Source organism: Apteryx mantelli, chromosome 17 (genome assembly GCF_036417845.1).
Source record: "Apteryx mantelli isolate bAptMan1 chromosome 17, bAptMan1.hap1, whole genome shotgun sequence".
Taxonomy (NCBI): domain Eukaryota; kingdom Metazoa; phylum Chordata; class Aves; order Apterygiformes; family Apterygidae; genus Apteryx; species Apteryx mantelli.
The window spans coordinates 4199924-4473056 of NC_089994.1; the positions used below are offsets into that span (position 1 = coordinate 4199924).

Here is a 273133-nt window from a genome sequence, read left to right on the forward strand (position 1 = left end):
GATTCTGGGTCACTCTGGCTCTCCCCACGCCCTCCCATTTCCCAGCGGTGTCCGGATTTCAGAGCCAGGATCTCACTACATTACAAATCTGCTGGACCTGCTTGGCCCCGTCTCCCAGAAGAAGCAGGGGAAAAGGGACAAGAGGGACCTGCCTCCCCAGTAGGATGGCTGGGCCAGGTGCCCCCTCCTCAGGCTGCCGAAAGCAGCCAGCTGTGTTCAGTGAAGAGGAGGAAGAGGAGGAGGAGACTTCCTGGCTCTGCTGAGCCATGCTGCTTGCCCGTGGCAAGCACACGTGTAGCTTGACACTACCACTCTGCTCTGTGCTGATATCCAGGGCAGCTCCCAAGGAGCACAACACTTTCATAAGCAGTGACATCATGCTCACCGAGTTTTGGGGTTCTTGCATGCTCCTCCCAGGGTGCCCCATGCCAGAGGGCTTGAGAGGTGCCCAGGTCCCAGGCAGGGGACAATCTCTTCTGGTTCCCTGGGGCTGTGGGGGGAAAGCAGGGGGCTGCACCCATTTCTGCAGCTAGAGGAGGGAGTCAAGCAGCAGGGCTCTTTCTTCTTCCTCCTCCTCTCCTTCCTGGGGATTATGTCCTCGCTGGGGGAAGAGAGCTCCAGGACTGAATCTCCATTGTGTCTCTCCACCACGTGGCATGTGAGAAAGCAAACTTGCTGGTATTGTCTGTCTGCCTGTCTCTAGGCACCGGTCTGTCCGCTCGTGCTGTTTACGGAGGTGTGGGGTTTCCAGCCTCTGGCAGAATGCGTGCTGCAGGTGGCTGAAGCACATTGTGGAACTAGGGCACCCCGACTAACACGCAGGCCAGGCCGTCCATGGAGGAGCTGTTTTGCTGACCAAGTTGCTACTGATGTGTGTCTTGTGTCTTGCTATGCCAGGCGCCTCTGTGCTGCCCCGCACTGCAAATGTTAAGCAACCACTGGCGAGTCATTTGGGGGCTCAACCAGCATGGTGTGGACACCATAGGAAGCCCTGAACTCCTCCTGTGGCAGCTCCCACAAGGTTGCCGGGTCCTCTTGGGGCAACTCACAGCCATTAATCCACCTTGCCTGCTCCCCCAGGAAGGACAGGACAGAGAAACACCAGCAGTCCCCAGTGCTGCTGGAATTAAACAGCTCGGGGATGGACTGCAGTGCTGCACAGCAACCAGCACTGCATGACATGGCTCCAGGCACGAGGCCAGCAAGAACACTGTGTCCACTGGGAACACAGAGGAATTTGAGGCGGATGCTGGAACAGAGCTGGCATTTGCTCAGGACAGTCCCTGGGGTTACAGCCTATTCCCTGACAGTGGGCCTGGGCAGACTTGAGTGCTTGAGAATGATCTAGACTTTGGTTTGAGCATCTCCACTGATTATGGGGCTGCCGAACCTGGGACAAAGAGCTGGCACCTCCTCTTCCTGCTTTGTGTTGGTGTTCCCAGGCCTATGGTGACACATGTGACTGGGCCAAGGACATGGTCCCTGTCCCGGCTGTATGGCTGCAGCTGCTGGAATAACATTAGAGATACTCTGCAGCCTCACTCCCTGTGGTGCTGGCTCCTGAACTTTCCATGGAGCTGTGTCCCCCCATGGCCAGAGCTCCTGGGCTGCACAGCTTCCTCCCACAGCCTGGCCAGGCACCCACATGACCTCCAAATGTCACTTCTCTGCCTTCCCTCCTCCCTCTGAGGTGCCACATCACCCCCAAAGCATGTGGAGCACTGACCCACAGGGTCTTATCCTGCTGTGCTTTGCACCCAGAGCTGCTGTGGGAGCCAGGGCCCAAGGAGACCACAGCTCTGCCAGGTTTGCAATCACCTCAGTTCTGCAGCATTCTGCAGCACTTACAAGAGTGGGACAATCTGCACGTCATCCAGGTGCAAGAGTGAGCCATGTCCAAGAAAGGAAAGGTTTGGAAAAAGGACAAGAGGGTTCAAGGAAGATACCACTCCTAATTGCTTATCTCTAAAAAGCAGGCTCCAGATGCTCACAAACATGTCAGTCCTTTCTGGGGACTTCCCAGAAGACCCTCTGTTCAAAGCAGCCATCTGTGCTGCCTGTCTCCAAGGGCCTTGCCTTTCAAATAGGATTTCTGGCTGCTGGGATGTTAAGGGGAAGACAAGGAATCAGTTTTTTCAAACTAACCTTAAAAATTTGGCTTCATTCACATGCTGGGTGTAGAGACTAGACAACTATTTTTCTTACAGGGATGGGTTTGGGGAAGGTCACTTCCTTGGGGTCACATGGATTGGAAGAGAAATTCAAAGATGCCACACTGTGCCAAAGTGTGCAAAGCTAAAGAGCCCTGGTCAGAGGAAACCAAACCACCCTGGACTCCCCAAGTCCTCACTGCAGCCTTGTACCAAGGTGAACAAATAGCCTGTATCAGGGCGATAAACTGTTTGTGTGGAGAAAGCTGCAGCTCCAAGCCCAGGGCTGCTATCCCTGTGGGTCTCTTGGCCGGTGAGCACCACGGCTGAGCCCTGCTGCCAGAGAGCACCTTCTCTCACAGGCAGGCTGGCTCACAGGGCAGGGTCCGCAGCCATGCAGAGAGGTGGGTTTTCAGGACTGGCAGAATCACAAGGATGTTTCCTGAACCTGTCTCAACTAATGGTGCCAGGATGGGCACAAGCATCCCCCCTACGCTGTCCAGATATGAGGTTTCTTATTGGGGCAGATCCACAGTAAGCAGAAGGGAGACGACCTCCATTAGCACTAGAGCCTAGAGAAGAATGCCTCTCCTCCCGTCTGTGCCCTGCTACATGGAAAGGGAAAGTTCCCATGCGGGCTCGGATCATGGGCTCACTGAAAGCCAGAGGTGGGCAGGACATCCGGAGGGCTCTAGTCCATCCCCCTGCTCTGAGCAGGGTTATCTTCAAACTAAAGCAGGCTGCTCAGGGCCTTGTCCAGTTGAATTCTGAAAATGTCCAAGGACAGGGATCTCCCACCTCTCTGGTCTCTGTCCCAGGGCTGCACCTCTCAGGAAGATTTTTTTCCTTACATCCAACAGTAATTTCCCAAGTTGCGTCTCATACCTGTTGTCTCTCATCCTTTCACAGAGTACCTCTGAGGTCCATCTTCTTTATACCTCCCTTTAGGTGCTGGATGACTGCATTAGATCGTCCTACGGCATCAGCCTCTTCTTGTATGACCTGTGCTCCAGACCTGACCAGCTTCATCACTTCCGCTGGACCTGCTCCAGTTTATTGACATCCCTCCTCTGCTGGGGCAGGGGGGGGAGGCAACCATAACTGCACCTGGATCACTGCACCTGGAAGCAAACCACACCTCAGCAACAAACACCCCAGAGCCCTGTTATAGCCCTGCTGCATCTCCCTTTCCTGGGCAGGGCGGACTAGGCTGGGGGTAGTAACAGCTTTCAAGTCCCCAGGTTGTCCTGTCTGCTCTCACAGAGAGGGAATGGGCTGTCCTTTCCCTCCTAGAGCCAAAAAAAATGCAGCCCCTCAATCCCTCACATGCAACTTCTTCTCCAGGAACTGCTCTCTCCTCTGTGCAGCACCTGCCTGGTGCTCTGAGCTGGTTTGCAGCAGGGTGATGGATTTGAGGTATGAAATTCCCAGGTCTGAAGGACTCCAGCCAGTGCAGAGAGCTACAGGCCCCTCTTGGCAACATGGCCTCAAGCAGCACAGCACACACTTCTGCTCCACGCCCTCGCTGGTCTCAGACCTCCTCTTCATGGGTCCAGAGGCTCACCTGGAGCAGTCTGAAGCCTGACTGCAACTCTGTGGAGATACCCATGTACCAGAGGCACAAGAGGACCTTCCACAGTAAATGGCAAGCCCAGGCTCACTGGATACAGAGGTCTCCTGTGGGTGCAGATCACAGCAGAGGAAAGGGTTCCCCTGGGAACGTTGCTTTCCTGTCCCAGGAAGCTGGGCATGTTTATTGTGCCTTCTTGAGCAAACACCTATATGGAAACGTTTGTATGGCAAAAAAGCCATCCTCAACAGATCACTCCACCACATGGCTTCTCTTCTGAGACTTGGGAGGAGGTGACAAAACTGCTTCTATTAAAAGAGAGAGGCCACGGGCACATGCACATGTGAACAAGCAGGAAGCCCATGCAATTGTCCCCTTGTTGTTGCCCTGTTCAATTGTTCACTGTGCTCTCATGGGCCTCCAGCACCATGGAAACAGCATCATAGGCACTAATACCGATTTGTCCCAAGAAATCTGAAAGCCCATCATGTTACAGGAAACCTGTAAGAGTCCAGTCCTGGTATTCACTAATGAGCCAAATCATGCGCTGATAAAGGGTTCTCGGATGCCATGTGCCCTCCACGTGACTGTATATGGCACAAGGTTTGGCTCTGTGTCACACCTTCTGGCTTCTGTCAACTTGCTAGTTGTCAGTGGCTGATTCATATTCCAGCAAGGATTATCATGTCCTTATGGACTGGTACAATGAACCTTGCTGTACTGCTGTCTGATGACAACTATGATTGTTTTCAGGTTTATTCCCTCATGGCAGTACTTGTACCAGCCACAGGCTCTTCCATCTCTTTCATTCTGTAAAATTTTTCAAGACCAGGGTCTTTTTTGATCATACTTTTTATTTACATTCATTTCATTCTCCACTGGGACAGTCATGAGGAATTAGGAGAACTTGGTGAAATATTTCTGAGCTTGTGCATATTCTTCCAACCATTCCTTCACCAGGACCCACTCTTTCATTCTTTTCCACAACATGAGCTGTACCCCCTGGCGTTATCTGAATTTTGCAGGGTAGATACTGTGGGTAGATAATGTTTTTTGGCAACGCGCTCTCTTCTGTGTGCAAAACATCAAATGTTTTCCTACTTCTAATAAATCTTCTCTCGTTACTGTTCTTTTCCATTATTTTTATAGCTATTTCATAGACTTTTCTCTGATGCATAGCTAACTTGACATCCTTCTTCTATTCCCTTCTTACTCTACACAAAATAAATATGAAAGTTGTGGGTTGTAGACCATCTGTGCAGGGAACTGTAGTCTTATGCTAATGTTGGCTTTGTAACTTCTTTTCTGGTCTAGACAGCTTATATAAGAAAGATCCAAACAGCTGCCTGGTCAGGAGTCCTCCCTGTCCAGTTGTGACTCTGCCAAGTCTTGCACTGGACTCTTAATCCTTGTCGGTATGTCTAGTCTGTTGCAGTCAGGCTGAGTTATGTTGCACTAAAATGCCCTGTCCATATACAAAAAGGCTGGTAGAACTTCCTTCGGCATTTCATAAGTGGTCTTAAATTCATGGTGGAGATGGGAGATGAATTTATCCACAGCAAAGCCGATACGAACAGATCTGTATCCCACCACAAATGCTGCATGCAGTGCTCCTGCCAGCACCCCACGCTGCTCTGCTGGCTCCCTGGGTCCTATGATGTACTTTTCTAACCTTTTCTTCACTGGAGGTCATTCTTTTAAGTCCCAATTTCATCTGCTAACTCAGAGTCATCTGTTGTTTCAGCTCATGTGCAGGTCACAAAGCTGTGCTGTGCTCCTTGCGATTCAGTTACAGCACCCTGATCCAATAGGGGATCCTGAGCTTTAGTGATTGCTAAGCTCTTGCTCTGGTTAAATGGGCTGCAGACAACTCAAATACAATACAGTCACCCAAATCCTTCACTGCTACTGTGCCAAACGTGACTGCATCTTTGCTGCCAGTGCCCCCATTGCACCACAGTCCCTCTGACTGAGCCAGTGTCCTGGACACTGAATGCAGGGTATGTCCAGTAGACCCTGAGCCTGGCAGCATCATGCAATGCTTGGATGCCACCCAGCTGGACCCCTCTCCAAGCCAAGTGTGGAAGGAATTGCTTCTAGGCACCTGGGGATGTTCAGTCCCACTCTTGGTCTGGCCTTTTTTGTGCCTCAGGGGCTCTTCACTCTCCCAATGCTCAGCATAAAGTCTGTGCCCATAAGGTTAGCAGTTCTTTGCTCTTTTTTACTGTACCATGGGGATAGAGGAACAGCTTCCTCCTTGTCCCCATGGTGCCCTGCAGTTTCTTCTGCTTCCCTCCTCTGCCCCTCTCACACTCCAAAACAACAGGAGTGAGACCTTTAGCGAGAGAGGAGACTGTTACCTACAAAAAAACCTACAGTAAACCTCCTTTAAAGAAGATACTGGAGGTGACTTTGAAGTTGTTTTATTTATTTTTCCCCCATCCAAAGCACAAGGATAGAAGGGTTTCCAAGCCATTGATCAAAGGAGCTATGAATTTCACTGCAGAAACACCAGTTCTTCCCCAGTGCCAGATATCTCATTCCATGCTTCAAAGCTGATGGACTTTTGCTAGGCATATTTCTAGTTCTACCTGAAAAAGCCATTGGGACTTCACAGTGTTCATTGTTTTGAATGCTGGAGCTTGCTCTCCCTTGAGGAGTTTTGCTGTCTTGACATCCCCACAGACAGCCCCTGAACATTAGCCATGCTTTATGGCAAATGCCCTGTACAACCCAGCTAGAAATATGTGATCTACAGCTATCACCTACCACAATACAATTCCAACTCTCTGCTCATAGATAGGATGGCATACACAGTAATCTCAGAACAGCCTTTCCCAAGAATACAGATGTTTCCTACAAGCTGTGGACGCATTTCAGGTAGGAGGGTGTCCCTTGTACTGTGTCTGGTCTCTCAGAAGCTGCTCCACCAGCCGTTCTGATCGCTCCCAAAGTGTGCTCCACTCCTGTCCCTACTCCTTGCTCCAGCAGGTGTGACGCAGGACACAAAAAACAGCTGTCACAAGATGAAGCTGCTCCTGATCCACTCTCAGCATCAGGCATCCTTCATTTACCTTTCAGTCACGTGCATTCCTATTATATCCTGCAAATCAGCAGGCTGTTGTTACAAGACTCTTTCTTTTCTCCCAGTATCAGTTAAAATGTTTCCTGGCCCCAGGGGCCAGAGGGTAAATCGAGCCTAACAGAATGATGAAGAATGGGGAGTTCATTGAGACTATACAGTGGTGCAAAATCTCCAGCTGAAACTGAAATTCTTCAGATGCTCATGCTGTGAAATTTTCTACCCACTCCAGATAAACACAGTGGATACTTCCAGACTGGTCTCTTAGGAGGCAGCAGCACCACAGAACAAAAACTGCTCTGCACTTTGGGTCCTGCTGAAAGCAAAAAAGTAGGCATCTAGTCCCACCAACTACCACATATGATTAAAGACACCATCAGTCCAGGCCTCCTTAACAACTAAACACTATGCCTAGCCTGGTGACCCAGTGAAGGCCATAGCCTCTCAGTGGCAGCATGAACCTGCAGCTGACCCTAAACTCATTAACTGCACCTCAGTAGCAGACTAGGATGGTGAACTTTGAGCTGAGCATGCTTCTCCATGCTGGACAGAGGTCCCACCAATGCACTGCACCCCATTGATTCTGTTCCTGAATTAATTACTTGGCCTCTAGTTCCTGCATCTTTCTCCTTCTTATTTTAGGGACACGCTTGTTCAAAAAGGTATTCGGTTCATGTCTATCAGTTATTGGCACTCCTGGAAGTGCAGGAATAGCCATCCTTCACTTGTCTGTGTGCCCAGAAGCTGGTGTCTGCCCATTCCAACAACCACTGCTTGACAGTCTGACATCAGCTCTGCCACAGGCATGGGAAAAGCAAGAAGGGAACCAGTTCCTTCCTTGCTCAGATGTGAGCCCTGCAAAGGTAAGACTCTGACTGTCTTCAATACAGGCTTGCACCCCTCTCTGCCTGACACATCTCTGGACAATGAAATAGGCACACAGCAGAGCCCTGGGTGCAGGTAAGACATTGCTCCACATTAGGAACTCTACAGCATGCCGGAAACCCTTCCAGCACTAGAAAACCAGTGACACCTTTGCCAAACCAGAGGGAAGGTAAGTCCCTCTACAGACTGTGCTCGGCTTTGGAGAGCCTCAAGGAGGAGCTCATAGGGGCATGCCACAGCCTTTAGACTGCCTGATCCCCACCACCCTTCAGCCTCCTGGTGTTGCTTGAACCCTGAGAACAAGTAGCACATCTTGCAAGGTGACCTTGTTCCTGGCAAGGGTCCCCTCTCTGCACAGCCAATGCAGCTGGAACAGGGAAGCTTGTCTCTCACCCCTTAACTGTCCAATCCTGTTCCCACAAACAATCTTCTCATCTTCCACTTTCTCAGTGGAAAAGACTGTCAGATCAAGAGCTATTTTTGAGGATTAACCAAGGATAAATTCTCTTTTCTCCCCCTTGCTATTACAGAGCTTGGATTAAGGCCCCAGTTACATGTAAACAGACTGTAGAGTGGAGGGAAGGCCTTGTCATGTCCAGAGCATGAATTGTGTAGTCGGCAAAGCAGCAAATCTCTGAAAGTGGGGGAAGGAAGTTCTGTCTTAAAGCAAAATATTTAGATTCTGGGGAATATTGGCCAATTACAATATTTTTCTTCAAATAAAACATTTGTAAGAACACAGAAATAAATATTTGAGAATGTAATATACCAAAGCCCTGAGTCATTTCTGATGCAAAAGTTTTCTCCCATTTTTCAAGCAGCTTCCCCATTTAGGGTTTGGAATTGGGATGACTTCTGGTGGCACTGAGGTGCAATGACAGGTCCTGTGGCACGTATCCCTGCTGCATGGAAATGCTGTAGCTTCTTCTGGCAAGGGGCATCTTCTAGTTTGAGCTGAATGCCTAGGTATGCCAAGGAGACACAGTTCTGTGAGTGAAGGAAATTGCCTATAACATAGATCATGCACAGATGGGCAGAGCCAGAGGTGCACCCAGCTAACCCTTCTCAGCTGTTTAGCATGGCCCATAGATTGCTACTGAGTCTTTAAGGACAGAGACAGGGGAAAGGAATAAGGTAATTCAACTGTTATCATCATAGTTCCTCTCCCTGCAGCACTGCCAGGTGTGCTCCAGTGATGACCAGTTCAGAGTACACTTATGGGCCTAAGGAGGCACCACATACTGCAGCTTCCATGGGTGCAAATGTAGGGGGAAAAAAGAGAAAAGGCTTTCTCTTCTCTTCCTCTTCTTTTCTCACATCTTCTTTTCCTCTCTGCTGCTGGCACTGCTCTGTTTCATAAGTCCAGCATGCCTGCAAGCTCAGCTTCAGATCCTTCTTGATGTAGAGTTTAGCGCCTTTCCCTGCAGGACAGGTGATACCATGCCACGCACAGTCCCTGGGCCTATTTGCCACAGGGTCTGAATACTGTGTCTTGTCAGAGCAAACTTTGCCTTCTTCTTTCACTGTGCACAGCTGATTTCCTGCTTTCTGGGAGTTGTGATGACTGTGAAAATGATGCACAAGGTTCTCACAGTTACACATATTATCATTATTATCTGCATGCACGGTGCTTGGCCTTGCATGGGACACAAAATACCCTCATTTCTGATCAGCTTCCAGTCTCAACTGATAGAATGTAGAGACTGAGGCCAAGCAGGAAACAAGTTAAAGATGATGTATGGCACAAAGGGTACCAGGCAGAAGACAAAAAGAGAATGCTCAGAGATAGGTAAGAAGACAAAAAGACTGGTAAGGGTTCAAGGGAAAAGAAAAGAAATCGGGAAGACAGGGAGGAGAAAGCTATTGACCTCTCCCAGCAGTTAACTGGCCAGCTTATAAAATGAAGACCTCTCTGCTACAGCCTAGGGAAAATAAGAGCTATGCAGAACAACAGACCGTATGATCAGAGAACATCTCTCTCCAGGAAATACATTTCATATATTGCTCTTCAAAAAGAAGTTAGTGTAAAAACAAAGGGATTGGACATGTGCAGGTGGTGTCTCAGCTTGCTGAAATGAGCTCCCAAGATTGGCTGGGGCTGTGATGAGATTTACTGCCTTAATTAAAAAAGGCACTTCCAGCAGTAGCTCTTGGAAAAAAGGCCTATAGGCAGTTTACCCTGGGAGGTGGGAGAAGAGGGCATTTCTTGATGTTCCTCAAGTCATTTCTTACTAAAGACTCTGCAGGCTGATATGGATACATATGAGGTTCCTTAGAAGGTTCTTTCTGAGATTCAGATGAACCGAGATGATAATTCAAGCCACATTTACTGCAGACATTGTTAGGGAGATTGCTCAGTCTGTCCTCCACCCAACCAAGGTGTAGAACTGCTAGCATTAGGGAGAGCACCCCCATCCCCCTCACTGCAGAAGCAAGGAAGACCCACTGGTATGGTCAGAACAGATTTACTGTCCTGCTCCTGGCTGCACTGATGAGGCACTCCCCAAGCATCCCCGACCACGTGGTTTGCTTTGCCTTATAGTTCCTTTTCCCCTTCCCATTTAAACAACTCACCCCCATTTTTCTCTTTCCCCATAGGCCCAAGTTTTGCTGATTTTACAGTCTTATTCAGTAATTGCAGCCTTGGTCAGCGATCCCATTAAGCCAGCACCCGCTCTCACTACCCTCAGGCACTCTCCATCCAAGGGACATCTGACACTCCCCTCTCACCCCTTTTGTCTGGTTGCTTCTCCCTTTATTAGGTTAGCCCCAGGTCAGGGTTGGCCAGCCACTTTTGCATGTCCATTGTCTGCTCTGTCTGGCAGTTTCTCACACTGTTACCCCCTCAGTATAACCTCAGGCCAGGGCTGGCCATCTGCCTGCACCTTCACAGAAATGTCATTAATGCTGGTATTCTCCTATACATTTCAACTGCTGTCCTGGCTGCTGCAGCATCTGAGCTGATTTTGATGTATTGAGCAAGCATGGTGACATCTCCATACTTCCTGCAAATTAGACACTGATGGTATTACAGGGCTGCTGAGGTCACACTACCACACGGGAGATCCAACTGTGTTGGCAAAACCTTTCCTAAGCCATGACTGCTTTCTCTTAATGACAGTAACTTTGTCTGGAAGAAAGATCTGAGCAACAAGAACAAATAACTTCAGGGTGAAGTTGCTGGGGAAAAAAAAGCCATGCCCCACAGCTTTGTTTTCCTTTGACTCCTGATGCTACATTCTGCTTGCTGGTACGGTGTTCTTGTGCCTCACACCACCTCTCGCTTCATGCTTGTAATTCTCATCATACTCACTGGCTTCGCATTAACCTTCACACAGTTACATGCCAGAGAAGATGCTGTGTCTCCATACAACTCCTTCAGTCCTCTCTCCCACCAATGCAGCTGAACCCACTTTGTGTCTTCAGTGATGTCAACTTCATACAATGCAGAAGGGCAGTTTGGGGTTCCGATGTACATTTTACTTTGATTTCAAGCTATGAGAACAATAGCAGTAGGACAGAGCTTGCCAAACCTTGTCTGCCTACATCTAAAGTTAGGGGGGATGAATGCCTTCAGAGGTGACAAAGGACATTTCACACATTGCAATATTCTCAGCACACAGAATGGTAGTTATCTATTGACAGTCATCACTGAGAGATGTTTTAATGAGAAGAACCTGTAGAGCCTCCCCAAACATATTCTGTATCAGATGTGGTCATGTGGCTGTTCAACTCTTCATTCACAGCACAGCTCGGTCTAGTTGGATGCTATTTCTAAGTGCAACTAACACTTGAGGTTTCACTGAACTTTTCACTACACAATCATGTTTTCAGTTGCTTATAAGTTTGCCAAATTGAAATCACTTGAACTGTCCATATTAGGCATGTCTGTCAGGGTGATTTTAAATGACAATTTAAATCAAATGAAAAACCACAGGTTACATAGTCCACACATTTCAAATAACGAGATAGGGAAAAATATCTTTATTTACTCATGAACAAAAGAAATTCCACTTATTAGTCACTTTGTTAAGAAGCCTGCGTACCTTTTCATTTTGGTAAAGGCCACTAAATATTTCCAGTAATCACAACTTGGAAAGAGGGAAGCCTCAGACTCAGGATGGGGGAGCCTGACAGGTATCGTACTGGAGAGTCCTCACTGTCCAATAGTTCTGCTGAACGCTTCCCGTTTCTCACTTCAGGATGTCTCCCTGCTCTCGTCTATTCCTCCCCTTTCCATTCTTCTGCCAACTATCTCTATTTACAAACTCATTTCTGACAGCCAGTGTCTCACTGATAATAGTACCTAGTATTTTCCAAATTGGGTGAACAAAATCACACATTTAAATCAGTGGTGTGACTTTTCTGGGAGATAAGCAAGAGAGAGAATGACATTTGGCACTATGGAAAAGGTCTTTGGACTTTTCTTTCAGTGCTTTGATACATACTGAGGTACTTATATTCGAATATTTTGGTCGGCATATCTCATATGAGCAGTTCACTGACTGCTCATTAAGTCAGACTGTTCCAAAGAAAAGACATGCAGAGACTAGATCTCTCAACACAGGAGAAAAAGACAATACTGCCATGAAGAGAGGTTTCACACCACGTTTCATTTGAATTAGTCAACAAATTGCTCTGCTACCTGACATGAATGATGGAACAACTGGGTAGACATGTGACGAGCGAGTGACAACATGCCTATGAATAAAAGGAACAGGTCTACCCCAGGCCACATATGGCAGAACTCCTTGCTAGAAAGAACTAGGAAGAAAAACACTTGCTTTTTCTAAATTCTTGATTTCATGGCTTGCATCCAAACAGATCCTGAGATTCAACTCATGCCCTGGAAAAGGCAGAATGATTTGATGAATAATGCAGCTCCTTTCTATGAGTAAGTAAGACAGGCAGGCTCTATTTAAAGAAGAATACTTTATGCTGTACTGAGGGAGTTGCATACTACATAAGATCAAGATGTCCAAACCCAGCTCTGTGTAAGAAACTCAGCTACAGGTTAAAGAAGAGCAGCAAGGCTTGTCTCAAGCACCATAAATGTACAGGCTGGACAAGTTCACCATTCTGTAAGTCACTTATCAGGATGGTTATATGCACCATAGCAAAGTTTGTTGTCTCCCACTGCAACAAGGGCCTCTCAAGAATGATTCTATTGCCTATGGTATTTTATTTTATACCACATCTGTGGAAGAGACAAAGTAATGGAAGAAGCTAGACTCATTCTATCTGTTCATGTAGGATGGCTGCAAAGAACCACTCACCGAATAGGAGCTCACGAAACCAGTGCTGATGGCACCTCAGTTTCTGCACAGACTGAATTCCTTCAAATTTTGGATCTTTAGCTCAGATTATTATCTGAGACACAGGAAAAGCAGCCATCCTGTTTTAAAGTCCATTTCAGAAGGAGAATCTGATATGCTTTTCCAATGGGCAATTCAAGTATTAGCAAAATAATTCTGGCCTTTGCGATTCCTGTATTCTGCCTGTGGTTCAGAGGGGGACAAGATTTACGCAGCCTGCAAGAAGGATAGCCCAACTTTCCTCAATCACTTTGAAATTCAAGATGAATCAAAGGCACAGAAATCAGATAAGAGCGTTTATGACTTTACGTTCCCTCTCTATTAATCTATTTTAGCAAACATGAACACATTCATCAGCTTTTCCTCAACGATTTCACAGGGCCTTCATCAACAACAGGAGCTGCCAGCTGCAGGAAAGTTAAACAGCAGTTGAAGTCTAAATGCAACTATTTTGTAGGCCAGAAGCTGATAGTCTCCAGGCTGGATCTCGACTGTAGAATGACTCCATTCAGCTGCGTAGCCGCGCTCGAGGGATCACTGCCGCAGCCCCGCGCGCAGCCCACACGACCGGGCAGACACGGGCTCCTCGGGGGCTTGCTGCACCACCCTCGTGCTGCGGTCAGGCCGCACGCCGGGCGCCGCGGCCATGTCAGCGCTACAGAGCGACAAGCGAAGGAGAAGCCTCTCTTGGCCTGCGCTGATGTTTGCGCCCGAGATTTATCACCAACTTAAAATTCGATGAGCTCGGCTCGCTGCAGCTATCTTCGCTAGCAGGTGAGACGCCACCGCGCTGCTTTGCTGCGGAAGAGAAGCACGGGGCGGGCGCAGGGCGGGGGCCGCCTGCTCCCCACCGGGCCCGGCCGCTGCCACGGGGCTGCCGGGATGTTTTTCCCCCATTTGGATAGAGCGGTGGCAAAACGCCACGCGGGCTCAGCATCGCTCCTGGGCCGGGGCCGGCCGCTACCCCCACCCGCGCGCGGCAGCGGCGACATCAGACCAGATCGGACCGGATCGGACCGGATCAGACCGGACCTCCCCGCGGGAGGGGTGCACGCCTCCCCCGCTCCCGGCCCCCTCCCGCCAGGCCGATTCCCGGGCGCGGCCGCCACAGGCCCCGGCCCCGCCCGCGCCTCCCGGGGGGGGGAGGGGGGGAAGGGGCTGCGCGCGCCGCCCGCCGCACTCACCCGCCGCCGCCCGCGCCCCTCGCCCGCCGAGCACGCCCGTCACGCGGCGCGCTGAGGCCGCGCCGGCCCCCGCCATGGCTCCCTCGTCACGCGCCGCGCCCTGCCCAATGGGCGGCGGGCGCGCAGGCCCCGCCCCGCGGGGCGGGGGCGGCCGGCGGGCGGGGGCGGCGGGGCGCGCGAGCGCGGCGCAGACAAAGCGGGGCCCGGCAGGGGCGGGGGCGCCGCCGGCAGCCGCAGCCCGGGGGGCGCGGCGCGGCGCGGCGCGGCGCATGGCGTTGGCCTCCCGCCGGGGGCGGTGACCGGCCGCCGCCGCGCGGGGGGGGGAGCTGGGCGGGCGGGGAGCTCTCGAGGGCGCACGCGGAGCGCGGTGGCCGCCGCCGCCATGGCCTTTGCTAATTACAGCAGCCTGAACCGGGCGCAGCTCACCTTCGAGTACCTGCACACGAACTCGTGAGTACCGGGCCGCGCCGCCGGCCGCCCGCCCGCCTCGCGCGGGGCCGCGGCGGCGCCGGGCACGTCCACAGCGGGGGGCGGCGCCGCCGCGGCCTGCGCTGCCGCCCGGCGCCTCCCGCTGGGCAGGGCCGCGCCCGGCGAGGCGAGGTGCCGCGGGGCCGCGCCGGGCCGCGCCGCCGGCAGGTGAGTATGGAGCCGCCTCCCGCCGGGGCCTCGGAACCTCCCGGCGGCCTGCGCTGGCTCCGCCGTCAGGGCCCGCCGCGGCCCAGCTGCCCCCGAAGCAGGGCTGTGCGGGGGCTCTGGGCGGCCCGGCAAGGCCCAGGCCCGGCCCCGGCAGGCGCCGCGGGGCGGGGAAGGGGCGCAGCCGCTAGCTCCACGCCTGCCTTCGGCTGCACCGCTCCCTGGGAAGCCCTCGTGCTTCAGCCGGCCGTGATGGCCGCCCTCCTTCCACGGCATCCCGGGTCACTCGTGCCCCCGTATCTTGTGTGAGCGTGCCTTGAGCCAGAGCATTAACTTCTGCTGCTGGTCAGTTTTGGAAGCTGCTGTCGGTGCTGCGTGACACCAGAATCCATCAAAACGGGATCTCCTCAGAAGAGATGAAGTTTCGGCTGCTTTAGACGGGGTTACTTCGAAATGCACGTCTAGGCTGTGGAAGTGCCACCAGGAAGCGCTGCTTAGCCAAGTTAAGCACCCGCCTGAGACCTGCCTATTACAAATGACCTTTCTACCTGCCATATACAAAAGAGTTTAAGAAAGGAGCCTCTTCATACAGAACAGCACCCTGAAGGAACAGCATGAACCATGTTTGATGTCTCTTCGTTTCCATCAACTGGGGAGCAGCGACTGGCATGAGATTCTCCTTAATGCTTTGTAGAAGATTTGGCCCTTACTTTCATCATGAATAGAAGAAGAAAAAGCACTGGCTTTTCCCCCCCCCCCCCACATATGATTTCTTTTGTACAAAGGCAAGCTTAGAATGAGGGACCTCAGTGGCCTGCAGCAGGCTAAAGGCTTCAGATAGACAGAGCAGTGTACAACTTAATTTCCAAGTAGATCTGACAGTGTTTTTGTTGGCAGTGCAAAGTGTGGCTGCAAGAGCCACTAGTCTGCCAAATCTCATATTGTTACTTATGTCAAGAGCATTATACTCAGTCTCTTTCCACCATGAGGAAAGCCAAGTTTTTACACAAGAAAAGAAAGATAATAACAGCCTGGTGTCACCTATGGGTCTGTTATCCTGTGGCTTCACTCCCTGGTTTGGCCTGTAGCAGTTGCATACGAAGGCGCAGGCTGGTGTCTGAAGATAATGGGCGATACTGAGTCGCTGGTACTATCCCTAACTTGCTAAAATGTTCCTGTCCAGATGTGCAAAGCAAACACTCTTATGGATTGAAAAAACAACTGTATGGCAAAACTCTGTCGAAAGATTGCGTGTGTCTGCAGACCACTGGAATTCTGACTGTGCTCGTAAGAAGATAATTAAAGACTGTGCTGCGAAAAATTCTTTCATACCTTTTGTGACTACTGTAGTTGCTTCCCTAAAGTGTTAAAATTACTTTATGCTGCTACCATACTTTTTAGTCATCTTAGGCTGTGGATTTAGCAAAGCATAACTGCATTATAAATTTCTTCGGAAGAGCTGGAAGCTAATAGAGTATGAATAAGCCAGTGCCAGGGCTTTTGATCCACTATGAGTGAAGAGCTTTTTGAGATTACAGGGACCAGTATGTAAGCTTCCCTAAGAACAACAGTGATGGAAAAGAATGGAAACAATGGAGATACTTTTTAAAAGTTTGTGTGACAGGGAGAGAAACAACCACCCCACAGGATTTCTGATACTGGAGATGCTTGTTTTTTTCAGACAATGTTCTCTTGCAATGGTACGCTGAGGAAAGTAGTACCATCTCAGTCAGATTTCACTTCAATAATAAAGGTGTTCTTGCAGTCATGGAGTTAAAGTTCTTTAAGTTGTAATTAATCATCAGTCATCTAGCTGTTGAGCTGTGGAATGAAGCCCTGATTTATTTTTGCTCCACATTTAGGCTTTCTCAAAGCAAAGAAAAGTTTTAATGTATTCAACACTGACTAAAATCCGAAGTGCTTTTCAGAAGTCAGTTTACATGGTCCCTGAACTTCAGGACTTGCAGCTGATCTTTAGAATAGCTTCTTAATACTTCCATACCAGATGGCAAATTTCAAAGTGTATGCTTAAATGACTTCAATTACTTTTTTTTAATATACCACTGATATTCTTCCAAGTGCTTTTCTGAGACTTCAGTAGTTGAGCTGTGAAAGTCCTTTGAGATCTTACAGTGAAAATATCCATGCATAAGCACATGAAAATTATCGGTGCATTCTTTTTATGGCAGCTTCTCAAAGCTGCCTGCCTGCACAGAGGTTGGCGGTCTTCCTTAAAAATTACATGCTGCTACTTTAAAACACTTCCAAAGCCATTTACTGAGATTAGTACAAGCAATGCATCTGAGCCCAACTGACATGGGTTTTTTTGTATTTTGAGTATTTTTAATGCATAAACAAAGGAACATATTAAAATTTGAGCACCTGAAGTTGTCTTTTAACAGTGGTGCATAGGGAGGAGTTAACTTGTGATTGAACTTAAGGTTCTTTCTGTAATCGGAATTGTCCTGTTAAACACAGCTGGAGTGGAAGAATTTCACTTAAATGGAAAGACTTCAAAGTAACTGAACAGTGACCTTGGGAAATAACGATGATAACTAACTCCTGACTCCCAAACGCTGGCCCAAGCTCTCCCATTTCTTCTGTGGATGTTTTCTGTTCTGGCCCGAAAAGTTAAAGTACAATTATGAGAGAAGAGCTCTTATTTCTGACATGGATGCCAAACCCTCAGCTTAAGTATTTTCCCAGATGTGGCCTCCTTTAGAACAAAAATAAAGTCTTATGTCTTTCATTAGTAATTAGGTACTTGTCTGACTACGTAGGATTAGGAGTCCGACGGGGTTCAAACAGAGGGTGATCCTCTAAGAACTGCTCACGAAATAAGCTTTTTTGGGAGGAGGGGAAGGATATTACTCTCAGTGGATTGTGAAGATGTTTGAAATCAATCATGTTCTCTGGAGTCATCTGACTTGACCTCTTGCAACCAGAACTTGAATAAATACATTGTCAGCATTAGACTTCTACGTTCTGTTTTTCCTTGTTGAGTTTGGACTCCTGCACAGAGCTGTCTTGAATGAAAGATGATAAAAGGAGAAGTTTCCCAGGCCAATCCATCTGTGCCAAGATGAGCTGTCACTGAGGCTACAGAGTTTAATAATGCTCTTTTCTTTTCCCCCCTCATGTTTCATTCCAGCAGTCATATAATCAGTAACGGTTATATTCCAAGTGCTCTGATTGCTTGAGGTTAATATTACCTCTGATGCCAGTCTAGCTCACACTTAAGGATTTCCAGGTTGTGTGCAAGCTCTGGTGGACTCCGTTTTGCCGACAGCTTAGCTCGTGCTTTTGAAACTTACCTTGCATGTAAAATAATCCCAAGTGTTTTTTGGAGGGCTGGGTTGAGGGGGGATTGTCACTGGCTGATCATGATATGTGTTAAGTGTTTCAGGTATCTCTGATAGATAGTAAGGTGAAATCATGGTTTTTGTTTATAACTGAACAGATTAAATCAGGCCAACCACTTCATGCAACTTCTAGTTTGATGTTGACTAGATAATTTGGGACATTTTAGGTTAGGTGTTGAGGTTAATATTTTTATACAATGTATTTGTGGTGTGTTTAAATCTAGTAGTGGTAAATAGCTGGACTTGATTTCTCTTGCTTTTAGCAAGGTGTTACTTTGCCTATGTCAGCACAAGGGATTCCAGTTTTGGTAGCTGTTCAAGTTGAGTATTGTGCCATGCTACGTAGAAATAACTTGATTTTGTTCCAGTATCTTTCCGTAGACATTCTTATTCGTATCTTATTTGCATCTTTTCCTTAATTTGAAGCATTCTTTAAATTGTAGAGCAAAAGTTGCTAATGAAGTACAGGCACTGGTGCTAACACATCTTTTTGCTTGCGGCTTTTTCTGACATGCATTACTTTCTAAATAAACTTCTGGGATGTTGAATTATGGAGTTGAATAGGTGTTCCTGAACTAGAGGGAGTGCTTGAGATCTGTGCCCAGGAAATTGTGCACAAATGAAAGAATATCAGCTTTGAGCTTCTGTGAAAGCTTTTCTGGCTCTTCTGATTAGGAAGATGATAGTCTTCAAAACACCGTTCACCCTCAGTCTCTTGCCTCTGCTGTGTCAGCAAGTGGAAGCTTACAGAGATGGAAAGCTCCATGCTCATAATTACAGTGATAACTTTGAAAGTTGACTTGTTGCATTTCAGATGAGAGCTACATTAATGAGTTAGGGTTCATGATGTTGAAGATGGATATGAAAGTTCATTTGGTAATTATTGGCATTGTGGACAGCTGTATGTTTTACATATGGCAAGTACCTTTATATCTGTTCTTCTAAAGCTGAAAGTCTGAATTGAATGACCTTCTATTTCAACTATTGGCCCTTTTGTGAGTAGTAATAGAGGCAAGTTTTATGAGAAGTGGTTTCACACCAGCTGAAGCAGATAGGTAGAACAACAACTTCTGAGCGTTCAGTCCCTTGATAAGTGTTCTGGAGGAGCAGCAAATTCCCTAAAAATTCCCAATTGATCAAATTACTGGATTCAGTAAGAATAACTGTTTCCCCAGATCCTGCAGTTAATATGGGGATGGATGTGGTCCATCTGCATTTGAAATAATTGTTAGATTTTGAATCTATGCCAACAAGTTGGATGTACGATAGGGATCTTGCAATGATGTTGAGGGACAACTTCTTAAATCATTTTATTAGCTCTTTTAGACTTCCATACCATGTATCTCCTTTCAAGGTTAAGGCACATAACTAACGGCTTTTTGATGAGTGTTGCTTATGAAAGATAACATTTAAGAGGCTGGAAACTAACCATAGTTTTTGAGATTGTAGTAAACTGGGATCAATGAATGTAGCCTTGAGTTTGGAAAATGATGTGATACAGTGGTAACAGAAGATTATCTTTGTGGATTAGGAATGTGTGCAGCTACTGGGGACGTCTCCCAGCTTCAGGAAATTTCAGGAATAGCTTTTGAAATGTGAATATGTTCTTCGGAGAGATGGACCTTGCATGTAATCCTCATCTGTGCATGTTTTACGTATATGCAGTGTTTAGTTGTCACTAAGAGATGTGGCAATATGATGAGTAATTATGGGTTTATATGAATTGTTGACTGGTTCATAGGCTTCCGGTCAATAATTTTCTTAATGCCTGTTAATGAGGCTCTTGTTTACCACAGGGTGTTTCCCAGTCCACAGAGAGTAGCAGGTTAGTTGAATCTAACTGCACACTGGGCAGCCTTTCTGCTGAGGGTCTGCTGCCGGTGGATAGGAAAATACTCATTTCTAGCCTTGGGTCCGTGGCTGGCTATGGTATTACAGATATATAATTCGATTTGTTTAAAATACATTTGAGATTATTGTTTATTTAAAGGTCTTTCTCTCTCAGCATCAAGGTAACTTTGCTATTTCTGTGTTTTGTTTCAGAACTACTCATGAGTTCTTGTTTGGTGCCCTTGCTGAACTTGTAGATAATGCCAGGTATGTCTCCGAGAGTGCTTAATTCCCAAAGTAAATTCAGTTGTAGTGTCCAGAACAAGTCTGTCTTTTGGGGAAATTCTTGAGCAATCTTCACTTCTAGTAAGCTTTAAGAAAAATAAAAAATAAAAAAATTCATTGTAGTTGAGTATGAATGTTTCAGTTGATCCTCTTGCAATACCCAGACCTGCCCCCTAAAAAAAATAGATTCATGACAACCTGAGTTTGAACAAATCATAGAATAATTCAGGTTGGAGGAGGAAAGGTTGGTTAGAAGACACAACATGGATTCAAGGATAAAGTGCAAGTCCAGTTTTTACTTTTTTTTGTTTAAAGGTTTTGGTAAAATAGTAATTACTGGAGTTGGGAATAGAAGATACTTACGTAACCTTGGCTCTTAGTATCAAGGATGGCGATAGGGTGAAAAGAACAAAATCAGAAACGAGGTGTTGAAAATCAGAGGAAGAATAGGTAGAGCAGTTGTGACACCTGAGAGGTCACGCTTGGAAATCACAGGTTTTCTGCCACATTTCTAACGTTTCATTCCAAAATTCAGATTATAGCTACATCCCAAACCTTGCATATTTATCCCTTGAACTTCAAAAAATACTCTGGTTTGACATTATGGAAATATTTTGAGATAATTTTCTGTCAAGTAATGATGATAAAGGAGCCAGAAAGAACCGAAGTTATCTGGGAAGGTGTTTAAATAAAATACTTCTAAACAAACCAGTTTGGAGTCAAGACCAAGGCACATCATGGAAGAGAATAGAACTGCACCCTGCAGACCAGCAAACCAAGGATATGTGTTGGTCTCTGTTGTACTAAAAAGGTTGGGTCTGAGGAGAGGGATTAACTTGATCTAGTGCTGTATGGGCTGCCTTTTCAAACACAGAGGAGGATGCAAAGTTGTATGAAGGCCTTTCTTTACATGATCTCATAACGGCTCAGTTTACTATAGCAATCTTGAATGTATTCAGATGGGGTTTTATGCAGGAGCTTCTAAACTTTTCAGAATCATCCTGATGGAAAAAATGTAGGTAGTGTTTGTTTCATACAGGAGGAAGGTCAGTAAATGTGTGCTTATTTGATGTTTTTTTTCTCAGTATAACTTCTGTTAAATCAAAATGCCAGTGATGTTCACTGTAACTAGTGTTAACTGTGTGTGCAACAACGTTTTATGATGAAGTTTGGATTCAAATAGACAAAAATTAGCAATGTGTTGTCTTTTAACTTGTCTGTTAGTGCTGACTGGCAGCACCTTTGTGGATTTTGATATGTGCAGTCAGTTCCTCTTTGAGATTATTACTTACAAGTGCCTGGCTTTTGGCTTCATTTTTATTTGACATTTGAATGCTGACTGTGTTTTTATTACTTTGTAGAGATGCAGATGCCACAAGAATAGACATTTATACTGGTAGGTCACTCTTGCTGCTTCCTTACATGTCAGCAGTTAAGTCAGTAGTAACAACTCAGATTTAGGCTGCAAAATGTGTGTTTGCACCTGGTAGAATAAGACTACGGGCGTTTAAGTCCATTAGTATTTGTTCTGTGCTCCAGTGTGTGGCCTTCAAAAAGTAGCGCTCTTCGGAATAACTCGGGCACGATATTACAGAGTCACATAGTACTTATATCAGTCTTAAGCTGAGGTCGGATGAACACCAAAATGAATGATTGTTTATACTGGGGGTTAAAGAAGCATGATTTTACAGCACGCTTTGCGGCATGTACTTACAAGTTAAAGTGCAGGAGAAATTCTTAGTCATTCTGTAATAAAAATCTAGTGCCCTTTTTATTGTTCATGGATAATTTGAGTAAAACTGTTGGCTATTGGAGCTTAGCTATATTAGGTTTGGAAAAGTCCTGTTTCTTGTGCTACTCCGGTTACGAAAACTGTTTAATTTGATTCTATTTTATGGAACTTTTAGCTTTTGTACGTGGGAGTATTGACTAGCTTTTCTCTTGCAGAACGACGAGAGGATCTGCGAGGTGGATTCATGCTGTGTTTTCTGGATGATGGAACGGGAATGGATTCAAGTAAGTGACAGGAAGTTACGTTTGCATTTTCAACTGAAGTGCCATGTTATGGCTTAAGCTGAATTGATGACTTGGTTCTGTTGAAAAGGGGGAATTCCATGCAGGGATACATGTTTCTGTCTCTTTGCACTGGCTCTTTTAAGCCTTATCATATATAAAACTAATCATCTCCTCTGTCACAGAAAACTAATCTGACCAAAAAAAAAAAAAAAAAGTAGTATTTTGCTGCATCATAGAGTTGAGTCAGCCTGACTATTCAAATAACATGAATCCCTTTCATGAACAGATTATACGTGTTATCCTGCCTTGTTGCTGTTGAGTCTCATTGGTCTTTTTCCATGCTGGACTTCCTGATTTTGTCTGGCAACTTATAAAAGCAGGAAAGGGTCTAGAGAAGCAATAGGCCACATTTGGGTGCTCTGCCTGATAGCTCCTGATTGTCAGATTGAATGTCAGCTTCTCAACTAAAATAAGTAAAAGTTGTAAGTGATGAGCATTTCTAAAAGTTAGGCATGTGTGTCAAATTACTCACACCAGAATTACATTTAGAACTTGATGCATTGACTCTCTTAATGGTTGTTTGACCTGAAGTTCAAAATACATTTGTACTCAGGCTGCAGTATTTCTGTCTTTGTAGTACAGAGTCATAAGCTCTCAAAAGATCTGAGATTCAGTAATGTCATAGTACAGATTTTTTTTTGAAAAAGCTTAGCATTCCCATAGTGGAACGTTAGAATCGCAGTGCTGGTCCGAAAGTTTGGCTTTTTCATAGGGGACTAAATGAGTCAAAGAGAAAACCACACAGCACGGATCTCATGCCACGCATCTTAGATTGGCATTTCCCATATTGTGAATGGTCCCTGTTGAGGGTACTTAGGCTTGAGAAGTTTTACTTATTGCTTGGGCTCTTAAGGTGCTGCATAAGTTGAATGACTCAAAAGCCAATTGTAGTTTGAAGAAATTTAATAACTGATTTAGAAAGTGATTCGTAATTGTATTCTTAAAGGATTGAAGCAAATAAGTCTTTAACTTGCATTTTATCCCAGTCCTTGGTCCTTAAACTATATCTTGAAGATTGGAAGCTTAAAAGTGCCTTTCATTTTAGTGAATGCAACTAATTAAGTACTAAAGTCTTGGTTACTTTTATTAGCTCCTGTATTTCTTTAAATATTGTCTGTCCAAGGCTTGCTACAGTGAAGAGCAGCTGTTTAAATATTATTGGGATTCTAGCACATTTTTAAGAATGTGTACATGCCGCTGTGTTGATCCATCAATAACTAGCTCTGTTCATTCATTTCCCCCTGAGATAACTGGTTCGTTTCTGTATCTGTTACGGTACCAAAGATTTCAGAGCTTCTCCCCCTTTTCCCCTGTCCCAAGGGAAGCTGGACCTGAAATGATCTTGGATTAGGCTGGTTTTCCCCAGCCCGACTTCCCCTAATTTCTTTGTAATAAAATATTTTGGCTCTGAGATCTTTTTGAGGATGTTGTCATTAATTCTACTGCAAATAGCCCCTCTAATGCAAATCTAGCAGATAAACCTATGGAGAAGGCAAGGAGAGTGAAGTAAAGGACTGTTTTTCATGCTCAGATTGATACCTTCTTTGGTGTACTCTCAACTAGAGAACTTGGAAATAGAGGGTTCTTCTCAAAGAGTGAAAGTGTTCCCCAGGAGAGACAGTCGGGAGACAAACAGCTCTCTCCACCAGCTCTTCATCCCTAGCTGTTTGATGTTTCTTCTTAGGAATGCCTCCTTTTTTTGTCTGAGCCCTTGATTCCTTTTCCCGAGCTTTGAAGCTCAATCTGCCATCTTTAGTGAATTCCTTTGAATTATTTTTTTTCTTGTCTGTTTGGTATAGATCACATCAAACCACTTTCTGTTGCCAGGGAGTTTGTTTTTTAAGTCTAGTAACTGTGAGACACGATAAAACCAAAACAGTGCGACTAAAATAGTCCACTCGCTTTTATTAAGTGAAACTCCCTCTAGAGCCTTACCATGATAAAGCTGGGGGAAAAAAATCACTTGTACGAAAAAGTTTCATTTGTACATTGGTTCTTGACAGTAGGTAAAGATTAAGCCTGTCCCAAAGACAGAAAGCCTGGTGCAGCGAAACTCATTTACTCTTCAGTAGGTCCCTCTTGCAGAGGTCATTTATGTCCCTCTGTCAATAAAAAAGAATGTTTTGGGGCTGTTTTGGGACTGCCAGCATTGAGTGATAAACCATATGTTCACCTTTTCTGAGAGAAAGGAAATGCTTCGGACAAGTGCTCTTTTCCATTTTTAGGCTTTTTCATGCTTTTTAAAAATAATTGTTGATACAGCTTTTCACAAGGACAACAAGTAAAGTCTCTTTAGCTAAAGGACAATGGTAACAGGCTCTTCTTAGAATATCCTCTATTCCCCTGTCTGACCAGACTTATATAAGACTAATACAAGAATAATAAATTAAAAAAAAATCTTCTCTAGATCTCCAGATATGAGATAACCTTCTAATGTTTTCTTTGGCTGGGCTGAAAATACCATAGTAATCTGAAGTCCTGAGAGACTAGGTCAGGGAAGAAATATTCCCATCCAATCAAAAGTTGTTTTTCAAATTCGTTATAGACCTTCGTTATAAACATAGTGAATTAAAATAGCCGGGTGCTTTTAAAGCTGTTCTCTTGTGTTTTCGTCTTGTGATTTGTGGCTTTCCATGTGAATGTCGTTCGAATAGAAAATGACGTTCTAAAGTGCAACTCAGTGATTTCTTATCAGAGCAAGTGTTGCTACTAAACAGCGCATATTATTGGAAAAGCTCCTTGCTGTACTAGTGAACCTGAATAAGCCTCCTGTATGCTTAAATTCAGTTTGTTTGCTGGTTCAACCTCCTGGTAGTTGGTGGGACTAGAATAGTAAGTGATGTTCACAGCTTGCATGTGCATTTGCGGGCTGGGATTGTTGTTAGCCTTCCTGTTTGAAGGAGTGTTCCTGCTAAAGAACTTCGTGTTCCCTTGTCTCGGGAATTGCATTTCATTTTTCCCAGTAAGTTCTGCGGTGAAATGATTGCTATCTGTTGGGGGAAGGGAGGGGAATTGTCTTACAGATGATGTTACGAAGGCTTTATCCTTTAAACAATAGAAAGGCTTGAACTAGAAATGGCAGACCATCAGCTCAAAAGCTGTCACATCCTATCTTTTTGTCCTGTGCTAATAAAATACTCTGTTTACTTGCTGCAGTACTAGTGAGTACTGCCTTTATACCCGTAACTACACAACTGTCAGTACTCCAGGGATCTGTTGGTAAAATTAGCTTTTGTTTTACCAGCGCATTAATTAGCTGTAGCGCTCGGTTCAACTCCACGACAAAAAAGTAGTCAGTTTATCCTGCATTCACGACCTTTTTTTATAGTACTGACTTATGCTATATACTAGCATTTTCAGACCTATCATGTTAGCAGTAGAATCAGAGCTGCACTTGTTCTAGACAATGTTTTTTGGTTTTGGTTTATGAGCACATTTATAATTGTGGTGGACTCAACAGGTGGTGTTGTGTAAATTTTTTGTAAAAAGACATCTTTGTGCACTTCAGATACAAGAATAATACAAAAAAAATCTTATCTAGATCTCCAGATCTTTGTCAGCCTGGTGGCATCTGTATAAAGCCTCTGATAATATGACTGCCATTAAATAATGTAGTTTTTATAGAGCTGTACGGTAGAGCTTCATGATGAGGCTTTGGCTTGGGCTTACAGCCTCTTCCATGGTATATTCTTTCTGTGCTACTCATAATCCTGAATAAATTCATCCAAAAGATGTGTGTGTGTGTATATATTGCAGCAAACTTTGTTTTCGCTTCCTGTCTTTCATTCCAGGTGAAGCTGCCAGCGTGATTCAATTTGGTAAATCAGCCAAGCGATCGCCAGAGTCAACTCAAATTGGGCAGTATGGGAACGGCTTGAAATCGTAGGTATAACAAAAGCCAGCCTCCTGAAATCATGAAGGTTTGAGTTGAGAGAGTAAATGTAATTTTTTCTTGGAGGTACTTATTTTCCAGAATAACACATGCAGATAAAATCAAAATACATATAAAGAGCTACTAGCCTGTTAAGGGATGCTAGATACTGTGTTTTGATAGACATAAACTATATGAACATCATCTTTATTTCTTCAGTGTCAGAGAAGGCTGTCCAAAGCCTGTGGCAGTATTTTTCCATGATATTTAGATGATGCAGAGGTTAAACATCAGAGCTGGAAAAAATTATTAAAGAGCAGGAGGAAAAAAAGCTTAATATGCCTATAGTAGAGCATGGTGGTGATGCAGCATCTCACTAGGAGAGTTTTCTGGTGCAAGTCTTAAACCTTTTCTTTTTTATATCAGAGAATTGCAATGGAGAAGAGGACTGTGGCGAGAAGAATAAGAGGGGTGGGATTAAGTGGCAGAGAAACAGAAGCAGGAAGAAAATCTTAATGGTTGGTGGGGGCTAGCTAAGAAAGAGAGGTCTTTGCTGTAGTAACCTAATGTCTTTAGTAGAGGGCTGCCATAGCAGAGTCCAGTTGGCTGTTTTGGCTTGGGTCTTCTGGTTTGTGCTGCTGGTCTCTTTGTGGCTTGATGATGTATATTCATCCCACTGTGAGAAATCTGTGGAGTTCTGTTGATATGTGGGGGGGGAGAAAATATGGAATTGCGAGATATCAGTCCAGCTGCAGTGCAGGACAGATCCTGCCTATGCACTTCCATGACACATCTGTGGCCATTCTTAATCTTGAGCGAAGGACATCTATGTTCAGCCAGGTAATGTAGACTGAAGCAAATATATGTGAAAGGTGAGGTTTGGTATCAAATTAAGCTAATCTACAGAGAACTAAACTGGCAGAACACTAATCCTTCTTTTGATCCAGTATTAATTTTTTTTTCTGTTACGGTTTGTGAATAATTTCTGGTGTTATTGGAGGAGTTTGGGTGATAGGGTAACAGAGGAAGAGGGGAAGGCACTATTGGGGTTAGGAGAGTTGGGGAGGAAGATGCAACTGTTCCTTTTAGTGACAACTAGCTGTTGAGTTGCTTTAGCTGAAAAGTCAAAGTTTGCCTTTCAAGTTAGACATTAGGAAATAAATTCTGTCTCCCTCAAACTAGTTTGCTGATATTCATTCTGTGTACAGTGAAATAAACTGCATATTCACTTTCTCAATGCACTTGTGTTTGTACTGATATATTGGAAGGCTATTATCACATCTTACCATAGTTGTCTTTTTTTAGATTAAAAAAAAACCATTCTTTTGAACTTACCTCATAGTTTGAGTCTTTATACTTCTGTATCTTTTCGTTATGAGTAGTGTTAAATGTTTTAGGGAACGATTTTACAGAACTCTTGATCGTATGAAAATGTCTGGATTTTAGATGCCCTTTTGTAAGGAACAAGTTGTTTAGGGCAAAATGATACTTGCTTTTTCTGTCTCATCTGATTTTAACATTTCATAACTGAACATAATGGGAGGAAACCATGGGTACCTCAGTCTTCGTAGTGTACGTCAAAGAAACAAACCCTAAAACACCTTCTAAATAGTGTTGTGCATCAGATGTAACATTAGTCTGAAATTTGTCTCTAGGGGTTCCATGCGGATTGGGAAGGATTTTATCCTGTTCACAAAGAAGGACAACACCATGACTTGCCTCTTCCTGTCACGGACATTTCATGAGGAAGAAGGCATTGATGAGGTTTGCACATACTTTGTTGTAATGAGAGAAAATGGTGAACGCTCCCTCATCTGAACTTCTCTCAGCTCTCAGAGAAGAGTGTGTCAACGTTGGTTTCAACTGTGGTGTTACATGTATGGTTTTCTCTTGGTGATACACTTGTATGGGGTACGCAAAGTCGTGAAAGACTTTTGCCTTTTGATTTTAGTTCTGTTTGAAAGGTCTCTCTAAACTACTGCAAGTTTGTAGGGCTTGCTGTAATGACTTAATGTTGCTCATCCTGAGTTCAGGACGTGTCAAGACTTCTTGCATTCTCCTCCTCCGACAAAGTTTGTTTTGAGATGTATTTAAATGTATTGTTTCAGTTTGAATTTCTCTAGAGAACCAAAGGTGGTGGTTGAAGTTACTACCCATAGGTCTGAAATTCCCTACATGTCTATTCTTTCACATCTTTTCAGACATTGTTGTGCTGTATCCAAACTCTGAACATGAAAGTATTTTTGTGCTTAAGCATGAGAATTTTGCAGGCACAGCTAATAATTAAAAGTCTTGAATTTACGCTGGGTTAGTGTCCAACAAAAGCATTTGCCATTGTGATGGTGGAAAAAACTCTACAAAGGAACTGTTGAGGGAGAGGTATTAGTGGCCAGCTAATGGCTGAAACAAGTTGGGAACAGTGATGTAGATCCCATAATGGTTCTGGAACCAGAAATTATGGCTCAGCCCGGATCTTAAAAGAAGGAGGAGACTCATTCTCCTTGTTCAGCTACTACAATATCTAATTCTGTCTCTTTGTTTGTTTGTTTGTTTGTTTGTTCCAAGCTACAGAAAACACCAAAAACCTTTTTAAAAACCTATGCAAATTATAAAAAGAGCAAAATCAGGACAAATATGAGTGGAGGATACATGAGTTCAGGAGAACAGTTAAGCATAGAGGTTGATGTTTGAAGAAGCAAAGTTTGTGGGTTTTTTTCTAGTATTATGAAAGTTGTTACAAGAGGGAAAAAGACATAGTTGAGTGTGTGAGCAGCCAAATAGGGTCGTGACAGTGATTAATTTGGGAGTTCTTGTACTGAAGCAATACCAAAATCTACTTCTGCTTTCCTCTCTCTGTTAAGGTGATACTCCGCAGGGTAATAACAACACAGATAATGCTCTCCTGCTGCTTGGTCTTCCTCTGTGCTTCATTCTGCATTCTTACTATTCTGTGAACATCATAGCTGTTTAAGCTACACCATCTTCATGAAGTTTAATATAGAGTTTTAGTCTACATTTGTTCTTGGTGACTTTGTAGTCTCTTTAAGGCCTTTTAAGAGAAAATTGTGCAGCTGTAATTCTGTCCTGATATTTTGAAGAGCCACGCTGTTGGAGAGGCTGGGCATGAGAACTCGAGGATTTCCAGTAATTAAGCATTTCACTGACAAGGGTGACTGTGAGCAAAACTACTGCTTTTTGTTCACATAGCATACCTGAATCGAGTTGGTAATGATGAGTACAGTTCCTGTGATTTGTTTCTAGCTCCAAAAAAAAAAAAATCAATAATTAGTCATCTGCTCAGCTTGAGGAAAAAGACTGAATGAACTATGGAGACCCAAACTTAAAAAAAAACAAACAAAAATACGCCAGAAATCTTTGTGCTGCATAGCTGAATCATGACACTGGGTTTATCGATAAAGGAATAGGAAGCTTGTCCTTGCTGAACTTATTTGAATATATGGAGAAGTCAGAATTCCATCAGTTTGTCCTATCTCACCTGTATGAGAGTTACAGTAGCATTTTTAAATCTTTGAAAGATATTAAGGTGGAAACCTAGTCCTTGTAGCTGAGGGAAGCACAGCTTTAGCTGGTGTAAACTGGCTTAATTTCACAGACTTGGAGAGAATTAAAGCAGCTGAGTCCCTGGCTAACCAAGGTGATGTGGAGAATTATCAAATTCCATTTAGAACCAATTTTTGTAGGGATTAGATGCTGTTTAGGGTCAATAGCATACAGATACAGTTTATCTAAGACTAGATGTTGTAGAAAGGTAACTGAGAGGTTGGAAAAGAAGGATCCTTGAGCATTTTACAAACATGCAAACCACTGAAAAATTAGGAAAGACACTTGCAATACCTAAGGGGCCATCAGAAGGAATATGTTCATTTAGACATGAGCCACAGAGGTGGCTGACTCAGGTAGGTAAGTCTAAATTGCTCTTGTTATAATCTGATCTGCAGGTCATTGTCCCCTTGCCCACCTGGAACACACAGAGCGGAGAGCCTGTGACTGACAACGTGGAGAAGTTTGCTATTGAGACTGAGCTAATTTACAAGTATTCCCCTTTCAAATCAGAACAGGAAGTGATGGAGCAGTTTAACAAGATCCATGGAGAAAAAGGTAAGAATGTGTGGTGCTTTTCATGGGCAAAGGATTTGACTGTTGGATGGGGCTCACCTGATAAACTTTATTGCTTGCTCAGGCACCCTGGTGATCATCTTTAACCTCAAACTAATGGATAATGGAGAGCCAGAGCTGGATGTGACTTCTGACCTCCGAGATATTCAGATGGCAGAAACACCCCCAGAGGGAACGTAAGTAGAGCTGATATTACAGGTGTTGGGATTCTGATCAAATTATATTTAGGGTTTGCTGGGTAGATCATGTTTGCTTATGTTTTTTAGAAGCTTCTTTTTCTGGGTGTGAATTGGAGAATTTAGAAGTTCTTTATTTTTTGGAATTCATGGTTGTAAACAGCTCACGGACATTATGGTTGTGCTCTTGGTGGGAATTTCTGCATTGGCTTGTCTCAGCCTAGTCAAAGCAGCAAACACAATGCCCTTCTTTAGCTATTGTAAAACAGAGGGAGGGGAGCCCTAAGCTACAGAACTAATTTTCTAGACTCATCAAAGAAGCATGTGCCAGAATGACAGCCTGTTGTGGGTCTGTCCCCTTCTTTAACCACAAAACAGAACATCAGTTTAATGCAGGTGACAAAATCTGAGATGCTGTGCAGGTCAAGTTCAGTGAATGAATGGCACTGTTGAATACAGGTGTTATGTCCAGTCGAGTGTATTAACTCCTTTTCGGAGCACAAATAGCTCCTTGACTTTCTTTGAGAGGAGGGAGAAGGATGTGCTCAGAGGGGAGCCAGAGGAGCAGAGGACTCTGTTTAGGCAGAGCTGAGTGTTTGCTTAGCTCATCAGGGAAGAATTCTGGTATGAGCCTTCTGGAAACTTTGTTCACTTGCAGCCTGAAAAGAAAAGGAAAAACTGGGCTAAACCAACCAAATGATTAATTAAATCCCAGAGCTCCATTTGGCCTACTTAGAGAAATTTACCTTTTTTTGTGCGATTACGTGCTCTTTCCTTAAATTGCTTCTTTCCTACAGAAATAGTTTCAAACGCCATATACCTACCTATTTCTGTGTGTAATGGCTTGATGTTATTGAGTACAAAGGTGCAACTAACTCCTTGGGGACCTTTGGGGATCAAATGTGCTTCTCAGTTTCTTTAAGGCACGCTGGTGAGTTCTTATGATCACCGCTGATAACTAGAAGGAGCTCCTTCCCCCTGACCTTGTGATGCTATTTCTGTGTTTGATCTGTGCAATTTCTGTTGGAGCACACTCTTACCCTTCAGTTAGTCACGAGAATGTGCTAGGAAGCTGGCACTTATTTAGTGCTAAGTGGTTCAGTTTATAGATTTGACATGCTATTTGGTAAGGTATGCTTTTTTTATCCAGCTGTACCCAAACATCCTTTTCAAGCTGCAGTAATATGCACATAGAAATATTTTGTCACCGTATTTAAAATACGCAATTAAAAATCTCTGTGGAAGACAAGTGAAGAAGTGAAAGAAAAGCCACACTTAATCTACCTGCAGGGTGATTAAAATAAAGGCCTTTTCTTTTACATAGCTCTCTTGCTGAGATCTGGCATATCTTGGCATATCTTGAAGTAGCTGCTTACCTTTCTTCAGATTGTGCCCTTACTTCTGCTGATATTAAAGGGAGCCTCATGCTAAAAGCTCAGATGGTAACATGTAAAGTTGAACAAGGCGAATCCTGCCATAGGTGTCTAAAATAAGTCCAAGGACCGTGACAATTGGCATCGGAGGTGTTTGGGGCTGGGGAGTATTTCTGTTGATCAGCTGGAACCTGGGCAGCAGTTCTTGGGAGCTGAGAATCTTGCAGGTTTTGTCGATAGAGAAGCTCATTCATTTGGTCTGGATAGAGGAGGAGGCTCTGTTGTGAAAGTAGTTTATCAGGGCTCCTCTTAATTGGAAAGGATTGAAGGGAAAAAATGTGAAATGAAGGAGAAAGGGAATTCAGACTCAAGGAGACAGAAAGATGAAGTCTCTAAGGAGAGATTACTCAAGGGATGAACTGATGTCGTCACTTCTGGGCTACGTGGACCCAGCTGGGAAAGTAGGTGTTCTGGTAATCCTAACAGGGAATGTTGAACAAATGGCCTGGTTTCTGTAAGCCTTCCTTTCTTGCAGAAAGCCTGAGCGTCGCTCCTTCCGTGCCTATGCTGCTGTGCTTTACATTGATCCCAGGATGAGGATCTTCATAAATGGACACAAAGTACAAACCAAGAGGCTTTCATGCTGCCTCTACAAGCCAAGGTAGGTGTTGTGACCCAAAGTCTGCACATGTACGTGAGACTCTTCAATGTTTCCTTACAGAAAAGTGTTAGTGTTTTGCTCTCTAGGTATATCCTGTGTAACTCCCTGTTAAAGCTACAGAAACAGATAGCAGGAGAATGGGATGTGGTGTTGCATGGGAAAGGGGGTAGATAATGGAAAATCTAACGCTTTTGAAAATCACACCCATAACCTGTGGAATTTGGCTCCCTTTGAAAGCAAACACACGGTGAAGATACTGGTTGTTCAAAATGCCACGCCGTACAAAGCTGTTGGATAACTTTTTTATGTAGGACAGAGAAATTCATATGGTGGATGCTAGAATTATTATGGAAATGAAAACAGATTGAGCACTTTGATGCAGTTTGCTTTGAAAATTATTTTTTTGTATAGCTGATTTAGGTTTGAACAGAGATTGGGAAAGACCCTTCCCTGTCTTCCTTTTAAATTCCCTTAAACATAGCAAATTTGCAAATGAGCTGAGGTATGCTCTCAGTTGGTTTAATAGGTACTAAAAAAGGTTATAAGGTTGAGAAGGGGAAAAGGGAAAGTATATTTATGCCTGTTTCAGGGAATAGTGTCCTTCTGTCCCTAGGAGCATATAGATTTAATTCTGGGTAGCTTAACATGATTTGTCTTAATAGAATACTACTAATAATATAGAATATTTTAGGGATTCTTTTAATCAAGCATTTTGGACTGTATTGGACATACTGAACAATATGGGCCCAGTATCAGTCTGCGAGGTGGGACTTGTTACTGACCACAATCTAATGTCAAGCCACCAATTACTATCCTTTGAGCCTGGCCAATTTTCAGCTTGCATAATGGTCTACCAAGCTCATACTTCTTCAGCTTCTTAAATGAGAATGTAGAAAATAGTATCAGAAGCCTTACTGAAGGCAAGGGAGTTTACATCCACAGCTCTCCCCTTGTTGACCTGGCCAGTCATTTCATTGTGGAAGGCAGTTAGATTGGTCCAGCATGATTTGTCCCTGATAAATTCTAATTTCCTGGGTAGGGAATCTCTTGTGCTCTTGAGTTTCTGCCTGCAGTTTACCTATGTGTGAATGCCACATCTGCCCCATGCTGCTTTATCCTATGCCACAGTCCAAAAAAGTACTAGAGAGGAAGAGCAGAGGAGGAGGGCACAGGCTTTTACCTCATCAGAGACCAGCTTCTGAGATTCGAAGACAGGACTTCGTCACTGCCTGGTTGTTGCCTGCATTGTCATGATAATATAACATGTACTGGGTCACACCAGAGGTTCATCTGTCTCAGTTCCTTCTCTCTGAAAGTGGTCAGTAGTAGATGCCTGGGGAGGAGTATAAGACTTTTGGTTCTGTCTTATACCTTATAGCTGTTTTCTATTGAAAAGAGACTTGTCTTTTTAGGTGATTTAGACAGCAGTTGTTCATGGTCCCTGTCACCAATTCTGGATCTGCTTTTCATTGTTTCTGGAGAATAGCACCTTGCTGTTGGACAGCTGTAAAGTGATTTACATTTAGAGTGCCTGAAACTCCCACTCCTGCAGCTCAGAAGCAAAGACTGCGAACAAGGCTGAGGAAGACAGTGTAGGGCTTTGCGGGCATGGGGCAAACATCATAACCTTACAGGGTTCTTCTGGAAAAGTGTGCAGACAGTTTCCTTTCAATTTCCTACTCCTTATGCAAGATGTGGATACCAGAAGATGCATGGTCATTGGGATAAGTCCAGTACCTTCACTGTTGGTTCTGAGAACCGGTATGGCCCTTCTGGTAGTTGCCTACCTTGTGCCATAGACGACTTGTGAAGACTCAATCTTTTACCTTCAGATGCATGAGCAGAGATTATTCTCCCTTGGGTGTCTCCTTCCTGAGGACTTATTGCAGGGAAAATGGCAAATCAGTCCATTCTGAGGACAAAGCTGTTATTTTTATTTTTTTGCAGCTATTCATGATCTTTTAGATTTTTTCTGAACCTGATGAGAAGGGTTGCTTATGCCCTGGATCTTCCCTTTAGAGTTGAAGCCAGAGCTCATGCATCCCCATTTACATCTACTTGCTGGGTTTTGAGTACTCTGCCATTTAATACTACTATCCTGAACTGACATAAGGACTCTTTTTTTTTTTTTTTTTTTTTTTTTTTTTAGTGGGAGGCAGGGGGGCACTGACGGGTACAGCAGTCAGCTTGTCCCTCTGCCCTTTGGTCTGCTTTTGAGATCTGTTCAAGAGAATTGTCTTTAGGAGGTGGTAGCTCCTGTCATCTTTTGTCTCTTGAACAGGATACTTATTTTCCTATTGCCATCTGTCCTTTTTGGAAGCTACCTTTTTGTGGGTAGTAGAGTCAACTGTTAATACAACCCGCTTAGGGTTGTACTCCTATGTAGGAACTGTCACTCCCAGTTAGGTGGGAGTGGGGAGTATCCATCCATGTCATGGAAGCAGTGGTTTCTCTTTTCAGCTGAGCTCTGGTTCTCTTCCATCCTTAAAAATATTAGAGAATTCGCTGGATCTGACATTAGTACCTTGCTACCTTTCTGGAACCTTTAACTTCCTGGTATCAGGGGCAAGCTAATTTTGTGCCAGATTGTTCACAAGAGTTTACAGGTGTGATGCTGGAGTGTCTCCCTCTCTGGAAGCTGCTTTTGCATTTTGAAGGATTGCTTTCCTCTGCTTCTTCCCCCAGTAACTGTGTGAACTTTAGCAGTGCAGGCTGTGCAGCTGAATGTAGTCAGGCTATTTTGCATGTCACCCTTTATGCTATTTTCAGGTAGATAATTGAATGGTCAGAGATCTTAGCGGACATTCAGTGTTGGTGATTGCAGCAGTGCTGTATGCTGTTTTGCTTTCCTTGGCTGTTGCTGTGATTTTACTGAACGAGTTGCAAGAGTTTCCCTTTAAGAGGGCATGCTAAGGCAATTGTAATGAAAGTCTTGAAGATGGGGGAATACATCACATCATGCACTAGTCTTGTCTGTCAGGCAAGATAAACAAGACAAGATGTATCTTGTTTACATATTCATTTGCTAGATATGCTTTTCCAAACCACTTGAATATGGGCTTTCCTGGCTGTGATGACTTTGGCACTGGAAAAGAACATGAAACAGTAATGACTGGATTATTCCTTTTTTCTTGAGAAGTGGTCAGTCTCTGGGACAGTATTTCCAGAAGCAGATCTATGTACTAGTGGTCTCTTTGTTTAGCTTACCGAGTTATTAAACACTCTTGCAGACAGATGAAGCTGGTACTGACAACTGGCTTGCATATGGGGGCTTGGCGTGATATCGCACATTAGCTTTCTGTATTACCCTGCAATTGCCCTCTCTGCATTTTGGTGAAAAGGAGGTGTTGTCTGCTCGTAAGACAGAAGTTCAGTCGCTTTGCTGCCTCAAAAGTCGGGCATGTTGAGACCTTTCATCTTCACTTTGTTTCTCCTGTTTGTTCTCAGGAAAGTAAGGCAGGACATAGATGAGGTAATTTAGTTGTGCCAACATGTTGAAAGCAGTTCTTGTTTTCAGGACATGTTCAGTCTGTTGGCCCAGGTAGCTTAAATCACCCTTAGGTGGATTTGAGGAGATTGCACCACCCAAAAACTGAGTCATCTTCTCCTAACATGGTTGTTGCATGGTTCTTGGAAGAATTAGTGCCTGTCTGCCTTTTTTGCAGTAAGAAGGTCCTTATAAATAGCAGAAAATAAGTTGCACAGATATACAACTTTTATGCACTAGATTGCACAAATTGTGCATTAGATGAACAAATGTAATCAACTCGACTATTTATGATGTGAATTTTCTGAATTTAAGAATAAAGGTTTTCTGTTAATGAGGCTATTTGATGTCTGTATCTACATCTGCATATGGCTGCCCATAGAAACATACCTAACTCCTTTTTCATCTAGGCAGCATGATTACTTATGGGTCTTGATGGATTATCGGCCATTTGGAGGGATCTTGTCTCTTATTGGAACCTAAATGTGGTTCCTGCTACATTAATGAGTCGGTCAGTTAAGCCTTATGTCCTTATATGCTTCCCCATCTCTGTAAAAACAACATTTCTAGTGATGTTCGCTTTGGCTAAGTGCTGGAGAGGTTTGATCCCTTAAGCTTTCTTTCTTCTATAAAGCTTTTTGGGATGGAATTTTCCTCTAGGTACCTCCAAACACTGGTATCTAAAGTGGCTTAAGTTCCTGCAGGTTCTGATCATCCTTGTTGTCTCCTCTTCTCCAATTACGTGTGTCCACATAGCGGTGACGTACTCATGGACTTCTGCCTCTTTTACGAGGCTGCCTCTTTCACTCTGAAATAATTATAGTTAGCTTGTGATCTGTATTTGATATGATCTAATGAGATCAAACAAGCCACTGCAACTCCAGCACACTTTTCAAGGTTGTAAGCCAATTGTGTAGCATATGAAAATTTTCTGAAACTTTAGAACTGAAACTTGAAGCTCTGTTCAGACCTTTGCTAAATGTTATGCCACTTTGAGGCTTCCAAATGGGATGCAATTCTTGACAAATCAATTCTCTGCTTAGTTTTCTCTTAAGATCTGTTCTTCTTAGAGGTAACCTTGCAAGATTGAGAGGTGCTGCTTGGAGACATGCACTGTGAGACTACACATTTGAACAGTCATTTGAAGGAGAAAGGAAGGGTTATTTATCTGTAATGGGAGGTTTTTGAGAAGCTTTCCATGTATTTTCACTCTGCCTTTCCACTTTTAAAGAATTTGTTCCTCTTAACCTTGGGATTTTCTACAGGGACATGGGATATGTCGTACCCCACCAGAGTACATTGAAAAGTGGGGGGACTGTGGTTGCTGTTATTGCTAAAGCATCTCTGACTTGAAAGTTTTGGCTAAGCGCTTCCCAGTATACTCGGTTACTCATACCTAAACCTTGTTCTCCATTTATTGAATCTTTTGAGAAGAGTAGAGTAGCATGTGGAGACCCTGTTCTCTAATAGGATGATCAAATCATGGTGTGACCTGACTGCTGAGGTTGCTGATTAATAAGTTTTGATCATCACAGGATGTACAAATATACTTCAAACCGTTTCAAGACCCGTGCGGAGCAAGAGGTGAAGAAAGCAGAGCACATGGCAAGGATAGGTGAGTCTTTGGGGTATGCATGCATCCTGCTTTTACTGTAGAGAAGAAAGGACAGAAAGAGACTACATTGCTGATACGACCTGAAATTGCTTGCTTTTGTGATCACTATGATTGCTCAGGAAATTCATTTTTACAGTGATTCCAGATGAACCAGTCTTACTTCAATGCAATGGGAGAAACTTGGATCATTCCCTAAGACCACTTCCTCCGAGGAACAGATGTACAGAATAATCCTACAGCTTTCTCCCTCTGTTCTATCTGAAGCCTTACTAAGCTGCCTTCTTGTTAGCCCATAGTTCTGCCCTCGTCTTTTGCATATCATTAGCTTCTTCGTTCTGTTCTCTTTCTGTTCCTTCCCTGTTGAGGCAGTCACTCAAAACTAGATTTTTATTTTATCAGTTAATGTAAAGTGATTGTTCTAGGTGTACAAGGACATCCTGTTTTTTCACTTCGAGGCGTACTTTTTGTCTGTCCAGTCTTACCTTCCTCTCAAGTTTCGTAGTCTTCAGGAGAAAACCCAGTTTGACATTATTGGATATTTAGCATGTAGGTATTACATAAGCATATAAATGCAACATACAACTTTGTTAAACTTGCATAAATTTAACATATAAAGCAGCCTCCCCCATTCCTGATGGAGAAATTCCATAGCGAAGGAAGAGTCTTGAAGTTGAAAGACATGTTGACCATTCTTTCTGATAAGTTTCATAAATGATGTTGCTGAGACATGTGCCTTTCCTCCCTGTGTAAGAACTGCTTTAGGTGCGCACACGTGTGCATTCAGATTAGATGTGAATAACTTTCAGGAAGTTTCTAGGGCCACATTCAACCTGTGCAAAGTCATAAAGGGTAGTGTGTTTGTGACCCTGCCCAAAGCAGTAGAACAAAACTGTATAAACTGCTGTGTCCCCTCTTCTTCCTTCATGAAGTACAACCTAATATGGTAGATTTGAAACTATGGCATTTAAGCCATTTATCCTTTGCCTCCGTTCTTATACTCCTTGGTTTTTTTGTTTGTTTTTTTTAAAAGATTGAGTCCTATAGCCAAAGTAGGTGTTCAGTACATTTGTATTCTCTTCAAGAAAGCGTAAATAGCATGGTTCAAAACGGTCTCTGAGGCCTTCATGATGTTTAAAAGGTGAGCTTTCATGTCTTGACATTGAAGAATACTGCCATTCAGTGCCCTGGTACCAAGAACGGATATCCTTGACACTGAAACTTAAACTCAGCATTAGCACCAAAGCTAGCTTACTACCTCCAGCAGTGGAAGTGGGTGCTGAACAAAGGGCTGTGAACATGGAGGTGAAAACTCAAGGCAGACTTCAGGCTGTTTTCTGCAAGGGTTGATTACATAAAGCCTCCAGGTCTAAAATATTCTTGTGTCATTAACCCCAGCTTCAGTGGCACAGATCTCAGTTCTTTGCTTCTAGGGAAATTAGTTTCATCTGTAATAAAGTGTATTTAATATACAAAGTACTGCTTTTCTGCTGTTGGTAGAGAATATTTATTTCTTCTTATCACTAGCATATGTTTCCCTGAGTACACACACCACTCTCATGAGGGATCTTCACCAGAGAAAGATTTGCAGTTTTCTCTTCCACTAGAGAAACGAGAGATGCATCATGAGAAATGATGTTTGTCAGCTGAGCTAACCACAGTTCCACAATGTGCTGTGGCTGTCTGTTAGGGATGCATTGGAATCCTTCATACTATAGATTTTCAGTCACTCCATCCATAGACACTTCTGGCCTTACCCATTGGAATACCAGGAAAGACTAGATTTAAATGGGCAGGGTAACGTTCCGTATTCTTATCAGAAGATTTTTTTTTTGTCACTTGACAGTGTTCTTCATACCAGAGTCTGGCAGTTTTGTTTCATTTCAGGAGCTCTGCTAAAGGATCCATAAGACTCTGGAAATAGCTTATGAGGCTATTGAAAGAGAACTGATGATAGTTGAAAGGTGACTACAGAACAAGAGAAATGTATGGGCAGCTATGACTGTCAGTGACATGGCTGGTAGGTCTATGGTTACTGCAGAGGCTGTACGCAAAACAAAATGGCTTTAGGAATTGGTATTCCAAAAGAGCCACGACTTATGAGTGAAGACTTGGCACGCATATATTCCCTGGGAACTGACATCCTGCCTCATGTGATAAGCTGTACCATCCAAAGCCCTAAGTGAGCAAATGGACCTATTCAGCCGTTCCAGGACATAAGTACTGTGCCTGGGCAAGATAGCTACAAAAAGCCATCATCTTCTGCCTGCTGCATATCGCTGAAGTGAGGCTGAATACTGTATTCAGGCATCTAGGTGTTGCTGTTGCCTAGTTTCAAGAAATTCTCTTGCAAAGTTTAAAAAGCGAACAAACGAAAAAGGTGGAGAGGGAGTTATGTAGGTGTCCGTTACTGAAAGCCCCTTACAGCTCTGTTCCACACTCGATATTAGTCCAGAGTATTTCAATGTGTCCACTGATTTGCCGTTGGTATGCCATGTCTGTTATCCACTTGTAGCTAGAACCAGAATTCTTGTCCTCCTCTGTTTATTGTCCAGCTTAGGAGCTGTGTTTTTGCCTGCAAGGATCTCAACACTCAGATTTTTACTTGAGTCATTCCCTACCAAACATGTCTTCTCGGCTGTCATTACTTTATTGGAACATTACTTTATTGCCCCTTAAGGGCAGACCTCACTGTCTTTTCTTCCCTTTGGACACAGTTGCACTCATTCCAGCAACTCCTACCATACCAGCTTTAATTTAAATGGACCAAATTTTTTAAGCTGTCTTCAAACTCTTCAATTTAAATGTTAAGCTAAGCCGTCTCTTCAGAAGATTAAGTTGGTCATACAGTGCAATTCTGCTGTTACTTGCCTGGCAAGCTGCTGTGAAACTCAGCGGATGGTTTTGTGGGAGCTGATGCAACAAAACTCAAATGTAATAATACTGCATAGAAGGAGAAGGTGATTTTTATTTTAATAGTCTAAATACATTCACTGTACCTATTTGCCTTCCCATATGTGCAGACAACAAAAATGTGTCCACAAGTAATCCTGGCCACAGCATTCCAAACAACAGATGCCAGTTATCAAATCCCCACTAGATCATCCAGACTCTTTTTAATTGCTAAACATATGCTGGTTTTTGGAGAGATGTTTTGTACTCTAGGAGCCAATTGCTATTGTGGTATGATCCTTTGCTTCATCTTACCTCATCCTCTGTAGACCCTTAGGCAAGGTTGCTGCTCCCCTGTTTTGTTTCCTTGTTTCGGATGTCTTACAGCTAAAATCTGTCCTCCTGTTGGGAGAACAGGGAGAGAAATGGCTCACAGGATGTGGCTGTAACATTACTGCCACCTTCCTGTAACTGGGGTGCAGGCCTGCTGCTTTAATCCATTTTCCCTGGGGACATTCTTGAGTGACTGTTAAGTGGTATGAGATTGGTGTGTACCGCTTGTCAGGCAATCTTTTTGGTAGCCTGGAAGAGAAATGAGAAGGGGAATTTCTCTAAGTGGTAAACCTGAAGGTCAGAATTAGTGGTAGGTTTTCAGAGCACTATGTGCTATTTTATGCGTAGCACAAATTTGGCTTTCTTCAGACAAAAAGAAGTGATTATCAAAGATAAAAGTACTTCTCAGAGTAGTCCCTTTCCATCATCTATGCAAGTAAGCTACCTCTTTGTACCTCCTTTTCAAGTCTGAACTCGGTCTTCATTTTGTGGCAGTGTGAGAGTTTTTCTCTCTGCTTTCATACTTCTGTGCAGACCAGACAGGGCCACTTGCATCCTTACCGTTTCCAGTTCCTCACTATTTTTCTTACGGATCCTTCCTTAAACCTGCTTTTACAGAGTTTAAGGAAGTTAGAGGTTGCCAGTGTTGATGGCAACCTCTGATCAAGTTTAAGGTGCCATGTTAACGGTCTCCTCTCTCATATGTAAGGTTTTATTTTGTACCTTCTTGTGTTACCTTTGTCATCTCTCCCTTGTCTGTGTACATCTAGCAAAGGCTCTCTCTGGAAATCTGTTAGCTCAAGTGAATGCCTGATAGTATGCTGTCTCTTCTGAATGCTTAATACAGTTTTTTTCCTTGTGTTTCAGCGGAGGAGAAGGCTCGAGAGGCAGAGAGTAAAGCCCGTGCACTAGAACTGCGCCTAGGAGGGGATCTCACGCGGGAGTCCAGGGTGAGGCTTCTGCCTTTCCAGCAGGTTGAATTTTAAGCACTGGGGGAAGGTTCATAACTATGGTTTCGGAGTGGAGAGCTGTGCTGTTCAGTTGCTTTTAGCGCTGCAATATGTAGGTGAAGCAGGTGCTCCTGTTGGAGATAAGTTTCAGCAGTGTTCAGTCCTAGGCAATTCCATGGTCTTATGACCACAGGACATACATAAATTGGTGTGCGTGTTTTCCAACCCGAGTGAGAAGCATGCTGGCGTTGCAATGCTTACAACTTTCAATATGTATCTAATGGAAAATCAGTCCTTTGACAGTGTTTGAGTTCTACTGTGAAGATACTTTAGTTGATGTCATTCTCTGAAGAAGCAGCATGGGGAATGTGAAGTATTTGAATAGAAGTAAAACTGGATAATTTTTGTCAGTTCCCTCTTAAGGCCATTGCACTTTGCTCCTGAGCTTTCCCAAACTGTTGCTGGAACTTTTGAGATTTTTTTTTTGCTTGTTTTCTTTTTCTTTCCTTCTGAATGGTACCCTGTGAAGCCAGAGCTTGTGTGGTGATGCTACAGGCTCTTGAAAGGTGGGTAAGGTGGGCTTGGCTTAGACCTAGCCAGTAGCTGGAAGGCAAGAAGGATTTCGGGACATGCTGGTTCGAACAAGTGACATTTGTTTAAAATCACTTTACTGTTTAGTGAGATGTAATGAAAAAACAGTGTTTGAATGTTTTGGCTCCATCACTCTACCCTGTGGTTTCTATTGAATAGGTATTTTCTTCCAATCAACTGTACAGTTGTTTAAATGACCTAGCAACAGGTGCTGCCCTAAATGTAAAGGAGTGCTAATTATTGCCCTTCAGTTAGTGAATTCTTTACATTTAAAACCCTTCTGTGATCTTCCAGAAGGGGGAAAAATATAGAAGTGGTTTAATTTTAGTATCTGTTTGCAGGTGACATTACGTCAAGTCCAAAACTCTGCAATCACCATGCGCAGGGAGGCTGATGTCAAGAAAAGGATCAAGGATGCAAAGCAGCGGTGAGTACAAGGCAACTGAAAGCTCTTGCTTTCCCAAGCTGGTCACTCCACATGCTCAGATGTTTCTCCTACTTTGCTTTGTGTGGTAGGGTGAGCAGTTCTGCTCACCAGTTTAACCAAGGGGTTTCTGAGTTTGCTCTTCTGGTTGCTTTTGCTAGACCCCTGTTATTTGCTGAATGAAGTCTTTGAGTTTTGCCTGTTTTTTTGTAGACACTTACCAGTTTTCCCCAACAGCTTTTTTCATTCTTTTGCTTAATCTGTTTTTCATCTATGGATAAGATTCAGGGAGGCAAACAGATGTTAGCAAACTGCAGTGAAATGGCTTTTAGAGTTGCAGAAATGGTTTTCTAGAAACTTGTTAAATTCTGTTATAGGCCATGCCATGAAATCAAAAGAAATAATTGTAACCAGAGTTAAATTACAACAAAGTTTGCTATTCATATACTCACAGGAATATTTCACTTTGTATGCAGGTTTTCTGCAGACTTGTCGTATGCATTTCATAGCTTGAAACTCAATCTCTTAAATGCTGAGTCTGAGAAAAATTGGGATTTGTATATACATTTGTATATACTTATCCCACCTAGTTTGTTTTGCATGCTAATTTACATGCATTCATAGGTCAGAACTATTCCAGACTCGTTGCTAGAGATAGATCTAATGCATCTTAAGTTCAGGAAAAAACAAACAGAAAAACAGCTTGAACTCAAAAGTGATAGAGATATGACTTGGAGAATGCAGAAGCATGTTCTTCTTCATAAAGGGTGCACATCTTTGCATGAAATTCAAGGCCCTACATCCTTCTCCAGAAGTTAGAAAATTAGAATTAAACCCTTGCCTGAGGTAGGAATGAAGGGTCTACTGTTTTGCCACAGCTGCTTGCACCCTCAAATCGCACAAGTTGTCCGCCTCAATCAGATGAGACCAAAGTGATATTTTGCAGCCCTGTTTGTCTATTGATAGTCTTCAAAATACCTCTTAGCAAATGTTTAGGTTTAAAGTTATTGAAAGCTGCTGTTCCAGGTGTCTTCCTAATAACTTATTTTAGATTGTTATCTAAAGAATAATCTCTCTATGAGTCTATAGCTGCTTATAAAATGAGTGATCAGGTAGTGGTTAGGTGAGCATGCTTTCTGCTAGCAAAACAGGCATTCTGTCTGATGTCTGTTATCAAAAAAGTTGATGTAAACCAGCACATCAATTGTGTTATACTGAACGTGTCTTGTAAACCAGTACAGCAGGACTGATGTACTAGTTTGTCTCTTTTCCACACATTGCTATCTCCTCCACATATAATTTAAAAATCTACAGAAACACCTATCAACTTTGCTTTCAGATGAGGTGAATCTCATATTACAGTAAAGTAGGAGAGAGATTGTCTGCCTCTTGTTTTGGGGCTTTTTAGCCCCAAAAGCCTCATGTTGTTCTGTTTTGGGGCCCTTCCAGTTGTAGAAAGGAACTTTAAAACTAAAGGAAGTTGTGTTAAAGGATTACATGTACATTTAGGTAGGTAAGAAAATGACTTTATGAAAACAAAAAATGGACATGAAATGAAAGTATCCCAGGGATTGATTTTGAGATGCTTGAACATTAAGACAGACTTCCATCTTATAACTGCAGATTCTTATATAGTGATTGTGAATACACAATTCCATTTCTCTTAATATCTGATATGTGCAGTAGACAGTCAACAGATCGTTTTAAAGAATTCCAAGTATCTCCAATTAATCATTTAAAGAGAGGTCAAATTCCAAATTGGGATAAAGCACATAAGTGTTGAAGATTTTGATGAGAAATACAAATAGGAAGTCAAAAATAAGGGTCAATGGCATAGACTATGCCTTGTAATTATTAGAAGTTTTGGGCTTATGTTTGCTGCCTTCAGCCTAAAATAGAAGAATCTCATTGTGAAAAATGCTCAACAGGGATTTAAGGGAAGCTAAGGAACCTGCATAATTTAGTCTGTTACAGAGCAATAGTTCTGTTTATAAAATACAACTTTTTAATATCACAGAGATCTAAGTCTAGAGACTTAGAAACCTTGTTAAGGTTTTCTACATTACAGGAGATACAATTCCTGGTAATCAAAGATGCAGGTCCAGAAATTCATATATGCTCACAAGCATAACTGAGGCCAACTTTTGTTAATCAGCTATGGAACAGAAAAGGTAGAAGTCATGCAAATTGCTAGCCTGCTATTTTGAGGGAAAAAAACCTCTGCTTCACTTGTGTGTTGCAGTCCCCCAGCTTTTGGAACTTGGTGAAATAGTATTACAAAACTTGCAATTATGAGAACTTCCCCAGAATCTAAATATTGAGACTGTAGGTTTATATCAAAATCTTAATTTCTGTGGTTTATGTAGCGTAGAGGTGCACATCTAGAAAATACTAACCCAAATAATTTATGCCTCGCATTGGAGAGCATAAATCTGTACCTAACAGTGCTTTTATAAAACTCTAGTCAAATATAATTTTTTGAAAAAGTAGATCTGAAATAAAACCAGAATCCATTTATGAAAGAGGAAATGTATCCAGATCAACAGTTAGCTGAACAGATAGACTGTCTAGCCTGAATTGGTGTCTGCATTGTGTCTCTGAAGCTCTGTTTGCTTTCTTCCAGGGCACTGAAGGAACCCAAAGAACTGAATTTTATCTTTGGTGTGAATATTGAGCAGCGTGAATTGGATGGCATGTTCATTTATAATTGCAGTCGACTGATAAAGATGTATGAGAAGGTGGGCCCACAGCTGGAGGGTGGCATGTGAGTTTTTGGAGATTTTTTAGCAATCTCTTTGTTTAAGCCTAACATTTTCCTATATGTAACTTAGGCTGTGCAATAACTTTTTTCTGTGAGGAATGTAATCATTCTTCATGAACTTGAGGCTTCAGTCATTTTGTCAGCCTTTATCGGAAAGGTTTAGATTCTGACAAATAAAATATATTTAAATATTTCCCTATATTTCACATGTTTCACAAAAAAGATAGTTCTCTATCAAGATGTTGGTCATACCTGCAGCAGTATGAGGCTTTTGTGCTCAATACTGGTAATTTGGGTCTGAACACTTCCTCCATGGGTTAGCAAATGAATTCCAGTAGCAATACTACCTCATTCTAGGGACAGGGCACATAGGTCTTGAAAGCAAAAATTTATTTGTAGTCAATCTAGAAAAGGAGATATTTGACCCCATCTTACTTTTTTCAGAATGCCAGCTCAAATCTGAGTGGTTTAGCAAGCTCATAAATCAAAAATAGTACTGCTGCAGGAATGGATGAATGGATGTGTGTAATCTGCTGTTTCAATATTGCTTCTCTGGACAATGACCTGGCAGTTTAATGATGTTAGTAACTGTACATCTTCTTTCAGGGCATGTGGTGGAGTGGTAGGTGTGGTGGATGTGCCCTATTTGGTTCTGGAGCCAACCCATAATAAACAAGACTTTGCTGATGCCAAAGAGTATCGACACTTGTTGAAGGCCATGGGAGAGCACTTGGCTCAGTATTGGAAGGATGTTGCTATAGGTAATGAAGCTTTTTTATTGCCTTCACAGTTACTAGGGGCTGGAAGGGAAAACTTTGGCAGCTGGAAGGGTATTAAGGGAGAGGGCAGCCAAGAGTGAAGGTGATTATTTTTTGTGGTTATGGCTCCATAATGAATGGGGAATTGTTCATTTGTTTTGCAGCCCAGAGGGGTATCATCAAGTTCTGGGATGAATTTGGTTATTTGTCAGCGAACTGGAACCAGCCTCCATCTAGTGAACTACGCTACAAACGCCGAAGAGCCATGGAAATTCCTACCACAATTCAGTGTGGTGCGTCTGACCAGGCAGATGGCTGCAATTAGGAGGCTGGTCTTTACTGAGGAGGGAGGGAGCTACTGGCTGGAGTGTGGGGTAAAGCTAATGGGTAGGAGACTTCTGAGATGAGCTTCTCAGCCATTGTCCTCATAGAGGGCTTCTCTCCTGTTGTAAGTTCCCTTTGCCTGCATCTGATGGTACGCTCAGACATCTTGACATAAGGTTCCTCTCCTCTACGGTTTATTATTCATGATGTTCTTTTACAGAACTGGAACTGACCAAAGCCACTCATCCCTAAAGTAAAATAGATCTAAAACTTCCATGTAGGCAGTGGAGGGAAAGTGTAACTTGTATTCTGATGAACTGGGCTACTGAGCAACACTAGATGTGAGCACAGAAGGGAATCATTTACAGTCATCTTTCAAATGTAATGTGAGTTCTCTTTTTCACACCTCTAAATGTCTCTGGCTAAGCTCTTACTCCAGCCGGGAGAAGGGAGGTCCCAGTGCAACCACTTTGAGTTGGTAGAGAGCTGCCAAACTCCCATGACCCAATTTGCCCCACAGGGCTTGGATGAGGACGTAGCAAGGAATGTGAGGCTAGTCTTTTGGAAATGGTCAGTCTTTTGTCAGGCTCTCCTGCCTTGACTGTTTCCTCAGCCCCTTCCAAGTTCCTCCCAAATAGGAGGAACTTTCCTGTCATTCCTCAAGTTTTCTTCTGTTGACATCTACCAGGACCTGTAAAGTCCTTCCAGAGCCTGAATTGAGAACACTTGCATTTTATAGGCAAAACTTGATTTTTACATGGTTGCTTTTCTCGTTGTCAAGCAATGCTCTCCAAGCCAAATCTGTGTGTTTTCCTGGTTTGTCTGAAATCTATTGGATCATTATCTAAGTTTTAGTGGACAAATCTCTGACTTGTGTATTGATACCAGTAAGGGACAGCCTGACTCCTGAGATGAGCAGCGTTCTTGGAACTGGCTGTTCTCTTTTGGTTTGAACTCTACATGCTGTGTAGCTGTCAGTGCAGCAGTGAGTGTGGAGTCCTCTAGTATCAGTTGATAGACACCAAGCTTCACTGGTTCTTGTTAGGGTTGCCTTGTTTCCCAGATTTGAGGTCCTCCTCAAGGTGCTTTGGGAGCGTGGAGCAGGAATGGACTTCATGTATCCTGTGGCTATGTCTCACTTTCTACTTTTTTTTGTCACTAGTCCTGTTGTCATTAGATATACTTTGGAAATTAATGTCATCCATGAGTGCTAAATGGACTTGATGAGTGCCATAGAAAAATTCTGATTTTATGACTTAAGCTATATTTCTGACTTGCATAGTGTTTCTCTAACAGATGTATGTCTGAAATGGCGGACTCTCCCATTCCAGCTGAGTTCAGTGGAGAAGAATTATCCTGATAGTTGGGTGTGCTCTATGAACCCTGATCCTGAACAAGACAGGTAAGAGTGGGTTAATATAAAGAGTTTTCTGTAGTGTGCCTTATCTGTGTTTTTTGGTCATTCTTTTAGGATAATTTAAGGGGATAGGTAAAAATTCTATACCTGTAGACTAAACTGTTCCCACAGTCTGTGAATGAGTAGTGGTGACATACATATTTTGAACTGACATACTCAACAGGATGGACAGAGTAAATTAAGTTTCTTTATGTTTGTTTGGGGGGGGGTTGTTTGTGTTTTTCCACTGCCACTGGAAATATGATTGCAGCCTCGCTTTATCCATGCTAACTTTAATGTAGGTAGTATAGATAGCAATTGAAGAATAGTCATAAGTACAGGCTGGGAACGGTATGTATTCAGTGCTCAGTGGAGTCTTTATTGCTACTGTTGCTCCAACTCATTAAACACAAAAACTTGTACTGCGGTAACACCTCTGAGTTGCAGGGAGCCCAACAAAGACATTTTGTACAGCTGAGGGAGCAGCACATCGATTCATATACCAAAGGCAGGTTTCACAATTATAAAATTTAGGTAGAATCTACTGATTTATTTGAGGAACATGATTGCTCTAGGCTCCTCTTTTCTCTCTGTGGAGAGAGATACTGGCAGAATTTCATTCATATCTTCGTTGAATAAAGAAAGAAGCTGATCAAGCCATAATTTAGGTGCCTTGGCTCAGTGCTTAAAGACAAAAGGAATGAATCCAGGTGGTAACTTCTAATTGGAATCAAAAACTTAATGTCCATGGACAAAAAGGTTAGTAAAGTTGTGTTAATGCTGATATTTGGAAAGTACTGATTTTCTAACTTCTTCCTTTTGGCACATCTCATTTGAATGATAACTGGTGATAATTTTCCTGTTGCTCCCTGTTCTCATGCTTTGGTGTGTAACTAGAAAGAGTATTGTTGTGCTGATGATATCATTAGAACTAAACTATATATACACTAAGAAAAGACTTTTAGAAATTTTTTGTTTTGTAATACCTTTGGAGATTTGAAAATTTGGAGAGGATATTCTGCAACTCAGGTATTCTTTACTGAACTGTGGAGTTGAAACTGATGCTTGCAAAGTGTATACACTCTTGGTATCATAACCAAATTCTCCTTTTGGGAAGATGAGTAGGTGCAGATAAGACTTCTCAGAGAGATGATCTAAATTTTTGTTGATTTCTGCTTCTCTGAAAGGGGAATCTTAGGATTCTCCCTTTGGGAGAATAAATAGCTCAAGAATATTTTGTATTGATTAGGCTGACATGCACTTTCTAATAGCGAGTGTACTTGTGTCCTTTCACATGAGATAGAAAGTTTTCCTTTGTTGTATCTATAGAGGTTATGCTAGAGTTCCTCTGGCTCAGTGCCAGAAAAAAGCAGCGCATGCTTGCAGTCACTGTATTTCTGAATTTCTCTCGGAACTGAAGTGCTCTGCTGTCTGAGGTTTCTTGCTACTTCTTTGCATCCTGGATTTGGAGACCTTCACTGCTGCGTTATGACCTTGTGCCCCACCTGGCCTATTCCAGGCATTTATCCTGCCATGGAAGTACAATGGAAGGAGGACCAAGGACTTGAGAAGCATCACTGTTGCTAGTTCTTCACAAGGGGGGGCTCGAGCTTGCATACCATGAGGATTGCTACCTCTACGTAGACGATGGTGATCATCCTCTAACTGGCTTGGTCTAAGTCAGATCACTTTCCCACAGCCTTTGCACCTCCCCGAGGACCCATAATACAGGTCTTTCTTGGGGCAGGCTAGAAATTGGTCCTTGGTACGACAATGCAGGTGAATTCTTACCCGCCTTCTCTGCATTGTGCTGTTAAACTGCAGACTTCCTGGACCCATGTGATATCTGCAGAATCTCATCAGCCAGGTCAGTGATGAAGCACTGTCAGACTACATCTTCAGACTTTCTCCTGGCATCAGAAGACTTTCTTGGCATTGTCTCCCTGCAGGGTGTCCACTGCTGGTACTGAGCTGTTCCCCACCTTCATTTAAGCAAGCCAGTCTGATGTGTCCACCTAAACTTCAGTTTCTGCTAGTGGCACTGAACTGCTTTTCAAACCTCTTTAGTATGGCTTCTCTGGAGCATTGTCATGGGTACTTGGGAGTGGATGCCCTTCTCCATGTAGCTTTCATGTAAAGCAGTGAGCTGTCAATGTACTTATCCCGTTACTTTGTCAGATACCACAGTCTATATTGGGGTTAGTACTAAGCCGCACCATTGCTCACTTTGTCACAGAGGAAGCATGTGTGTGTCAGACTTCAGTGTCAGGCTCTTCCTCCTCCTCTTTTCTATCTAAGGTCCAGTTGGGTCCCAGAGGGCATCTGGACTTGTGGCTGAAGCAGCTGCTGAAGGGTCAGGCAAAGCTCCTTGAGCATCACCAAAGTCATGGTGCTAGTTGTAGGCTACTCCAATTGCAAAGATAGCTGCTTTGTTCCTGACCACGCTTCCTGGCTGGTTAGAGGTCTTTCTGAGATGGGTTCTCTGGTTGCATTGATACATTGATGCACATGATAGTCTACCTCTAGTGATGCAGTCTCTTTTGAATGTCATGAGTAGTCTAATTGCTGCCTGTCCGCAGAATTTACGGGGTCTTTCAAAATTTCTTCTGCTGTAAAAGATATCTTTAATTACATTTTCACCTTCAATTCATGCAATGGCATAAGTGACTGCAGAACTGCCTTTCCCTATTGGAGAATTTTCATATGATGCCACGTGATCAGCTTTGTCTTTGGGAATTGCAGCTTTCCTGTCGTGCAATCAGCTTGCAGTGATGACAGATGCTTCTTTAAGAGAGGGAGTAACTACTCCATTAAAAACTCCCTTGCAGTGGTTCAGCTGAGAACAAGCTGATGGAGAAACCGCCACTTGTATTCCTTTCCACTGACAAAGCTGATCACAGTGGATGTGTATTTTGCAGACTGGGGGATCCCTTCAGGTGGCAGGTTCAGGATCACATATCTTTGTAAAATCATCTCTCATCAGCTTCTTGGACATGATCCACAAGGCAAGCAGGATCTTCCCTTTTTCTTTAAGGCTCACTCACCCTTGCAGGTAATCATTGACAGCTTAGCCCCAAGGTAGAGTAAAAGGCCACTGGATCTCTTTGGCTTTGCCTTCTCAGACCTGTTGTCTCAGTCCTTACACACTGCATTCCTATCTAACATCATCTCTACATGGATGGGCCTTTGCCCTGAAAGGGATGATCTTGACATGTCTGTCCATGACTCAGTTCTGTGATGCGAGATGAATCTTGGAATCCCCCTCAGTTTCCTTTTTTTCACTTGGAGACATTCCTGATGGCCATCTGTTCAACTACAAGTTTGAAGGTGATGCCAGTCCTCATAACTCAGCCTCCAAATACTGTTGTCTTCAGACCTCTGTGCACTCACCTTAAGGTGGTATTGGAATTCTGTCCTAGCGAGCAGATAATCCTCCCACTGCCCCTTAGCTTCATTTTTTTGACTGAAAGTATAATTTGCGTGTTGTCAATTCATGCTTGTTTTATTTTGGAGGTCCTCATGCTTCCGGCTTATCTTTCAGATTGGATCTTCATGCAGAAGCAGCAAAAGGTTCTTTTCTCCATGCAGTGACTGTTAATCAGCACTTGTGATAGAGTGGACTCTCACCACCTCTAGAGCCCAGATGGCTTTGGTAGCAGTATGGTGCAAAGCTGTGATTTTGGACAATTGCCGTGTCACTGTGGCACTCCCCCTGTACCATCCAAGGCTGATGCAGGTTTTGGAAGGACAACGGTGTAATCACGCTGATGCAACTCAGGCAATTAGTGGCAGGGTAGCTGCTTAAAGTAAATAATCGTTCGAGTCAGCCCATGCGTATGCGCTTAAAGATTGTTATTAAGGAGTGTCCTTTGAGACATGAAGTCCACATTTTCATTTATCTCCTACCTGCCTTTTTCCTTCTCTCTCAAGGTCTCTTCCAGGTAGGATTCTGCATCTGATAGGACCTGAGATAGTAGGATAATTATCACTATTTTGTATGCCATAAGCAGAACAGGAGGGGAACAACAAATACCCCTTTAGGTATATTGCAAAGGAAAATGTTATGGCCTTAGGAGGAAGGATGCATGTGCATTTTCTGTTGGAATGTACACATAAACAACATGTCTTAATTACAAGTTGCTAGTAATAAGCTTTTCTTTCTAAATAAAAGGAAAATCAACACAAATAGGATATTTTGACATAAGTTGGTTGGAAGAAAAATTTTTGTGGAATTCCTGAATTTAGAAGCAGAAGAGAAAGCCAGTCATAACACTTCACAAGCTTTGTTTAGTGGTCTCTGGGCTCTGAATTGGTAATTCCTAGTGTTAATGGCTTGGTTTTTAATGGCTAAGCTTTTGATAGTTATATCCTGAGGTTGTGAGTCTGAATGTGTGTGTGTTTCCCAAGGAGAAAACATCCATCTTTGAGATCGTGGCTAGTGCAGAAAGGAAAAGAGTTTTGCTGCTACATTCAGGATGGGACTTGAGGACAGTGCTGTGTGTGCGAGACTTTCCAGATTCTTCTGTCTTTGCTGAGGTTGTCTTGTATTCTTTTGGTGCTAGATGTGAAGCTGCAGAGCAGAAGCAGAAAGTGCCACTGGGAACTCTGAAGAAGGACTCAAAGTCACAGGAAGAAAAGCAGAAGCAACTGACAGAGAAAATCCGCCAGCAGCAGGAAAAGCTGGAAGCTTTGCAGGTGAATCTGGAGGCTTCCAGTGGAGCTTTGAGGGACCTCCTAATACAAACAGATGATGCTGAGTAATGTCTTCTCAGCCTCCAACACCATGTGTGCTGTGTGGCATTCATGGGGTAGGGGTGGGTTTAATACCAGGAAACAAGCATCTCAGCTTGCACTTCGTCTCCTGTTTGGAAGATGAGAGTGACTCCTGATGCCCGGGTGAAAGGATGTCTCTTGCAGCACGGCAGAACACACCTTTAAGTCTTGATTTTAAACTGGAAATCTGTTTGAGAGGTTGGGTTCAGGCAAGTACGGACAGCTTTTAAAGATAACCTTTCTGATTGTTTTTTAGAAAACCACTCCAATTCGATCTCAAGCTGACTTAAAGAAACTGCCTCTGGAGGTGACTACACGGCCTGCAGGAGAGGTAAATGCTAGAGCTGTGATACCACTGTAGTCTTTTTACTTTTCTGTGCTGTTCTTAGCTGTAATGCAAAACTGAGCCTGACTCTTCCATCTTTGCTCTCTCCTGTGCCCACATTTGTTTCAAAACACCCAGTCACTGACCAGACCTCAGCGCCCACGATCTCCTCCTTTACCTGATGTAATTAAAAATGCTCCCAGCAGACCACCACCATCCAAGCCTCTTCCAAAGTCCACCAGTCAGCAGAAAAAGAGTTCTCCAGCTCAGCCAACTGTTAGCACTCCCAAAGTGGCAAGCGTGCTTTCCAAGGAGGAGGCCAGTACTTCCAAGACACACCAGCACACTGTGACAGCTGGAAAGTCCAACAGCACTTTAAGAACTCTTGCCAAACAGGCTACAGCAGCGAAGCCACCCTCTGCTGTCCTGCAGAGTCCCAAGTGCCCACGTGAGACACCTAGTCCAAAAACTGCAAAGGTGCCAGTACTAAAGAAATCTGTTGCTGTCAAATGTACACAGGTGAGACTCCATGGGATGAAAACTGTCAGCTCGTTACTTACTATTCTGCATAGCCCATCCTGCCCTGTCACATGGGATCTGCACTGTATTCCTTGTGTGGGACAAGATCTTTTTTTGTTTTTTTGTTTTTTGTTTTTTTACTCTATCATAATGCCATTCTACACTCCTCATGAAAACCTGTTTCATCCCTTTCCTGTGAGACCAGACTGGTTCCCCAGACACAAACATAATGTTGGGGTAGTGGAAGTGAATATTTGTATTGTCATGTGACACACACCAAAACCTTTAAAAAACGACTAAGTTCTCAACTGAAGATATTGGATGCTGAGCACTTTTTTACTTGACTGAAGGAAATTTTGGTTGTTGGCATACCTGAATCACAGCTACGGTTTGTTTGTTTCCAGCAGGCCTCCACCACCCGGAAGAGGACTTTAAATACTACAGAAGATGGGTCTGAGGAGGAAGTGGAGCAGAAGAAGGAGAAGACAAAACGAGGCAAATTTGTGGTAGTGAAAGAGGAGAAGAAGGATTCTAGTGAAGTAGTGGTAGAGGTGAGAACTGCAGGGTTTCCCCAGCAGAAGGTATTTGTCAAGCATTCATAATCTTACTGGGGAAAAAAACTAATCTGAGCTCTCTCTGCCCATAGCTCACAGACAGTGCAGGGGAAGAAGAGCTAGCAGAACTGAAGAAAGCTCAGAAAGGTGAGAAATGAACCCTTGAACTCCCCTCCAGTATCTAGGATGATGGAAAGGAGCTGTTGCAGAACTAGAGTCACCAGCTAAACATGTGATTTCATTAATGACGTTTTAACTTAAGAATTAGTGTAAAATTGGGTCCCAGACCCTGAAACGACTCTAATTCACATGAAACAAAATCATTTGGCTAAGCCCCTTGATGTAACAGGAAGCAATCGCAGCATGGCAGGATCTGTAATGAAGGCTGCATTATATTAATTAGGGTGGTCTTTGGCTGCATAGTGTAGTCTCATGCTTCTGTAACACAAATCATGCTCACCCTTTCTGACTGGACTGTGGAGCTTCATTAGCAGAGAAATGCTGAGGGCTGTATTTAGACCTGCAGCACTGCTGTGAAAGAAGAAGGGTTGAGAGACCCCTAGGAAAGATTATAGCTAAGATGCTGTTGCATCTTCTGCTAGAGCAGTTCATTTAGTTTCTGCAGCTTATTCCAAGAACATATCTGGCAAGTGATCCACTAGGAGTGCATAGCAAATTGTCCTAGTCTACAAGCCTGAAAAGTGCATGTCAGACAGCCTGCAGTACATCAGAAACCCTCTGTCTGAAAATGGCATATTGTTTCATAGCTTATTAGTGTCCTAATTGTGAAAAAGTGCGAGTTGTGACAGCAGTGTTTTTATGGTTCATACCCCATGTGAAGGATTTGTCATAGGTTTAGGTTCGCTCCCAGCTGAGGGTGCCGTCTTCTCTAAAGATTATGCAGAATCCAAATGTTTGTAAACACTTTTAATGTCTTCCTCCTTTCAGATAAAGGGCTGCATGTGGAAGTGCGTGTGAACAAGGAGTGGTTCACAGGCCGTGTGACAGCTGTGGAAATGGGCAAGAATGCAGTACGCTGGAAGGTGAAGTTTGATTATGTTCCTACAGACACCACACCGAGAGATCGCTGGTAACTATCTTTAGCTACTGGCTTTTGGAAACTTATTTTACTTTCAGGAGGAAGACCCTGTTTTACTTTCACAGATGTTGAAGACCAATCTGTTGCTGTCATGTTAGAGAGCGCGTACTCAGGACCATCCTGCTGCTTTGTAGTGAATGGACCCTACAGGTTCAATATGGTCTGCCTATCACCTTGACAGTTCCTGTGGAGGGAAATACTGTGTAATCTAGAGGTCTTTTAGGGTGATGGCTGTGTAAAGATTTTGATGAAGCTATTAACAGGATTTCAGGTAAGGCTAACATAGAAAAGGGTATGTGACTTCCCCTTGATTTTTTTTTTTTTTTTCCAGGGTAGAGAAGGGCAGTGAGGATGTGAGGTTGATGAAGCCTCCCTCTCCAGAGTACCAGACTCCAGACACGCAGCAGGAAGAGGAGGTTATTGCGGCTGAACCTTCTACCTCAGACTGTGTCAGAATTGAGCCAGACACCACTGGTCCCAGCAGCAGCCAAGAAACAGTAGACTTACTAGTTCAGATCCTTCGGTGGGTTCACAGTGGTTCTTGTAAGCTGCTGCCATCTGACTTAGTCTTTAAACAGATCTTTTAAACTCAGGTTCTGGCTGTGTTTTCTTTCCTACATAGGAATTGTTTGCGGTACTTCTTACCTCCAAATTTTCCCATCTCCAAGAAGGAGCTGAGTTCCATGAGCTCTGAAGAGTTGATGGCGTTTCCCTTGGTGAGTTCAGTATGCCTATAAAAAGGTGGGTTTTGCGTCCCCATTCCCCATTCCATTCTTGGTGCGAATGTGCATCCTGTGGATGCAAGATTGCACTCTTTTGAAAGGTTACTTGGGTCCTTAGCAGACCAGCGTAGCTGAGAAAATGTGAGGAGAGGTATGAAGTTGCCTTCATTCTTCCAACAGTTGCTGTCTGATGCAGACTTCTTTAGCTTACAGCTGTGTGAGAAAGGTGTTGGTTGTTACTATCCTAATTTCTTGTCCATTGCTGTTAACCTTTTAAAGAAGAGAGTCTAGGTTAGAGGCTTTTAGAAGTGGGATGTAGGCACGTCTATTCATTTTGCCCCCAGCCTTAATAATGTAACTTACTGAGAGGCAATCTCAAAAATGGGAGAAAGAACAGAGGAACCAACCCCACCTCGTACTTTTCCAGATGACCAAGCTGACATGATAAAGGCAAAACACGAAGTGGCGTAGTGCCCGTCTGTGATTCAACATACGTCCTATGGCAGGCTGATATGCAGAGAAGTGGTACTTGATTCTCTGAGCTGTCTCTTCTGACGTATGGACAAACAGCAAAGGAATAGCTTTGCAAGAGGTGTCTGCGGGTGACAAATGCCACCAGGGACTGCTTATTTGGTAGTCATCGAAGTATCCTACTCCCTCCTTCCCCATGTATATATTGCAGTGTCTCTTCCTCTTTTCTCTCCATTAATTTGGTTAGTCCACTTTGAGGTCATGCTGCTTTCACATAGCATGTTGCCTTGTCTTGCGGAGTTTACTGTGAATTTGGCAGATGTTCTTACCTCATGGGAAGCTGTGCTGTTTGTGGTGGTCTGTACTAAGGGAGTTAACTGCATGCTGAAGCTGTCCAGCTCTTTCTACAGTGTAATTATGCTTTTAGACTATTTAAAGTATGCTACATCTTTAATCTAAATGTAATCATTTTTTGTTGCAGCTCTAGTCTTTGAGGAATAAGAAAACCTATATGGTTTTTTTTGCTTTCTACAGTAGGCAAATCAGAAATGTAGGTGTGAAATGGTGACTAATGCAGCCAGGGAAAGCAGAGGAATAGTGTTAGGCATGTGCAGTTCAGTCACAGTATGCAGAAGCTAGATTCTTCTAGAAGGTGCATGTGCTGGAGTTTCCCTTTACACTTGGTGCTTTTTTCTAATATATTGTCTCTTGCTTTTTGTCTTCTACAGAAAGAATATTTCAAACAATATGAAGTAGGTCTGCAGAACCTGTGCAATTCATATCAGACGCGTGCCGATGCCCGGGCCAAAGCCTGCGAAGAAAACCTCCGCAACTCGGAGAAAAAGCTGAAGGAGACAGAAGAGAAACTGCAGAAGCTGAGGACTAACATTGTGGCACTGTTGCAGAAAGTGCAGGAGGTGGGTGAGAAAGAGGTGCTAAACCAGAACAGCCTCAACACTAGCATCCTTCACCACCACACTGAGACCAATTTGGACACTTGAGATGTCTTAGTCCAGAATTTGACTGCACTTGAGCTCTTTCTCAGTTCAATGCAACTTGGGCACAGACCATCAGAAGTAGCTAAGCGCCTAACTGCTATGATTGCCTACCTTTGGGGATCTAGGCCTTGGTGTTCCTGATGAGTATTAATTTTCATAGCTGATTTTTTTTTTTCATGGCATGTACTTTAAGTGTGCCGTTTTTCTTTGTTTTTTGCTTTACTTTGTGAAACGTGGGAGTGCAGGAGAAATTTCCTGGGCATAGGCAGTTTTCTGCAGGTGGTGTTGAAGAGTTATGGAGGGAATTTCTGCCACACTACTTGAAACAAAATTAAGACCACCCAAAGGAAAAGTTCAAAGCAGATGGAAGCAGTTGTTCACTATTGGGAAAATGTGTGTTGTAGCTCAAAAAATACTAACCTGGCCCTGATCAGCACAGTATGTTCATTACTTGAATGTATTGCTTGAGCATCAAGTGGATGAATGGTTTCCAGGCACTGTGTCCGCCAGTCAAGCTCTGACAAAGGAAAGCTGGTAGTGCTTTCACAGCAGATGCATGCAGTGATAAAATTTCACTCCTGGGGAGTGCTGGAAGTCAGGACCTAAAGGCTGATCGTGACTGATATTGCAGAGGATTCTGTGCTGCCGTATGGGAAGGATTTCCATTTTTTCCGTTCTTACATTGTCCTTCAAGATTCACTTTTTCACTGGTGTTTCTTGTGCCTTTGATTTCAGGACATTGATATTAATACAGATGATGAGCTAGATGCATATATCGAGGACCTAATCACCAAAGGAGACTGAGCAGCCCCATCACAGACCCTGGAGAAACGCAGAGGAGTTGGTTGCTGTGAGCAGAGATGTGGATTCCCGCAGCGGAGGACTGTGGCAGCCAATGAGAGGGGAGGGTTTTTAGACTGTAATTATATTGTGTTGGTGTACAACTTGTTCTTGTGACTATACATGAAGAAGACATTTGTGCTGTTGGCAGGAACGTTTTTAACATTGTAGTTCTTCAAATCTCTTCCTTCTGTTTATAAATATTTATTTTTAAAAGAAATGGGAACTGTGCCTGGTATGACAGGAGGGTTGCTGAGTGTTGTTAGTGAGGTAAAAGTGTGAGTACACTTTTTGCATCTGGGGTATATTGATATGCTAAACCCAGAAGATCAGAACATCCTGCCTCATAGATTGTCTCAAGGAAGAATCTGACAACTTAAAAGTACTGAGGCCTTGAGTGATGGAACAGGAGGTCAGGACGTGGGCTTTTGAGATACCAACCTTGGGCTAGAGAAAGCCAAGTCAGGAATTTGAGCTACACAGAGGAGATCAAAACATTTTCTGTGTGGGCATGAGGGGATGGATGGGATGAAATCTTGAGGGTTCTGACAAAGCTGGGGGGAAATAGTGTTAGTGTAATGAAATTCCTGAACATCAGGTTTCTGTAAGCGGGTGGAGTGATTCAAGATGTTAACGTTTCTCTGAGGGCAAGGATCGTTTTTAAGGAGTCTGGCCTGCTAGACTGCTAGCAATGAGTTGTGATCATCATAGAGAGAAAGAGTTGGAGTTCAAATTCTTTTCTAGCAGTCTCCTTATTGCACATTTTTGCTGCTGTTTCTTTGAGGCATAATTTGCAAGGACAGAAGAACTCCTTGACTAGCTGAAAATAAAGTGACCGTCTGTTCTAACGTCACTCCTTCAGGTTTGTGTTGCTTTGCTCAACTTGCTCTTCCCAGGTAATTTTGATTAGAGCACAAGGATTTGGAGCCTTTAGAGCCCTGCATCACTGAATTGCATCTGGCCTTGGGTCAGCAACAAGGACACCTCCTTTCCATTTTCCTCCCAGTTGGAGGCTGTACTCCAGCTCCTAGCAGACCACTTGAAGCAAAGATAACTCAGTTTGAGTGCATCAGTTAGCTCTCTTCTCAGTAAGATTGTCTGCTAGGACGTAATGTCCGTGAACTAAGTGTTCAGAAAACCCAAATCCTCCACAGCCCAATGGTCTGAAGAAACACTGTGTGACCAAGATGTGCCCACCCTTAGGAACACAAAATGGACCATTGGGGTTCTTTTGATGACAGTCAAATGTGTAACAGATGTTCTGCAGATAATCCCAAATTAAACATCTATTGCGCAGAACACCTCAAGCACTAAAGGTTTGTTATAGTACTGAAAAACTCCTAAGTTCTACATACCACAGGAAAAGAGCAGAAAAGAGGGAAGACACTTATTACCTGTGTTCCAGGTCCTTGTAATAGAACAGAATTTAAGGCTTGATTGCTTTCATTTAGGACATGAGCCTTAATATCCTACGATGCATGAAGGTAAGAAGTCCTGACCCCCTTCCTCCCCCCAGTACACTTTCCTGGACAGAGTAGCAGTGTTACTCAAATGAAGGAGCAGTCACCACCAGCCTTCTCAAGTTCCTTACTAATATTAAAGGCATTCTTTAACTGTGATTGCATGCTGGTGCTTCAGAGGAGAATGATCCCTCTCTAGAAGCTGAATCATGTATCAAGTTGAGAAGAAATGTTTTCCCTTTCCAGGTGACCAGCAGAAATTCTGAAGAACCAGATTTAATTAAAATACAGTTCAAAGATGGTGCAACTCCAGGAGTATACAATTCGGAGAAAATAGTTCTTCTAACAAATTTCTTGAGCTTCCCGAAACTGATCCCCTACTCCTGCTCTCCTATTAGAAAGGTGTTAGAATTTCGTTCCCTTGTTCCCTGGAAACTTCCAGTTTCCAGTTTTTAACTACTTTATGGCATTTTATTTCTTTGAACTTGTATCAGATATTTTTAACTGACTTGCATTTCTTCTCTGGAATTACTTTCATCAGTACAATTGATGTGTAATTGTCCCCTCTCAATTTCCATTTTGCTAGGAAAAGCAAGCCAGGAAATTTTAACTGCTAATAAAATAAGGTTTCATTCTCAGTCTTCCTGGTAGTCCTTCTCTGCATCTGTTTCAATTTGAATTTTTGTAACCTTGGTAACTAGACCTATTCATAACATTTTTAACTGAGGTTTTACTAATGCCTAAAAAAAATATCATAGGAACAAAAGGACCTCTGGAGGTCATTTAACAGCCTTCTGTTCCAAACAAGGCTCACTTTAAAGCTGGAATCAGGTTGCTCAGGGCCTTCTCCAGCCAAGCTTTGAAAACCTTTAAGGAGGGAGATTGCACCACCTTTCTGCATGCGCACTCCAGTATGTGATTACTTGAGTGCGAAGGATTCTTTCTTTGTGTACAAGAATGTCCCTTTTTGCAGTCTTGGAGGCCATTACAGCTGCCAGTTGACAGTATCTTGCCTGATGCATCCTAGGCAGCTTGACCTTCATGCTCCAGTTCAGTGGTTGATATCACATGGTACCCAGTCCCCTCAGTCCTTCTCTCTGCTTCCAGATAAGTCTTTCTTAAAGCAGAAAGACTTATTAGTACATGAGTTACAAATTGTACAATGTTCTCCTTTTTCCATGTTTACTTCATAAGACTGCCAGTCCTTCCTTGATGCCCATTTTGGTAGTCAGTTCTAGAAATTCTTCCACCAGCCATGACCTAGATGCTTCATAGCATATGCATGTATATCAGTAAGGTTGCTAGTTCAGCTATCTAAAAATGAGGCAGGAAGGTGGGAGTTTTGTGGTGGTGGTGTTTAACTTGGTCTTTTGGGTCTTGTTCCTGGTCAGCTTTGTCTCAGTCTCAAAGCAGCAGAAGGAAAAAAATGAATGCAACATCTAAAGGAGCTGCTTTACAAAGGCAGTGTTGTGTTGGCGGTGGTGCTTTGTCTTCAAAAACTTCCCAACCCGTGCAAGTGCCAGGAAGGGCTTTGTATAAGCTCTGTCTAGCAGCAGCGCAAGTCCCTGTGAGCAGGGAGGGTGGCTCTTGGAGTGCTAAAGGAAAAAGCAAATGGGTCGGCTGCCTATTTTCCCCTTCAGCAGTGCTGCACGGTATTGCAGCCCCTCTCTCCCCTTATCTGAGCTTTTTTACAGGGCTTTCCAGCAGACTATCTTCAAACCAACCTGCTGTAGCTCATGGCATGGGGGAGCTTGGCACAGTCAGCAGAACTAATCCTCTTTGTTGCTTCCCTTGCTAAAGCATCCGGCTTACTTCACAACCTGAAGTTGCTGTCGGTGATCCTCCATCTTGTAAAAATAAACCAAGTTTATCTTGCAGTGTGAGACGAGCACACCTGAGCTCATTGAAATCAGCCTGTCTCAGAGTGCTGTGGACACAGTCCTATGTGTGCAGTTCACAGAATCACAGAATGGTTGAGGTTGGAAGGGACCTCTGGAGATCATCTAGTCCAACCCCCCTGCTCAAGCAGGGTCACCTAGAGCATGTTGCCCGGGATCCTGTGCAGATGGCTTTTGAATATCTCCAAGAATGGAGACTCCACAACCTCTCTGGGCCTGTTCCAGTGCTCTGTCACCCTCACAGGAAAGAGTTTTTTCCTCATGTTCAGATGGAACTTCCTGTGTTTCAGTTTGTGCCCGTTGCCTCACGTCCTATCGCTGGGCACCACTGAGAAGAGTCTGGCCCCATCCTCTTGACACCCTCCCTTCACATATTTAAATGCATTGATAAGATCCCCCCTCAGTCTTCTCTTCTCCAGGCTGAAGAGTCCCAGCTCTCTCAGCCTTTCCTCAAAAGAGAGATGCTCCAGTCCCTTCTTCATCTTAGTAGCCCTTTGTTGGACTCACTCCAGTGGCTCCATGTCTTTCTTGTATTGGGGAGCCCAGAACTGGACCCAGCACTCCAGATGTGGCCTCACCAGGGCTGAGTAGAGGGGGAGGATCACCTCCCTCGACCTGCTGGCAATGCTCTGCCTACTGCAACCCAGGATACCCTTGGCCTTCTTGGCCACAAGGGCACATTGCTGGCTCATGGTCAGCTTGTTATTCACCAGGACTCCCAGGTCTTTCTCTGCAGAGCTGCTTTCCAGCAGGTCAGCCCCCAGCCTGTACTGGTGCATGGGGTTATTCCTCCCTAGGTGAAGGACTTTGCACTTCCATTTATTGAACTTCATGAGGTTCCTCTCTGACCATCTCTCCAGCCCGTCCAGGTCCCTCTGAATGGCAGCACAACCCTCTGGGGTATCAGCCACTCCTCCCAGTTTTGTATCATCAGCAAATCTGCTGAGGGTGCACTCTGTGCCTTCATCCAGGTCATTAATGAATAAGCTGAACAATATTGGACCCAATATTGAGCCCTGGGGTACACCACTAGTTGCTGGCCTCCAACTAGACTTTGTGCCGCTGATCACAACCCTCTGAGCTCAGCCATTCAGCCAGTTCTCAATCCACCTGTCCGCTCATCTAGCTCACACTTCCTGAGCTTGCCTATGCAGATGTTATGGGAGACAGTGTCAAAAACCTTACTGAAGTCAGGGTAGACAACATCTGCTGTTCTTCATCATCTTTGGAAGCTCATCTACTGCTACCATTCCCTAAGTGGAGACTTTAAACTCCCTGTCATAGGCATCAGGTACACAGTTTATGGCACCAGGATCAGCACTTCCCTTTTTGTTTGCAAGTGGTACACGGGGCTCACAGCAGGAACCAGCTGGGCTTTGGGGCACAGCTTGCTTTCAGCTACCTGACAGGGCTATTCTCCCTGACTGAGCGGGGCATACTCAGTCTCCTCTTCTGCTCTATCTGCTGCTCCTTTACTGGAACAAGTGGTAATCTCGGGTGTCCCACAGGAAATTTCTCTGTCAGGGTAGTCTTCCTGGTTTCTCTAGGCCAAAGGTTTCTTGATCTACTCTTCTGAATAGACAGTTATTTTGAAAACCCTCCAAGCAGCATCTGTATTTATTCATGGTCTCAGAAACCTGGCCATATGTGGCTTGCACTTGGCAGGAGAGTGGGATGAGACCAGCCAGGCAGGCACCTCATGGATGTTCTTGCTATGTCCTCCCTCACCAGCAAAGCTGTACCTGCACAGTGGTAGCGGGGGAGACCCTCCTCTGAGCCTGCACTGGATGCCTGGGGCATCTCCATGACCTCAAGAACATTAGCTGAGGGGATGCTCCAAGCAACTCCTTTGACACCTGGCAGAAGTCACTGAGGACTCCAGGGACCTGCCACATTGGTAGAATGAGGAGCTAGATTCAGGGGGACCTGCTCAGTTTTATCCCCTGAGAAGTATCAGGGGCTGCACATTCAGGGTGCATGTGTGGAAACCAAGCACTCTGGGCAGCTCTACATCCCTCAGAAGTCCCCTCTCCTCCCCCTTGGGCTGCAGCCTCCTGAGCAGAGCAAATTGCACCACCACTGTCCCCCAAGCTACCAGCAGCCCCCCTGCCTCATGTAGGCAGCAGGTTGCCACCACCATGACTGCCCCAGAAGAGGGGAAGGCTGAGGATATTATTAGGGCCCTTCTAAGGCTGGTGTTGTTACTGAGCCCTTTTTGAGCAAAGTAGCTGTGCCCTTGGAGGGATCTGTCTAGCTGTATAAGCATATGAGAAGCAAAGTGCTGGGGAGCCATTGCTCTCCACCAGGAGGAGAAGGCCTGATGCTCAATGCCATGGGCATCTGCGACTGGAAAAACCAGAAGTCCTGGCTAGGGCTTCAAGAAGGGTGGGTTGGTGCCAGTCAGGGAGGGCATTTGCATAGTAGATTGAGCCCACAGCCCTCAGTTTCCATATCTCATCCTTTCAGAGAGGAGTCAAGAGGCAAGTCAGAGCTAATGGGGGTGGCCCTGCGGCTGGAGGAAACGAGCAGCTTTCGAAGTTGGGGCCACCCTGAGCAAGCCATGACGGCACTGCAAGCTGGGCTGCTGCAGGCAGGACCTTGGGCTGCAAGGCCTTGCCTCGACCTAGGGCTGGGTGCCGGAGCTGCCCCATGGTGTGTGGCTCTGTGCGTGGGTGATGTGAACGGGCTCTGGCCTTCATGGGAACCCAACCGTGCTGCCCAAACGGCTGCTGGGGAATCGGAGCGGCAGGGAGCTGCCGGGATTCAGCAAGGACTTTGATGCTGCGGAGAGGGTTTGCTGGGGTCAGTGCCACCAGCGTGGCTCCCGCTGCCTGGGGCCATGTCCGATGCCAGGACACGTGGCCGCACTTTTGCTTGCAAGGGGAAGCTCAGGCAGCTGTGGCGCAGCGGTGCTGGGGTCCTCCTGCCTTCCTCACCCAGCGCCCCTCCGGCACCGGGGCAGTTCCCGTTCTGCCTTTCTCCATGGCGGCCGGACCCACCAGGCAGAGAGGAAGCTGCCGGGCTCAGGGCGCTGCCCCCGGCTCCGGAAGTGCCTCATTGTCCCCGCGGGGGCTGCCAGCGCCTGGGAACATGGGGGCACGCGCAGAGGTGTCGACCCCTTTGCGCTGCCCTGTCTCCAGGGAAACAGCGGGTGGAAGGAGAGGCATCCCCAGCCGGTGCCAGGGCAGCCCTGGCCTGCCCCAGCCTTTGTCGGCGCCGTGGCATTTGTTCGGGAGATGAGCGGAGAGTCTTCCTTTTCCTGCCAGCCGCCAGCTCCCGCTGCAGCTGCCTGGAAGCGGCTCCCCTTGCGATGAAAGGGTCAGCTGGCATCTCCCCCAGGAAGGAGTGAAGGGAGCCACTGAGCACCGGAGCGAGCCCCCAGCCAAGGAGCCGCGGGGTCCCGGGCTGCCAACGCGCCGCGGCTGCGTGCACACAGGGGCCCTTGTCAGAGGGCTGAGAGCGGCTGGCAGCTTCTCGCCCGCGCCGGGGGGCTGCTGGCAGGAACCGCAGGAGCTGGGCATCCTTCGCCCAGTCCAGCTGCTCCAGCCTGCCGCGGCAAGGGAGAGAGGAGCCTCGCTGCTGCCACGGAGGAGCGTCACCGGTGCTGGCGCAGTGTCACCCGCACCGGCCGCGGATCCCGCACCTGGGACCTCCCTGTGTCCTCGCCCGGCTCCTCCCTGCACTGCTTCCCTCGCCGCTCGGCTCCTCTCTTGCTTCTGCCCCTCCTGAGCGCCACAGCTCTGTCTGCCCTGTGCAAGTCCCAAACCCTCCCGCACGTGAGCCAAGAGCCAGCCAGACCAGTCTGTGTTGGTTTTTTTTTAACTCTTCCTCCATCCTAGAGCACCCGATTGCAAACACGGGAGGTTTCTTGCAGCCTCCCTCACCCCCCCCCCATTCATTCGGCTCCCTCGCGGAGCGCAACGGCACAGCCGTGTCCCTGCAGGGTGCTGGGGCAGACGCAGCAGCCGGGTGGCCAGAGAGGGCTTTTCCCAGGATGCTGTCGAGTATCCCACATACAAAGCTGCGCGCGCGTGTGTGTGTGTGTGTGCGTGGAGGGGAAGCAGCCCCGTTAGTGCAGGTGACCCCCCTCTCCCTCGCCCAGCCGCCCTGAGGCGCCACGTGTGCATCGGGACTCAGCTCCAGCTCGCTCTTTCCGGCTCCTGCTTCCGCCTCGCTCTCATCACACATACTGGCGCATTTGCCTGCGTCGGGAGGATGAACTCGTCTCCTCTTTTGCAACGCTTCCCCCCCACCAAGGAAAGCGGTGCTCAGTGCCAGGGCCCACTGGTTCCTGGGCTCCCCACGGTGGGGGGGGGCCCTTCCTCAAGGCCTCTTGTTAATGGGATTCAAATTCCCTCCCAAACGGTCCGAAGCTGCACCCTGCCGGCTGCTCAGCCTCTGGCACCTCACAGCAGAGCCTTGGGGCATCACTTCCCTGTGCCAAAAGCTGCAGGGACACAGTTCTGAGCTCGCCCGTGACCAGAGCGCGTGATGACAGCCTGGGACAAGGCTACCGGGTGGCCAAGGGACCTGCTTCGGCTTCATCCCTACCTGGGGGCAAGGCACCACTGACCTCAGGCCTCCAAACCAGAGGGAAGGTGAACGGGAGCACGTGGCATCCTGCTGCCCGGCGCTGTAACCACGCGCCCGGGCTCCGGGGCAGCCCGCAGGCAGCTGGTGCTGTGGCGGGGGGGGTGGATGGTACTTGCAGCCTGTGTTATGCCGCCTTGATGTTGTGTCCAGATGCCCTGTGACAAGAGGGCCGGAGGAGCTCCTGCCGATGCCTGTGGTTCCTGGGACTCCTGTGTGCCTGCTGGGCGCGGGGCTCTGAGGAGGACAACACGTCACCCCAAGGGACAGGGCAGGTCTCGCTCTGGTTTGGGCTCCCAGCTGTCCCAGCTCCCTAAACGGCACTGCCAGTGGCTGTAGCCTCTGAGCAGCTCGGCCCGCAGCAACAGCCCAGGACAACTGGACTCCATGGAAAGGCTTTTCCTGCTGGCAAAGGAGCAACTGGTTTGTGGCTTTCCGGGAGTGAAACCTCATCGCAGCCCGCAGCACTACATGCTTGTGCTTACAGCAGCGTCGGAAGAGTCTCCTCCACCAAACGTGAGCTTTGCAAAGTGCCCGTGCTGCCCGCAGGACGTCAGCTCAGCTGGCAGAGACACCCAGGCCCCGTCTCCCCTTGGGGCGCAGCGAAACACAGCCCCTCGCTTCTCAGCGCCCGGGAAGCCAGGCAGGGGCAAAGGCCCCCCAGCCTGGGAAGCGCACGGCAGGGGCCCCCGCAGCAGGGCAGGTCCAGCCCAGGGGCGCCGGGGGGCCTCGCGGCACCGGCCGGCCTGGAGCTCGCCGGCCGCAGGGCTGGCTCCTCCGGGGTGTCGCGGTCCCCGAGCTTTGGGCAGGGCAGCGGGGGCACCGGGCCCCGACGGCTCACGCTGCCTCGCTTCGGGAGCCCCGCGGGCGCTGCGGGCAGGGCGGGCGGAGGGGCGGCCGGGGCGGCGCGGAGCCGGGCCGGGGGCGCCGCCCGCCCCCCCCGGGCGGAGCCGGACGAAGAAGCGAGCAGGCTCCGGCCGCGGAAAGGGCGTTTATTGCGGGGCGGCGGGGCCGCGGCGGCTACACCTTGGTGCCGGCCGAGGGCACCTCGGAGCGCTGCGTGGCGCCGCTGAGCGTGGAGGCGGCGGCGGGCGGGCGGCGCGGCCCGCGCAGCCCCAGCAGCAGGCGGCACTGGGCGCGGAAGCGGCCGTCGAGGAAGGCGTAGAGCAGCGGGTTGAGGCAGCTGTTGAGGTAGGCGAGGCAGGTGGCGTAGGGGTGCAGGCGGGAGATGAGGCCGAGCAGCGCGCACGGCAGCTCCAGCAGCCCGGCGGCGGCCAGCACGAAGAGGCTCTTGAGCAGGTGGAAGGGCAGCCAGCAGCCGGCGAAGACGGCCACGAGCGCGGCGATGAGGCGCAGCAGGCGCCGCCGCGCCGCCGCCTCGGCGCGCCGCGGGCGCAGGTGGCGGCGCACGGCGGCGCCCACGCAGCAGTAGCAGACGGCCATGAGGAGGAGCGGCGCGGCGAAGCCCAGCGCCGTGGTGCCCAGGCTGAGCGCCGCCGCCCGCGCCGCCGCGCCGCCCGCCGCGCCGCCCAGCTCCAGGTCGCAGAGCGTGCGGTTGCGCGGCCCGCGCCGCGCCTCGCGCAGCAGCAGCGCCGGCAGCGCCGCCGCCGCCGCCGCCGCCCAGAGCGCCGCCAGCGGGCCCAGCGCGGCGGCGGCGGCGGCGGCGGCGGCGGGGCGGCGGCGGGGCGCGGCGCGGGGCGGCGGCGGCGGCGCGGCGCGGGCCACGGCGCGGTAGCGCTCGGCGCTGAGGCCGCCCAGGCAGAAGGCGGAGGCGAACATGTTGAGCAGCACCAGGTAGCTGCTGAGCTTGCAGAGCGCCGCGCCGAAGGGCCAGTGGAAGCGCAGCGCCGTGTAGGCGGCCCACAGCGGCAGCGTCGCCACGAAGGCCAGGTCGGCCAGCGCCAGGTTGCCGATGTAGGCGTCGGCGGAGCGGCGCTTGGCCCGCGGGCCGCGCCACACCGTCAGCAGCACCAGCCCGTTGCCCGAGAGCCCCAGCACGAAGACGAGCATGTAGAGCGCGGGCAGCAGCGAGAAGGACGCCTCCCAGTCCGCCTGCCACTCGCACGCCTCGCCCGTCTCGTTGCCCTCCTCGCCGTAGTAGTAGTCCGCCTCCGCGCCCGCGTACTCCATGGCGCCGCGCCGCCCCCGCCGCCGCCGCCCGCCGCGACCCTATAAAGGAGCCGCCCGCCGCCGCCGCCCCCCGGACGGCCCTGCACCGCCCCGGCGCCGCCCCCGCCGCGACCCCCGCGCGACGAGGCTGCCCCGCCGCTCCGCCCCGCCGCGACCCCCTGCACCGCCCCGGCGCCGCCCCCGCCGCGACCCCCGTGCGACGAGACTGCCCCGCCGCTCCGCCCCGCCGCGACTCCCCCGTGTGACGGGGCTGCCCCGCCGCTCCGCCCCGCCGCGACCCCCCTGCACCGCCCCGGCGCCGCCCCCGCCGCGACCCCCCTGCACCGGGGCTGCCCCGCTGCTCCGCCCCGCCGTGACCCCCCCTGCACCGGGACTGTCCCGCTGCTCCGCCGTGACCCCCCCCGGGTTCCGGCACTGTCCCGCCGCTCCGCCCCGCCGTGAGCCCCCTGCACCGGGGCTGCCCCGCCGCTCCGCCCCGCCGCGACCCCCTGCACCGGCACTGCCCCACGACACCGCCGCCCCCCGCCCCGTCCCTCCCCGCGCATCGAGGCTGGACCGACGGCCCCTGCCCCAACCGCAACCCCGGGGCGAGCTGCCCCCCTCAGCCCGCACACGGCAAGTGGGTCCCGCCGGCTCCCCGGTGCCCGAGCCGGAGCCCTCCGGGACCTCCGGGCAGGGAGAAGGTCCCTTCGCCTGCCAGACCCCCGACTTCGCCCTGCTGGGGGCGAGGGGGCAGCAACGGTGTGGGTGTGCGCGGAGGGGATTTTGGTAAAATAATGCACAGTGCCTCAGTGCCCAGGTGTACCCCGTCTGTCTGTCTGTCTGCGGGGGATGTGGGGTTGCCAACCCCTCTGGCACACGGACTGGCTTCTTGCTGCCGTGCTTCAAGCCAGCAGTTTTTGTAACGTTGTCTCCCGCGGTGCAGAAACCCCCCTAAATGTGGCGCAAAGCGTTTTCATCCTCGGTGGTTTCCTGCCCTCTTTCAGCGCAGGCTTGAGCGAGACTTTGCGCCGACTGTGCAGCTCCCGGTGCTCCACAGGTGAGGCTCGTGCTCGGCATCCACCTTTCCTCCGCTGCGCCAACCTCCGCAGCCCGGCAGTGCCGGGGTGCGCAGCTGGGGACTGCGCCCGCTGCGCGCCCTCACCCCTCCAGCTGTGCCAAGGCTTCGAAACAGGCAGGATTGTAGTCGGGAGCCCCAGAGCCAGCAGCATCTGCAAGGTCTCCGGAAGCAAATTCTCTATCCGCTGGGCTGTTTTGCTACACATCGCGGTCTGTCTTTCAGGGCTGGCTTTCTTTTTTTCTTTCCTCCTCCCAGACGCCCGATAAAAACATCCTTGTTTGAGGAGAGCCTTGCAGAAGACACTTCCCCTGTGTTGGTCCCAAGGTGGCATGGGGCCAGCTGCAGAGCTGCCAGGAGCAGGGAGGGAGTGCTGGGCTGTCGTGGGATGCTTGCTCGCGGCAGAGGTTTGTCCCTGCTGTCTTTGGGAATGAGAATGCAGCCCAGGATACCATTGGCCTTCTTGGCCACAAGGGCACATTGCTGCCTCATGGTTATCTTGGTGTCCACCAGCACTCGCAGGTCCTTCTCCGCAGAAGGAGGCAAAAGGGGATCACAACGGATCTCCCCTTGCCTCCTGTGTCCATGCAGGGGTGGGAGGTGCGGCAGTGTTTCTTGCTGTCAGTGAAGGCAACTGTGTCTTGGAGTCAGGGCTGAAGTGCTGCAAAGTGTATTTGCCCAGTGGCCTGTCCTTGAGGACCAGCTGCAGCACTTGCTTAGGTCATAATCCCAGATCCACTCTCCAGGGTATCACAGCACCTTCCCTTGGTGACCCCAGCACCCGGCTGGGACAGTTTTGTGCCTGGATATGCCCAGAATGTCCTGACGTCCCCTAGAGCAAGTCCCTTGCAAACAGGTTGGTCCTTGCATCAAAGCAGCTGCCCAAGCTCCAAGTGCTCGCTGAGGGGGGCAGCCTGTGGCCCCCCCCACGTGCCAGGCTCCTTTGGCTCTGCTGCCTTTCTCCCTCCTACCTGACAGACTCCCTCCACTTATTGTACTTCTTTTCCTTTACTGTCTTCAGAAAGCCCCTGCATTTCGCAACAGCGGAAAGAAACTCTGGCTTTTTATTCCCACCCATCTCCAAATCCCCACCTTGCTTACCGCAGTGCTTCCCTTGCCCGCTCTCCTGTGCCCGGAGCAGACAGTCCCCGCAGGAGGGGAAGGAGGTGGTGATGTTCAAAGATCTGCTGTGGAGAAGTGATGCAAGGGCCCAGAGCAGGGCATCCCAGCAGACCTGGTGCAGAAAGGGACACTGAATGTGGACAGCGCGAGTACCAGGGCTGCTGCATCAGGACAGACTCAGCATTGCCAGGGCCATTGCAGCCAGGGGACACTGGAGCTGCCAGGGACACTGTCCTGGAGGAGCTCGCAGTGCGGCTGGCGCCAGTGTGATTTTTCATGAGAAAACAAATGGGGATTTTTGGTTCCCTCGGTTTGCTCAGCTCTGGCCTTGGCTGATCCCAGCACGTGGGTGCAGAGCACTGTGGTCTCTTGGATGGGGCCTGGCTCTTCCCTGGCTTCTGTGCCTGCTGTGACAGCATCGTCCAGCTCCTGGGCGGAGCGCTGGAGAGGGTTGGCTGGTCTGAGACAGGACAGCCTGCAGCAGCAGGGCATCATGTCACGACCCCCAGCTGCTGGGTGGCAGCTCTGGCGAGTCGCACGGAGCAGCCCCAGACTGCAGGGCAAGGCTGGGGAGGCACCTAGCACCACTCCCACCTCGTTGTCTCCAGACCAGGAGGCCATGCACAAGGCCATCTCCCATCCCTAGATTCAAGTATATGATGTTTGGTCTCTCCTTCCTGTGGCTTCAGTGCCATGCTGCAGTGCTGGCCTCAGTCCCCAGTCCCTAAGGCGGAAAAGAGAGTTCAGAGCTGAGGGATAGTAGAGGAGAGCAGGGAGGGGAAAACCATGGCTTAAACCATGCCAAAAACTGGTGGAACCCAGCAGCCGCTTGTAGAGGAGTTAAGAACTGAGTCATCGGAAAGCCATGGGATGACTTGTGCAACATGAGTTTCCAAAGGGTTCTGGTGTTAAATCACACTGGTGAGTGCACGGAGCGTGCACATCACAGGAACTGCCCCCCCCCCCCCCCCCCCCCCCCGTGGTCCATCTCAGAGTGTATCATCCCGGTGTCACTCCTGGCAGGAGCAGCCAGGCATCCTACTGAGCTGGTGGGCACGGCATGGGGACAGCTCTCAGCTGGATGGAGCTGGGAGCAAGGACACAGTGACCTTGGCCCAAAATGCCAAGCAGTGGTGCCCCCAAAGGGGCACAACCTGCACCAAATTCAGGGGAGATGGCCCCAGCACTGGTGTCTACAGCTCCCAGCCTGCACGTACCCCAGAGCAGGGAGGATGCTCTCCTTATGGGACTGTGGAGCAGCAGAACCAGGAGGGCTTGTTACTAGTGACTGCCTTTTTAACATCATTCCCCATGTCCTCAGGGCCGGGATAGATTGGGCTAAGAGGACTAGGAAGTGCTGCAGGGAACGCAGGTGCCCGCAGCAGAGCTGTGCAGCAAGACCGGAAAGATGCCTGGCACAACCGCAGCAAACAGCTACAGCCACATCCAGCGACTGTGCCCAGACTTACCCGGTGGCTCAGGGATGGAGACGCAGAGGGCTGCTTTTGGTCTCCTGTGCCCAGAACAGGCGAGTGAAGGGAGCAGCCCCCCTCTCTACGGGCATGAGCTGCAACCTCTTGTCCCCTGAGACCCAGTTTGTGTTTCAGTCCAAATCCGTGCTTGGAGCAAATCGGGTTGAGTGCAAGAGGCTTTTCCACACAGAGCAATCCACACAGGGCAGGAGGCAGCAGTTCTCCAGGCCTGCGATGGTGTCAGTGTAAGAGCAGGGGATTTGACGCACAAAATGTCGAAATGCCCTGGCCATGGCTTAAAAAAGGTCAATATTTTATTATAATTTGCAATGCTGAAAGTGGCTCCCAGTAAAAAGACCAGGCCACTGTCAGAAGGTCCTCGCTCTGGGCCCTTGCATCACCTCTCCACAGCAGATCTTTGAACATCACCACCTCCTTCCCCTCCTGCCAACCTGCCAGGCACCTGCGTTGTCCCCAACAGCCCAAGACTGGGTGCTTTCCCTTCAAAGCAGGTTTGAGCACAGCACAGGGCCAGGGTGAGAAAGGAGGTGAGGATGAGGAGAGCCATGCTATTAACCCTTTGCACCCTGCATCTTCTCTGTGGTCAGCAGCCTGTGCTGGCTTCCCAGGTTGCCTCTGCCAGGCCAGCTAGCACTCAGCCATGGTGCTAAGCGCTCTGGAGGAGCAGATGCCATCCCTCTGCACCCAAATTCAGACAGGCCGGTTTGCATCCTAATGAGAGGCCTGGGAAAAAAAAAAAAAGAAGAAGAATTCAACTCAGAAGGTGGCAGCAAGAGGAAAATACCACTTTATAGAGAAGGATCAGAGTTATCTTGGTGCCAGACCTTCTGCAGCTATTTACAGGAGCAAAGAAGAACAGTTTCATTGACAGATGGGAGGGAGGCAGCTTCCCGTTGCCCCATACTGCTTAGGATGGGCATGGCCAAGACATGATGCTGCACAGAGGAAGAACGGGGACTGGGATGCTGCATGTCAGGGACCAGGGGCTGGAGCAGATGGGGAGCTGAAGTCTGGCGGGAAACAATTCCTGGAAGTTCTGGTTTATATACAGAGCATCATGCCAAGGGACAACAAGCATGGTGGGCTCAGCGCACCAGGGATCAGCTCTGTGCCTGGCCCTAGCAGGAAGCAATCATGGGAAGGAGACGTGCTTGTCCCTTGTCCCCATCCTGAGGGGAAAGACGACTACAGGAGAGTGGCTCCTGCCGGTTGGGTGCTGGGGGTGCCAACTGGCACTGCATAACGACAAGCTCTTTGATGTTGTCCCACAAGGAATTAGGATCTCTTTCTCCAGGCTGGTCTCAGGGAACGAACTTTGTGCCTTGCTTTCCCTAACTGTTATCCTGGGGGTTCTGGCCCAGCTTTGTACCAGGAAAACAGGAGCAAGGAGGGTTGATACCATTGGAAATTTGGCTAGTGTCCAGACTATGTACTGCCTGGTACCCCATAGCCTGGGACAGCATAGCTGACTCTGTGCTGCCTGCTGGCCTAAGACCTACGTCTGGATGGATCTGGGAAGAAGCCAAAGTTCTCCCGCTCTTTGCTCATGCTGAAGGCTGGGTTTCTCAGGCTCAGAGAAGAGCAGCATGTTCCTGACATTTCCCATGTTCTTTGTTTTCTTGTCTTTGCTCAAGGACTGAGATGCCTCTGGGATGCTGCGGGTATCCAGAGCCAAGAGGCTGGTCGGACCCAGGAATGCACCTCTGCTAATCCTGTAACTTCCTCTTGCAGCAGAGAGCCAAAAAGCACTGGAGGATTTAAACTGAGGTCCTTTCCCAGAGGTGCTGCTAAGGCTGCGGCCACAATGTGCAGATGCACGAGCAGTTTTTCTTCCCTTTCCAACATCCCTGCGTTCGTATCTGGACTGTTCTGTAGGAAGTCAGCTGCAGAGGGCCTGATCTGCCATGAGGTGGCATATCCCACAGTCTCATACGCTCCCAGTCCTGCAGCATCACTAGTAAAGACTTGTAGCTTTATCCACCACTTAGCCCGGGAGACCAAGCCTGTTAGAAGCGAGGAGGAGTTTTAATATTCCAGCCTTTAGGCAACCCTGAGCTCTGTAAATCGAGCCAGGGTGGTATCATCTGGAAAAAGAGTCCCAGAGGAGTCAAGGTCCATTTTTTTGCTAGTAATCAAAGTGGAAGAAATGATGACCTCCTTTCCCAGGGCTTCTTTGATTCTGTGGGGCAGATGCTGCTACAGAGACAGGTTTGTTAGCTTCATAAGCAAATATACAGGCAGCACAGTTAGTTAGAACCTGGGGGCAGTTGCCTGCAAACAGCGTGAGAACGGTTTTCAAATCATAAGATCAGAAGGAAAATGGTATTAATTTGGTTCCTGGTTTATAAGCCAGCAACAGGGCACAGTTACAGACTTTTTAAACCATATAGAGAGAAATTCTCTAAAAGTAAAAGCCAAAATATTCCTGGGGTTTGAGGAACAAGGACATCAGATGTTGTATTACTCGCCTACCAAAAAGGCTGGCAGTGCTGGGTTGTTCAAAGGTATCTGCCATGGTTGAGGGTCTCTGTTCCGATCTGAGCTGAGTTGTAATACCAAGTTCTCTGAAGACAAAATTCACCCCTTTCATGCCTGGCCCGGAGAGGATTGCAAACCTGCCCACCTAGTGCTAACCAAATGCTGGCAGGGAGCTGTTACCAGCAGCTCTGAGGAACCAGAGCCGGTGATGCCGATCAGAGCATTTCTCAGTTCCATGAAAAGCGTGCTGGCTCCCAACCCAGTTTTAATAACACTGATACTGTCAATCGCTAACTGAGCACCGAACAATCCTGGTAATACGCTTTCTATTTTCTTTTTGATTACCTTACTGGCTCTGCTTTAACATAATCTACCAGTGGGGTCTAGACGTGGGAGTCCACGGGGCTGGGGTGAGAGCCAGCCCTCCGCTCACCACAGCTTGCAGTGGCACTTGCTGCTACCCAGCGGCTGCTGGTCCTTCAGCAGCTCTCCTGGATGCAGGAGATGAGCATCCTCTTGTTTCCGGCTTTCAAAATGAGCACCCAGGGCTGCGTGATGATGCTTGGCCTACCTGCACCAGTAAAAAGCTCAAAAAATGTGGTGTATCCCTCCCACATTTGCACAGCCTTGATTCTGAAACAGTGATGGTGACTTCAACCTCTGCATGAATTTTTCGACACTGTTTATCGTGCAAATTGGAAGCAGAAAGACCAGGTTACCTTCTGGGAGCACGGCCAAATCCAAACAACAGCAAAATCCAGCAGGCATGCTGGAGAGAGCAGGACCGCAGGTCCCGCAGCAGCGCAGAGCAATGGTCTGGAGCTGGAGCAACTGGCTGTCGGTTCATGCAGCCACACTCGCGTGTGCGCCGCAGGCCTGGGGGAACGGGCAGGTCCCGCTGTGCACGCTGCCGGCTTTTCAGAGACACAGCAAAATCATATGCCGTCACAAAACTTCCAGGGGGGTTTCAGCTGCGAGTCTGAGGGAAGCAATTTTGGGGCTGCTTGCTTGGCCAAAGCCGGCTGATTAGGTCTCCCCCAGGAGAAGGAAAAGGGGTAGGTGGGCAGATGGAGTGGGATGCTGCCGAGGGCCAGGGCGCCAGAGGCTGGGGAGTGATCTGGGAGTCCCTTGGCTCTGGCAGTGATTGTGTCCATGACTAAGACACTGATGCAAAGTGACTGAGCAGATTCTCATGATTTCAGCGCTCTCTAGAGGCATAAAATACCAGCGAGGATTAGGCTCCAGACTGCCTCCCCCTCTGCTGCAAAGCCTGCTCCAGTACTTGGCTGCACGCATGGAAGATTTTGCCTTTTGCTCAGCACCGCCGGCAGTTCTCGCCCCTGAAGCTGGGCTTGGCAGACAGCCTACATCAGGGCTAGCCCCACTCTCAGGGACAGCAGATCCCACTACAGGAATGTTTTTGCAATTGCTTTTGCACTGGAAATGAAGCAATTCCAGAGCATTTTCCTGCTGCCGCTCCAGTCCTTGCAATGTCTGGAGCTGTTTCTGCTCAAAGTCTCTGTTTGACTCTATTAATCACACAGTTTTCACCCTTAAGCTTTAGTTGTAGAAATCTAACTTGCACTGTGCCAAAATTGAAAGGAAGCTTGATATCGGTTCAACCAACATGGGAACAGGAGCCAGGGTGGATCAGGTGGCTTAAATGTGACAGGCAGATGCAGCAAACCAGCAGCAGTGCTGGTGCGGGCCATGCGTCACGCTGCTCCTCCCGCCACTGCCACCGCTTTCCGTTTCAGCCCCCCGTGGTGCTGGATGATATCGCTGTCTACTTTTCCAAAGGGGAACGGGAAGAGTTGGCAGAGTGGCGGAAGGAGCTGTACTGGAACGTGATGAAGGACAATTACGTGGCTTTGTATTCCCTCGGTAAACTCGCCCCATCATGGCTCCTGGGGGACCGGGATGAGCTGGGGCTCTGGTTTTCTCCGTGCTGGTTGGGTCTCAGCCCAGCTTCCTCCATCCGTGTGATCTGTGATCCAAAACCAAACTCTCTCTTGACCTAAACACTTATGAAGTGTATGAAAATAATTACCATTCTTATTTATTGTCCCCAATTAAAATTAAATTTCTGCTCTCGGTATTTATCTGGGAACAAGTAGGAGGAAGTTCATTTCCCATAATCCGAGATGGGTCTAATGCCTGTGTCTCCATCAGGGGTAATCTTTATCGAAAACAGAGAAACCTGGTGGGCTCAGCTGACCTTTTTTAGCCACCTCCTTTAGGACATGCCGAATCACACCCCAGAAACGTGTTTTCCTCACTGATCCTAGAGGGAGCCTGGCGCCTGGCTCTGAAGTCATGATCCTCTTCGGGGATGTCTGTGCTGAGCGAACGGAACCACCAGTTAGTGCTGCTGGAACTGGTGTTCTCCTGCCAGTGGGGACCAAGTGAGGGAAAGTGGCTCCGAGTGCGAAAGCAGTGATGGGCAGGTCACTGCAGGGGACTCGTGTGCCGGTAGATGTACTTGAAGCCACTGCAGTTAAGCTGGGAATTCTGATAGAATCATAGTCATCTTTTTAATTTTCCTCAGTTTATTAGCCAGGTGTTGGCAGGATACTTGAAGCATTATACAAAAAATTGTTAACATCTTTTGCTTTTCCTGTTTTTTATCAAGGCTTGTGCTCAGACTTCAAGTTGCACTTAAGTTTGTATTGGATAAACTTTGTTGCCTGCGCTCCAGAGATAATGCTGGCTTTGGTAATAGTTGAACGGGAATCTTTTGTAGAGCTGAAAACAGAAACCCCATGGTTTCTGATTTTCAGATTTTCCTAGCCCGTTCCTGGCAGTACCCAAGGGCACTATAGATTTCATGGAGCCTTGTCAGGACATTACTTTCAGAGAAAGTATTCATTCCTGTTTCTGGAAAAATACGTCAGCATGATTTTCTTGCACAGTTGGCAGTTGATCTGAAATTGTTATTTTCTTTGACAGGCCATGCTGCCATTAAACCTTATATCTCAGATTGAGCAAGGAGAAGAACCATGTGTCCAGGGACACTGGAACGTGAGGGAAGAACTGCTTGTCCTTACGTGAGTAGTGAGGTCTCAGTGGTAGGGACTGTCTTTTGATTATGCATTTGTGTAGTCCTTGTGCAGGAGCCCACAGCCAGTGTAAGAGTAATGAATAATAGATGTATGTGTGTGTAAGGGAGCTACATTCACCCCAGTTTCATGTAGGTCCATTAAGAAGCTAAAAGGCCCTGCTTTGAGACAAGGGGGTTGGACCAGAGGTCCCTTCCAACCTAAACCATTGTATGATTCTGTGTCATCTTGCTCTGATAGACATCAGCTCTCCGTTTCTGCTCTTGCTGACTCTGTACAGGGACCCTGGGCCTCTGTCCAGCTACCTCCTAAATATTCAGATATTACAGCAAGATTGTTATCTTCCTTTCTCTTCTCTGAGAGTCTAAGAAATATGGTGCCCCAGAGCAAGTAACTTCCCAGGATTTGGCTTGATTTTTAAGGATTCTTCTATGCTGTGTGGTCGAAAAGCATTCTTTCATGGACCGCTTAATCTGTGAAGTCCCCAGGACTGATCATTCCAAAGAGGGCTTCACCTGATCATACGTGTTGATAAGCTAGGCTAGAGATGTCCACACCAGTTGATTGATGTGGTTTTGTAATCTCTTCGTCCTTCCTCCCAGAAGAATAGTAGAGAACATAGAACCTTCTGTGTTCACTGGGGTCTGAGACCTTTTCTGGGTGAATCCCCCAATGAATGGAGTTTGTGTCCCATTCCTTTCCCACAGAAAAATGGGTCACATCTTCGGTGATGTCTGGTCTGAGATGTGCAGATGTATCTTTAAACTTTTCCTGTATTTAGGAGATGACCTCTTTGGAACACCAGGTAGATTTTCAGAGTTGCACAGAGAATTGGAAATATATCTCTACATGCACCAAAATCTCTGAAAGGTGAATACTCTATTTTCATTTCCATACAGATTTGTCAGCTGCGGCCACTGCCCTGAATATTCCAGCAATGTCCTTTTCACTTGGCCTTTCTCCTCCACCAGCCTCATCAGATCCCTCCCCTCTCAACAGGTACAAATATCTTGCAAGTAAGCAGATAGCTGCATCTGCCAGCAGCCTAGAGAAAGGCATGGGCAACATCTTACAGGAGATGAGGACAGCAAGACTCCAGCTGGCCAGCACAGCAGACTCGCTGTTGGCTTTGTCCTCAGCCTTTCTCCCCTCCTCAGGGCATCAAACAAACCCTCAGGAGTTATCCTCAAAACAGGCTTGTTTCTTTGGAGACCTCTCCTGCCTTTTCCCACACAAAGATACAGAGTACGATGAGAAAGCTGGAATGTGAAACGGTGCGTGTCTTGGGACTGCTGGCCTGGGCATACCATTGGTTACCTTCTAGCACACTGACTGTCTGTCCCCTTCTCCATTTCTAACAGGTTTTTATTTCAAACAGTATTAGTTGTGTGCGGTGGTGTGTGTTCAGCCCATCTGGTTTCACTGAAATGTATCTGGAATTTTTCTTATAAATTTGTTAACTGGGAGTGAGAGTATGTACCACAGAATCATGTAGGTGGGAAGGGACCTGTGGAGCTCTGCATCCAGCCTCCTGCTCGAAGAAAGTTCAGCTGGAGGAGGGCAAAAGAGAACCCACCATATACATGGAGCTAAGAACTTATTGACAGTACAATTAATATTTTGACAGTCTAATCAAAATACAACAGTTATTAGTTAAAATAATATTAACAATCATTCCAATGACTACAGAAAAGCCTCATGAATAATTCCTTAAAAATTGTTATACAAGAAAACTTTATAATATCTCTCTTTTTCTCTGGTGCTGTGCTCAACCCTACGATATCATTCTGGTCCTCAGCATGGCAGCACCAGGCTTCCTCGAGAAGAGCGAGGGGGGATTTACAAGAAGTTATCGGTATCCAGGGTCTTTGCTGGGAGGAGTTTGGTGTTCATGGTGCTGGGAGTTCTTTCTTCCTCAGTCTTGGGTCTTCTTGGGGCTAATTTCTGGGGTTATTTTTAGGTCTCTTTGTTGCTATCTGCTTCCTTCTCTTTGGCTCCTGGCTGCAGTTTGAGTGGCACCACAAGCTTCCCCAGACTCATTTGCCTTAAAGGGCTCTTGTTTGCCAGGTGGTGACTGCCTGGGTTTATCAGACCGTTATCAAACATGGCATTCCCAGAGCTTCAATTCAAATAGAATAAGCAACAGTCCCTTGATGGCTAGACAGTTGTTAAAACAAGATAAAAACAGCTCAGACCAAAGCAAGCACAGACAAGTCCTGAGACTCTGCACTAGTGGGTCACTACAAAGCCTATGGCCTTCAACTCGAAATGGCCAAAATCGTGCTTTTGGGCGCACCATCTGCAAGGCCTTTATTTGTAGTTGTTTCTGGATGCCAGCTGAGACCTGCTGGCGGGTTGCTGTTGAGCTGTGGAGCTCAACCTTCACTGTAGCAATACAGGTCTTCTGTGCATGGTTCCCTCCTCGTGGTCTTGCTGATTGAACATCTCTGTGTTTCAAACAGCCTTTGCTGTGTACGCTCCCCCGGGGCGCAGCTTCCCTCTGCCAGCTCTCCATGGACTGCACAGTGTACCTTCACAGCTGCTCGTCCTTGCCGTGTCGTGAAGGTCACCACCTTCCCTGAGAGAGCTGTGTGTCAGCGCTGTAGTAAGTCTAGGCATCTGCTCCTTTCAGTGCCCATCTGGGTGATGTGCTGGGCTCCCTCCGTTCATTTGCCAGGTGGCAGGAGCAGTGGGGGGCTGTGTCACTGTGACTGCTTTGTGGCTGCCCTGCGCTGCTCAACAGACAAGGCTGAAGTCCTTTCTGCTCTTCTTGAGGGCCTCCAGGCCTGCTACAGAGTCTGGACCACCCCACCTAGAGCACTTGACTTGGCCTTACTCTGCTGCTGGCTGCAGTTTGGGGTGAGCAGTGGGTTTTCTCAGCTAAAAACCCACCAGGATTAAAGGCTGGATGTTGCAGGAGGTCTGCCCCATTTGCCCTGGGGAGATGCAGACTGCATCTAGGGGGGAATCCTGCAGGGATCCCACCTCTGAGTGCCGAGGAGCTGTGAAGAGACTCAGATGTCAATGCTCCTAGCAAGCACTGCGCCAACCCCCAGATGTCACCTCCCTCCCACCACTGGGAGACAAGCCAGGTGTCCAGGCTCCCATCATCTCCTTCCCCTGTGAATTCCCTTGCTGGGGACAGGACCGCAGCATCACTGGCACCACCCTGAGGGCCCTGCTGTCTGCCAAAAGAAACCGAAAGAACCAAGAAGTCAGAGGCACAAGGACAGGGAAACATGGGGAGAGGAGAGATACGGAGATATGAAGGTAAGGGGACACAGGGAATGGGTGATACAAAGCTATGGGGGACAGGGTCCACAGGACTCTCGGCCTTTGGGGGAGGTTTCTCTCCTTGGGAAGTTGTCTTGTGCCCCTGCCTCACTTCTGGGAGAGCAATGAGCTCTGGGTTGAGCTGGAGGAGCCAGAGGGAAACATCTGCTGCTGGCTGGGGGTAAGGACCTGTTCCCATGCAGGAGCAGCACCCTGTGGAGTCCCTGTCATGCTTGTGTTCACTCTGTGTGTGTGTGTGTGTGTGTGTGTGTGTGTGTGTGTATATATATGTGCATGTTTGGTTATGTTTGCATCTATCATCAGTGAATGTGATGAACGGTTAAGAGTTTGCTGACTTCAAGCCTGACCCAGGCTTTTCTTTCCTATGCTTTTCAAATATTGCCAATATTTGAGCTGCAGCGTCTGGCTGCCTTTGAAGGCAGCTCTTGCTGAACGAAGCGGGGCTTTTGTTCCATTCCTTTCCTTGCCGCCTGATGGTGTGAGGAGTCCTGATGCCCTGTGCCGTGGAGCGCAATCGTTCTTCCCCTCTTTTGAAAGCAGAAGAAGCACCCTAGAAGGACACTGCAGTGGATGAATGTGCCACAAAGCAGCTACTGTCAAAGGAAATGAAAAAAATAAAGTCCAGATTGAGTACAAGAAAGTGTTCATCGCTTTCTGGGGCTTCTTTGTTCTTCCCTGCCAGAGTGAAAAGACCAAACAGGCAGCCTGGTGCAGCTTTCAGGGTTTATTCCAATGCTGGACAGTCCTTGGATCTTACTCACTTGAGGGACGTTTGCTCAGATTTTACTTCATCAAGTATTTTTTAGACAGTATAGAGGAGGGAGGGGAAAACTGCTGGTGTATGTAGGTCTTTTCCCAAGCTTTCCAACATATCCCATCCTGCCCCTTTATGTCTCAGGAGCTGGCAGAGCCCAAAGCATCATCCCCACTCTCTGAAAAGTCACTGGTCGGTTTGTCTGTCTAAAAACCCTTTGTATTGCTCCTTTTTTTCTCTTCTGTTTTTAGGGCATCCAAGTAACAAGACTGGGGCCGTTCCATGTAGCTAACAATGAGATCCATCTTGCAGACGATGACATTTTCACCACTCAGAGACCCGTGTTTTCTGTGTCCAAGCTTGTTCCTCAGGCTCACAAGCTGAAGCCTGCCAACGTTGATATTCCTGGTAAGAAGACAGATTAAAACCTTTGCTTCCCCTTGCAACATTTTTTGGAGTGTGCACTCATTGCTGTTTACAAGGGACTGAGAGAAGTTTAGAGTTCCTCCAAAGAGGAAGAAGTTCAGCTTGACCAAAACAATCACTACTGTATGGTAGGAAAAAAATAGCACCTGAAGGTCTCAGCTGAATTCAGGCCCCAGGGGGCTGGGTGCCACGCTTTTCCTCCATAAGAAATACTCCTGGAGGGGCTTTAAAATCAAAAGAGGCCAAAGGAAAGCAGGGGTTGTTGCTTCCCTCTCTCCCTCTGGGCAGGGTGTCCTTTTGCTGCTGTTGCTGCGATGGGCTAGCTGTACTGATCAGCCCTTCCCCGGGTGCCTGGAGCCCCACTGGCACGAAAGGGCTTTGCTGTCCCAGGGTGGGCCCTCACCCTGCTGCCCATGATGGCCATGCTGTGTCCCAGAGATCATCGCCACAGCCCGACGCCCATCCATAGCTGCCCACTGTGGTCCTGTCCTTCAGCCTGAGATTTCGGGACTCTTGATGTATGAAAGCGAATAAACCTGAAGCCCTCATTACCTCCAAGGGCTAAACAGTTTGCCCGCAGAGATGACAGAAGGCTCTAGCACAGCCCTTGATCCTAGCTCTGTCTCTTCCTTGTCTTGTCATCAGGTTTCCTGGGCCAGGGTCTTTTCTCCAGCTTTTATTTGAGTTGGTCCCAAACCAGGACCCTGAACAGCTGCTTTTACACCTCAGCTCTTTGGCACTCCCAGGTCTTATGCGCTGTAAAGGACCAAGAAGGGTTGTGTTTCTCTGGCCCTCCCTCCAAGCTGCAAGGTTGTCCAACAAGATGCACCTGCTCATAATGGTTGTCTGTTATTGCAAGGGCTGGAGTCACTGCGCTGAACCATGTGCCGCCTACCGAAGACCTCTGCAGCATGAAGGGCTGCACTTCGGCCATGCTTAACCCCCTGCTTTTGTCATGAGCCAAAGGGGACATATCTTCTGTAGGGATCCAGGAAAATGTAGTTAGTCTGGTGTAGAGAAATACAGGCCTGGTAGGACAGCAGAGGAGCGGAGACGTGACACAGAGGACTACGGGCATGGGTTGGCATGGGATGGGGCGCAGGCTGGCACTGAGACCCATGGCCATAAACAACTCACTGACAGTCAGTTAAAAAAAAATGCAGACCTGGAGCTGGGCAAAACTAGTTTTAGGGGCAACAAAGAGAACAAAGAAATAGTATCTAACGTACATAAAGGGAGCCGTATAGAATAAACACAGGCGTAAGGGGAGCTGCAGACCAAGGAAGAAGGAGGAAGGTGTAAAAGCATGTTAGCAAACAAGCAAGGGCCCATGGCACAGGTAGATGGGGTCCTCCAGGTGTACCAGGGCTCGTGGCACAGGCAGACGGGGCCTCCCAGGTGTACCAGGGGTCCATGGCACAGGCAGACGGGGCCCTCCAGGTGCACCAGGGCCCGTGGCACAGATAGATGGTGTTATAGGTAAACGTGACAAATCGTAACGACCACTCTAACTGGGTTGCATTAATTCCAATTTAATAAAATAATTGAGCAAGTCACAAGTAAGCAAAACAGCGCTGGGCGGCCAGGGAGTCTCTGCTCCACCAACGGCGCGCAAAATTCCCCCACTCACAGTCTCCTTCTATGCGGCTCTAGTTCCGGGTATACGTGGCACTTCCTGTAACTTCTGCGGTTGCGCCGACTGTTGCTAGGGGGTCTTCTTCAGCCCTCTGGTGGTCGTGGGGATGAAGGCTGGAGTCTTCCTCGGCGTTGTGAGTGATGACCTTCAGGTCGTGTGCACACATTTCACAATACAGTTGTGCAATACCGCCATCTTAGGTGATCTAAACTAACCTTGCAGTTTTGCTAGCTCAGTGGAATCATCTCGGGTGGGGGACATGTTCTCCTTACAGGATGTTGTAGTTTAGCCCGTACTTAGCGCCTAGTTTCATCGTACAGTCACTTCCCGAGTCGATGTAACAAATTAGCACATATCACAATCCCCCCTTTCTGTTTTGGTCCCTTTTAATTTGTTCATCAAATCGGACAACAGTCTCTTGTGCTAGGGAGAGCATAGGGTTATGCTTACTATCGCCTTCACTTAGTTGTTCATATTGACTTCATATCAATAGCAGGTGTGCAGCTTCAAGTCTGCCCTTTGTTAAGTTAATTATTTTATTTACTATACATGGTCCAAAGGTCAACACAAGTACTAACAAAGCCAATGGACCCACGATTGTAGACAATAGGGTTGTTAGCCAGGGAGAATGACCGAACCATGATTCATACCACCTTGCTGGGCTTCTCTTTCCTTTTTACGTCTTTCAAGGCCTTCTCTCAGTTTCGCCATAGTATCCCTGACAACTCCTGTATGATCCACGTAAAAACAACATTCTTCTCCTAGGGCTGCACACAATCCTCCCTGTTGCAAAAATAAGAGGTCCATCCCTCTTCTGTTCTGTAACACTACTTCTGATAGCAATGTCAACGACTTTTCTAAGGCTGTAATGGATTTTTCTATTCGTTCCAAGTCCTCATCTACAGCTGCCTGTAGGGTGCTAAGGCTTTGCTGTTGCTTCACTAGGGAGGAAATTCCAGTTCCCGCTCCCACTGCCCCAAGACCTAGTAAGGTGGCTATAGTAATTGCAGTAAATGGTTCTCTTTTTACTCGAACCGGGTGAGGGGTGTCCCAATGGTCATACATCACATTTTCTGGATGGTACAAGATTTTTGGAACTATTTCTACTTGTATGCAATACTCTCAGGACTCATTAAGTACCCTTAAGGAGACACAAGGAGTCAGGCCTGTTTTTGAGCATATCCATCTAGTTCCTTTGGTGGGAATAACCCATCCATTTTTAGGGGTGTGGTTTTGCAATGACATAGATCCACACAGCTTTTTCTTTGATTTGGGCACTTTGCCAATACACATTCCTATTCCTGTAACTTGTTCCATGGTCAATCCCTTCTTCTTATCTTCCCATTGACAATGTGAGGCGGAATCATCGCTTAAGGTATATGTCATATTTATTCCTATTGCTTCATAAAAAGGGGGTCTTATGTCATAGCATAGCCAGCAATGGGCAGTTATATTAGGTTTTGTGGCATTTAGTACTTTGTAGGTTGCTTGCACAACCTTCCATAGGGGATTATCTACATTATCTGTAGTTTCACTTTCTGGGATTATAACAGTGCTATTCAGGGCGGAGTAATTCATGGGAATACTTGTTGAATTAATGATTGTGCCCGTTGGTTTGATTCTTGATTTTTACTCCCTTAATAATTAGATTAGGCCCTATTGCTTGAGGAGTAGGTCACACACTTTCTTTCTTTATGAAAATTAATCCACCTCTATCGGTCCCAGTCTCCCAGTACCGGACTCCCCAGGTCTTTCCCAAAAACCATCCTGGATCTTCCGGACGGGTGATATTTATCATTAAATATTTACAAGTTCCCGGGGGGGTATAGTGGGGACTTCCCCGATACCCCAGCTGGAAATCCTCTTTAGGGGGGGTACACCCAGAAGGCCCCCATTTTACTGATAAAAACTTATCTGATCCTGCTCCTGGAGTCCAATCAGAGGCTATAGTTTCACATCCCCAATAAGCACAATAATAAGAGTTTGGGTAGTTACAGTATCCTCGCCCAGGATTAGAACTAGGGCAAAAGTAAAACCCTTTTCCGTGCTCCTTTCGACTCAAACATGGCTCAATGGGTACCAATTCACACAAGGTAGGTGTGAATGTAGGGTTCCCGGGTACAGTTTGTACTTGGATCACTTTTTGATCTTCCCATCTTATTAATGACCATTTAAAGGGTTGGTGTACATTATGTTCCCCTTTGATTTGTCTTCCTAATAAGCCTAGCACAGTCATCTTCCAGAGGAGTAGCAGACCCATGGTTTGGTTAACGGATATTTTACGAACTCTTAATGCCTTGGAGGGGCGACCCGTGATGCCAAGTGTCTCTGGGACTTTGAAGAGTCTGGGTCTTATAACTTTAGGTATTCCTGCTTAGGAGGTGGCTTGTCGGCCTCGATCCCCACAGTTTCTATACATCTCTGTCTCCTCTGCCTACTCTTTTGCTCAGAGCAGCAGGGTGTACCGTCTTCTCGACAGCAGCCGTATTCTTCAGGGGAACCTCCTTTATGAGCTTTTCTGATTTTAAAGGCTTCCCAGTTCTCAAGAGTGACACTCAACATACGGCACAGTCCACCTACAATTGGTGTTTTCAATTTTAGCCTTATGTGATCAGGGTGGTTGGTGTGGGTACAACCTTTCTCAGGTTGTACTCCTTTAGCAAAGGCTTCCCACCATTCTACCGATCCTTTCTTAAGATCCTTTGATGTCAAATAGGTCAAGTTGTCATAACAAGGGCGGCAAATGCCGCTAGGGAGGTACCCGTACTAACAATGAGTCCACTACTTCTCTTTACAAACCCTACATTCATAACACACAAAGGGATAACAAATACAATGTGGGGTTTTACAAAATGTGGTCTCACTTATCGAGGTTTCTAGGTTTCTTCTTAAAGGTTACTTTTAAATTGTCCGGGTTTCCAAAGGCTTCCCACGATGATTCTGAGATCGGTCCTTTAATTCTGCTGGCATGTGTCCATCCTCGCTCTGCGGTACGAATAGCAGTGTCTGTGGTAAGCAAGACAAGAAAAGGTCCCTCCCAGTGGGGAGTCAAGGACGAGTCTTTCCTGGTTTTAATTAAAACCTTGTCTCCAGGGTTAACTCGGTGAATGGCTACATCTAGTGGAGGTCTCTGTACTATTAGTCCTTTCTTTATCAATTCTTGTCTTCTCTTCATAAGCTCTGTAATATATTTCTGTAATAATCTCTCTTCTACTTTAGGATGTTCTTTTGGTATTTCTAAATCGTATGGCATCCCATATAACATTTCAAAAGGGGAGACTCCTGTGTCAGTTCTGGGCTGAGTTCGTATATTCAACAAAGCTAAAGGTAAACACTTGACCCAATTCATCTGGGTTTCCATCATTAGCTTCGTTAACTGTTTTTTTATTTCCCCATTCATCCTTTCTACCTTTCCCGAACTTTGAGGATGCCAAGGAGTGTGATACTCCCACTTGATTCCTAAAGGATCTAATGTTTCTTTAATGACTTTGGATGTGAAATGTGGTCCCCTGTCTGAGTCTATGACTAATACATTCCCATACCAGGGTATAATATTTTCTAACAATATCTTGGCTACCGATTTCGCAGTTGCTCGGGCTACGGGAAAAGCTTCTACAAAGTAAGTTAAACGATCTACTATAACTAATAGGTATTTATACCTGCCCACTTTTGGGAGTTCTGTAAAGTCAACCTGTATTTTCTCAAACGGCCTCCTGGCTATTGATCGTCCCCCTGGGACCTTTTCTCTGAGGTGCTGCTTGTTAACCTTCTGACAGGTCAAACATTCTCCCACTAGTCTTTTTGCTATATCATATATTCCAATGCACATATACTTGGTCCCAAACTGGTCTACTAATGCTTGCACTCCCCAATGAGTCTGTCGGTGGAATTCTTTCATGATTCTCCAAGCCACACCTTTGGATACAATTTCTCTATCATCGGGCAGCACCCATTTACCTTCTTTTCTATGGCTCCTATTTGTCGTAACTTATCAATTTCCTGTTTAGTAAAACTCATCCTGGTATCTAGCTTATCTTGGCCCTCTTTTCCTTCAGACAATAGGTGTAAAGCTGCCTTTTTTGCTTCTTCATCTGCTAGATTATTTCCCCTTATGTGGTAAGATGTGCCTTTTTGATGGCCCCTAACGTGTACTACTGCAATTCTCCGGGGTCCCCGCAAAGCTTCTAAAGTTTTTTTTACTCACTCTCTTCTAAGCTAAAGGGCTCCTTTGAATTCACATATATGTTTAGGGCCTGACATATCCAATTTTCAAAAGACCCGTATATTGGCCAATAAAGGTGGTCTCTTCTAATCTGCTTCCCACCCCATACTTGCATGCAGTAATGTACCATTTTCTCTCGACTTTTGCCTTTCCTGGAGGGCCAATCGTCCCAATGCTTAATCATTAATCCTAAAGGGCTATCAGGCGGTATATCTGGTAACCGTACTGTAAAGCCCTCTATGGGATCAGAAGACTTGCTCTTTTTCTGTCCCATCTTCCGGAGCACACACACACACACACGCTCAACCGCTCCCCTAGGTTGTGGCCCACGCCCTCGCGGGCAATGGGAACCGCACTACTGTAGGGTCCGCACTCGCTTCGTCCCCTGGGGACGTCTCACTCAGACGTGCTCCGGGGATCCCACCCCAACCGAACGGAACCACTTACCAATACTTTACTCAATCCTGAGTCTTCGTTCAGATCTTCGTGCACAAAGTTTACGGGGTACTGCAGTTCTTTTGCTTACTTGTCCAATTTAGGGTTCGGAAGTACAGGTTGTGGTAGGGGAACTACCCACTCAAGGGCCATCCGAAGATGGGGCGCCTCCCCTGAGTCAGAGTCCCGAACCAGGGAAACCTGCATCCGAGTCACGGCACCAAATTGTTATAGGTAAACGTGACAAATCGTAACGACCACTCTAACTGGGTTGCATTAATTCCAATTTAATAAAATAATTGAGCAAGTCACAAGTAAGCAAAACAGTGCTGGGCGGCCGGGGAGTCTCTGCTCCACCAATGGCGCGTAAAATTCCCCCACTCACAGTCTCCTTCTATGCGGCTCTAGTTCCGGGTATACGTGGCACTTCCTGTAACTTCTGCGGTTGCACCGACTGTTGCTAGGGGGTCTTCTTCAGCCCTCTGGTGGTCGTGGGGATGAAGGCTGGAGTCTTCCTCGGCGTTGTGAGTGATGACCTTCAGGTCGTGTGCACACATTTCACAATACAGTTGTGCAATACCGCCATCTTAGGTGATCTAAACTGACCTTGCAGTTTCGCTAGCTCAGTGGAATCATCTCGGGTGGGGGACATGTTCTCCTTACAGGATGTTGTAGTTTAGCCCGTACTTAGCGCCTAGTTTCATCGTACAGTCACTTCCCGAGTTGATGTAACAAATTAGCACATATCACAGATGGGGCCCCCCAGGTGTACCAGGGCCCGTGGCACAGGCAGACAGGGTCCTCCAGGTGCACCAGGGCCTGTGGCACAGGCAGCATGTCCCTGCTGCTCACAGTCGCATCGGTCACTCATGTAACGTCGGCTCCATGTCCCCTTTCCCACCAGGAGGCCATTGCGCAGCTGCTTTCTTCCCCCACACACACCGCCGCCCCTCCCCCTCCCCCCGCGGCGGCGGCGGCGGCGGCGGCGGCGGCGGCGGCGGCGGCGGCGGCGGCGGCGGCGGCGGCGGCGCAGGCGCAGGCGCAGTGCGGCGCGCGGGGCCGCCCCCGAGGCAAGGGCGGGAAGCGGCGGCGGGCGCCGCGCCTGAGGGCGGCGGGGGGAGGGGCATCCGGCCGCCCGGGCAGGCGGGAAGACGGGGGGGGGGGGGCGTTTTGGGGGAAGACCGGTCGCTCCTTCGAGCTGCGCCCGCGGAGGGGAGCCCCGGTTGACAGCACCGCGCCGTCCCCGTCCGGTCACGGTTTCGGTCGGGGGTGCGAGACCGTCTGGGGCCTTGCCTTGCCTTGCTGCCCGCCGGCGGGGCGAGGAGCACGGAAAGCGTCGAGTGTTTTGGTAGTTTTACAGAGCAGCGCCGTAAAGGCGGTGTAACCGTCAGCTCGGTGAGAGATTGTCCTCTCGTCCTGCCCCAAAATACCCTTGTTTTTTAGAATTAACAATTAAATGATTTTCCGGTTGCTTCTTAGCGTAGCGGATGCTGGTGGGAGATCTGTTCTCTTGATAGTGCAGCAGTAGATCACCGCAGTTAATTATATGTGCTTTTCAGGTCAGCTTGTACTTCTTGAACCAGGTTGTAGGATACATGCAATGATACTTTGTCTGGTTTTAGTAATTTAACCACTGAGAACGTTCATTCGTTCTTTGCAGTGTTGCTGCCTGTAGCATTCCCAGATGGGAGTCAAGTTCCAGGATACAGATACAATCATGCAAATCTCTGGAGGAAAATTTGCCTGTAGTCACCTTTTTTCTTGCACTATGGCAGAACGAGATGTGACAGTGAGATCTGGTTAAAGGTTTTAATAATTTACCTTTAATTCTCTTGCTTCCCTAGGCAGGCATTCAGAGGGGAAAAAAAAAAAGATGTCATTAAAACCATTTACATATCCGCTGCCTGAAACAAGGTTTCTTCATGCGGGCAGACTTGTGTATAAATTTAAAATCCGGTATGGCAACTTCAACAGGTAAGCGTGTTAGAGCTGAAAAGTCAACCTGCAGTTTGATGACCACGTATAATCCCTTGGAGTTAATGTAAGCGTTCAACCATTTCCAAAGATCAGATTTGCGAAAAACGGGCTACTTTTGCCTGGAGCTTCAGACTCAAAATGTGTACTTTAGCTATTTCCTAAGCTGGCTACTGTTAGTGTGCCTTTCACTGGCCCTGCGGTCATGCATTCAAGTGTGTGCACATAAGCAGTCCTTGGAAGCTGTCGCTGGCTCCTGTCCGTAGGGTTTTTTTCAACTTGTCCGTGTGCTTTCTCTCAAGCTTCCCTTTCCACTGCCACCTCTATTTTGAACATGCCTGTGACAAAGAACCTGTCCTGATGTTTTGAAGCAACGGCATGCTTCTCCTGCAGCTAGAGAGGCTGAGAAGGACTTTTCTGATAACTGCTTCTCTCAGTTAGCAGAAGAGACTCTAGCTGCAAGCCTGTGAAATGAAAGCAAAGGGAAAGTATTTTACGCTATCAGTGTTTCGGCTGCTGCTGGCATGCAAGGAAGGAAGAGAAAGCAAAAGGCTTTTGGGGGTGAAAAGGTAATGAGTAGGTGAGTTGTGGGAGGCAGCAGTTGTGTGGTGAGCCTCAGACAGGAAATTATGGTTAGCAGACAGCAAAGTAAAGCACAGGGTGCCAATTTAGTCTGGTCAGATGGGGAAGATGTAACAGAAGTGCAGAGAATGATCTTTTAGAGGTGAAAGAAAATATTTTCCCCGAGGGTGTGATCCTGGAGGAATCTGCTTGTACCTGCTAGTCAGATGTGCAGAGATGATGAGCGAGTGCTTTTGTGCATGGGCAATACCTTGACCAGCAAAATCAACAAGCTTTGGAGCTTTGAATTTGAGAGGAGACTCAGATTCCCCAAAGCTGTGGGCTCCAGTAATCGGTTTAGTTTAAACTACTTAGACAAAAGGAGTCAGGCATTTGGAAATCCTCATAAACTGTTGAGATTAAATCTCTTTTCGGATGATGGCAAACTGATGCAGGTTGAGGTCTCTGAGTCAGCAGTATCCCTGCATCAACGGAAGAGAGCAGTACTGTGCTGTCGTGAAAACCATGTTTGATGCCATGGAGAATGCAGCACGGCTAAGATGCCATAAGCAATGATTCCCTCAAGCGTCTCCCTGTGGAGTGGTTTTATTAATGTTAGTGTATTTCCTTGGGCAATCAGATGTGCACAGACATTGCCAGAGTCCAGGTTTACTGAGGAAGTAATTTGTTAACCCCAGAAGAATTAAAGAGAACATGCTATGATTATCGTGTCAATTAGACTGTCCCTAGGCCTGCATTGAATCTCATGCAGCGTTTGTCTGCTTTTTCCCTTGTAGAAGTAGGAATGCTCTTTGAAAATTTATAGTATGACTGTGTTTTGGGATGCATTAAAACTTGATTATTACTTTGGCTTTGCCTTTCAAAATTTTGTTGGAATAATATCAGATCCAGGAGGATTACTCTTTTCGTTGCTTTGTTTTCCGTGGTGATTTTGGTGAGGAAGATGTGTTATCTGTACTGTGGCATAGCGTAGTGTTCAGAAGATCCCTGAAATGTTGCTCTTGCCTGTGAATAATCCCTTTCCATCAGTGTCAGCCCCTTAGCAGGCACTGCCTGTAGTGTACATAGGTCTTTCAGTGTGTTTTTGAACAACCTGAAGGTGTTTGACCTCATGATGGAAAGCACAGCGCTACAATTTTTGAGTTTGGCAACCTGTCGTTTCCCCTGCATGTTTGAGGGTTTGTGTGCATTGCAGCATCAGTTCTCACAATCTACGGTTATACAAACAGGAACAGGAAATGTGAATTTTGCAGCAGATTTCACATTTTGTTACAACTGCTGGAATTGGCAGTGAGCTCATCAAATCAGTTCTTCACACTGACGTGGTCAAATATAGCAAAAGCAACTCCTTATACAGTGTGGGGCAGTGCTGTCCCAGCCTGTAAACGCCTCTCCATGAGCAGAACTACTGTAGTGTTACTGTAAAACAATACTTGACTTGCTGCTTCTTTTAGAAACTTTACATTAAATGTCCCAGATGTGGATACTAACTTGCAATGTATTGACTGTACATTCGGACTGCATGACACACTGATTTCTCCGGCAGTTTGTGTTGCGCATCGTAGCTGTAGTCTGCAGATCTTCAGCTCGTAACGTCAAAGATGACGTAGCCAATAAGGTGGTGCGGCTTCAGTCTTTCTTACTACGTGTGTCTTTTATCCAGAATGCAAAATAAGGTTTTGGCAATTGCAAGTTGTTACTCATCACATTCATTAAGCGATGTAAGTTTGTTAATCTTCTCTTTTTGAGTGATGTGGTGTACAGTTATAAAGTGGAGTTACCTTAACTCTGGCATCCAGCCCTTGCATGGAGGTTGAACACAATATGCAGTTTGTAGATAAATTAATTCGTCTTGGTTACTAGAAAGCTGCTATTTCTCTGCTTTATTGTTGTTAGCTTCCCTTTCTCTTTTGGACCATAAAGAACTGATCATGGAGCATAATATCTGCATTCCAAAGGAAGCTGTAGGCATATCAGGCTGTTACTTATGCTTTTGGCTCTCCCAGCAGTTAGCAACTGGGGGAGGCAGTATGTAATATCACAAAGCACCAGCAGATCTAGTTTTAGGTTTTGAAGTATAAATTCAATGGCAGTCTTAGGAGTCTGAGAAATATGAAGTTGCAGAAGCTGCTATGAAGAGAGAAGGCAGAAGGGAGAAGTGTAAGAGTGTGTCAGGTTTTTAATCTCTTTATGAAGAATAAAAAACACTTTTAGGGGCCCCAGAATTCTCCTCAATGATTGGTAAGCGGGTGGTGCCCATCATATGCGCTGAATAAGGCAGAGGTCCCTTAGGAGAAAGAAGTTGTGCATTATCATGCAGTTCGGTATCAAACTGAAAGCACATGCAGAGTAGGCAGAATTCTTGTTGTAAATGCAGTTTGAATTCTCACATTACCTGATTTGGAAGTTTTCAACTTTGCAACTTCAGTTTTCTTCTACTAGAATTTTAATGGTAACTTAAGCAATAAAGGCCAGATGCCCACTCGGGATCGTATTGAACGTGTATGAAATAGGCATTCGGTGACTGGCATTTGCCTTGGGGTCTTGGAAGTTTGTGATCCCCAGTATGTATGACAGGAGTCTTGTGGGCAACAGGATCACCAAGGGCTTTGTCTGTGCCTTAGGTTCATTCATGTCCTTCCCCCAGATGTCCCTTCCCTTTTAAAGATTCAGAGAGTGAGGCATCTCCAGCTTTTCCTCAGGTTAGTGCTGGAAATGAGATGGAAAACGCTGCCAAACTGCAAAAATCACTGTTTTGGGGATCAGCTCAAAGTTCCTGCCAGGCGGCAAACTAAGTATGGGAGTCTCAGGACCAGAAACCTGCAAATGTCCTCTTGTACTTTTGTACTGACCAATGCAACAAGCAACTGGAGCTCACTACATCTGCAGGCCGCTTTATTCTTCAATCAGACTTCTCATTTGCAGGCTCAGCTCATAATCACATTTCAGCTTATTTACTTATTTCCAAATAAGTACTTATTTACTTAGTTATTACTTACTTATTTCTAAATCACTACTATGTGATCGTTTACTTTTTAGTGGGCTCTAATTATTTTTTAGACTTATCTCTCACTCATCTATGCAATGAGAATGTTTCCCTGTTGATGATGTTTTGTTGTTGTTTAAACCTCTTGCAGTGCTTGTAGCTCTGTTGCTCTTTGATTGAGGTAGGGGCTAACTCTCTCTGTTTGTTTTGCAGTGCTGATGATCTCGATAATACTGAAAGTACTGTCAAGGAGTTGGAGGTAGGATATGAAGCAGATCCATGGTGTTTTAGCTGATTGTTAAGCTGAATAAATCTTTTGTTCTATATGGGATAGAGGACATTCTGTTAAATAAAACATGTTAAATGAGAGTAATGGGGAACTTGCTTGAAGAGTATGAGGGTGAAAAAAAATCACTTAATTAAGAAATGAAAATTTTCATCAAAACACAGAATTAGCCGTGAAAAGGAGAACACTACTTTTATTTGAAATATTTTTTTTAAAGCGCCAACGAATGTAAATCTGGAGAAATGAAAATTGTAGCATACTTCAAGGTCATGTGGAGGGAGTGGGGAGAAGAAGGGGAAGAAGACAAGCAAAGTCTTGTGTATCTATAAGCTAGCTATTTCATGATTCATGCAAACTGTAAAGTTGCTTTAAAGTTTTCCCAAGCCTGGAAACTGTACTTCGCAGTAGAATTGCAGATATATTATTAATATTCTTCCCTCATTTCTTTTTTTGGCATTTGCAGGAAGCAATTCGAGTAATTCTTGGAAATCTTGATGATTTGCATCCATTTTCTACGGAACACTTCACTATCTTTCCTTGTATCCTTTCTTACTCGTAAAATGAAAAATTCAATGAATTGTAGCTGTTCAGCATTGCTTAATTCCGTATTCATATTTAGCAGTGTACGGATCTTTGGCTAGAGTACACCACCTTTGAGCTTTACAGTTTTACATTCGCTGAGGAGCCACCTCAGTACTTATCTTCGCTAAAGAACTGATTTAAAAGAGTGTTTTGCAGTGTCCAAGTCAGATTTAGTCAGAGAAAACAGAAGTCAAAGAGTATATATGAAGTCACAGTAAACCCACCTAAAGCAATAATAAACAAACCTAGCACATTGTTCAAAAATGTTAATAAAACGTAAAACATTCCTTATAGACTCAACAACTTTGGCCCACTAGTAGAGAAGATTGCAATAGTTTTCTTGTAGGGTACGTTAGGATTAAATCACATGCATGAGCTTCTGAGGATGGATTGCATGTGTGAGGCCCTCTTCAGTCTGCACGGGAAGATGTTTGAGCTGGACCTGGAGAGAACAGTGCAGTGCTCTCATGAGAGGAAGGGTTCTTATGTTGCCTAGATAAAATGTCTAGTATAAAAATTGTTTCTTGAGCAGAAACAAATGTAATTATATGCTTACACACCTACTTAGGTGGCTGGGAGAAGCAAAAACCACCTTAGAAAGTGCGGAGAGGTGGCTGAGCTGATAGACAAGCTTTTGAACGCACGAAGCCCATAAGCTTGTCGTACAGTTATCCTGGTCACATCTTTGATGTGGTCTTTGAAGTCTAGAAACAAAAGCGAAGCAAGTCTCTTCAACCCAGTATTTGCCTTATTTTGCTTGCCCTCCCTTATTCCTTTGGGACCACTCATCAGATTTTTCCCTTCCTCCCTAAACTTTACAGAGGCATTTAGCAGCTGTCAGTTCTATCTTTTATCCAAATATAGCTGTGTAAAAGCCTTGTGCCGTCATTCAGCGTAGGTATGTAGAATTTAATATTAGAGTATTCAAATGTACAGGTTTTGCTGAGTGTTGTTTCCTGAGGATTTCCATTTGGGTATGTAAGTGCTGAGGAATTTGTTTGGATTGTTCTAACTAGCAGTTTTACTAAAGGCCCTTTCTCCTTTTAGATGGTCTTTCATCAGAAGGCATCAAGGGCCCAGCTAGCCTTCATTTCTTTCTTACAGCTTGAGCAACATGACAGAATTTAGGCATGTCTGCTGCATAGTTCACAGCTGACTTAAATCAACAATAATTTAATTAAATTGAAACCATTGATTAATGTTTCTATTGTAGTTGCTGTAGTTTAGTTTTAAGAGTTAAAAAATGTTGCTGTCCTGAGGCTCTTGTTTAAGATAAAATAAACAAGTTGGCTGAATGAAAAGCCTTTTCAGTCCTGAGGTGTGTCAGTTTGTATCCTGGACTTTCCATTCCAGTTTTGGAAGACTGAACTGTTGCCATGCTTTGTATAAGCAGGCAAGAATGAGATCATCTTCTTTCTCTGTCAGAAGTTGGTACATATGGTAACAGCTTATTCCTGTTACTGCCAGAAGGTCAAAGTAGTCAAGAGCCAGAATCAGACAGGAAGTACCCAAACGGAATGTAAATTGTTTGTCTTCGGGTGCAGAAACCTTGTTGTTGAGCCATTTTTGTCAGCATGAGATGAAAGAATACGTTTTTTTCTCAGAGGATGAGTAAGCCATGATTTTCAGTTATTCACGTTCCTACTTCCTGGGTATGTGAACCGATATAAGGTCTTTCACCGTTTTGGGGTTTTTTGTTTTTTTTTTTAGATCTCCAGAGTTTTGGACAGCTGAGACAAGGTGATGACTGAATAACAAATTATTGCCTGATAGATCTCAACCACACAACCATTTGAATAGCTCTTTTGATGCAGCTTCCTGTAACCAAGTCAAATCTGATGGACATCACCCAGTAGTGGTGACACTTTATGTACTTTAAATCTCCATCTTTACAAATGTGATCATTTGTAGGCTGGCTCTTAAGAATTGCTTCTAAGAGTCTAAGTGGCAGTGTTCACTAGTTGGGCTTTATAACAGCCTCTGCATCCTCTGAAAGGGTCTTGCTCCAATAATTTAGACTACTTAGGACCTTAAAAGCAGTCTGATTCAAGTTTTTCTTTCACTGTGAAGGGTCCCTCCTCTTCCCTTTAAATCACTGTTGTGCCTTTAGAGATCCACTTCTAAGCTTTGGCAACATGTTCTTGAGCTCATCTCTTTATTAAAATGGCTTTTGTGGCTGTCACACTGAGTGCAGTGTGGTATTAGACCTTGTTAGTATGGTCAACTTGTGCTAAATTCTGTAAAAATAATGCAGTCCTCAGACTTTCTCAGCCTTTAGGTAAGATTGTCTCATATTTTTGTTGGAACATGTACTATCACCTTCTGGTATTGTTTGTATGCCTCATTTGACAGTTGGGAAAGTTCAGCTGCATATTTGAGGTACATGAAGGGCATCTTTTGGTAATCTTACTGGAACACAAATCTTTCTCAAGTCACCCAGGCTTTTGAAGCAACATAATAGGGGTCACAGAGGGTAGGTCTTCTCTTCCAGGATCTAAGGTCTGTAGAGAAATCTTCTGTGTCTTAGATAAAGAATTCCAGCCTTCGCTGTTGGATCACTAAAGCTCAGGTAGCTTTGCCTGCATGCTTGAGGACTATTTGTTTCTCACATTTGTATTTCTAGAACTTAGAAGTCTGTCCACATGCTTGACCAGCAGTGGGCCCTGATTAAAGCTGCAAGCTCAAAGGCCTAGTTTGATAGAGTTGTCCTACAACCTGTTTACGTGTAGGACTCCTAGGCATAGCATAACTTTTAGTTAATCACCAGCCATGGGGGTCCTTGAAGCAAAACTCAAAAGAGCAATTTCGTATCTTACAGGAACTGATTTTGTAAATATTTCATTGAAGCAAATCTTGTACTCCATCTTCTCTCCTCAGGATGTTAGTTTCTACTAGTTAGACTAAATTGACTGAAAATGGTCGTTTTACCTGGTTAGATGTATGTAAGGAGACTGCTGTCCAGAACCATACCTTTTTGCAAGCATTAGTTCATAGGTGTCAGAGCTGCACCCACACGAAGGAACCTGTGGCTGTTATAATGTCAATTATCTTTTTCCTCACAGTTTGAACTATGATATAAGTGTAATGATGCTACTCCTGTAAACCCCGTTCCACTTCAATTTTTAAGAAGTAGTCAGTTTTCAATAAGCAATGCCAATAAAGTTTTATTCATAGAATTGGAAAAGCCTGGCATGTTGTTGCCTGAGGGAGGATGTCTGGACTGGAGCCAAATAAGGGTAAGGAAATACAACACATCTTTAATACAGGCTAGTGATGGAAGAGTATCACCTGAACAAGCTTTTTTTTCTAATGTGTTTCTAGTGTTTTTTCACAAAGCTAATGCCCACAGTTTGTATTTAGTCCATTATACAGATGTTTAGCATGGTATGGTTTTTGAAGCCTTGCAAGAAGACGTTCTTAGGACTCCTGTTCCTTTGAAATGTTAGTGCTACATTTTTAAGCCTTAACATCATTCTCAGATTTAAGTAAATGGGAGAGAGTATCAAAAATGAGATTCAAACATGGGAATGTACATCTTCTGCCGTATCCCTACATTTGCACTATGTATCTAGAACTCAATTCATTTCAGCAAAACGTATCTTTTGGTAAGTCTGTATGGTTATTTCTGGATAAACTCTGGAAACAAACTAGTATATTGCAGCATGGTGTCATTATTGCTCCCGGAAAAGAAAACAGTTTTCCGCTCTGAAGTAAGTTTTGTCACTGAAGTCATTTTGCTGCTGCCTTCCAGATACTATTCTCCACGTAGCTAATGTTTACCAGCTTAGTTTCTAGGCATCTGGCCAGGAAGTCTTCTAAGAGCAGCAGCACCTGCAACAAGACAGATGTCTCTGCAGCTCTTGCCTGTGACAGACTCAGAGTATAAATACTTCTGTCTTCACTAATGGTTTCGTTCAGCCGTTTTGTCAGACCAGAAAGCTTAGGAAGCTGCCTCTAGCTTTCACCTTCCCATAATAGCACTGCTCCAATTATTACTGCAGTCTGTTTTTCTCATTCCTGTCATCACTGCCTGATTTTAAAAAAGCAAGTATCTTAGCTTTTTGCTATCTTCGGGACTCCCAGATGATGAAACAGAGGCTAAAACTTCTACAGTGAAGTTCCATCTTACCCCCAGAAGGGCTGAGGACATATTTAAAAAGCCCTGTGAGGCTGAAGGTCCTTTTGTAAAGAGCCTTGGCAACTGTAAAGGACAACTACACTGTTGAACAAAGGCTTCTGGTCTTTCCCATTCCTAAAGGACAGGAACCACATGCCCTGTCTCAGGTTCATTGGAACCATCAACAGCCACAGTATAATGCATTTTGAAGGCTCAAAGGAACAATTATGAAGCCACATGAATAACCTTTCTGGCTCAGCCGGAAGAGCCATCTAGCCAGTATTCAGTCTTTAAGCATGGTTAGTAACAGTTGCTTTGGGAGCATAGAGCACATCCTCGTGCATAGAAGGATACTTTTTCCAGCTTCCCGGCTTCCAATGTTAGAAAGGCTTCCTGAGTCAGAGGTTCTCTCTATTTGTGCTGCTCTTCCATGAAGTTACGAAGTTGCTTTTGAAACATGCTTGCCCATTTTGCAACACCAGCATCATATACAATAGATTTCTGGATGTATCGTGCGAACAAACTCTGCTGTTTATTTTACACTTGCTGCTAGGTCATTGAATTTGATGTCCCTTTGCTCTTATTTGAGAAGCAATAGTAAATAAGAATTCACATTCCTTTTCTGTGTGCCCATCTTGAATTCACATCCTGTAGCTTCTCGGTCATGCTTTATTCCAAATTGAAAAGTTCAAGGCTGTTAAACATCCTTGAACAGAAGCTTTTCAACACCTTGAGCTTATGTATTGCTCTTCTCTTTATCTTAATCTACTATATCTTTGGGTTAGGGGGAGCAGAACTGCACGCAATGTGGCTGTACCATAGATTTGAAGGAGAGCATAACAACATGTTCTCTTTTGTTCTGCATTGCTTTTCTAAAACTTCCTGACTTTCTATTTGCCTTTTCAACCACTGCTGAGTATTCAACTGGTATATGAAGCATGTATGGAGCAATACCCAGTGATTCCAACTTTCATTCCTTAATGCCAGCAGCTAGGTTGGAGCCAGTATGTGTGCATGTGGAACACATTTTTTCCTTCCTTGTGTTTCCTTGATTTATGACTGCTTAATAGATATTATAATCTTCTTTCCTGTATAAAATGTAATTTCTTACCAGTAACTTTTTAGTCTCACCCACTTGCTTGTGTTGTAGCATCTCCTACTGTACGTATCATGTTTTGATGTAAAAACATCTAAACATGGAGAATTCACTCACTTCCCTGCAGACCTTGCTACAATATTTAATTGACCTTCCCAGATATTTATACAGTATTTCTGTTCCAAAACGGAACAGTACCCTGTGACACATTGCTATATCTTTTAATATAAGCCTGCAGCTCCTTCAAGAAAAGCAATTGTCCCCATTCCATCAATATGTGGTTTTTACAGGCAAGAATTCTAATTCTGAAAGAATTATATTTACTCTTTTTTCAGTTTCAACTTACCATATGCAAATCCAGCATTGTTTCTAAATATAAAATTTTATTTCTAAATCTTATTCTCTGAAATTGAGGTGAGGTGCAAAAATGTGCTATTAAGTTGCTAAAGAATCCCCATCCTAAATATTCACCAAATTTTATAATTTACATTAAAATTTTATAATTTTACTTTATAATTACAGGTAAAGAAGTACACAAGGGAAGTTACAAGCTTGTAAGTTGTGTATTTTTTTAAGCTGCATTCTAAATAGTCTGGAGAAGCAGAATATATGTGGATATTTCAGATCAGAGACAAAAATTTCAAGACAGGCTATGCTATGGCTCTCATATTTCTAGGTATCATTTCAGTCAGGTGATTAAACAGGCACTGAATTCTCACCTATACCCATTCAAGTTGCATAAAGTCTTTCTTTTAGTTACAGTGGACTTTGAATGAGGTCCTGCCTCAGGGCCTGAGGGCCCTGCTGCCTTCAGTTGAATTGACGGGCTTCAGTTCTCTACAAGGCTGACCTGTCCTGTTAAATGGTTTCGTCTTCTTGAGAGTCTGTATGGGGTCGATATTTCTGAGTTGTTAAGTTCCTTCCTAAATACTGTGTATGTCGTAAACAATCGGGTTAAGCTTATTTGGAAATTTTTCGTTTAATGAGAGCTCAGGGTAGGTGTGTTTCCAATGAGGGTAAGTGTCTGAAGATGGAGTTAGGAACTTTTGAAATTCCCACAAAGAAAATCCCACTATCTCCATTAGCATTACATCCCTGCTAAAATCAAGACCTTCCTCTAAAGATGGATCAAGAATCATGTCCTGTAAAGTAATACTATTTGGTTATCACCTTTGAGCATAATTCTCTGCATGGCCTCTCAGTGCTTATCTTCTATTTGAATAAAGAATCTAATATTTTATACATTGATCATTTTTTGGTTTTCATTATATAGACATCAACAGTTTTGCTCAATACAAATGTTTATTAACTCTGGAATTTGTTACAAAATAGAAAAGTTCTTCAAAAGTCAGAACCAAATTTTACCAATACCAAGTCTACTGTGTTTTGAAGGTCAAGGAAAGAAATAAAATGTCAAAAAGTACTGAAATAGAAGGAGCAGTGAAGAGGAGAAGAGTAGAAGATGAAGCAGAGACTCCATACCCAGAGTCAGATGTGGACAGGTCAGTTGACTAGAAAATATTACTCCAGAGCATGTATCACTGTTTTTAATCTCATGAACTTTCCTCATATTTCATTATTGTGTAATTCTTTGCCCCATTCTCCCTTCTCTTCCAGACATGCCAGAGTTTAAGCAGTATTGCCCATATTTGGAGAAAAGTTATTATATACCTTCAGCTTCCTGTGCCATCAGATAGGGGATATAAGTCTTCCTGTTTAACTCCTTGTGCTAATATTATGTATAGGATCACAGGGAGTGGGGAACTACTGTGTCTTGTGGAGATAAACTGTAAAACAGCTGAAAACAAGAAGCTGTGCAAAATAATATATTGACCCACGCACCATATTTATGCTCTAAAATATAGTGCTTTATTTCATACAGTTCAACATTTGTTGGGGGGGGTTAATTATTGTCTGTTTTGGCTGTGTTTGTAATCTAGATATTTTGGGTACTTAATATTTACAAATACATGACGGGCAATCCCAGATCCAGGATTGTGATCTACAATGTTTATGCACACCTTTCTCATCCCCTGGTGGTTTGCCAACCATGTCAGGTCATCTCTCTTGTTTCCTTATATTCAAACCAACTCTCTATTTTGTGCAGAGATTATAATAGGTGAATACTGAAGCTAATTCTTTTCCTGTTCGTACCAATGTAGTACTTTCATTTATTTTGCCCATCTATTTCAAGAGTAAGTCATGATAAAAAGTGTTGGAAAGGCATGAAGAATGAGATCAGGATCTAGAATATTTTCTAATTTCCTTGAGCCAACTTCTCTCTTAATCCTGTATTTTGCCCCAGTAGCACTATTCCAGAAAAGCATTAAAACAAATCTTCGTTTTTAAAGTGTATTCTTTATTTCCAAATTAAATTGGTGAGGCATCAACATTGGTCATTTCTCTGTCAGACTGAAGAGCTCATTCAGTCTGAGCGCTTCCTCTCTAGGAAGGTGTCTTATGTCTTATCGAGACCACTACTTCCCCAGGTTTGATCATAGCTAAAAGGCAGGAAAGGAAAAATGACGATTTGTTAGCTGACAGCTTGAGATTCGTGTTTTGTGGGAGAAAATATGATATGTGCCTTAAAAAAAATTAGAAAAATAAAAGATTTCTAAGATGAGAACCCACAGAGTAGTTCAGACCAATGGTCCATCTAGCCCAGTCTTCTCCATCTAGCATTTACCAGAAGTGACTATCTAGGAAGAAGTAAAAACAGGACAAACATATATGATGCCCCTGAGCACTCATCCAATGTCTGATTATTTTCAGCTTGGAGGATTTGCTGAGGTTAATGTGGTTTGTCCAGTGAATAACCCTCCCAGGATCTCTTTTCCTATATGCATTTGTCCAGTCTCCTTTTGCAGCTATGTCCATTTTTTACAACTTTTTAAAAGATCTTTGAACTTTTTTGTGAAGGAGTTCCACTGGTCAACTTCTGCTGGAATGAAAAATCACCTTTATTCATTTTGAGTGTAGCTCCCATTAATTTAATTGGCTGGTGGTCTGGTTCTTGTGCTGGGAGAGACAGTGAATGGTCAGTCCCTCTCCACTCTCTCCTTGCCACTGATTTTTTTAAACATCTCTCATATTCTCCCTAATACCTTGTTTTTTCCTGCCTGTCAACTCTTATTTTACTGCTCTGTCACTCGGTCTTGTAAGGTCCTTCTGTGGTTCTTTGCTATCTGCCTTCTCTTTATGTGAGTAACTTTGTAGGATTTTGCAAGCTTTCTCAACTCACTGTTCATCCCCTTTTCAATGTCATTTAACATTTTTGTTCCCTTTAACTGCTTGTTTGTTTTAGTAAAAAAGCAGAAATCTAAAGCCTGGTGTAAGTACACTTTTTTTAATGAGAATTTGAAACAGGAGTCACAAATATATATTAAGGGTATATATCTTGTTGGCTAGAGGTCCTAAAAATCTATAAATATTTATTGTAGTTGTTTAAATATTGCTTCCTTCTTGTGATTTTTTGTAAATTCAGTTCTCATTTATCTGACTTATTTTTAGAACAGGAGCTGGGTGTGTTCACAGCATGAGTAAAGCAAAGCATGGATTTGAAATGGTAAGTTACAGAAGATTCGGAGAGGCACAACAACATGTGTTTAATTCTAGATTCTTAAAATGGCATAAAAATGCCTTCAGATAATTTTCTTTCCCTTTTCACCTGCATTTGTGATAGAGACATTCTTGATTCTGGCTCATCAAAATGACTCAAGTGATGAGTTTTACAGCAGGACTGCACAGGCTTTTCCGGTCTCAAGCTAAGAACGCTAGGGGGAAACTTAGCCCCTCAGATACGGACCTGAAAGATCCCCTGCCTTGTCTTCAAGACTCCAATACTGCTATCTCAGGTTCAGGCTTTGTAGAAGCGTCTCCTGTTGGGCCCTTTGTCTGTGCCCCTTCATACCGAATTCTGCCACCAGCCTCCAGTGAATGCTGACCTTGAGACTGAAGTCGGTGTCAGTACTTACCCCTTACCAGCAACATCCTTGCTGAGGGCAAATGCCTCTGCAGGTGTCTACTTCTTCTGATCCCATGTTACCACCTTGCTGGCCTCTTTCCCTCTCCAGCTGTTACGAGAGCACCTTTTCAGAGGAAGCAAACCCCTTTCTCATGGGATTGTCCAAGAAGGAGGTTGCCTGGTAGTACCAAAGAAACACCTACTTCCACCATTCCTTGGGAGGTGAACACTTGTATCACATACCTGGATTTCTGTGTGTTTCTGCGTGAGAAGATAACGCCCCCGTTTCAGGAACCTTTTGGAGCTCTCCAGAACTGGCTGGGCCTTAAACAAATATCTTCTGCCGGCTTGCTTGAAATCTCAAACAGCTGGGGAATGCAGCCTGCTTGCCCTTGTAGCACTGGTTTAAAAGGGTTGGTCCCAGCATAATCTCTGTGCAGCGATTCATTGCATATGCAATTGTCTGCAATTTCAAGTACTAGTTGCGTGGTTGTCTTCAGCCTGCACGGATAAACCCCTATATTGAGAGAGCCCCCCCTCCCTTTCATAATCCTAAGACTTTCTTTCAGAAGTGGAGGTTTTGACAAGTTTGGTCATTTGTTGTCTTTTTCAAGATGGGAGACTGCCTGGTAACTTTTTAGGAATATTCAGTACAGAATAACTTCTCTAAAACAAGCAGGTTTGGTGGTTTCTTAAGACCTTATTGCATTTTTCTCAGATCACCTTTGCAGTGTTAGTAGCAGGTCTCTACGCTCTGTCCTTTCTGGCTTCTTTCCTCAGGTGCTCCAAACACTGCTGGTGGGAGAAGAGTCATTGTCTGAAAGCTGCTCTTTGCCCCACGCTTTGATATAATCACTGTCCCAAGAATGCCCCCAGTCCTCGTACCGTGCCAGGGGTCTATAACAACAGCTTGTTGCACGCTGGGGGCTTTCTAGCCTACTTCCTGGAGCTCTAGCTGCCAGTGGAGACAGAGCAGTGTCTTTCTTTTGGTATAGAGGTGACAGAACATGGAGAATATATAAGTATATTTTTCTCCATCATGAGGATACATTGGAGGGTTGCTGGAATGACATGGTGCTAAGGCAGTTATCCAGGGAGCTGGTGACTTTGGAGGTGTTGGAATGAACGAAGGTCCAGCCTACACGTTCTTCCATTTACAGAGTGCATCAGGAGAAGTGGAACAAAGTCTGGGCACCTTCTTCTGGTCACGTTTGAAAGAAAAGTGGCAGGTGATCAGCCTGTCACTGAAGATAGGTTTATAGATTATTTAATCATTTGAGACTAAACTGTAAAGGAGATCTCAGGCCATCTAAAGATGGGAATTTTGCATGAACCTGAGTTTAGTATAAGAAGCTTTATTTTAGGTCTGTGAATTCCCTGAGGAGGGAGGGGTAGAAATATATTGCTGAAGAAAGTAGCAGTAAAAAGATCACAGAATGAGAGAGTACACCTTGCATTTTAATTCTTTAAGCAAGCAAACAAAAATCTCTTGCAAAATGCAATTTTAAATTATATAACACATTTCTTGCTTTGCTTTTCCTTTCAGAATTACTCCAAAGAAATTCAGGGTGAGTATAGTCCAGCATCCCTTATCATGGGCTGTAACCATAAGAATTCATGTGAGTAAGAAATTCTTGGATTATTTCTTACCTATTGTATTTGAATTGGTCATATGAAATCAAAAGCTGCAAGGACTACATTGGGATCAGTTTTCCTTAAAAAAAAGGTTTGGTATTCTCCGGCATGTCAGAGTAGGAATCTCAACCACAGTAACGCAGTAAGCCACAATGATTTGGGCTAAGAATCTCATCCGGCATAACAAATTCCCACCCTCAGAGCTAGGCTAGATAGCTCTTCACAGCACTGGACTGTTAGATGGGAGTTTACCTCACAACCTGTATTCGTTGTGATTGCCTTAAAACTTCCCAGGCGTTGTGTCAGTCTGAGCTTGGACACATCACTTGTTCTCAGGGTCTGTCACTGGGTATTCATGGAGCATGGAGGGAGTGAGCTTATGTCTTTTTTTCTTGCTGCCGTTTATTACAGGGGAACCTGTGAAATGTAACAGTGAAAAAAATACAGAAACCAGTCAGGCTGAAGGTGAAATGCAGCTACCACAGCAAATGGATCAAATCAGAAACAAAGGAAATACGGAGTTAAAAGGAAGAGGCTTCTCGGAGTTCTGGAGAAGGTACTAGTACACAGCTATGAGCAGATGCAGTCCTTGCTTAATGCTGCCTTATAGTGCATTATTTGCTTTCTCTTAGTTAAGACTGAAAATCGCTTGTGTCATCTTCTCTTTCTTATTTGCTGAATTTTGAAGGAAAACTATTTCTGCTGGTTTGTGGAGTATGTTTACGTAGCACACTTTAGGGCAGAGTAGATACACTTAAGCAAACTTTAAATGAACTAGCTTGGGTGTGAGATGAAGCTTCAGCTGTGGTAGCAGGGAGTGTCATGTGAGCTAATTCACTCTCCTGAGAAGCCACTTGTCCTGGCTAGATTATGTCTGGTTCTGGGCAGCTCAGGTGATTCTACGTTACCTTGAAGAGTAGATATGTCTTTTGCTATGTGTAAACCAAAGTCTCCCAAGTTAAAGATTCACTGATGTCCTTTCTTATTGTGGTGAGGCACACATTCCTAATAAATGTTCCATTCTCAGCTGTCTTTGGGGAAAAAACCCTTAGGGGAGAGATGCTGGTTCATCACATCCCTATGGCTTTTATCACATAAAGAATGCCATCAGGATTAGAATGGGTGGAATACAGAAGCACTCTACTGAGCTTTGGATCAAAAGTTTCTCTCAAACCATGTCTTCTAAAATGTCCCTAATTGCAGGCTCTGATAGGCTGCAACACTGCCAACTATGTCCTTTGACGGTAGGAGTTGGGAGTATCACATGTGCTTCTTGTGAGGTTATTTAATCCCTGGAGGGTTACATTGCGCATGACAGACTTAACACTCTCCAGGCCATAGTTATGGACTCTTTGCCCTCTTCCTTCTCAGGAAGTTCATGCAGATTTTATGTTGTGACATGTGAGGCAAATTACAGAGAAGGTAAACTGAGGAGAAATATCATGCCATTGAAGAGGCCATTTCATACCATCAACACCATTTCAAGCAGGTGGCTATAGGAACTTTTAGGACTCAGCCTGCCATATATTAGATTACCTGTAAATTTCTAGAGACAATAATTGAAAAATCCTCTTTAGAATGATCTGTAATATAACAGTGGATGACGGAAGCGTGCATTGAAAACCTCACACGCATTTGTTTGTTAAGAATATACAGAGCTGCTCCTAGGAAGAAGTAGGGAAGACCACAGCCTTTTTCCATATAGAGATTTCTAACAGCATTTTTCTAAAATCTTGTGAATCTTCCAGAAGAAATCATTGCTTTTAAAGATAAGGCTTTTAGTGTCTCAATCATGCTTGCATTTCTGCTGATGCATCGTTTAGATATGTTAAGTAAAAGTTCCTTTGCAATCAGATGGTCTTTGCCCTATTCACTATTTAGGAATTGCTTTTCTGAGATGTGTAACGCACAAGCACTAGTTTTTGAAAAGAGCTTGATGGGGATACTCAGTTCACGTTCTCTTTTCATTCTCCCCCTATCTTATTCCTATGCACTGTAATGTGACACTGTCCATAAAGTAAAACTCCTAATGTGTGGGGATATGCAGAAATTTAAATTGCAGTAAAGGTCTTTATTTCACCAGCCACCTGACTTTCCTGCCCTCCCAAAAGGAGATGCTGCTACTGAAGAAACTGTACCACCACTCACAGTCTCAGTCTCAGGATGGTATCTCTTGCCTCCGTCCATTCTGAATTGATGGCATTGGTTTGGGACTTGCAAGCTGCAGGAGATCCACTTGCATATCCTTATTTAGCGTCTCCAAGGAAGTGCACTAGATTTCTGGCAGTATGACTTGCTATCATTATGGTCACCTTAAAAAGGGAGGAAAAATGCATATGCATGCTTCAGTGACTGAATTAGCAAACGGAGAGCTTTGCTCATCCAGTCATATGATTTTCAAGGATCACCTCCTCCAAGCTCAGAAATAGTCCAGCCTAACAAGCAGGAAATCAAGCAAAGCTGGCAGGAGGACTGCATGGATGCACAAGGAGCTCCTGACTAAACTCAAACAGAAAAAGGAAGTGTACAAGAGGTGGAAGCAGGGACGGGTGACCCAGGAGGAATGAAGAGACACTGTCCTAGCATCTGTGGTTAGGAAAGCTGAAGCCCACCTGGAGTTGAATCTGGTGAGGGATGTGAAGGGCAACAAGAAGGGCTTCTACAAAATCAAAAGAAAGACGAGGGAAAACATGGGCCCCCTGCTATATGGAGCAAGGGACCTGGTGACAAAGGGCATGGAAAAGGTCGAGGGACTCAATGCTTTCTTCACCGTGGCCTTTACTGGTAAGATTTGCTTTCAGGAATCCGAGGCCCCTGAGACCAGAGGAGAAGTTTGGATCAATGAAGACTCACCCTTTGTGGAGGAAGATCAGGTTAGGGAGCATTTAAAGAAACTGGACATACCCAAGTCCATGGGCCCTGATGGCTGATGTGATTGTGAAGTGACTGGAGGAGGTTCCAGAGGACTGGAAGAAAGCAAATGTCACTCCTGTCCTCAAGAAGGGCAAGAAGAAGGATCTGGGGAACTACAGGCCAGTCAGCCTCCCCTCGATCCCTGGGGAGGTGATGGAGCAGCTGATCCTGGAAGCCATTTCCAGGCACACGATGGACAAGAAGGTGATTGGGAGTAGTCAGCATGGATTTACAAAGGGGAAATCATGCCTGACCGACTGATAGCCTTCTACGATGGAATGACTGTCTAGGTAGATGAGGGGAGAGCAGTGGAAGTTGTCTACCTTGACTTCAGTAAGGCTTTTTACGCTGTCTCCCATTACTTCCTCATAGAGATGCTGATGAAGTATGGAATAGATGAGCAGACACTGAGGTGGACTGCAAACTGGCTGAATGTCTGAGTTCATGGGGTTGTGATCAGTGGTACAAAGTCTAGTTGGAGGCCACTAACTAGCGGTGAGCCTCAGGGGTCAATATTGGGTCCAGTATTCTGCAGCTTCTTCATTAATGATCTGGATGAAGGCACAGAGTGCACCCTCAGCAAGTCTGCTGATGAAACAAAACTGGGAGGAGTGGCTGATACCCCAGAGAGCTGTGCTGCCATTCAGAGGGACCTGGACAGGCTGGAGAAATGGGCAGACAGGAATGCTGGAAGTTCAACAAAGGGAAATGCAAAGTCCTACACCTTGAGAAGAATAACTCTATGGACAGCCTGGAGGCCAAGTGACTGGAAAGCAGCCTGACAGAAAAGGACATGGCAGTCCTTGAGCCAGCAATGCGCCATCATGGCCAAGAAGGCCAGTGGTGTCCTGGGCTGCATTAGGAAGAACGTTTCCAGCAGGTCAAGGGAGGTGATCCTTGTCCTCTACTCAGCACTGGTGAGGCCACATCTGGAGTGCTGGGTCCAGTTATAGGCTCCATAGCACAATACTGCACATACTGGAGCAAGACTAATGCAGGGCCACAAGGATGATTAAGGGATTGGAGAACCTCACATACCAGAACAGCTGGGACTGTTTAGCCTGGAGAAGAGAAGGCTCGAGGAGGACCTCATCATCACCTGATGAAAAGAAGATGAAGCCAGACTCTTCTCAGTGGTCCTCAGTGAAAGGATGAAAGACATTGGGCACAAAATACAGTAATTTCCATTTAAACATAAGAAAAAGCTTTTTTATTGTGAGGGTGGTTGAACATTGGAACAGGTTGCCCAGAGAGGTTGTAGAGGATCTCATCCATGGAGATACTCAAAACCTGAGTGGGAGTCACTGGAGTAGATGGTCTCCAGTTGTCCCTTCCAGCCTCAACTATTCTGTGATTTTGTGATTCTTGATACTCAAAATAATGTTCTCCTTCAGACAAATAGGAAGAATAGAATTAATAGCCCAGACACACTTTATCAAGCACATGCAGCATCAGACATACATTTCCCTAAGAATTTGCCCAAATAGATTTGATCTCATGGATTCTGGGACATCCCACCGCTGGTCTCCTGCCTCACCTCCTCTGCAAGTAGACCAGTCTGAAATAGTTGCATGTGATACCACGCAAATATTTAAAGAGGACATTTTTTCAAATCCTTCCGTTATTAAATTGGCAGACAATCCCAATTCAAACCTGCAATTAGGTATGCCAATTCCGACCCCAGATTGCCATGGCCTTAGCAATATCTGTTTCCATCTTAAACTTAGGAATACATTTGGATTGACCAGGACCAATAAAACGCTGTTGCATATGCACATTCTTAAATTCGGGGAAATTGTTGCACTTGCCAAGTGTTTCTTACCAGTGATTCAAGTACTGTGCTGAAGGGGCCCCAAATCAGCTAAGAAACTTCAGCTGACAGTGCCATCTCTTTCTGTAGAGTGAGTACCCCAAAGAGCTTATGATTCAGAAGCTAGGCTTTGTTGGGTTCATAAGCTTTATTTGACTTCTAGGCTTTCTTAGGAGAACATGCACACACACACGCACGAACACACACAGTTTGGAGGAGGCACATTTGTAAAGAGATTAAACTCAGACTTCCCAGGTGAGACATTAAAATAGGTTTGAAAACAAATCTATCCACCATACAACTGTCGTCTTTCCTCCCATCTTACTCCTTGGTCTAGCAATTTTCACTTGTTTCCAAGGCAAAGATCAAATTCCATGCCTTCCTCCATGTCTCTAGAACATGACCCTTTCTTCTGAGATTTATCTCCAGGTCTGCTCCCTGCTTCTCTTAGGTATCGCTTCTGCTGATGATTCCTGCTCGCCCTTTCTCACAGGCTTTCTGTCTGCTCAGTTCCTCTCTAGGAATAAATACTCGCGTCCACCTTCTGATGTCAGGCTTGCCTCTTCTTCAAAACAAATCTTTGCTAACCAAAACCAAAAGGCAAACTTTTAAGGTTGCCTGTTAACATTGTTGCAAAAAGTTAACATACTGTTAATATGTGTATACGCTTAGCAGAATATCATATTCTACCTTCCCTTCCAGGAATACCTGCTTTTTTCCCCCCATTCACTTATCACTGGGTTTGCAAAGGACTTGAAGCCGGTGGGGGTTAGCAACTTTGGCCTTTGTAGCTTTGACTCCAAAAGACACCATTTTTAACAGAAATTAAAGCAGCCGTACAAAACATTGCTGGACACTGCTGACTAAAAGAGTGCGCTCAAGCATGTAGAGGCTGCGTACCGCAAGAGCAGTCAGTTCACTGGACAACACAGTTCGAACAACTACAGTAACTGTTTGAGAAGTAGCAGTTTGGTTTGGAAGAAATAAATATTTATATTAACTGTAATGTATGCCGATCTATAACTATTAAGACTAGACCATTGTAGCATGAGTTATTCTTTAGGTTTCCTCTCTTAATTTTTTTCTATCTTATTTTATGCTGGGAGTTGTGTCATTCGGGGGGACAAAAATAACCTTGTTATTACACTTCTTAGAAAAATATTTTAAGTATAACGTACTCTTTTGTTTTTGTTTCCCCAGCATATTCTTTTCTCCATTGCAGCATCTTTTTGGTGGAAATAACTGACCCTTGAAGTATTAATTGTTGTGGAAAGGTAAACTTGTAGTGTGAACGTCAGGTGGTGGTGTTTCTTTTGTAATTCAGCTTTTCACATTGCATTTAATAGCTGAGACAAGCAATTTACTTTGTTTACATTTTCAAATTAACGTACTGAAGATGTTGGGTTAGAAATAGTATGGTTTTTGCCTTCACAAACTTGAGTTTTTTGGAAAAAGAGTAAAAAGTGTTGCAACTTTGATCTTTAAATGTGATAAATGGAATTTACATTTTAAAACCATTATATGAGATTCTAATAAAACAAACATCAACTTGGAAGAGTGTTTTCTTTTTACTCAGCCTTACGCAGTCTGAAACTACTCTTTCCATCCAAGAAGTAAATGTTTCTAGTATTAGATGTATTTCTATACTGTGCTTCACAGAACTGAAGTGGTCAGAAAGGTGAATATACTTTGAATTATATTTTTCCACTGCTCTACAACTTGTGCAGTTATTTATACCTACCCAACAGCCTAAGACATCATTATGCATATATCATTACATTTACAATTAAAAATTAGGCCAGTTACTGTTTTTTTTTCTTGAGAAAATACTGAGCTTAGTGCAGGAATTACTAAATGAATATGCATGGCTTACATATGTAGTGGGATGAGGCTGGAAGTTAACATTTCAGAAGTGCCTAGTACATGCTCAGGCAGCTTTCTGCCATCACGTTAGCGTGTTTATCATAAACCATCGTTCTCCAACCATCTCCTGAGGTGAGGCACCATATACAAGTACGCGCACAATGCTTTAGCTCTGGTTATGTGAAAAAGGTGGTTTCCTAGTTTTCCTGAAGTTCTCACGTGCAGCTGCGTAAAAAAGGGCCTTTGGGAAAAGGGGGAAGGACTAGAAGGTTGCCTGTGACCTGCCACCCCCAATAGCAGTGACACCTCTATAAAACTCTGTGGTCTTCATTTTCAGGTTGATGTTACGGGGTTCTTCGCGGAGAGGACCATTCCGGTTGATAAAATTATCTTTTCTCTTTTGTTCATTCGCCGGCACCGGTAATGAGCAGCAGGAGTCAGATTTCTTCGTCGCTACGTTTTTATTGCTAGCGATAAGGTGCCTCTTGGCTGGGAGCGCAAGAAGGACCTGGAGCAGCTTTTTGTTACAACTTTTAAGCGAAGGTGAGTCGTTACACATTCGACACCTTAGTTTACGGAACCAACCAGCTCCATCCACGACTCTTGGTTCTGCCGGTCCCCCGGCCGTGTTACAGCACGAGGTGGTTGCGTGCCGGCCTTAAGCGGTCTTATCTTGCAATTATTCGTGAGCTGATTTTGCCCCTCTGCCGGTGTCACCTTTGAACGTTTGTACCGCTGGCTGGATTAAACCCCTTTCCTAGCAGTTCTTCAACGTCGTACGAAAAAAAGCAGGGTCAAGGTCGGAGAAGGGGTTCTGCTTGCAGGGCACCGGCACCTTGCCTGCTCTTTCTGCGAAGTGGGGTATAGCGGAAGTTTTCCCTAACACAGGATCTGCCCCAGGATCCTGCCTTGAGATCGTGGCCCAGGACCAGTCCTGGGATCTGCCCGGGATCCTGCCCTGGGACTAGCACCAGGATCCAGCCCCAGGATCTTCACCAGGATCCTGCCTTGGGATCCTGCCCCAGGAGCTGATCCAGCACATGCCATGGGACTTGCGCCAGGATCCTGCCCCAGGATCTGCACTGGGATCCTGACCCAATGCCTGTACCAGGATCTGCCTGGGACCTGCCCTGGGATCTGTCCTGGGATCCTGTACCAAGACCTGCACTAGGATCTTGCCTCAGGATCCTGCACCAGGACATGCTCTGGATTCTTTCACTGGGATCTTGCACTGGGATCTGTTCGGGGACCTGCCTGGGGATCTTGCCCTAGGATCTGCAGTGGGATCCTGACCCTGGATGCTGTATCAAGACCTGCACCAGGATGCTGCCCTGGAGTCCTGCCCCAGGACCTGCTCTGGGATCTGCCCCGGGATCTGCCCTGGGATCTGCATGGGGACCCGTCCCAGGCTGCTGTACTGAGATCCTGTTGTGGAATCCTGCCCTGGGACAAGCCCCAGGATCCTGCCCCGGGACTGGCACCAGGATCCAGTCCTGCAATCCTGCCCCAGGATCTACACCAGGATCTGCACTGGAATCCTGACCCGGAACCTGACCCAAGACCAGGCCTGGGACTTGTCCTGGGATCCTGCACCAAGACCTGCACTAGGATCCTGCCCCGAGATCTTGCACTGGCACCTGCCCTGGGATCCTGTCCTGGGATCTGCCCTGGGATCTGCAACGGGATCCTGCCTGGGGATCCTGTACCAAGACCTACACTGGGATCCTGCTGCAGAATCCTGCCCTGGGTCCTGTCCCAGGATCCTGCCGTGGAATCCTGCCCCAGGATCTGTCCCAGGATCCTGCCCTGGGATCCTGTACCGGGACATGCGCTGGCATCCTGCCCCAGGATCTGCCCCAAGATGTACCCCAAGCTGCTGCCCTGGGACCTTCCCAGGGATTCTGCTCCAGGATCCTTCCCTGGGATCCTGAAGTGGGATCTGCACTGGGCTCTTTCCCTGGAATCCTGCCCTGGGAAACCACCCTGGGACCTGCCCCAGGACGTCCCTGATGCCAGGCCTCCGAGGGACCCAGGTGTCCCAGCAGTGGCGCCCGTTGGGGTGTCGCAGCTCCGGCCAGCGGCTCTATGGGGTGCGAAGGCCGTGGCCTCGGCTCCCTGCCACCTGCCGCGCGGTGGCACTTGCCCCAAGCGATGGCCCTCGCCTTGACACCCGAGAGCGCTGCCGGTGACGGGGGGAGCCCACCCCGGAGGAGCCTGTGCCACCAGCCCCTTCCCGGCAGGGAGCTTCACCTCCTCCCCATGCACGGACACTGCCATGGTCGGGGCCAAGGCCACCTTGCGGAGACACTTCCCTACCAGGGGGCGGGGGAGCTTGGAGCACGGGGACAGGCAGCTGGTGTTGAGGGCCCCGGACACCTGGGACCTTGGCGGAACAGGGCCTTGGACGCCTGGGTGCCCGGACGCCTGGGTCCCCGGGGGGAGCAGGGTGTGAGTGACCAATCAGGGTTAACGAGGTGGCAACTGCATGGTCTGCCAGCGGCAGCGCTAGAACAAGGAGCTGGAGAAAGGGGAGCTTGCCCAGCTCCTAAGGGATAGGTAGACCCCAATTTGGGATTGGTGGAGCGGGGCAGGCTGCGGGGGCAGATGAGCGTCCCTGCCAAGGAGAAGCTCCTGCAAAGAAACAAGCGGTTTCAGCAGTCGGCGTTAACGGTGAATTTAGCACTTCCCCAGGTGTAGGGGCTAAATTAATATCGTCCAGTGGCCATACCATATGGCCCTGGTTGTTATTGGGCACCATGAGTCTTCTGGGAATGGAACAGAGCAACAGGGTATTACAGGAAAAACGTGCACCATGTAACAGCCCAGTATGGCCTGTTTAAAATATATATATATATATATATATATATATATATATATATATAGTTTTTCCTGGGACGGTGGAAGGGACTACTGAACCACCAGCTCCACAAGAGCGACTCTAGGAACAGCTCTCAGTGGGGATCCCATCTGTGGGAGGCTGCAAGTCTAAGCGACAAACTCCCACGGGAAGTCCCATAGATGAGGGGTTCACGTCAGGAGCTGCACAAATTCCTGTTGAAAGGTCCTCTCAATGCAACTGCACGACGGGTGAGAGCCTGTGATTACGGCCCCCAAATTAATGATGAGCAATGCACGTTTGGACCTGACTGACGTGCACGCTCGTGCACGGAACAAGACTTGTGCTGCTGATAGTGCCCTTCTCTGTGACTGGTGGCTGCAAAATCATAGAGCAATAGGACACCAAATAAAAGAGAGATTCTTCAAAGTCTGTGAGGTGGAATTGGTCCTGGAACAGAAATGTTTTTTGTTGTTGAACGTTGATGTCTTTGATGTTGAAACCTTAGCAAATACATGGTCAGTCTTGGGAGAAACCAAAGCTGGTGTAACCAGAATGACTGCAAGGGGTTCAGCGACACTCAGAGCAACCTTCCATGAGCTAGACGGCTTTCTCCCGGTCACCAGCACCACAGTCACTCAACATCTGTCTGCAGCTGGAAAATGCTTAGAAGAAAGAGAAGTGGAAATGACATAGGCTAATAATGACCTGATTCGGTAGCAAAAGTAGAAACCAGTCTTACGGAACAACATTGGTATGACATCTTTAAAGGCTGGTCACCAGAAGCCACCGATGTACTGCAACTAATGCTACATCCCGTGCTCCTACCATTCATAGTCACTGTCTTGTCATTTGTCCTTCACCTGATGAATGGCTTGAGCTCGTGGCGCAGGACCAGGGATCGTTCAATGCGGGTCCGAGCCAAGCGGTGGGGTGTGACCGACCCATAAAGTCCTACAAGGAGAGAAGGCTCAGAGGAGCCAGGCAAGGAGAGGTGCCCGCCAAGCTCAGGCCTAACCTGGGCGGTGGGTGACCACAGCTGTTGCCCGGGAAGCTGACTTCATCATAGCGCCAAGGGGAGCGGAAGGTGGCCTTGGCTTTAGAGGAACAGCTCTGGTGGAAAGTGGATCAGCAGCCTTCCCCCAACACACCCCGGCTGAGCAGATCCACAGGGATAAATGCTTCTCCCTGAGGTCATCCGAGGAGCGTGGCTGTCTGCCCACCTTAGCCAGAGCAGCAGGGGGGAAAGCGTATAGGTGGTTCAACCCAACATAGAGTTTAAAGCTCAACAACCAACAAAAGAAGGTTGAAGCCAGCAAGGGGCTGGAGCTGCCTTCAACCTTCAACCCACGTCCACCTTCCCGGCGCCTGGGGACGCCCAGCGTCACGGCGGTGAGTGTGCGCTCCGGACGGGTAACGGGGGTCTCCGAGGGGCTGGGATTGAGCTGCACATCGCGCTCGCTGTATTGCACACGGGTGACTTGCGCTCGCAGTGTGATTGAACCCCATCAGTGTTGCTGTTGAGCCTTATGCCCTCCGTGTGTGGCCTGTCTGAAAGACCCTGCTCGGAGGGTGTTGGACGGGGACACGGGCCCCGGACGCCTGGGCCCCGGGGGGGGCGCGGGCGCCCCCTGGCGGCGGCGGGGACCGGGCGCTGCCTGGCACGGGTCTGCCCTGACGTCACGCGGCCTCCGTGCGCATGCGTGAGAGGAGCCCCGGGGGGGGGGGAAATGTGCAACGGGCACTAGGACCATGCGGTGACTCCTGGCATGGGATCCTGCCCCGGGATCTGCACTGAGGGGCAATGGGGCAGGAGGGGACATTGGGGCAGGAGGGGGCAATGGGGCACGAGGGGCTATGGGGCATGAGGGTGCTCATGCCAGGCTTTCCGGGCTCATATGTGCTCTGCTGGCTCTGTGGGGTCATATAGGTTCATTCTGGGATCTCCGGGCTTGTACGAGGTTGTGCCAGGCACTACGGGCTCGAATGGGCCCATGCTGAGGTCTCCGGATTTGGGCAGTCTAATGCCGGGCTCTGTGGGCTCGTATGGACCCGCACTGGGCTCTATGGGATCATACACACCTGTGCTGGGCTCTGCGAGCTCGAACAGGTCAGTTTCGGGCTTTACAGTCTCATATGGGTTTGTGCCAGGCTCTGCAGGCTCGTACTGGCCCATGCCAGGCTCTATGGGTTCAGACGGGCTCGTGCTGGATTCTCCAGGCTCCTACGGGCCTGTGCCAGGTTGTATGGGCTTGAGCCAGGCTCTATAGGTTCTGCGGACTCGTGACAGACCCTACAGGGTTGCATGGGCCCGTGCTGGACTCTGTGGGCTTGTACAGGTCATGCTCAGCTCTCCGGGCTTGTATGGACTCATGTCAGGCTCTGCAGCCTTGTACGGGTTCATGATGGGCTCTACAGGCTCGTATGAGCCTGTGCCTGGCCCTGGGGGCTCGTACAGGCTTGTGCTGGGCTCACATGGGCTCATAGAGACCAACACAGACCTGTATGAGACCGTAGAGGCCAGCAAAGGCCCATACGATCCTGTAAAGCTCATCACGAGCCCATACGAGCCTGGAGACCCCGGCACGAGCCCGTATGAGCCTGCAGAGACTGGCACGAGCCCGTAGAGCCTGGCATAGGCCCATACGAACCTGTAGAGCCTGGCACTAGCCCCTTCAAGCCCACAGAGAGAGGCACGAGCCCGTAGAGCACGGTACATGCTGGGCTCTACAGGCTCAAATAGGCCTGTGTCTGGTTGAGTCCCTGGGATAGCAAGGCCCCGGACTCCTGGGCCCCTGGGGCCCCGCTCCCAGGCCGGAGCCCTTCCCCATCTCTTTGCCCCGTGGGTGTGGCCTGTGCGAGCTCCGCCCCCCGAGGCAGTGACCAATCAGCAGCGCCACCCCCTGCGGGGTGAGGATGTGTAATCAGGCTGCGGCAGAGTGGGGCATCGCGGCCATTGAAGCTCCGCCTCCTCCGCCTGGCTCCGCTGATTGGCTGTTGCCATGCGACCGGGGTGAACGGCCCCTGCCCTGCTCGAGCCCCGCGGCCGCGGCCTTGGCCCCTCCCCGCAGGCAGCCAATGGGGCCGGCCCTGGTGGCGGAGTCCAGCTTCGGGGTCGCCCGGCTGGCGCGGGTGGGCGTGGCCGAGGCCGGCCCAGCACGGCGGCCAATCAGAGCCCCCACTGCCGAGGGATGAATGGGGAGGGGGTGTGGCCGGCGCGGAGCCGGGGCGCGGGGCCCCGCCCCCGGCGGCGGCGCGGGACGATGGCGGCGGCGCGGGCGGCCGGGAGCGCGGCGCGGCGGCTGCGGGCGGGCGGCGCGGCGCGGTGAGCGGCGGCACCGGCACCAGCCTCCGTCCCGGGCGCCGGCGTCCGGACTCGTCCCTTCAGCAACGGCCTCTGTCCCCTCATCCCCTTGTCCCCATCCCCTGTCCCCTCATCCCCCTTGTCTCCCGTCCTCTTATCCCCCCATCCCCATATCCCCCTGTCCCCTTGTCCCCCTTGTCCCCCATCCCCCCTTCCCCCATCTCATTGTCCCCCTGTCCTCTTGTCCCCCCCATCTCCTGTCCCTTCATCCCCTTGTCCCGCCATCCCCCATCCCCCTTTCCCCCGTCTCACTGTCCCCCGTCCCCCTTGTCCCCCATCCCCTTGTCCACCCATCCGCTGTCCCCTCATCTCCTTGTCCCCGTGTCCCTCCATCCCCCCGTCCCCTCGTCCTCCCATCCCGGCCCTCCTCCCCTGCCGCCACCCCCTCCCCGCCCCGTCCCCTCCATCCCTCCCCACCTCCCCCAAACCCCCCATGCGGGGCAGCCCCGCGCTGGCTCCCCACCGCAGCCCCACGTCCCCACGCAGGGACACGCTCGCGGCCCCGGCCGGGCCTGGCAGCGCCCCGCGCCCCCGAGGGGGGTTGTTTACCCGGGCGCCGCGGTTAATGCGTTACCAGCCGCCGCGCCGCGGGCCAAGGTCCGGCCGCCGCCGCCGCCGCCGCGGCGCCCGTCGCCCCCCCCCCCCCCCCCCGAGGAGGCCGGCGCGGGGCGAAGGCGCCGCCGGGGCCACGTGCGCCGCGGCGAGGCGCGGGGGAGCCGCTCGGGGCGCCTCGTGTCCCCCCCCCCCGCCCCGGGCGAGGCGGGGGCGGGCGGTGACGGCGGCGTCCCGCAGGGGCTACGCGGGCACGGCCGAGGGCAGCTGGCTGCGCTCGCTCTTCGTGCACAAGGTGGATCCCCGCAAGGACGCGCACTCCAACCTCCTGGCCAAGAAGGAGACCAGCAACCTCTACAAGATCCAGTGTGAGCGGCGCCGGGGGGGGGGGGGCGCAGATGGCGCCCTTCGTTTGGCCGCCCGGCCCGTTTCTGCGCCCGGCCAGGTGCCCCGGCGGCTGCTCTCACCCTCTCGCCCTCTCTCCCGCAGTCCACAACGTGAAGCCCGAGTGCCTGGACGCCTACAACAGCCTGACGTGAGCCCCCCACCAACACCCCCACCCCGGGGGGGGGGGCCACCCAAGGGGGCTGCCGCGGCCGGCGCGGGGCTGGGAAAGCTCCTTCCGAGCCACTCCGAGAGCCCCTGGCATGTTCCCCGCTCCGGGTCTCGGTTTTCCTCCCTGCGAAATGGGCGCAAGGGAGCTCTCCGCGGGGACGAGGCCGGGCGGCGTCGGGGCGCCTCCCTCCCCCATCCCGCCCCCCCGCCCCGGGGCGCGCGGGTGCCCTGCGAGCCGCCGTGTGCCCCCCGCAGGGAGGAGGCGCTGCCCAAGCTGCACGCGGACGCCGACTACCCCTGCGCCCTGGTGGGCAGCTGGAACACGTGGTACGGCGAGCAGGACCAGGCCGGTGAGCGCCGCGGGGCGAGGAGGCGGGGGGGGGGCGCGATTTTGGGGGGAGAAAGCGGCAAAACGGAGACGCCGCGCCCTGGTGCCACCCGGTCGCGGGTGCCCGGGCTCGGTGGCACCCCGCGGGCACCCTTGTCCTTGCAGTGCACCTCTGGCGCTTCTCCGGCGGGTACCCGGCGCTCACCGAGTGCATGAACAAGCTGAAGCAGAACCAGGTAGCGCGCGGGGCGGGGGGCTGCCGGCGGCGGTGGCAGCGGCGTTGTCCCCCCCCCCGGGTGTCCCCACGGCCAGCCGGGCTCCCCGCAGGAGTACGTGGCCTTCCAGCGCGAGCGCAGCCGCCTTCTGCTCGCCCGCCGCAACCAGCTGCTGCTCGAGTTCAGCTTCTGGAACGAGCCCCTGCCCCGGCGCGGCCCCCACGTCTACGAGCTGAGGACCTACAAACTCAAGGCGAGTGTGGCCCCACCTGGCGCCGGGAGGGGGGCTGGGGGGGGGCACCTGCCCGCTCAAGCATTGCCGGTTTGCTCTTCCCTTTCCAGCCGGGGACCATGATCGAGTGGGGCAATAACTGGTAAGGAGCTGCCCCGGTCCCTGCCTCAGTTTCCCCCCCACACCCCTGCTCCCTGCCTCCGTTCCTCCCCTGCTCCCTGCCTCCGTTTCCCCCTTGCTCCCTGCCTCAGTTCCCCCCCCACCCCAATCCCTGCCTCCATTTCTCCCTTGCTCCCTGCCTCCGTTTCCCCAACACACCCCAGTCCCTGCCTCCATTTCCCCCCCCGCAATCCTGCGAGCTCCCCTCTGCTCCCTGGTTCCCCCATGCAACCCCTGGGGCCATGGATGGATGAGGAGGAGGAGGAGAGGAAGAGGGGGTGGAAGGCCCCTGGCCCCCCCCAGCAGCTCTCTTTCCCCCCCCCCCTCGGCCAGGGCTCGGGCCATCAAGTACCGGCAGGAGAACCAGGAGGCCGTGGGCGGCTTCTTCTCCCAGATCGGCGAGCTCTACGTGGTGCATCACCTCTGGGGTGAGTGGGCGCCGGGGCCACCCGTGGGTGCCGGGTGCCCCCGCGCCGCCGTGCGACCCCCCCGTCCCCGCCATGTCCCCCCCCCGCTCCCGTCCCTGCAGCCTACCGGGACCTGCAGTCGCGCGAGGAGACGAGGAACGCGGCGTGGCGCAAGAGCGGCTGGGACGAGAACGTCTACTACACGGGTGAGCGGGGCGGCGGGGGCACCCACGGGTGCTTGGCCTTGGGGGGGGGCGCCCACGGTGACGCTCCCCCCCCCCCCCCGACCCCGCCGGCTTTGCAGTGCCGCTGATCCGCAGCATGGAGTCGCGCATCATGATCCCCCTGCGCATCTCGCCCCTGCAGTGAGCCGGCGCCCGGGCACCGCGTCACCTCCCGTCCCCCTCGTCCCCATGGTCCCCCCGGGGCGTGCCGGGGTCCCCGCGGGGTGCCTGGCTCCCCTCCTCCCTGGAGCACCCATGGGTGACCCCGCGGGGCTGGGAGCTGGGGACACCCTACAGTGGGGTGGGAGCCGGGGATGCCCCATGGGGGACTGGAGCTGGGGGACACCCCATGGGGACGGGCCCTGGGGATACCCCGTGGGGGGATGGAGCTGGGGGACACCACGTGGGGATGGAGCTGGGGGACACCCCATGGGGACGGGCCCTGGGGACACCCCACGGGGGATGGGAGCTGGGGACGCCCCATGGGGGACCGGAGCTGGGGGCCACCCCATGGGGACAAGCCCTGGGGACACCCCGCAGGGGGATGGAGCTGGGGGACACCCCGTGGGGACGGGCCCTGGGGACACCCCACAGGGGACCGGAGCTGGGGACACCCCATGGGGACAGGAGCCAGGGTCACCCCATCGGGTGCTCCCCCCCGCCCTGCACCGGGATCTCCCCCCTGTGGGTGTCCCCGGCACCCGCCTCTGCCCCCAGGGGGGGAGCACCCGTCCCCTCATGGGGACAGCGGTGGCAAGAGGTGACGGCGGTGGCCGTGAGCGGCCGGTCCTCTGCTCCCGCCGCTGCCGGGAGCCCCAAGTTCGTTGGAGGACGGTGTTAACGAGCGCTAATGAGCCCCGGGGTCGTGCCAGGCCCCGCGGCTGCACCCATTAAACGTTCGATGCGCCCGTGGGTGGCCCTGTCTGCGAGCGGGGGGGCCGGGGCGCGTCCGGGGGGGGCAGCGGTGACGGGTCCCCCATGCCCATGGGTGCCCCCCAAAGCCAATGGGAGCCACCATGCCCAAGGGTGTCCCCCCCCCACAAAGGCGCCCCCCCCATGCCCATGGGTGCCCCCCCCATTGCTAATGGGGCCCCCCACCCCAGGGAGCCCCCCCGATGCCCATAGGTGCCCCCCAATGCCATTGGGGACCCCCCCCATGCCCAAGGGTGCCTTCCCTCACCAAGGACCCCCCATACACCAAGGGGTGCCCCCCAAAGCCAAAGGGGACCCCCACCCCAAGAAGTCCCCCCCATGCCCATGGGTGCCCCCAGTGCAATAGGGACCCCCACCCTAGGGGCTGCCATGCCCAAGGGTGCCTGCACTCCCCCACCAAGGGCCCCCCCCATACACCAAGGGGTGCCACCCAATGCCAAGGGGGACCCCCACCCCAAGGAACCCCCCATGCTCAAGGGGGGGCCCCATGCGCCACGCCGCCCCATGCCTGTGGGTGCCCCCCATGCACCATAGTGCCCCCCCAAGCCCATGGGTGCCCCACATACACCAAGGTCCCCCTAAGCCAATGGGTGCCCCCCACGCACCACAGCCCCCCCCAAGCCCATGGGTGCCCCCCGTACCACACGTCCCCCCCCCCCATGCTGGTGGATGCCCCCCCAATGCCAATGGGGGCCCCCATGCCCAAGGGTGTCCCCCATACACCATGGCCCCCCCAAACCCATGGGTGCCCCCCGTACACTGCAGCCCCCCCATGCCCACGGGTGCCCCTCCACACCAAGGGGACCCCCCCGTGTCTAAGGGGCTCCCCCTGCACCAGGGGGCTCCCACTGGGGCCCCCCCACGCCCTCGGGTGCACCCAAGGGGCCCGGACACCCGAGAGCCGCCACCCTGCGGCCGGGGGGGGAGGGGGGCTGTGGCCCCGCCCCTCGCGCAGGCCCCGCCCCTGCCCGCGCTCCTCCCGGAGGGAGGCGCCCGCTGGAGGGCGCCTCTGGCAGCTGCCGCTCTGCGCCGCGCTCGTCTGCTCCGTGACGTCACATCCGGGCGGCGCTGAGGCGGGCTGCCCGGTGAGCGCGGGGGGCCGCGCCGGGGCCGGGAGCGCCGGGGCCGAGCGCGGCCGCGAGGGTCTGCGGGGCGGCGGCGGCGGGAGGGGGCTCCGCCGCGGGGGGCTGGGGCCGAGGCGGAGGCGGCGAGCGGGGCCTGGCCGCGGGGTGCTGGGGGGGCCGGGGAGGCCTCGGGGCCCGGGGCGCTTGGGGGAGGCCGGGGGGGGCCCGAGGGCGACCGAGGGCCTGGTGGGTTGGGGGCTGGGGGGGGGGGGGGAGGCTCCGGGGCTCAGCGATGGGGGGTGCGGGAGAGCTGGGGCAGGGGGGAGGCCCTGGTGCCTGGTGGGTTGGGGGGCCGGTGGGGGCCAGGGGCAGAGCCTGGTGCCCGCTGCGCTGGGGGGCCGGGGCGGGGGGAGGCCCCGGGTGCCCCTGCCCCCGCGTGGGCGGGTGGGCGCTCACTTGCCTCTCCGTCCCCCCCCGGGCAGCGCCATGTCGTCGGACTCCAGCAAGAAGAGGAAGCCCAAAGTGATCCGCACCGACGGGGGCCCGCAGGAGGGCAAGCGGGGCAAGGCTGATGCCGACCAGGTGGGGCGCCCCCCCCCCCCCGGCCTCTCCCGACCCCCCCGGCGCGCGTGGGGGAGCTGCCTGCGGTCGCAGGGTGCTCCTGTCCTGCCGCGTTACGAGGGGCTGGGGTCAAAACTTCCCTTTTTTGGCCTCACTCTACTGCTCGGGCAGCTCAAATGGGGTCAGAACGAGCCAAATCTGAACATCTCTGTAACTCCCGCGCTTGATTTCTGAGCTGGTTTCCCCCTCCTTGAGGAAACACGATACCTGGGAGTCAAATGTTGCCTTTTGGGACATAACAGAGGCGAGTGTGAGGCTGTCGGGTCCCTGAGGGATTTGCAAGTTGCCTCAAAATATTCCCACAAAGATCAGAATAACTTAGGTTCAGCCAAAGTGGGATTTAAATTTGAAGAAGCAGGTGCGCAGCCTCGGTAGCAATAGAGATGTGCTGGCGCAGGACAGATACCTGTTTTAATTTACAGCGACTATATAAGAGGCCTGAACTTTCCAGGCGTTTGTGCCCCGGGCTGTTAAACGAGTCGCTCTCCCGTGCGCGAGCCTCCTCGCGCGTGGGACGACCAGGCTGGAGCAGTGCTCGAGACCCGGCGCTTTGCCTCCCGGGGCGCTTCAGGAGGCTTTTTTTTCGCCTTGCAGGATGCTCGGTACTACAGCGAGGAGGGCGAGGTGGATCTGCGCGACCCCATCAAAGACTATGAGCTCTACAAAGAGACTTGCCAGGAGCTGCAGAGACTCATGGCAGAGATCCAGGAGCTGAAGAGCAAAGGCGTCAAGGACAATGTAAGCAGAAGCCGCGGCGCTTCGTTTTCTGCGTGTGCTTTTCCGTGATGTTTTTCCTTGACCTGAGAGGAGCCGGAGCGGAAGCCGTGTGGCATTCTAGGGAGAATTAGGAAAATGGGACGTTCTCTGTTAAATGAAATAAAATAAGCTGTAGCTGAGGCATTTGGTCTTTGACCAAGGGGCAGTTGCCCAGGCCAAGGTTCCTCTCTTCGAGGCACGTCAGAGCCCTGCTGCGAGGGGTGTCGAGACGCGTGAGGCGAGGCGGCCGCGGGCGCCGCTCTTGTCCCGTGCCTCCAACGCCCCTCTCCCGCCGTTCAGGCTTCCGAGATAGACGAGCGGCGCATTCAGAGCTGCGTCCACTTCATGACCCTCAAGAAACTCAACCGCTTGGCTCACATCCGGCTGAAGAAAGGAAGAGATCAGACCCACGAGGTAGGGAGCGGGCTGGAACGACGGTAATAAAGCTCCCTCTCCGGCTCGCCCCGGGGCGCTTCCCAGTGCCCTGTGCCAAGGAGAGCAGTGTCGCGGTCCCGTATCGCCCCTTGCGCGCGCAGCTCTGCCTCGTGCCGTCGGGATCACCGGCCACGTTTGTCTTCCAGGCAAAGCAGAAGGTGGACGCGTATCACCTGCAGCTCCAGAACCTGCTCTACGAGGTGATGCACCTGCAGAAAGAGATCACCAAGTGCCTGGAGTTCAAGTGAGTCCGGCCAGGGCGGAGCGACCGGGTCCGAAACGGGGAGAGGTTTCGAGGGGTTGGGATCTCCTGTCGCGTTGTCTCAGCCTGTTGCTGGAGGAAGGCGTCTCCGTGACGGGAACGACCCTGTTCAGATCCATTTCCCTCCCCTGCTGCGGCATGTTGTGGTTTTCCTCGCTGCGGTTGTGGTCGTTTGCGTGGCAGCGTAAAGCCAGGACCCGGGACATCGCCGCTGACCGCTCTGCTGCGAGCGCGGTCGAGTTCAGCCCTGCGCGGGCGTTCGCCGCCCTTCCCTGATCCCATCTTTCCGTCCCCGCAGATCGAAACACGAGGAGATCGAGCTGGTGAGCCTGGAGGAGTTCTACAGGGAGGCTCCGCCGGAAATCAGCAGGCCGGCGATCACCCTGGCCGAGCCCCACCAGCAGACCCTCGCCCGCCTCGACTGGGAGCTGGAGCAGCGCAAGCGGTGGGTGCGGCGGGCGCCGCGCCGTCACCTCTGCCGCGCCGCAGGGCCGCGCTCCCTGCCGGCTCTGCAGCTCAAACGCCGGCGTAAAGGTGTTAACACCCGCTTGAAATAGTTAGTATGGAACAAGGGAGAGATTTATTGGGTAACCAAGCCCTCGTCGTGGAGGTTTACTCCGCGGGGAGAGTTGGGCTTGGTGGGATACTCGATCCTGTTTTACAGATGTCTCGATCTGCCTCGATCCAGCAGCCACTTTGGCAAGACGTGACTTGCAGGGCAGAGCAATCGCCGCGTGGGCTGCGGTGCCGTGGCGCAAGGGTCAGACTTGGCGAGCTGCCGCGCAATCCCGCGCCCGGCTCGGCGGCCCAGCCTCGCGCCGCTGCGGCTGCCGCGCGCCCGTGCTCCTGCCGCTCGCCACAGTGGGGAGCTGCCCGCGCGGGAGGGCAGGTGGCTCAGCTGCTCCAGCGGCTCTTGCTTTACGCGAGCAGCAAACGCGACGCAATTTTTCTGATTTGACAGCAGCTAGCAGCTTTTTTAGCCAGCTAGTGCCGGCTTTCTGGAAAGAGCAACCTAAACCTGCAAATGGACGCTGCGTGAGCAGCGCGATTAAACACAGCAGCTCACTGTGGGCGCTTTCTGATGGTTTGGGAGTTGTTGGTGTCCACTTGCGACTTGTGCTGGTGGCTGAAAGTCGGGCTTCGACACTGCTTTGTGTAGGAGGCTGTGGGGATGTGCTGACCCAACGTTGGGTCTTAACAGCTCTGTAGCCAGTGACCAAGTCTTGCCAGTGCCTTGAACCTTCCCTCTCGCAAGGTTGACTTGCAGAAGCAGTTGATGTGATGGGAAGTAAGCAAATGTGACGGTGGTAAAAGGTGGAAAAGGCTCTTGGGGTCAGCAGGAGTCCACGGGGCTCCTGCTGGCAGCAGAGGCCGGCGCGGGAGCAGATCTGCTGAGGAAAGACCTGGCTGCTCTCCCTTCTCAGAGCACAACGCTGGGCTGAGCTTCGAGTTGCTCTTCCCGTTTGTTTTCCTGCTCTAATAAGTTCCTCTCTGTCCCTGTTTGCCCTTGGCCTTGGGAGAGCTCCTTGTCTGTCAGTGTCTGAGCTCCCCTGGTTCCTGCAGCAACGTTTCGGGTCAGGAGAGCTGGGGCCAAGGAAGGCCCCATCCGGCAGCAGAACTTGCTCCGTGACAGCGATGTGCGGTGGTAACCCATCTCCCATCCCCAGGTTGGCGGAGAAATACAAGGAGTGTCTGGCCAACAAGGAGAAGATCCTGAAGGAGATTGAGGTGAAGAAGGAATATCTGAGCAGCCTCCAGCCCCGACTCAACAGCATTATGCAGGTAACGACCGAGCCCTGCGGGACGGGGAGCTGGGCCGTGGGTGCTAGCTGGAGTCGTGTCGGAGTTGTTGCGGGGCGCTCTGAGTGCGCAGGCTGTGGCTCCTTCGGAAGTGTCCAAGCTGCTCCCCATGCTTTGCCTTTCCTTCAGTCTCCTTGTCTGCGCGGCTGTTCCTGCGGAGCCGCAGCTCGAGGGCTGGTTAAATGGGCCTCTCCTCGGAGGCCGATACGCAGCTCCAGCCCCTCGTGGCTGCCGTGGAGGGGCAGAGCAGGAGAAGGAACTGGGTTAGACTCGGATCCAAACGTTTTCCAGCAGAGGAGAGCAGCAAGCGCTCCCCTGGGAGGGGCTCGCCATAGCCGTGGCTTGTGTTAAAACGCCACGCGGCCGGTCCTGTGCTGCCTTCCAGCCTCCCACGTGCCACCTTGGGGTACCTGAACGAGTGGGTGAGGAGGGCAGCCCTGATCCCAGCCACCCACGTTATCCCTGTTCTCCCTCCAGGCCTCCCTGCCTGTCCAGGAGTATCTCTTCATGCCCTTCGACCAGGCGCACAAGCAGTACGAGATAGCTCGGCACCTACCGCCGCCGCTCTACGTCCTCTTCGTCCAAGCCAGCGCCTACGGGCAGGCCTGCGGTGAGCGCTGCGGGCGCCTCGCTCTCCGTGGCGCCGCGGGAGGCTGCGGCGAGGCAGGGGGGGCGCGCGGGGGGGTGGATCTCGCAGCCGCACACCGAAAACGCTGCTTTTGGGAGGCTCTCGGAGGTCCGTTTTGTCCTGCCTGCCCTACTGGCAGGTGAGGAACCGCTTGGAAAACTCACTGCCTGCCTCTGCCCCGGGTCGCCGCAGTCCTCGAGGCCAGCAGGGACGTCGCTGTGGTGACACTGGTGGGCTGGCACCCCACGGGGTGGGTGACAGCAGCACGACGGCTCTGTCCCCCTTTGCACCCCTCTCCTGGCCCTTGCCAGCAGCTCACCCGAAAGCCTCCGTCCCCTGGGACGATTTTGCGGGTCTGAAGCCTCCGGGTCGCCTCCGCTGCCTGCTCCCTCGGGTTCCCTCTGCCGTGGGGCTCTGTCTCACAGAGCCACCTTGCTTCTGCCACTGCCGCGGAGTCTCCCGTGGTGGCAGTGCAGCCGGCTGGGCCGCGGGAAGGTTAAATTTGGGTGCTCAGCAGTAATCGAGTGAGCTGCTGCGGTCGGGCCTCCAGCCTCCCGCCTCTCGTAGCGGCAGACGGCGCTCCCCGTAGCTCCTGTTCCTGCTTTTCCCACACAGAAATACGGTTCATGGGTTTGGTTTTCTTTCTTTTGTAGATAAGAAGCTTGTCGTGGCCATCGAAGGGAGCGTCGAAGAAGCCAAAGCCCTGTACAAGCCGCCCGAGGACTCGCAGGGTGAGTTGGGTGCCATAGGGGGGGAGGTCCCTGAGCAGCGGGTCGCGTCCCTGCCTGTCTGCGTCCCGCTAGGGCCTTGCTTTGGAGGGGACGCCGCCTCCCTGGCGTGGGGAGCTGCGGTCTTGGATGGAGCCGGGCTCGGTGGTCCTGCTCCGGGTGGGAGAGCCGCCTTGCCACGGTGCTGAGCCGGATCACGGAGCCCCTGCGCGGGGCGCTCGCTTATGGCCCTCTCTTTGCGCAGATGACGAGAGCGATTCGGACGCAGAGGAGGAGCAGACCACGGTAAGGGACAGCACCGGTCCCTCGGGTCCTCTCTGAGCGCCGCACAGGCAGGCGAAATCTGCGCCCGCTACCGGCGAGGTGCTGGGGGAGATGGGCCCGAGCGGGTCTGGGAACCGCTCTTCCCTTGCTGCCGCTGGGGCTCCTTCGCCCGCCCCGTGGGGGCATCAAGACACCAAAAAAAAGTCCGGAAAAAATGAAATACGAGCCCTCCGACAGGCGGTTTTCGAAAGCGGTGGGTTCAGGAACCGTCTTGCCTTTGTGCTGGGTCTCGCATCCCGGGGCGCTGCCAGGGCTGGTGGGACACCAACGCCCGTGCTGAGCCCCCGGGAGCTGACGGCTCCGCTCGGCTCGCCCTAGAAGCGGCGCAGGCCCACGCTGGGCGTGCAGCTGGACGACAAGCGCAAGGAGATGCTCAAGCGCCACCCGCTCTCCGTCACCGTCGACCTGAAATGCAAAGGTGAGCGAGCGTGGCAGAGAGCACCCAAAGGTGCGGGGCTGGCCGGCGGGTTGGGGAGCGACGCGGGGGCAGCTTGGCCCTCGGTGAGAGCGGCGGGTGCAGGCAGGCCGCGTTGGTGCCTGGTAGCTGCCGACGGGGCAGTGTTAGAGGCGTCTCCGTGTTGCCTCTTGGCCCTGTTTACTGCAAGGGCAGCAGAAGAGCACAGACATCCCCCTCCCCAGGGAGCGCTGAGCCCCGAGCGCTTGGAGCTGCGGAGAACAGCCCTGTTGCCTCCTTCTCTTGGCACAGATGAGAACGTGCTTCACCTGACCTTCTACTACCTGATGAACCTCAACGTCATGACGGTGAAAACCAAGGTGACCACCGCTGTCGAGCTGACGACGCCCATCAGCGCCGGGTGAGGAGAGCTCCATGGGCGCAGAGCCCGCACTCGGTCGCGGTCCGTGTGCCGAGCCCGGAGCTCGTCGCGAAAGCCCTGGCGTCCTGCTGGGCTCCGTGGGGTCCTGCCGGGCTCCAAAGTGACCCGTTGGCAGAGCAACGTGGAGCTGGGAGCAGCCTCTCCTGCTTGGCCCATTAATCCGCGTCTCGCAGCCGAAACGCCTCCCTCCCTCGCACAGCCTTTGCCAGCTGCTCGGCACCTCGCCTTGTCTCGAGGGCGGGCGATGCAGCTGCCTCCCTGCGAGGCCCCTCGAGCCCGATTTGTGTGAGGGCTGGCTGAAACGGCGGCTCCGGAACCTGCCTGGGGCACTCGGATGAGCCGGGAGGTCACCAGGGCTCTGCCCCGGGGCAGACACAAGCGCCTGAGAGGGGGAGGCAGGTGAGGTTGGCCTGGGGCACCTGCAAGCCAGCTGCGCTGGAGGGGCAGCCTCGCGCCGGGGCGAGACCCCCGCCATGCTCTGCCTATGCCGGATCTGTGTTTTCTGCACACCCGGACTGTCATCAGTAAGTTTCAGAGTTAATGCACTGAACTTAATCGCACCGTTAATCACATTGAAGACCGTGAGCAGCTCCCTGGGAACATGGTGCCTTGTGATTTCTAACTTCTTTACAGCCAGGAAGGAGACGGATCTCTTTCCGGCCTATTTGTGGAGCATAATCTGGTTTTCCGGGCTCGGAGCCTGTTTGTAGTCGCTATAGAGAGACGCAGAGGCTAATGAATGATTAACCTCCTCCCCCCTTCTCCTGCCAGAGACCTGCTGTCCCCAGATTCCCTCCTGAGCTGCCTGTACCCGGGAGACCACGGGAAGAAAACGCCGAACCCAGCCAACCAGTTCCAGTTCGATAAAGTGGGGTGCGTAAGCCCCAACTCTGCCTGTGCGGCCTCGGCCTGGCCGCCGGCGCGACCGCCCCGTTCGCGGGCCTGGCTCGTCCCTCCGCGGTGGCACTGAGGGCTCGGAGCCGGCGGCACCCTGAGCCGGGCTCTCGGCTGCTCCTCTCCAGAACGAGTTGGGTGGCTGTTAGGTGGCCGTCTGGGCTGCTGGGGCATCGGGGGAGAGCGGCCCTGGCGTCGCCGCGGTCACGGCTGGGATTAACCCTTCCTCTCCGCTCCTGCAGCATCGTGACCTTGAGCGATTACGTGACGGAGCTGGGGCATCCCTACGTGTGGGTGCAGAAGCTGGGCGGCCTGCATTTCCCCAAGGACCAGCCTCAGGCATGTCGCACGGCTTCCCCTTCCCTTCTCTCCCCTTCCACCCGCCGGGGGGGTTGGCCTGGGTTTCTGGAGGCGCTGGGGACAGCGGTGTCCCCCCCGCCGCACCCCGGTGCTGGCTGCTTCCAAACCGTCAGAGCCCAACAAGCACCCTTGGCTCCCTGCGATGAGGTCGGGCTGCTGCGTTTTGCCTCCCGCGTGCGACGGTCCGAGCCCTGTCGCGTTTACCGGCACGAAGCGGCTCGTTAAGGGCGGCGACGCGAGCGTGCGCCCGTCCCCCTGGGCGGGAGGGAGGTCCCCGGTGCCACGCGGGGCCCGCTGGGTGACGGCCCCTCCTGCCCGCAGCACATGGTCACCGCAGACAACTCGCTGAGCGCGAGCCACATGGAGATGACAGTGAAGCTGCTGCGGACGAGGCTGCAGTCACGCCTGGCTCTCCACAAGCAGTTTGCGTCACTGGGTGAGTGTTCGGCGCCTAGTGACGATGTCAGAGGGACGACGCTGTCCCCAGGTCCTGGTTTCGCTGCCACCCAGAGCATCCCCGGCCACGGGCCGCGCGTCGTCCCCGGCCCTCGCCTGCTCAGGCAGCCCCGTCCTCCGTTTCAGAGCACGGCGTCGTGCCGGTGTCCAGCGAGTGCCAGCACCTCTTCCCTTCCAAGATCGTCTCGCGCCTGGTGAAGTGGGCTGCCATCCCCTACGAGGATTACGCGGTGGGTGCCGTGCGCGGGGCCCTTTCCCTCCCGCTCCGCGCCGGGGCTCGATGCCGGCAGCCGCTCACTCCTGCTGCCCCTCGCAGGAGCTGCCCTACACCAGGGACGTGCTGGAGGCCGGCCTGGCTGAGGACACCCACCTCTACTACATGGCGCTGATCGAACGGGGAACGGGTAGGTGCCTTTCCTTGCCCCGGCAGCTCCTAATTCCCAGCAGCTGCCTGCGTTACTCCCAGGGCAGCTTTTGCCGCTCCCAGCGTGGGCCAGGCCTGCTTGGACACCAGAGAGGGGCTCGCGAGTGCCGGTGGCCGTGCCCGAGAGATGCAGGACATGGCAGGGAAGCAGCACCCAGTCTAGCTTCCGATTTGCGAGCATGGCCTCCGACCGTCCTCCATGCCACCTTCCCGGCCAGTCCCTGCCTTGCCGGCTGTCTTAACGGGAACCCCCCAAGGGCAGAGGTGCCGTGGGCCGCGCGTGACGTTTCTGCCCTGCCCGGCTCAGCCAAGCTGCAGGCCGCCGTGGTGCTCAACCCTGGCTACTCCACGCTGCCGCCCATCTTCAGCCTCTGCCTCAACTGGAAAGGGGAGCGGACCAGCAGCAACGACGACAACATTCGGGTGAGCCGCCGGGGCGGGAGAGGAGTCTGGAGAGCCGCTGGGTTTCGTTTCCAGCGGTTTTGTGGCCGTAGCGAGGCAGCTGCCGAGGCTGGGGATCGTGCGAGCCCTGCGGGGTGGATCCGGTCTTGGGAGGGAAAAGCGGAGCCAGGCCTGCGCCGTGCTGATCCCTCTGCCCGTGCCAGGCCATGGAGAGCGAGGTCAACGTGAGCTACAAGGAGCTGTGGGGGCCCAAACCCGGCTACCAGCTCCTCACCAACCAGCTGCAGCGCCTCTGCATGGTGCTCGACGTCTACCTGGAGACGGAGTCGCACGACACCAGCGTGGAGGGGCCCAAGGAGTTCCCCCAGGAGAAGATGTGTCTGCGCCTCGTCAGGTGAGAGCCGGCACCCTGGGGGACGCCGGGGTGCTGGCTGCCGGCCCTCCTTGCAGGCGGCAGGGAGCTGGGTGGGGGCGAGGGTGCCGGCGGGAGTCCCTGGAGCTCAGCCCTGCCTGAGCCGGTGCTGCAGCTCCGTCCTGCTGCCAAGCCAGTGTTGCTCAAAACGGGAAAGGTGCCCGTGGGTGATGCGCTCCCTTCTGTCTCCTCTCGTAGGGGGCCCACCCGCATGAAGCCGTTCAAGTTTAACTACCCGCAGGGTTTCTTCAGTCATCGCTGACCTCCGCGGGCTCTCCTGCCTGGGCACCGCTCCGGGTCTGGGCCTCATCCGGGCCGAGGGAGCAGGAGCGGGCGCGTCCTGCCCTTTCAGTTGCTTTCCCAAGGTTTGGTTTGGGGTTTTGTATCCAAAGGGATTAAATTCTGGACTGAAGGAAAAAAGCGCGTACGTGCCGTGTGTGCAGCCGGCCTGGGCTGCGATGGGGGTACCCGCGAGGGCTGGAGGCGGCTCTCCCAAGGGTGTGACGCCCTTTTCATTGCATCTGTGGCTGTCACTGGGGTGCCATCGCTGTCCCTGTCAAGGCTGCCTGGACTTTCTCATCCCTGGGCTGGAAAGCTTCGCTGTGCGGCAGGGGAGGATCCCTGTGCCAATGCGCTCCCACTGAGCAGGGCTGGCTGTGCTGCGCTCCAGCACCGAGGGGAGGATGCGTGTGAGGCTGCGGCGCTCTGTCCCCAGCCCTGTCCCCCAGGGCTCTTGGCTCACGCAGGTTTGCTGTGTCCCTCGAGCCCTGCCGGCCCTGTGCGCCTCCCTCGCCACCGCGGCTCCTCCGTAACACTGAGCTGAGAGGCTAAAAATAGCCCCGAGCCCGCACTGCAGCCAGCGCCTGTTCTCGTCTCCCCTGGGCGCCTGCCAGCTGCCTTTGGCCCAAAGAGCCCAAACCGGCCCAAAAGGGCGAGGGGAGCCTTGGTTCCCCCAGCGCCGTCTCCGCTGCGCTGTGGGGGATCACTCCAGCCGGAGCTTGGCCCTGCTCCTGCTGGCACAGGGGGCCAAGCACCACCCTGCCGGGGCGAAGGTGAGTCCCGGCTTGCTGCACCAGGGTTTTGCAGGGTGCTTGCCAGGGTCCCAGAGCCCCCTCAGGGCCCTTCCTGGGCGTCCCTGCTGCAGCCTCCAGTGCTGTGGCTCTTGGCTGAGCCGCAATAGCTTAGTCCCCCCTCCCAAGGTCATCGTCCCTCCTGGCTTGCCACGTTTGAGCCAAAGTCGGTGTCCCCACCGCAAGCTTGCAGACCCTTCTCCCCTTCCCACACCAGTGCTGCATCTGCTCCAGGCCGGCCCCACGGTCGCTGCGCTGCTGCAGTGCAGGGCTGCGCTGCAGCGCTCGGGTTAAACCAGGCCCTAACGGCCCCCCTGGGAGCCCCGTTTTAAATAGAGATGGAAGAAAAAGCCGCTACGAGCCCTCGCAGGGTGGGGGGCTGGGGGCTGGCCCCGTTCCCAGCCCCTGTGGGGAGCGTGCAGGCAAGCCGCTGGCCCACGAGCTGGGGCTCTCGCCTGGCTTTGCCAACTCCCTGGGCCACGGGCAGGGCCTGGGGCTTGGCCGCCTTCCCTGGGAGGCAATTGGGGTTGGTTCCCGGTGCCGTTTAATTCTGGAGAGCCCCCGTCACCCCTTGGGCTCTCCACATCTTGGGCTCTTGCCCAGGGATGGGGCTGCCTGCATTAGCTACTCCCAGCCCGGGGGCCTGCATGGCACCGCAGCGGGAGACAGTCCGGAGCTCTGCTATGCCCCGACGGCACAGCTGGTGGGGGGTTACAGGCCTCCGTGGCAGGACTTTGCTCCCCCGTAGGGCTGCTGTGCTGAGATCGCCTTTCTTGCTTGTGGTCCAACCCCTCTGGACCCCTCTTAGGGCACGCGGCCACCCTTCCCCATTGCCTCCCGCCCCAGCAACCAGGACAGCGAGAGCCCAGGCTATTTCTGTAAGCACTTTATTTGGTTATTGCACATAAGCAACTGAGAGTGGACTTGAGTCTCCTCGTGCGCATCGTGTTTCAGTGAGTATTTCGACGCTGTGCCTAACCTGGTCCACCCAAGCCAGCCCCAGCCTGCGTCACCGCGCAGAAAGGACAGTTTCCCCCGGAGGGGGAAAAGGCCATTAGGGCTCCGCTAGCCTTCGGCACGTGGCCCAGGCACCCAGAGCTGCGCGGCGCACCTGTCTGTCGATTGCACATACGTTAAATAAATGCACTTATTGGAGAAGGGCAGCCGGGTCCCATCGGGGCCGGTCCCGTCGTTATAATTCAAGTGTTAAATGTGGCGCTCGGCGTGTATCACATTCGGCTACAGAAGCGATCGTAACATACCCCCAGAGGAGGGCAGCTAGGGGCTGTGTCTCTCACACAAACATATTGCTAAGGCCGGGCTTGGTGGGCGATGCCTCCACCTGCCCTCGGCCCTTGGAGAGCAGCGGAGCTACTCCCGGGGCCAAGGTGCTCCCGGTGCCCGTGGGGCCAGGGCTCTGCTCACTTCTCGCTCTTCTTGCCCGGGGCAGGCACCAGCTCTGGGGCTTTGCCCTCCTTGGCATCCGCGCTGGCCACTTTCTCAGCCTTGACAGGCTCTTTACTGGCTTTGGGCTCATCTTTGGGTTTAGCTTCAACTTTGGGTTTCTCCTCTGGCTCCTTTTTGGGCTCCGCTTTCGCCGCCTTTGGTTCCTCCTTCTTCTCCTCGGCCTTTGGCTTCTCAGCCGCTTTGCCAGGCTCCTGCGGAGGCTTTGGCTGAGCCTCCTTCTCAGCCTTCCCTTCCTCCATGGGTTTGGTGGGCTCCTTCCCCGGCACAGCAGCCACCTTCTCTTTGGGCTTCTCCTCTGCCTTGTCCAAGACAGCCTTGGGGGCCTCCTCTTTCCTGCCTTCCTCAGCTCGGGGCTTGGAGGGAGCCTTCTCCTCCTTGGGCTGCTCTTCTTTCATGGGGGCTTTTGACTCCTTCGGAGGGGAGGGAACGGGCTCCTTGGCCGGGGTTGCTTCCTTCACTGGAGACTTGGCCTCCTCCTTCACAGGAGATTTGACCTTTTCTGGGGACTTGGCAGCTGGGATCTTGGCCTCCTCCTTTGAGGGGGTCGCAGGTTTCTCTGGGGACTTGACGGCTGGGATCTTGGCCTCCTCCTTTGAGGGGGTCGCAGGTTTCTCTGGGGACTTGATGGCTGGGATCTTGGCCTCCTCCTTTGAGGGGGTCGCGGGTTTCTCTGGGGACTTGATGGCTGGGATCTTGGCCTCTTCCTTTGAGGGGGTCGCGGGTTTCTCTGGGGACTTGATGGCTGGGATCTTGGCCTCTTCCTTTGAGGGGGTCACGGGTTTCTCTGGGGACTTGATGGCCGGGATCTTGGCCTCTTCCTTTGAGGGGGTCGCGGGTTTCTCTGGGGACTTGATGGCCGGGATCTTGGCCTCCTCCTTTGAGGGGGTTGCAGGTTTCTCTGGGGACTTGATGGCCGGGATCTTGGCCTCTTCCTTTGAGGGGGTTGCAGGTTTCTCTGGGGACTTGATGGCCGGGATCTTGGCCTCTTCCTTTGAGGGGGTTGCAGGTTTCTCTGGGGACTTGATGGCCGGGATCTTGGCCTCTTCCTTTGAGGGGGTTGCAGGTTTCTCGGGGGATTTCACAGTTGGGGTCTTGGCCTCTTCCTTTGAAGGGGTTGCAGGTTTCTCGGGGGATTTGACAGCCGGGATTTTGGCCTCCTCCTTTGAAGGGGTTGCAGGTTTCTCAGGGGATTTGATAGCTGGGATCTTGGCCTCCTCCTTTGAGGGGGTTGCAGGTTTCTCAGGGGATTTGATAGCCGGGCTCTTGGCCTCCTCCTTTGTGGGGGACTCTGCTTTCTCTGGGGACTTCACAGCTGGGGATTTAGCCTCCTCTTTTGCAGGAGACTTGGCCTCCTCTTCTTTACCCTCTGCTTTAGCTTTCTCCTCTTCTTCCTTCTCCTCTTCAGCCTCCTTCTCAGCTTCTTCCTCCTCTGTGACCTCCTCAGTCACCTGGATTTCCTCTGTCTGCTCTTCCACAATCACTGTCTCCTTCTCTGATTTTTCCACCACCTTGACTTTCTCCTCACTCTTCACCTTGATGCTGGTGGTGATGCTGGGAGCCTTGGGGGCCACCTCTGGGAAGGAGAGCATCCCAAAGCCAGTCTCGATCCGATATTCCTCCCCTTCCAAGAGCTTTCTGCCAGGAAGAGACCAGAGCAGGAAAGTCAGTGAATGCCTCTCACCCAGCTCTCACCTCCTTCCATGACCAAGGGCCCCAGCAGGAGCTGCCAACCATGTCCTGCATCTTCATCGGCCTCGTTGCCCTGCTCCTATGGGCAGCATTGCCTCCCCTTGCACAGCAGGGCCCCGGGTGTTAGCAAGGATCAGACAAGGCCATTTCTGGGCAAGGGACCAAAATGATCCTGACAGACATCATGGCTGAGAGTCCCCACCTCCCCCTTGCCAACTCTGTACCTATAGGCAGCGATTTCAATGTCCAAGGCCATTTTGACGTTGAGCAGATCCTGGTACTCCCGGAGCTGGGCCGCCATCTCCCACTTGCTGTTTCTCAGCTCGCTGTCAAGCTGCTGGATGGTCTCCTGCAGCAGATGGAGCAGCCAGTGACACACAGGTCCCCAAGCAAAGCGCACAGGGCCTGCCCTGCTCCTCATGCTGCTCCCCAGGAGCCTAGTGGCCCAGGATGGAGCCTCCACAACCTATTCCCGTGTTCAACCACCCTCACAGGCAAGAGGTGGTTTCTTGTGTTCGGTTTGTGCCCATTGCCTCTCATCCTGCCATTGGACACCACTGAGAGGAGTCAGGCCCTGTCCTCTTGATACCCTCCCGTCAGCTATTTATACATATTTTTCGGTTTTTATACACATTTTTCAGTTTGTCTGGTTCCCTTGGGGGACCTGGCTCCCTGCTGTCCAGCAGGAGCCCTGTGTGATCTCAGAGGTGCATAGCAATGAGCTGAGCCCCGTGGGAGCACCCTTCAGCAGGGGCCAGCCTCCATCCGTGGATACATTTTTAGGTTCTGGATGTGTCTCGTGGCCACCCCAGCCACCAATTCCTGCGCTGGTGCTGACAGGGATGGAGCATCGCTCTGGGGGCAGTGTTTCAGTCCACTGCCACCACCGCATGGTGGTGCCCAGAGCAAGCCCTCTGTGCTGTAGTTCCCATCTTTTGGATACAGCCTGCACTCTAAGCAAGTGCCAATGGCATTTGTGAGCAGCATTGAGGCAGCTCAAAGACAGGCAGACACGTGAGTGACAACCCCATTGCGGGTGATGGACACATCAGTCTGGATGCAACCTCAGGCTCTAGGTACCCTGTCAGCAGGAGCTGGGAAAGGACTGCAGCAGGCACAACTGCCACGTATTTGCTTCTGGCCATCATCATCTTCTCTGGGACCAATACCCATACCGCCCTCCCTGGCAGCCAGATGGTCCCTCACTATGAAGCTACAGGTATGGGACCTCATCCCTAGCACTGCATTACCTGGTAGGAGAGGACATCTGCATGATGGCGCTCCTCCGAGTCCTGCCTCTGCTTCTCCAGTGACTCCTGGGTCCCTTTGAGGGCATCGAGCTCAGTGGTCTTGGACTGGAGCTGACGGCGGTACTCGCTGATCTCCTCCTGGGCCGAGCGGATGGCATCCGTGTTCACCTTGGTGAATTCGGAGAGCTTGTCCAGCCTCACTGCAATGAGGCAAAGGAAAAGCTGCAGCAAGTGAGGGAGGGAGGCTGCACTGTCCCCTTCTGGGGCAACCGAGGTGGCTGCTGACCCCCAAAACCCCTGAGCCTGCAAATCTTCTGTGCGCACATTCTCCGCAGTACTAAGCCCTGCCAGGGGCTCCCTGGGGCACTGCGCAGCTGGCCCTCATTCAGGCTGTGCTAGCGGGGTGCTGGGGAGAGGATGGTGCCTGGGCAGGACAGACAGGACAGCTCTTTTGTCCAGTCTGGATTTTTTTTCCTCAGTGCAAACCTACCGCAGTAGGGTCTTCCCCTTGAGCTCCTGCTGCAAACTCACCGACCTACAGACCTGCTTGCTCACTCCAGCTCTGAGAGTGGTGGGGATGGCAGCCCCAGGCTTCCCCCCCCCCCTTGCCACACTCGGTGCCCAGGGGCAAGCCAGCCACACCGTCCTTGAGCGGGCAGCTGGAGGGTAAGGAGGGCTCTGCTGCCCGCCAGCCCTGCACCCCTCACCGCAACCAGCTGCCGGGTGCGTGTCCCGCAGGGGGTTGCCGCAGTGCCCTGAGGCCACCCCGAGGGACGGAGGCCAGTGCCCGCCACTCCCAGCTGCTGGGCACCGGCAGCCTCAGCCCCGCGGGGGCGCTGGCCCCAGAGCAGGCTGCTGAGCCCCGTCCAGCACTCCCATGGGTGCTGAGCCTGCTTTGCCCAGGATGCCTTCCCCCCCCCCCCCACGAGGACTCCCATGGGTGCTGACCACCCCCCCCCACCACCACCACCCCGAGGACTCCCGTGGGTGCTGATGCCCGCCAGGCGCTCTCCAGGGTGCTGAAACAGGGACTCCCCGGGGTGCTGACGGGGCCGCTCTCCAGGGTGCTGAAGCAGGGACTCCCCGGAGTGCCGAGACCACCCCGCCGCTCTCCAGGGTGCTGACCGCTTCCCCGCACTCCCGGGGTGCTGAGCCGCTCGGCTCAGTACCGTAGTGCCCCGCCCAGCAGCGCAGCAAGGACGCTCCCTGCCCCCCGGAAGGATGCGGCACCCCCCCCCCAACACTGCGCTATAATCCCCTCCCTGCAGCGCACCGCAAATACTCCCGAGCTGGCCAAACTCCAGGGGAGAGAGACCAGTACGATCTCCCCCAAGCCCGCAGCATTATCCCGGCACCCAAAAGCCCCGCGGGGTGCAGTGGTCATGCTGCCCTCTCCAAAAAGCAGCGCGGGGTGGGGGGGGGGGAAGAGGGGTGTCCACCCTGCAAAATAGCAGGGGTGCTGGGGTCGGTGGGTGGGGTTACCGTAACGCCCTGTCGCAGCGCACTGCATGGGGCGGGGGGGGGGGGGGAGTCCATGCACAGGTCCGCGGTGCGGATACTGTAACGCCCTCCCGAAGCGCACCACCCAGGGGGGTTACCGTAACGCCCTCCTGAAGCGCACTGCACGAGGGGGGTCCATGAACCCGCCAGCGGTGGGGTTACCGCAACGCCCTCCCGGAGCGCAGGCCCGGGGGGTCCCTGCGTGCAGAGGGGCGGGTGGGGGGTGGGGGGAGCGCCGCGGCGGCGCTGCGCACCCGCGGAGCGGGATCCGCACCCGTGGGGGGGGGGGGAGCTCACCGCGGAACCAGTCCTCGGTCTGCAGCGTGCTGCGCGCCGTCGTGCCCTCCAGCTGGGCGCGCAGGTCGCGGAGCGCCGCGCTGAGGTCGGGCCCGGCGGCAGGAGCGGGCGGCGACTCGAGGCGGGCGCCGCGCAGCAGCGCGCCCAGCTCGGCTTCGTGCTGCCGCCGCAGCAGCGCCGCCTCCTCGCGCAGGGCGCGGGCGCGCTCGGCCAGCGGCCCCCGGGCCCGCTCCGCCTGCGCGGAGCGCTGCGCCAGCCCGCGGGCCGCCGCCTCCAGCTCGCCGCGCTGCCGCGCCTCCTCGTCGAGGCGCGCCCGCAGCGCCGCCGCCTCCTGCGCCAGGCGCGCCCGCTCCAGCCGCAGCTGGCCCTGCTCGGCGCCCAGGCGCAGCACGGCGGCGCGCAGGTCGCGCAGCTCCCGCGAGTACAGCTCGCCCATGGCGGCGCGACCCGCCTGCTGCTGCCGCAGCGCCGCCGCCTCGGCCGCCAGCGCCCGGTTGCGCTGCTCCAGCGCCCGCACCCGCTCGATGTAGCCGGCGAAGCGGTCGTTGAGCGCCTGCAGCAGCTCCTTCTCGTTGCGCGCCCGCGGCTCGCCGTTCAGCGAGTCGAGGCTCTCGGTGGAGGAGGCGGCCGCGCTGCCGCCGCCCCGCGCTCGGCCCGGCCCCGATGCGGGTGCCGGCGCCGACCACGAGTGGAAGCCGCTGGAGGCGGCGGAGCGCGGGGCGGCGCGGCCCGGCGGCGCCGGGGCGCCCAGCAGTGTCTCCAGCAGCAGACTCATCGCGGCCGCCTCACTGCGGCACCGCTGCCGCCGCCGCCCCTTTATAGGGCCCGGCGCCGCCCCGGCCCGCCCCGGCCCCGCACAGCCAGCGCCACCGGCACCGGCACCGGCACCGGCACCGCCCCGTGGGCGCGGGGGGCCCCACTGCCCGCCCCGGCGGGAGAGCGGGACCGCGGGTGGGAGAACGGGACCCTGGGGAGGAAAGTGGGAGCCCGGGAGGGAGAGCGGGACCCTCGGGAAGGGAGTGGGGACCCCCAGGGGACATTGGGGACACTCCAGGCAGAGAGCAGGATCCCCGGGAAGGGATGGGGTTCACCCGGAGCGGAGTGGGACCCCCCAGGCAGGGAATAGGGACCCCTGGGGAGAGCGGGGTCCCCCTGGGCAGAGAGTAGGATCCCCGGAGACAGAGAGCAAGGCCCCCGGGAAGGCAGTGGGGGCCCCTCAGTGGCAGAAGGGATCCCCGGGGACACAGTGGGAACCCCCTGGAGGACAGTGGAGATGCCCAGGAGAGGCAGAGGGAGTGGGAGTAGGTCTCTCCTCCCAGGGAAGGGACCACAGGGACCCCCCTTAGAGGAAGGGGAAGTGGAGATACCCTGGGGGGAACAAAGTGGGACCCCCGGGAAGGGGGGGGGGGGAGAGCAGAGACGTCCCCTCTCAAGGGTAAGAGGCTGGGACCTTTCGCTCCTCAGTGGGGCAGGGGATGCTCCCCGGGATCCCCAAACCCTCCGCTCTGCAGCAGGGCTGGGAACATTCCTGCCTGGTCCCCAGAGCCACCGGCTGCTCTGAGGCTGCAGCAGCCAGAGTTGGGGAGCAGGCAGGAGGGAGCAGGCAAACGGAGCCCCAGCTCGGGGCACTTCCTGGCAGCTGGCTGGCAGCCCAGCGGCAGGGCCACACGCTGGGCTGATGACTTGCAAACTCACTGCACCTGCATGCCGCATGGCGTGGAGGCAGGGAGGGGTTACCAGACGACGTGGGCAGTGCATGGGGGGGAAGCAGGGCAGCATCACCCCCCCCAGACTCCTTTGTCAGTCCCTGCCTGCAGGTGTTGTCTGCCTGTCCCTCTGCTCGTCGGTCTGTCCCACACACTGCACTGCCCCAAGGACTGGCACCACGGGCACCCTGACTTTGGGCTGATGCCGTTCCCCGTGCAGGGACAAGGCCTGTCGCTGGTCCCTGACACTACAGGGGCATTCGGGCTGGCTCTGCCCCGCCAAAGGCAGCGGGCAGCGAGTGCGGAGCTGCTCCCCGCAACCCCAACACCCTGCGAAGGGCCCAGCGAGGTCCCGGCGGTGAAACCCCAGGGCGGGGAGAGGGGCAGAGCGGTGGAGGTGCTGGCAGTGCAGGGGGGGGAGACCCCGCTCCCCCCTGCCTCCCTGCCCTGGGACGGGTGCTGAGCCCCATCGGCCTCCCAGGACACACGAGCTGGTGGCCTTTGGGGGTCGAGAGCACGCAGGGAGGAGGTGACACGGGGGAGATGTGGGGCCGTGGGGTCCCCTCCTCCCTCGCTGGGGCAGCGGGGAGGGCGCAGCCTCGGGGGCCACAGCGGCAGCCCAGCCAGTCAGCACACGGGTACAGCCCAGCCAATCAGCACAGCGAATCAGTACACCGATACCGCCCAGCCAATCAGCACACGGGTACAGCCCAGCCAATCAGCACAGCGAATCAGTGCACTGATACCGCCCAGCCAATCAGCACACGGGTACAGCCCAGCCAATCAGCACAGCGAATCAGTACACCGATACCGCCCAGCCAATCAGCACACAGGTACAGCCCGCACCCAGCACCCACCTACAGCCCCCACCAAACAGGCACACACAACTCACACTCAGCAGGTACGTACAATGCACACCCAACAGGCACCTACAGCCTACAACCAACCTGCACCTACACCGCACACCCAACACACACCTACACCCCACACCAAACAGGCACTCACAACCCACACTCAGTAGGTACATACGACCCACAACCAACAGGCACACAGAGTCTACACCCAACAGGTACATACAGACCACACTCAACAAGTACATACAACCCACACCAAACAGGCACACACAATCCACACTCAGTAGGTACATACAACCCACATCTAACAGGCACACACAGTCCACACCTGACAGGTATGTACAGACCACACTCAACAAGAACATACAACCCACACCCAACATGCACCTACGATTCACACCCAACAGGCACCTACAGCCTACAACCAACAGGCACCTACAGCCCACACGGGAGCCCCCCTTGGGGCCTGCCCAGAGGGGAGTCTGTTTTCTCCCATCTCCCCCCTCCCCGTTTGCAACGGGAACCGTCAGCACCGACCGCCGGGGCGGCAGGCGGGGAGCAGGGTATACAGGGGGTGCAGAGCCCCTTCCCGGTGACAGGGGGTTTCAGCGGGATCGGAGCCCCACTGGCGAGGAGGCAGCTCCACGCGGGAGCGGCGATTTGATTCCTCCTGTCCTCGCGAATTCGCCCGCGTGGGGGGCACCATCCCCTCCACCACCTCCCCACCCGCAGCTGGTGTGGGCGGCCCGGGGCGGACGGCGGGCAGCCCGGGTGCACCGGCAGCCTGCGGCGGTGGTGGCGGCGTTGCCGCGGGGCCTCCCGCCGCTGCCGCCTCCAGCCCCAGCGGCCCCGTGCAAACGCTTCGCTGCTCAGCAGGGGGGGTTTTTGGGGGGGGGGTTGTGGGGGGGGGGAAGCAGCCCTGCAGCAGCGCATCGCCCTGAAACGTGAGGCTGCGGCGGGAGCGGGTGTTCAAGGAAGAGCCGGGGGGGGGGGGAGAGGTGCCGCAGCGCCCGGCCGGCGCGGCGCCTTGGCAAGAGCCGGTACCGCGGTTAAGGCGCAGCGGCGACACGTCGGGGACCAAAGCGCTCGGTAACGGCCAAAAAGCCGCAACCGCTTAAGGGTGGAAATAGCTGCTGGGTTTGTCACCCGATCGGGCAGCGAAAAGCTCCGCGCTCGGCCGGGCGCGGCGGCGCCTGCTGACTCAGGCGGCGGCGGCGGCGGCGGCCCCCGCTCTCCCCCGGCGCCGCCGCAGCGAGCCCGCCCCGCTCGCCCGCTCCCTTCGCCCTGCCGGTGCCCGGGCCCGGCCTCCCCCCCCCCCCCGCCGGGTGCTTTGCAACCCCCCCCCAAAAAAGTGGCCAGCTAGTCCCAGGCATGACACCCCCCCCCCCCCCCCACACACACACACGGAGCCGTGGCGGCGGCGGTAACGCCTCGATGCCTGTCGCCGAGGGGCCCCCCGGCGACCTTGCACGGTCACCCGGGCGGGGGGAAGAGCCGCCAGCGCTGTGGGAAGCGGGAATTTCCGTGGCGGCAGCACCTCGCCGCCGCGGCCGGCGACCTTTCCTCGGGGGCTGCCGGGCCGCTGCCCCGCATTGCGTTTTATCCCGGGAAAGCGGCTTGGCGGCGGCCGAGCGCCGCTGCCTGCTGGCAGGGACTTTATCCTGCAGCTTTTCCTCTTCCCCCAACTGGCTCTCGCACAGCTCGCTGCTCGGCAGCCCGGCAGAGACCCAGCAAACTCGCTCCACCCGGGAGGCTGGCAGCAGCGGCGGGCGCCCGCAGCCCTCCCGCGTGGGCGCAGAGCAGCGTCGCCAGCTCGATTATTTTTTTTTCCCAGATAAAGTGTTTCGGGAGGCGGCTGGGAGCGTCCGCGGCTGCCGCACTGTGCCGCCGCCTCGCCGTGCCCGGCTGGCTGCGCCTTGGGTGAAGCGAGTTGGCTGGGTCTCTGCGGGCCGTGAAACGTTGCTCTGTTTCGTGGTGGTTTTCTGCTTCTCCGCGGACGGTTTGGCCCCTCCGGGGCTGGTTCGACCGCGGAGCCTCTCGGTCAGGGCCGCCCGGGCAGCGGCGGTGGGAGCGGACGCCTCGCCGGCCCCCCGCGCCCCCGGTCCCAGCCCGGGGCGGCCGAAACGGCGCCGCTGCTCCGGCCCGGCCCCAGCTCAGCAAGCTGCGCCCGCGGCACCCGCAGGGACCGGGCACGCGGCAGCCAGCGCCTCGGCTGTGCGTGTCACGTCGTGTCACGTCACACCATGTCATGACACACCACATCATGTCATGTCACATCATGCTGCATCATGTCACATCACTCCACGTCATGCCACGTCATGCCATGTCATGTCACACCACATCATGCCACATCATGTCACGTCATGTCATGTCACACCACCTCATGACACGTCATGTCATGTCTCGTCACATCACATCATGCCACACCATGTCATGACACACCACATCATGTCATGTCACATCATGCTGCATCATGTCACATCACTCCACATCATGCCACATCATGCCACATCATGTCGTGTCACACCACATCATCTCATGTCATGCCACGTCATGTCATGCCACATCATGTCATGTCAGGTCGTGCCATGTCACGTCACACCACATCATGTCACATCATGCCACGTCATGCCACGTCTTGTCACATCAGACCATTGCATGTCACATCATGCCACGTCATGCCACATCATGTCACATCACACCATGGCATGTCACATCATGCCACATCACGTCACATCATGTTGCACATGTCACAACATGTCAGGTCAGGTCATGTCATGCCATGTCATGCCACACCACATATGTCACATCATACCACATCATGTCATGCCATGTCATGCCACATCACACCACATCATGTCACATCATGCCACGTCATGCCATGTCATGTCACATCACACCATGACATGTCACATCATGCCACATCATGTTGCACTATGCAATGTCGTGCCATGTCATGTCATGTCATGTCACACCACGTCACGCCATGCCACGTCATGCCACGCCACACGGGGACCGCCTGGGGGGCCAGCGAGGAGGCCCGGCAGTGGTGTTTGCCATGCGGGGAGGCCCCGGGCGTGCAGGCCCCCGCCCAGGTGGGGGGATCCGGAGGTTCCCGAGCTGCTTTTGACGTCCTCGGGCCCCATTTCGGGGGTTTCCCAGGACAGCTGCTGTGGCCTCCTCGTAGCCCGATGGGTGACAGTGACGTGGGGTGGCACGGGGACCCCTGCGGCGGGGACCGATGGGCAGCGCCGGGTGCCGCCCACTCAAGGCCTGGCTGACGGCAGGTCGCGGGGGGGTGGCCGTGGTGTCCCGGGGGCCATTCGGGTGCCCCCCACGCCGGGTGCCCCGGGTGTCCCCGCCGGCCGCCCCCGTGTCACCTGGCCGGCGGCGCTCGGGGCCGATGGTTCCGCAGCCCCGGCGGGGAGGGAGCTCGGGGAGGGGCCTGGAGCCGCCGTGTCCCCGCGTCCCCGCGTCCCCGCGCGGGCTCGGCGCGGCCCCGCCCCGCTGGCCCCGCCCCCTCCGGCCGCGGCCCCGCCCATGGCCGCGGCCCCGCCCCTCCCCGCCCACGGCCCCGCCCCGCGCCCCGGAAGCGCTGCCCCGCTCCGCGCTCACTTCCGCTGGGCCGGTGGCAGCGGGCGGCGGCGGGAGCGCGGCGGGAGGTAGGGCCGGGCCGGGCCGGGCCGGGGGCGCTGGGTCAGGGCCGCCGCCGCCGCCGTAGTGCGGAGCGGCTGCCCGCGGGGGCCGGTGCCCGGCCGTGCCCGGGGGCGGTGGCGGCCGCTGCTGCTGCTCCCGCTCCCGGCCCCGCTCCGCTCGCTTCCCTCGCCGGGCCGCCTCCTGCCGCGGGCCGGGCGCCGCTCGGGCCCCCTTCGACACCCCCCCACACCGGGGCCGGGCCCCCTTCAACACCCCCCCCCCCACCAGGGCCGGGCCCCCTTCGACACCCCCCCCCACCAGGGCCGGGCCCCCTTCGACACCCCCCCCCACCGGGGCCGGGCCCCCCTTCACCATCCCCCCCACCGGGGCCGGGCCCCCTTCGACACCCCCCCCCCCACCGGGGCCGGGCCCCCCTTCACCATCACCCCCACCGGGGCCGGGCCCCCTTCAACACCCCCCCCCGGGGCCTTGTCCCCCCTCTTCTTGGGGGGGGTCTCGAGATGACGTGGCGGGGGCATAACTCTTCTTGTGGCTTCAGTTTTTCCGGGTGCTGCCGGGCGAGGGGCCGTGGGCGCTGCTCTCCCGGCCCCCCTCCGCGGGGAGGCCGCAGCAGGCTGCTGAGGGGCAACTTTGGGGGCCGGGGGGGTCGAAAGCTCGCGTCGTTCCTTGCCTCGCTGCCCTCGGGGGACGTTTTGGGGAGTCCAGTGCCGGCAACAGGTCCCAGCCCGGCTGACGTGCCCCTACCTGGCGTGTTCCCAGAGTGTCTGCCGGGAAGCGCGCGGCTTATTTTCAGGAGAACGGGTGTAAAAGAGGGAAACTCATCCCCACTTCCTTCGCGGGCGCTGCTTTGGGTGGAGGAGAAAACACTTCCCGAGGCTGCCGAACTCTGCCGGGAGGCTGCTGAAATCCAGAAGGGTCCTGGGGGCTGGGGCAGAGACGCTTTTGGGAAGTGAAAGTCGCATGTGATGCGCTCGGTGCTATTAATTCCTGTTTTTCTCGACCTCGTTCAGAGAGCTGCTTCTTCAGCTCGGCGCCGAATCCGCCCCGGCCTGGTCGCCGCCCGCGTAGCGGCATCCGCCAAAGCGCGGCGAAATGTCGTACGAATTTGGAGAAATTGGTGTCGAACTCCGCAAAAACGCTGTGTAAACGGGGAAGCCGAGCGGCGGATCAGGCAGGGACACGCTGCGGCCGATATCGTGCGGTTGCCGATCCCTGCACGGGGGATTTCTGAAAAAAAAAAAAACAAACCCTGAAAACTTAGAAAAGGGAATCGTGAAACAGCTTGTGCCTAAAGGAAACTTGCTGTGGACTTTCCTTCTCTTCCTTCCTCTCTGCGCTTGCTTTATGTCCCGTGGAGGCTGCAAGAGTCGCGAAGTCTCTTTTTGGGAATCTTTATTAACGTGCTGCGGGGAACAGTCTAGTCTTGTAGTTAAACACAGTTTTCGGCCCTTTGGGGCAGGGAGTTTGAGACGGCGAGTTGCGTTTTAACAAAACTTCTTTAGAGGAGGGTGGAAAAAAACTTCTATTTTCCAGGTGTTGGCAGATGTAGCCGGTATCGGTTGCAATTCGTTTTGTCCCTTTCCTCGTAAGAGAAATTCAGGAAAGGGCCTGAGTTGCTGAGTAACCAGAGTGGCAAGAGAAGGAACACGCTGACCGTCAATCCGCTGGGTTCAGGAGCATCGTCTGCGCCCAGCGCCGGCCTCGATCAGCCTGTCGCGGAGTTCTGGTCCTGCTGCGTAAAGCGTGGGATGATCCGTGATGCTTCCACCAGCTTTTCCGAGTGAAAGGCCGGAGCTGGGGATGCTGTGTAAACGGGAAAAGCTCCTGAGCTTTTTACTCCTTCCCTCTGCGAGCTACCGGGTCTCGCAGACCCTCAGGGGTTCGACGGCGCGTGCGCAGGAGGCCAAAATCTGCCCTGGAAGTGCAGCCGTGTCGGGGCGGCTGTTTAACGGCAGCCGTGCGCAGCCCGAGCCAGGAGATCCCGGCTTTTCCAGAGCGCAGGGAAACATGAGAACGGGGAAAGCGGAGCGCTGAGCTCGGTGCGGGGACGTGCCAAGCTGAGAGCCTGCGCTTCAGCGTGCCGCAGGATCGAGCGTGAGCCGGTGGGCAAGGTCCAGCTCAAACTGCGCCGGTCCTTGCTTAGGGAAAATACCTTCCGCCCTCCCGAGCGTCCCAGGGACCTGCGGGAGCCTTCGCCGCTTTGTGCCAGCTGTGGCGAGCGGAGCTCGGATGGCTTCGGAGTTCAGCGCTGGGGAGGTGAGCTGTGCCCGCGCCAGGTCCGGAGGGCAGAATACGCCGCCCAACCCAATTTTGGGGGGTTTCGAAACCAGGGGTTTCGCTGATCCATCCTCTCCCGCCTTCCTGCGCTTTTTCGGAGCTGTGAGCGGGGCAGCAGCGAGGGAGTGCCCGTGTTGCTGGCTCTTGGGAGTTGTCTTCTCCCGATAACCTTGAGCTGAGCGTCTTCCGTGGTTTTAGTCTCCTGCTTGTTTTCTAGATTAGCTGTTTTCCTGCCAGCTTGCGCTTGGGCTCTTACCCGTTCCTCTTTGCTTGTCCCTCTGCTTCGGATGCTAACGGATATCTCCGGGGCCGCGCGCTTAGGCGGCGTCAGCACGGCTACGTCTCCCTGCCGTTGCTTTTTTCTCTCCCTTCCAGCCCGTCTCGTGAGATCGGTCTCACGAGATCGTTTCGAAGACGCGCTCCGGGAGCAGCAGATCCCGCAACCTGCGGTGAGCTGGTGAGCTCCCGGGCTGAGCTACGGGGAGCTGCGTTTGCGGAGCCCGTAGGAAGAGCAGCAGAGCTTCCCCCCCTACCCCTTTTCGGGCAACGGGTCTCTCCGTTCAAAGTTGACGAACTTGCTTGTTGGCGGGGAGGAGTACGAACGGTATCGACGCTTGCGTGTCCCGTCTCCGCTCTGATGGCGGAGGAATCGCCCAGTTCACATGGAAATCGGGGCGCTGCCTCTCGTTTTTCTGTTTGAAAAGTGACTTGTTGTGGTACCAGATCTCGATGATTCTTGTTCCTGGCCTGGTTTGCTTCTCATTCAGAAGCAAATCCTGAAGTTTCTCCTTTTGGAAGTCTTTTGATTTCCCTCCTCCCATCCACAGCTTATTCTTTATGGAGAAGAAACATCCTTCCTTGGCTGCGATATTCTTTTCCTTCCTTGCATGTGAGGGCTTGGAAGGCTAAGCAGAGCCAGGGTTTAGCCTAAAAACATGAAGTCCCACTTCCTAGCGAGATGACCGCGTACGAGTTCTGTTCCCGGGCTAGCAAAAAGTTTCGGAAAACACAAACCTGATGCTGCAGGAGGTAACCGAGGCTCGGCTCTTCCCAGGTGTTTCGGGGGAATGGTTTTAACATGCCGCTTCCACCGTCCCATCCTCTGCTTTGAGCGTTTCCTCCATTGACTAACGCTATGAGAGCGTAGCGGGGGAAGCTAAAGTATCTGCGGGTTGCAAATAGTGGTTTTTTTTCTTCCGCTCTAAGAGGAAACTAGTAGCGCCGGTGAAAACTTGCTTGACATCAGTTTTTTGCCTCAAACCGCGCTGGCGGCGCATGTCTCCCAGAGAGCGGCACCGTGCCCGAGGAAGGCGGCAGCTGAAACGTGCTGCGTGACGGCTCTGCGAGCAGGCGACCGGCTGCGCTGCTGCGGGACAGCTCTGCCGGAGCCGCGCGGCGGCCGTCCCTTCCTCGAGGCTGCTCTCGTGGCAGCGGCTCGCTGGGTATCCGTTGGGCGTCCCGATAAGAGGTAAGAGCTCGGCACCTGCCGGCCTTGGGGAGCTTCCTCCTTGACGGTCTCCGGTCGGCTTCTGGGTAGGGAAAAGCTTCTTGTGCTGCTGAGCGCCCGGTGTGCCGTCCGTGGAGCTGCTCGGGGCTTCTCATCGGCTTCCTAAATGCCGGTCCGCGCTCTTCCCTGACGTTGGAACTGCATGATTTTCTGCTAGATGAGGGCTGGAGGTACCAAGAAATACAGGTTTGGGAGGAACGTGCTGGCCCACGGCTACGTAGCAGGGTGGGATTTGTCTCTTGTAGGAGCCCGGGACGTTAGACCCGTCCTCGGCAGCGCCGGGGCTGCCGGCAGCTCCCTTGCAAACGGGCTTTGGCCCCAGGCAGCCCAGAGCAGGCAGAAAAAACGTCGGCAGTGAGCATGTGGCTTTGTGCCGCTACGAAGACTTGGCCTTAGAACCAATCCGAGGTGTCCTAACGGTACGTCGGGGAGCTCCGAGTGCTCTCGTGGGCCCGTTTCGGTTATTGGATTCTTAGTTACAGACCCAAGCACCTGCGAGAAGAGAGACCAAGGTGCGAGCTGCTCCGTGGCCCGTGGGAACGCGTTCCCTGGAGCGTCTCACGTGCCCTCCTTAAAGCTCGCGCCCGGCAGCGGTCTCAGACGCTCCCCGAGGGCCGAGCTCCGGTGAAATCACCGTCATCGGGGTTGTCCGAAGGGCCGTCGCATCCCAGCCCTGCAAAGCAGCCCTGCCTCGGGCTCCGACGTGTTCCCTTCCTTGCAGGAAGACGAGCTCGGCAGCGAGGCAGGGAAAGCTGCCGCGGCAAAGCTTGGCGGCCGCTGCTCTTCGCCCGAGTATTCGCGTCGGGTATTAAATCCGGGGAAAGCGGCTCTGAACCTGCCTCAGGCTGCCTAGAGCAGGGAGAAGCGGCACAACCGCGGTCGCCTCCTGCCCCGCTGTGCGCTTCGAAGCGAAGGCGGTGGGCTCCAGGGGTTGTCCTGCAGACTATGCCGGCTTTTATCCTGATTTTTTTTTTTTTCTTTTTATCCCATCTGGGAGCTGATGCCTGGCTCTGGCTCCTCCAGGTTGGATGGGGAACCTGGGCAACACGGCATCTCCGGCCGCTTCTCGCATGCTAACGCCGGCTGGCTGCGTTAGGGTTTCTCCGCTCCTAAAGCTGCTCGGTTGTGCTTTAAAACCAAGCTGTTTGCAAGCTCTTGCTTAGGCGTGTTTGGCTTTGCTCCCTGGGTTTCGGCTCCTCCAAAACTGCAAGGCCCTTCTCGGGTTTCACGGATGCTTCTCTGGTTGGTTTTTTTCCTGCTGTGGAAGGAAAAGATGGGTGAAATAGCCATAAAAGATGAATCTGCAACCTCTCCCGGCTGACCTTTAAAAGGGCTATCGACTGCACGCACATCCAACACCCTCAGCGCGCCGGGCCGTAAATCTGCCCCAAACCGTCTGGTTTGTATAATCTAGCCTAAAGCGCTGGATGGGAGTCTCGCGCCCTTTTAATTTAAAGGAGCAGTGCTTGAGGAAAAGGCTCGTTTTGGTCTTGCCAACGTGTTTAACGGGGAGCTGGAAGCTTTGTGCTCTTCTCGGCCGCAGCGTCCTTAAGGCTTGTAGCGGCGGCTCCCCCGGCATTGGGCCGATCATCAGATTTTGCTGCGTTCCTCTTTTCTTCCAAGACCCGTTTCCCGTGTAGGACGTCGGATGCAGGGGAGGGTTCGGTGTGAATTCTCACTAGAAAAGTGTTTCTCGGGCTAGGAGACGTGACCGCGGAGGGTGGTCGGCAGGCCTCGGCAGCAGGCACGCGCGCTTCCCGGCTCCGCAAGGATCCGGAGTAAAGCTGCAGAAGATGAAGCTCGCAAAGCGAGCGGTGGCGTTGCGAGAAGCGAGCCTGGCATCTCGGCTGAGCAGGGGTGAAGGCTGGCGTGCGAGCGGCTGATTTTCTCCTCCTCTTCCTCCTCCTCCTTCTCCTCCTCAGCATCCCCGCTGGCAAAACAGCCAGTTTGCCGCTCGTCGGCAGCGTGCCCGCACCGCGCTAACCCTCTCGTGGGGAAAAGGGCGCCTTCGACAGCGCCGGGGGCTAAGCGGCTTCCTTCCCCGGATGAACGCGGGCAGCTTGGCTTGTTTTCTCGAAGGGCCTCGAGATACCTGCGCCTTGAGCTGAAAGTAAGTGGGGTGGCGCTGATTTGGGGGGGCCTCCGTCGAGGTGGTCCAGCAGCGGCGCCGAGGAAGTCGCTCCGTCGCTTACCCCAGCTTTCGGGGAGGGAGCGGTGTGTTTTAATGAGGTCGCCCACCCGCTCCTGGGAAGGCTGCGAGCGCCCTGCGGCGCAAACCTCGCGCTCGTCTCCCCGTGTGGCTTTTGCCGTGAGAGTTCGAGTTATTTTCCCTCCCTCCCCGCCACCCCTTGTTTTCCTTCTTCGACCTTTCTCCGCCACAGCGACATCAGCGGAAGAGTGAGGAAATTACCCGGCTCTAAACCTCTCTTGTCTGCCTCTCCTCCCAGAGACGTGCTGCTAGCTGGAGACCACGATGACGGACTCGAAGTACTTCACCACCACGAAGAAAGGTAACTGCCCCTCTTGCTCTGCTTGTCCTCGCGTTGCTCTCCATGCTCCCTCCTTCCAGCTGGCGTGGGAGGCTCAGAGGCAGCGCAACTCTTTCCTTAAATATAAAGGTGCAAGAAGATGCCGATTAAAAGCACGCAGATGATGCTGAGGGTCGTCCGTGCTTGCACGGCACGGCGATGCCGGCGCGGACGCCCGGCCCGCTCGCTCGCTGGGCGCGCGGCGGTGGCGGTTCACAGCCGGCTTTCCGCCCACGTGCCCAACTGTGCTTGGCTCGGGCGGCCGCGTGGTTGAGGCACCTCGTCGCCCAGACTCGCCGGCCGGCGCGTGAACCCAGACGAGCCTTTTAACGACGCCGTGATCCGCTTTAGCGCCTCAGGGACGCCGGCTGGTGCAGCTGGCAGCCCAGCTGCGGACGCGGCCCCTTCCTTAGCTTCCCCGGGCAGAGCAATTTGGGGAAGGGAGCCCCGTCCAGGCACGAAGCTGTCGGCGCGGGGAGGGCTGAGCCGGGCGGCTCTGCGAGGACAGACGGCCGTGGGCCGGGTCTGGAGCGCGCTGGTGGCACCGCTGCAGCAAGGAGCTGGGCTGGGGAGCTGCTGCCGCGCAAGAAGCGGAGCTGGGGGTGACCGTGGCTTGACCTCTTTAGAGGAACTGGTCGCAAAACGCGGCAGCTTTTGCTGCTGCAGGGACCTGCAGAAATCCAGGCTGCGCGGAGTCGCTGCAGGTAGGGGAGCGAGTCCCGACAGCCGCGAGTGGGGCGAGTGGTTCGGTGTCTGCTGCAGTAATCACTCGAGAGCAGGAGGGTTCAGGTGGGCTCTAGAGCCAAAACTGCTCACAAAAGAAGCCCTCTGTCCCCTGCCTGGGGCATGGGACACTCGTGCTCGTTACTCCTGGAGTGCCCTTTACCTGGCACGTTGCCCTGAGGGCCCATCTGGCAGCAGGAACCTTCTGTTGTGATGTCTCCTTGCTGAGGAGAAGTTGAATCTTGTTGGAAAAGGTAGGGCACGTCTGTCCTTGCTGCTCTCCGTTGCACAGAGCTCTGCTAGGGTGATGTCCTGGGTCTCGTGGGACTTCTTGGCTGTCTTTCCCTCCCTTTGGAGGACTGGGTGATGCCTCTGCTACTGAAATCCCTGTCCATAAAGACCTCTGAGGTCCTCATGGGGCTGGAGAGCAAGCAGAAGCCACAGGGAAGCGTCAGCACGTTCTCCTCTCCCTTTGGGTGCAGGTGTTTCCATTTCTGCGGGTAAAAGCTGAGGCCCCCAGAGTCGCCCTGGTTGTTGGAGGGAAGTTTGTGAAGTTAAATTGTACCTTCTGCCCCCTGACGCCAGTCGCGGCGGCTGTGAGACCCCAGAGCCCTGCTTGGGGGTGCTCCTGGCGTCGGGCTCTCGTCCCACGCGCTCGGCGGCGCATCCCGGGAGCACACACCTGCCCACGTCCGCCCGGCTCACCGGCCCCGCCGGCAGGAGACACCAGCCCTGGCTGCGTCAGCAGTCTCCCAGCTGCTCGCACCACCTGGCCGCGGCCACCCTGAGGCACCCGGGGTGGCGAGGTGGGAGCCCCCCGTGCGCAGAGGGTGGGAGTTGCGACCAGCACCCAGAGGGCAGGTCGTGACATGGGACGGTCGCTCCATCCCGTGCCGAAGCCACCCAGCTGCCTAGGAGCTAACCCCGAACTTCCCTCTTTCCTCCAGGGGAGATATTTGAGCTGAAGGCGGAATTGAACAGCGACAAGAAGGAGAAGAAGAAAGAGGCCGTGAAGAAGGTGATAGCGTCGATGACTGTTGGCAAAGATGTCAGGTGTGTTGTAGAGTTGCCCGTGCCGCGGTTGTGTTGGGAGCACCCAGGCCAAGCCAAGCTGTGCAGATGGGTTGACAGCTTGCCAGGGCGCCGCTCCGGATACGTGCCGAGCGAGTAGAGTGCAGCGGCTTACGGAAACGGCAGGTCCTGGTGCACAACGCGCTCTGAAGAGCCAAGCAGCAAAGCTAGACAGGGAGCAGATGGAAACCCCAGAGCCCCCAGTCTGAAGCCCCCATTTCGGGGAGGGCGGGCCCGTGCTGCCTCCCAGCAGCCTGCGTGCTGGCTCTTGGGCCGGGACCGAGCGAGCTCGTGGCCACCACTGTACCTGCTGCTGTGCCACAAAAACATTTTGTTTAAGAGCAGCAGCCTGGTGGGTTGATGCTCGCCTGGCTCCAGTAGTAATCTGGCTAAAAGAGGATCGGCTCGGCTGCCAGATAAATTTGTTGGGATTATTGCCGCTTCCTTCGACTGTTACCTTGCGATAAAAACAAGCAAAAACCTCTCGGAGCCTTTTTGGCAGAGGATTGATGTCTGTCACAGTGTCAATAACCCTTTTGAGGAGAGTGCAGTCCAAAAGATTAGGCAGCTTCTTTTTCCTCTTCTCCTTTATCGGTCTGGCCGAGGCGCAGATGGCCCCCTCCCTCCCTGCACCTCCCCTTCCCCACGCTGCTGCTGATGACACCGAGCATGAACGTTTTGCTTTTAACGGTGCGTTTGAGGGTAGGTGGAGCAAAATTGTGATCTGGGCCCTATATTTGGAAAATCGAAGCAGATAAGTGATGTATCCCATCCCCTGCTCCCGGGGCGCTTATGGAGGTAGGTAAAGCACTGCTTTGGGGTTCCAAAGGGGGAAACTCCGGGCTGGGGTGAGAGCAAAGGTGGGCGCTGGCTCTGCCTGCAGAGAGTCTGTCCTGCAGCTCTGGCTTACGGGTCCCCTGGAGCTGACCTGTAAGTAATGGCTGGTTTTGTGGTGGCAAAGAAGCTTCCAGGGAAAAGAGAGACATCTGTCAGTGCGTGATAACTTCTTGGTTAACCCTCTGACCGTGGCTGCTTGTCCTGAGGTGGTTGAGTAGTCTAATTGGTCTGTCCTTATCTTCCACTGTGAAATAGCTTATCTGGCATCTGCAGCTTTGAAGTTGTTAATTCTCACTCACTGGGGTCAGGTTTAGACAGGGAAAGACCCCAAACTCTGTACAGGCAGCATTACGGCTCTGCAGCTCCCTTCTGGCTTTCCAGAGCGTCCTCCCTGATGCAAAGCTCACCTTGGGAAGTGGGGCTATTCGTTATACTGGGCCCTTAGCATTAAATTTTCTGAGACGGTAGCATGTGGTGTGACTGCTCAGCAGCTCGCAGCAGGCGAGATTTAATGTCCACAAAAGCATAAGGCTATTTTGGTGGGACCGTGCGCAAGGAGAGAACATGCAGAAGGAATATCTCATCTCTCATGTGCTCTTGCAGCAATGCAGACAGTGGAGACTTTTGCAGCATCCATTGATGGCTGGTTAATGTTGCACCTTCTCCCAAACCAAGTGGAAACTCACACCCGGAGCTGGGATACAGCAGAGCTATGTGGGAATGGTCTGGGAGAGCCCAAATGCTGTCCACTGGGAACTGTTTTGAGTTGATACGGATCCATGAAGAAAAACCCAGTGGGGGGATGGCTTATTTAGCCAAATCTATAAAGTAACTGCATAGCAGGCTCAGCTTATGGGAGGACCCAGGGCTTCTTGGCTCTAGGAATATGTTGAGCCCCTTGTAAGGGTGTAGAAGTGGAAGGTGATCACGTAGGTGGTAACGTCTCCTTCCCCTGGCTCAGCAGCATGGCTGTATTCATGGCAATGCTTTGTATTTCAGTGCTCTCTTCCCGGATGTGGTGAACTGCATGCAGACGGACAACCTAGAGCTGAAGAAGCTGGTCTACCTCTACCTGATGAACTACGCCAAGAGCCAGCCAGATATGGCTATCATGGCAGTCAACACATTTGTGAAGGTGAGAGGGGAAGGCTATGTGCCCTAGAGCTGTGTGTCTGCAATGGGATCAGGTCAGCCTGCCACATGCATCGTTTCCGAAACCACTCAGCTGCCGTCTCCTTCAAGGATTCAGAGCTTCTCTTCTAGGAGAAAAGGGAGTTGGGGGTCTCCTTGCCTTAGGCCTGGAGTCCTTTCATTTCTCCTTCAAAGAACTTAGTTCTGAACTGGAGAGGTGTCCTTCATCTGGAGAAATCCTTGCCCTGAGTTTGCCCTCTGTTTTCTGCCTTCCCCTGGGTTTTCACTGGAGGCCACCGCACTAAAATGCCGCTTACCCAGCTGCAAAGAACTGAGTGTGGGCAGGTTTCCAAGTCTCCTTGCTCTGTAGTAGGGGCTCCCTTAGCACTAAATAAGAGAACAAATTTGGCCGGTAGTGCAGAAGAAAAGCCTTTTCTTGGCAGTAGTACTGTACCACTTGCTCTGTCAGTGGTAGCTTCTGTTGTGGGAAGCTCCTGTGAGCCTCCATGAATTAATATCACGTGAACTTACTCACTAAAGTCTTCACAGCCAAGAAGGCCCTTGTGAGCTTCCTCTAGGAATTAGATACTGAAGAGCATGTTTGTTAGGATCCAAGATGTGGCCAGATCATTTTGTTGAAAGGCTTGGTGGGCTTTAGGGGAAATTTTGACTTTTTAAGGGAGGAAAAAAAAAAAACCCACCAATAAACATTGTAGATGCATTTCCCAGGTCAGGTGGTTTTGCAGCTTGGCACATGAACTTGAATTCTTGGTGTAAGCGATGAAGACATCTGATTCCTGGAGGTGTATTTGGAGTAAGAAATGGTGGTGTTAAAACTCTGTGCGCTCTAGATTTCAGAAGAACAGATCTAACCTCTCTCCTGTGTTGAGACACTCTTGGACTTCTTGTTCTTGAAGGATGAGTGTTAAAATCTCTAGACTTCAGGTACCCAAATAAGAATTTAGGTCCTGAAGCCACCACTGAAGTCTGTGATTCAAGGACAAGTGGCCTTGGATATCTGACCTCCTTTTCTAATCCATGTAGGACTGTGAGGATCCAAACCCTCTGATCCGGGCTCTGGCTGTGCGGACCATGGGCTGCATCCGGGTGGACAAGATAACGGAGTATCTCTGTGAGCCCCTGCGGAAGTGTCTGAAAGATGAGGACCCTTACGTGCGCAAGACAGCAGCTGTCTGTGTGGCAAAGCTCCACGACATCAATGCCCAGCTGGTGGAGGACCAAGGCTTCCTAGATACCCTTAAGGACCTCATCTCGGACTCCAACCCCATGGTGATTGCTTTTTGCCTTCCTCATCGTCTCTTCTCATCCCGATGGCAATAAATGCCTTCCCTCATTCATTCGTTCATCTCTGCATGCTCTTTCCCTTGCCTGTCTTTCAGTTCTTCGCTGTCTTTTGGTGCTTAATGGACTGTGTAGTGACGGCTGTTGCTGAGGGCTGCAGGTTGTGTTCCTTGTCCTGTAATTCCCCTCTCCCAGCCACTCCTAAATGTAATGGTTTTGACCCCTTTGCGGTCTGTTCCTCTTGGCTGTGCTGCATTAGCCAGAGCAGGGGACAGCAGCGGAGGGAAGCTGATGCCTGGCTCTGATGGCTGGGGATGCTGCGTGTCCCGCTCCCTGCGCTGGAGGGCAAAGTGACAAGACAACAGCAGTCAACCTGGGGACAGGGATGCTCCTTGGCTTCTCACTTTGTGGGTGCGGGGAGCCTGGGGCTGCTGGGGGGAAGGCAGTGAGGTGGTGACAGTAGCCTGGGGTCAAGCAGGTGGAGCAGCTCCTGCGCCTCTCACAAGTGAGAGGCCAGGAAAAAAGCAACACCCAGGAGAAGCAGCAGGTAATGACAGGAACCCGCTGCTGTCCTCACTGTCCAGAACAGCCACAGGGACCCCTGTGCTGAGATAGGAGGAGCGAAAGGTCTTTGGATTTGTCTGTGCAAAGAGTTGAGCAAGAGTTGCCAAAGTGCAGCCCTTTGGCTGCTGCTGTTCATCTGTTCATCGCCGACTTCCCGTAGAGCTGCTCTCTAGGAGATGAATCATGGTCACGGGGAGTTGTGTGATGGCTCCATTATGAAACTGGAGGAGTTAAAATACTGCTTTAGCTTCCTCTGAGGTCCTCCAAAGCTTGCTGGGCAGAAGCAAACGTGGTTCCTTCTCACCAGCCGGCACCAAAGTCCAGCAGCGCTTTGTGTGCATGCAGGTGTGGACAAGCTTGCCTGGCCTGCAAGTACAGACACATCCCTTGCGAGCTCGTGTCAGTGCTTGGAGTCCACAGCAGGGTTTCAAACCCTGCTCGAAGCTGGGGAGCAGCAGCACAGTCAGATCTGCACTAGGCAGCAGCTGGAGGTGACTGCATTTCCTCAGAAATGCTATTCCTAGTCCACCGCTGTTGAAGTGGACAGTGTCACCTCTGCCTTTGAGCACTGTTATTGTCCCCCATCATTCCTAAATACCCTGACAGATTTCCAAGCGTGGGACATGTCAGATTGACCTAAAGATTTTGTTTTTCTTAGACTCTTTATCCAGGGTTGCTTGGAGCTGATTGGAGCATAACTGTGCCATCAGAAATCAGTTTATCCCACTGTTCTCTCTGTCACCAGTCTGTTTCTGTCAGCGGTGGAAAGGATGAGCTTTGGGCAGAGGCTTTTACCCCTGGAGCTGCCCAGCATAAGAACGTCTCTTGGGTTGTGCTTGCTGTGGTGTGGCTGGCTTTAGGACTGGGCTCTGCCCAGGTCTCCTGCCTGCTCTTCCCGTTAGGCCATGTGTCCAGCCCCATGGTCTGCAGCAGCTGGGCCTCATTTTCCGAGTCCTGCAAATCTCTTCTTGTTGTGGAGAACCAGTGGGCTGCTTTCTCCTCCAGGTCCATGAGGGGATTTTAAAGCCTGCTTCGTGCAGGGTTTCTCTTCCTCCCCCTTCCTTTGCTGCTCTTCAGATCTTCTCACCCTGCTGGGCAAGCGTAGCAGATGAGCCTGGGAGCTGCAGCAGAGAGCGATGGGTCTCTGCAGAGCAGCTGTGGGGAGGGGGTTCCTTCGCGCTGGGCATGGGGCCAAGGCTGCCTCCTGCTGAACGTGTGCTCCACCTTGGAGACGATGTGGTGTGGGTGGTGGGGCTGTGCGGGCGGTAATTGCTCATCTCTGTGCAGCGTGCTACCACGGAACAGCTGCTGGGGAGCAGAAACTGGTGCCCAGATGTCACTGAGATGAGAGTGTATCCGAGTGGGGCGCTGATATCAAGGACACAGCGCGTCTGCTTGCCCCAGCTTTCCTCCAGGATGTTGAACTGCTCTTTTTTGTCACGTAACACATGTCTGGTCCCCTCTGGCAGGTAGTGGCCAATGCAGTTGCGGCGCTCTCGGAAATAGCAGAGTCTCATCCAAGCAGTAACCTCCTGGACCTAAACCCCCAGTCCATCAACAAGCTGCTCACAGCCTTGAACGAATGCACCGAGTGGGGCCAGATCTTCATCCTGGACTGTCTGGCAAACTACATGCCTAAGGATGACCGGGAAGCCCAAAGGTGAGGGAGGCTCTGGATACTGTTGAGATTGGTGCTTCCAGGACCAGGGCTGGCTGGAGCAGGGTCTGGAAAGGGAGGGGAACAGACGGGTGTTGCCTAAAAGGGCCACTTGCTTCCGGTGCCAGATCCTGACGTACCTTTATGCTTCCTTCTAAACCGCTCCTTAACTTTGGCTTTCTGCTCCAGGAGGTGGAACGACAGGCATCTGCTGGGCAGTGTGCTTTGGGACACTAACCCCACGAGCAGGCACAGCCACCTGGGGACTGTTGCAGTCACCTAGGGACTGCTGTCCCCTTGCTGGCACAAGGAGCACACTTTTCTAGCTGCCTTAAAATGTGATCTTGCAAGGAAGAACAGGCCAGACACTAGGGATCTCCAAAAGAGAATTGCTGGAATTGGGTTTTGAGGAGGCTGGGAAATAACCATCATCAGAGGAGTTTAAGAGCTGGTTAAACATCTCTTGGGAAGATATTAGGTGGTGGGCACCTGCTCTGCTGTAAACTCTACCAGTGCCTCATTCTTGGGTGTTATTAGCAGCAATATTTTACCTTGAGTAGGAAAACTAGCTTTGATCGTCATCTTTCCCTTCATGTCCCCCCCTAATGTCTCCAGCATTTGTGAGCGGGTGACGCCTCGGCTGTCCCATGCCAACTCTGCAGTGGTGCTCTCAGCGGTGAAGGTGCTGATGAAGTTCATGGAGATGCTGTCGAAGGACCTGGATTATTACGGCACGCTGCTGAAGAAGCTGGCCCCACCGCTGGTCACCCTGCTCTCCGCAGAGCCGGAGCTGCAGTACGTGGCTCTCCGCAACATCAACCTCATCGTGCAGAAGAGGTGAGAGCCCCAGCGTGACAAGAGGGGTGGCCCAGCTGTGGCTTTATCTCTTTTTCTAGCATGGGTGCTGTTTCCTGTTGCTGCAAACCTTCTGGTGACTGTGGTGGTGTCAGGGCTTGGTTGACACAGTCCTTCATATGTATTTTATCTCTTCTCTAGTATTAAAAGTCAAGGCCTGGGCCTAGAGAATCAGGAGAGGGACTGCGCAGGGAGCAAAGGGTGGAATGGTGAATAGCTGAGACTTTGGTTTCGGCGTTACATGTCTAGCGAGGAATTTTGTGAAAAAGGGTTTATTTCTCTGCAGTCGTCCTCTTCAAACGAGCAAGTACTGAAAGGTCCTTTTGTCCCTTTGCTGATCTAAAATTGCCGGTGTCCAGGAGGTGTGTGAGGCCCTACATATCTGCACAGAACAGACGTAGCCAGCTGGAGAGCCGCGCTCCGCAGTGAAAGCCGCAGTCAGATGATTTGCTGTCCTACCAGTTAGCACGGTTGTTGTCTATTAAAAATAGCAGCAACTTCTGGGAGAAGTGGAAAGCAATTAGTGTCCCTGCGAGCGGGAACATGAAAGGCAGGCTGGCTCCTTGGAATTGGACGAAGCCTGTCCCTTTCCGAGCTTAGAGAGAGCATACTTTGGTGCGAAAGGCCTGGCCTAACCCTGGGGAATCTGGGTTCACATCCCCGCAGCCCCAAGACATCCCTCATGACCTTGGCAAGACAGTTGTCCCCTGTTGTCTCGCATCTGTTCTTTGTTTGCAGCAAGGTTGTGCTCTGTTCCCTGTGCATCAGCAAAGGGGAGCCGAGGGAGCACTTCCTGGGGGAATAATCACAGCGTCTCGGATTGCTTGACATTGAACAAGCCCCAGAAACCTTTTTGTGCCTGCGACCGAGGAGCCTTGTCCTCCCGGCCTGGCGCTGTGGCTGCTCCCCTGCGTTGCTCGCTCTTGGGCTCGATGCTTCCCCAGCGTGTGTCCTCTGCCGTGCGCTCAGGCCTTCGTCAGCCCGTCTCCAGCCTCTGCCGGGGAACGATGATTCATGCTCGTAGCTGGCTAATGGAGTAATCAGATTGCAGGGACTTTGCTGGCTGCAGGGGTCAGGCGTCTGGATCCCCATCCATCTCCTGCGTGCTCAGCACTGTGCAACCGGCATGCAGCTTTCTGGAGAGGAGAGTGCGCTTTCTGCTCGGCTTTTCCTGCTGATTGTGCCTAGAATAAGACATTGAATGTGGGAGCAGTGCTCAGGTTTTGCAGACAGTTTTGTCTCAAGAGGAATCATTTGATATTGGTGTCTGTGACCCAAAAGCTCTGCAAAAATCCATGGCTTCCGGAGGCTTTTTGCTGTTGCTTTCTGCGGTCAAAGGGAAGGAGTTTATGGGTGTTCCTTAATTACTGCCCCTTGTCGTCCTCCAGGCCTGAAATCCTGAAACATGAGATGAAGGTGTTCTTTGTGAAGTACAACGACCCCATCTACGTCAAACTGGAGAAACTGGACATCATGATCCGCTTGGCTTCCCAGGCCAACATTGCCCAGGTTGGAGATCTGTGTGCTACACCAGCTGGGCTGGGTGGGCACCAAGGAGGGCACACAGGATGGGCTGGTCCCAGGAAGGCATGGTGTTTCCCTGGTAAAACCTTAGTGCCAGAACTGACGGAAAGACCTGGCTGGTGAGCTTGGTGCCTTCAGCAGGGCCGGCTCTCCTGGATGTGACATTGTCCTGGGCCAAGTGGTGTTGGATCCTCCGTGGTAAGGAAGAAGCCAGTGTTGGGTCATGGAGGACAGGTCACAGGACAGGTCCTTTCCCAGCAGTGTTTGTGGAGGCAGCACAAATGCTGTTTCTGCCTCTTGCCTCCTCACCAATGCCCAGCTCTGGGAATGACAACAGCAACCCAGACTTCCCTCCTTGCGTGGCCAGCGCAGAAGTTCTGCTTGTTCTTGCACCCTATTCACGTCTGCTTCCTCACTGCTCATCCCCTGCTCAGTGCCGTGAGCTCTGTGCCCTCCCGGGCATGAGATGCAGTGGGCATTGGTGAGGGAGGGGTCTCTGGGGGGGTTACTCCCACCCAGGTTATCAAGCAAGATTTGAACTGGTGCTTAAAGGCACTGAATTAAATTCTTGATCTGAACATAACCTGCAGCTTTGCAGAACATTACGGGGAGCAGCTGTACCACCTAGTCTGCTACGGTCACTGGCCTGTGGTGCTGTGAGCCGGGCTTTTGGGGAGCGCATTGTTGTGCTTTCCTTTCGATCCATAGATCAGAGACTTTTCTCGGACCGGTGCTCTCACCGTCTTGTCTTCTCTGGCAGGTGCTTGCCGAGCTGAAGGAGTACGCCACGGAGGTGGATGTGGACTTCGTAAGGAAGGCGGTTCGAGCCATCGGCCGCTGTGCCATCAAGGTCGAGGTGAGGGATGGGATGTATCAGCTGGCCTGAAGGGGAGCAGAGTTGGCTGCAGAGCTCGGGCTTAGTTTGGGAAAGGTCTGAGCTGGCTGTGGGGAGCAGCAGGCAACCTCCGCACGCTGTCCACGAGCGCTGACTCTGCTGCTGCTGATGGCAGCTGTGGCTGAGCAAGGCCACCCATGGCGGTCGCTCTCCAGCCAGCGTGAATGAGTTGGGGGCCTGGCTGGGGCCTTCGTGGGCCTGGGGATAAACCACGGTTGTTTCGTGAAGGGTATTACAGTGCGGATAAGGGATACGGGGGAGTTTCTTCCCCTTGCCATTTGCCACAGGAGCTTTTTTAGGATCCCTGCGCACACCGTGTTCAGTTGCAGACCTAGCTGCTTGCAACAGACTGGACCGACAAATGTGTGCTTAACGTGTTAATGAAGCAGATTATACAAGTGTCGTGTTTGGAGACCGCAGGAGTCCTGGGAGCGAGTTAATCCCTTACCAAAGGGGGTGGCGAGGGGTGGGGGTGGGGGTTGCATCCACTCGGAGGTAATTTGGAGGAAGGGATTATTAAAAACCTTTCTGAAATTCCTGGCTGTGCTTTGCTGTGGCTCCGCGTGGCCGGGGAAAGGCATGCTTAGACACAAGGTCAGGTGGGTTTGAGCCAGCTGATTTTACATTGGGTTAATGCAGAGCATCCGAAATTGCATGACAAAAACAGCTTAACAGCAGCAAGGCGGCCGGCCGTTGGAGAGATGGAGGAGGAGACACGCTAGAGCTAACGTGGTCTTTGTGACTCCCACCAGGGAGCTGAGCTGGCCCAACTCGCTGCCGCTAGACCAATCCCTCCGGTCTGCAGTGAAGCCAGCGTCTTCCAGCAGGATTTATTGCTGTCGTGTTCTCCTTAGCTCTGCTTTTCCGTTTCTGTTAACCCTGAGGAGTGTGGCTGTAAAGATCGAAGCTAAGGCAAGGTTTAGGAGTCTCCACTTTCAGGAAGTCAGGGAGAGACTCTGAGCCACCCAGCGCCCTTGGGGCAGTCGTGCATTAAAGACAGCAGAGAATATTTTGCCACTTTTAACGGCTTGAAAGAGGAGAGGTATGAACAGGCTCCTTTCTGCCTGGCACGTGCATTGAGCTTGTCTGCCCTTTTTGAAAGGGGTGTGAGACCTAGGACGAGTGCTTAGCTCTGGGTGCCTTTCGGGAGAGGAGGCTGGTGACCTGCAGCAAGCCGAGGCCTGGGCACGCTGCTGCGTTCCTGCACCCCTTGGTCCAAAACGCGTCCTTCGGGCGCGGAGAGCGAGCTACGCTGGAGGGTAGCAGAGGTACTTGGAGCGTGCAGGAGGGATGAGGTGACCCAGGCCCAGCTTTGAGGAGCAGGAATGGGAGGCCGCGCTTGCGCATCCTCCGTTCGCTTTTGTGTTAGGTTTGGGGGAAGTACAGGGGGGCAAAATGCAGCAAGGAAGGGATGTGTGGAGGCGGCAGAAGTTTCAAAGTGCCACCGTCTGACTGAATCCCTCCAACAGCAATCGGCTGAGCGCTGCGTCAGCACCCTGCTGGACCTCATCCAGACCAAAGTCAACTACGTGGTGCAGGAGGCCATTGTCGTCATCAAGGACATCTTCCGCAAGTATCCCAACAAGTACGTGGCTCAGGACGTGGGGCGAACGCTCCCTGTGCTGGACCAGCTTCTCTTTGTACCCCTCTGTGTTAATGGGGCCCTGGAGAGGTCCAGCATCTGGGGGGAGGGCTGGGCTGTTGCTCCCTCCTGGTGTGAGAGCCCATGGTGAAGCTGCCTGGAGCCCAGAATTGCATCGAGGTATGGAGGAAATAAATTATGCTTCTTTTCCTGGCTGCCCATGTCCTTGCAGGGCAGGGAGAGGACATGTGCAAAACCCAAACCTGCCTTGCTTCAGTGAAGGTGGTTTTATGGGTTTTTTTTGCCAGTCTAAGTTGTGCTAATGAGTTAATGTGTCTCCAAGCATTAACCTGGGGGCAGGAAAGCCTTCCACAGCCTAGACAATGTCCTGAGTCCTGATGGCAGACCCAGAACTCGAGACCTGGACAGACAGAAGCTGCCAGAGACTTTGAGGCCCCTCACATTGGCATTAACCATCTCTGGCTCATAATTCAGCGATCCTGGTGGTAGCGAGTACAGACATCAGTGCAAGGACTGTGGAGCCACCTGAGATGGGGGTAGAATAGTCTCACGTGGCTTCTGGGGAGGAAGTTAAACGGGTTTTTGATTGCAATAGCTCCAAAATCCTCCTGTCTAACATGCGAGGATAGCAGGAGAGGGGAGAATTCAGACCGATCCGTAACGAGTGGGCGACTGTCATGTCCAGGAAGTAACGAGCTAATAGCAATAATAATTACTAATGAGCAGAATTAGTAATGAACGGGAAGTTGGCGCTAATGTCCAGCAACTCAGGGCTGCTGCAGAGCTGGAGAGAGGATGGAGACCAGATGAGTGGGGCTGAGAACTCAGTTCTGCAGAGGCTGGTGAGCAGGGGCACGTGCCCCACGTGTGTGGGGGCTTGCGAAGGTTCAGCCAGGGATTCAGAGGGTTCTCCCTGCAGCGCTGGGGAGAGGGGAATGCCCAGGGTCAGCCAGCTGTAGGATTCCTCACCAAGAGCAGCACAAGCGAGCTGGGAGTGCTGGTGCCCTCAGCGATGCCCTGGTTCACAGGTTTTCAGACGTATCTTGGAGTTAGAGAGCCCCAGCTGGGCTCCTTCCGCTTGTTTGGTGAACGTGTGTCCTGTTCTTGAAGGTACGAGAGCGTGATCGCCACCCTGTGCGAGAACCTGGACTCCTTGGATGAGCCCGAGGCCCGGGCTGCCATGATCTGGATTGTGGGGGAGTACGCCGAGCGGATTGACAACGCGGATGAGCTCCTGGAGAGCTTCCTGGAGGGGTTCCACGATGAGAGCACCCAGGTACAGCAGGGTGGGGGGCACAGCTCCACTGTCAGCGCTGGCGACAAATCCCTGGAGATGCAGCTCCTCCAGGTGAGGGGAGGCCTGATCTGTTGGTAGGACTGGCTGCAGGGAGCTGAGCTGCACTCTGGGTGAATCAGGGGTTTGGTCCTTCAAAGCTGTTCTTGTGTCACCTTGGCTAAGGCAGTGACCTAGCCCAAAACGAGGGGCTTCCCGCCTCTCCTATGGCCGAGCGATAGCTGAGAATGTGTTTGTGTCCCTGAGGTTTTTTTCATGGTTTCACTTCTCAACAAAGCTTGTGCTAATGCGATTTGAAGGAAGCAATTTGCTCCAGCAGGTTCAGGAAAGTGGTTTCTTGCAGGCTCTCAGGCAGCAGTGTCCTGCATTGGTCCTGGGTATAGACCATACCCATTTGCCCCATGAAATACCACATTGGTGGTGTCTCAAGCATCTTCCCTTCTTAAAAGTTGGAAGGGACCAACTGTCTCTTGGTCCATTCCTCTGTGCCAGGACAGAAGCAGCCCTTTGGGGCTGGAAAATCAAGTCACACTGCTGAAACGAGCTGATATGGAGTTCAGCTCGCACTTCCTGAGCAGGCGGCCTCCGCTAGAAGCCACCAGCGGTCGCAGGGCTGGCAGAGGGACATGTGTCTGTCCCTTTTGCTGGCACAGCTGAGGCCGGTCGTAGTTCAGAAGGAGATTGCTTCAGTCTGCGAGGAACTGGAGCGTGTGTCTGGGGAGCAAGAGTGGAGCTGCACCTCTTCCCTCTGTCCTCTCCATCGCAGAAGGTGCAGGAAGGGAACTTGTCAGCTTGTCGGGGACCACTTCTAGGCTGGGTGAAGACACCGGCCTGGGTGCGTAGCTTCTGCTGCTACCTCAATTGTTGCATCTTTGAGGTGGGACAAGTGGCTTCATTGGCTTTCATTTGGAAATTCTGGGGGTGTCACCTATGGAAGTTTCCCACAACCTGCTGTATAAAATACCGCGAAATTAGGTCATAGCCAAGCGAACAGGGGAAGGTCTGGAATAACAGAGCTGCTGATCCCATCCGTGCTGCCTCAGGTCTAAAGGGGCCGTCGGAGGTGAATGGTTGCTGTTTGTCTTTCTGTAACTCAAAGGATGCTCTGACCTTCATCTCCTTCGGACCACGTAACCCGGTCCCACGATCTCACCCAGCGACCTCTCTGTCAGCCTGCCTCTCTGACAGGCTGAGAGCGCGGTAATGGGCTTGAAACAGCCTTCAGGCCTGGCTGGGAATCGCCCAGGATGCTCTGAGAGTTGCTGCTCCTGCTTGACAGGTCATTGTGTATCAGATCTCTTGAAAGGCAGTTGGGATTATGTCCCAGCAGTGCGTACAGGGAAAACTCGTGTGTTTTTTACACCAAAGCCATGCGAGATGTCTGTCCGTTTCTCCCTCACCTTGCTTTTCTGCCCCCAGGTTCAGCTGCAGCTGCTGACGGCTATCGTGAAGCTGTTTCTGAAGAAGCCCACGGAGACGCAGGAGCTGGTGCAGCAGGTGCTGAGCCTGGCTACTCAGGTGTGTATCCCGCTCGGGCGGAGAGCTTCCCGCGGGGCTTTGCCGTCACTTCCAAAGCAATGGGGATGTCGTGGTAACGCAGGGCGCCCACAGCGGGAGGGAAGTGACAGCATTAGATGGCTTAGTTGTGGAAATGCCGGCAGTCAAACCGGAGCCTGCTGCAGCACGAGGTATCGTCGTGCGCTGTTTCCCCGCTAACGCCAGTGTAACAACACAGGTGCCTGCGCAGCCTCTGTAGAGCAGAGGTACAACACAGGCCATAACTTCCCTCTCCACAGTCCCTCTAATGCTCCAGCAAGATTTAGACGGGGACAAGATATTTGTGACCCCAAGACGCTCTGAATTGCTCCGTGGTAGCTGCAGCTTCCCTTGCCTGCTTGCTTCGGCACTAACCGCCGTGCTTCCCTCAGGACTCGGACAACCCGGACCTGCGAGACCGTGGCTACATCTACTGGCGCCTGCTCTCCACCGACCCGGTGGCTGCCAAGGAAGTGGTGCTGGCGGAGAAGCCCCTCATTTCGGAGGAGACGGACCTGATAGAGCCCACGCTGCTGGACGAGCTCATCTGCTACATCGGGACGCTGGCCTCCGTCTACCACAAGCCTCCCAGCGCCTTTGTGGAGGGCAGCCGAGGCGTTGTGCACAAGAGCTTGCCTCCTCGAACGGGCTCGTGAGTGTCTCTCTGCTTGCTTCCGTCTGTCCCCCTCCTCCCCAGGCTGTCTTTCCACCCTGCGTTGAGTTTGTGAGGAGCTGGGCAACTCGGGCCTTGCTCAGCCAAGAGGGACGACTTCTCCTTGCTGGGCATCGTGTCTCGATCGTGGTGCCACCCGTGCTCGGGTATTACGGCCTGCCAGCAAGGCTCCTTGCAGGGGGCTCTCCTCTGTGGCTCGCTGTCTCCCCAAGGAAAGTCCCCCTGTAGCGTCAGGGTTGGTATGGGTTAAATGCCGTCCTTACAAGCCTGATGGAGCAATCTCGGATTTAAGTGGAAGGTGAATCTCAACGAGAGGATTTTGAAGTATTGGGATCGCTGCTGGGACAGGACATATTTGCGAGCGTTCATTGCAAAGCACGGCTGGGCAAATCGCATCCATCCCACCTCCAGCAGGGCCTGTTGGCTCAGCTGGAGCTTTTCAGCATCATGCATTTCACCCTCCTCTCCCCTGTCCTTCCCTCTAGGAGCGAGAGCGCGGAGAGCCCCGACACAGCCCCCTCGGGGGTCCAGGCGCCGGAGCAGCCGGCCGTCATCCCCACTCAGGGCGACCTTCTGGGTGACCTGCTGAACCTGGACCTGGGCCCCCCGGTGAGCGGGCCCCCCATGGCCACCTCCTCCGTGCAGATGGGCGCTGTGGACCTCCTCGGAGGCGGCTTGGACAGCCTGGTAGGTCACGGCTCGGCGTGATCCTGCCCCAGTGAGTGCCATCACCTGGGCGGGCTCGATCCCAGGCTGCCCTAGCGGCGTCGTGCCGGGTTCGATGTAGGCTCCTGTACGGAGCGACTGGGGCTGAGACTGGCCTGTCCCTGCAGAGACACCAGGGCAAGTCCTCTCCTTTTACAGCTAGTGAAGGGAGAGAGGTTCTCCATGACCTCCGTCGTCTCATCCTGAGAGAGGTGGCTGGAGCAGGGCAGGGATTAGCGCTCCGCGGTGCCTTTTACTCTCAATCACCCAAAGGACGTCTCTGCTGCTCTGGCGTAGACACTGCCAGTGCCTGCAGCATGGAGATACTTCTGTTTCTGGGTTCCCCTCTGAACCCTAATCCGTACAGCTGCCTCAAATTGGGATGTGCTGCAGGCCTGGGCTGAGATACGCCTGCTCCCGGCCCGCAGGAAGTGTTTAATGGGCGTCTCCTGTGCCGGGAGAGCTGGAGCTGGCAGCTTGTCGTCCTGGAAAAGCAGTGGAGTGAGACGCAGCCCCCACAGGCCCCGCTCCCCAGCCCGAGAGTGCCGGAGCGGGGACTGGCTTTGCACGGCACAGCAGGCTCCTGTGCCACCCTGGGGCCGTGGCCCCGGTTAACCATCCGGCGAGAGGGTGACTGTCACCAGTACTGGAGGGCTGCAGGGCGCCTGCCAGCAGGGGATGGCCCTAGATCTCGGCCTCGAACTATGGAGCAGTTTGTCCCGGGTCCAGGTGTGTGGTCATGGGTGAGGAGGAGCGGAAATCCAGTCCTCGACCTGGTGTCGGTGATGGTACCGGCTCCCCAAAGGACCGGCGAGTTTGGAGCACCTCCAGCTCTCCCAAAAGCAGACAGAGATCCCCCGCGGGGAGGCAGCCGCTGCCTCTTGCTGCCTCTGCTGGTTCACAGCTCTCCCGCATGCTGCCCCGGTGCTTCGCCGGGCTCGCGGAGCGGGTGCCGAGCTGGTTGTGAGCACGCGGACGAGAGGAGATCCCCATTCCTGGGCGCACTGAGACCACTGCTGCGAGCTGGCGCGGTCTTGTCCTGCGTGGTCTCATCCCGCGTGCTGGCTCCAGGGACCTGCCTGGGCCGTGCCGGCTCCAGAGGGGCAGAGCCGCCAACAGACGGACGGATGGGCTGACAGGACCGCTGGACTAACGTCTCTTCCCTCCTCCTCTTCTCTTGTCTCCCTGGTTTCTTTTGTCTCTTCTCTCCCGGCTTGCGTCTCTGCATGTGGCCGGCTCTTCTCTCCGCCTTGCCTGCTTCCGCTTGGAGATGGGGGACGAGTCGGAAGGGGTATGGATCAGCCTTTTCTTAGCTCTCTAGGGCGTCCCCGGCCACGGTGCCCGTGCCGGCCCTCCCTCTGCCCCGTCTCCCCTTGGCCATCTGAGCCTCCTGCCAGGCGCCGAAGCGGCACCTCCGGCCAGCCTGGTGCAGGCACCTTGTGCCCATGGTGCCCCAGGGACTCCTGAGCTTCCCGCAGGGGACAGCCGATCCCCCCGATCCGCTTCCAGCACGCGAGGGCCCAACGGTCCCAGATGCCTTGGGAGAGGCAGAGAGCTGCTGTACGCTGCCGGGATCCGGCGACCTCCCTGTGGCTTTTTGGTCCCTGCCTCTCTCTCTGTCTCTCTGGCTCTTGGTTTGTGTGCCTGAAGCTTAGCTTAAATGCTGGGAAAAGCAGTGTGACACAGGCTAAACTGGGAGATCCCCCTGTGATGCAGAGCGCCAGGATCCGCTGGACGGTCTGGAGCAGCCCTAGCGAGCCCGGCCCCTCGCTTGCGTGTTTAGAAAGCGCCCTGGAGAGGGCTTTTGGGGGGACCCCTTCCCCGGGCGCGCTGGCTCCCTGCCTCGGCTCGCGGTGACGTCTCCGTTTCTCGTCTCTTGCAGCTGAGGAGCGATGTGGGAGGCAGCCCTGCCGTGAGTGTGCCCTTCCCCGTCCGTCCCGCTCTGCCTCCTCCTCCTCCTCCTCCTCCTCCTCCTTGCTCCCCTCCCCTCCGCAGGGCTCCCATAATTCGCTCCCTTGTCTCCCGCAGATGGGTGGTGGTGGCAGCGGTGGTGGCAGCTTCGCAGCGCCCAGCACCGCGGCGCCCGCCAACCTGGCGGCGCCCCTCGGCAGCGGCCTGGGAGACCTCTTTGACCTCACCGGGGGAGTGGGCACCCTGCCGGGATCCTACGTGGCGCCCAAAACGGTGAGCGGGGCCGGGGCCGAACCCGAGCCGCTGGCTTTAACCTGCTGCCGAAGGTCGGAGCTGGGGCGTTGAGGAGGGTGGAGAGCCCCAGCTCCCCACGCAGCAGGGCTTTCCTGGGAGGAGGTGGGAAACGAGCCCGCTGTGCCTAGCGTGGCGGGCAAGAGTGGCGAGGGTGGTCATCTGCAGGCGGAGAGGACGTGGGAGCGCTGGCTGCGCTGGCAGATCTTGCCCAGACCCAGCGTGGCGTGGGGGTGCGAGGCAGAGACCACGTCCGCCCCTGTGGTGCTCAAGCTATAAACGCAGCCGAGAGCGGGAATTTGTCAGGTCAGATCTCTGCTGGCCCAGTTTTTTGGCAGCTCCTGGAGGAGCAAGGTCCTTTGGGACCGCTCTAACTTCCAGAGGCGGCACGGATGGGAAGGCAGAACCGTACAGCCCCTCTCGCCTGCTGTGCCTTCCGGGGCCTTGCACGTGCCTGGAGCGAGAGCCACCAATGGGCTTGGGATGTGGCTGCCCAAGCAGCGGTCTTGGTTGGGATGGGAGCGATAGATCCTCTGCCGTCTACCTGTGTCCCATCTGCTCTGCCTGCTGGAGTCGGCATCCTCATGGTGCTTGCTCTGAAATCCCTGGGTGTCTGTAGCAGCGAAACGCTCCTGGATTTCCAAATATCTGAGTGCCGGAGCGCTGTGAACATGTTGCTTAGTTCAGCTCCTCTGCAACATGTCCGGCAGGGTTTGCTTTGTGTTTTGGATCGGATCAAAATCACATGGATTTCTTGTGTCCTTAATGCAGGTCTGGCTCCCTGCCATGAAGGCCAAGGGGCTGGAGATCTCCGGCACGTTCAGCCGCCAGGTGGGCTCTATCTCCATGGACCTCGTGCTGACAAATAAAGCCCTGCAGGTCATGTCCGACTTTGCCATCCAGTTCAACCGCAACAGGTAAGGTCCCTCCCGCGTCCTGTCCCAGCACAAAACTGGCCCCTGCTCAGCTCTGGGATCTGCCAAGCTGTTTGCAGAGCTTTGGCCACCGTAGAGGCATGGTGGCCTCAGGGTGGCCATGGCAAAGCCTGGGAGCACCCAGCAGAGCCAGCTGCTCTTTCAAGAAAGTCTGTTGGGAATGAGCACAAGACTTGAGGCCTGGAGAGCCCGACTCTGCGCACTATGAGCAGAGGAGGCTGCCGAGCAGCGCAGGACACGCGGTGTTTCTCGGCGAGGACAGCAGAACGTTGCTGCCTGCCGTGGGGCAGCAGCAGCTGGTGAAGGCGCTGCCTGACACCTTCCGCGCTCGGCTGCGGAGCCGGGGCGTGCGCAGAGGGCTGGGAGGAAGGGACTGGGGAATGGCGATAGCTGCCAGCCGGTAGGGCCGGGAAGAGCCTCACGTGATGATCCTTCTCTTGCTGATGGCTGTGGTGGTGATGATCAAACCGGAGCCTCTAAGAAGTTGACTGAAGAGGCCGTTCCTCTGGGGGGGTCTGGCTGCTGCCCGCCAGCCTGGGCTGTCCCGTTACGTTATCCGGCTTTTTGCTCAACTGCCTGATGCTTCCTTTTTACTCAGAGGAGCCCAGGCGAGGGATTGAGCCCAGGGATCCGAAGGGAAAGGTGCAGGAACACTAAAATTCAGCGCGAGTCTGCACGGGGCGAAGGAGTCGCACTTTGTGGCTACCCCAAGGCGGGAGCCAGTTGGGCCCTGGGCTCTTTCTCGCAGCTGGAGGATGACTGCGTGGCAAAAAAACGGGTTTTCCTCCCCGCCACCCCCTGCCCTGACCCGCCGGCTCTCGTTGGGTGTCCTCACAGCTTTGGCCTGGCGCCGGCAGCTCCTCTCCAGGTGCACGCGCCTCTCGCCCCCAACCAGTCGGTGGAGATCTCCCTTCCCCTGAACACAGTCGGCTCCGTCATGAAGATGGACCCCCTGAACAACCTCCAGGTGGGGAACGCCCCGGGGTGTCTCCTCCCGGGCCCGGAAGCCACTTGGGGAGGTTTGGGGTGGTGCGGGCTGGGCGAGAGGGGTGTCTCAGAGCTGCGTGTGCTCCCTTCTCCGAGCTGAGCTCTGCAGGGAGCTGGGAGGGGAAGCAAATGAAGTGGAGCTGGGAGGATTCGTGACAGCAGGAAGCCAGCGAGAGGAAACGCTCAGCTCATCATCTTTTCTTTCCTGTCGGAGCGCCCAGCTTTGATTCGATATCGAGCTTCCACGCAAAGTGCTCTGTCCATGGCGGAAGGTCCTTATTGACGTGTGGCAGAGCCAAGTCTCAGATGAGCATCTGCTCGCGGCGTGCCAAAGGGGATGATGGTGGGGTGGCTGGTGGAGACAGAGCGGCAGCAGCTGTGGTTTCTGATAGGGAACGAGGAGAGCAGGCTAACGGGGTGCAGCCCTGCCACCGCTTCCCTGGCAGCTCCCCGATTTCCCCTCGTGCATCCGGGATTGGGGCGGGCAGGGCATGGGAGCTGGCCTCTCCCAGGCCGCTCCAGCTCTCTTTAGACACAAGAGTGGGTGTTTGCTGGTCTCCGGCCTCTGGTGCTGACTGGAACAACACCCAGCTCAAAGGGGATCAGTGTTTCCTGGGGGGATAGGACACTTCCCCGGGAATCGCCCGCCTGCTCTAGACGGGAGGAAGCGTTGACGTCGCAGTGTCTTTCTGTCCTAGGTCGCGGTGAAAAACAACATTGACGTGTTCTACTTCAGCACACTGTATCCGCTGCACATCCTCTTTGTGGAGGACGGGAAGATGGGTGAGTCGGAGCGTGGGAGCTGGCCCTGCCGGCGGCTGTCGTTCCCGCAAGGTCCTGCGCTTCTGCCACCCGTCGCTAGGTGCCATCGCGGCCCCTGAAAACCTCCCAACTGCCTTCCCAGCCTTGGGGCTGGGGAGCCAGGAGCCTCGGGAGAGCCTGATCCCACTGGGAGGCTGGAGCAAGCTGGGGCAGTGCAGGCAGGTCAGTGCCAGCATGACCGAGCTGTGGCCACCTGAGGTGGCCTGAGTCACCCTCTAACAGCTTGCTGCCACCAAGCCCTCTCGTTTCACTCTTACTGCTTATCTTGCCTTCTTTGGCACTCACCAGCCTCTTCAAGCCAATTCAGCTCGCTAACCCAGAAGAAGCAGGTAGCTTTCCTACCGCGGGGTGAGGCTGATCTTGGAAGAGTGTAGAGGCTGCCGGAGGGGGTGGCAACACAGCAGGGAGAGCAGAGACCTCCCTCTCCCAGCTGCAGTGGGATCTGTCCAGCAGCTGGTGAAATTGCGGCGTTGTCTCTGCGTTCGTACTGCGCTCGGGAGGCGGTGGCCGGTGCTTTGGCTCTCACTGTGTCACTTTGTTCCCTTCCTGCAGAGCGGCAGATGTTCCTGGCCACGTGGAAGGACATTCCCAACGAGAACGAGGCCCAGTTCCAGATCAAGGACTGTTCTCTCAACGCAGGTGGGTTCGGACCCTTAGGAAGGGCCCAGCTTGGCTGACTTTGGGTTGCCCCTGCTGACCGGTTGAGCTTATCCGAGTTATCCCAGCTAAGACTGCAAGGAGTTGAGGCCTCTTAAGCGTCGGTGCTCTGTGTGCCCACCCCAAGCCTGTGGAGATGATCACACCAGCTTGGGTTACTGTATTAGCTGAGCTGGCGATGCTGGGCTCTGCCGGGGGGGCCGTTGCACCGAGGGCGATGTGCTGGGAGGCCCTGCCGTTGTCTTCATGTGGGTGCGGATCCTCTTGTCCCTTCCCCGAAGCCTCCGTATCGGGGGTGTCAGCGAGGGCAGGACCCTCCTCTCCTCCACGCTGATCACACAGCCCCGGGGGCCCCCTTCTTGCAGCCCCGCTCCTGCTGCTGGGGCCCTCCTGGTTGCCCTCGTGGTGTGCACCGTCCTCACCTGGAAGGGCCTGTTGCGTGTTGTCCTCTCTCGGGGTTTGGTGCCGAGCTGTGAAGCGGGAACCCCGGAGCGGGAGAGCCCGGTGCGAGCCACATCCGCTCAGTCCCACTGGCAGCACAGCAAGCTGCCCTTTGCGGAGGAAAGCAGAGCAGCTCGGTGTGTGAACCATCCTCGAACCCAAGAGTGCTTCACCCTGGGCTACCGAGCGCTCTCCCGGCGAAGAGGGAGTGACCAGGACCCTGGTCGAAATGAGCCGTTCCCCTAATCGCCCGGGCACAGCAGGTTTTTGATGTGCTCCGTCCCAGTGCAGCCAGGCGGGATGGGGATGAGGTGGCAGAGCAGAAGCAAATCCCAGGGTCCAGGGCTGTGTGTGGCGGAAGGCGAGCAGAGCTTGGCGTTAGCGGGTAGAGAAGAGGAGCTCGCTCTCATTCGGCGCTTGAGTTCTTGCCCCTCTTTGCCCTTAAGGCCTCGAAGTCGAGGTGTGCGCAGGATGGGCCCGGGTTGTCCCCTGCCTCCCGCCAGCAAGGGCGAGATCTTGCTTGTGCAGCATCCAGCCTCTCGCCGCTGTGGGCTCTGCGCCCTCGCGATCTGAACGGCAGCCGTTTCTCTGCCCGCACAGATGCCATTAGCAGCAAGCTTCAAGGCAGCAACATCTTCACCATCGCCAAGAGGAACGTGGAGGGCCAAGACATGCTCTACCAGTCCCTGAAGCTGACCAACGGGATCTGGGTGCTGGCAGAGCTGCGGATCCAGCCCAGCAATCCCAGCTTCATGGTACGCCCTGTCCCCTGGCCAGCTCCCAAACGCCCCCGCATTTGCCCCAGGCCGAGGCTGCTCCCCAGCCCGGCCTCGTCCTCGCCTTCCCCGCTCTCTGCTTGGGAGCTTGGGTGAGGGTGGCCGGGCCTTCAGCAGATCTCCAAGGTGGTGGGACCTGAGCGCGGGAGCAGCCGGCGGTGCTGCCAGCCGCGCGTTTCGGTGTTGATGGGCACCCAACGGAGGTGCCCATCTGCCCTTTCTGCTGGCAAAGGGGGTAGCGTGAGCTCCCTCCCCTTGCCGGTCCGGTGGCCCTCTCTGGCGGCGAGGGGGAGACACGGGCTCCGTTCGACCGTCCTTGCGCCACCAGGGCGGTGCGTCACCACGCCGAGAGGTAGCAACCGTCGGCGTCGCTAACGCAGCTAAAGGAAGCGCTCGTGGGGGAGAGGTGTGCCGGCCAAATGACAACTCTTTAAAGCAAAAACCCCAACCTCGAACCCCGGCCCTTGGCACTCCTGGCTCTGCCCATGGTGCCAGGGAGCCCCAAGGCAAAAGCAGACCCCGGATGGGCCCCCTCTCCGGGCCCAGCTCAGCCCATCCCTGCAGGAAGCGCTTCCCGCCGGTCCCTGCGGGTGTTGTGTTTTGGTTTGGTTGCCATGAGCTGTTGCGCGTTGACTCACCTCTCTGTATCTTCGTATCCGCCGCTGCATGCCTGCCCGCCCACCGCTGGCCTGCCCCGATGTTGCAGGATCTGGAGGTTAGCGGACTGGTTCTTCACCCCTCGTTTTTTGGGCTGCCTCTGGCTGCTGCCTGATTTCTGCCTTCCCCTGCGTTTTTGCCTGCCTGCCCGCTGCCCTCCCAGCGCTTTGGTTTCTTTTCAGCATGTCTTGCCTCTCCCTGCAGCCGCCCGGGCAGGGCTGGCCTGGAGCCAGGGATGTGTGACAGAGTCCAGAGCTGAGCTTTGCAGGACCTGGCTTTTTAGGAGGGTCAGGGCATTTCCACCGCCCCTTCCAAAATCGCCTAGGGGGTGAGAGCAACATCGGAAAATCCTTATCCTGGAGCTTGACCTTCCTCCCAGCAGCCAAATTCAGCCAGCCTCTTCCTCTTGGCCTGCAGGTTTAGGAGCTCTAATTGAGTTCGAACCCAAGAGTCGTTAAATTTTAATGGCTTTGTCAAGCACATAACTCCCGGGGGGGTTGTACCGGTTAAAGCTTCCCCCCCCCCCAAAGGCAAGCGAAGTGCAGGATGTGAATCAAACCCACAGCGGATGGAGCGGGTGCCCGCGCCTTCGCCTGCCTCCCCCCGCTCCTGCCCGCGCTGCATGCGACCGACCCTGCCCCGCGCCCGGGCGGGAGGGGGAGACGGCGGCGTTTGGGGGGGGGTCGGTGTCCGCTTTGGGGCTCAGCTGCCTCTACGCGCTCTCGTCCCCGGCGGGGGCCGTGCGCGGTGCCATGAGGCCGCGTCCCCTCTCTCTCTGCGCAGCTCTCTCTGAAATGCCGAGCGCCGGAGGTGGCCCCGTACGTCTTCCAGGCCTACGAGACCGTCCTGAAGAACTGACGGAGCCGCTGCACCCCGTCCTCCTCGCCGCCCGAGGAAGCGGGGCAGGACCTGCGCGCATGTTTCCTCTTTCTCCTTCCAAGGAACAAACACGAGCACGATTTTCCCCCCTCCTCCGGCCTTCGCCCTCGAGCCGGCGGCGCCCGAGGGCTGGAAACGGAGCCGCTGCTCCCGTCTCGGTGGGGGCCGGGGAGGGCGGAGGAAGGCAGGGGCTTCCCAGCCGCTCCGTGCGTCCGTGTCGAAATCCCCGTGTGAGTAATGCAGTGTCCTCCTTGCTACCGTCGCCCCTGCGGGCGCCCGGGTTTCGCCCTCGAGGCCCCAGCGAGCGCTTTCTTGCTGAGCTAGCGCCCGCCAGGCACGGGGGCGACGGCGGGACCGCTCGCGAAAGGATCGTTCCCCCTCTCGCCTCTGCTTCCTCGGGCCCCCCCGGCGTCTCGACGCCCTTGTGCCCCCCCCCCCCGGTGTGCCCCTGTCCCCAGCCCGGCCCTGCAAACATCTGCCTCTCCCTGGTGCTGGGGCTCAGACCTGAACACGCGTGGTGGCTGGTGAAGTATTCAGCGCTCGTCTCCCGTGAGCCCAGGCACCCATGGAGCGGGTCGGAGCCAGCGCTGGGGGCTCAAGGGGGTCCTGGATGGAGATCCTGGGGGAGCAGCACTGGGAGCCCAGCAGGGCCTCCCTGTCCCCCCCCGGCCAGGGACACCCTGACTGTATCCCACATCGGCTGGATGTTACTTTGGCTTCTTCCCGCTGTTGGGTGCCGTCCCCTTCCTGGTCCGTGTCTCCAGGGCAAAGCCGGCCCCGGGGAGCCCCGGCTCCACGTTTGCCCCATCTGCCAGCCCTGATCCCTTGGGAGAGGGTCTCCCCTAAAGGGGAGCTGTCTCTGAAGGAGCCAGAAGGGCTTCAAGGTCCTCGAATTTGAGCCTGTCGCTACGTGTGCTATGAAAAGGGCTTTCCAGCGAGGGCCCCCAAGTACTGACTCACGCGGGCACGGCTGCCCTGGGCTGGGGACCCCTCCCCAGGCACCTGCCAGCCACCGCAGCCTCCTCCCTGCCCCGCTGTCACTCGTGGGCACCAGGGAGGATGTGCCGCCTTCCCCAGCGGTGACACTAATTGTCCCCCCCCCCGAAATAAAGCCATTGATCACCCCTGAGTAGAAGTGTTCAGTGCAAGTTTTCAGCTCCCACCAGTAAATAGCTAATATATATAATATAAATATATTGTACGGTCACTTGTTTTAAAAGGACGTGGAATAAAGGTGACATCTGCCCACAGAGCTGCTGTCTGCATTGGGGGGGGGGGGGTCCAAGCCATCTCCTCCTGGGCTTGGTGCTGGCTGCTGCAGGCTTGTGAAGCAGCGGGAAGCGAGGCCGGGCGAGGGATGGCTCCTCGGCAGCATCCCGGGGGTTCAGCAGCCCGTTTTCGGCATGGGCAGGTCCCTGGGGTGGCCTGTGATGCTGGTCCCAGGGAGGCTCAGCTGGGACAGCTGCAGGAGCATCGGGGAGAGGAAGGGACACACGGGACGCCCAGCTGGGCTGCTGGTGGCAAGGTGGTGCCCGCCCCGCATGCTGCTGTCCGGGAACGAGCTGGGGGCTTGGAGGTCCCCCACCATGGCCCACCTGTGGCTTCATGGGCCCCCAGCTCAGGAAGCAGCCAAGCGCCTGGAGCTGGGCACGTGGCTGGGGAGACACAGCTGGATGCCCACCCAGGACAAGTGGGGACAAGGTGGCCCAGGGGCCCAAAAGGGCCAAACAGCAGCTCTCGCCCCTCCACTCTGCTCCTGGCAGATGATGAAGAGCCTCTGCCAGCTCCACCAATGGGGACACTGTCTTGGGAGCCCCAAAGGCACAGAAGGTGGCCATCACCCCACAGGTCTTCTGCACCTCCCAGGTAGCCCACAGCCCCACGGGGACCCAGATGGGCAGAGGGCCTCTGTCACCTCCAGCAATGGTGTGACCTGCTCATGGACCTGCCCCCCCACCCCCCCCCCCACAAAAAAAAAAAACCAGCGCCCATCTTACAAGCCGCAGGGCACTTCTGGCCCCAGGCAGCCTGGGGGTGGCCTCCCGCTCTGCTGCTGGTTTTTGGGGTCATTCTGAATATGAAGACCCTCCCCTCCCTCCTTTGGCAGGTCCTGCAGCCCTCTTGGGCCAGGTTTCTGCACGCCCGCTTTACAGAGATGATGGCAACGCGGCGGCGTTCGGGGTCAGTCGCTTTTACTGGCTGCCTTCGGGAAACTCGCGGGGTGGTTCAGCAGCCGCAGCTGCCCGCGCAGGGGGTCTCTATGCACAGCCACTCGTATATTAGATAGATGCATAAATACACACGCTACGGACACAGGTACAGCTGGCCGGGGTTAGCGCGAGGGGCTGGAGTTACTGGGGCTGGAGAGGAGCAAGCGACCCCCATCCCCGAAATAAGGATCATGACAACAAGCTGTAGATCCCCAAGTCATCTCAGATGTGACTATAAAGAGACAAGAGATGAGAGGAGGAGAGAGGAGAAGTTGAGAAGAGAAAGGAGTTGAGAAAAGAGAAGTTGAGAAGAGAAAGAAGTTAGTTGAGAAAAGTTGAACTGAGAAGTTGAGGAGCCAAGACATTGGGAAGAAAAAGAAGTTGAGAAAAGTTGAACTGAGGAGCTGAGAAGTTGGGAAGAGAAAGTTGAGAAAAGAGAAGCTGAGAAAGAAGTTGAATTGAGTTGAGCTGAGTTGAGTTGCATTGACAGAAGAGAAGAGAAGAGAAGAGAAGAGAAGAGAAGAGAAGAGAAGAGAAGAGACGAGGAAGAGAGCAAGTTGCTCTCCCTACCCTGCTCCTGGGGTTGCGGATGCTCACCACCACCCAGCAATGCTCCTGGTGGGGACTAGTTTGCATCTGGGCACCCATGGCCCCAGGGACCTTTATGCGTGGCTGGGGACAGGGGCTCCTTCACATGGCCCGGACGTCCCCACTCCACAGCCGGGCTCCACCACACGGCTGTGTACCCGGCGCCCCGACCATGCCAAGGGCCCACCACAACTACCAACTGCGGTCATTATACAGAGGAGCCTGAACTCCTGCCACGGCCACCCGCCCCAGCAGTTGGAGTCTCCGGCCTTCATCCCCCCCATGGGGACTGTCTCCTTGGATGGCAGCGCCACAGTGCCCCCAGCACCCCTTGCTCCATGGGGACACGGGGCTCCGGTGGCAGCAATGGGTCAGGAGGCTCTGGGCTGCTCCCACATCTCGCCTGGCACCTCCCGGCAAGGGGGTCTTGTGGCTCATGGCCAAGCGTCCCCGTCGGGCCGGGGGGGCTCGCGGGGGCCCCAGGTGGGCTCCAGGAAGGAGGCGAGGACGCTGTGCAGAGCTCGCCAGGGCTTGTGGTCCGCGGGGCGGCCGCCCCCGGGCGAGAGGCCGTCGGCGGGGGGCCGCGCCACCGCCTTGTAGCTCCGCGGCGTGGGGATGCGGGAGGGCTTCTTGTCGGGCTGCGTGTCCAGCCGCGGCTTGGCCCTGGGCCGCAGCGGCAGCTCGCAGCGCGAAGGCACTCGCTCGGGGGGGCTCAGGCCTCCCGCCCGGCCCGGGGAGGCGTCCGCCGCGCCACCGTCCTCCTCCGTCTCCGTCAGCTCGTCCTCAGCAGGCTCGGGCAGCGCCGGCACCGAGTCCGTGTCAGAGCCGGCCCAGTCGGAGGTGGCCCAGGCGGTGTCGGGGCGCTCGGCTCCGTCCAACGCATCGCTCAGGCCCGGGCAATAGCTGCTCTCGTCCGAGGAGCTGGAGAGGGGCTGCCTGCGCCCGTCCCACGCGGGGCCGTCGGGGGGCTCGGTGCCCGGCAGGGGGGCTCCGGTGGCGCTGCGGCGGCCGTCCCCGTCGGCGGCGAGGCCGTGCTTGCTGAAGAAACTGAGGGAGGACGAGGAGGAGCTGGAGGAGCAGTAAGCCGAGTCGGCGGCCGCCGGGTCCGGGGCGGCGGGGAGGGGGCGCGGGGGCGGCGGGGGGTCCGCGGCGTCGCCGTCCAGCTCCAGCTGCTGCGTGTTGGCCCAAAATTCCTCCTCGAGGCACCGGAAAAGCTGCTGCTCCTGGCCGGGCTCGAGGCAGAGCGGGGCCCGCAGGCGCCGCGCCAGCTCCTCCAGCTCCTGCTGCAGCGGGTCGGGCCGCGGCCGGGGCCGGGGCCGGGGCTGGGGCTGGGGTCGCGGCTGGGGCTGGGGCTGGGGCTGCGGTCGGGCCGGGGCGGCGCGGCGCTCGGCGGGCAGCGAGGCGCGGCGCGGCGCCGGGCTGCGCGGCGCTGCCCCCCCGCGGCGGGCCGGGCTGGCGGCGCGGCTGCCCCCGGAGCCGCCGGAGCCGCCGGTGCGCGCCCACGAGTGCTGCCCGTCGCGGCCGCGGCGGATGAGCAGCAGCGGCTCCCCGCCGGGGCGGCCCTGGCTGCGGGAGCGCGCCGCCGCCGCCGCCGCTCTGCCCGGGGCGCTGGCCGACGGCGAGCGGCCCCGCTCGGGCGGCTCGGCGCGGCGGGCGGCCCCGGGCCCCGGCGCGGCGGCGCGGTCGCGGTCGCGGTCGTGGGACTGGCTGCGGCTGGGCGGCTGCCGCCGCGGGGGCAGCGCGGCCCCGGCGCGGCCCGGCTCCCGCCGCCGCCCCGGCCCCGGCCCCGGCTCCCGCTGGCCCGCGGCGCCGCTCTGAGCCGACGAGGCCGACGAGTCGCTGTCGCCCGAGCAGCGCCTGGCTCGGGGGGGCGCCGGGTCGCGGGGCCTGGTGGGGGGTGGGGGGGAACAAGGGGGGAAGAGTCAGAGCCCCCCGACGCCCCGGTCCCTGCGCACCCCGGTTCCCTGCACCCCCCCGGTTCCCTGCACCCCCCGGTTCCCCGGGCACCCCGATCCCCCGTGCACCCCGATCCCCCGCGCACCCCGGACCCCAGCGCACCCCGGTTCCCTGCAGCCCCCGGTCCCCTGCGCACCCCGATCCCCTGCGCACCCCGGTCCCCAGCGCACCCCAGTCCCTGCACACCCCGGTTCCCTGCAGCCCCCGGTCCCCTGCGCACCCCGATCCCCTGCGCACCCCGGTCCCGTGCACACCCCGGTTCTCTGCGCACCCTGGTCCCCAGCGCACCCCGGCGCCCTGCACGCCCCAGTTCCCTGCGCACCCCGATCCCCAGCGCACCCCGGTTCTCTGCGCACCCCGGTTCCCTGCGCACCCCGATCCCCAGCGCACCCCGGTCCCCTGCGCACCCCCATCCCCGCTCCCCGCTGTTCCCCCCGCGGCCGCCAGGGGGCACCCGGCGCCGCCCCGCCCCCTCCCGTCACTCAGGTCCGCGCGAGGGGCGTGGCCACAAGAGACCCCGCCCCCCAGAGGGGTCGTGCACATAGTGCGCCTGCGCCGGGGCAGAGCGGGGGGGGGGGAGAGCGGCAGGGGACGGCGCAGGCGCACTGCGGCCTCGGGGTGGGGGGGGCGGACACACAGGACCCCCCCACGGCCCGGGGAGCCCGGGAACCCCCAAGGCCGGGGAACCCCCACGGTTTGGGACCCCCCCCAGCCCCATGCAGCTGCAGGGACCCCCCCGCACCCCCAGCCCTGTCCGGCCATGGCGACCCCTGCACCCCCCCCCCAATCGGGCCGTGGGGACCCCCCACCCCCCCGCACCCCCCCGTCCCACGGGGCCCCCGCGGGTGCCGAGCGCGGGGCGCCCCCCCCGCCCTACCTGTGCGCCCCGGCCGGCCGCGCCTCGGCGTCGGGCCCCGCTTTGGGCGACGGGCCGGCCCGCTCCGTCCTGCCGGGGGTGCCGGTGGCGGCGGCGGCGGCGGCGGGGGGGGGCGCCCGGGGGGCCGCTGCCGGGGCGCCGCTGCCGGGGGGCCCCTTGTGCGGCGAAAAGGCCAGGGCGCGGGGCTGGCCCAGGCGGTGCGCTGCAAGCAAGAGAGGCCGCGGTGTCGGCGGGGACGCCCAAACGCCCGCCGGGGTGGGGGGACGGGGACGGTGACGATGGGGGGGGTCACCCCACTTCCCGCGCCCCCACTCACAGAGCGAGGCGCAGCGGCACGGGTCGTGCTTGTCCAGGTAGTGCTCCAGCGTGTCCCAGCCGCCGCCGACGCGCACCATCACGTGGCTGCGCAGCACCTGCGGGCAGCAAGGCGCCCGTCACCGTCCCCTCCCGGCCTTCCCGGCCTTCCCGCCGGGAAGAGGGAAGCAGCCGCCTTCAGGCACGGAGGTGCCCGGCGTGTCACCCCCCCTTCCCGGCGGGACATGGCAGCAGCCCAGGGCCAGCTGCAGGAGAGCGAAGGGCGCCCAGCACCCTCGTCCCCTCCCAGGGACACCCGTCCTGCCCGCGCGCCAAGGCTGCTCATCCCGGCCCTCGGCTCCGGAGCCGCCGAGCGGATGCGGGTGCCCGAAGGGGGATGCTCCCGGTGAGCAGCAGGATCCCCAGGACAGCGACCGGCCGCCGGGACGGAGCCGGTGTGGGGCCGGGGAGCGAGACGCTCGTAATGCCGAAGCATCACCGGCAGCGCGAGCTTTCGGGAAAAGGAGGCGGGAGAAGGGTCCGGGCGGCGGCGGCGGCGGCTCTTACTCGAACAAAGATCAGCGCGTTGGAGTCTCCCACTTTGTATTTACCCTCCGAGACTTTGACCATGGGGAACTGGGACGGGCAGGTGCAGCGGCCCAGGATTTCTCGCACCTGCGGGCAGAGAGCAGCGAGAGGCCGAGCTGAGCGACGCCGCGGCATCGGGGGCTGCCGGCTTTCCCGCTCCGCCGCCGCCGCCGCCGCCGGGCCCAGCGCCGCCGAGAAAAGCTGGCGGCGGATGAGCCCCCCCCCCCCCCAAATCCCCAGCCGAGTGCGGCATTCCCACGCCCGGGAAGAGCCTTCCTCCCAAAGCCGCGGTTCGGGCAGCTCGTCGCACTGCTGTAATTTCCTCGGCTCCCGGAGGCCCGGAATAGCAGCCGGAACGGCCCGGCCCTCCGGCACCGCCGTGGCTTTTTTAAGCGGAGCTTTGGTTTTCTCACACGTGCCCAAGCGCATTTTGGGCCGCCGTTATCCAAAAAAAAAATGAGGAGGAGGAGGAGGAAATATCAGCCGTGTTTAACCCCCCCCAGCCGGAGCCGCTCAACCCCTAAACCCTCCTTTCGGCTCCCAGAGAGGCCCCCTGGGGCTGGTTTTCACGTGGGTCCCCGGAGCCCCTCGGCGCCCCGCAGCCGGCTGCTGCCCCAGCAGGCTGAGAACGGACACAGCTCGGTTCACCCGCCGCCAGCTCTGCCTTCTCGCAGCCGGTGCCCGGGACCTCCTGAAACAGGGCCCCAAAGCAGCTGGAGGGAGGGAACGGGGGGGGGGGGAATCATGGAGCCGCCGCCGCGATCTGCCGCCGCAGAGACCTCCAGGGCTCAGCCCCCGACCTTCCTCCTCCTCCTCCTCCTCCTCCTCCTCTCCTCTCCTCTCGCCACCCCCCCCAGCCGCCTGCTGTATTGGGGGCGGCTTCGCCTCGCAGCCTGACTGGAAAGGGGGGGAAAAAAAAAAAAAGGGGGAAAAAAAGGAAAAAAGGCGCTTGGATGACGTCATGGATTACGCACGCTCCGTCTGCGGCTGCCAGAGCCGGGGGAATCCCGGGACGCGGCCGCTTCCTGCCCCGTCCGGCATCCGGGGGGGCCGCAGCGGCAGCACCTCCCAGCTGCCCCCCCCTGCCCTCCCCTTCCCTCCCCGCCGCCCCCGGCTCGTCCCCTGCCGCTGCCCGGGGCCCCTCCGGAGCTTCGCCCTGCTCCCAGCGGCCGGGGCAGGAGCTGAGGCCCAGGGGAAACTGAGGCACGGGGGGAACCGAGACACAGGGGGGAGCTTGGCTGCCGCAGCGAGGAGAAGAGCCCAGGAATCCCCGGCGCTGGGATGAGCCCCGGGATGAGCATGTTACGTCCCTGGCACCGGTGCCCAATTCCCTACGTAGCACCGTGTTCCCCGGCCCGGCCGGCAGCGCGGGGCCGAGGCATCCGAGCAGCACCCGACGCCGCCTAACATCTCCCGGCGGCGGAAACCCGCCGTCGGCAGCGCGCCCGGACCGCGGCCGAAGGCCCGGAGTGACCGTTTCCGCCCGCGCGGGCTCCGTCCCCCCGGCGCGGCGGCGGCCGCCAAGGGTGTCCGGCTCCGGCAGGCTCCTCCCCGGCTCCAAGGATGCCCGTAAAAGCCCAAAGCGAGGCATTACGCAGCCGTGTCCTTCCCGCCACCGGCCGGAGGCTTAACGAGCAATCAGGGAAAGGGTCGAAATTAAGAAAAGGCCGGGAGATTAGGGAGTCGGGGAGGGCAGGGCCCCCCCTCTTCCCTCCCCGGAGCGCTCGCATTCGATGCCGCCGTCTTAATCCGGCTGCCTTGCGCGCGCGGCCGGACCCCGCGTTAATCCCCTCCGGCTCTCCGTCCTCGGCCGGGCCGGCTCCGCATCGAGGCCCTGGAGAGCAGGAATAACCTCCGGCACCAGCTCGCCATGTGCCGGCCTGCCTGGAAAACCCCCTTTTTGGCAGCCCGGTGCCCCAAATCGCGGCAGGGCGGCCACGCGGCCGGGGGGGAACGTGCCACGCCGGAGAGCTTCGGCTCGGCGCTCCCAGGGCGGCGGGAGAGGGTGCCGGAGCCCAGCGGAGCGTGAGTAAGCAATCCGTGCCCGGCCGCACTGCTGACTCCGTCTGCCAAAGGCTTTCCCGGAAAAACACCTCCGCCCTTCCCATGCCCCGACTCCCACGAGCCTCTGCATCCCCGGAGGCACCCGAGGACGCTCACAAAACGCATTTCGACCTGGTGGGTTAAACCCCAGCTGAGAACAGCTTTGGGTTCCCACCTGCCCAACGCACCCGAGTGCCGAGGCCACCGTCCCCCCCAGCATCCTCCGGACTGGCGAGGGGCTGGCGACTCCGGCTGGGCCAGGCCCGCACGGCCACGGAGCGACTTGGCTCACAAGCACGTTTCAGACGCGGCTCCAAACCACCGTCACCACTCCTGGAGGCGAGGCGGGACAAGGAAAGAGAGCGGGCGGCAGCGGTGGTGACACCCATGTCCCACATCCCCCTGTGATTATGGCCTCTGCCTCCAAAATAAGCCATCACACGACATAAGGCGGCTCCCTAAGGCACAGAGAGCCAGTTGGGCAGATGGAGAGGACCTCCCATGGGCCACAGAGAGCCTGTTGGGTGGATGGAGAGGACCTCCCATGGGCCACAGAGAGCCTGTTGGGTGGATGGAGAGGACCTCCCATGGGCCACAGAGAGCCCTGTTGAGCAGATGGAGAAGACCTCCCATGGGCCACAGAGAGCCCTGCTGGGCAGCCAGGAGGACCTCCCACATGCTTAAGGTATAAACAGGAGAGTATCTCACCAGCTCGTCCAGGTTCTTCAGGTCACACAAGGAGATGCGCTGTGCCCTGCTGGGGTAGACTGGAGACTCAGGGTCCAGGTTGTGGCTCTCCTGTTGCATGTCCAGGACCCCATAGGCGATTTGGTCCCTCATCTCCTCCTCGATCTCCTCCTCCATCTGGATCAGCATGGGGGCAAGCATCCCAAACTTAGAGCCCCTCCTGGCCACCTCCAGCAAGCACAGGACAAAGTTCTTCTCATTCTTCTTCAGCACTAAGTCATTGGTTTCAAACATCAGAACATCCTGGATGCCAAGGTCCTGCCGGCACCACTGGATGAAGTTGGAGACATTATCCCTGGCGATGAAGGAGCCAGGCACCACGTTCTTGGCCTGGAAGATGACCTCGTTCTGGGGGACACGCATGCAGGCCGCAGCCTCGGGGTGCTGCTGCTGGAACTCCAGGGCGATGCGGTTGACGTTGTTGGCGTGTTGGCAGAGGTCATAGCCTGTCTCCAGGGTCTCCATGAAGTTGTCGACCTGGATGTCCAGGTCATAGAGGGTGTTGAACCACTCGGCGAGGTCCTCCTTCATGGCGTAGAGGTACTCCTCGCTGGAGCGGAACGGGCGGATGCTCTTGGAGGCGGCGGACTGGATGTTGCTCTGGTCGGCCATGGTGAGCTGCTCTCCGTTGTGCGCCTCGCTTGGGGGAGAAGGTCACAGACCCGTTAAGGATGGACAAGGGCGGGCTGAACCCACCACCCTGCCTGCTCCCACGGCCCCTGCTAGCCCTCCGAGGGGTCTTGGCCTGCAGGGGATCTGGCGCGAAGCAGAATTCGGCCCGCGTGCTGGGTGACCCTGCGGCATGCGCTCCAGCCCCTCTGTGCCTCAGTTTCCCCCACCTCACCGGGGGCCAGGAGAGCCATCCCCACCTCCACAACCTTCTTCCAGCCAGACCTGCCAGCTCTGACCCACCTCGGGTTAACGAGCCACTCGTCACCCACCGTCCCCCAGGCAGCAGGGAGGAAGGGAGCCCCCTGCCCCTCCCCAAAGCCACCCAGCCTCCGTCACCCCGCGGGGTGTCACCGATGCGGGGTGTCACCCGGAGGAGACGAGGCGCCTGCCCGCGTGGCAGGGGATGGGGAGACTCCCGGACTCTGCCCCATGCGGGCGCCCGATGGGTGGCCGGGCTACGAGCCCCCCGTCCCCACGAGCCCCCGTGCGGCCGCCCGGGCTGGGGGCTGCGTCGGGCCCTGGGGGCTGGGGACAGGGCAGGGTGAGGGGGGGGCTCTGCACCCCGGGGGGGGTCACCTGCTGCAGACCCTCCCGGGGGGGGGGCACTGACAGAAGCCCGCAAGCCCCCGTCCCCGCGGCAAGCCCGGCTGCTGGCCCCCCCGCCAGCCCCACACCACCGGGACCCTCTGTCCGGGGGGGGGGGGGGCCCTCGTCCAGGGGTGGCCCTGCACCCTGGGAGGGTCTCGGCACCCCGGGGGGGCTCTGGCAGGGGGGTCCCCTCTGTCCTGGGAGGGCACCTGCCCTGGGGGGGGGGGGCTGCCTCAGGGTGGTGGGGGCTCCTCTGCTGGGGGCCTCTGCCGGGGGGGGGGCTCTGTGCCCCGAGGGGGGCTCTGTCCGGGGGGGTCCCTCTGTCCGGGGGGGGGAGGCCCGTCCCAGGGGGGGTCTCTGCCGGGGGGGCTCTCTGCCCCGGGGGGGCTGTCTGGGGGGGGTCTTTGTCCCGGGGGGGGGAATATGTCCCGGGGGGGGTCTCTCTGTCCCGGGGGGGTGGCGCTGTCCCGGGGGGGGGGTCTCCGGGGGGGGCAGGGGAAGTTGTTTTGGTGCCTGGCGGATGGGGAGGGGGAAGGGAGCAGGGTCAGCACCTGCGAGGCAGATGCCGAGTTGGGTGGGCGACACGCAGGGACACACGCAGGGACACAGGAACACACACACACGCACACGGACACACGGACACGGACACACGGAGCCCCCCCCCGCGCCCCCCCCGCCCGCACTCACCGCTCCGCCGGGCTCCGGGCCGCGCCGCGCCGCCAGCGCCGCCGCCGCTCCCCGCGCCCCCGCGCCGGGCCGCGCCGCTACCGGCAGCGCTACCGCCGGGGGGGCCCCGCTGCCGCCGCCGCTGCCGCCGCTGCCGCCGCCGCCGGGGCCCGCGCCCGCCCGGCCCCGCGCCCGCCGCCATCCGCCATGGGCGCCGCCCGCAGCCCCGGGACGGGGGGGGCCGCCCGCAGCCCCGCAGCGCCGCAGCCCCCGAGCGCCGCCGCCGCCGCAGCGCCGCCGCCGCCGCCGCCGCCGCCCCGGTGCCGCCCGGCCGCTCCCGGGCCGGGAAGTTGGAGGCGGCCCAAAAGGGGCCGGGAAAAGCCCGGCAGATGGGAGCGGCGGGGCGGGGGCCCGGCCCGGCCACAGGCGCGCGGCTGCGGCGCGCACACAGCGCCCACCCACGCGCGGCTCCCGCACGCACACGCACACGCGCGCACACGCGCACACACACGCGTGCACACACACGCGCACACGCGCACCCCCGGGGCAGTGCTATGGTCAGGGCTCTGCAAGGCCTGTGCAGGGCTACGGGGGAGCTGGGGCACCTGGACACCCACATCCCCCACGGGCAGCAGGGGCAGAGTGGGGCGAGTGGAGCCAGTGGGTCAGACTGGGGCAGCTGGGGCCAGTGGGTCAGACTGGGGCAGCTGGGGCCAGCCTGGGGCACCTCACCCCCGCAGGCGCAGCCGCCCCCGTCACCCCTACGCTGGTCTCCCAGTGCTGCCCTGTGCCGTGCCCTCATCCCAGCCTGGCGCCCCGAAACCCACCGAGAGCCCCCCCGTGCCCCGGAGTCGCCCGCAGGGTCTGGTGGGGGTCCCAGAGGGGGGTTCACCCCAGGGGCGAGGGGGGGCCCAGCTGCCCTCTCCCGGCACTCTGCTGGGTGCACAGAGGCCCCCAACCCGCTCTGGGTGCTGGGGCGCACGGGGACCGCCCCCCCCCCCACCCCAGCACCCACCTCTGGGGCAAGCGGCTCCAGGAGGGGACGAGGCAGCAGGAGGATGCTCAGCATGGGAGCAGGATTCGGCCCCCAGCTCCCAGGCAGAGGCCCGGGCAGCTCTGCTGAGCTTTGCCGGAGAGGCCGGGCCTGGCAGCAACCTTTGAGATGGGGAAACTGAGGCACGGGGCAGGACGAGGCGTTTGCCCGCAGCGGGGCCAGCTGCAGCCCCAAGGGGCTCCGGCTCCGCTCCCGGGGCTCGCTGCCCCCCCAAACCCGGCTCTCCCCAGGGAGGCCAGCAGAAACAGCGAGGCCACTTCTGCTCCCTCCCGGCCCTTTCCTGGAAACGCTCGTGGCCCGAGCGGCAGCGACGCCTCTTCAATTATTAACCAGCGGCAGAAGAGGCGCGGAGCGCCCGGTCCAGACGCTGGGTCATCGGCTCGGGAAGCGCCTCCGGGGCTGCTCGGGAAGCTGGGCCGGAGGGGGGGGCATGAGGAACACCCCGAGCTCGGGCAGAGTTGCGGAGCCCCGGCGGGTTCGGCAGCAGGGTCCCGAGCGAGCGCGGCGCGGGGTTTCTCGCCGAACGACCCCCCCCCCCGCCTCCAGCCCCGGGGAGAAACCTCCGAAAGTTGCAGGCCAGCTCCCAAACTCACATGCGTGGCTCTCCCGGGTACGAGGCATTGGGTTGAAGGCGCTGGCTTTTCCACGCCTCCTCCCCGGCAGCCCCCTCCTCGCCCCCAAAGCCGGACCGGGCTCCGGCTCGGAGATCAGCACCTCATTCCCCCCCTCAGAGCTCTAACCCAGCTAAAGGGAGCAGGTTGCCATCCACGTTTCACCGGCAAAGCACAACGCCCCGGGGGAGCCGAGAGCCCGCAGCCTTCCCGCCATGGCAACCTCCCCGGCTGCGTTTTTTCCCACCAAGCCTCCGCTCCTCTCCCCCGGGAAGGCGGCGGAGCGCAGGCACCGCTCTGCGGAGCGCTGCAGCCTGGCAACGGCTTGGTGCATAACCAACACCCTTACGGGAGCCAGGCCCAGAGTCGCAGCTCGCACCCAGCACCAAAGCCTGGGTGCCGCCATTCCAGGCCTGGGGCTGAGCCTGCAGGCAGCTGCCTGCTGTTTCCCTGCCATAACCCAGCCTTCAAGCACTGCCCACCCTCCTTTCGGATGTTTGCTGTTCAAGCTCGAGCTCCAGGACTCACCGGAGTTATCCCAATGCTTGGGCAACAAGGTGACAGCCACCGGTGACACCCAAGCCAAGGGCCCGGCCAGCCCGCGCTCCGATTTACAGCCAGGATGCAACAAGTCCAGCGGGATCACTGAAACCCCGCCGTCATTTTCACCCCGACCACGCAGGGCAGGCGCTAGGGGCTGCTAAATCACGGCGCCTCGCTTTGCTCCTCCGCGGCCTCCTCCGTTACGGCAGCTTTCCCATCCAGGCTCCCCGGCTGCGACAATCCCCGCAGGAGGCCGGCGGCGAGATCCCGGCTCCCGGCGCGGGGCTGGTGCTCCGGGCTGAAGGTGCTCAAGAGAGGCCAGAAGTGGTACGTTTATAAACATTGGGAATTTTATTTTAAAAAAACATCACAACCATTAACATCGTTACAGTTAGTCGCCGCCTCTGGGATTTGCACACGATGATACGAGAGCATGCTCACAACAACGGTTTCGCATCCGGTTTAGTTTTAGTTAAACAACCATTTTTAAAAGGAAAAAAAAAAAAAAAACTCGGCACACTACCCTTGAACTCGGTTTTAATGTTTCTCCACAAATGGTGAAAAATACTAAAGTACAGACAAGGAATAATCATAATGTTGTGGCCAACATTATAAATATGGAATTATAAATTTAAAACATTTTCTGGTTTAAAAAATAAATCTGGTAGTAAATGCAGCTCCGCGGGTCTGCCTCTAGTAGGGCCGGTCTCTGCGCTCCTGGCGGTGCTCACCCCTGCAAGCGGAGAGGCCGGGTCAGCGGCGGCTCCCGAGGAGCGGGCCCTCTCCGAGCGGCTCTTCCCGCGGAGCCGGAGGGAAGGCACGCTCCCCGCCCGCCGCGTCGAAGGGGGATTTAAAACTGATGGGGCCGACTGTAGAAATGAGGGGCCCTGGAGACCCCCCTCTCCCCCCACCACTGCTTCCGCGTAGCACTTTCTACGGGTGCTGCTGGCTTTGGGGTTGCTCCGTCCAACAGTGTTTTCCCAACCGACCGAGCCGCTCCCGTTGAGGTGCCAAACCTCCCCTTCCGCCCTTGCGGACACTTCAGTTTGCCCCTTTTCCCAGGTGGTTTGCCCAGATGGCAGCTCTCGACCCCTCAACCCATTCTCCTCTCACGCCCGTACGTACTTGTCCATTTTTCCTGGTCCTCCGCGCCTTCCACCTCTGCCTCCGCCTCCCATCTGTTCCATGAGTGGTCCAGGCGGGCCCCCAGGTCCTCCTCCTCGCCGTCCTCCTCCTCCATATCCACCTCGATCCATCCCCCGGCCCCCTCTGAATCCACCTCTGTCTCCACCACGGCCACCTCTGAACATGCCACCAGGTCCCCCACGGTCCATGAGGCCACCTCCTCTTCCGCCTCTCATGCCCCCGGGGCCACCTCTACCGCGGTCTCCACCTGGGAGAGAGGAAAAGATTCACAGGAAAGAGCAACCTGAGAGCAAGAGCCCACCTACTCTGGACACTTCTCCAGCCTTTCAAACTCTTGTCCCTTCACAGGAAATTTGTGGCCCAAGAGCTGGTGGGAAACCCCGAAGGCAAACAACTTTGCAAGACAAGATCCACTCTGCTCATTTTTGGCTTCCACATGAGAGCAGTTGGGCCCAGGGACTGCAGAATCAAACGGATGAGGCCACTGGCTGAAGCCAGAAGTGACTGAAGCCAAACCGCAGCAGCTCCAAAGTCTCACTGAGCTTCTCCTCCAGAGCCAGGAGAGACAGGGCTGACAAAGAGGTCACTACCTGGGAGCAACAAGGTGACAGTGCTGCTTTGGGGAACTGGAGCACTGAAAACCGCCCCAAGGAAGAGGCTTGGCAGTTCAAGACGAGCTGGAAAGCGCAGGAGAGAGAGGGCAGAGCACAGCGCTTCCAGTCTCCATCTCGCAGCTCAACGAGGGACCTTTCCCCAGTAGCTCCCAGGGTTGGAAGCAGCCACTCCCTTGAACTTCTGCATGAGGAGCCCCAAACCGCGCTCAGGGCAGCTCACTGCCTTTACGGCTATCTTGGCAGCATCAGCGCCTACAGCACAAGCCCTTCCCAGCTGTGAACATTGCCACACACATACCTGGAGGGGGAAAAGGCGGTGGCAGAAACCCTTCTGGTTTAGGAGCCTTGCACTGATTACACTCCGTTCTCCAGGCGAAGTTCTGGTTTCCACATCCCCTAGACAAAACCACCAGTCAGCAAAGACTGCAAACGCATTCCTGGTTAAGCGCCACCGCTCAGAAGCGCCGCCTGGGCGTTAACGGGAGAGCACAGCGCCTCGGAGGTGGTCAGCAGGACCCAGGGCGAGCCCCTTGGCCCGAATTAGTCGGCGTGCCATGCGGTGGCGCGGCTGTCTGCAGGGTTACGCTGCAACGTGGATAAAAGGACCTGGGCCTTGGTGCTCTGAGCTAAAAATAACCATTTTCACCACACGGGAGTAGCTACTACATAGGTAGCACGTTCACAGGTACCTGCTGCGACACGTGGAAGAGATGAAGGTGGCATGGGACAGTGCTGCCTATCCGCCCAAGCAGAGAGGGGAGTTTCTGGGCAGGGACAGCAACCCGGTACTTACGGATTGGGACACTGCCAGTCTCCGGCTCGGTGCTGGACGCTCCCACCGGAGGGGTTTCCTCTGGATCCCCGGGGCCCTCTCGAGGAGAAGCCACCTCTGTCTCCACCTCTGCCTCCCATCCGGCCCATGGGACCACTCGGACCGCCAGGACCCCCTGGACCGCCAGGACCCCCTGGACCTGAAAGGAAGACTCCATTAACTCCAGCAACAGTTGAAGGACAGGCTGTAACTCAGCAGCTGTTACAGCTTTGGCTTTGCCCTTTTGGGGCCTGGGGGAGCTGGATAACTTACCTCCGCGGAGCGGGGGAGGCATTCCCCGCTGCTCGCGTGGCGGCATCCCGCCTCTCATGCTGTTCATCGGGCCCTTCTTCCGCGTGAGGGTAACTTTGATCTTGCTCCCCTGGAAATCCTTTCCTAGAACGAATACAAGGGCAAGCGCCTCATTTTGTGCCGTGAGCTTCCGCTATTTACTGGACCCAGATACCACATACATCTTTCTACCAGGGTACGGAAGTGCGCGGAGTCACTAATTGCACAGAAAGTTTCACCCAAGTGTCAAAGGGCAAAATTCCACCTGTGGGACTAAGATAAAATCTAGTTATAGGAGAGTAACGGGGGAAAGGAGCCTAGGCTACTGTGGACAACCATGACCCAAAGCAGCACGCTTACCTGTTCCAGTTAAAACCAAGAACTTTTTAGGCAAAAGCCTGCATGATAATCTAGAGCCAGCTTCAAACGACTATTACGCACTGAGGACAGAAATGCCCACTTCTATCAGCCAAGAATTTAGCCAGGAAATCTTGAACAAAGTGATTCCACCACAGAACACGCTTCACGGACTCACCGTCAAACCATTCCACAGCTGTTTTGGCAGTAGATGGGTCATCATAGGATACCGTGGCATCTCCTTTCGGTTTGCCGGTTTCCTTGTCAATGTAGAGGTGTATCATAGGCTGCCCAGTCCTCTTGTTCATCTGGCAGGAAATCAAAAGAGCATCTCAAATCACATCTCCCCCGCAAGCTGAGTGACGACTCTCTCCTCTGTTCCGCTATTCAACCTGAGACAACAGGCGTCCTAAGCACACCTCGTTTTGGCAATTCCATGGCAGAAGAAAGGGCCCCTCTGGCTCACCGCCTGCAGCAGCTACTGCCCAGATAACCAAACCGGCCCAAAAAAGGGCTGCCTGGCACACAAGCCTCTCCTGAACGCACCTGGCAGTGCCAGAAATGGGCTATACAGAAGTAGAGCGAATAGTGAACACTCTCCTCTCGCGCTCCTCCATCTCTCTCCAGCCATCCTGATCCCCCCAGCCTGCCAGCAGCAGATCCACAGGAGCACAATTCCTCCACTTAGAGGATGTGAGCGTTGCTGCTTCTGCAAGTCCAACTGGGAAGCCAAAGGACAAATCCTGCACAGGTTCTTCCGGAAAGCCTGAACTACAGGTTATCTCCAGGCTGTGGCCATCTTACTGCCCCACTAGCAGGAGACCTGCCCGGTTCCTGGATAAGAAGGCTTAAAGGGAAACGGTCGATATGGTGGTAGGAAGGAGTGGGCAATCCCTTTCCACCACCCTCTATCAGCTGGAGATATGCTGGCATTAACCTGCGCGCACATGTTCTTTCTCACCTTGACAACACCACACTGCTTGAAGAAGTCTGCCAGATCCTCCAGGGTCACATTATCATTGAGTCCCTGCACATAAACTGAACTGTTGTCTGAGTCCTCATCTGGGTCCATAGGTGGGCCTAGGAGAGAATTCACAGTGTCACGACAGTAAGGGAAAACAAGGGAATTCAAAACAGCGGTGTACTTTATCAGGTCACCCCCTACGCGGGCTGCTGCTTGCCTTTCAGTGAGCGTCTTTATAAAGTGACATGCAAATCCCGGCGCTGAGCAGTGATTCTGCAACGCCTCCTAAACGCAGGGAGGGAGAACTGCACTGAACGGCACGGCTGAATGCCTGGAAAGACCTTGGCTTTAGCAGGCCCGAGCCGGCCTGTCTCCCACCGCCTGTTTTGGTTTATTCCTGTGCAGCACAGCAGTGTAGATACCCACCCGGTGCAGTGTAAACTACATGGTTAAGCCACTTGGTTATAACGGGAGATATCTAAGATGAGACATAAGGGGAAACTTTTGTGCGCAAAAGACACGACGTGTGTGAGGTTCTACATCCTTTGGGCTCCCGCACAGACACTGAGCCCTTCCTCGCTGCACTAACCATCCCTTCCGTCAGCAGAGAAATATGCTGATCCCGGAAGACTGATGCATAACTACCAAACACATCGGCACAGCAGGAAGCAAAGAGCTGTACGCCTACAGGCCAGGGGTGGCGGGACAAGGCAGGAGACTACCAGACAAGCTCCAGTCTAACGCAGCCTGAAGTTTGCTTTTTGCTGTACCAAACAGCTACCGGTGAGCTACTCAAAAAGACCACCCGCTTCCCATGGAGAGGGGCAAACATCTCACAAACGTCGGCAGTTTTCCACCAGTCCAGGTGTTCTGACAAATCCGGAACACAAAAATAAATGAAACAGCCATAAAGAGACTGTAAATGGCTGAGCATCCTTGCGCTTCTTCTCCAGGAGGGCAAGTAACAGGGCTACGACCTCTACGGGGCAACGGCCCTTGTCCGGAGCAGAGACCGAGCACAGAAGGTCTTAAATCTCACAGACTCAGGAGAGAGGCTGAGCAGTTGTTTGCAATTACCTAAATCAAGGTCTGGTCCTTCTTCCATGTGTCCTGCCAGTCAGGAGAGAATCATAAAAAGCTGTGTTAGTGCACGTCTTGCAGGCTGAAGAACTGACACACACAATACTATCTACTTATAACCACCATTCGATGGCATCGGTTAAACTCAAATTGACCTGCATTGCCGAAATGTCAGCAATGCACCTTTCACTTGGTGATCGGTTTGCTATTTTTAGCAGCCTTTCAAAACCATTAACCACTATTACACTTTTTAATGCTTTACCAGGCCAATCGGTTTTAAGTTTATTAAAAAAAAAAAAAAAAGTTACTTTAAAAAATTTTTTTTTATTAAATCCAAACCATTTATTTTCCCCAAATTACAGAAGTGGTTTCAATTCTTCCAAGTTACCCTGTGTCCTGTAACCGCATACCCCTAGGCATTGCCGGCAGTACCCATTACAGTCTTGTTGCATATGTCATTTTAACCACTTATCAAACTAAATAAAAATTACACTTTTTTCTAAAAACTGACTGCATTTTTTTTTTTTTTTTTTTTTTAAACACTATCCATTGTAATGCTCAAAAACTTACCACCAGGCTTATTGAAGCCACCTCGCTCTCCAGCGCTGCTGGGGGGATAAACGAAGAAATGAAGGCCTTTCCCTTTACAAAGCCAGTACTGCTGTGAGCCTCTGCGGCTCACTGGGAAGAAGGGCACTGGCTAAACATCTCCAAACAATGCATCTGTCTCTCTCTCTCTCATCTCGTCACTATGCCTTTCTTCAGGGCAGCTCGCTCAATTTTCCTTTACGTACACAACCTCGCTTGTCTGGTTTTAGACACCCACTTTCGCTGTCGGTACCCTTTCGTTACTCGTAGCGGTATTAGCAGTGCAATACTTGGCAAAAAAAACCCCACGTTTTCGAGCGTTACGAATTGCGCTTTTCTTTAAAAGAAAGCGCCAGGCCGCTCGCCGGGCAGCTCCCTCCCCTCCGTGTGTACATAAAGGTGCACCCTCAGCCTCTCGCAGCAGGAGAGCGAAGCGAGCCCGCAGGTCCCTAACATTAACAGTTAAAAAGGCAGGAGACAACCACACGCGATACCTACAACACAGTTCAGATGACATTTCCGCTAAAACCTCGGTATAAAGCCATACATTCAGGTCGCTACTGAATTTAACAAGTCTCTGTGGAAGGAGAACTTACAGAATACAGCGAGGGCTCGAAGGCCTGGGGTGCAGCTTTGTGGACACAGACCAGAACGGAAGATTTCGGCACACGCCAATGCAAACTCACGGCCGCAGCTTTCAGCAAAAGCTTTGGCTAAAGCTTTCGGTTTATGACCGCTTTCAAGTGCTGGTTGATTAGGAAAATGCCACCTGAAAAGGATTTTTGCGTTTCTTTTGCTTTTTGGGAAGACAGAAGTCGTTTTGAAGGAGACGAGCAGAGGAGGGAGAGCACCACCTATTTTCTAGCAAGTATTGCACCTCTAATACTGGAAAAAAAAGTTGTCAATACACAGTTTCAAGCTGTTGCATGCAGCTTTGCCTCCTTTTGTTAAAGTACACACCATATATGTAATGTCTCTCTTTTTAAACACATACTTTTACACTTTTTAATGTTACACAATTCTAAAGTAGTATACCTCCTCTGGTTTTATTACCAAAAAACAAGTACGCAGTTACCAAAGTTACAGAAGGATTCCATTTATACAATGAATACATTTGGTTAAAAATATTCTATGTATATTTTTCCTCTCCATATGGACACCGTGTCTAGTCCCACTTTTCATTATGCTGCCGGCTGAGTACTGAGTACGGGTACTTTTTAAGTATTGAAGTGTATACAAGGCTCTCACTTTGTAACCTGTAGCATATAAATGCGACAAAGCATGTTAAAAAGTTTCCATGTTTAACAGCCAATGAAAATATAAAATAATTGAGTCAATGAAAAAGGGCATGTTAATAACATCGAGCTCCTTACCTGCTGGAGACACTGAAATCCATCACCACAGCATGATAAGAAGGGCCGAGTTCCCCTACCTGCCCTTGGTGTTCAGGGAAAGGCCGCCTTTTCTACGGACAGCAGAAAATCTATGTCCATAAAGCAGGGGGCCCTTTCGAATGGTCTAGTCAAGCGGAAATCACTACATACGTAATTTAATCTCGCATTACAGGTGTGATTAGAGGCAGATGGCAAATCTTTTGCAGTGAGCAGCTCTGAAGGGACTAGAAATTTTAAGTTGTGATGATAGATATTTCAAGTGTCTACATCTACTTTAAACTGTTAGAGATAAATACATCATGGGTGAAATCTTTATACAGAACCATGGAATTCTGTTCCACTCGTGCCAATTCAAGCCAAATGTATTCCAACATGAGTAAATCTTTTTCTTCTATTTCCGTGTACCGGATAGTTGCATTTCTCTGATAAAGATTTCATGCCACTTCAATTCATTTTGACAGAGCTATGCAGAATGGGACTGTAACTTGCCCAAACTCTGGTTGCCACCAGGTTGTAAAACAGCTTAATAAGTTGCCCAGTCGCAAGAAGCTGCAATTCCAGCTGCCCTGCCAAATCCAAGGGGTGGCACTTTGCATCCCACGCCGTGTTTCCCCTGCGCATCTATGGGCACTCTGCATAGCTCTGAACGACGTTGCGAAGGGATAGAACACACACAAAGCGACACCTTCCTTCTCTTATTAGCCTTTGGTATTAGTCCACCTTCCTCACCTTTATTAAAACAGACACCACAGACAGGGAGACAAACTGCTGACCTGAAGGCGCAGGTTTACTAAACCAGGTTTTGCCATCAGTTAAAATGGCCAAACTGATTTAGACCACCCGAAAGCTCCAAGGGGGAGCAGTCCTGGAAGTCAAGTCAGAGCTTTGCACATTCTCGGGGCCTTCCTGCACACTCCAACCAAGCTCTAAGTACTCCGGCCACTCAAAGCCATGGCTTCAACAGCAGCAATCTGCCCCACACGTACGCTTACGACAGTAGCTCTGCATACTACTTCTAAGGTCGAGAGGCTGACAGTGTAACACGAGGCTGACACGAGGCTTCCGCCTTGTACATACCTGAACTGTCAAGATCCCCGTTAGCGAGGCACAGGAAGTGACTCCTGGACCCGGCGGAAGGTTTGTGTGTGTTCGATCCAAAGTTACTGTTAAACCCCGCAGAGGATTTCACCTCTGCACGACCACGAAGGGAGCTGAAAGTTCCAGGTTTAGCAATACCCGTAATTGCCCCGTGCCCAACCAGCTGCAGGAAAAATAAAAACGGATCCTGCTCCTATTTCCCCCTAGGATAACATTTCCATGGATTAGAAGCAATGCTGCTATAGAGATTTGCTCCATGGAAGTACGGCTGGGATTGTCAACCTTTCAGTCCCCTCTTTCCATTTCAAATCCTATGGGTAAAACAGATTTAGGTAAAAGGAGAAAAGATTTGCTCTTACCCCATTCCACCGCGTCCTCCTCCCCGCCCACCTCTGCTCATGCCTCCGCGATCATATCCCCCTCTTCCCCTGCCCCGGTTATCAGGGCCGCTCATGTTCCGGTTCTCTCCTGGGCCTGAAAAGCCTCCGGATTCCTGTCCGTATACATTCATACTGCTAGGATGGTCCTGACGGAACGAACCTGAGGAAGTTTGTAATGGAAATGTTAGGCAGCTGCAGACAAGAGCGGGTCTAAGCTGCCTGTCCCCTCTTAAGCCTTTTCTTCCCCCCTGCTTTCAGCATCAGAACGTAATTAGTATCCCCAGAGAATTGTTTGCCACAGTTCCTATAGCGACAGTGCTGTTTAAAGAAAGACACACCGCTCTCCATTTGCGGGACCAAGTCTTAAGTTAGACACTATCAGTCCAAACTCTCCAGAACCGTCACCTGGCGATACACGGTTGCTTACACCAAGTCTTGCCCCCATATTTCTGAGCGTTTCAACCACCCGTTCGCTCTCACCACCCCAAGGCCACCATCACCATTTGCTACCGAGCCAGGCGAGCCAGTCTGCGGTGAGAAAGGGCAAACCCAGCTGCAGCACGCTCTCCCTTCGACGCGGTCGCAAGCCGAGACCCTCTAGACCCAAACGACAAACGCAAAACCTCTTTCCGCACGCGGGCTGCCGAAACCAACCCTTCCGCCGATAAGCACGCGGCTCGAAGCGCACTCACTCTGTTGGCCATAGCTGCTGCTCTGCTGGCTATACTGGCTTGGCGCCTGGCTGTAGGATCCGGTCTGGGGCGGGTAACTAGTTGGCGGCGGCTGCTGGCCGTAGCTGCTTTGCTGGCCGTAGCTAGTCTGTTGTCCATAGGTGCTCTGTTGCCCGTAGGTGCTCTGCTGGGAGTAAGTGCTCTGATCGTAACTGCTTGGCTGCGTAGAGGAATAGCTGAAAGACAAAAGCATTAAAAACATGGAAAGATAAGCCAATTTGCTGGAACATGCGCCTTAGACTGCAGGAGTGTCTCACTAGAGAGCAATGCAATTTTAAGCCCTATGCGCTACCGAAAAACATTTAAAAAGGTGAAGTGAGCCTGTGGAGTGTGATGGCAGGAGAAAAAATAAACCTGACTGATTTTGCTTTTCGCAGTTTACGTGACCATTCTCAATTCACGCATAACTCTAGAAAGAGGCTAAAGCGTCAGGGTAAAAATCAGTGGCAATGCAGATAACAGGCTTCACTTCTGCCTTGGCACTGAAATATTCTCAGCTGATGGATAATAAAACAGTTTTGCTTCACGTAGTTCAGGCTTTCAGAATTTCAAAACATGCATTCTGGAAGTCAGCATCAACACCATACCTAACAGCGGTTATTAAGGATACCTGAGGGCAAGAGGAGAGCCCCTTGTCAAAACCACATCTAAGGAGGTGGCAAAAGGTCACCCTCACACTCCATATCTAGGAAATTTCTTAAAAGCATCTGTCATTTTTGCCTTGTTACTGCAAATACGCACGCATAGACATCTGTTCACTCACTCATAGCCTCATCTTCCTTATGAGAAGAAGTACCCCAACAAGAATCACAGCTCCCTTCCCCCAGGACAGCAAACCTCCCTTTAAATTCATATAAAATCCCTTCCAAAAAACATTTTGCCCAAGCTAAGCCCAAAGTTCCAACACCAGCGGCACCAGGCTTAGCTTTCCACGGGAATTACCTGGTAGGAGGATAGGATGGAGGCGCAGTGACTGGCTGCATAGGGTAGCTGGCAGGCACCTGAGGATAACTGTAGTTACTCTGCCCATACCCTAGGCTGGGCTGGCTGTAGCCTGTCGTACTCGATTGCGGCTGGCTAGTCTCTGCCGGTTTGCTGCCATCCTGGGGTCTAAAAAGCAATATTGAACAATGAGGAAACCCCGGTACAAACCTCCTTCCGCGGCAGCAACTAAGGCACTCGGATCCCCCCCCCCCCCCACACACACTATAGCGAGGTGCTACCCGTTTCTTGTGCAAGCGTTACAAATCGGCATCAAATCAGTGTCAGTCATTCTGACAGCAGCTAATATACGATAGTTACATACGAAACATTTTGCCACCTGCTGACTGGTAATTTATACACTCCCCTGCCACCGGGAAAGGCCTGGGCAACATCATTAACAGAGCACTTCAAGAGCACTAAAGCTTCTGTTTACCAGCCGCGCTGTGAAACCTAAGGCAAGGGATTTAGACTTTGGCTCTAGAATGAATCAAGGATGCGAAACGGCCAGGGAAGTCGATGAGCGACGCTGCCGCTCCACTCTAGCTGCTTTTGCACAACGCTCGTAAACCATTAGCTCAAAAGCAGCCAGAAACTTGGTCAGTTAAAGGCATCGTTGTTTGGCTGAGAATCCAGGGCAATGAGATATTGCCCCATAGACGTTATCCGGTGAATGGAAAGCAATGTTCAGTATGAACTCTCAAGGCCTGAAAATTAAGAGAATTCTTGCACATAATTCACACTTCCCCTTCTTTCATATTTGTTCCTTTCCTGTTTATAATCTCACAGTGTTTCTCAGAGCCAAGTAAAAACAATTAAACTGCTTTTGTTGTACAAGCTGGAAAATTATTCATTCTAAATGACATCAGAACCAATATTTCAAGCATTATCTGAAAGATAGGGACAGAGCTGTGTTAAGCTCTATCTTTCCTAATCAAAGCAGTTACTGCAAACATCAGGTAAATGAATGAAGCAGCTTTTACTTACTCTTAAATAAGGTTCTATTATGTATTCTAAAAATTTCCTGTACTGAGCAAACAATTAGGCTAAACATGCTATCAGCAGTGTCCAGGCACAAGCAATTTAAAAAGCAAATTGTCTTCCGCACACGCACCTATTCAAATCACAGTACGTAACATTATCCTAGGTAACCCCGTGACTCAGAGATCAGATCAGACACTGCTCAACCGGCTGTTTTACATCACGAGTCAAGCGGCTGTTTTTGCTGGCCGGTTGCTCTTCCCATCGCACGATAACAGTGCCGACTCACTAGGTCCGAGCAGGAGCGACCTACACGGCTTCCCGGGGCCTCGAAATGGTGGTGGGATCACATGCGGCAAGAGCAAAGCTCAAACACGACAGGCAGAGGAAAGGCAGGCGCAAAACCAGGGGGCCCCGGTTCGCCCGGCGGTGGCCCCGGGTTCACCCAAAAGGTTCTCTTCAACAGCAGAGCAAAAACGGCCTTAGGAGGAAGAGAGAAAAGAGATGTTACCTTGCAGGTGCGGATGTGGCTGGCTGCTGCCCATAGGTTGGGTAGGCAGGCTGGGTGCCGTAAGCGGACGGGGCTGCGTAAGAAGCCTGCGTGGTGGTAACCGTAGCGGTGTTAGTATCGTAGGCGGCTGTGCCGTACCCCTGCACGGGCTGACTATACGCCGGGGGGGCAGTCGGGGTAGTATAACCTGGAACAAACGACAGCCGCGTCAGATTAGCTCGTCGACCTCCTTCCAGCATCTCAGCCTATTTTACTTCACGGTTCATGGTTTATCGAGACCTCAGAAACTGCACAGATTTTACCGTTTCAAGAATACTACAGGTAACCTCAAAATGACACGCTAACCCGTGCTACCCCTGGCGCCTTCCTCAGATAACCCCCGCAAAGGGAAACCTCAGCCTACACCCCCAGCTCTGTCGTCACCAGCTCAGCCCAGGGGAGCCAAAAACCACATTCTGGGACCTTACGGAAAGTCACCTTTCAACCAGCATCTACAGACTGATGGTTTACAGCTACCGAAACTCAACGCTCAAGTAACAAAGCACGGAGAGGACAAGCCGAGGCATGCAGAGCCTTCTGAAAGCCAGAAGACAAGACAAAGCTCCTGTTCGTAAAACAAATGCAATTGATTAAAAAAAAAGGTTCAATCCCATCCTTTCAGCGTTTTTGAAAAAATGAAAGCACAAAATGACACAAGCCTGGCTTAAGAGGTCTTCTGGAGCCACTTACAAAGTATTGTTTTGAATCAGTAATTCTAAAAACAAAAGAAAACTGCTTTGCTTTTGCGCTAACTTAAGGGAGGCCAAAAAAGAAATACCCGGTAGCTCCTTATGTTTTATATATCTCTGTTTTACTTAGAATTTCACAGTTTGCTTTAGGTGAAAAGCTTAAAGTTCATATAAATATATTTCGGAACAGCTGTCCAAGAATATCTGAGATCCCAAATGACCTCCATTTAGATTAGTCTTTCCAGCAGCCACCGTGGGATAATTTACCCAACCATTTGGCTTGACACAAAGATGAAAATGAGGAATTAACTTGTTTTTTTTTCCCCTCTCCTCCAGTTAAGAAACTTTCAAGCAGCTCTTCAAATCATGAAACAAAAGACTGCACGAAAAACTTTACCAATTAAAAATACTGTCAGCAGACGCCGACTTACTAAAAATATAAAACTTTGATTGCCAAAGAGCAGCCAACTGGTCTCCGTCTTATGGATGTGTCCTTACTTGCATCAATTAAGATAACAGCTTCTCCTTTGCTTGTTATTTTTATTAAACATAAGACATTGGTGACGTACTCTTCCTTCTAATTATACAGCATTTCAGACAAATTGCGCTGTAGCTTTTTATTTCAATTCCCCAATTTGCAAAGAGAAAGCGCTTCCAGCAGGGTAAAGCGGATGAATCTGCCGCTCCTTCCCCTTCTTCGACCGTGCCCTCCCAAAGCACCTTCCCAGCTTGCTGCGCTTTGCCGGTATCCTGCTAAAACTCGGGCCCCTTCCTAACTGCTCTGACTAGCAAGTAAAGAGGAAGAGACATGAGAAGAGGAAGTTCACGCAGCGCAGAAGTTCATGAAAAACAAGCCTCGGTTTTCTGTCCTGCCTGTTATCCTCGAGTTTGCTCCGGATCCTGATGAAGGAGCTCCGAGCGGGCAGAATTTTGTCCATTTTGTTGCAACCACTTCAGCTAAAGGACATTGCCTGCTCCCACAAGCCTCGTTTCTTCTACGCGTGGCCTACCAAAGCGATTACGCTACTGTTCTCCCAACGAATGCCCGTAGGCTAACTTCCCCATCATGGTTCTGCCAGCCTGGAAGCATTAAAACAAGAGAGAAAACTTGTCTCCCACCAGGCAATAACTGCGTGAACCACCAGCAAATCAGTTCTCAAAATCATTCAATCATTCATTTTTGCTGAGGGGCTCTCTGAAAAGCAAAGTCCTGTTCCGAGTGTTACTGAAAAGGGTGAATGCAACGATGCTGAACGGGATAAAACAAGCATCATTTAGAGCCTCAGACAAATTTAAGCAGCCCCAACGCTTAAGGCGAGCCACCCACAGCATTTCCACCACGACTAACCAACACCAAAAGTTAAGGGAACCCTTATTTCAAGTGCTTGAAGCCTGAAGACTTACTAAAAATGCCTACGGCTTGCAGTAAGGTTAGCTCTAAAGTGAGCGGCATGGAAACCAAAGCCCTCGAGTCCCCGTGTCACCCCGGGCGAGCCTTGTCACAGGTAAGAGGCACAGAGAGGTCTTCCCAAGTCGGACCCCTCTGGGACAGTTAGTGCCAACATCACCCCTCAAATCTAAGGAGCGAGCTGGTTTCCTAAGATCTAGCTCTGCACAGTCATTAGAATAAAAGGGGAAAAAAGATTATCCTGAATTTTAACGCTTCGGCTCTGGCTGGAGCATTTTGCTTGCGAAAACGTGCCTAACGGGAAGTTTCCGTACAAACGGAAAGGGCAGTGATTTAAAATCCCCCGGGCCTAAATTCTCATTTCAACGACTCCATTTAGATACCCAGAAAATCCTCAAGACCTGTATGTGAGGGGGAAAATTAACATTACATCCCCTCTCTGTCTTCCCCCCATGACTTAGTAAGATACACAGAGAGGCTGCAGAACAGATACGCTAAGAAAAAAGTAACCGAAGAACTTTGATAACCTGCTTTAAGAAGTCCAGTTACGTGGCTCAGTTTCCTCTCAAAGCACCCAAGCCTGCAAGCAAAACCCTTACTGAAGTCTACAAATCCTTCACGCGGAGGGGAAGCTTGCGGGATTCGGTCCTCAGAGCACGCCGACTACAAGTGATACCGGATTCAGAGAGATTTATTCTGAAATACGCAGGCTTCACGTCAGCTAGCAGCAGTTTTGGGAGGATTCTCTCTGATGCGAGCAGTATTCAAAGCTACCCATGGGGTCTACGCGCCCAAAGAAGCAGCCGCTACCCTCCCTCTGCACTATTTTCACGTAAAAGATTATTGCAGTAGCCAATACCTCTACGGCTGTGTTAATTTCAAATTCTGAATATATAAAAATTTTATATATATATACATATATATAAAATATATATATATATTCCTAAATTTCACAGGTAAAAAGAGAAATAGGGGCTGGTTATTCGTGGAGAGTAACTCCCACTTAGCTAGTTAAAGTGGATTCATACTTGGATATCCGAAATTACATACTTGCCCCCAAATGACATTTTTACAAATCCAATAATTTCAGCAGATGCAACTCTTATTTACTCTCGGAATTCATGCTTAGACGCCGCAGTGATTAAAGAGCAAACCACGACCGCAGATTTGATGGTGCCGATTAATCCTCTAATCCACTTTCTGCCCGAGGAGCTGCGGACAAGCCTACAGGCTCACGACCCCGAAACCCCTCTCCTTCGTATTGAAGCAACCAGACGACTCCAAGACACCTTTTCCTACAGCCGCAGGAGGGAAGCGGCGTAACCTCTGCGTTAACTCTCACCTCGGGCAGCCCGAGAGGAACGTCAGCAACGGCAGATTGCTTCAGACCGAAAGAGGTCCGCAGGGCGGTTAAAGCAGCCCCAATCTGAGGCAATGAGGTGACACAGAGGAACCGGCTCTGCCGTTCTTGCAGGGTCCAGGAGGGTGCATCTGCCCAGGATTTGGATTTCCCTGACAACAACAGCATCTCGCAAAAAAATAGACCGTTAAGACAAAAAGGCACCCCGCTTTTAAGTAATTCCAGACGTTCCCTCCGCTACAAAAAGTCAATCCCTAGGAAAAATGAATTGAAATTCAATGTAAAAATTGCAAGTCTCTTTGGGCACCGAGATGTACGCCCCAGGCAACACCATGGGCTTTGTTTAGAATGAAAAGCCAAAATGAGTATTAGGAAGAGCGAGAGAGAGAGAAAAACTGGCTTTCAGCACTACCTGCTTCATTTGCACAGCTCCGACTCTTCGGGGAGAGGCAGGTACCGGAAGGATAAGTACAGTCTGGCTCTCTGCCTTGAGGATAACATAAACCGTTCTGCCACGAACAACTGCTACATGGATTGAGGCAAATAATATTTGCAGGCCTGATAGGATCTTCCCTTTGACCACTTTCTAAGTTTTCTTTTTGGATGAAAAACATGAAGCTTTTTGCCTAAAAACGAAGCTGTACAGGCCAGATGCCTAATTTATTATTCCTCCAGCAAGCATACCCTCGAATCAGAGGGACAAGCGAAAACATAACCAGTAGAACCTCCTGCGACCCTTGCAGGACTGGAATCAATAGTAAGGACTAAGGGACTCGAGCATTTCTAAGAAAGAAATCTTGGAAGCTTACAACTCCGTTCTCCTACTGGTTTATGTCTATATACTGTTAAAAGGAAAGAAAAAACCCATAGATAGTCCGCGGTGACACTGGCTAAAGGCTACTTGGTTTTTGTTCTGCAGGACACAAAGTAACTGCCAGGCAGAAACTTTCCTCATCCGTAAAGATGTTTAATACTAAAGCGCTGTATAATTGGATATACTATAGGATAGTTTTTTCCCCTCTACATCTTCCTTGTGAAGCTTTCTCCAACGGTCCTTCATAATAAAGGATGGATCTGCAGAAAATGGTACTCAGAGCATTGCTTGGAGGAAAGTTTGTATTCTTTTTCAATGACTCCTGAATAGTCCAGTCCAAATATGAAGAACGTCTCAACAGTTTCTTTTCAACATTAAGACATTTGCACAAAACTCCAGAGCATACGTTGGAATAGTTTACAGAGCACTTATGAACACGTGACGTATGCATCTGCACTGGAAACCCAAAGACATAACATGGAACATGCAAAGGTGGTGGTCAGGACATCCGGACACGTCTAACCATGCTGTTTACCCTTTAGGAAATGATACGACAACGGGCTCGGATTCACCTGAAACCTCTTGGCACGGCTGTCATCATGGCTTAGGAAGCTTTAGCCATAAAGTTTGCCGCTCAGAGGAGCTTTTCAAAGACGCTCGTTTTAGAGATGTGGAACTTGCAAAGAGCATTACATCCTAGCAAATTCTTACTGTGATATTGTGTGTGCGTGCGCACATTGCGATGCTGCGTATTTTTAGCGCTAAAAACAAGTGACACCTAAAGGGTTAACATCACAAGTTTAGACGGGATGAGACAGCATTTCTCCATGCAAGAGCGAGCAGGATAGTCAAACCTGTACTGGTCCCTTCTACTGTGGGAAGCACAAGACAAAAAGTAGAGGGTACACTATCAGAACAGGCACACAGTCGCTTTCACTGATTCGATTTTCAGGCAACTGAAGTGTTCAGGGAAAAGGGTGCCTGCACAGGTTCAAAAGCAGCCAGAGTACACATTCCCAAGGAGCGCTGCTGCGCAGCCCCTGTTTGCTTTACTCTTTTTTTTTTTTTTTTTTTTTTTTTTTAAGTAAAGTACATTCTGTAGCCATGCTTAGTTCCACAGCATAAACCAGCACCCAGAAGGTTGCCTGAAAAAATTAAACGGGTATGTTTGTTTACTCCTGGCACGCAGCCCACCCACATCTTAGCATCGCCTTAAACTGCCCTTCCCTCAAGGAAGGCTCTCAAGGGAAGAAATCCTTTCCACATCAAAGCAGCCCAGAGTAATTCAGTACGGTTTAGGCCGGAATTCCCCAATATAGATAAGCTAAAGCCTTTAGCTCAACTCTTTCCCCAATATAAATAAAGTCTTGCAGGCGTAGCGGCTCTTACCGGTCGGAGGCTGCCCGTAAGAAGTTGCATACGCAGTCTGCCCATACGTTGCAGTTGTTTGAGGCTGCGTGTAGCTGACGTCAGTGGGTTGTCCGTAAGTTCCGTAACTCTGTTGCCCATAAGTCTGCTCCAAAGACGATAGGAATTGAATTCGTGAACAGAAGCGACTCACACGTATTGCACAGACATACACACACTGTTCTGGTGATGTACACAGACCAGGGGATCTGTGTTACCCGAGGTACTGAAAAGCAAACTGAGTCAAGCCAAGGCTACCGTGGAAGTTTAGGTGCTACCGCAAATTTCAGTTCAGATCTGTAATGAAGTCACGGACGCGGTTTTTCAGTGCCACGACTGGAGGGATATCTTCTTAAATTTGCACAAAACACCTCTGCTCTATGCGAAGCAAAACACGAAAACATCCGGCTCGTAATTACCTAGGCACACAGGAACATCAGATACTTCCCCAAGTAACCTGAAACAGCGGCAGTGGGACTGCTAAGAGGGCAGAACTGCACTAAGTAAAATAAACTCAGCCACTTCAACGCAAAACTGCTTCAGCATTAACTAGGAGGAACCTATTTAAGCTCTCAATTAAGAACATTCTTTATGCCCACTTTTCAACAGTCTTAAAAATAGGAGACTATTTAGGCACCTGAGGCCAGGATTAGCATAAGCATCCTAGGGTTTACCGTTCTCCAAACTGTTCCAGTTAGGGCTACTTCTATTTTAGTGCCTTTGCAAGGAAGCACTCGGTAAGAAAGCAGCTCTCAATTCACACCTTACCTGAAGTTCACTTTCAAGTATAGACAATCACTAAATAACTGCTTTCGTACCTCGTCGTGCTCAGTCCCCAAGGCGGCAGCACTGCGAGGCGACTCTTCAGCCATGGCAATCTGAGCAGCAGCTCAGGGTGACTGGATTAGTGCCGAGCTGCTGGTGCTGCACTTTTACCAGCTTAAGAGCTAACTACCCTGAGCCCTGTGCCACCAGCCAGCTGGCTCCAACTTCAGGCACCAGCCGATTTCAAACAGATCTGCGCAGTCAACAGTTTGGTTTAGGATAAATCTCTAGTTACAGCTCAAAAAGCAGCATGAAGACAAGCCTTAATGCCTAGATTCTTAAAGCTATTTAATGATTTAAGTGAGAGCTGGGAACCTAAATGCCTTTTTGGATCTAAGCTGATATCTCAGCCAGTCTCACTAAACTCAAGCCACATCTTAACCAAGAGTAGAAAAGCTTTGACCAGACTCGATTTTTTCCCCACCTGTCAAAGTTCACTACATCAAGAGGCAGGAAACGCTGCAAACCTCCCATGGCTATCTGCCTACAGCTGAGTTTGAGTTGTGTCAGTCTCGCACTAAAAGGATGTTGACGAGGTCTGTTTTTCTACGTTTGCCAGACTGTTTTCACTTACTTTTCTGCGTAACCTCTACATTCAAAAGTGGTTCTTGGAATTGTTCTGTCTCAGTATATTTATTCAACATAAAAGTTGTTGCGGTCACCCTTTCGGATAACCCAAACGCCAAGACCAAACCTTCTGCTCCTCCTGTAACAGCGATATTTTTACAAAGGTCGTTCTTACGCTGCAGCAGGAACAAGAGCTCGCGTATTCACACCACCTCATCCACCTCAGACTAGCTCGCCCAGGTACCAGCAGCACGCAGCGTGGCACAGGTAGTCCGACCAGGCACGGTTAAGTTAGGCCACGCTCGGCTCCACAGCACTGCAGCTAAGCTACTACCGCTACTGGAATAAACCAATCTGAAGCTGCTCTGTAAGGCTGCAACGTTATAACGGAGTCATTTTTGTTTTCATAATGTAGACATACTCTTGGGAGGCAGGTTCTTCCCCCTGAAAAAGAAGCTATCCAGTGATGCAGGGGAAAATTAACCAAGGCTACTTTTTAAGGAGAAAAGTGATCTTTAAAAAGCACACTCGGAATGTGTATACAAATACGTTTTTAACAACTTGGACCCTGAGGATTGAAAAAGCATCATTTAATTAATCTCTTAAAGATCATTGTCGTTTTGCAGTCTAGTCAACTGAAAACATTAGTAGTTTTAGCAATAATACCTCAATGAAAAACCATTCTCTCCTCCAGCTGCTGCAATTTCACAAATGGCATTTCCTCTTTTTTTTTTTTTTTTTTTAAGGTTTTTCTCCTACGCTGCCGAGTAAAACGCCCACCAACATGTTGGTGTCAAAAGTACACCAAGCACGAGGTTTTTATAATTCTCTCAGCAACCACAATCTTAGGCTAGGAAATGTTAAGAAAGAAGGGGACTGTTGAAACTCCTTGATTTTTAGGTTGTTTTCACTTTAGGAAAGCAGTTCAGATTGCGTGGGAAGCTACAAGACAACTTCTTAATGATGGATTTTGACACTGAAGTTCAATGTTTTTCATGGCTGGCAGAGCCCTACGTAGTTTACTGGAAGATATGTGATTCAGTAGCAATTATAAAGCTGTTCCGTGTTTTACCTGGGTGGTCTGTGCATATCCTTGAGCTGGCTGAGGTGCATACGCGCTGTAGCTGTAAAATGAATTTAAAGACATTTATAATGCAGCTCCATATGCCTGACTTCTGTAACACATGTATCACACAAGACAACTTTCAAGTATCCAAATGATTTCTGCTGAAATCCCACGGCAATACAGAATCTAAAATTTAAAGGAGAACCATAGGACCTGCACATATACTTGAGTTAAGGCTAAACCGCAATTATTACATACTTATATTATGCCTTTTTAGAACACAGAGGATAAGACCATAATGCTACTTACCCCTGCTGGGCTGCAGCTTGGCTATAGGTACTATAATCTACGAGAGAAAAAAAAAAAAAAGGAAGGTTGAAAAGACAGTTAACAAAATTAACAGCGTAAGAGCAGGGCAGCTGCTGGAATTTCCTCCGGCAGCTTGAAAGGAGAAAGAACTGCTATAAACCCCTGGAAATCATAGTTTCAAAAGACCTAAGGTAAATGCACTTTTGCAGTCTTTTTGCAGGCAACAAAACCCCTCTTCCCTGCATTGTCACGGCTGTTTGCAGCACCAACTTTGATCTCAAATGACCCTACTTTAATTTAACTGCCACCTTGGATAACACCCAAGCGGAGTGGCAGCAGGGTGTTTTGTTGTGGAACAAAAGAAACACTGGGGCTGACACTTACAAACCCTCCGTTTCAAAAGGCCTCAAAGGTTGCCAGCTCTTTGGATCTGCAGAAACCACAATACTTCGCTCTTTCTGTTTAACTTTCAAGGGCAAAAACAAATTGCTGGAAAGTTCTGACACTCTCCCCATATCAAAGTTCAAGACAGGCAGCTGGCAATAATTCCTTTCCCAAAGCCCTGATCTATGGCAACAGCCTGATTCAGAGGAAAAGTGAAATTCAGAAAACGCGAGCGAGAAAAGTCTACGCTTAACCAGTTTGCTGCAAGGGATGGAAAACGCAGCCGCACGGCAATTACAAGGCTATATTTGAAATGATTACAGCTCCTAAATGTATGCTTTCCCTCAAATTGCGAAGCATTTCCACTTTCCTCCCAAACGTCTAGAGCAAACGGTAGTGACGAGTTCGTTGCTTAGACCAAACCTTCCCCAACAAATTCAAACTCTTCCAGAACCAGGAGTCCCACCAGCAGCGTATGGAGATCAGGAAAGAGTTCAAACTCCGTCCGTACTTGCCACTTAGGCCACTGCATTTGACCAAGCTGGAAGCAGGCAGAAACAAAATGCTATTTCTTATACGGAGCCAAACAGAAAGAGGTTTAGGTGTTTCTACTGTCCTAGTACTTAAGGTAAGCTAACCTTTGGTGAAAACCCGATGCTCGTGAATTTGAGGAATCAGGCTGAAGACTCTCTACACACTGCTTTAATCCCATTATCACTCCAGCTGTTTGCAAGTGAAGTTGACAGAGCACCAGAAAACATTTTGAAAAAGCTTGTTTTCTATATATCATACACCAAAGGTTCCTGGTTCTTAAGACCATGGACTCATCCATAATAAAACTTCCCACTCTTCTTCCTAACCCCTCTACATGAGCATAGAGCTTTTCCTCCTTTTCACTTCTCTCTATTGAGGCTGGAGCTCAGGCCCTGGGGTATGTGTTGATGGAAACGTATTAAGAAAGGAGATGCCATAACTTTGGTAGTAATTTTTGACAGATGTAAACTACTTCACTCCGGTCAAAACACAATAAAAAGATGCTCAGCTGCTACTCAAAGGCTTCCAAAGTCCTGAGACGTGCCACGTAAGTTGCTAGACTATTTCAGCACTATTCCCACTTTCCTTACATGTTGTCATGTTTAACATTTTAAAAATTCCAGCTTGCTAAATTCAGGGCTTTGCCTCTTTTCTCAGTCTACATGTGACTACCGGCCCTGCGAAATGCCGAGCGTTAAATACCATCAACACCAATTCCCCCTCATCCAGCTGAGCTTCTTCCACCTCTCGCTGCCTCCTCCTATCTCTCGGCGCTCCTCCACCCTTTCCCACATCGTGCTGTAAAACCTCCCTCACCCCCTTCCCCCTCTTTTCCCAGGCTCACCTCCTCTCCGCCCTCCACCCGTCAAAACCTTCCGAGCTCTCATTTAATTCCCATTTTCTGCTCCCCTTTGGGCTCTCCAGCGGGGACAGCTGCCGGGCACTCGTCTCTCCAGCCTTCGGCCCAGCCCGTTGACCACCGTCAACCTACCACCGCCCCAAAGAGGAGCCGGGGCTCGCGCCTTGAGCTACGCACCCAGTCTTCAGTTAAACCCTCCTTCGCACGCTCGCACCCCCCTTTACAGCCTTCACGCAGGCCTATCGAGACACTCCGTTCCTCCCTTAGAGCTAGATTTAAATCCAGGTAAGTTTAATTTGCAATTTGTTTTCAGTAATTCCTCTCCTCTCATTCGCCAGAACACAGATTAGCGCAAAGCGTTCAAAAAAATAGTATGGTTAATTTGGTTAAAACACCTCCGAGCGCTTATTTCCAAAGGGAAATTAATCTTCATCCTTCTGCTCCACAAGGCTCAAGAGCACAATAGCGCAGCCCTAAAATAGTAGCTCCCATGAAAGAACATTTCCATTTATTAAATGGAAAGACAGCTGTATTTTTAAGCCCCATTTTGACAATGCCACAGCACACGCTTCTTTAGTGATCTTTTCTTTCTTTTTTCTATCTTTTCTTTACTCTCCAAGGTGATATTGGCCATTTTCCTTTACACTCTTTGGTCCATGACATTTTCCCTTGTGGGAAGGTCCAATCTTCCGCATGGGGCTTGAAGTCTACATTAAACGCGATGCCGCCGCGGTCGATAACTCTGAATTTCGACCTATTTACACCCATTTGCGGCCGTCGCGTAAAAGGATGTTTCCCTCCACACTGCTTCGCTGGTTTCCTTCAAAGAAATTACAGCTGCACCACAAAAGGGGCTTGAAGAGCCCTCAGAAAAAACCCGAATGCACGGGGGAAACCTTCAGTAAAGAAAAAGAGTGATTTTTTTTGGAAGGGCAGGAGCCAGAGTATGTTACCGCGCTTCCTCTGACGCGGAAGCTCCAGCAATACGGTGTCATAAGCGGTTTTTTTTTTTTTAATAAACTTACAAAAAGGAAAAAAAGGCAGGTCTCCCCCTCAGAGGGAAGCACCGCAGAGGTGCGGCTTTCTGATGAGTCACCTCACGGCCAGCAGCGAGGACCCTCGCTGTGAAGGGACACCGGGGGGGGGGGGGGGCTTGGCTCGGCCCCGGTCCCGGCCCCGGGGGCGGCGCGGGGGGGCCCGGCCGGGCCTGCCGCGGCCCCGGCGGCGGCTCGAGGCCGAGGGCCCCGCCGCGCCGCGCCGCCCGGGCCCGAGGTTTCGCCGCGGCCAAGCCCGCGGGGCGCCGGGCAGAGCGGCCCCGGCGCCTCCCCCCCCCCCGGCCCGGCATGGCGAGCCGTAACGGCAGCGAAACGGCGGCGGGCGCCGGCGGGCCCCGACCCCGCCGCCCGCGTCGCTCCCCCCCCCGGCGGCCCGGCCCCTCCGCGGGGCCGCCCCGGCGCCCGGGAAGCGGCGCGGCTCGGGCTGGCGGCCGGGCGGGGGAAGGGGAGGCCCCGCGGCGCCCCGCGGCCCGGCCCGGCCCTGCCCCGCTCACCCGTCGACGCCATTTTCTCGCCTTCCTCCTCGGCGCTCCCAACGTCCGGCTGGTGCAGCCGCCGCCGCCCCGCGCCGCGCAGGCGCCGCCCCTCCCACCTCGGGCCGCACCAAGGCGCCCGCGCGGGGGGGTGCGGCCCGGCGGCCGCCGCACCGAGGGGCAACCAGCGCCGCCGCCGCCCCTCCGAGGGGATCCCGGATCTGTCTCGGTGCGATTAAAATCTGGTACCGGCCTTCGGGGCGGCGGCCGCCGCTGGGGACCGCGCTGCCGCCGCGCTGCCTCAGGCTCCCCCCCTCCCGGGTGGCGCAGTGGTTCGGCCCGCCAAGGCTAGGGAGCGTCGCGCAAGAGACTCCCCGGCCGCGGGGCGCAGCGCGGGGCCGGGCGGGGCCGCGGGGCTGCCGGTGCCGCCGCGGGGAGCCGCCGCCTGACGTCACGCGGCGGCCGGTGGCGCCGCTGCCCGCGCGTGATGTCACCGCCTGACGTCACGTAGCAGACGCCGGCAAGCGAGGCCGCGGCGTGGCGTCATCGCGGGGCGTCACGCATGGCGTTATGTGACGGCAGAGTGGTGTCACGGCGCAAACGCGTCAATCGCACCAACCGCCACGTGGCATCGTGCGTGATGTCACCCTGTCACACTGCGTGATGTCATCGTATGGGGCCACAAACCTGGCACGACGTCATGCAGCAGGGAAGGGGACCTGGGTCGGGCTGGTCCCGCTGTCCCTGCGGCCCAGCCTGGGGGTGGGCGAGCCCTGGCTGAGACCTGACACAACTCGGGTGGGCACCACCCAGTGCCCCTGCACCCCCGAACCTGCACCCCGGGCGGGCCCCCCCGTTGCCTCCGCACCCCCGAACCTGCACCCACCCCGGGCGGGCCCCCCCGTTGCCTCTGCAATGTGTTCGCAGCCCCACGGCCCCGCGGGGGTGTCAGCTGTGCCCAGGGTCCCCTGTGCCCGGGGGGGTCCCTTCTGCCCATGGGGTCCCTCATGTCTGTGGGGTCCCCTGTGCCCGCAGGGTCCCTTGTGCCTGCCAGGTCCCTTGTGCCCGGGGTCCCTCTTGTCTGTGGGGTCCCCTGTGTCCGGGTCCCCTGTGCCCAGGCGAGGCCACGGTGGGGACAGGGGGTCGCCCAGCTCGCCGCGGCCACCAGCCCCCTGCCACCAGCCCCGCGCCTGCGAATCACGGGCCACGGGAGGCCACGGCCCGCGGGGCTGCTGTGCCGATGTCGGGGGGAGCCCGAGCCCATCCCCGTCCCCGGGGGAGCCCGAGCCCGTCCCCGCCGGGGGGTCCGTCCCCGTCCCCGTCCCCGTCCCCTCGGGCCCCGGCGCTGCCGCGACGCGCGCACGGAGGGCGGCGGACTCGGGCTTCGGGGAGGCGTTTAATGACCTCGCGACGCGGGGGGGGCCCAAAGCAGCGGGGTTAAAGCGCGCGCGTTGCAGCGGGGGGGGGGGCGGCGCGGGGACCCCCCCCGGGGCCGGGTCTCCTCCTGGGGGCCAAGCGGCGGCGGGGTCAGGCCGGCGGGGGGGGGGGGCCGCCAGCTAGCACCAAAAAGCCCTGCCGGGCCGGGGGGCGGGGGGGGGGGGGGGCTGCAGCGCACAGCTCGCCTGCCGGGGCGGCCCCCCCCGGACACCCCCCCCCGGGCTGCGCGACCGTGCCCGGTGCCTTCTGCGCGGGTGGGTGGCGGCGGCGGCGGCGGGGGCCACCGGGCCCCGGTCACTCGGTGCCGCCGGGGGGCGGGCGGGCGGCGAGGCGGCGGGCGGGCGGGCGGGCGCGCTTGGGCCGGGGGGGGCCGGGGGGGGCCGGGCCCCCGGGGCCGCTGCCCGAGCCGGGCTCCGGTTCTGCGGGGGAGAGAGGAGAGCGGCGGCGTGAGGCGGCGGCAGGCGGCCCGCGGTGTCCCCACCGGCGATGTCCCCACCAGCGATGTCCCCGGCCCCCGGCGGGTGAATACGGCACGGAGCTGCGGGCGGGCCGGGGGGGGGGGACGGGGACAGGGAGAGTCGTTTCGGGCCCCGGCTCATGGTGGCTGCCGTGCCCAGCTGGCACCCCTGCCTGGCACCCCCTGCCTGGCACCCGGCTGGCACCCCCCGCCTGGCATGCGGAAAGGAAAGAGCCCCCTCCCCGAAAAAAGCAGAGCCGGAAAGTGGAGGCAGAGAGAAAAGAGACGGGGGGGGGGGCACCCGCCGGCACACGGCCGGGCACCCTGGCACCGAGGGGGCCGGGCACCGGGGGCTCCCCTGCTCCCAGGGGAGTCTCTGGGGTCTCCTTCAATCCAAGAGGGTCCCCACGGTCCCCCTTGGTTTGAGAGCAGCTCCAGAGGCTCCCTTGGTCCCTGGGGAGCTCCAGGGTCTCCCTCGATCCAAGAGGTCTCCATGGTCTCCCTTGGTTCAAGATGGTCTCCATGGTCTCCCTTGGTTCAAGAGATTCTCCAGGAGCTCCCTTAAGTCTTTGGGGAGCTCCAGGGTCTCCCTCGATCCAAGAGGTCTCCATGCTCTCCCTTGATCCAAGACGGTCTCCATGGTCTCCCTTGGTTCAAGAGATTCTCCCGGAGCTCCCTTAGTCCTTGGGGAGCTCCAAGGTCTCTCTTGCTCCAAGAGGTCTCCATGCTCTCCCTTGATCCAAGACTGTCTCCATGGTCTCCCTTGGTTCAAGAGATTCTCCCGGAGCTCCCTTAGTCCTTGGGGAGCTCCAAGGTCTCCCTTGCTCCAAGAGGTCTCCAGGGTCTCCCTTGTTTTAAGAGGGGCTCCAGGGCCTCCCTTAGTCCTTGGGCAGCTCCAGGGTCTCCCTTGGCCTCTTGGATCAAGGGTAACCATGGTCTCACTTGGTTCGAGAGGGGCTCTGGAGGCTCCCTTACTCCCGGCGAGCTCCAGGGACGTGGTCCCAGGGGCTCCGGCCTCCCTTGCTCCAGGCAGCCTGAGCTCCGGGGGGGGACGCGGCGAGCCCAGCTCATGCGAGGAGGGGAGAAGGCAAGCGGCGCTGTTACCTGGCCAGATGATGGCTTCCAGCAAGGTGACCCTTCTAGCCAGGACCTCCAGCCGGGCCTGCTGCCGCAGGAGGGTTTGGAAGCTACTGGCCTGGTGGAGAGTGAGAGAGCAGAGCAGAGAGCGCGTTCGCCCCGTGGGCGCAGCAGCGGCGCGGGCGGCACGGCACGGGCGCAGGAGCAGCCCGCGGGGGCCCGGAGGGTGCCGGCGCGCGGGTGGGTGCGGGGTGCCAGGTCTCCCGAGCGGGTGCTGGGAGGGTGCCGGGGGCTCGCCAGGATGCCGGGGGGAGCCGGGGATCCCCTGGTGCCAGCGGGTGCTGCGGGGCCCCTGGTGCCAGGGGTGCTGGGTGCTCCCGTGGTCCCAGGGGGAGGCGAGGGGCTCCCCGATCCCGGGGGTGCCAGGGGCTCCCTTGCTCTGATCTTGTCCCTGGTGGTGGCTCCTCGGCGCTGCCCGGACCCGGGACAGCGGGCACGGCACGGGACACGGGGGACACGGGAGCTGGCCGGGCGCCGGGGCTCCCCCCGCTCTGCTGCCCCACTGCACGCTGACCCCCGTGCAGCGCCGGACACGTGGGGGGGGACGTGTCCCCAACCTGCCCTGGTGGCACTGCTTGTCCCCAGCGCGGAGACCGTCACGGGCATCTCTGCCCTGCGGGGTGGGACGCCGGGGTGCCTGGTGGAGTGGCCCGATGGCCCTCTGCCACCAGAGGGTCCCCTCGCCCTGCGAGCGGGTCCCGGCGCCGTGACGTCAGAGTTGGGCTGACGACGTCACGCGCGTGTGCCGATGTCCTGCGCCGGGTGGGTGGCTCGGGGAGGCCGGAGGCCGCCTGTCCTCCTGGGGCCCTCCAGGACCACCTGCGACCTGCTGCCGGTGCCGGGGGTGGGCGCACGGGGGGGGGGGGAGGCCGGGCTCGCTCCTCCGCCGCCCCCTACTCACCGTAGAGCCCAATCATGGTTTCCAAGATTAAAACCCTCTCGGCTAAAATCTTCAGCGCCTCGCGCAGCTGGTGCAAACCCTCCCCCTGCGGAGGAAGAGACGGGGCGGCCGTGAGGGTCCCCCCCCCCCGGGTCACCGTGCCACGGAGCAGCGGAGACAGGGGGTGTCCCCCTGTCCCCCCCCCCCCCCCGGCGCCAGCCCTGCTCCGCACCCCGCGGGCGGCTGCAGGGGACGGCGGGTGGCAGTGCCACCCCCATTGCGCCTAGGGGCGCAGACACCCCGGGGGGGGGCAGCTGCGACCGGCTGTGCCCCCAAATTTTGTGGTGGGGGTCAAGCGCAGTGGGGACCCCCATGTCATCGTTGGGGTCCCGGGGATGTGATGCAGGTACCAGGCACATTGGGGACCCCCATGCCATCGTTGGGGTCCTGGGGACGTGATGCAGGTACCAGGCACAGTGGGGACCCCCATGCCATCATCAGGGTCCCAGGGGTGAGACACAGGTGACAGGGACAGCTGGGGACCCCCTTGCTATCATCAGGGTCCTGAGGGGTGACACGCAGGCACCAGGCACAGTGGGGACCCCCATGCCATCGTCAGGGTCCCAGGGATGAGATGCAGGTGCTGGACACAGCCGGGGACCCCCATGCCATCGCTGGGCTCCCAGGGGTGACGTGCAGGCACCAGGCACAGTGGGGACCCCCATGCCATCATCGGGGTCCCGGGGATGAGCCATGGGTGCTGGGCACAGCCAGGGACCCCCATGCCATCGCCGGGCTCCCAGAGGTGACACACAGGCACCAGGCACAGCCGGGGACCCCCATGCCATCATTGGGGTCCCAGGGGTGACACACAGGCACCAGGCACAGCTGGGGACCCCCATGCCATCATTGGGGTCCCAGGGGTGACACACAGGCACCAGGCACAGCCGGGGACCCCCATGCCATCATTGGGGTCCCAGGGGTGACACACAGGCACCAGGCACAGCCGGGGACCCCCATGCCATTGCCGGGCTCCCAGGGGTGACACACAGGCACCAGGCACAGCCGGGGACCCCCATGCCATCATTGGGGTCCCAGGGGTGACACACAGGCACCAGGCACAGCTGGGGACCCCCATGCCATCATTGGGGTCCCAGGGGTGACACACAGGCACCAGGCACAGCCGGGGACCCCCATGCCATCGTCGGGCTCCCAGAGGTGACACACAGGCACCAGGCACAGCTGGGGACCCCCATGCCATCGTTGGGGTCCCAGAGGTGACACACAGGCACCAGGCACAGCTGGGGACCCCCATGCCATCGCCGGGCTCCCAGAGGTGACACACAGGCAGCAGGCACAGCCGGGGACCCCCATGCCATCGTCGGGGTCCCAGAGGTGACACACAGGCACCAGGCACAGCCGGGGACCCCCATGCCCTCGTCGGGCTCCCAGAGGTGACACACAGGCACCAGGCACAGCCGGGGACCCCCATGCCATTGCCGGGCTCCCAGGGGTGACACACAGGCACCAGGCACAGCCGGGGACCCCCATGCCATTGCCGGGCTCCCAGGGGTGACACACAGGCACCAGGCACAGCCGGGGACCCCCATGCCATCGTCGGGGTCCCAGGGGTGACACACAGGCACCAGGCACAGCCGGGGACCCCCATGCCATCGTTGGGGTCCCAGGGGTGACACACAGGCACCAGGCACAGCCGGGGACCCCCATGCCATCGCCGGGCTCCCAGAGGTGACACACAGGCACCAGGCGCAGCTGGGGACCCCCATGCCATCATTGGGGTCCCAGGGGTGACACACAGGCACCAGGCACAGCTGGGGACCCCCATGCCATCGTTGGGGTCCCAGGGGTGACACACAGGCACCAGGCACAGCCGGGGACCCCCATGCCATCGCCGGGCTCCCAGAGGTGACACACAGGCAGCAGGCACAGCCGGGGACCCCCATGCCATCGTCGGGCTCCCAGAGGTGACACACAGGCACCAGGCACAGCCGGGGACCCCCATGCCATCGTCGGGGTCCCGGCACGGGCGCAGGCAGCACATTCCCATGCGGAGGCGACGTCACCCGCGGAGGGGCCGCGCTGTCCCCCGGCCGGGGTGGGCGCCAGCTGGCACGCGGTGCCCCGACACCCCCGTGCGCCGGGGGGGGGCTCGGTGGCCGAGGGTCCGCGCTCGCTCGGGGGCCGCATGCGGGGCCGGCGGGCACAGCCGGAGCGGCGAGGACGCCCCGGGTTAGGAAGGAAGGAGGCGGCCGGTGGCAGGTCCCCCTGTCCCCTGGGGAAGGAGCCTGGCCTGGGGGGTGTGTGGGGGGGTGTCCCCGCTGCACGCCGGGCGCAGGGTGCAGGCGGTGGCCCCCCCCGGCCGCCTCGTCCCCGGGCCACTTACCCATGTGCCCTTGTCGCCCTTGTCGCCCCTGGGGCCCGGCTCGCCCTGCAACACAGAAAGGAGAAGGACTGGCAGAGGGAGGGGGGCGAAGGGGACGGGCACACGTGTGTCCCCCCCCCCCCCGGGGGACCCCAGCCCGGGCGGCCCGACCCAGCAACGTACCTGCGCCCCGTCCCGGCCGCGGCTGCCCGGGGATCCTTGGGGGCCCTGGCGTGCGAGGAGGAAGCCCGTGAGCGGCCGTGGGCAGCGGCTGGGGGGGCCCCCGGGGGGGGGGTGGAGGTGGTGGTGGTGTCCCCCCCCCCCCTCCTCCTCCAGGGACATGCGGGGGGGGGAACGGGCACCCGGGACACGGGAGCAGGGCGAGGGAGCCCCGGCCACGCGCCGCGGGCTGAGACCTGCCGAGCTCATTGCACGCAGCTTGCAGGGCGCTGGCGCGGGGGGGGGGGGGGGACGGGGGGGGGGACACGACTCACCCTGTCTCCTTTCTCCCCGCGGGGGCCGGCAGCTCCGGGCGCTCCGGCTTTACCCTGCGTGATGAAACCGCACGGCCTCAGCCTCGGGGACCCCCGGGGGCTGCCGCAGAGCCCCGGGGCGCCGGACACGGCCCCCCCCCGCCCCCCCCCCCCAGCACCCCGGGGCTCCGCTCTGTCCCCCCACTCCCAACACTTACGTGGGGTCCCGGGGCGCCGGGCAGCCCGACGGGGCCGGGGGGGCCCGGGGGACCTGCGAGGAGACGGGACACGGCTCAGCTGGGGCCCTGCGCCGCCGGTGCCCCCCCCCCTCCCCGGAGCCCCCGCTGTGGGTCGGGTGGGGAAAAAACTCACCCGTGGGTCCCACTGGCCCGGGGGGTCCGGCAGGGCCCACGATCGCGCCGGCCGCTTCGGCGAAGGTGTTGGAGAGCAGCGGGTCCCCTGCGGGAGAGCGGTGGCCCGCGTCACCCCCCCCCCCCGCAGCCCCCCCGCCGCGCCGAGGTTCCCAGCACCACCCAGGATGCGACCGAGCCGCCCGGGTGCTGCCTCCACCCCCTTCCTTCTCCCCAGCCCCGTGGACCCGCCGGATGCCTGGACGAGGATTAGGGATCCATCCGGGCACCCCTCGGTGTGCCGTCCCCTCCCTGCTGCCGGCTCATTCGAAGCCCCGTTTGGCAGCGGAGGCCAAGATCCGACGGATCCCAGAAGCCTCAGGAAAACAAGGGGGGAATAAACCCTTCGAGAGCCGCAGCGGGGGGGAAAAGCCGGAGCACAACCCTTGTAGTAGACAGCAGAGAATCCACAGCGGCGCTGCCTGCTCTGCCGGGGCGCGCGCAGCCCCTGGGCTTCCCCTCCTGCCGCATCCCGGGGTGCCACGGAGCCGGCGGCTGGGACATCCCGGCGCGGTTCCCCCCCCCCCCACCCCGGCAGCCCTCGGGGCTACCAGCACCCATGGGTGCTGGGGGGGGGGGTTGGCTGGGGGGCCCCAGGCGCCCAGCCCCGTGCCGGGGTCGCCCCCGCGGAGGGCACCCCTCCTTACTTGGGTCGGGCATGCGGGGGACGGCTGGCCCCACGGGGGGCCGGGGGGGGCCGGGGGGGCCCGGCGGCCCCGGGGCCCCCTTCTCTCCGGGGAGGCCTCTGGCTCCGTCGCGGCCGGGTGCTCCTGGGGGACCCGGGGGCCCTGGAGGGAGGAAGAGGAGGGAAGGGGAAGGCTCGGCGCGCGCCGGTGCCGAGCGCGGCCCCCTCAGCATGTCCGAAGGCTTCGGGGAAACCCCGCCGTGGCCCCCGCCGCCCCCCCCGGGGGGGGGTCCGGCTGTCATGGGTGGGGGGCCGGGGAGTGGCGAGGAGATGCCGGGGGGCTCCGCGGGTGCCCTGGTCCCCTCTCCATCCCCGGCGGCACCGGATCACGGCCAGGGGGGCAGCTCCATCCCAAGGGGGGGCAGCTCCATCCCGGGGGGGGGCAGCTCCATCCCGGGGGGAGCAACCAGGGCTTCCCAAGGCCCCGACAGATCCAGGTCGGGAAGGAGCCCAGGGGGGCGAGAGGAGGGGACGGCTCCGGGCTTGAAGCAGCACCACCTCCGGGTCCGGCACCAGGGGGCTGGGGGGATCTGGGGGGCTCGGGGGGGTGGGGATATTTGGGGGGGGTTAAAGGGGCTCGGGGGGGGTCAGCATGGCCAGGCAGAGCCGGAAGAGCTGGAAACTCATCCGCCCACAGCGCGACGGGGCGGGTGGCGCTGGGTGCTCCGGGGGGGACCCAGGGGCATCCGGGGAGGGGGCTGGACGAGGTGGAGGAAGGCGGGAGGAAGAGGAGGGCGCCGGGGGCCTCCGGGGGCGTCTCACCTGGTGGCCCCGCGGGACCCTCGGCTCCGGCACCGCCGGCCGGACCCCGGCCTCCCGTGTCACCCTTGGGCCCGGGGGGCCCTCGCCAGCCGGGTCGCCCTGCAGCGGAGCACGTGGCTTCAGCGGGGCACCCGGGCACCCGCCTCGGGGCGGCGGGGTGGGGGGGTCCTTCCCAAGCGCCCCCCCCCCGCTTACCTTCCTCGCCGGGGCTGCCGCGGGCGGCGGGGGACCCCCACAGCTGGCCGCCCCCGGAGCCCCGGCCCGGCGGGGCACCCTTGGGTGCCGGGGACGGTGGCGGTGGCGGCGGGTCGGCCACCGAGAGCCGGGCCACCTGGCAAGGAGAGGCTGGCGTCGGGGGGGGGGGGCCGTGGGAGCAGCCCCCCTGGGGGGCCGCGCGCCCCCCGCGGCGGTGTCACCCGCCGGGGCCACCCGGCCCGCGCTCACCTGGCCCTCGAGGACGGAGAGTCGGGCCGACAGCTCGCCCAGGCGGCTGCAGTTCAAGCACCCTGCGGAGCCAAGCGGGGCGCCCATCACCGGGGCGTCGCGCCGAAGCGCCCGGCGCCCGGCGGAGGGACGCGGGGACCCACCTGAGAAGGCGGTGGGGCGCAGGGGGGTCCGGCGGGGGGCCGGGCCGGGCCGTGGGGCGTCCCGCAGCGCGAGGTAGGTGTGAGCGTCTGCCGAGGGAAGGGGGGCTCAGCCCGCGGCGGGGGCTGCCCTGCGCCCACCCCGGCGTAGAGCCACCGGTGGGGAGACCCCCCGGAAGGCCACGGAGGGCAGGGATAATCCCTAGCCTGGCACCCCCTGAAAGGGGGAGGGGGATTCACAGGGGTCCTTCCATGGCTTCTGCCCCATCTTTGCTCCAAGTGGGCCTCAAAGCCTGAAACCCACCCATGTTCCTGAGCCAGATCCCCCCAAACCTGCCCAAGGCCGTGAACCAGACCCCCCCAAACCCACCCATCACCCTGAGCTAGTTCCCCCCAAACCCACCCATGACCCTGAGCCAAATCTGCCCCCCAAAGCATGCATGGCTGTGAGCCAGAACTGCCCCAAACCCACCCAGGACCCTGAGCCAGATCCCCCCAACCCACCCAGGACCCTGAGCCAGATCCCCCCAAACCCACCAATGACCTTGAGCTAAATCCCCCCGAAGACCACCCATGTCTGGGAGCCAGATCCCCCCCAGACGTACCCAAGACCATGAGCCAGATTCTCCCCAACCCCCCCATGACCTTGGGCCAGACCCCCCAAACCATCCATGGCCCTAAACCAGATCTCCCCAAACCCACCACCCAGCGAGACCCCCCAGCTCAGCTTAGAGGCTGGGGTAGGTGACAGGGGACAGTCCCGGGGGCACTGCCACCGCCCAGCACGGGGTCCCGGCACCCCTTGCCCACGAGTTGCCCGGCGTGGCAAGAAAGGGGTGTTGGGTGAGGAGACCACCGGCACGGCGTCCCCCGCTCCCCCCGCACTGCCACCACACCCAGGCACCGCCACTGCCGCCGCCGCTGGAGGGGACAGCCAGCGCGGCCCTAAGCGGGCCCAGATGTGGGGCACGGGGCCAGCGCGCAGCGAGGGGAGGAGGAGGAGGAGGGGAGAGGGAAAGCACGCACGGAGGAGGAGGAGGAGGAACAGCCTCCCCCTCGCTGCTGCCACCCAGCTGGCTCCAGGGCCTCTGGGGCATGTGCCAGCTGCCACCCCATGGTGACCAAGCCCCAGGGTGCCCCCACCCCTCTGCACCACCCCACAGTCCCTGGATGCGTCCCTGCACGGCAGGGACATCCGCTGGGAACGTCCCTCGGTTCGGGCCTGGGCCACCCCCACCCACGGCACAGCCAGCTGGACCCTCGATGTGGCACCTTGCCAGCTGCCTCCCTGCTCATCCGCCCACGCGTGGGCACAGCTGTTCATCCACACACGGACACGTCCATCCATCCGTCCGTGCGCAGCAACATCCGTCTATCTGCCTATTCACACACACCCGTCTGCCCACCTATCCATCCATCCATCCATCCATCCATCCATCCACCTACCCATCCATGTGGTCATCCATCCACAGGCATAGCCATCTGTCCGCCCATCCGTCCATCCTTTCATCCATCCACCTACTCATCTACCCATCCCTGCATCCCAGGAACATCATCCATCCATCCATCTGTCCACATGTGGGTCCATCCATCCGTCTGTGTGGCCACCTGTCCATAGGTGCCTGGCCCCCAGCACCCACACCCAAAAGCATCATCCGTCCATCTGCATGTGGGTCCATCGGTCCATCCACGGGTGTCCAGACCCCAGCACCTGCTGGTGCCCCTGCCACATGCCACATGCACACCCATGGGCATCATCCATCCATCTGTCCATCTACACATGGGTCCATCCATCCATCCATGGGTGCACATCTCCCAGCACCCATGGGTGCCCCACCACATCCTGCATGCCCACCCGTGAGCATCATCTATCCATCCATCCGTCCATGGGTGCACATGCTAGTGTCCCTGCCCCACGCTGCCTGGCCCCTACAAAGATGCCGGTGGCCAGAGGGGACACACTCTTGGGGGGCTACCAGTGAGGCCACCTGCAGCCCAGCCAGGGAGAGGACCAGGAGGTAGAGCTGCCACGCCGGGCACAGCACCCGCAGCTGGGGGCAGGGTTGGGCCCCTTCCCACGGCCCCGCCGGGTCCTACCTTCCTCGCAGTTGGCTCCGGCGTGGCCGGGGCAGCACTTCCACTCCAGCGCCGTGAGCGTCTTGTAGGCCACGCGGTACATGGGCCGGACGATGGCGCGGTAGCTGCCGGCACAGAGCGGGGCAGCCGCCGTCACACGTGTCCCGGAGCCGCTGGCACTACCCGCTGCCCAAGCGCAGGGGGCTGGAGCTGCCCGTGCCCCGGGCTGCCGGCAGGACGCCTGCTGCCTGCTGCTGCCCTCTCACCTGCCGCCGCTGCAGGCCAGGGGCCACCGGCAGCTCTGAAACACCCGCTGGAGGAAGGTGCCGTTCTGCACGTGGCACGACACCGTCCGCGTCACCGTGTAGGAGCACCAGTTGCTGAAAGAGGAACCGGGGGCACCCGCAGCCCTTGGAGAGGGTCCGCGGGTGCCAGGCACGGGTGCCCCCCACCCAAGGGAGCTCAGGGGGGTCCCACCGCTGCGGCTCTGCCCCCGGGTGCCCGCCTGCCCCCACGTGCCTCCTGCACGGGCTTGCTGGCACCCTGGAGACCTTGCGCCCGTCCAGAGGGGGCCGGGGCAGGATCGGACCCCCCCTGCCCTGGCTGAGACCCGCGGGAAATGCCCCCCCCCCGGGCTTTCGGAGGCAGATCTGCCCCCCGGGGCGGGAGGGGGGGTCTCCTGCGCCCCGTGGCACGGCGCGGGAAGCTGAGGCCTCGCATTCCTGCCGCATTCCCGGGCGGCTGGGGGCTGGCGCCGGCTTGCCGCCTGCCCCCCCCCGGCGCCCCGCGCCCCCGGCCCACCCCGCACAAAGGCTCCTTTCTCCGGGCGCCTCCCTGCCCTGCTCCGGCTCCTCATGCCAGGCTCTGCCCGCCGCGGCGGCTCGCCAGCCCGCTGGGTGATGCCAACCCCCCCGGGCCCCCCACCCGGCCCCGGGGGTGACGAGTGCCACAAAGCGCCGGTGGCCCCGTGCCCGCACCGGGCAGGACTCATCTTCCCCGGCCCCTAGGCTGGGAGCTGCTTTTCCCTGTGTCCGGCAGTGCCCGTGGCAGAAAGTCCCCCCCCAGGCCAGGAGAATCTGCCCCCCCCCAGCTCCTCCCGGGGTCGGGCAGGGTGCAGCCGTGCCAGCGCCGGGCGTCCCCGGGGCCGGCAAACGGGTCCCGGCCCGTTTAATCTCCCCATTTTGGCACGGAGCGAGCGGCCCGCTCCCGATCCGGGGAAATACCCTCCTTGGAAGTGGCCGGGGAGGCTGGGCCCGGCGTGCAAGCGCTCGCATGGCCTGGCCTGACCTGACCCCCCCACCCCTGCTCCCGGGCCAGCACTCGTGCACCGAGCGTGCCTGGGCTCTGCACCCGCCACTCGGGGCCTGGATTCGCTCCGAATCCAGCGCGCCTCCCCCGGAGCATCCTCTTGGCTTCGTGCCCCCCTGCTCGGGCATGTGGGACCCCAGTGACACGTTGGCGCGGCAAGTGGGTCAGGGGCACCCCACATGCCACCGGGCACCGTGGGGGCCGGCGGTGCCCGGGGGGGGGCAGGACACGGTGGTGCCAAAGTTTCCTGGGCTTGGCCGGGAGGGGAAGGGGAAATGAGGCAGCTTCTGCCTGTCACCTCGCCGACCCGAGCGGAACCGGGAGGTCCCGGCAATCCGGTGCTGGAGACACGGCCCGAGCCAAAGATTTCCTGTAAACAACCCCCCCGCCACCCCGCCCGCTGCTCCGCTGGGACGGGGACCGCGGTGACAAGGGACCGCAGGCACAGTGGGCACCGGGGGCGCAGGGCTCCCGCCGCCGCTCCGCTTCCCGGGCACGGGCAGGAGCTTGGGCACAGGGCTGCTATTCCAGCAGCTCCAGCCGGAGCCATGGGCAGCCCCAGTATTCCCAGTAAGCCCAGGTAGCCCCAACAGCCCTGCTAGCCCCGGGAGCCCTGCTGGCCCCAGTAAGTCCCACTGGCCCCAGTAAGTGCCAGCAGCCCCAGAGCCCCGCTGGCTCCAGCGGCCCGGAGCCAAGCAGCCCCGCCGTGCCCGGTCCCCGGTGCCCCGCCACGCCGGGTGCCCGCCCCCCCCATGCCCGGTGCCCCCATGCCCGGTGCCCCAGCGCTCCGGTGTCCCCCCGTGCCGCGGTGCCCGCTGTCTCCGGTGCTCCGTGTCCCCAAACCCCCTCGGTCGCCGGTGCCCGCCGTGCCCGCCGGTGCCGGTGACCCCCGGTGCTGGTGCCGGTGCCGGTGCGTACCTGCGGGCGGCGGGCTGCAGCGCGGCCAGGCTCCATGTGCCGGAGCCGGGGGGCGGCAGCAGGCAGCAGAGCCCCAGGGCGAGCAGGCGGCGGGGCCAGGCCCCCCCGGTGCGGCCCGCCATGCCGCCACGGCCCGGCCCCGTGCGGCCCCGTGCGGCCCCGTGCGGCCCGCTGCGCTGCGCTGCCCGGGCACCGCCGCGCCGAGCGGGGCGGCCGCGGCTCGCTGCGCGGGGAGGCGGCGGCGGCGGCGGCGGCGGCGGAGGAGGAGGAGGAGGAGGAAGGAGGAGGAAGGCGGAGGAGGAGGAGAAGGAGGAGGGGACCCGCCGCCTTCCGCCCCACCGGCCCGGGGGTCCCGCCGGCGGCGGGCGGGCGGGGCCGCGGCACGGGGGCTGCTCCGGGGGGGGCTGCTCCGGGGGCACCGGCGGGGGCCCGGCTCGGTTTGGGGGGGTCCAGTCCAGGGGGGGCTGCTCGGGGGGGGGGAAGCGAGGAGGGAGCCGGGGGGGGCCCAGTCCGGGGGCGTAGCGAAGGGGGCATGGCCCGGGGGGCACGGGCTGGGGGGGGATCCGCTCCGGGGGGGCTGGTGCGGGGGGCACCGAGCGGGAATCCGGGGGGGATCCGGTCCGGGAGGCACCGAGGGGGGATCCAGTCTGGGAGCGCTGGTTGGGGGGGATCTGGTCCAAAGGGGGCTGGTCCGGGGGGCACCGAGGGGGGATCCGCGGGGATCCGGTCCAAGGGGGGATGCGGCAAGGGGCTGGTCCAGGGGGGCCGGTCCCAGGGGTGGGAGTGGGTGGATAATCCGGAGTGGAAGGGGCAGATCCGGGGCAGAATCGGGCCCCTGGGGCCGCCATGAGTGTGTGTGTGTGTGTGTGTGTGTACGTGTGCGAGCGCCTGTGATGCCCGCGTGGGTGTAGGTCCGCGTTGGTGCGTCCGTGCGTCTCCCGGCACATCTGCGCATCCGGCCGCGTGTTTGTATACAGGTAGGAGCGTGTGTGCGTTGGCCTGTGTTTGTACAGATCTGCGTGTTTGTGTCTGTCCGGCTGTGCAGCCGGCTGCGTGTTTGCATCCGGGTGTTTGTGTGCGTGTGTGCGTGTGTGTGTGGTCTCTGGGGCGGTAGGGGAAGGGGGTGTCAGCGTGCAAACCGGTGTGCGGGGGGTGCGCACAGGCAGCGGGCGTGTGTGCGGGCGCACAGGGGGTGCGACGGGTGGGACGGGTGTGCGCATGGTTGTCACGCAGGGGGTGTAGGCGTGCCGGGGTAGGGTGTGTGTGTGTGGTCTGTGCGTGCCGGGCTGGGGAGGACCGGGTGTGCGGACTGTGCGTGTGCGTGTGTGTGTGTGTGTGTGTGTGTAGGGGCCCAAGGTCTGTGTCATCCCCATCGTGACGCCCCATCGCGGGGACGGGGCTGACGCGGGGCCCCCGACCCCTCCGCGGGCCCGGGGACGGCGGCGCCCTGCCCTCCCGCCCCCCGTCCCGGCGTCCCCCACAATCCCGGCACTGTGCCGCCGCGGGGAGGGGAGCTGGCGCCGGGCCCGGGGCCGAGCGGGTGCCAGCCGCCCCTGCGCCCGCGGGGGGCCGCCAGAATGGGGACGCTGTTCCCGGCGCGGCCGGGCCCCGCCAGCGCCCGTGGTCGGCCTCGCGCCGCCGTGCCAGCCTTGGCCCCGGGCCCGGCACGTGGCGGCTCCGGGGGCGTCTCGGCGCGGCCCCCCCTCGCCCTGCCTCCGGGGGGGCTCTTCAAAGAGCCTCTTTTCTCCCTCTTTTGCGGTGCTGCCGTCGCCGGCGGGCCGAGCTTTTCCCCCCCAGATGCGGCGCCCGCTGGAGGGAGCGCGGGAAAAGCCGAGCGTTTCTTCCCGCGCCAGCAGGAGCTGAGGTTGCCCAGGAATCCGGGAACATGCCCGGCACGGCGGCTCCCTCTCCTCCCTCTCTCCGCGGGGTGGCGGGGGGGTGCCACCGCCCTCCCCGATGGCACATCCGGGGTGTCACCGCGGCGGCTGGCTCCCCGTCCCCTCCGCTCTCCGGCCGCGCCGGAGCTGCCTGGCGTGGAGGAAAGGCGAGGGCGATCCAGCAGACGATGCGGACGCCGGTGTGAAAGCACCCAAAGGTGCACGCGTGCCTCGGCGTGGGTGCACGGCCCCGTGCCCCCCCCCTCCCTGCCACCACGTGCCCCCCCCGGGGCGCCACGGACGGGGCCGGCAGCCGGCAGCGTGCCAGGGAGCCGAGCGCTGCCAAGGCTGCTGGGCCGGGGCCAAGGCGCCGCCGGGATGTGCCGGGCTCCTCACCGCGGCCTCCTTCCTGCCCCCGGCACGCGGGGAAGGGCAGAGCCCCGGGCGGGGGTGCCCTCCACGGGGTGGCCCTGGTCCCCGCCACCGGGTCCCCCTGCCGGGGCCACCGCTGCCCGGGGCACCTCTGCCAACCCCCTCGGGGACCGGCGGGGGCGAGCACTGCGCCCCCTTTGCACCTCGAATTGGGAGCCCCCATCCCCATCCCGATGCAGCCATTATCCAGCCTTCCCGGCCAGTCCAGAGCTGGGAGGAGGGAGAAGACATCGGCATCTCCCATGATGGCACGGCCTTGCCGGAGCGGCTGGGAAGCGGTGTTTATCCTCCGCCGGCTCGCGGCAGCTCTTGGAGAAGCCGAAGGTCACCCGAGCTCCTCCTCAGACTAAACAAGGCCGGGGGGGGCCACGGTCCCCTCCGGGGCCGGGCACCCTGGGGACAACTGGGCTCGGTCCTGGTGGGTGGGTGCGGAGGGTCCCGGCGCCAGGGAACCCGGCCTCGGGCCATGCAGGGCCGTGCCCCGAGGGACCCCATCCTGGTCCTGTGTCCCACCCCGGCGCCCACCCCCTGCTCCGGGGCTTGAATCCCTCCAGGGCTCCGCAGAGGTGGTTTGAGTGCAGCTCCGTGTCCTTGTGCCACCTCCCTGTCCCCATGCCATGTCCCTGTCCCGGTTCCCTGTGCCTGTCCCACCTCCGTGTCCCTGTGTCAGCTCCACGGCCCCATGCCGTGTCCCTGTCCCTGCCCTGGCTCCATGGCCCCATGCCATGTTCATGTCCCAGCTCCATGTCCCTGTCCCAGCTCTGTGTCCCTGCCCCGGCTCCATGTACCTATGCCATGTCCCTGTCCCAGCTTCATGTCCCTGTCCCAGCTCCATGTTCCCATGCCATGTCCCTGTCCCGGCTCCATGTCCCTGCTCCACCTCCATGTCCCCATGCCGTGTCCCTGTCCCAGCTCTGTGTCTCTGCCCTGGCTCCATGTACTTATGCCGTGTCCCTGTCCCAGCTCTGTGTCCCTGCTCCAGCTCCATGTCTCCATGCCATGTCCCTGTCCCAGCTCCGTGTCCCTGCCCTGGCTCCACGTCCCCATGCCGTGTCCCTGTCCCACCTCCACCTCCCAGCCCCGGCTCCCCACATCAGGGAGCAGTGAGGACCAGCTGCTCCCCAGGGAGGGACACGCTGGGGGCCGGGGGTGACCAGAGGTGCCAGGCAGGGCTGCTCAGGCCATCGGTGCCCATCAGTGCCCTCAGGGCCCTGCCAGCAGAGGTGGCCCACAGGCCCCACAGAGGAGGTGGAGGGGTGGACAACCCCACGTGCCCGACTGTCCTCGATGTGCGCCCCGAGCCCTGCTATTGGGGTGCAACAAGGCACCTCCTGCGCAGGCAGGGTGGGGAAGGACAAAATCTCAGTGGCCAGGTGCTAGAGTTTCCCTGAGACATGTGTTGGGCCTCCTCGGGTGCACCTCCCGTCCATGGCAATGACTGCAGTTGGGGGCGGTGGGATTGGGTTGGGATCCCGGTGCTCTGGGCAAACTCAGAAGCCACAAAACCACGGGAGGTCCCGGAGCCCGGCAGAGCAGTGCTTGGCTGGTGCAGCCACCCAGCAGGGTGACGGTCAGCAGCGTGGCGAGGTGGGTTCTCATGCATACGTCAGCCCTGGTCACGTCATCTTCAATGGTCTAAGCTATAGTGGCCACGTAGGCTCGTTCCTCCCACCCAGTTTCCAGGCCAGTTTCATAGGTTGGACCACACAGCTGGCGACCAACTGACTCCCCGCCGGGCTCCAGCACAGCAGCCTCCGCTGCACCGTTGTGGTCCCCAAACCCGCTCCAGAGCCAAGAGCATCATCCGGGCTCCAGAGCATGGGGTGATTGTGCTCCATGTCACAGGGGAGCCAGGCCATCCTTGAGAGCTGGTGGTGGCTCACCCATGGGACATGGACCCACAGCACCTGAGCAGCATGGTGGCAGCAACAGGTCCCATCAGCTGCCCCATGGTCATCAGGCAAAGCAAGGTCACAAATCAGGCGAGCTGGGAAAGCTGAACGTAGGCCAAGGTGGGAGATGGGCGCCCCACACCGGAGCTCGGGCAGGGACCAGGGGTCTGGGCTGAGCTGAAATGGAGCTCCTGGGCCATGGGGGGTCCAGGTGGGACTGGGGCAGGTGGGGGTCCCAGCTGGGACTACCTGGGGCAATCAGCTCCCCTTAGCACCACAAGGCTGAGACCTCTCAGCTCGTTACACGAGTGCTGTGCTGGGCACGGTGTTCCTCCCAGCTGGGGAAGGCATCCCTCTCCCCAGCATGTCACCAGGTGGCACTGCGAGGCCACGGTGGCCTGTCCCTGCCCAGCCCAGCCACTGCCGGCCCATGGCCACCATCCCGGACACCCATGGCAGCGCAGGACCCGGCCGCGAGTCACCACGTCCGGTGAGTTTGCCGTGGTCCTGGTGGCCGGTGGGGTGGGAGATGCAGCCGGGAGCCCGAGAGCAACACATCCTCTGGCCTCCACTCTGTCCCCAAACGTGTCCCTCTGCGGGCACGGCCGGAGCAAAACCCCCCTGTCCCCAAATCCGCCCTTTTCTGCTCCCAGACCTGCCCCCTCCAAGGACACGGCCCCAGCCGTGGGCACGCGTGTGGGCCCGTGTGTGTGTGTGCGTGTGCACGCACATGTATGTGCGCTAGCGCACGTGCTTGCGTGTGGGGGGAGCACGCGTGCACACGAGGGCGGGTGTGCGTGTGCAAGCACGCGTGTGCAGACGTGTGCGCTGAGAGCGTGAAGTGTGAGCACGCGTGTGCGTGTGAGGAAGGACACGCGTGTGCAAGCGTGGGCGCAGATCCGTGTCGCACGCGCGTGTGCCGGGCCCGCACGTGCCCGCGAGGGTGCACAGGTGTGCGCCCGCGGGCCGAGAGCCCGGCCGAGGGTGGGTGCGCACACGCGTGTGCGCGGGAACGGGCCGAGCGCGCCGCGCGGGTGCACGCGCGGGTGCCGGCGCGCTGTGTGTGTGCGCGCACACGCGCGAGCCCCGCAGCGGCGGGGGCCGGGGGCCGGCGCGCGTGCCCGGTGCGGGTGCCCGCGGCCGGCCGCGCGCGCTGCCGCCGCTGCCGGTGCCCGTGGCTGCCTGGCGGTGGCGGAGCGCTGCCGCCGCCCTGGCCCTGCGCTGCCGCCGCCGCCGCTGCCGCCGCCGCTGCTGCTGCTCCCGGGGCGGCTGCGGGTCCCGCTGCGGCTGCGGCCGCCGCAGGTAGCGGCGCGGGCGGGGGCGGGCGGGGGGCGCCGGGCACCGGGAGGCGGCGGCGGCGGCGGCGGCGGCAGCGGGGGGGCACCGGGCAGCGGCGGCGGCGGGGCCGGGGTGCGCCGGGGGGCGGCGGGGCCGTGCAGCGGGGTGAGGGGCACCGGGGGGGGACACCGTGCAGCGGGGACACCCTGCACCGGGGGGGGGCACCGGGGGTTGGGCCGGGCCTCTGCATCCCCCCGAGCAGCCGGGCGCAGAGGGAGGCGGGGGGCTGGCACCGGGCTCGGCCCCCGCCGCGCCGCTTTTTGGGGGCGAGGGCCCCCGGCGGGCGCTGGGGCGAGCGTTGCGCGGGGGCGCGCAGGCGTGCGAAGGGGCGAGGGCGCGCGTGTCCCCCCCCCCCACACACCCCGGGCACGATGGGGTGGGGGGGTGCCCGGGGGGGGGTGCGCGTGTCGGTGTGCGCCCGTCTGTCTGTCCATCCGTCCGTCCGTCCGTGTGCGCGTCTCTGTGCGTGTCCATGTGTGTTTGTGTACGGCGGCTGTGCAGCAAAACGCCTCCCCCCCGTGTCCCCCCCCCCCCCCCGTTTGCCGGCTCCGTGGGGCGGCGGGAGCCGGGGGCGCGTGGCCTGCGGTCACCCCCAGCCCGATGCCTGCAGTGCAGCTCATAAATCAGCGGCGGCTGGCGGGGCCGCGGGCTCCCCGGCGCGGGCGGCGCGGGACAGCGGACGGGGCTCCCCAGGCCCCCCCCTGCCGCCGCCACCGCCTCGCTGGGCCCCGCTCTGCCCCGGTGCCCCCCGGTGACGATGGGCGATGGGTGCGGGGCTGCCGGGGGGGGCATCGCGGGTCCCAGCATGGCCGGGGGCCACCGCCGCCGTGGCCGACCAGCGCTGCGCCCCTGTTTTGCAGGTGACATTACATCCCCCCCCTCCACTGCCACCCGTGACGTGCTCCGGGGACAGCCGTGGGGCAGCCGGTGACACAGGCTGAGCGGCGGGACGCGAGGAGCACGAGGAGCGGTGGGGACCCCCGCGGCCGCGCCGGCGGCGGCGACACCGGCGTCGGGGACACCGGGACCGTCTCTCCGCAGCGTCGCCCGGAGCCAGATGCCACCGCGGGGTCCCGTGTGCTGAGCCCCGTCCCCGCGCGGAGCCGAGCCGGAGGACGGAGAGCGGCGGGAGGCGGGGGGATCCCGGCGGCCTTTCGTACCCGTTGCGGCGAGGGAAGGAGCCGGGACCGAGGAAGCGGCGCGTCGCCACCGTCACCGCCACCGCCGCCGCCGGGTGATGGATTGCCCCAGGCCTGAGCGGTGGCCCCGCGGGAACAGCGCCGGGCGGCTCGGGAGCCGCCGGGAGCCGCCTGGCAGCTCCAGCCTCTGCAGAGCCCCGCAGTGATTTTGTCACCGCGAGCCGGAGCCCAAAGCCGGACGGGAAAAGGAGAGGGAAAAAAAAAACCCCCGGCAAGAAGGGAAAGAGGCCGTTGCGGGCGAGCTGCATGGCGCGGCGCTGAGCCACCGGCGTCCCGCCATGGCGCGGCAGGGCTCGGGGGCGCCGGTGGCCGCCGGGGGCCCGGGCTTCGGGGCGCAGAGCGCGGCGCGCGTCGTGGTCTGGGAGTGGCTCAACGAGCACGGGCGCTGGCGGCCCTACTCGGCCGCCGTGTGCCACCACATCGAGAACGCGCTGAAGGAGGACGCGCGCGGCAGCGTGGTGCTGGGCCAGGCCGACGGCCGCCTGGCGCCCTACGTCCTCGACCTGCGCTCCATGCACCAGTTCCGGCAGGACACGGGTAAGGGGTTGGCGGCGCCATGCTGCCTGTCCCCTCTGTCGCGGCTGTTTGTCCGCCCGTTGTCCCCGTGTAACCACCCATCCCGTCCGTCTGTTTGTCCGCCCATCGTTCCATCCGTCCCGGCGCGTCTCTCCTTATCTGCCCGCTGCTCCGTTCACACATCCGTTGGTCAGAGCATCCCAACGTCTGTCTGTCCATCATTCCTTCTGTCCATCCATCACAAGGAACGTGTCCTCCTCCCTGTCCAACCTGGTCCTCCCCCTCCTTGCCTTTGCTGGGCTCTTCTCCCCTCTGGGAGTCTCAGGAGACTCTTCCTCCCTCCTCCTCTCCTTCCTCGCTCCGCTATGAGCCCCCCTTCTCCAAGCAGACGTGGCCCCCAGGAGCCGGGTGCAGCTGGCTCAGGGCTTCCTGGGCCACCGGGCCACCCCAGTGCTGGCCACCGGCCGGGATGCTCTCGGCTTTGGCTCGGACCCGGCTCACCGCAGCCAGCGCAGGCGCTGGGATTTGCCTGCCCGGCCACTGGAGCGGAGCCAGTCGGGGCTGCCAAGGAGCCCCCGAGCTCTCCGCCTTCGCCCTCCCATCCGGGATTCCCGTCCTCTCTCCCGTCCTCCATCCTTCCTGGGTTTTCTTTCCGCATTTTGGGGATCTTTAGTCCCGTGGTGGCTCAGGGCCCAGCGAGGTGTGAGCTCCCTTTGGCTCCTTCCCAACGGATCGTCTTTAGCATCGTCGCCTGCCCCGGCACCGCGGCCACTTCCATCTGTTGGCTCCAGCCTTGGATTTAGCCCGGGCGCGCTGGCACCGCGCTGCCAGATTCGGAGGCCACAGCAGGGGATGTTTGTCCCTAATGTCCCTTGGCGCCCGGGGACACAAGAGTCCTGGGCCGAGGGTGCTAAAAGGGCCCGTTGTCGCCCCGAGGGGGGGGGGCGAAGCGAGGCCGGGGCTGGGCGCAGCGGGAAGGGCTCGGCCCCCTCCCTGCCTGCGGCAAAAACCGGCGCGCGAAACGAGGTGACCCCGTTCCGGCTGCGGGAACGCGGCTCCGCTCCCCACGGCCCCGGCCCCGGCACGGCTCCCGGCGGCCCCCGGCTCAGCGGGGCCGGGATGGGGGCTGGGGGCAGCCGGGGTCCCGGCGGGTGCAAGGGCTGCGGGTGCTCGCGCTGCCGCCTCCTCCCCGCGTCCCCGTCTGCTCCAGCTCCCCAGGCTGGATGGGGCTGGGGATGAGGCTGGGAGGGGGATGTGGGACGGGGATGTGAGCAGGATGGGGATGCGAGTGGGATGCAGGACAGGGATGCAAGTGGGATGGGGGATGCAGGTGCAAGCAGATAGTGGGCAGTGGGATGCGGATGCAAGTGGGATGCGGGATGCAGGTGTGAGCAGACAGTAGGCAGCAGGATGGGGATGCGAGTGGGATGCGGGACAAGGATGCAAGATGGGGATGCCAGCAGTATGTGGATGCAAGTGGGATGCAGGATGCAGGTGCGAGCGGACAGTTGGCAGCAGGACGGGGATGCGAGTGGGGTGCAGGACAAGGATGCAAGATGGGGATGCCAGCGGGATGCAGGATGCGGATGCAAGTGGGATGCAGAATACAGGTGCGAGCGGACAGTGGGCAGCGGGACGCGGATGCAAGCAGATGTGGGACATGGATGTGAGTGGCAATGGGATGCGGGATGCAGATGCAAGTGGGCAGCAAGATGCGGGACATGGATGCGAGGGGCAGTGGGACAGGATGCGAGCGGGATGCGGATGCGAGCGGGATGCGGATGCGAGTGGGATGCAGATGCGAGCGGGATGCAGATGCGAGCAGGATGTGGGATGCGGATGTGAGCGGGATGCGGGATGCAAGCAAGATGCGGGCTGCAGACGCAAGCGGGCAAGGGGCTGCGGCTGCAGGCAGGACGCAGGAGGCAAGCAGGCAGCAGGACGCAGGACGCGAGCGGGATGCAGGATCCGGGGGACGGGTGCGAGCGGGAGGGGCGACGCGGGACGCGGACGCGAGCGGGCAGGTTTCCGCGGGTTCCCGCTGCCGGGTTCGCGGCGAGTGTCCCGCGGGCAGCGAGCAGAGCTGCCTCAGCACGAGCCGCCGCTGGGGCCAGGCTCTGCTGCCTGCGACGGCAGATGATTAATGACCGTTATTAGAGTCATTAATAGGGCTGAGTAAACAGTGCTGGAGAGGGGGAAAAGCACCCAACAGGCCGGCCGAGGCGTGCCGGATGCCGTGCCGGGAGCCCGGACGCGCTGGCCCCGCGCGGGGCTGTGTCCCTCCGGGTGCCGGCTTTGGTCCGAGCTGCGGGAAGGCAGGACGATGTCCCGCCGCGTTGGCTGCAAAATCCACCTCACTTGCAAACGGCGACGGATCCGGATTTGGCTTTGCACCGCCGTGCCGAGCGGCTCTGCAGCGGAGCTGGATGCTCCCGGCGGCGGCGGCGGGAGGACACGGGTACCGCCGGCATCGCCCGGCCGATTGCATCCCCCCCAAAACCTCCCCGAAACGGCACCCGCCATCCCGCCGGCTCCCCGGGGGGGTTGCGCCGGGGCAGCTCGGGCCCTGTTTCTGCCGGCCGCAATCCCGCCGGGAGCCTGGCCGCCGGCTGAGCCGAGGCTCAGGGACCGCGGTGGCGGTGGCGGCCGCTCACGTGGGGCCGTTTAGCTCCACGAGTCCCCGGGGAGGACGGCGCGGCGAGCGCGGGCAGCGCTATCGATCGCCCGCCGAGGCTGCTGCCTGCGCTGCCGGCCCCGTGCCGAGCGGGGAGCGCGGCCCTTGCCCGGGGCTGCCTGCACCCCCACGTCGCCTGCACCCCTCGGGGTGGTGGGAAAGCCGTCCAGGGTGCTCGGCTCCCGATGAAGCAGGTGGAGCTGCCGCCGCGGGCCGTTGCCCCTGCCTCCCCTCCTCCTCCTCCTCCTCCTCCTCCTCCTCGGGAGCGGGGTGCGGGTGTCGCGCGGGGCGCTGTGTGCTGCTTGAGTCCCCGGGGGAGGAGGCAGGGCTAATGTCACCCTGCAGATACAGTCTGTGCCGGGGTGCCGTGCCGGGTGCTGTGCCAGGTACTGTGCCAGGGTGCTGTGCCAGGTGCTATGCTGGGTGCCGGGCCACCGTGCCAGGGTGCTGGGGTGCCATGCTGGGTGCCAGGGCACCGTGCCAGGGTGCTGTGCCAGGGTGCCGTGCCAGGTACTGTGCTGGGGTGCCGTGCCATGGTGCCATGCTGGGGTGCCGTGCCAGGGTGCCATGGTGCTGTGCTGGGTGCCGTGCTGAGGCACCATGCTGGAGCGCTGTGCCAGGGTGCCGTGCCGGGTACTGTGCTGGGTGCCGTGCCGAGATGCTGTGCAGGGTGCCATGCTGGGATGCCATGCCAGGTGCCATGCCAGGTGCCGTGTAGGGTGCCGTGCCGGGATGCCGTGCCGGGTTGCCGTGCCATGATGCCGTGCCAGGTGCCATGCCAGGGTACTGTGCCGGGTGCCGTGCCGGGTTGCTGTGCAAGGTGCTGTGCAGGGTGCAGTGCAGGGTGCCATACTGGGATGCCGTGCCGGGTTGCCGTGCCATGATGCCGTGCCGGGTGCCATGCCGGGGTACTGTGCCGGGTGCCATGCCGGGTGCCATGCCGGGTGCCGTGCCGGGTGCCATGCCGGGTGCCATGCCGGGCTGCCGTGCCAGGGTGCTGTGCCGGGCGCCATGCCGGGTGCCACGCCAGGCGCCCGCGGTGCAACCCCTTGCTCCGCTCCGCTCCGCAGGCACCATGCGGCCGGTGCGCAGGAACTTCTACGACCCGTCGTCGGCGCCGGGCAAGGGCATCGTGTGGGAGTGGGAGAGCGACGGCAGCTCGTGGACGCCCTACGACATGGACATCTGCATCAGCATCCAGAACGCCTACGAGAAGCAGCACCCCTGGCTGGACCTCTCCTCGCTGGGCTTCTGCTACCTCATCTCCTTCAGCAGCATGGCGCAGACCAACCGGCAGACGCAGCGCCGGCGCCGCCTGCGCCGCCGCATGGACCTGGCCTACCCGCTCACCGCCGGCTCCATCCCCAAGTCGCAGTCGTGGCCGCTGGGCGCCGCCACGGGGCGGCCCTGCTCCTGCCAGCAGTGCCTGCTGGTGCGCGGCACCCGCGCCGCCTCCAACGCCATCCTGGCCTCGCAGCGCCGCAAGCCACCCGCCACCGTCACCGCCGTGCCGCCGCCGCCGCCGCCACCCGTGCGCCAGAGCAGCACCTTCGCCGGGGCGGCGCCGTGGCCGGCGGGCAAGGGCGAGCCGAGCCGGGCGCCCGCCCGCAGCCAGAGCGCGCCCGGCGCCGGCGCCCAACCGCCCGGCCTCAACGACCTCAACCGGCCCGGCGGGCGGCGCGGCGCCGTGCCCCCCGGGTAAGCTGCTCCCCCTCCGTCCCCGCCTCGGCGCCCCGGGTGCCGCGGGCGGTTCGGCCCCGGCACGTTTCCTTCCCTCGGTGACGCGCCGCTTTCACTTCCGCGCGCCGGGTGCTGCCGGGGTCGCCGGCCCCGCGCCCGGCCCTCGCGGCCCCATGGAGAGGTAGGAGGGGGCCCGGGTGCCCCCCGCCGCCGCGGTGTCCCCGCTTGCTTGGCGCGCTCGCGGGTGGCTTTGGGGCCGGGGTGGGGGGGGGGGAAAGCGCCGCGTAGCCCAGGCTCACGCGGGGCTGAGCCCTGCCCAACTCGTCGCTGCAGTGGCAGCACGCGGCCGGGCGCTTGGGCGGGGGGCGGCTCGGCCCCCTCGTGCCCGCGGCCCCTGGGGGGGCAGGAAGGAAGCACTCGCTCCGCCGCTTCCTCCGGCGCCGAGCTCCCCCCTGCAACCCCAGTGCCCGACGGAGGGGACCGGGCGCGCGGCACCCGACTGCTTGCGCCGGAGCTGAGGCCGGGTGAGGCCGAGCCGGGCGGCTGTTGGCCCCGCCGGTGGTGGGTGGGAAGGGGAGGCAACATGGCTGCCAGCCGCAGGCAGGGCAGCGCCAGCGTGCAGGCAGCGGCGCGGCACCCGCAGGCAGCCCTGCACGCTGCCAGCCACGGGCGCGCTCGCGGACGCGCACACGCACGGAGGGGCCTGCACGGCTACAGCCGCGCACATGGCCGCCCTCAGCAGCACGGTACAGTTGCACATGCGAAGCTGCGCACGCGCGGGTGCATGCGTACAGCTGCATGCGTGGCCATGTGCACGCAGGCGCAGGGACGCAGTTGCACGCACCGATGCATGCACACAGCCGCACCCATGGCCACGTACAGGCAGATGCATGCACACAGTTGCACACACAGATGCATGCACACAGCCACACGCACAGATGCATGCACACAGCTGCACACATGGCCATGAACACACAGATGCATGCACATAGTCACACGCACATATGCATGCACACAGCCGCACACATGGCCACGCACAGGCAGGTGCATGCACACAGTCACACTCAGATGCATGCACACAGCTGCACGCATGGCCACGCACACAGAGATGCATGCACATGGTTGCATGCACAGATGCATGCACACAGCTGCACACATGGCCACGCACATGCAGATGCATGCACACAGTTGCATGCACAGATGCACGCACACAGCCATGCATGCAGATGTGCAGATGCACTTGCCCTTCCAGTCATGGATGTCCCCAAAGCTGCTGCACCCAGGTGAGAGCCCCCAGCCACCGCTCCGCCTGGGTGCTGGCACAGCCTCCAGCACAGAGACGGTGCCCAACTGCCCCTGCCGGGGCTGAGATGCCCTCAGGGTGGCGGGCAGGGGCGTCCCACCAGCCGCAGGAAGGCCGAGGGGGATGCTCGGAGGGTGGGGGTCCCATCAGGGCACCCAGGGGTGCCACAGCCAAGCCAGGGAGGCATCTCCGGGGGGCGGCGTGCCACGGAGCCCCCCTTCCAGGAGGTCCTGCTGGACCATCCCAGCATCTCAGTAGGGTTGAGGAGGACACAACAGCTCAGGCACCTCCGAGAGTCACCCAGGCCCTGGGGGTGGACATGTGGCGCTGGGTGACAAGCGCTGGAAAAGGGACGCAGTGGCCTGGGACAGCACAGTGGGAGGCGGCACCCTCAGCATGGTGCCCTGGGGACAGGCCACATGCCATGTGCCACCTGATATGCACCTTCTTTCCCTTTGTGTGCCCACGCAGGGTGCCTGCCCTCCCGGTGAAGAACCTCAACGGCACCGGCCCGGTGCATCCCGCCCTGGCAGGTAAGGGTGCCGGGTGCCGGGTGCTGGGTGCCAGCTCCGGCATTGCCATGCTGTGCTGGGTGGCACACGGGTGGGCGGAGGGGCCGGCCGCGGGGTGACGGCGCGTCTCGCCGCCGGCGCAGGGATGACGGGCATCCTGATGTGCGCGGCGGGGCTGCCCGTCTGCCTGACCCGCGCCCCCAAGCCCATCCTGCACCCGCCGCCCGTCAGCAAGAGCGACATCAAGCCCGTGCCCGGCGTCAACGGCATCTGCAGGAAGACCAAGAAGAAGCACCTCAAAAAGAGTAAGGAGCCACCTGCCCGGAGGGGACACTGAGGCACGGGCACTGCCCGAGGGTGCGGGAGGATGAGCTTGAGAGGTTTCAGGTCCATGGCTGGAGACCTTTGGGCGATGGGTGCGATGGAGAGCTGCTCCCCGGGGCTGCTTGCCCGGTGTCCCCCTCCCCGCGTTGCTGTCCCCAACCCGGCGGTGGCAGGGTGCCAGGGGGGCACCGCGGGCAGCATCCGAGCGGCCTTTCCCCCCCCCCCTTCTCCCCGGGGCAGGCAAGAACCCCGAGGACGTGGTGCGTCGGTACCTGCAGAAGGTGAAGAACCCCCCGGACGAGGTGAGCGGCCCCCGGGTGCCCCCCGCTCGGCGCGGCGGGAAGCGGCCGCCCCGTGGCGCTGACGCTTGGCACCCGTCAGGATTGCACCATCTGCATGGAGCGGCTGGCCACCTCCTCGGGCTACGAGGGCGTCCTCAGCCCCAGGGGCCCCAAGCCGGAGCTGGTGGGCAAGTTGGGCAGGTGCGGCCACATGTACCACCTGCTCTGCCTCCTGGCCATGTACAACAACGGCAACAAGGTGAGCGCGGCGCCCATGGGTGCCCCGCGCCCGGCGGGTGTCTGCGGGGCCCCGGCCGGCCCTGGCGCCTGGCTGCGCCGTGCCCAGGTGGCAGCCGGGGTGTCGCCGTCCCCCCTGGCTGGAGGGCACCCGGCAGCCTGGGCATCGCTCGTGGTTGGGGGACGCGGAGGTGGGTGATGTGGGGATGGGGGGGTGGGTGCTGCCGGGGCATCGCCCGTGCATGGGGAGGGGGACACGGGGTGGGTGCTGCCGGGGCATCGCCCATGCGTGGGGGGACACGGAGGTGCGGGTGGCGCCGGGGCATCGCCCGTGCGTGGGGGGACGCGGAGGTGGGTGCTGCGGGGATGGGGGTGCGGGTGCTGCCGGGGCATCACCCATGCATGGGGGGACACGGGGGCGGGTGCTGCGGGGATGGGGGTGCGGGTGCTGCCGGGGCATCACCCATGCATGGGGGGACACGGGGGCGGGTGCTGCGGGGATGGGGGTGCGGGTGCTGCCGGGGCATTGCCCGTGCGTGAGGGGGACACGGGGGATGGGGGTGTGGGTGCTGCGGGGGCATCACCCGTGCGTGGGGGGACACGGGGGCGGGTGCTGCGGGGATGGGGGTGCGGGTGCTGCCAGGGCATTGCCCGTGCGTGGGGGGGACACGGGGGTGGGTGCTGCAGGGATGGGGGTGCGGGTGTTGCCGGGGCATCACCCGTGCGTGGGGGGGGACACAGAGGTGGGTGCTGCGGGGATGGGGGTGCGGGTGCTGCCGGGGCATCACCCGTGTGTGTGGGGGGGACACGGGGGTGGGTGCTGCGGGGGCATCGCCCATGCGTGGCGAGGGGGACACGGGGGGTGGGTGCTGTGCTGCAGGGATGGGGGTGCGGATGCTGCCGGGGCATCACCCATGCATGGGGGGACACGGGGGCGGGTGCTGGGGGGATGGGGGTGTGGGTGCTGCCAGGGCATCACCCGTGCGTGAGGGGGACATGGGGGATGGGGGTGTGGGTGCTGCGGGGGCATCACCCGTGCGTGGGGTGGACACGGGGGTGGGTGCTGCGGGGATGGGGGTGCGGGTGCTGCCAGGGCATCGCCCATGCGTGGGGGGACACGGGGGTGGGTGCTGCCGGGGCATCGCCCATGCGTGGGGGGACACGGGGGCGGGCGCTGTGCTGCGGGGAGGGGGGGGCGGGTCCCCGACATGCTGTGCCCCCCCAGGACGGCAGCTTGCAGTGCCCCACGTGCAAGGCCATCTACGGGGAGAAGACGGGCACACAGCCGCCGGGGAAGATGGAGTTTCACCTCATCCCCCACTCGCTGCCGGGCTACACCGACTCCAAAACCATCCGCATCGTCTACGACATCCCCACCGGCATCCAGGTGAGCCGGGAATGCCGATGCACCGGGGGGGGGGGGGGGCGGCGTGGGCCCCCCCCGCTCACCCCTGCGCCCTCCCACCCAGGGCCCCGAGCATCCCAACCCCGGGAAGAAGTTCACGGCGCGAGGCTTCCCGCGGCACTGCTACCTGCCCGACACCGAGAAGGGCAGGAAGGTGAGTGGGTCCCCCCTGTTCCCCCCCCCCTCCAAAAAAATTCCCGGGCGTGGGAAGGTGAAGGTGGCCGGCGCCTCCATCGCCGCCGCAGGTGCTGAAGCTGCTGCTCGTGGCCTGGGACCGGCGGCTCATCTTCACCATCGGCACCTCCAACACGACGGGTGAGTCGGACACGGTGGTGTGGAACGAGATCCACCACAAGACAGAGTTCGGCTCCAACCTCACCGGGCACGGCTACCCCGACCCCAACTACCTGGACAACGTCCTGGCCGAGCTGCTGGCCCAGGGCGTCTCCGAGGCCAACCTGAAGGACTGAGCACCCGCGGGTGCCCCCCTGCCCCGCCGCCCCCGCTGGCCGCCCGCCTCCCGCGCCGCTTCGCTGCCCGCACCGCAGCCGCGCCGGGTGGGCTCGGACCCAACCCCGCGCCCCCCGCGCCGGGCACCCTTCTCCTGCCGCCCGAGCGATGCCAGCACCAGCGTGGGCTGGTGCTTGTCTCCTCCGCCCGCGGGCCCTGGGACGGCACCTCGCCTCCGCCTTCGCGCGTGTGAGCAGCCGCGCGCCCGCCTGCGCCGCCCGCCTGCAGCTCCCCTATGGACGCTGTGTACAGTATATTATATAGATATATAGATATATAGATAGATATACGTATATCTAGAGAGCAGAATACCAGCCCGGCGCCAGCTCGGCGCCGCTGGGTGCCTCCTGCGATGCCACCAGCTCAGAGCTGGGCTGGGCAGAGGTGGTGCCCGGGAAGGGGTGTGCGTGGGTTGGCACACGCGTGTGCGCGGCTCCTTGCCGCAGCCCCCCAGCCGGGGACACCCCGGGGGGCGGGGGGGGGACTCCGAGGAGAGGGGCGCCACCAAGCGGAGGGGAGGGAGGGAGGATTGGAGAGTGCGGACTACAGTTCCCAGCATGCCTTGCGCGTGCCGCCCCCCGCCTCGCGCGGCGCTGGGCGGCGCGGCGCACGCTGGGAGTTGTAGTCTCGCGGGGGTGCTTGGGGCCCCGCCGGGAATCCCTACGGGCTCTGACGTGTCGCCGCCGCCCGCCCCGCAACGCCGGTGTCCCCCGGCCGCGGCTCCACAGAGGCTCCACCAGGCGGGTCGGGCTGCAGCGGGTTTATGGGGGCGCGGGGCGGGGCTAGCGCGGCGGGGGCGGGCCCGCGGCGGCCTCGCGGCGGGCGAAGGCCTCGTGGGCGAGCTCCAGGTCCCGGATGACGGCGAGCAGGCGCCCGGCGGGCCCCGCCGCTGCGGCACCGCGGGGCGGGGCTCAGGGGGCGGCCCGGCCCCGCCGGCCCCGCCCCCTACCGCGCGGCACCACGCCCACCCTTCCATGCCACGCCCCCCGCCCTTGCCACACCACACCCCCCCGCCCCGTCATGCCCACCCACCCCCGCCACACCACCCCCCGTCCCTGCCGCGCCACGCCCCCACCCTTTCTGCACCACGCCCACCCACCCTTCCATGCCACGCCCTCCTGACGCGCCACGCCCCTCACCCCCATCCCTGCCGCACCACGCCCCCCACCCCCGCTCCCTGCCCGTGACACACCACGCCCCACCCCGCCCACCTGCCCTGCCGCACCACGCCCCCTGCCACGCCCTGCCCCAGCCACACCCACCAGCCCCTGCCCAGCTGCCCCGTGACGTCTGCCCTACCACGCCCACTGCACTCTGCCACGCCCCGATCTTGCCCCGCCCCTGCCCCGCCCCACCCGCGACCCACCCCCCCCACCCTGCCCCCTCCCTTCCCCGCCCACCAAACTCCTCCCCCCCGCCCTGCCACCCGCCCCCCACCCCGCCCCGTCCCCAGGCCCCAACAACACGGACAAACGCTGCTGGGGGGGGGCGAAGGGGGTGTCCGTGCGCGTGTCCGTGGCTGCATCCGGCTGTGCGCGCGCGCGTGTGCGTGCGTGTGTGCTGGCCCCTGCCGGGGGAAGCGGGCGGTGCTGCGTGTGCGGGTGTGCTGGCCCCTGCTGGAGGACACAGGCCCTGCTCTGCGTGTGCGTGTGTGCGTGTGTGTGTGCATGCACACCTGTGTGCGTGTGTGTGCGCGTGTGTACATGCACACCTGTGTGCGTGTGTGCGTACGTGTGTGTGTGTGTGCATGCACACCTGTGTGCGTGTGCGCGTGTGTACATGCACACCTGTGTGCGTGTGTGCGTACGTGTGTGTGTGTGCATGCACACCTGTGTGCGTGTGTGCGTGCGTGTGCGCGCCTGGCGGCTACCTGGCGGCTCCAGCGCCGCGCTGCCCTCGGGCCCCTCCGCCGCCGCCGGCTGCCTGTGGGAGAGGCGGTGAGCGGGGCCGGGCCGGGCCCGGATCTGGATCCGGGTCCGGCTCCGGGTCCGGCTCCGGTCCCCTCCTCCCCCCGCCGCCGCCGCCGCCGCCGCCGCCGCCGCCGCCGGCCTCACCGCAGCGCCGCCCCCGCGCGCCGCAGGTGCCCGAAGAGCCGCTGCGCCGCCGCCGCCGGGTCGAGCGGGTCGCTCCAGGCGCCCAGCGCCACCGCCGCGTGGGTCCGGCTGCAGCCGGGCGCTGGCAAGGAGAGGGCGAGGCGGGGGTGGCGGGGTGCCCGGCGCTGCCCCCCGGCCCGGCCCCGGCGCCCCGGGCGCGGCGCGTTACCGTGGGGCGCGGGCTGCAGGCAGCAGGTCCAGCGGGCGCCGCGGAAGGCGCCGCGGTGGCACGTGGGCAGCAGGTGCTCGTTGGCGGCGCTGGCGGCGCGGATGGCGCCCAGCCACTGCTGCAGCTCCGGGCCGCTCTGCCGGGGGGGGGGAGGAAGAGGAGGAAGAGGAGGAAGAGGAGGAAAAGGAGGAGGAGGAGGAAAAGGAGGAGGAGGAGGAGGAGGAGGGTGGGCGCAGCCCCGCGTGGACGCCGGGCACGGGGTGGCACCGGGCGGGGGACCACGGAGGGGGGGGGTAGCACAGCTTGGCCAGGCAGGACCTGGCGGGGGGGGCACCGTGGGGCCAGGGCCTGGGCAGCCCAGTGCTCCCAGTACAGACAGGACTGGGCACCCCCAGTGCTCCCAGTACAGACAGGGCTGAGCACCCCCAGTGCTCCCAGTACAGACAGGGCTGGGTACCACAGTGCTCCCAGCACGGGCAGGGCCCAGATACCCCCGCCGATCCCAGTACAGCCAGGGCAAGGCACCCACCGGTGACCCCAGTACAGCTAGGCATGGGCGCCCCCAGTGTTCCCAGTACAGCCAGAGATGGGCAGCCCAGTGACCCCAGTGCAACCAAGGCTCAGTAGCTCCAGTGTTCCCAGTGCAGCCAGGACAGGGGCCCCACCAACCCCAGTACAGCCAGGGCAGGGCACCCCCAGTGCTCCCAGTGCAGCCAGGGCAGGGCACTGCAGTGCTCCCAGTGCCACCAGCACCCGGGAATGCCGGGGCTCAGGACCAGACTCTCCCCCATCCCCAGGGCCATTCCCAGAGCGGAGGTCCCGGGGCGGTGGGTGCCCGGGAGGGGGGGTCCCCGGGGAGAGGGGGGCACCCACCTTGCACCGGAGGTAGGTGGTGCGCAGCTGCCCGCCGCCGTCCTGCGCCACCACCTGCATGGTGTGCGGGTGCTGGAAGGCGCCGGCGTCGACGCGCTCCGCCGCCCGGATGCGCCGCACCGCGATGCAGCCGCCCGCCTGCGGGCACCGAGCCCCCCGCAGCGCCTCACTCGGGGGCCCGGCGGGGGGCTCTGGCGGGGACGGGGGGACGGGGGGATGGCGGGGCGCAGCCTACCTGCCGCTGGGGCGACTCGCCGTAGCGCAGCGCCTCGGCGCTGAGCTGGAAGTAGCGCTTCTGGAAGTCGAAGCGGGGCAGCGGGCAGAGGCCCGGGGCGTCGCGCGCGTGCAGGTAGCCCTCCTTGATGGGGGGCGCGGGGGGCCGGGGGCCGCCCCCGCCGGCCGCTGCCCGCTCGCCCCCGGCGCCCTCCACGGCGGCGAGGCTGTCCAGGAAGGCCTCGACGCGGGCGACGCGGGGCAGGAGGAAGGAGCGCAGCGGCGCCATCCACTGCTCCTTGCCCTGCTCCAGCTGCAGCCCCAGGTTGCCGATGCTCTGCAGGGCCTGGCGGGGTGGGGGGTGGCAGCGGCGGAGGGGATGGGGGGGGGGACGGGGTGAGGCCACGGCGCCTGCCCGGTGGATGCTCCAGCTTTGCCTGGCAGGGATTGGGAACGAGGAAGCCGAGCAGGGGAGCGGAGCATCCTGGTGCAGGCGATGGGAACCCACCACGCTCCGTGTCCACCATGTGGCCTGGCACCACCAGGGCAGTGGCCTGGGACGGGACTGGGTGCGAGCTGGCTGCAGTGTGCAGCTGCAGCGGCAGCAGGGGCTCTGCTCTCAGTGGTGTCCCCAGCCCTCCATGGCGTCCCTGTCCCTCCCCAGTGTCCCTGTGGCTTCCCGGGGTCCCCACCCTCCTCGGGGTCTCCATCCCTCCCCAGGGTCCCTGTCTCCTTCTGGCATCCCCATCCTTCTTCAGGGGCCCCGTCCCTTCCTGGCATCCTTGTCCCTCCCTGGCATCGCCATCCTTCTCTGGGGTTGTTGTCTGTCCCTGGTGTCCCCATTCCCCCCTGGGTGTCCCCATCACTTTCTAGCATCCCTGTCCCTTTCCAGCATCCCCTTTCCTCCCAGGAAAGTTCCCAAGGGGAACTTTTCCACCCCAGGGTCCACGTCCCTCACTGGGGTTCCCATTCCTCTGTGGGGTCCTCATCCCTCCCCGAGGTCCCTGTCCCTCTGCAAGGTCCTCATCCCTCCCCAAGGTCCTCATCCCTCTGCAGGGTCCCCATGCCTCTGCAGGGTCCCTGTCCCTCCCTGAGGTCCCCAACCCTCTGCGGAGTGCCCGTCCCTCCCCGGTCCCCGTGCCTTGGCCAGCAGGAGCAGCGTGCGGCTGGTGCGCGGGTCGGCGTGCTGCTCGCGGAGGTTGAAGAGCTTCGGGGTGAGGATGGCAGGGGCGAAGAAGCGGAGGAAGAGAAACCCGCTGATGGAGATGTACCTCACCTCCTGGGAGAGGAGAGGAGCTCAGAGCCCTACCCGCGGCAGCAGCCCCGCGTAGGCTGGGGACTTCGGAGGCTTGGGGACACCCTGAGCCCCCCAGGTTTGCCGGCACTCGACTCCGTGCCCACCTCGTGCTCCGCGGAGGGGAAGCGCTCTTCCACCCGCTGGCGGAGCTGCTTGAAGGCCACTCGCATGACAAGGGGACACTTGTCCACGGAGCCCACGATGGCCTCGATGATGTCCCCCAGGTAGCCCTTCAGGAGCTCCAGGCTGCTCTCGCGCACCTGGGCCTCCGACAGGGACCCCTTGAACGAGATCCTCCTATGGGCACGTGAGTGTATGAGAGCCCCAGCACCCAGGAATGGGCCACCATGGACCCTCTGGGTGGCCCAAAGCCAACAAGGAGGCCCTGAGTCCTCAAAGCTGGCCGCTCGCTGGCTGCCCATGTCCCTGCAGTGCCTTGCACTCACCTGCTGCAGCTCAGCTCCATCTTACAGGGGTCCAGCTCCACGTACTTCTTCTCCTCAAAGATGCGGTCCACGATGGGCTTTAAGACCTCATGGAGATAGGGCATCCCCACCACCTGCGAGGGACAGCCCAAGGGGCACATGGGGAGGACTGGTGCCGCGTGGCTCTGGGAGCTGGAAAAGGCTCTCCGGGGCTCCTGGAGATGCCACCAGCCTTTCCCCAGCCTGAAGATACCAGTTTGTGCCTGGTGGTGCAGCAGGGCCAGCAGCACCTGGGCATTTGGGGGGGATGAAGTTCCCCCCCGCCTGAGGTGGCAGAGACGGAGCCATGGTGGCGATGGAGGTGGCACCAAGCTGCGCCTTCCCGATCCCTCCCTGCTGATGGGGGCCATGTCCCCCTCTCTCCCTCACCTTCATGAACTGCTCCATGGACTTGGAGGCCAACGAGTTGGAGCGGAAGAGGGTGTTGGGGTCCGCTGGAAGAGAGCAGAAGCCGTGGAGTGCCTGGGTCCCTTATGGCCATGCCACCACCCCACGCCCGCAGTGATGCCCTCAGCCAGTCTCGCACCAGCGATGCCCCCAGCGCTGGCACTTACTGGTCCTGGCCAGCTCGCGGACGATGAGGTAGTCCAGAAAGGGCACGGCCAGCCCCTGCCCCAGGAAGATCTTCACCAGCTTGGTGGCCACGTCCTGCTGGCTCTCCAAAGAGCTGACCTCCTCCAGGATGGCCAGCGGCGTGACGTCTTCAGGCTGGGTGGGCACAGTGAGACTGTGGGTGGGCTCAGAGCTGCCGCGAGCCAGGGGGGACACCCGGGCAGAGGGTCCTCCAGGGCACCCGCTTCCAGCAGGGCTGACACCCACCTCGCCCGGGTGGAAGATGGACTCCACGAGGAGCTCGATGAGGGGCTGGTAGTAGGTGGCGGGCAGGACCCTGTCCTCCACCAGCTGCACCTTGAGCCGCAGAGCCCCCAGCCGGCCCCTGCAAAGAGAGCGGGAGATGGGGAAGCTCAGCTGGACCCTGTGTCCTGTTGGTGACCCACATCTCCAGACCTCACCACCCCCACCCCTCTGTCCTGTCCCTCTTCCCCATGAGGACCAGTGATGGCAGAGCCCCCCAGCCTCCCAGTCCTTCACCATCCCCCGGAGCTGCTCCTGCTGGCATTCCCGGCATTCCTGGGGCCGCAGGTGCTGCCCTGGCTCACCCGGCATCCTCCGCGGCGCTGGGGAAGGGCAGGAGCGGGAACCAGCCCTTGGTGGGGGCCTTGCAGACGGCATCCAGGGGGAACTCAACCTGCAGGGCCGGAGGGCAGGACATCAGCATCCCGCCATGTCCCGCGCCGTCCCCGATGCCCGTGCCATGCCCGGCAGCCCGGGGGGGTCCTCACCCGTCCCAGGAAGTCGTTCTTGCCCACGATGTCCCAGTCCCACACCTCCACGCTCAGCGCGGCCTCCCCCAGCTCCCCGGCCGGCAGCTCGAACTCCAGCACCTCGTCCCAGCGCGGGAAACGAGTTTTCTTAACGACCTGGGAGGGGGACAGAGGCGGTGGCTGGCGAGGGACGAGGTGCCCACGGCCCCCCCCACCGCCAGGCTCCCCTGGGCAGCTCCCGGGGGCCGCTGCGCCCGCCGGCACCCCGACTCACGGCGGTCTCCAAGGTGCGCCCGCAGCACGACACCCGGGCAAAGGGGTCCGAGGTGCCCGAGAGGTCCCGCGGGGCCAGGTCCCTGGGGGGGAGGGGGGGTCACAGGCAGGCTGAGCCCCGGGACACTGCTGTCCCCACGCAGGCTGGCGTCCCCGTGGCTTGGAGGTGCCCAGCACTATCTAGACACACCGACGTACCCGCGGGTGCTGCCTATGGTTTGGCGGTGCCAGACCCCAGCGGTCCCCTACCCGTGTCCCATGTCCCAGCCCCTCCCCATCCAGCCCCCAGCCTGGGAGAAAGTCCCGCGGTGAAAACAGGTCCCCGTTCCCCGGCGGTCCTGCCCCCAGCCCCCCCCCCCCCCGCCGTCCCCAGGGCGCGGCAGGGTACCGGGTGCCCCCCCCCCGGTCCCCAAGGCCATCCCGTTGCCTTGGTACCCGCTTCGGTCGCCATGGCAGCGGGATGCTGCCTCTGCTGCCTGCTCCTCTCCCACGGTCCTCGCGGCTGGCAGGCGTGTGCGCGGGGCACGGGCGCGCACACGCACACGCGCGCACACGCGCGCACACGCGCGCACCCCTGCCCGCTCCCGGCCCCGGCTCGGCCCGCCCCAGCCCTGCCCGTGCCTCAGTTTCCCCCGCTGAAGCCGTTTTGATGTCCCCGGGGGAGCAACGCAGCGCAGGCGCCGGCCGGGCTCACTGGGAATGTCCCCAGGGAACGCCGACACCGTCCTGGTGCCCCGCGGGCGCCCGGCTCTGCCCCTTGTCCCCTGTCCCCGAGCTGCCACCTTCCCTCTGCCTGAGCGGGGGCTGGTGCTGAGACAGCTGGGCATTCACCCCTCCGGAGCTGAGACCCCACAGCGTCGTGACACGTGGGTTGGAAGCAGAGACGCTTTAGCCAGGCGGGACGTGAGCCCCGCGACGCTGCCGCGCCGGCCGCCTCCTTCTCCTGCCACCCGCGCTCGCGGCGCGGCTGCACCCCGCGGCGGGCAGCTCGCCCGCTACCTGGCCTCGACGAGGCGGCACCGCAGCGCCCGGGGGCCCCGCCGCTGCGGCACCCGCAGCTCCACGTGGATCTCGCCCTGCACCTCCTCGTCGGGCTCGACGGGCGCCAGGCTGAGCCAGCCGTCGATGCCTGCCGAGGGCGACGGCGGGTGAGCGGGCGCCCCGCGGTGCCCGGTGGAAACCCCCCCCCCCACGCTGGGTGCTGCCCCCCCGCTCACCCCGCGGCTCGGACAGGATCTGCTCCCGGCTCAGCGAGATTTTGCCGATCACGTCGTCCTGCCTGCGAGGGGACAGAGGCGGCGGGGTGTGTGTGGGGGGGGATGGAGAGGCCGCGGTGGCACCCACGGGCGAGGTGGCCCGGCCCCGCCGTCCCCTTACCCGACGGTGTCCTCGTCCAGCACGTAGACGGCGAGGCGCTGGAAGCCCAGGGGCAGGCGCAGCGTGTACTCCTCGCCCCAGAAGGGGTTCAGGCTCCTCCACACCGTGGCCGTCCTGGCGGCGGAGCAAAATTTAAGGAGAGCCGCGGGGGGGCCGGCGTTTGGGTGCCAGCACCCAGCCAGCACCCAGGAGCGGGCACAAACGGGCTCGCCTGCGCATGGGGAAACTGAGGCAGCAGCGGCAGCTCTGTGCCTGGAGGCCACGGGTGCAGCTCCGGGGGTTTTTTGCATCCCCCTCCGCTGGGATTCGCCCCCCCTCCTGCCACCCTCAGCCCCCCCCCCCCCCCAAAAAAAAACCCCGGCGGCCCCGCGTACCTGGCCACCACCTCGTTGTCCACCTTGAGCAGGCAGTAGGGATCGCTAGAGCCCGACCTGGCCGCGGGAAGCAGACGCGCAGGCTCAGCCGGCCCCCGCGCAGGGGCGCCCCTGCACCCCACGGCTCCGCCAGCCTCCCCACGCGGTGTGTCCCGTCCCGTCCCCCCCCCCCCCGGCATCGCCCCCGCGCGGGGTCCCAACACTCCGCTCAGCACCCGGGCACGGTGCCGGACCTGGATGACCCGTGTGGGTGCTGCTGTCGCCCGCAGGGATTCCTGCCCCGACACCCCCCAAAAAAGCCCCCGGTCGGACCCGTGCGCGCTGGGAAGACCCGGGACCCGCGGACACTCCGCATCGGCTCCGCGCCCTGGCACTTTTCGGAAGCATCAGCTCAAATCCTATGGAAGCAGCAGCTCTGGGCTCTCCCGCGGGAGGCGAACCGAGTTGCACGGTCTCAGCTGCACCCGAGGGTCGGGCTCCCTCGGCCGAGCCCCGCGTCCCCAGCCCCGCTCCGGCCCCGTTCCCCGCGGGATCCCGTGGCTGGCGAGCGGCCCGGCCGAGCCCGAGTTTCTGTAGCAACCCCCTTCCCGGTGTCACGGCGCCCCGGCTGTCGCGGTGTCACCGTGCCACCACGCCGGAGGCTTCGCGCCTGGCCCAGCGCCCTCCCTGAGCTTAACCCCTCGCGGCACGGAGCCGCTGGCGTGGGGCAGCCGGGGCCCGTCGGGCGGCGTGGCGAGACCCAGCGCCCGATCCCGGGGCCGGGTGCGCTTCCCGGTGGGGAAACTGAGGCAGGGAGCACCCGGCGGCGGCCCCGCGGTGCCAGGCTGGCGCAGGCGGTGCTGCCAGCGCCGCCGAACCGTGTCGGCAGCGTAGGAGGAAGCGGAGCCGCCGGCCAAGCCGGATGGGGCTCCGTGTCCCCCCCCCGCCTCCCTCCCCGGCGGGGACGCGCATGGGGTGCCAGGCTCGGGGTGGGGGTGGGGGCCCGGTGCCAAACTGGTGGCTTTGGGGGGCTGCCTGTGCCCAGGGCTCAACCTGCCCTTGGGGCCCCTCCTGGCAGACCCCCGCCACCCCCGGCATCAGCAGGTCCTGTTCTGCTCCCCTTGCACAGAGCCCCCCCCCCCGGACCCACAGGGGTGGGGGGCACCCAGGCACCCCCAGGCTGCTGGGGGGCAAAGCCTGCTGCTGGCACGGGTGCAAGCGGGGAGCCCCCAAATCAAGGGGGAAAGCTGGGCACCCAGGTCTCCCCCCCTGGCAACATCCTTGGGAGTGGGGAATGGGGGGGAATCAGGGTGGGGGGGCAGAGGGAGACCCCAGCCCCACTTACACGTCCTTGGCTGGCAGGTCCTTCCCCTCCACCACGCGGCAGTGCAGGGAGGTGGTTTGGGCCATGCCGGCGGCGGGCGCCTAGGAGCCCCCGGGGGGCTGCGCGCGGGCGACGGCGGCGAACCCGGCCGGGTGGCCCCCCCACAACTCCCCTCCAGCCGTGGCCCCCCCCCCCCCCGTCGCTTTCCGTCCGCCGCCGCGGCTTTTCGCCTCCTCGCGCCGCCCGCGCTCGCTCCCGCGCTCCCCACCTGCGCTCGCTCCCGCGCGGGGCCCCGGGCGAGCTGGATCGGTGCCCGCCGACGTGGCCGCTGCCGCCCGCCGCGAGCCGGAAACCCCGGGGAAACCGAGGCACGGGGCGATGCCGGTGGGGGCCGCTGAGGCCTCGGCCCTGGATTTGTACCCCCCCCGTGCCCACTCTGGGCCCCCCCATCCCTGGTCAGCCCCAGCGGCCTCTCTGACCCCGGGGTGCAGCGATGCCCGATTTCAGTGCTGGAGAGGCCGAGCGGGGTGACAGTGCCAGCTCGGGGGCTCTCGTGGCGGTGGCACGTGGGGCCCCCCCCAAAGCCGGGAAGTTGAGGGCCCGTGCACGGAATCACTCCGAGTCAGGACTCGCTTTTGGGTGCCCCGGGGGGGGGTGCACCTTCGTGCACCCGTGCCATGGGGCAGGAACCACCGCGGGGCAACCCCCCCCCCAGGGAAACCCCCGGGGCAGAGGGGGGGGGTCCAGGCCCGTGCGGAGCTTCCCCCCGCAGTCGGGGCGGCAAAACCATGAGGCCGACGGAAAGGGCCTGGCCGAGCAGCACCCCGCTCGCGCTGCCTTCGGCCACGGAGAGCGGCTCTGGGTGCGGAGCGGCTCCGGGTGTGGGGTGTCGCGGGGGGAGGGCTACTGCCCCAGCTGGGGGCACAATTTGGGGAGGCGGCGGGGCAAGCAGCCTGCTCGGGGGGCAGCACCCCCCTTGCATGGCCATCCCTGGGCACCCTGCTGTGGGACTGGGCACCCTGCTATGGGACTGGGCACCCTGCTGTGGGACTGGGCACCCTGCTATGTGACTGGGCACCCTGCTATGGGACTGGGCACCCTGCTGTGGGACTGGGCACCCTGCTATGTGACTGGGCACCCTGCTATGGGACTGGGCACCCCTCCACAGGACTGGACACACAGGGTCCACCTGGTCCTTGCCCCCAGCCCGTGGGGGGGATGCTCAGAGGCAGAGCAGCGGCCCAGGGACCCTCGGGTGCCCATGGCCATGGCATGGTGCAGAGGAGATGGCGGGGAGGCGCGGAGGTGACCGCACTTGTGGCCCCGAGCGCCATGCGCTGGCTGGGGCTCTGCGAAGGGGCCAGCATGCGCGTCTCCATCCCGGGTCCCTGTTTCTGTCCCTGGGTCCCTGGGGCGTCCCTGCCAGGGCGGGCGTCACTGTGGGGGCGCTGGGTCCCCGGGGTGTCCCTGCTGGGGCAGTGCTTTGGGGGCTGGGGGCTCTGGGTGCCCTGGCTGCTTTGGGGGGCAGGGGGCCACAACAGCCTCGGCCGGTGGCTCCCGGGGGCTGGCAGCTCCTCCAGGCCTGATCCCCGTCCCCTCCGGAGTGGGTCACAGCACCTGGAGTGGAGGTGGCTGCAGGGCGAGCGGGGCTGGAGAAGGGCGAAGGCCTCGGTGCGGTGCTGGACTCGGTGGCTTTCCGTTCCCTGTCCGACCCGTTCCCCTGGTGGCTTTCGCGTGCTGCCACCCTCGGAGACGGGGACTGACTGCGGCGGGGGCCGCGGAGCAGGTGCCGGGGGCTCCGCGGGGAGGCAGCGGGATTCCCGGGCGTCGGAGCCGAAGGGCGAGGTTGCGCCGCGGCCCGTCCTTGCCCGGAAGGCGCCACTGGTGGCCCCGTTGTCCCCAAGCCGGGGGGGACAGCGCGAGACCCCCCCGGCCCCAGAGGCGGCGGGGACGAACGGGGGTGAACAGGGAGGAACGGGGGTTCGGGTCTGTCCCTGGCGCGGGGAGGGGAGGCCTGCTGCCTCCCGCCAGGCCCCGCCGGTGACCGGGGGCGGGGGGGTCTCTCAGCCCCGGGGGTCCCTCAGCCCCGGGCCGCAGCGGGTGCCGGGGGGGGGGGACGGCCGAGGCCCCCGCGGCGGCTCCGCTCCGGCCCCGGCGCCCCCGCCCCGCTCGGAGGCGGCGCCGCGCAGGCGGCCGGGCCGCGAGGGGCGGCGAGGGGCGGCCCCGGCGCCGGGCTCCGCGGCTGCAGCGGCCTGCGCCGCCGCCGGCCCGGCCCGGGCAGCCCGCGGCCCTCGCGCAGCGCAGCTGCCGGCGCGGAGGCCGCGGCGCCCGGACAGGCCCGGACAGGCCCGGACAGGCCGCGGCGGCGGCGGCGGCGGGAGCGGCGCGGAGCCATGAAGGCGAGCGCAGGTGAGGAGGCCGCGGCGGCCCTGCGCCGGCTCCCGCCGAGCCGAGCCGAGCCGAGCCGAGCCGAGCCGAGCCGAGCTCAGGCCCGGCTTAGCCGCCGAGCGAACAGAAACGCAGCGGCTGCGTCAGGAAGCCTGGTCGCGTCCGCGGAGGCCGCGGCGGGGGACGGACAGGGGTCGGGGTCGGGGGGGGGGGACGGGCAGGGGTCGGGGTCGGGGGGGGGGGACGGACAGGGCTCGGGGTCGGGGGGGGGGGACGGGCAGGGGTCGGGGCAGCTTCCTCGGGGCGCCCGGCGCCGCAGAGGGGCCGCGCTCGGTGCGACGAGGAGGAGGAGGCACCCGAATATTGCCGGCGCGGGGCTGCGCCTGCCGCCCGCAGCAGCCCCCGGCGTGCGGGGGACGTGGTCGGGGGGACGTGGTCCTGCGCGCGCCGTTTGGGGAGGGCGGGAGGGGCAGGATCAGGCCCCTGCGGGAACGGGGACAGGGACGGGAACAGGGATGAGAACAGGGATGGGAATGGGGATGGGGACGGGAACGGGGATGAGAACGGGGACAGGGATGGGGATGGGAATGGGGATGGGAACGGGGATGAGAACAGGGACAGGGACGGGGATGAGAACGGGGACGGGGATGAGAACAGGGACAGGGACGGGGATGAGAACGGGGACGGGGATGGGAACAGGGCCGGGAACGGGGCCGGGAATGGGGATGGGAATGGGAATGGGGATGAGAACAGGGACGGGGAACGGGGATGGGAACGGGGACGGTGACGGGGATGGGAACGGTGATGGGGATGAGAACGGGGACGGGGATGGGAGCGGGGATGGGGACGGGAACGGGGATGGGAACGGGGATGGGGACAGGAACAGGGATGGGAACGGGGATGGGGACAGGAACAGGGACGGGAATGGGGACGGCGTTTTCCCCCGCCGGGCTCCGTCTCGCCGCCCAGAGGAGCCCGTCCTGCTGGCGGAGCTGAAGCCGGGCCAGCCGCAGCAGTCCGACTGGAAGTCGAGCTGCGAGACGTGGAGCGTGGCCTTCTCGCCCGACGGCGCCTGGTTCGCCTGGTCGCAAGGTCACTGCATCGTCAAGCTCATCCCCTGGCCCCTGGAGGAGGCCGAGCTGTGAGTACCGGCGCGGCGGCGGCGCGCTAAGCTGAGGGCCGACGTCTGCGTCGAGCTGCGCGGCCGTGCAAGCCTTCCCACCCGGAGCAAGCTCCTTCCGCCGGAGCGTGGCCTCCCAATGGGGCGGGAGGAGCGGAGGGGACAGCGTCCGCTGCCCACGGGCCCGGTTGCGATCCTCCCTTCTCGCAGCGACTGCAAAACCTTGGACCGCAAGAGCCACGGCAGCAAAGCGGAGGCGAGGAGCCGAGGGGGCGCCAAGGAGAAGACGCTGGAGTGCGGCCAGATTGTGTGGGGCCTGGCCTTCAGCTCCTGGCCTGCGGCTGACGCCGCGGACCTGGACGGCACCTGCGCCCTGGGGCTGTCCTGTCTGATCCTGGCCACGGGGCTCAACGACGGGCAGATCAAAGTCTGGGAGGTGCAGACAGGTGAGCAGCCCCTTCTGACTCTGGGAACGGGCACAGTGGTGGGACCTGCGGCCCGGGATGAGTTCAGCCCAGCTCTCCGTCCTGCTGGTATCTGCCCTTGCTCCCTTTTGGAAGGAGATCCTGTCTCCATCCTTCCCTTCCCCGGAATATTTCCTGGGGGTGAGTGGGAGCCACTGCCCTCTCCCAAGGGGGACAGCCTGCGCGTGAGGGGCCCGGCCTCGTTCCCTGTGGCAAGACGGTGCTGAGCACGGCCCCTCTCTGCAGGACACCTGCTCTTCAGCCTCTTGGGGCACCAGGACGTTGTCAGAGACTTGAGCTTTGCTCCCAATGGAAGCCTTATCCTGGTTTCTGCCTCGCGGGACAAGACGTTGCGTGTCTGGGACCTCAGCAGAGATGGTAGGAGCCAGCTGGGGCATCCCCCAGTCCAAGGGCACCCGCGTTTGATGCTGGACTCTACTGTGGTGGAGGAGAGGGGAGAAAACTGTCTCTGGGTGGGGAGACAGCGGGAGAGGATCTTCGGGGACAACAGTTGAGGCAGAAGGGGAGAGTCCTGCAACACAGAGCAGAACCTCCCCCTCCAAAATGGGACCCGCGATGCAGGAGGGGGCTGCAAATAAACGAGAGGGTTTGGGATCAGCACGGGGAAACATCCAGCCCGACACACGTTTCCCCTTGGGAAAGGGGTGGGGGGAGCACGCGGGGGCCGGGCCCAGCCCTGTCCCTCGCGCTCCCCTCTGGTGACTCGCGTGTCTGCTGTCCCCAGGGCGGCAGGTACAGGTGCTGGCAGGCCACGTGCAGTGGGTCTATTGCTGCTCCATCTCCCCAGACTGCAGCATGCTCTGCTCCGCTGCCGGAGAGAAGTCGGTGAGTCCCGGAGGATGGGAGCCGCTCCGGCGTCCCACCGAATCCAGCGCTCCCTTCGGCCCTCTGCGTCCCGTGCTTGTTCGCCTGGCCCTCGCGTCCCCAGGGCTACCCTGCGTCCCAGCCAGACCCCAGCTTGCAGCAGGGCACCTGGGGCGCAAACGGCGCTCGGGCCTGAATCCGGGTGCCGGAGGCCCCCCTTGTGCAGGCTGAGGTGGGCAAGAGCAGGTCGGCTCCTGCGAGGCACGGTGGTTGGAGCGGGAAGGCGAGAGCCACCCTCACTCCTTGGCTCCTGGGACTGGCCAGCACCGTCCCACCATCTCCCCATGCTGCTGGTGGGCTCTGCCCAGGTCCTGGGGGAGGATACTGGGCTGGGCCCGGGGATGCTGGGAGGAGCCGTGTCCTGCTCAGCAGCTGGGATGTGGCAGGGAGGAGATGCTTGGAGTGGTCCCAGGTCTTTTCAACGCAGCTGTTTCAAGCAGCCGCGCTGGCTTCGTCTCCTCCATCGGGCTGTCCCAGGTCCGTGTGTCCCAGAGCTGGCGGGAGCAGGGCCCCTCTGCTCCTGCCTGCGCAGGACTTATCGTGGCCCTCGTTGCCGTGCCCCGCAGGCGCTGCTGTGGAGCATGCGGTCGTACACGCTCATCCGGAGGCTGGAGGGGCACCAGAGCAGCGTGGTGTCGTGCGACTTCTCGCCGGACTCGGCGCTCCTTGTCACCGCTTCCTACGACGCCTGCGTCATCATGTGGGACCCCTACACGGGGGAGCAGCTGAGGACGCTGCGGTACGGAGCTGGGGGGCTGCGGGCGACCGACCTGTGCTCTGGGTGGGGGTTTGCTGGGGCCGAGCCGGAGGGTGGCTCTGACTTGCTGGGGTTGGCTCCTCTGCCGGCCCCAGCGCACGGGGCCCGCGGCAGCCTGGCGCTGACTCGCTGAGCTTGTTCTCTCCTCAGCCACGTCCCCTTGCACTCGGTGCTGGACTACAGCAGCGACGTCCACACCAGCTCCCTGCGGTCGGTGTGCTTCTCCCCTGAGGGCTTGTACCTGGCCACGGTGGCAGATGACAGGTAAGTCGGTCTTACCTGAGGCTCTGAAGACTTTGGGGTCTTCAGAGGGGAGAGGGTCCCAAGAGGACGCACCAAAAAGCACCTCAAAGTGGGGAGCAGACCATGCGTGGGATGTCCCCACCAACTCGTTGAGAGCCCTGATGGCACAGGGGGAAAGGACGGGCTACTTGGGGCACTGCTGGTTCACTGGCAAGGAGTAGCAAGGTGAGGACTTGCAATGTGTTGGTGGGGACATGGCATGCCTTGCTGTGGTGTTGTGAGACCTCTGTGATGCTTAAAGGTCCACGGGGAAAGACCTACTCCAGAACTGCACGTGTTCAGGTGAACCTGAAGGCCTTGTTTTAGCTTCAGGCACCCTGTGGATTCAGTCCTAGCATTGCGTCCCCTTCCTTTCTCTTTAGGCTCCTGAGGATCTGGGCTTTGGAGCTGAGATCTCCCGTTGCGTTTGCTCCCATGACCAACGGCTTGTGTTGCATGTACTTTCCACACGGCGGCTTCATTGCCACGGGGTGCGTATGTCTGCTGGAGGGAGCACCGGGCACGTTGAACTGCACTTGGCAGGGGGGAAAGAGCAGAGAAACACATGGTTGCTCCCCTCCTTCTGCCGCTCTGGCTCTGCTCAGCAAATTTGGGGTCCCCTGGTGCGACCAAGAAAGGGCTTCCCTCTCATGGCCTGTTCTGGTGTCTCATTGCAGGACCAGAGATGGCCACGTCCAGTTCTGGACCGCTCCAAGGGTCCTCTCATCACTAAAGCACTTGTGTCGCAAAGCTCTGCGCACCTTCCTAACGACGTACCAGGTCCTGGCGCTCCCCATTCCCAGGAAGCTGAAGGAGTTCCTCACCTACAGGACCTTTTAAGGCAGCGTAGACACCAGAGACACGGAGGCAAGAGGCCTCCGTCTCTTGGGAGAGCTGGGCCTGGATCGGAGGAGGCACTGTAGCAATGACGTCTGGCAGATCTGTGAGCCACAGCACCAGAAGGACTGTTATTCCCCTTGTTTTGGGGCTATGTCTGTGAATGTGGAGGTTATTTTTGCTGTAATAATAACTAGAACCCACCAAAAATGCATGCAGAGGGCGAGGGGCAGAGCGCAGCCCCCCGGGGACAGCTCTGGTGGCCCCGCAGGGCACACAGGGGACGTGGCTCTCCCCCCACTGCCTGCAAGTTTGGGGTCTGGTGCTTTTGCTTCCGGTGCGATGTCGTGGGTTGAAGGTTAGCTGGCGCGGTCCAAGCGGAGCATTTGTTGTTAGTGGGAACGGGGGGCTACAACTACCCTCCCCCAAACCGACCCTTGCGAGGACCAGCTTGTACCTTCGGTCCCAGAGCGGGGCAGGCTCTGTCATTCTCAAGGTCCGGACAAACCTGAGCAGGTCTCTGCGGAGTAGAGGGCGGCGATGACAATAAATATTGTTCCTCACTTCCTTCCTCTTTGCTCCTAAAGCCGCTCCAGGTGCCGCCAGCAGGCGATGGGGATACGTGGCGGGGCAGGCTCCGGTGGGCTGGGGCGCAGAGGTGCCGGCGCAGCTGGGCTCTGCGCCGTGGGTGCCAAGCGATGGGTGACGGACCGGTAAATGTTCAGTGATGGGCACCGGGGAGGCTCGGTCCTTGCGCGTGGCCGTGAAAGAGGAAGTCGGGACACGGTGCTTCGTGCAGCCCACCCTGCTCTTCTCTGCTGCTTTCTCTCCACCCGTGGCTGCTCCTGGAGCTCCACGCTCCAGCAGGTCTCCAGCAGCACATGCCTCGCGTCCTGGCATGTTGTGCGTGACGCACGCTGGTGTGCCTGTCCCATTCCAGCTCGGCTGGTGACAGCACGTGCTTTCAGTCCCCTGAAGTGTTAGCAGACTCGCTCCGTGCAAAGCCCAAGGCTGACCCCAAGTGATGGGGAAGACGCCTCCTATGAATAGCTCCTGGGGACGTCTTCTCCTGCGGAAGGCTAAACCCAGCAGCTGCTGAGGGAAACGTCCCCGCAGAGCCAAAACGTGGTTAAGGAGTTGGAGAAAAGCTCACAGCAGCAAGAGGAAGCTGGTGTCTTCCTAACGCTCAGAGGGGAAGATTTGACCTACAAGCGCGTTCCCATGTGCTGCGGCAGCCCTGGGAGAGGGACGCAGCAGAAAAAGGGACATCAGGAGCAGAGCTTGCCATCGCTGTCACCTGCTGCCCCTCTGTGGGAAGCTCTTAGGGCTCATGCCACCCACCAGCGGGGAAACTCCCTCTTTAAAGACAAGAGGTCTCACTTTTGCTTTGCGAGACTGTCGTTGCAATGAACCGCCCTGTCCCCGCTCGCCTTGCTCCGCACGGCCGCTCAGCGACGCGATGGCGCCCGCCGCCCGCTGAGCGCGCGAGAGGCCGGGGCACCAGCTTTGCATACAGGTGACGGCAGCTGGACTTTGGCCTCGGCGGCCGCAACGCTGACTCCCCGCTGCCGAGGAGGAGAGCGGCGGCAGCTGCCTCGAAGCCGGCCCGCGGCGCGCAGGCAGCACAGTTAAGCTCCGCTGAGCCGTGCGACGAGGTCAGCGGGTTTGCGCTGGCGCCGTGCTCTTCCCCTCGCCCAAAGACCGCCGGCGCCTTGGCAATGGTGCGTGTCCTTTGCTAAGGACGGATGCGGGCTGAGGCTCAGCTGCCTCCCGTCAGCCCGCGTTCCCGGTACGGCGGAGAAAAGACCAACGCAACCTGCTCGGCTTCAGTGTCTGCATTTCCTGGCGAAGCCTAGAAACAACGCGGCCCATCTCTCCCACCCCGGCTGCGGGCAGGAGGCTTGTGAAAAGGGAAAAGGAAAGGAAAAAAGGACACAAAAAGCTACTTTCTCTGGAGGCAGGTCAGGGCACGATGGTCCCCTCGAGCTTCTGCTGAGGATTGCAGACAAGGATGCTTCGCCCCTCCGCGGGGAACGGCCGGCCCCCACCCCGGCAGGGCTTAGGCTTCGGCCACGATCAGGTCCCTGGTGACTTGGAAAGCCGCGATGAGGGAGCTCAGCTGAATCTTTTCGCTCGTCCCAGCAGCCAGCCGGTACCTGGAGCAGGAGGAAAGGGGCCGGTTTAAGTCCGCAGCAGCGTCGGCGTCCCGCCAAAGCGACCGCTCTGCCTGGGAGAGGCCGAACGAAGAGCAGTGCCCGGCGCGTGCCGGCGGGGATGCGTGGGGAGCGCTCGCAGCCCTCCCGCCCGGGCGGCGCCGCGGCCGCTTACTCGATCTCTGCCATCTTGATCAGCAGCTGGATGCGGACCGAGGGCGGGAAATCGACTGCGGAGAGAAGGAGACGGCGCCAGTTAGCGCGGCCCGGAGCGATGCCCGTCCCACCCTGCCCTGCCGGCACTGCCGCCCCGGGATGCGGTGCAGTGTGGAGTCCTGCTGCCCTTCCGCATGAGCCCAGCTTTCAAAGCTGCAGGATGGGAGGTCGAGAGAAACTTCTCCGGAGAAGCCCTGGAGCAAAGGGTAGTTTCCCTTTCGTGCTTTGCTCGAGGCTCTGCGGAGGAGGCAGCCTGGACCAGCCGCAGCGGCGCTGCTGAATGCGACGTCTCAGCGCCGCCGCCGTCGGAGCAAGGGCTTCACCGAGAGGAGCCGAGCCCGCGGGCCCTCACCTCTGTGCACGAACAGGTGAATCTCCGTGAGGATGTCGTGCAGGGCCAAGCCCTTCAGCGTCTTCAGCTCCGTGATTTCTGAGACGGGCACGAGTGAAGGCGTTTCCTTGCCCGGGTTTCCCCGCCACCCCCGCGACCGCCCCGGTGGGGAGCCAGAGCCTCCCCGGCGAGCAGCGTGGCACGAAGAGCCCGGGGGGCAACGGGAGGGGAAGCGCTGGAATAGAGGAGGATTTATAGCGACGGGGATTAAACTCAAGGCAGGGGGGAATTAGCAGGAACTAAGGCTCTGCTTGAGCAAGCATCGCCGCGGCCCTCGCTCGGCCTTCGAGGCAGCGCTGGTCGGACGAGGGCTGTGCAAGGCTGAGAGAAAAGGATACTCCGGTAGGCAGTGGAGAAGTCCTGGTTGAGCATCCAGTCAAGGATGTTGGCAATGTCAGACTTGAGGGGGTGGCCGGTGCAGGTGTAAACGGTCTCCTCCGTCACCTTGCCGAAGGCCATGGAGGTGCTCTGGGGAGGAGGAGGAGGCCTGAGGAGGGAAGCGGCTCCCGGGGGACCAGCCCTTCCTCTGCGACTCCCCCCAGGGAGCAGGGACAACTGCTCCTGGCTTGCACAAGGTAACTAACGTTTGTGTCCGCTGGGGACGGCGGCGGCTGCAGGCGCAGCCCGTACCTGCAAGATATTCAGGGCTCGGCGCATATCGCCGCTCGAGAGGGTCACCAGAGCCTTCATCCCATCTTCCGTCACGTCCACCCTGGAAGATGAGGAGAACTGCAGCTGCTGCGTAGGGCAAGAGAGAGCCGAAGGACGGCCGGCTCCTGGGTACTAGCAACTGCCCCTGCCCAGGTAACACCCATCAGGGTGCCGGAGCGGCTTTGGGGCACGGCCCCGGCCTCCGTAACGCTCCCGCGGAGCCCGGGGGACAAGGCCGGGAGGTCAGAGCCCAGCACCAGCGCGGGCAGTGGCTGGTGCTGTTGGCTGTGAAGCTGGCGTGCAAGTTTGCAGCCGCCTCGGTAGTTATTTCACGCAAACATCTGGGCAGGCGACGGCAAGAAGTGGATGTTCTGCTTCAGAAACGCCAAAACCAACATTGTGACTTTTTGCAATGTTAAAACCTGTTTCTTTTTGGCAACGTCGCAACAAATTGCCCAGCAGCACTTGACTTCAAATGCAGCTGAAGCCTGAGGAGAGGGTTAAATACAAGATTGCGGCGACCCTGAAGGCTTTTTTGCCCTAAAGCAAGAATTAAAAACCAGCCGTTGGGTGAATTTTGCTCAAAACATGTGTTTCCATCTGGTCCCCCCCCACCCCCTGGCATGCCGCTCGGTCCCCGCGCCCTCGGCTCACCTCTCCTCCTCGATGACGTGCTGCAGCCGGGGCACCATGAGCTCGGGGGTGAGAGGGCCGAAGCGGAAGCGCGTGCAGCGGGACTGCAGGGCAGGGATGATCTTGGAGAGGTAGTTGCAGATGAGGCAAAAGCGGGTGTTCTCGGTGAACTTCTCGATCACTGTGAGGAGGAGGCAGGAGAGCTGCTCCAGCCGCGACGGAGGGCCTCGAGCGCGTCCCTCGCGGGAGGCGGCTGCCGGCCACCTCCTCTTCCTAGCTGGAAGGGGCGCAAGGGGTCCCACCGCCCGACGCCGCTCACCTCGCCGTAGGGCGTTCTGGGCGTCCTGCGTCATGGCATCCGCTTCATCCAGGATCACCAGCTTGAAGCCTTTCCTGGAACAGAGAGAAAGGAGCTGGCTTCGCTCCCGCCTGCCTTTTAGAAGCTGCCGAGGTCGAGTCAAGCTGGACGCCGGAGAAAAGGAGCTGAGGGACCCCCACGCCCAGCCCGGCCCCAGCCGCAAGGCCCTGTTTGCACCCCCAGCTTCTTCGTAGGCCGCTCGGGCACAAAGCCCACGCCGGAGCCACATGCTTCCCTTGCAGAACCACCTCCCCTGCAGGGAAACGCGGCTTTGCCCACTTACTTAAAGATGGTCCTGGTGCTGGCGAAGCTCAGGATGGGCCCTCTGACTATGTCGATGCCTCTGTCGTCGGAGGCGTTCAGCTAGAGAGGGGCGGAAGGGGGGAAGAGCGGTGGCGGCCGGGGCTCTCTGCCTCCGTGCGCCGGCTCATCCCAGTGCCGCTGGCAGCCGAGCTGGGGCTCCCACCGGTGCTCCTGCTCCCAGCCCAGCCTGGCACTGCCTTGGCGCAGCACCGGAGAGGAAGATCCTCTTGGAAAGTCTCATTCCGGGCACTTGGTGGGAGCAATACCCACACCGGCCTCAGCGCCCGGAGTGAGAAAATGCAGGCGAGCGCCCGGCCGCCGGCACAGCGCTGCCTGCCCCGGCCCTCGCCCCGGAGCGGGGGGCGAAGGCAGCGGGATGCCGGGGCTGGAAAGCCCATCCGACTTGCCTCTAAAACCATGGAGTTGAATTCCCGGTCCTTGTAGAGCTGCCTGGCGCAGGCGAGGATGGTGGAGGTCTTGCCGGTGCCGGGAGGCCCGTAGAGGAGGAGATGAGGCAGGCGGTCCTCGCGGATGAACTTCTGGACTGGGGAAGGGGCAGGAGGGCAGGGGGAGAGCAGGCAGCGGCTGAGCAGCGCGCAGGGCAGGCAACAGCGGCCGGCCCCGCTGCAGGCCCCCGGCCCCCCCGGTGCTCGGCGCGGGACCCACCGGTGCTCAGGATGTCCTGGTGGGACACCAGGTCGCGCAGGGCCTGCGGGCGGTACTTCTCCACCCTAAGCACACACACACGGCGCTGAGAGGCGGCGGCCCCAGCGGAGGGAGCCCCGCGGAGGGAGCCCCGCGGAGGGAGCCCCGGCCCGCTCCGCTCCGCTCCCCCCCCCCCGGCCCCGCGGTACCAGGGCAGGTTGCGGCCGCGGCCGCGCTGCTCCGCGCCCGCCCGCTCCATGCCGCCGCCGAGCGCCGCCGCCGCCGCCGGAGCCCGCGCGAGCCCGGGGGAGGTGCCTGGGCGGCATCGCGAGAGCGCGCGGGGCCGGGGGCGGGGCCGGGGGCGGGGCCGGGGGCGGGGCCGGGGGCGGGGGGCGGGGCCGGGGGCGGGGGGGGCGGAGCCGGCTCCGCGCTGCCGGGGCCGCGCCGTGACCGCGGTCCGCGCGCGGAGCCGGGCGCCTGCGTGCGCCAAAGCGAAGCGGCGCCGGGGCTTCGGGGGGGGGGGGCGCAGCACTAGGGCTCCCCAAAGCGACCCCCCTGCTCCCCAAAGCGACCCCCCTGCTCCTCTCTTGGTGAATTCCCGGCGCTGGCCGTTGCCAAAGCGAAGCCGCGCCCGTGCTGTCGGCGGAAGCAGGGCCCTGGCGCCCACCCAAGCCAAGTCATTCCCTTGCTCTTGGAGCGCCTTTGGGCGGTAGGGCCTTCGCCCCACGCCTGCAGGACGGGCCACGGGGAGAGCCAGCGCGTTGCGCGGTTGCCCGAGCGCTGCGGGGCGGGAGACTCGGGCAGCGCTGTACAGTCGGTGCGCCCAACACGGTGCACGCGAGCAGCACCCTCCGGAGGTGGCTGGGAGACCCAGAGCGGGCGTCCCTCTCCCCGCTGCGTTCCCGCGCGCCACGGCAGCCTGAAGGTTCGGAGGTCTCTTTTTCTGGTTGAGCTTCAACTTGAGGAATCAGGCCCAGCTTCTGCTTCTTGGGCCGCCGACCTCCTCGGCTGCGTAACGGGGGTGTTTGCGCATGGTGCCGTGGGGCTCCCGGCTTTTCCTGGCGCCATAGCTGCGTTTTCTCGCCAGCATCGTCTCCAAACAAGGAGGGGGGTCCATGCTGTTTTAGGGTTGGCTTCGGCAAATGGCTCCTTCAAGAAGTCACTTTATGGGAAAAACAGTCTAATTTCATGGGTGGCAGGGTGCTCGGACAAAACCCGCTCTGCAACGAAAGGCTCCGGCTCAAATGGTCCAAACGCCGAGAGATAACGGAGAGCAATCCGTCGCCTAAGTAGGGATGGAGAGGAGATGTGAAGTACATCGAAAGGGGAAAAATTACTGCGGGAATCCTGCTGCCAGCAAGGGAAGAAAAAACATGAAGCACTCCCGAACTAGTTATACGGAAAACCTGCAAAGCTGCCAGAGGGGAAACGGGAGAGCAGGAGCTTTAGCGGAGCGGCCAAAAGGGGTGGATCAGCTCTTGGAGAGGTGAGCAGGCAACTGCCAAACGGCACACTGGGCCACCGGCGTGCAAACACGTAATGTCATCCTCCAGCCCCCCAAATAGTGGGAAAACCTACAGCAGGATAACTGTGGCCGTTTCTCGCTGCGAGTGGGGCTGGGGCGGAAGACTGAAGCGAGACGGATCCGGGATGAACGACCGCTCGGCGTGGTCCTTGCTAAGGGGTGGCGCCCCCAACGCCTGCACCCGGTGGGATATAGGGATGTGCAAAGGGAAATAACCCCCGGTGAGGTGGGAGAGTGCGGAAGGGGAGGATCCGTTCGGTCCGAGCGTGGCAGAAGCGCCGTGTGGTCGTGCGAGCGGCCTCCGGCGCCGGAGTGCTGCCGGAGCAAGCAGAATTTGCTTCGGTCCGTAACAACATGCCAACGAAACTGCGGGTCTGTAGATGCCTTTAGCTGCAAACGTTTAGAATAAACGGTTAAATAGGCCGGACGCAGAAGCTAGCAGGCAATAGGATCCACAGGGGCTTCCGGAGACGGATCGTGACGATAAACCAGTGTCTTCCTCCCATAACCGGTTTTCCAAAGAAGGGAGCTGCGGTAGGTGCTCTCTGTGTGCAGCGCAGCAGAGCCTTGGGGCCACCCGTGAGCTTTGGCCAAGCTGGCCCAGGAGGGATGAAGAGGGATGAAGAGGAAGCAGGGATGTCCTGGCTGCTCCGGGGGGAAGGTGATGCCCAGCTTTGGGAGGGGCAAGCAGATGCAGTCCCCCGCGCGAGCCCGGTGGCACGTGGCTCCTACGTCCCTGAGCCGAACCTTGAAGCCGGATCGCGTTTCTCTCGCGTTGGCTGTGGAGCGCTATGAAGAAATCCGATTTTGCAATCCGCACCAAGCACCTAAACGCTAAATAATCCACAGGAAAAAAAGCCCTTGTCCTTGGGGCTCGCCGGGAGCACTAGGCGCCTGCCCGCAGCGTGGCAGAGCTGGGACGGAGCGCGGGCAAGGCAGCGCCCGCCTCGCGAGCTCCGTTTTTGTCTTTATTTCTTGCAACCGCACGAGGGAAAGCAAGAGATCGAAGCGGAGCTCAGCAAGCCTCATCTGTTCCTCTGGGCACGTGACGGCCGGGCCAGATGGCCCTCTGGATAGCGCGGAGGCTCCGCGGAGCACACGGGCTCCGGCCCACGGGGCGACCTGCAGCCAGCGCACGGCGCTCTGCAGCTTTGCGTGTTGTTAGCTTTGCCTGGGGCAAGCTCTTCTCCTTCAAAACCCACTTTTTCCAAGAGTTCCTCCCTCCCTCTGTAAATCTGGAACTCCAGAGTGGGCAAAATCTTTGGAGCGGCCGGGGGAAGGTTTCTGCTGGTTGCAAATGCATGCGCAAATCCGCAGCCGTATTTCTCCTGGGTGCTTTCAGCTATTTGCTGACCGCTGTCTAGGCTGGATTTACGGGACTGCCCTGTCTTGCTACAATAAACCCATGCGGTAAACCTCCTTTTTCCTTGATATCCCCTCTTATCCTGGCAAATGGCCAGCGGGTGAAGACGAGCCCGGGAGAAGCCCTTTCTGCACGGGCAGAGCATCCTTCTCCCTACGGGCGGCGGGAGAAAGAACCCGGCTTAACGCGCCTCCAGCAGCGCTGCGCTCGCAGCCCCGTAAGCAGAGCGGCCCGGGTGAGCTTAGCAGCTACGAGGGACGTTTGGTACAAACCGCTTGTGCCGGCAGCAACTTCTGTCGAAGAAATGGGGCGGCTGATGTTGCTGAGTAACGACGCGCACGTCTAGCCCGTTTACGAAAGCCAGACGCCGATAACGAAGGAAATGAATAATTCAAGCTGTCGGAGGCTGCCCATACAATAGAAAAACACGTGTTTTCTCATTGCTCTCGGGCCTCTTCTTGCAGCGGGGTTTGCAGCACGGGCTGGCTCCTGCTGCGGGGCTCGTGGGCGCAGCGAGGGGGCTCCTGGGGTTCGAGCAGACGCTCGGTCCTCAAAGAGGCCAAGCGGTGCAGCCCGCTCCAGCAATGCCATTGGGCATCGCCTAACTTGCAGCGCACAGCTTGTCCCACTGAACTCGCTGAGGTTTTTTTGCAGAGCAAAAATTCCCATCGGGCATTTCACTTTTGTTGGCTTTCTATTTTTTTCTTTGCACCACGGGTAGACCTGCTGTCCGAGTTGTGAGGCTCAGCAGTGCCTGCCGGGGGGTAGACCTGCTGCCCGAGTCGTGAGGCTCAGCAGCAGCTGCGAGGTGGGATCGTGGCCTCCCTAACGCCCAGGTTTTGGGCTCCCAGCACCCTCCCTCATCCCTCTTCCAGGTAATGCCGACCGCGGGTAGCACAGGACCATCCCGTCCTTCCCTCCCACGTGAGCTGTTCCAGGAACAGCGAACACAGAAATTACTGTGCTGGTAGCAGAGATGTTTTAGGCAAAAAATATCTGTTGTTGCAAATGCACTGAGTACAAAGAGTGCCTTGCCCTGTTATCTCTGCGTTGGTTATTGAAAGACTTGATTAACCACAGAAGCCATCAGGAGAGAAAATTTCCAGCGTGTTTTTCTTTCTTTTTTTTCTTTTTTTTTTTCCCCCTGTGCTCCAGTTAATGACAGAAATTGCATTGCGTTTCAAACGCGATATTTAAATATCTGCCTGTTACTGCCTTCAAAACCTGCCTGCTGCGGCAGTCGACAGAGCGCCTTTCTCTGCCGGCCTTTCCGCAGGGCCCTGCCTCCTTATCCCTGGGCTAAAAACCGGCCGAGCAGGAGGACGGCTTCGCCCCGGGATGAGTCGGATGGGTCTATATATATATATATGTATATATATGTATATATACATACACACACACACATATATACACACATACCTATACACATACATATATCCCTGGGACTGGGCTGCTTTGCACCATGTAGAAACCCGGCCCATCCTTTACTCTGGGTGATGCAGGGCTGCTTCTCTGAGCTGCAAGGGGATGTGTATAGGTGTCTGTATACATATACATATATATATATATATACACACACACACACACACACACATATATATATATAGGAAACACCCCAGCTAAAACTACCAGTTGAAAAATATGTATATAAATAGGTATGTGTATAGATATGTGTGTGTGTGTGTGTATATATATATATATATATATTTAAAATATGTGAAATTAAGAACAGAATTGAGGCCACAGCCCAGCTAAAATGGGATGCTCCCAATTACGGGAGCAAAACCGCTTTTCTTTCCCGTTGCAAGCTCGGTAGCCGAGGGAGGTTGTTTTTTTCCTCCCTGGTGCCCTGGCGGTTTCCGAACCGCTCGCTAGTTAGTCCCAATCTGATCCAAAGACTTTGTCGGAAGGGGAGCAGCCCCGTCCGTTCCCCGGATTAACGTCTCGGGGGTGCGGAGGGAACTGGCTTCCTTCCCCGGGGGGGTCGGGGGGCCCCGGGTGCTCTGCGCTGGGCCCCAGCACCCAGCGGAGTCGTCCTGCTCCGTGGGACACGATCCGGAGCTCGGTCCATCCCGCTTGGGTGCATTTCAGGGCAGTTTCCTTGCTTTAAGCGCTTTCCGGAGAGGCTTTTGCTTTTTTTTCCGGCTCTGCCGTGCCGTCTGGGGGCACGCGGCTTGCAAGGAGCCGGGAGGGATGAGGTGCTGCCGGAGGTCAGGAGCCCGAGCGGGGATTTATGCTCTTTCCTTTGAGCCGTTTCTGAAAAATTTGGGTCCTGCGCAGCACCAAAAATGACCGGTTGTGACCGAATCGGCAAGGCACTGGCGCTTCCGATGGGATGCTGCTGGTTCCCCTCCAGGCGGGACAGCATGCGCCTGCCTGGGAAGCTAAAATTCCAGGAGCTTCTTTAAAAAAGAACGTTGCGCGTCCGCGGGGGTCCGAGCTCGGCCGCGGAGCGGGGGGCCACGTCGGCGCCCTTCTCCTGCCGCGCGTCTCCACTCCCCAAGCCGCGGCCTCGGCATCCCGACTCCTTCTGTGGCAACCGGAGCGGCGTTCCCGAGGCAGGAGCTCGCAGGAAAGGAGGGGGAGTAGCCATGTGTGCGGAGCGTGGGGGAGGCACGCTGCAGCAAGCCTTGAAGAAGACGCTTGGCATTTTTATTTTTATTTTTATTTAGGTTTTTCCCCCCCCCTCCCCTCGGTTTCGGGCCAAATCCTGTGCTGCTACGGCGGGGACCGCAGGGTCTCCCCTCGGCTTCTCCGTCCCCCCTTGCGGCTTCTCCGCCTCCCCCGCACGCCCCGCTCGGTGCAACCCTTGGAGTCGGGAAAGCACGGCAGGATTTGGCCCGTCCCTTAGCAGCATCGGCTCCGCCGGGAGCAAAGCGGGCGGGAGGGAAGGTGGGTGTGCGGGGCGGGCGCGCAAAACGAGCCGGCGTGAAGGGGCGAACGTGCTCGCAGCCCGGCCCGGCTCCCTCCGCAGCGCGGCCTCCTCCGTCCGGCCTTTGGGGGTGCATCTCCCCGGTGTCCCCCCGGCTGCCCCTGCTGCCCCTGCCCTGCGGGGACATGCACGCAGCCCGGCCTGGCTGCCTCTGCGCTGGGGGCTGCCACTGGGCCCCCCCGTTGCAGCAGGGTTCCCCATTGCAGCAGGGTCCCCGTTGCAGCAGGGCCCCCGTTGCAGCAGGGCCCCCATTGCAGCAGGGCCCCCGTTGCAGCAGGGCCCCCATTGCAGCAGGGTCCCCGTTGCAGCAGGGCCCCTCGTTGCAGCAAGGCCCCTTGTTGCAGCAGGGTCCCTTGTTGCAGCAGGGTCCCCATTGCAGCAGGGCCCCCGTTGCAGCAGGGCCCCCATTGCAGCAGGGTTCCCCATTGCAGCAGGGTCCCCGTTGCAGCAGGGCCCCCATTGCAGCAGGGTTCCCCATTGCAGCAGGGTCCCCATTGCAGCAGGGCCCCCATTGCAGCAGGGTTCCCCATTGCAGCAGGGCCCCCCGTTGCAGCAGGGCCCCCATTGCAGCAGGGCCCCTCGTTGCAGCAGGGTTCCCCATTGCAGCAGGGTCCCCGTTGCAGCAGGGCCCCCGTTGCAGCAGGGTTCCCCATTGCAGCAGGGCCCCTCGTTGCAGCAGGGCCCCCATTGCAGCAGGGTCCCCGTTGCAGCAGGGTCCCCGTTGCAGCAGGGTTCCCCATTGCAGCAGGGCCCCTCGTTGCAGCAGGGCCCCCATTGCAGCAGGGTTCCCCATTGCAGCAGGGTCCCCGTTGCAGCAGGTTCCCCATTGCAGCAGGGTTCCCCATTGCAGCAAGGCCCCCCGTTGCAGCAGGTTCCCCATTGCAGCAGGGTTCCCCATTGCAGCAAGGCCCCCCGTTGCAGCAGGGCCCCTCGTTGCAGCAAGGCCCCTTGTTGCAGCAGGGCCCCCATTGCAGCAGGGTTCCCCATTGCAGCAGGGTCCCCATTGCAGCAAGGCCCCCCATTGCAGCAGGGCCCCTCGTTGCAGCAAGGCCCCTTGTTGCAGCAGGGCCCCCGTTGCAGCAGGGTTCCCCATTGCAGCAGGGTTCCCCATTGCAGCAGGGCCCCCCGTTGCAGCAGGGCCCCCATTGCAGCAGGGCCCCTCGTTGCAGCAGGGTTCCCCATTGCAGCAGGGTCCCCGTTGCAGCAGGGCCCCCGTTGCAGCAGGGTCCCCGTTGCAGCAGGGCCCCCATTGCAGCAGGGTCCCCGTTGCAGCAGGGTCCCCGTTGCAGCAGGGCCCCCGTTGCAGCAGGGCCCCCATTGCAGCAGGGTCCCCGTTGCAGCAGGGCCCCCATTGCAGCAGGGTCCCCGTTGCAGCAGGGTCCCCGTTGCAGCAGGGCCCCCGTTGCAGCAGGGCCCCCCATTACACCATAGTTCCCCGTTGCAGCAGGGCCCCTGTTGCAGCCCCCCCCAAGCCCCCGGCGCCCCCAGCTGCTGCTGCCGCCTCGTAGTGACACTCACCCGCCTCCCCCCAGCCGGGCATCCCCGGGGCCGCCGCCGCTGCGGTGCGGTGCGGTGCGGGGGGGCGAGTC

At 56.3% G+C, this 273133-nt stretch overlaps 14 protein-coding genes and 1 non-coding gene across 27 annotated transcripts; 8 read left to right on the forward strand and 7 right to left on the reverse strand.

Annotated features, from left to right (window-relative positions):
- Positions 1 to 14536: 14536 nt before the first annotated feature.
- On the forward strand, positions 14537 to 60520 carry MORC2 (MORC family CW-type zinc finger 2). 5 transcript variants are annotated; one of them, XR_010885881.1, is made up of 27 exons: positions 14537 to 14636; positions 20225 to 20278; positions 21658 to 21692; positions 22244 to 22312; positions 26164 to 26254; positions 27899 to 28007; positions 30203 to 30362; positions 30445 to 30556; positions 32465 to 32590; positions 37613 to 37692; positions 41782 to 41864; positions 42797 to 42882; positions 45503 to 45643; positions 46247 to 46401; positions 46563 to 46691; positions 48019 to 48124; positions 52681 to 52813; positions 53148 to 53222; positions 53355 to 53735; positions 54140 to 54286; positions 54382 to 54436; positions 55238 to 55379; positions 55720 to 55911; positions 56011 to 56104; positions 57310 to 57498; positions 58315 to 59281; positions 60126 to 60520. XR_010885881.1 is itself a non-coding variant. In XM_067306838.1 (26 exons), the coding sequence occupies exons 1-26, from the start codon at positions 14569 to 14571 to the stop codon at positions 58381 to 58383; spliced, it is 3081 nt and encodes a 1026-aa protein (XP_067162939.1). In that variant the 5' UTR covers positions 14537 to 14568; the 3' UTR covers positions 58384 to 60520. The 5 variants fall into 5 exon arrangements, 4 of the variants coding, with proteins under 4 accessions (XP_067162939.1, XP_067162940.1, XP_067162942.1 ...); XM_067306838.1 differs by having other exon boundaries at positions 58315 to 60520; XM_067306839.1 differs by having other exon boundaries at positions 54143 to 54286; positions 58315 to 60520.
- A 6867-nt stretch (positions 60521 to 67387) lies between these two features.
- LOC136993562 (apelin receptor A-like) lies at positions 67388 to 68539 on the reverse strand. The gene has a single exon (XM_067307097.1). It carries the CDS (start codon positions 68495 to 68497, stop codon positions 67388 to 67390), a length of 1110 nt encoding a protein of 369 aa, XP_067163198.1. The 5' UTR covers positions 68498 to 68539.
- A 21807-nt stretch (positions 68540 to 90346) lies between these two features.
- Positions 90347 to 111927, forward strand: MAJIN (membrane anchored junction protein). Its single transcript, XM_067307112.1, has 10 exons — positions 90347 to 90447; positions 94229 to 94274; positions 94765 to 94840; positions 98363 to 98488; positions 100619 to 100650; positions 101489 to 101598; positions 103607 to 103661; positions 105607 to 105679; positions 106107 to 106251; positions 111619 to 111927. Exons 1-10 carry the CDS (start codon positions 90347 to 90349, stop codon positions 111662 to 111664), a joined length of 810 nt encoding a protein of 269 aa, XP_067163213.1. The 3' UTR covers positions 111665 to 111927.
- Positions 111928 to 118380: 6453 nt separating this feature from the next.
- NIPSNAP1 (nipsnap homolog 1) lies at positions 118381 to 122065 on the forward strand. Its single transcript, XM_067306769.1, has 10 exons — positions 118381 to 118442; positions 119274 to 119401; positions 119523 to 119568; positions 119844 to 119938; positions 120082 to 120152; positions 120244 to 120384; positions 120474 to 120505; positions 120856 to 120950; positions 121052 to 121135; positions 121234 to 122065. The coding sequence occupies exons 1-10, from the start codon at positions 118381 to 118383 to the stop codon at positions 121296 to 121298; spliced, it is 819 nt and encodes a 272-aa protein (XP_067162870.1). The 3' UTR covers positions 121299 to 122065.
- A 704-nt stretch (positions 122066 to 122769) lies between these two features.
- On the forward strand, positions 122770 to 132908 carry THOC5 (THO complex subunit 5). 2 transcript variants are annotated; one of them, XM_067306766.1, is made up of 20 exons: positions 122770 to 123171; positions 123633 to 123732; positions 124366 to 124509; positions 124828 to 124941; positions 125109 to 125206; positions 125523 to 125669; positions 126892 to 127006; positions 127502 to 127634; positions 128306 to 128383; positions 128625 to 128665; positions 129023 to 129122; positions 129411 to 129519; positions 130312 to 130413; positions 130677 to 130773; positions 131116 to 131230; positions 131377 to 131480; positions 131567 to 131654; positions 131982 to 132097; positions 132280 to 132470; positions 132687 to 132908. In XM_067306766.1, exons 2-20 carry the CDS (start codon positions 123637 to 123639, stop codon positions 132748 to 132750), a joined length of 2052 nt encoding a protein of 683 aa, XP_067162867.1. In that variant the 5' UTR covers positions 122770 to 123171; positions 123633 to 123636; the 3' UTR covers positions 132751 to 132908. The 2 variants fall into 2 exon arrangements, with proteins under 2 accessions (XP_067162867.1, XP_067162868.1); XM_067306767.1 differs by lacking the exon at positions 122770 to 123171 and adding an exon at positions 123175 to 123229.
- A 1541-nt stretch (positions 132909 to 134449) lies between these two features.
- On the reverse strand, positions 134450 to 140536 carry NEFH (neurofilament heavy chain). The gene is made up of 5 exons (XM_067306955.1): positions 139762 to 140536; positions 137965 to 138164; positions 136939 to 137063; positions 136336 to 136660; positions 134450 to 136206 (listed from the first exon to the last, which is right to left on the reverse strand). Exons 1-5 carry the CDS (start codon positions 140534 to 140536, stop codon positions 134980 to 134982), a joined length of 2652 nt encoding a protein of 883 aa, XP_067163056.1. The 3' UTR covers positions 134450 to 134979.
- A 5405-nt stretch (positions 140537 to 145941) lies between these two features.
- On the forward strand, positions 145942 to 178208 carry AP1B1 (adaptor related protein complex 1 subunit beta 1). 5 transcript variants are annotated; one of them, XM_067307015.1, is made up of 23 exons: positions 145942 to 145983; positions 152210 to 152272; positions 153961 to 154066; positions 155921 to 156056; positions 157097 to 157342; positions 159388 to 159578; positions 160191 to 160412; positions 161819 to 161939; positions 162715 to 162810; positions 164319 to 164434; positions 165563 to 165728; positions 167166 to 167264; positions 167675 to 167934; positions 168441 to 168642; positions 169931 to 169951; positions 170543 to 170572; positions 170689 to 170844; positions 171634 to 171779; positions 172635 to 172764; positions 173483 to 173567; positions 174159 to 174245; positions 175305 to 175459; positions 176921 to 178208. In XM_067307015.1, the coding sequence occupies exons 2-23, from the start codon at positions 152236 to 152238 to the stop codon at positions 176993 to 176995; spliced, it is 2883 nt and encodes a 960-aa protein (XP_067163116.1). In that variant the 5' UTR covers positions 145942 to 145983; positions 152210 to 152235; the 3' UTR covers positions 176996 to 178208. The 5 variants fall into 5 exon arrangements, 4 of the variants coding, with proteins under 4 accessions (XP_067163116.1, XP_067163119.1, XP_067163120.1 ...); XM_067307016.1 differs by lacking the exon at positions 145942 to 145983 and adding an exon at positions 151181 to 151872; XR_010885922.1 differs by lacking the exon at positions 173483 to 173567 and having other exon boundaries at positions 176921 to 177005.
- On the forward strand, positions 172203 to 172304 carry LOC136993587 (small nucleolar RNA SNORD125). Its single transcript, XR_010885961.1, has one exon. It is a non-coding gene; the product is annotated as a small nucleolar RNA SNORD125 (small nucleolar RNA).
- Positions 178209 to 179655: 1447 nt separating the features above from the next.
- On the reverse strand, positions 179656 to 188321 carry GAS2L1 (growth arrest specific 2 like 1). The gene is made up of 6 exons (XM_067307324.1): positions 188267 to 188321; positions 186281 to 186959; positions 183509 to 183616; positions 182964 to 183060; positions 182648 to 182849; positions 179656 to 181701 (listed from the first exon to the last, which is right to left on the reverse strand). The coding sequence occupies exons 2-6, from the start codon at positions 186929 to 186931 to the stop codon at positions 180249 to 180251; spliced, it is 2511 nt and encodes an 836-aa protein (XP_067163425.1). The 5' UTR covers positions 186932 to 186959; positions 188267 to 188321; the 3' UTR covers positions 179656 to 180248.
- Positions 188322 to 190781: 2460 nt separating this feature from the next.
- EWSR1 (EWS RNA binding protein 1) lies at positions 190782 to 214252 on the reverse strand. Of its 3 annotated transcripts, none has more exons than XM_067307184.1 (17): positions 214191 to 214252; positions 210865 to 210901; positions 210562 to 210613; positions 208080 to 208203; positions 202381 to 202567; positions 200850 to 201017; positions 199869 to 200083; positions 199156 to 199336; positions 196287 to 196321; positions 195714 to 195746; positions 194634 to 194752; positions 193851 to 193980; positions 193298 to 193420; positions 193007 to 193184; positions 192512 to 192609; positions 191579 to 191846; positions 190782 to 191186 (listed from the first exon to the last, which is right to left on the reverse strand). In XM_067307184.1, exons 1-17 carry the CDS (start codon positions 214201 to 214203, stop codon positions 191147 to 191149), a joined length of 2001 nt encoding a protein of 666 aa, XP_067163285.1. In that variant the 5' UTR covers positions 214204 to 214252; the 3' UTR covers positions 190782 to 191146. The 3 variants fall into 3 exon arrangements, with proteins under 3 accessions (XP_067163285.1, XP_067163284.1, XP_067163286.1); XM_067307183.1 differs by having other exon boundaries at positions 196287 to 196324; XM_067307185.1 differs by lacking the exons at positions 196287 to 196321; positions 199156 to 199336.
- A 2920-nt stretch (positions 214253 to 217172) lies between these two features.
- EMID1 (EMI domain containing 1) lies at positions 217173 to 227840 on the reverse strand. The gene is made up of 15 exons (XM_067306964.1): positions 227680 to 227840; positions 225720 to 225833; positions 225475 to 225578; positions 223381 to 223467; positions 223238 to 223299; positions 222989 to 223124; positions 222794 to 222892; positions 221994 to 222134; positions 221309 to 221395; positions 221155 to 221207; positions 220958 to 221011; positions 220647 to 220691; positions 220485 to 220529; positions 218102 to 218186; positions 217173 to 217258 (listed from the first exon to the last, which is right to left on the reverse strand). Exons 1-15 carry the CDS (start codon positions 227799 to 227801, stop codon positions 217251 to 217253), a joined length of 1242 nt encoding a protein of 413 aa, XP_067163065.1. The 5' UTR covers positions 227802 to 227840; the 3' UTR covers positions 217173 to 217250.
- Positions 227841 to 234270: 6430 nt separating this feature from the next.
- DTX1 (deltex E3 ubiquitin ligase 1) lies at positions 234271 to 243845 on the forward strand. The gene is made up of 9 exons (XM_067307020.1): positions 234271 to 234954; positions 238678 to 239305; positions 241062 to 241123; positions 241246 to 241407; positions 241667 to 241728; positions 241808 to 241966; positions 243170 to 243331; positions 243414 to 243503; positions 243595 to 243845. Exons 1-9 carry the CDS (start codon positions 234696 to 234698, stop codon positions 243817 to 243819), a joined length of 1809 nt encoding a protein of 602 aa, XP_067163121.1. The 5' UTR covers positions 234271 to 234695; the 3' UTR covers positions 243820 to 243845.
- A 796-nt stretch (positions 243846 to 244641) lies between these two features.
- Positions 244642 to 253741, reverse strand: RASAL1 (RAS protein activator like 1). Its single transcript, XM_067307325.1, has 20 exons — positions 253663 to 253741; positions 252339 to 252395; positions 251965 to 252078; positions 251805 to 251866; positions 251587 to 251716; positions 250589 to 250670; positions 250333 to 250470; positions 250150 to 250238; positions 249809 to 249926; positions 249544 to 249697; positions 249359 to 249423; positions 248951 to 249063; positions 248609 to 248801; positions 248349 to 248486; positions 247230 to 247553; positions 246995 to 247132; positions 246122 to 246257; positions 245914 to 246034; positions 245709 to 245782; positions 244642 to 244748 (listed from the first exon to the last, which is right to left on the reverse strand). The coding sequence occupies exons 1-20, from the start codon at positions 253725 to 253727 to the stop codon at positions 244642 to 244644; spliced, it is 2418 nt and encodes an 805-aa protein (XP_067163426.1). The 5' UTR covers positions 253728 to 253741.
- A 2221-nt stretch (positions 253742 to 255962) lies between these two features.
- On the forward strand, positions 255963 to 260654 carry WSB2 (WD repeat and SOCS box containing 2). Its single transcript, XM_067307021.1, has 9 exons — positions 255963 to 256050; positions 256999 to 257170; positions 257360 to 257595; positions 257860 to 257991; positions 258359 to 258459; positions 259065 to 259237; positions 259406 to 259519; positions 259921 to 260028; positions 260215 to 260654. The coding sequence occupies exons 1-9, from the start codon at positions 256035 to 256037 to the stop codon at positions 260375 to 260377; spliced, it is 1215 nt and encodes a 404-aa protein (XP_067163122.1). The 5' UTR covers positions 255963 to 256034; the 3' UTR covers positions 260378 to 260654.
- Positions 260655 to 262194: 1540 nt separating this feature from the next.
- Positions 262195 to 266020, reverse strand: RFC5 (replication factor C subunit 5). Of its 2 annotated transcripts, XM_067306849.1 has the most exons (11): positions 265934 to 266020; positions 265746 to 265810; positions 265487 to 265623; positions 265060 to 265139; positions 264738 to 264811; positions 264440 to 264599; positions 263765 to 263846; positions 263473 to 263602; positions 263096 to 263173; positions 262703 to 262757; positions 262195 to 262530 (listed from the first exon to the last, which is right to left on the reverse strand). In XM_067306849.1, exons 1-11 carry the CDS (start codon positions 265981 to 265983, stop codon positions 262434 to 262436), a joined length of 1008 nt encoding a protein of 335 aa, XP_067162950.1. In that variant the 5' UTR covers positions 265984 to 266020; the 3' UTR covers positions 262195 to 262433. The 2 variants fall into 2 exon arrangements, with proteins under 2 accessions (XP_067162950.1, XP_067162951.1); XM_067306850.1 differs by lacking the exon at positions 265934 to 266020 and having other exon boundaries at positions 265487 to 265618; positions 265746 to 265804.
- Positions 266021 to 273133: the final 7113 nt, after the last annotated feature.

Bases quoted from the DNA above. Each gene is read 5' to 3' on its own strand.
- MORC2 (XM_067306838.1), top strand. From the start codon at position 14,569: ATGGCCTTTGCTAATTACAGCAGCCTGAACCGGGCGCAGCTCACCTTC. The intron at 42,883-45,502 runs GTGAGTACAAGG...GCTTTCTTCCAG, and splicing joins ATCAAGGATGCAAAGCAGCG to GGCACTGAAGGAACCCAAAG. The intron at 45,644-46,246 runs GTGAGTTTTTGG...ATCTTCTTTCAG, and splicing joins CCACAGCTGGAGGGTGGCAT to GGCATGTGGTGGAGTGGTAG.
- LOC136993562 (XM_067307097.1), bottom strand. From the start codon at position 68,497: ATGGAGTACGCGGGCGCGGAGGCGGACTACTACTACGGCGAGGAGGGC.
- MAJIN (XM_067307112.1), top strand. From the start codon at position 90,347: ATGTCATTAAAACCATTTACATATCCGCTGCCTGAAACAAGGTTTCTT. The intron at 101,599-103,606 runs GTCAGTTGACTA...ACTTATTTTTAG, and splicing joins CCAGAGTCAGATGTGGACAG to AACAGGAGCTGGGTGTGTTC. The intron at 103,662-105,606 runs GTAAGTTACAGA...TTTTCCTTTCAG, and splicing joins CAAAGCATGGATTTGAAATG to AATTACTCCAAAGAAATTCA.
- NIPSNAP1 (XM_067306769.1), top strand. From the start codon at position 118,381: ATGGCGGCGGCGCGGGCGGCCGGGAGCGCGGCGCGGCGGCTGCGGGCG. The intron at 120,153-120,243 runs GTAGCGCGCGGG...GGCTCCCCGCAG, and splicing joins ACAAGCTGAAGCAGAACCAG to GAGTACGTGGCCTTCCAGCG. The intron at 121,136-121,233 runs GTGAGCGGGGCG...CCGGCTTTGCAG, and splicing joins CGAGAACGTCTACTACACGG to TGCCGCTGATCCGCAGCATG.
- THOC5 (XM_067306766.1), top strand. From the start codon at position 123,637: ATGTCGTCGGACTCCAGCAAGAAGAGGAAGCCCAAAGTGATCCGCACC. The intron at 123,733-124,365 runs GTGGGGCGCCCC...TTCGCCTTGCAG, and splicing joins GCAAGGCTGATGCCGACCAG to GATGCTCGGTACTACAGCGA. The intron at 131,655-131,981 runs GTAGGTGCCTTT...TGCCCGGCTCAG, and splicing joins GCTGATCGAACGGGGAACGG to CCAAGCTGCAGGCCGCCGTG.
- NEFH (XM_067306955.1), bottom strand. From the start codon at position 140,536: ATGAGTCTGCTGCTGGAGACACTGCTGGGCGCCCCGGCGCCGCCGGGC. The intron at 138,165-139,761 runs GTGAGCTCCCCC...GCCTCATTGCAG, and splicing joins GACCGAGGACTGGTTCCGCG to TGAGGCTGGACAAGCTCTCC. The intron at 136,207-136,335 runs GTGAAGTCCCCA...AAATCCCCTGAG, and splicing joins AGGAGGCTAAATCCCCAGCT to AAACCTGCAACCCCTTCAAA.
- AP1B1 (XM_067307015.1), top strand. From the start codon at position 152,236: ATGACGGACTCGAAGTACTTCACCACCACGAAGAAAG. The intron at 165,729-167,165 runs GTACAGCAGGGT...TTCTGCCCCCAG, and splicing joins TCCACGATGAGAGCACCCAG to GTTCAGCTGCAGCTGCTGAC. The intron at 167,935-168,440 runs GTGAGTGTCTCT...CCTTCCCTCTAG, and splicing joins TTGCCTCCTCGAACGGGCTC to GAGCGAGAGCGCGGAGAGCC.
- GAS2L1 (XM_067307324.1), bottom strand. From the start codon at position 186,931: ATGGCCGACCAGAGCAACATCCAGTCCGCCGCCTCCAAGAGCATCCGC. The intron at 183,061-183,508 runs GTAAGAGCCGCC...TGCTGCCCGCAG, and splicing joins ACGCGCTGATCTTTGTTCGA to GTGCTGCGCAGCCACGTGAT. The intron at 181,702-182,647 runs GTAGGGCGGGGG...ACCCCCCACCAG, and splicing joins CGGCCGGCCGGGGCGCACAG to GCCCCGCGACCCGGCGCCCC.
- EWSR1 (XM_067307183.1), bottom strand. The intron at 202,568-208,079 runs GTAAGAGCCGCT...CGTTTGTTCCAG, and splicing joins TTACGGGCAGCCTCCGACCG to GTTATACTACCCCGACTGCC. The intron at 194,753-195,713 runs GTAATTGCAAAC...ATTCTCTCCTAG, and splicing joins AGGACCAGACCTTGATTTAG to GCCCACCTATGGACCCAGAT.
- EMID1 (XM_067306964.1), bottom strand. From the start codon at position 227,801: ATGGCGGGCCGCACCGGGGGGGCCTGGCCCCGCCGCCTGCTCGCCCTG. The intron at 222,893-222,988 runs GTAAGCGGGGGG...GCTCCGCTGCAG, and splicing joins CGGCAGCCCCGGCGAGGAAG to GGCGACCCGGCTGGCGAGGG. The intron at 221,012-221,154 runs GTAAGTGTTGGG...TTCATCACGCAG, and splicing joins CCGGCGCCCCGGGACCCCAC to GGTAAAGCCGGAGCGCCCGG.
- DTX1 (XM_067307020.1), top strand. From the start codon at position 234,696: ATGGCGCGGCAGGGCTCGGGGGCGCCGGTGGCCGCCGGGGGCCCGGGC. The intron at 241,729-241,807 runs GTGAGCGGCCCC...GGCACCCGTCAG, and splicing joins TGAAGAACCCCCCGGACGAG to GATTGCACCATCTGCATGGA. The intron at 243,504-243,594 runs GTGAGTGGGTCC...TCGCCGCCGCAG, and splicing joins ACACCGAGAAGGGCAGGAAG to GTGCTGAAGCTGCTGCTCGT.
- RASAL1 (XM_067307325.1), bottom strand. From the start codon at position 253,727: ATGGCCCAAACCACCTCCCTGCACTGCCGCGTGGTGGAGGGGAAGGAC. The intron at 250,239-250,332 runs GTGAGGACCCCC...CCGGCCCTGCAG, and splicing joins AGAACGACTTCCTGGGACGG to GTTGAGTTCCCCCTGGATGC. The intron at 249,424-249,543 runs GTAAGTGCCAGC...GCTCTCTTCCAG, and splicing joins CCGCGAGCTGGCCAGGACCA to CGGACCCCAACACCCTCTTC.
- WSB2 (XM_067307021.1), top strand. The intron at 258,460-259,064 runs GTGAGTCCCGGA...CGTGCCCCGCAG, and splicing joins CCGCTGCCGGAGAGAAGTCG to GCGCTGCTGTGGAGCATGCG. The intron at 259,520-259,920 runs GTAAGTCGGTCT...CTTTCTCTTTAG, and splicing joins GCCACGGTGGCAGATGACAG to GCTCCTGAGGATCTGGGCTT.
- RFC5 (XM_067306849.1), bottom strand. From the start codon at position 265,983: ATGGAGCGGGCGGGCGCGGAGCAGCGCGGCCGCGGCCGCAACCTGCCC. The intron at 263,603-263,764 runs GTACGGGCTGCG...CCTCCTCCCCAG, and splicing joins GAGCCCTGAATATCTTGCAG to AGCACCTCCATGGCCTTCGG. The intron at 262,531-262,702 runs GTAAGCGGCCGC...CTCCTGCTCCAG, and splicing joins ATCAAGATGGCAGAGATCGA to GTACCGGCTGGCTGCTGGGA.